Below are 280,479 nucleotides of genomic sequence, written 5' to 3'. Positions count from 1 at the left end.
AACTAAAACAGAACGTAAATCAACGCTCAATGTTGTATTTATTATGTAGTGAATTTAATTAAAACGTGTATACAAAATAAAATGAAATTCAATGTAATAATTATAATATTTACGTACATCTATTTTATAATATTTACTTACGTCTATATCCTCTGTGTGCCAAGATCTTGTCTTTTGCTCATGCTCGGGCGTATTTGATATACAGATTTTTGTAGCATATTTTCGGCCGCCGCCGACAATATAATTTTTCTCTGATGCATTTTAGGCGCTTGAGAAAAATCTCCGAAACATATTAACAAAATTGTATGAAATAACTTTAGATAATATTCCAGGATTAAAATCGAATAAAATTGTAAAAATGTTAGGAAAATAATAACAAGAGTTCTCATATGAATTTCTAAAATTTTCTTAAAATTTTTTTTTGATAAAATGAAATTCTTTACTAAAAAGTTATTAGAATTCGCTAGATAAGTATATTAAGATAGGTATTTTTTTTTATTTTTTTTTTGTTAATATTAATTAATTTTTTGGAAACGTTTTTGAGAATACTAGCTATTTTAATTAGCTAGTAAACTATTTCTCTGACAGTTCCTATATTAAAAACTTTGAAAAAAGTTACATCTAAATATAAAAAAAAATAAGTGAATTAATATACGAGAGACATTTTAAATCGAATTACATTGCCATGCAAAGCAAATAATGTATGCCAAGCAAATAGTTAATCGTTGCGCTAACTGTGTACTTAAAGTTAGTTTGTTGATTTTATGTTTAAGATAGCAGCTGCTGCTAGATAAATACGCGTAAACAATTTAACCAGTGTGAAACAATGTAAAACAATGTCTGAGTGTAACTGGAAAATTGCCTGCTTTGACAATTTGCCGCATAGTTTTTGAATGCTTTTAGTTTTTCCGCTCTGCTTCGCGCAGACAGAGCTGCCATCTGTAGCTCTGCGTGTGTCTGTGTGTCTGTGCGCGCGTGTGTGTGTATCTGACAGATACATTCGTCAGTTGTGGCTCGCATAATGAGATTACAATCAACTCGCTGGCGACAAATGAGTGACAAGCACTGTGGCAGCTGCAACAACAACAGCAAATTTTAACTATGTCAGTAAGGAGCCAAGAACAATAGAGCTCTGCATTATATTTGGCGACTCGTCTATCTGTCACATGGACTTCCCTCCTTGGCCAACGCCGGGTGTGAATCGCTGTCTAAGCTGCTGCCTGTCACATATTTTGTTTATCTTGGTGCCAAGGCGGATGGCAATGACGGAAGTTTTCGTTTGCAGAAATTTGCACAAAACCGAATACCCTGTTGCCATTGAAAAATGATTGGAACAACGGGTATATTGGAAGGACATACGGTAAGTTACATATACAAAATTGAGTAAATTAATTATCATTTTTATTGGCATATTAATATTTATTCCAAAATCGATAATTATCTATTTGTAGCCTAGATCATTAAGAAGTTTCTGATAATCTGATAATTATATATAATTCGATTAATATCGATTTATAGCCCAGAATTTTTCGATAATTTTATTTGCCGTTCGACCTCATTTCTTAATATTGATAGATACCGATTTATAGCCTAGGTCTTCAACAAGGCTTTGATAATTTTGTATTATATTTTATGTTTGCACCCATTTCCCAAAATCGATAAATATCGATTTATAGCCCAGAATGTTCTAAAATTTGTATAAGAAAACTTTATTTTTAATGTGTGCTCCCATTTCAAGTCCATAAAAGGGTATCTTCGAGTCGATCATCCTCGACTAGATCACTGTTCACTTGCTTCCTCTACCCACTTCCACGCCCTTCGCTTGTTAGCAAAAACTTCCAACAGCTGCTTAACTAAATGTTCGACTATTGTGGCACCTTTGCCTGCGGCATGGAGCCCGGAGTATGGGGCATGGGGCATGGGCCACGCAGCGACTGTAAACTAAAACTCTAATGACAATCATTAGCGCGCCAGCGTTTTGGCTCGTCTTTCATATTTTCCAACTATTTAATTATTAATAATTAGCAATTATCCACTGACTGGCAATTTAACACAAAGGCCAATCAGTTGTGGCCAGGCTGAAAGTCTTCTCCCTCTCCCCTCCTCTCTCCACACTCTCTCTCTCTCTCTCTCTCTCTCTATCTCTCTCTGTGGACATCATTAGAGAACATTTGTGGGCCCAAAGGCTGGCTGCACGTTGCACGTTGCACGCTGTAACTCCGTCTCAAATTATAGCCCCTGAGTCAAATTGGCCGCTTGATGCCACAGATTTAAGTGTTCTTTTTATGCTCGTGGAAATAGAGTGAAAGGAGTATATTGGTTTTGTAGTTCGAGAACTGAGCAAGTGTTAAGGCTAAGTTCAACGAGGGTAAATCGGTTAAATCTTGAATTTTTTAGAGTTTTAAAGCTCATGTGATTGCAGATGAGCTCCTCAAAATATCTATAAAAATATCGTAAATAAATCGTAAAAGCCGATATATTTGAAAAACAAATTTAAAGCATGGCAGTTAGTTCAGCTGTTAGCTAAATTTGGCTTCTTTCACCTGGCTAACTTGTGCTCAGTTAGCTATTTTTTATTTTCATTTTTATACCCTGAACTCATTGAAAATGGGTAAAAAGGGTAGAAAGTATATATATTCTTGATCAGCATCAAGAGCCTAGTCGATCTAGCCATGAACGCAAGGATCTCAGAACCTATAAAAGCTAGAGACTTGAAATTTTTGATGTAATTGCTCCTAGTGCCTGCGCAGATCGAGTTTGTTTCCGATAATCGATAACTTGCCCCGTTTCCAAGCAATCGATAAAAATCGATATCGATATCCTGTTTTTTGGGCAATTTTGGTAAATAATAAGAGCTAGAGTCACCGAACTTGACATATAGCTTCTAAAATAGAATATATATATGCATTTGATGCTGGAAGAAGAGGGTTCAGGGTATCCCCTAGTCGGGAGCTCCCGACTAGAACCTCTTACTTGTTTTTTTTTGGTGCTGTTTCGTTTTTGTTTTAGCCTTAAAGTCTTAATAGACTCGGTCGCCCCACTTAATTCGCATGTGTAGTTAACCCATTTAAACAGCTGCTGCAACTGCTCCTCCTTCTCCTTCTACTCCTCCCAGCCTACCCGCTCGTCCGCCCCGCTGGTGTCCGTCAAGGCAACGCCATGTGGCTACAGCTCAATTTCGTGTGGCTTCGGTTGCTTTGGTCGTGGCTTTTCTGGGCCGGTTTGTTTGAAAATGAAATTATAATTTCTAATGTCACTGCCCATGCGGTTGCACAAAACCGCAGCCGCCTCTTTGTGCTGTCCAATTTGGCTTTAACTATTGTTATTAGCAGTTGGCACATGAATAAATCTCTCTCCATGCTGACAATTAATGCACATTAAATTACATTAATTTGTGCTTGTTTTCTGCTTGTCCAATTGTGGGTATTTGTTCGAAATTATTGGAAAATATAAAATATATTATCGATGTTTTGGTTATTTTGTTTTGAATTGAAACTAAAGGCAGTTCATATATTTTCGCCAAAGTATGAATAGTAGAAAAAACTCCGACTTTTAGACAACTCGACATCCAGCTATATATTAAAACAATCCCTTAAACAGTCAACATCAATTAAATGATATATAATAACCAGTTTCAACATACCCTGTACTCTAATATACCCATTACTAAAATTAGAGTTCACCTTTAGTTCGGCTCGCCTACCTTGTGTCCTAGAAAAATCATTTTTTACTATTTAATTATTTATTATAAACAAGCCTTAGATCTGGCCACAGGATCTCTGCGGGCTAAGCCCCTTGAATCAAGCAGTTGCTCACTTAATTTAAGTTCATAATTGAAGCAGAGCTCGTTAAAAATAATAATGAATGCTGCATTCTTTAGTAATTATTTAGTTTCTTAATAGTCGATCATATCTCTTACTTCTTCTGGTTTCTTAGCCCCTGCGAGAGTGTAGGGCATCATCTCTGCATCAAACGCTGTTGTGCTCTGTTAATATAGTTTGATATGCTACAAGTTCATCGCAATTCTTTGAGACTCTTGTCCTCATCCTGTTGATCTTTGGGCCACGCCTCACTCACTTGAACATGTTGCCCATTTGCTGGTGTTGCAGCTGTCGTTCTTTCAATCCAGCTTGACTCGGCCTATTTGTACCCTTTTCAAAAACGTTCATTTTAACGCGTTTAAAGTAATTCGCGCTGTAATTCGCAACCAGTTTAAGCTTCGCACGAGTAGTATATTCTATGCGACTAAACAGACAAGCTGCTCACTTATTTTGTAGCTTATAACTTTGTTGCTTGTTGGTTATTATAGAAAACTAAAACCAACATTGAACAAGAGCCAAGAGCATAACAAAAGTGCTAACTATTTATCTAACATCTTAGACTAAAGTCTAGTCTCAAAACAATTCCCACAACCCACGCCATACAACAGTTCCACTTTCCATATATATTTTTGGCATTTATGTATGCTACGACATAGCGTAATATGGCCTCTAATGATGGCCTAGTAATACATTTTGTTTTTACAACGCAAATCGATTCCCGAGTGAGTGACCCAGTTGAACAACATCAGAGTCTGAGCAGAGAGAAGAATCAAGCAACAGACACAACGGCAGCTCATCATGAATATGAACATTATCTTGGCGGAGTTGCGGCATAGAGCAAAGCAAAGAACGTCTCATCGATACGCGTACCTGGTGGCAGGTATTCGCTTGTGCATTAACTCATTTAAATGCGACTCGTATGTGTAGCAATAAGTTAATTCCGCTGATTGGCAGATTGTCTGGCTGTGAAATGTGATGCTTCTAACCCAATTGGCTTGGATATGGAAAACTGGAGTCAGCGACTTTTGATGGATGTTGCATGCCCCATGCTGCTGCCGCTGCCAGTATATATATAGGGCATTTGGCTAAAGGTTTACGAGTGCGCACATTTGACAGCCGCTGTCATTTGCCGGAACCATGCGGCTACCTCCCATGAGCTAATGGACGGCTGCCGCTGCCGCCGGCTCTGGGTCCAGCTTCAGGCTCAGCTAACTGACCCTAATTACAGTCAGTGTATATGCAGCAGCACTCAACTTAAGCTGATGACTAGCTGCGCTTTTATGGGCGGGTATTAATGACAATGGAAAGCAGCCCAGTTGACAACAACTTTCAGCTGATCAAATTTATGTTTTGCAGTTGGTCTATTTTTAATTTCACGTGAAATCTTTTGATCACCAAAACGATTTCGCTTTTAGTTATTTCTTTCGTTTTTGTTTTGCAACTATATATTTCGAGTCTTATAAAGATTTATTTTTGTAGAGTTTCTTAAGATAGCAAAGATGAGATATTTTGACTTTTTGTATACCCTGAACCCATTAAAAATGGGTACAAGGGTATATTGTATTTGTGCAAAATCCAAATGTATGTAACAGGCAGAAGGAAGCATCTCCGACCCCATAAAGTATATATATTCTTGATGAGCATCAATAGCCGAGTCGATCTAGCTATGTCCGTCTGTCTGGCTGTCCGTCCGTCCGTCTGTGGCATTCAAATCTCGACACCGATTTTTTGGTCGAAATTCATGTCCATATCTTACCCCAAGGTTCGTGTATAGACATGGGTCAAAAATGACCACCCCCATAACTCGGTCAAATCTCATCCGATTTCCACGAAGTTTGGCTTTTTCTTCATGGTTTTCCCTCTAGATTAATCTGGCATTCAAATCTCGACACCGATTTTTTAGTCGAAATTTATGTCCAAATCTTACCCCAAGATTCGTGTATATACATGGGTCAAAAATGACCACCCCCATAACTCGGTCAAATCTCAACCGATTTCCACGAAGTTTACATTTTTCTTCATGGTTTTCCCTCTAGATTAATCTGGCATTCAAATCTCGACACCGATTTTTTTGGCGAAATTCATGTCCAAATCTTACCCAAGATTCGTGTATAGACATGGGTCAAAAATGACCAGCCCCATAACTCGGTCAAATCTCATCCGATATCCACGAAGTTTAGATTTTTCTTCATGGTTTTCCCTCTAGATTAATCTGGCATTCAAATATGAACAGCGATTTTTTAGTCGAAATTCATGTCCAAATCTTACCCCAAGATTCGTGTATAGACATGGGTCAAAAATGACCACCCCCATAACTCGGTCAAATCTCAACCGATTTCCACGAAGTTTGGCTTTTTCTTCATGGTTTTCCCTCTAGATTAATCTGGCATTCAAATCTGGACACCGATTTTTTGGTCGAAATTCATGTCCAAATCTTACCCCAAGATTCGTGTATAGACATGGGTCAAAAATGACCACCCCCATATCTCGGTCAAATCTCATCCGATTTCCACGAAGTTTGGCTTTTTCTTCATGGGTTTCCCTCTAGATTAATGTGGCATTCAAATCTCGACACCGATTTTTTGGTCGAAATTCATGTCCAAATCTTACCCAAAGATTCGTGTATAGACATGGGTCAAAAATGACCACCCCCATAACTCGGTCAAATCTCATCCGATTTCCACGAAGTTTGGCTTTTTCTTCATGGTTTTCCCTCTAGATTAATCTGGCATTCAAATCTGGACACCGATATTTTGGTCGAAATTCATGTCCAAATCTTACCCAAAGATTCGTGTATAGACATGGGTCAAAAATGACCACCCCCATAACTCGGTCAAATCTCATCCGATTTCCACGAAGTTTGGCTTTTTCTTCATGGTTTTCCCTCTAGATTATTGTGGCATTCAAATCTCGACACCGATTTTTTGGTCGAAATTCATGTCCAAATCTTACCCCAAGATTCGTATATAGACATGGGTCAAAAATGACCAGCCCCATAACTCGGTCAAATCTCATCCGATTTCCACGAAGTTTACATTTTTCTTCATGGTTTTCCCTCTAGATTAATCTGGCATTCAAATCTGGACACCGATTTTTTGGTCGAAATTCATGTCCAAATCTTACCCAAAGATTCGTGTATAGACATGGGTCAAAAATGACCACCCCCATAACTCGGTCAAATCTCATCCGATTTCCACGAAGCTTAGATTTTTCTTCATGGTTTTCCCTCTAGATTAATCTGGCATTCAAATATGAACAGCGATTTTTTAGTCGAAATTCATGTCCAAATCTTACCCCAAGATTCGTGTGTAGACATGGGTCAAAAATGACCACCCCCATAACTCGGTCAAATCTCAACCGATTTCCACGAAGTTTGGCTTTTTCTTCATAGTTTTCCCTCTAGATTAATGTGGCATTCAAATCTCGACACCGATTTTTGGTCGAAATTCATGTCCAAATCTTACCCCAAGATTCGTGTATAGACATGGGTCAAAAATGACCACCCCCATATCTCGGTCAAATCTCATCCGATTTCCACGAAGTTTGGCTTTTTCTTCATGGGTTTCCCTCTAGATTAATGTGGCATTCAAATCTGGACACCGATTTTTTGGTCGAAATTCATGTCCAAATCTTACCCAAAGATTCGTGTATAGACATGGGTCAAAAATGACCACCCCCATAACTCGGTCAAATCTCATCCGATTTCCACGAAGTTTGGCTTTTTCTTCATGGTTTTCCCTCTAGATTATTGTGGCATTCAAATCTCGACACCGATTTTTTGGTCGAAATTCATGTCCAAATCTTACCCCAAGATTCGTATATAGACATGGGTCAAAAATGACCAGCCCCATAACTCGGTCAAATCTCATCCGATTTCCACGAAGTTTACATTTTTCTTCATGGTTTTCCCTCTAGATTAATCTGGCATTCAAATCTGGACACCGATTTTTTGGTCGAAATTCATGTCCAAATCTTACCCAAAGATTCGTGTATAGACATGGGTCAAAAATGACCACCCCCATAACTCGGTCAAATCTCATCCGATTTCCACGAAGTTTAGATTTTTCTTCATGGTTTTCCCTCTAGATTAATCTGGCATTCAAATATGAACAGCGATTTTTTAGTCGAAATTCATGTCCAAATCTTACCCCAAGATTCGTGTGTAGACATGGGTCAAAAATGACCACCCCCATAACTCGGTCAAATCTCAACCGATTTCCACGAAGTTTGGCTTTTTCTTCATAGTTTTCCCTCTAGATTAATGTGGCATTCAAATCTCGACACCGATTTTTTGGTCGAAATTCATGTCCAAATCTTACCCCAAGATTCGTGTATAGACATGGGTCAAAAATGACCACCCCCATATCTCGGTCAAATCTCATCCGATTTCCACGAAGTTTGGCTTTTTCTTCGTGGGTTTCCCTCTAGATTAATGTGGCATTCAAATCTCGACACCGATTTTTTGGTCGAAATTCATGTCCAAATCTTACCCAAAGATTCGTGTATAGACATGGGTCAAAAATGACCACCCCCATAACTCGGTCAAATCTCATCCGATTTCCACGAAGTTTGGCTTTTTCTTAATGGTTTTCCCTCTAGATTAATCTGGCATTCAAATCTGGACACCGATTTTTTGGTCGAAATTTATGTCCAAATCTTACCCAAAGATTCGTGTATAGACATGGGTCAAAAATGACCACCCCCATAACTCGGTCAAATCTCATCCGATTTCCACGAAGTTTGGCTTTTTCTTCATGGTTTTCCCTCTAGATTATTGTGGCATTCAAATCTCGACACCGATTTTTTGGTCGAAATTCATGTCCAAATCTTACCCCAAGATTCGTATATAGACATGGGTCAAAAATGACCAGCCCCATAACTCGGTCAAATCTCATCCGATTTCCACGAAGTTTACATTTTTCTTCATGGTTTTCCCCCTAGATTAATCTGGCATTCAAATCTAGACACCGATTTTTTGGTCGAAATTCATGTCCAAATCTTACCCCAAGATTCGTGTATAGACATGGGTCAAAAATGACCACCCCCATAACTCGGTCAAATCTCATCCGATTTCCACGAAGTTTGGCTTTTTCTTCATGGTTTTCCCTCTAGATTAATCTGGCATTCAAATCTCGACACCGATTTTTAGTCGAAATTTATGTCCAAATCTTACCCCAAGATTCGTGTATATACATGGGTCAAAAATGACCACCCCCATAACTCGGTCAAATCTCATCCGATTTCCACGAAGTTTACATTTTTCTTCATGGTTTTCCCTCTAGATTAATCTGGCATTCAAATCTCGACACCGATTTTTTGGTCGAAATTCATGTCCAAATCTTACCCCAAGATTCGTGTATAGACATGGGTCAAAAATGACCAGCCCCATAACTCGGTCAAATCTCATCCGATTTCCACGAAGTTTAGATTTTTCTTCATGGTTTTCCCTCTAGATTAATCTGGCATTCAAATATGAACAGCGATTTTTTAGTCGAAATTCATGTCCAAATCTTACCCCAAGATTCGTGTGTGGACATGGGTCAAAAATGACCACCCCCATAACTCGGTCAAATCTCAACCGATTTCCACGAAGTTTGGCTTTTTCTTCAAAGTTTTCCCTCTAGATTAATGTGGCATTCAAATCTCGACACCGATTTTTTGGTCGAAATTCATGTCCAAATCTTACCCCAAGATTCGTGTATAGACATGGGTCAAAAATGACCACCCCCATATCTCGGCCAAATCTCATCCGATTTCCACGAAGTTTGGCTTTTTCTTCGTGGGTTTCCCTCTAGATTAATGTGGCATTCAAATCTCGACACCGATTTTTTGGTCGAAATTCATGTCCAAATCTTACCCAAAGATTCGTGTATAGACATGGGTCAAAAATGACCACCCCCATAACTCGGTCAAATCTCATCCGATTTCCACGAAGTTTACATTTTTCTTCATGGTTTTCCCTCTAGATTAATCTGGCATTCAAATATGAACAGCGATTTTTTAGTCGAAATTCATGTCCAAATCTTACCCCAAGATTCGTGTGTAGACATGGGTCAAAAATGACCACCCCCATAACTCGGTCAAATCTCAACCGATTTCCACGAAGTTTGGCTTTTTCTTCAAAGTTTTCCCTCTAGATTAATGTGGCATTCAAATCTCGACACCGATTTTTTGGTCGAAATTCATGTCCAAATCTTACCCCAAGATTCGTGTATAGACATGGGTCAAAAATGACCACCCCCATAACTCGGTCAAATCTCATCCGATTTCCACGAAGTTTACATTTTTCTTCATGGTTTTCCCTCTAGATTAATCTGGCATTCAAATATGAACAGCGATTTTTTAGTCGAAATTCATGTCCAAATCTTACCCCAAGATTCGTGTGTAGACATGGGTCAAAAATGACCACCCCCATAACTCGGTCAAATCTCAACCGATTTCCACGAAGTTTGGCTTTTTCTTCATAGTTTTCCCTCTAGATTAATGTGGCATTCAAATCTCGACACCGATTTTTTGGTCGAAATTCATGTCCAAATCTTACCCCAAGATTCGTGTATAGACATGGGTCAAAAATGACCACCCCCATATCTCGGCCAAATCTCATCCGATTTCCACGAAGTTTGGCTTTTTATACGCTGAACCCAAACTTGGCATATAGCTTCTAAAATAGAATATATATATGCATTTGATGAAAGAAGAGGGTTCAGGGTATCCCCTAGGCGGAAGCTCCCGACTCCCGGGAGCTCCCGACTACTCACTTGTTTATATTTTTCCATATACATATATTTATGAGCTTAGACGCAGGCAATCATCTTCGGATTGGTTGTGTATTGAATAACATTTTTCTCGAATCTACGCAGCTTGCAACCCCCTGTTTTATTAATTATAAATTTGCTAGAGCTGAGGTTTACGCTCGTATCTGCATAATTAGATCATGAACCGCTAGTCTAGCTGATCGCGGACTAATTTTGCCCCTGGGTCTAATTGAGCGAGTGCACGGCGAGCAGCGAGCACGTCAAAAATGAAAAGCAAACAATGGCAAATCAGGCAACATCTGAAATTTACCCCCGCCCTCTCTCTCTTTCTCTCTGTACTCTATATACTCTATATGGAGCTGCCGTAACGGAGTATACGAGTCAAATTTGTTGTGGCAACAACAACGGCAACTTGCCACGCGCATGCGCATGCGCCCGAGCATCGAACTCCAGATGCTGCACTTTCATTTTCACGCTCACTCACAATGCAGCTTATTAATCTGGTAATTAAGCAAGTGCTATGTGTGTGTGTGTGTGTGTTAGACCAGCCATAGAATTAAGTTAGTAAAACGTTTGCATTGTTTGCCTAGCTATAGTTGTCTTTGTTGCCCACATACCCCCTTTACCCCTTCCGCCCACTCTCATATTTACGTCTGGGAAATTGAGGTTTTTCTTTTATTTTTTTTTAGGGTCCGCATTTGTTGTGGCATTTCTGGACAGCTCTGTTGCGTTACGCTTTGGAAAATTTGATAGTGAAATGCGCTTGGGCTCAGCGGCTAGTTAAGCTGTGAAAAATTCCAATGTGAGAATTTAGTTAAGTGCATGTCTATCAATGGCAACATTTTTGAGATACTTTAGCTAGAATTAAGCTAAGCACTAATGGTGTTGCTCAGCTAGTTGTGGAATGTTGCGCTTAATACGAATTCCAGTTAGCGGTTTCTTGGCTAGTCTAGCAGGAATTGCTTAGTCGATAGCCCAATGACTGCCTTGAACAACTACACAGGTTCTCTGAAGGGCTGCATGGATCTTAAGTCTGAAACTGAGACGTATTTGTAGCTACGTTTGGGCGTTACCTAATTTCCCCCTGCTAGGTATTTTTACCTTATATTTGTTGATGGTTTTAATAAAGTCAGGTCTTTCATTGATAAATGTCTTCATATTAGATTCTAGTTGAAAATTATCCAATAATTTGAACCATGAATAAAAAAGATGCTGGTTCGAAGCCGATGCTAGTGTTTGAGTGATGTTTTGTCCTAGGCAAAGATCATATATGCATGAGAAATATTGAAAAAAAGGACTGTTTATCTATGCCAATAAAATACGCTCCAAAACTCAGAAGATTTTATATTTACCATAGAAAGGGCATGCCCAAAAAGGGTGTATTTTAGAAATATTTTATACCCTGAACCATTGAAAATGGGTAAAAAGGGTATATTGTATTTGTGAAAAATGCAAATGTATGTAACAGGCAGATGGATCGCAGATCGAGTTTGTTTCCGATAATCGATAACTTACTCCGTTTCCAAACAATCGATAAAATCGTTATCGATATCCTGTTTTTTGGGCAATTTTGGTAAATAATAAGAGCTAGAGTCACCAAACTTGACATATAGCTTTTAAAATAGAATATATATATGCATTTGATGTTGGAAGAAGAGGGTTCAGGGTATCCCCTAGTCGGAAGCTCCCGACTAGAACCTCTTATTTGTTTTGATATATTCCATTTCTTTTCTACCTATGATATGTATATAACTTAAATCTCCACATCCTCTGTGTATGACGATTTTAATACATTATTTATGCTACATTTCTTGGGATTTGGTAGCTCTTCTTTCTCTTTTATTCGTTCTTGATATTTGTTTTTATTATTTCCTCTCTGCTTATGCAAATTAATGAACTCTGGTGTCATTGACATCGCCTGATGTTCGCCTGACAGCACATGGCAGGCCCTTACAAATCAGTAATAACTACAAATTGTCTCGACTGCAATGCGTAGCATGATGTGACTATATAATCTAACTATATAGAACTATCTGAACTTGCAGCGTAAATAAAAACCAGCTTGTTATTGTTGCTGCGGCAGCACGCATTGCATTTGGAGCTAAGCCTCTGCCTGACACAAACTCTTCTGTTCGTATATAAATAAACATGTATACACACATATATATATGTATATATACCGATATGTGTGTGCACCTGCTGAGCCGAGTGGCTCGTTGGTTTCCTGCATCAGTGCATGCGAGCTATGTCTCTATCAGGCTTTTGTATTTGTATCTGACGCCGCGCTCTTATGGCTGGGAATGGGGAATGGGAGGCAGTTGAAGCGCAACGGCTGCTGGAATACAATAACAACAACAACAGCAGCAACAACAACAAGTACAGTAAAACTATTACAACAACTATGCAACAGTAGTAACTGTGGCCAGTGGCTGGGCCAATGCGCGTGTCGGTGTCGCAATGCGCCGCGTAACTTAGCCAGCAAACGCCTCGATTTGTACTTACTGCATACCCTGTAAGAAGCGTAACCCAAAGGGTATACCATATCAGAAATGCTAGCTAAGTTGAATTCGTGCCTTATTTTATGGAAATGTTCAACCATATAAAGAAAGTTAAAATAAATTCAATTAATTTAAAATATTATATTTTAAAAGGGATAAATGCTGTATATAACTCGCATTATATTTCAGAAAAAATGTAAAAAACTTCCTTTGCCTTTAAGTTTTTAAAATTTAGCACCCAGACTACGGCCGCACCCAAAACCTAGTAGCTTATTCGCTAAAAACTTTTTTTGATCATCTTAAACGAAAGCATCATATATATATTCTTACTTAGAAAAAATTTTAATTATTTTTTTATTTTGTAAAATTAAGGCACAAATGTAGAGTATTTCTTATTCGAATAGCCACATTTAATAAAATATTTTGTATTTAAAATAAGAGCCCAGGATATTTCTCATTGGATCACCTACACATAATATATGTTTAGCTTAGAGCTAGGGTATTCTCTAAGTCGACTACGCACATAGCACGCACTTTTCTTAAGCTTGCCTTTTTAACTTAAAAAATTTTTTTTTTTTAGCTTTTTTCTGTACTTTTTTCTTGTACTTTTTTGTACATTGTTGTTGTTGCTGTTGTTTGTTTTCGTCGCACATTTTTAAGTGTATTTTAAAGTATGTTTCTTGTGGCATGCGGCGCATCCCAATTCCAATTCCAGTCCGCGACGCTTCCAGCTCATAACTGTTCTTGACGCGCTTGCCTTTAAAATTAGTGGGTATGCCATGTGCGTTTTGGGCCATGTTTGGTGGCGCTCGCACAGTTGACTGACAACAACAACAACAACAACAACAACAACAATAGCAACAACAACAACACGAGACATTCCCTGCATTTGCGGCACACCTGCCCTCCCCTCTTCCGACAGGCTAATCAACTGCGTATTTCAATTTACCGTTGCGCAAAATAATTTTTTTTTTTTTTTTTGCTAGTAACTAGCCAAGTTTTTAGCCGGAACAGCCCAGCGCAGCCTCCAGCCAGCAGTTGGGTCGCCTTTAGCTTGAGCTTCGGATTTCTTTTGGGTTTTAAGTGAATTCAAATTTTGTATGCGACGCCGTTAGCTTTGGCTTATTATTGCTATCATTTCGCTGGCTCTGGGTCTTGGTCTGGGGCCTGTGCTAATTGTGGGAGCAATTCGTGTGGCGCACGAACCACAAAGTCTTGTGTGCCAATTTTCGTAACGCCAACTCCAAGTAAGAATTTCAACGTGAAGAGACATTAAGTAATTTTCTCATTGAATCTGCTCCAAATTCCCACACAATTGCGCTGCTTATTCTTCTGTTTATTTCTCTCCCAATTTTTATTGGTTTTTGGTTGGGTTTTTTGCTTCAGCTCTTTCTTTTTGCCATTTGGGGGGCGAAAGTGTGTATGCTTTATGGGGCTCCTTAAGTGATCTTGGGCTTGGACTATTAATTTTTTGCCTGCTCCAAGCCCATTTGCCATAGAAAATTAGTCATGGCTTCAATGCGCTCGATATGTAGCTTAATAGCTGATTCGTGAGCAGCCATTGAGATAAATGTTCAAATCTTGCACAGAGCTTAAAAAAAAGGAAATTAGTAAAGGGCTCGACAGCTGTAACAAATCTGATATGAAGAGAAATACGAAGATTGTAAATAAAATATATATACAATATAAATGCAATGCCGAACATCCCCAAGCACTAAACTTACACTTTTTTTAAGCGAGACTTTAAAATTACAAAAATATTTTTGTTATTTCCGAAAAATGTTGGGAAAAGGCAACGACAATTATTATTAAATATAATAGTCATTGGCATTTCGCTAATCACGAAATTGTTATTGTATTGTATTTTGATTTTTTGGTAATTTGAAAGAAAAACATTTATTTTCTTTTGTTAATTTATTTTGTTTATAAAAGGGAAAAACACAGATCTTTCATTTGATGGAAAGTTATTTATTCTCGCTGTTTGCAGCTAAAATTAACTCTCACATTATTTTCTGTTATATTCCTCTACAATGTATACATTTTAGTTTAATTTTTTTACAAACACTTCTTATTTTATACTTTTTCTCTCTTTTATTCCATTTTACTCGCAACTATTAAATTATTTCTCTTATTTATTTCTACTTATTTTATTATGTTTATTTATTTTTTACTTACTTCTAAGATGTATATATTTTTTTATATTTATTTTCTATTTGATTCAATTTGTTTTTTATATCTTTTCTTCATTCTATAAATTTATATATTCTACAAAAAAAAATCAGTTCTTCCCTTGCATGGTCTACTCATTTGATTTAATGAGTTGATAACTTTCCTAAGCAATTTTTTAGTGCTGTCTTTTATTGCGCTGTTTACTTTCAGCTCTCTGACACATTTACCATGTCACATATACAGTTGCGGGCTCTATTTCACAATCGCATTTCCCAAAGTTGACACCGATCTCTGTCCATTAGGGGAAACCACACGAAATTCATAATCATAATCATTAAGAGTGCCGCTGCCATTAGCCCAGAATCGGTCCGTGCTCTCCACCTGCCGTCAACTCATGGGTTTATTTTAGGTATTCTGTTCTTGTGGTTCTTTTGTAATAACAGTGCTTATCAGGTAGTTAGATCGTGTTTAGCCGCAGATAACCTAGTTCTGGCAACTGACACAAATTCAAATCTCAGACACAAATCGCAATAATTAGACCCCAAAACTCTGGGAGGCTTAATCTAAGCCCAGGGGAATGGGCGTTGCAGCGAATTTTAAACTAATTGCATACCGAGAATTGTTCACGCTGCGTTTGCTATAATTATACCCTCTATTCAAGTCGACGCTAAAAAAGGGTATGTTCAGTTTGGTCAAGTCTTTTATGCAAAGTGAGCACTCTTGCCTAGAGCTTCTTAGCGTACTTGACGAGTACTATAAGTACTTACATATATTAATGAATACTATGAGTACTCAGCCTATCGGCTGATGAGTACTGTGAGTATTGGGTGTATATCGGGTGAGTAGTCACCCTTGCTTGTGAAAATCACAAGTTTTATTAGGACTTGCCCGTTAGGTTAGATCAGATGGGGACATTTTTCTTGCCTGCAATGCCGATGAGGACCATGACTGCAAGCTATATTCGGGTAAGCACCTTCGCCTCAATCTTCGAAGATTGACTAAGAGTACTTACGTGGAAGGCAGATTAAGTATAATAAATACTTGCTGACTAGTTTGATGCGTAGTCAGAGTAGTTGGCCGCAACGTTGATGAGTCCAAAGAGTACTTGCTTTCGACGTTGATGAGTACTATAAGTACTTGTCTGTAAGATTGATGAGTACCACGATAAAAGGGTACCCAAATGTTCAATCACTGTCTAATTTCTTACCGGCTTTCAATTGTTGGACTGAACGTTAATTATCCAAGCAAGCAAGAATAATGATCCCATGAACTGGCAGATCTTAGATGCGTATATTATTTTTGGCAAAGTAATTTAAAGCTAAGCAGCGCTCACAAATGGAAAACTTTCACAAAATTTTTACTTTCATCGAGAGACACGCTCGCATTCTAACATCAACAAAAGACTGGAGCGGCTGCTGTGGGGCTGCGGTCGTAGTTTGGCGTCTCATTAAGTTGTTTGGCTGCTTCTGGCCAAGATCGTTGGCCTCATTATGCCTAGTCTAAGCAACAAAACGAGCAAGATCAGCCCGAAGTCATCTATTTAATAAGTGCAACAGTTATGCTCGCCTAAACATTGAAAGCAATCGCCATAGATCTACAGAGAAGTGCTCTACAAAAAGGGAAACGGAAGCCCCAAGACACCAAGATTTATGTATGCCACATGCTAATCAACGTCAAACGCACAGTGGGTGAAATTTGAGCGCAATGCATTGAAATGGGTGAAGGTGACGTCCACTGTAGCCGACGTTAGCTTTTGCAGATGAGAAAGTTTTTCCAACTGTGTGGCGATCTTAACGCTCACCTGGGTTTTGTGTTCTAATAATAACAGGCCAACAACAATGGACTAAACAAAACCTTTCATACACACACATGCATACATGCATGTAAATATATATGTATATATGCATACTATAAGCATAGTATCTGATGATGATTAAAAATGTCTAATGGCTTTTCTATGCAAAATCCATTTGAGCACTTCCCCTTCCTTCACAACACTTCAATCAGAAAGTTTGTATACCCTCGCGCAGAGTATCATTGATTTGTAGTGAAACATGTGACGCATCTTGAGACGCATAAGCCCTTGTGTATATATATTATTGATCAGCGTGAACAGATGCATCGATATAGCCACGCCAATCTATATCTTCTAATGCCAGCTTGTCTTTCAGTTTTAAATCTCGGATCGTGAAACTTTGTATAGGTCCGTCTTTTTCGTACAGGCAGTACATGTTTCGACTTTTTGCTTCTTCAAGCTATCTTCTTCTAATATATAAGCACAGATTTAGCTTTATGAATTAACAATATTAACAATAATTTAATATATTAATATTATATATAGCTGCCATAGGAACGTTCAGTCAAATATTACGTTTTTCAATGGAAAATCTATGTTGTTTTTTTTTTTAGCTACCTTTACCAAACTGCAAAAACACAATCTTTACTAATCTCCCAATCTAAATATTATCAAAATCGGAGGACTATATTATTGAGCTTCTTTCGGAAAAATCGGTGAAAATTTAACTTGATGTACAAAGAAGGTAAGTGTTATCAAGATATCTTCAACGTCTTATAAACATCAGAAATTTATATAGATATACAAGTATCTATACGAAAGCTTATTAGTTTTATATATATGTGTGTGTGTGTGAATGTGTGCAAGTGTATGCATGCATGTATGTATGCATTTATGTATACATGTATGCATGCATGCTTATTTTTCTAAAACCAAACGCAGACCAAGCTTATTTGTTGCTGTGCTGCAAATTTACATAAAACGAATTTCTACAAAGTGCTCTACTCCTCGATTCTCAAGAATTCAAGTAGGCTCTGCAGTTTTCCAGGCTTAGCTCGTCGTGTAGTATTTTTTTTAATATATTTATTTCCTTTTATTTTTTGTATGTATGTATGTTTGCATGCATGTTCGTACGTATGTATGTGAATATGTATGTATGTATGTACATGTGTGTGTATGTACATATGTATGTATGTAAATGTATTTGTATGCACATCTATGTAGGTATACGGACATGCATTCATACATGTACGCATGCGTGCATGTTTGCATGTATACAAAAGAAGCATGCATACATGTATGTACGAACAGGCACACATGTACATATATGCAAACCTAAAACTTAGCCCAAAAAAGATGCTTAGGATACTTTTCATCATTTTATGGTATCTATAGGATTATTCTTATATCCACCAAGAAAAATTGTAAATGTTCTTCTGGATGCCTTCCAGAAACTTGGCAATTGAAAGCTTTGCTATGCTGTTGGCATATAAGAAAATTGAGTAAAAAAACACAACTGTCATATGTCTGTAAGGGTATTTGATTGTTGTGGTGCCTGAACGTTGGTCGTTTTCTGTTCTTTCTTCCATTTCATTTGTGTTGGCCCCTCAACTTCAGATGGAGTCAGATCTTAAGCCGTTGTTGCCTGTACATTTCTCCATATTGGGCAATCAAGAAACGACGTTATTGAAGTTGAAGTTTATGTTTATTATTTTTGTTATTTTCTTGTTGTTGCTGTCGTTGTTGCTGTTTTATCTGGCGGCTTCCGTTCAAGAACCCAGAAAACAAAACTGAAAACTTTTGTTGACAACATTTTGTGCCACTTTCATGCAAATTGTCCGCCGACTGTTACCTCTGCCCGTTGCCCGTTGTCCGTTGCGTTTGTTGTTGTTCTTACTCTTAACATAATTTCGTAACGTGTTGTTGGTGCCATCGCAGTTGTCGTAAAACGCAACAACAACTACATTTATGTTCTTGATGGAATCATTAAAAAATCCACCTTTTTTTATATTTAAAGTTAACTCTGCGATTATTATGTGAATGCTTATGGTGATGATATATGATAGATGACCACCCCGAACAATCCATTGGAATTTAAATTATATGTTTAGAAGGAGCTGGGCTGGCAAATATACACAGATATATGCAAAAAGTGCTTGAAAAAAAAATATCATAAGCGATTTTTTTAAGGGATTATCATTAGGGACTTGGACTTGGACTTTGATTTCATTGCAAATTTAATTTATTTAATTGTTGAATAATATTGACCTGATTTTAAGCTCCCATAACTTTGTTAAAACTGAAACGATTTTTATGACTGACAACATTTTGGTCATGGTTTAACCTCTAGAATTGTACATTAATATTTTACGAATTTTTTTTTATAACATTTTTTGGACATTTTTGCAAGAAAATATTGTACTTATGCCTTGTACATTTCTTACTAATTGTGGGAATTTAGATTCTTTATTTTTTTTTTATTCAAATATGGATATCAAGTTTAGCATAAAAATCTACGAAAGAGTTTTTGTTTTTAAAAATGTTTTTCATAGTATGGTAATTTTTTTGCTATTCACTAAAATTTACTTTTTATCAGGCTTGTGTAAAAAATCTCACATAAAATGCTTTGTCTATCCTTTTTCAAGGTTGTAATCTTTGATGTGAAAAATCATGCATAAATTAAAACAAATTTGATATGTAAAGCTTTGAAAGACTTAGTAAAAATACTCTCTCCTGCCAAGTCCCTAGTAAATACCCTATCTAGACTTTAAGCTTTGTCGAAACTAAACCAAATTCCATAAAAAATATCATTCTGATTACGTACGTATTTCCATCAATAAATAATCAAGCATGTAGTTATGTGTAGTTATAAAAATATATATATATGTACGTATATTTGACATCATAAATAAATAGTTTATACAAAAACTTAGCTTAGTTTAAGGCTAAAATACTAAGCACTAATCCGCTGTATATCAAAGTAGGTATTCCTAGTAATCATATAGATTTGCACAGTTTAGGAATAGTCTAGAGTAGAGCTAAGATTACGTTTTAGTTAATTTCCATAAATTACGGTTCACCAAACGCAGTACAAGAGTAGCTGTTGCTTCGTGTGGGATGCTGCATCCGCCATGTTCCACTGCTGATCCCGTAAGTACCGTTTGTTCAGCTTACCCGTTGCCAGCTGCCAAGTCGAAGAGCTTGCTGAGAAGGAGATGTAGGAGGAGCGGGAGGAGGCACTGGCCCAGGCTATGCGCAGTCGTCTTCAGCTAAATGGGTTAGACAGTTGCCGGCGGCAACCTGGTGCTGCTTCAGCAAGACAAGTGGGCATAGCTAAGGGGGGAGAAGTCGGAGTGGGGCGGCTAGTTGGAGCAGGGTTAAGGTGGCTTCTACAAGGTGCACTGATACTGTTGCTGCAGTGCGCGGGGCAACGTCTTGTGCGGCAGATGGGCGGCGGGGCAGCTGAGGGAGGCCAAATGCGATTGCGACCCGGGCAATCGCTGACGTTGCAGCAGAACGAGGCAAATGCTGATGATTATCACAGATATGGAAACAGTTACCAGCACGCTGCCCAGATTGGCGCTTATATAACGCAGCGAGGCGGCATAGACTGCAGGTGCCAAGGGGGCAGTTGGGAGAAGAGCAGAATAATTGCATTCAACACGATTGCTAGCGTTGGCCATTTATGCATCTACTTACACTCATCATCATCATTTGCATCCGCCTGGGCCCGATCGGACATCCAGGCGCCCGGCCCCTGTTCCACCACCAGCTTGGCATACTTGCTGCTCAGCTGCGCCTGCTCTGGCGCCGGCGCCGGCGCCGCCAACGTCGACTGCGCCAGGCCGTTCAGCTCATTCAGACTGGCCAGGCTGAGAGCGCGTCCCTGCTGGCGTCCCTGCTGCTGCTGGGGCTCGGGCGGCTGTGTTTCCATTACCAAGGCCGGCTGCTCCACGGATTCCTCTTCCGTTTCCTTGAGCACCAGTTCGCTTTTGTTCACAAAGCGCATGTGCCGTAGTTCCCGACCCAAACGCTCCTCATCCGGCTGGAAGGGATCGTTGGGCTCGATGGCGGCTGCCACGCCTGCATTCTTGCCGGGCACCGTAAAGCTGGCGCGCACAGTTTGCATGCCCGACTGATAGCTGCAGACGACAACAAAGCTGTGCGGAAAAAGAGGGAAAATGTATATTAAAAATATAAACTGATTGATAGACTGAGTGATTGAAGATCTACACACTGTCTAAACGGAGATATGTATAAGGAATTCTCTGAATTCTATTTGGAGATGAAAGCTTAAACCTTCACAAGGTTTTTAAGAATTCCACTCAAAAGGGTGAAAATTTACTTCGATTGGCTTTCAGTTTATTTTTCAAAGCCTGACTGCTTGACTGTCTGACGGACTGACTGATTGATGTTCCATGCACAGTCCACATGGAGAGATGTTTAAGGAATTTTTTGCAGATGTTTGAGATGGAAGTGTTTGCCTTGACGAGGCTTTTAGCAATTTCACCTTTAAGGGTGAAAATGTACTTCGATCGGTTTTCAGTTTATTATTCAAAGCCGGACTCTTTGACGGACTGACAAGCTGACTGATTGATGTTAGAGGAAACCTAAACTAATTCTTACTGTAGTTCAAAATGGAAATGAAATGGGGGCTTCAAAAAATTTCACGCATAAAGGTGAAAAACGGGTGGAAAATTGTTGAATTAATTTGATACCCTTTCTTTTGTTCGATCGGCCTTTTCTTTAAGGTCCTTGTGAAAATTGATTCGCGACGGGTTTCACGCGTTTCGTAAAATCCACCGCGTACAAGTAAATTTAAATTTGTTTCCCAAGTGGAAACAGAGTGAAAAAGTGAAAGTGAAATTTAAAAAAAGAACCTACTACTACATTTATTTAATTGCTCTATGCTTACCGCCTGGTGCTGTGCGTAAAGATGCCCAAATTCTCTTGGACTGTGATGAAGGTCTCCACGGTGTTCGTCTCGGGCTTGACCATGCTGCCGCATTGCTTATGATCGATGCGCATGGTATATTTATCAGCTGGATCATTGGCATTGCCCTTGATGCCACAATTGCCACCGTCGACAACGATGCGACCGCCAAAATAGGGACCCGTCTCTACCTCAATCTCGGAGGCATGCGCCAGACACTGCGTCGCATGGGCGGAGACTGAAAAGCGCAGACAATGCGATGAGACTCAAGTACTTTTCACTAGAGCTCATCAAACAACTTACAGCCCTTCGTGGGTATAATGATGCTCTGACCGGGCAGATGAGCTGACGCTCCCTCGATCTCATTCTCGTCATGAAACTCGGAGCGTGCGCTGCTGCTGCGTAGGCGACGCGGCTGCACTGGACGTATGTGGAAGCTGTACCGGGTGGCCATTCTCAGATTGTCCACGGCGGCGGCGAAGTGCTGCACTTGAGTGCTGCGGGAGAGAGTTAGCCAAGTGAGTGCAAGTCGGCTATAGCCGACTGCGCAATACTCTGTTCACAGCGCAACAAGAGATGAACACAAAGCAAACAGCGTGCTTGTTGGGCTATTAAAACTAAAACTGTTGCAATGACTCTCAAACTGTGGCTAAAAAATTATAAATAGTAGATTTTTGTGGCCCTGGGATTGGCTGCATTATTCTTGGATGAATCTTAAGAGAAGCTAGTCTATATAGACTTCTATAGGGAAATATTTAGCTAGCATTTGTTGCGCTACCTCTTAGACTGTTGCAATGGCTTTCAAACTGTTAGTAAACTAATGTAGACTAATGTAATTAGTAGATTTTTGTGTTTCTGGGCTTCTGCTCTGATCTTCATGAAAAGCATAATCTATCGATTTGTTTTTTAATACTTTAAAGATAAATAAGTTTATAAAAGAGGTTTAATGTTTAGCTGACAGAAAACCCATATGCTCTCTTGCACTTTGTGAACAGTGTATTTGCAAAGCAAACAAAAGTGAATAAGTTATATGAGTGTGCACTTACTCGACATACTCCTGCCCAGGTGTGGGCAGCTCGGCGGCGGTGGCATTCACCAGCTTGACGCGGCATCGCTGCGGTCCATAGTTCTGCATTTCACAGTAGAAGATCTGAAAGGCTTTGGGTGGCTCCATAGTGCTGGCAATGGTCATATTTGTCACGCCATGCCCATGCCCATTCCCATTCACAATGGCATTCGCATCGGTAATTGTATTCGTATTCGTATTGGTATTGGCATTCGTATCTGTGTCATGGGCCGACGTCACGATCTCAACTTCCCAGGTCAGATTCACCGATTTGTAATTTGGTTCACCAGCAACGCCGCGTATCTCTGCAGGCCCAAATAGGTTTCAGAATGGGGTTTACATACATACATACAAACATGGTACTTATATAAAAATGGGGTTAGTCAACTGCCGACTACCGACTGCATTTGCTGCAGTTCATCGCAGGCCCAGCTCAAAGTTGCTTCTTGCATGCAAATCAGTTAAGAGCAAAAGGCTTTCAGCTGCTGGGTGGGGCGGGGGCCGGGTGCACGCCTAAGAACTTGTTTCACTAAAAAATCGTCTACAACTGCAACTTGCTTTTGGTTTTGCTTTTTTTTTTTACCCCTGTTGTTGTTCTGTACCACTAAGTGGTGTACCTGGGCAATAAGATCTCGGGCGAGCGTGTTTTGTGGCACCGCAGGTGATGGAGGATTTGCCAGCGAGTGTGCCGGGAATTAGCATGTCCAGCTAACTGATTGCAATTGCGAGCTCAACTCTGAGCTCTACCAAATCGCATTCAGTGGCTTAAACGACTAGAAGTAGCAGATGCAGAAGCAACTGCAGCAAATGAATCACAACAAATTACTTGAGTGTAACTAATTTAAAGACAAATAGAGTGCGATTAAAATGCAGCGGAAATGTTATCTTACGTACACTGCTTGCACTATCAATAGGAAGTGTTTACATTTTGGGAATTAAAATATAAAACTTGTTAAGAAACAAGTCTCTAGCTTTTATAGGTTCCGATACTTAGGAACAGACAGATATGGCTAGATCGACTCGGCTACTAAAGCTGATCAAGAATATATATTCTTTATGAACTCGGAGATGCTTTCCTCTGCCTGTTACATAAATTTATACAAAATCTATCTATCCCTTTTAAATGGGTTCAGAGTATTTAAACATTAAATAAGCCATTCGGGGGCAAGAAATAAATAAAGCATCTAATTTTATTTGCGCTTCACGATGGCTCGCATCCATACTCCGTGCTTATCCCAGCGCGATACTCAATAAAGATATATTTAGAACTGAATTTTATTTTACTAGAATTTGCTGACTTTAAGCTAAAAGGTTTAGAAATACAATTAGTTTCCCATATTTCTTTATAAAAAAAAAAAAATTAAAAATGAATTGAAAACTAAATCATAAAAAGAAAAGAAAAAGAAAAGAAAAAGAAAATTGGAAACTAACTTTAGTAGCTTGAGTCCTTGAGCAAAAATGTGCACAAATATATTTTTTTATATTATATATCTTCCATATTTCTTAACTTTTATTAAAAACACGTAGATATTTGATTTATTCAATTTCGTGATATTAATTGAAAATTAAACATACATACGTTAAATTAATCCACATAAAGAAAAGGAATAGAGCTCAAATATGCAAATGAAACAATTAAACAAATAATAATTAATAAACAATTTATTTAAATCCTTTAACTATGTATGTTTGCTAGCATGTATTAATCAGCTAAGCCCTGGTCAAGCTATTTCTTCAATTTCGTTTTTACTTTTCTACCAAATTGTGAAATAATTTACATTCATATTTAAAGCCGAGCTTGAGCCATTCATAAATAAAGGTTTTATTTATAGAGATTATGTTGTTGTTGCCAACTTTGAATAAATCTTAAAAATTTGTGTCCACCTTCGGTTAGTTACTTTGATTAAATCATGATTAACTGAAGTATTCCCTCACAGCAAACCAGGCAGCTCATCGCATTGCTCCATTAATTAACCCGCCACCCCCTGGAAATTTCTACCCCCCCTCAATTGCAATGACACATTTGTGGCATATCTAACATCTAAAGTGCGTTTTCCCCGATTTCCAATTTGGCAGAACCTTGCATAATGCGCAATTAGAAATGCAATTTTCCAGGCTAAGCAGCTGAAATGTTGTTTGGCTGTTTGCCGTTGCATGTTGTTTGTTTGCTTGCGTGTAGTTTGTGTGTGTGTGTGTGTGTTTGTGTGCTGCTTGTACATTTTCCCATGTTGAAATCATTGACACCAATTTTGAATTCGCCAGGCCGCCTCCGTGCTGCTGCATTCGCCATTTAGGCGAATTTCACACAAAGAGAAAAAAATACAAAAAAAAATCTGCAGCGCCATGGAAAAGTGAAAATTTAGTCGAACAGTTGGCACCATTCTGAGCTGAACTGTCAAATACTTAATAGAACCCGGCAAACAGGCAGCACAGACGACAGCTCCATCATCAACTGCCTGGCCGCTGATTAGAAACTGGCCATTTGGCAGCAAATAAATCGCTCGATTTGAGCATATTTCTTCACTCGGCTGACGGCTGTGGCTGCCACATGACGTTGCACTTTTGCGTGAAACGTGTGATCAGGTTATGCAATGCGCTGCCTGGTCTTTGTCCAATTTGACAGTCACCGCGTGGTCGAACCACACTGACATTTTGGCCGCATCTAATGACACTTTTGCTCTCGGGCCAGCGGCCAGCTTATCATTAGAAAATGTTGCCGCAATTTCCGCCGTTGCGGTTCTGGGGCGGTGCCGGGGCCGTGGCCCGTTTTGCCCGCTTTGCCCGCTTGGACAGGAAACGTAAGCACATTTCCATTTGATTGGCATAAAATGGCTAAAATTAGCGCTAGCCGCAAGTTCGTTGCCTAAGTCTTTTGTTTTCTTCTCTCTTACTCGCTTTGCCCTCCTGCTAAAGCGTGAAACAATTTCGCTGCCAAGGGCAGCCCTTGCCTTATTGTTGCTGTTGTTATGTTGCAAACAAGCTGCTGCTGCTGCAGTGAAACGGGGCACACAAGCAATGCACACGTTGCAAGATCACAAATCGTGACCAAATGCAATTAGGCAGCAGCTCGGCTGCAGAACAGAATGCCAGCGACAAGTCTTTGAGCCCAGCGAGCGGGCGTGTGGGGCAGCTTCGGTGTCTACCTTATTTTTTTTTATAGGACTTACCATATTTGCTGTCGGCATTGTTGTAGCTTTTGCTGCTGCTGCTGTTGCTGCTGTCGTCGCTGCCTGTAGATGTTTTCAATTTTCCTGCGGCTGCTGCTGCTGCTGTCTGTTGGGACTCTGTCAGCAGCTCATTGTGGCTATTGTTGCTGCTGATGCTGCTGCTGTTGTTGTTGTTGTTGTTGCCTGATATTCGGGCGCGTCGTGTTGCCGCATTTGACATTGCCGGCAGCAAAAGCAGCATCAGCAGCAGCAGCATCAACGGCAGCAGCAACATGCAGCAGCTGCTGCCTGCCATTGATTTGTTTGACATTATTTTCGCTTGATTTATTTTATGAAATTTTATGTTTGTAGCATCCAAAGTGTGTCAATTGGGCGGCACCAATTGCGCCTTTTATTATTATTACTATTATTCTTGCGACTTGTAGTATTTTGAGTTTGATTGGGCGCAGTCACTAGTTTTTATGGCTTGCAAAGCCAAACAAAAAATAACACTAAGAACACGCAACAAGTTACACAATATAAAATTTATTGTTAATAATACAGTCTGTCGCGTTTTTTTTTGTTTTCAAAAATAACGGCAACTGCAAACAAGCGATACGTTAACAGCGACAACCGCACGCCTTCATTGGCGTCGCACAACTGACTCACAACTCAGCTGCAGTCGAACTTTGAACAAAGCGCGGTCGCAACAGCTGTTGCGAGCAGCAGCAGCAGCAGCAGCAGCGGCAGAGCGAGCGCGGCAGCGCAATGCCAAGGCCGCGCGCGTCAAATGAGCGAGCTTTCAGAAAGCTCCTTCTCTCTCTCTCTCTCTCTCTATCTGTCTTGTCAAATGCACGACATATGCTTTCGGTTTTAGGCTGTTGTCGCTGCCGGCGCCGCAGTCGCCGTCGCTGCTGCTGCTGCTGCTGTTGTTGTTGCAGAGCCAACACCAGAAATGTTAAGCAGGAACGGCTCTTATCAGCAGCCGCTTATCGTATGGAAAACTCGACGTGTTTTTTTTTTTGTATTTTACAAGCGCTAAATTAAAAATCCATATTAGAGATGAAAAAAAACCTTTCTATATAATTAAGGCACAGCCAAGTAACCTTTTCGAACAGGTATTGATAAAAGTTTTGCGGCTGATTTTGTTGTTGTTGTTGTTGTTGCTGCTGAAAAGCCAAGCGTAGCTTTCCCTTTTTTATTTTTTCTTTTTTGGCGCGAGCCTATTGTTTCTTTTCCCAGCGCTGCTTTGATTAATGCTTAATCAGCAATATTATTGTTATTAGTTTTCTATGGCGACCAAATTTGGCTGCCGCTGTTGCCTTTTAGCATTATTCATGAGCATTTTATATAGATATTTGCCGCTTTATATATATAAAAAAGAAAAAACTCCCCCAAAATGAAATCAATTGAAAATGTCGTATAAACAATTTCACTTTGACAATTTGACGCAGAGCTTTTGTTGCCTTTCAATGTGTTATAATATTGTTAATAATAACTGCAAAATTGGCGTTAGTTATATAATAAAATTTGACATTTATTTAAAACTAATTACGCGGGTTTTATGGGCAATCAAAAATATTGGAATTAAGGAAAATGCATATTATATGGCTGCATCATTAAAGCAAATGTTTGTTGAGATAAGCATGAGAAAATAATGGAATTTAAGTATGTTTGACTGATTGATACCCTGTAAGCCGCAAAAAAACGAGCAACAGATTTTCTTGCTTAAAACAAATTCCAATATAGAATAAATAATATTGACTAAATATATGTGTATCTGTAATAAAACACATATAATATAAATAGAATATATATAAATTTTCATCAAAGGGCATACACCTTTCGTATACTCTACTCAAATTTGCCCTATAAAACAACCATTTTAGCTCAATTATCAGGTTGACCTTTATTTCATATCTCAATCTTGACTTTTACTCAGCTGTGTTTGATTTCCCAGCACCTTTTTATTTATATCAAATAATTTCCATATTGTTTTGGCCTATTTTGCCCCACTTAGAACTTGTTAATTTACAAACACGCAATGTAATTTCCTGCTTAATAATAAATTATGCCAACTATTTATATGATAATTAGACAGCCCCCTAAAACAGACACTCACCTTTGTATATATGTATATGATATAAGACCAATTCTTTTATATTTGTTTTAATTGTTTTGGTATGCCAAGGCCAGGGCCAGTCGTGCGTTATGTAATGGCCCACCTGTGCCGTGTGCTATGACGTTAGCAAATCCTTAGAGCTACATTAAAGGACACTGACCGCTGTGCAGGTCAGGCTGGGCGCTGTCCGAGTTCGGAAACATTTCAACTGCTTGTGACAAATCCCTTGGCAGTGAAATGCTCAAAACGAGCAGTAGACACAAGCATTTACCCCTAATTTCCTTAATTAAAAATTTAATGAGCCTTTCAACTAAAAATAAACACGCTGCGAGGCAGGGACTCGCAATTGGAACACCTGTTGGCGCCGCAAAACTCTTTGGCAAGTTTCCCATGAGGTTTTAAGGATTGCCGTCGTGCCGACACACACACACACACAAAGGACCCGGGCCGAGCTGGAAGGCAAACAATGCGCAAATTGAAATGTGTTTGCCAAATCACTTGCCACGCCCACAAGCAAACCGACCTCAGCGCCATCAAGACAATGTGCGGCGCTGAAAGGTTGAAAAAGAGCGGAACCAAAGCGTGTTTTTACAATGTGCCTGAAAGTAGGCAACGAATTTTTGCGGCCAAGCAGTTGCGTGTGCTGTACGTGTGTGTGTATATCAGTTAGTTTTGCATGTGTGTGTGTGTGTGGCGCGCATGTGTGGCGTATAATTGAGTGGCCGTCGCCAAGTATCCTGCTTTGCATAGCAGTCGCATGTCATTAGCAGGCAGCTTAGGCCAGCTGTTTGAAATTGACATGGCTTCCACGGCGTATACGCAATGTCGCCCAAACCTACTTGCAGCCCCGCCCACTCATTTTGGCCCGCCTACAGGCTGAGCGGCAACGATTGTCGATTGTTTGACTTTCGGGTTGCCAGCCAGGATTACATGTCTCGAGCACATCAAACAAGTTTACTTACCAATGACCTCGTTAATGAAACACACACACACACACACAAACCGCTGAAGTACGGCAATTTGTTTGTGTGTGTGTGCACTAGGGGTTGTGTGTGCCTGCATGTTGTTGAGTTTACTTTGTAATTTGCGCTTATCAGATTTATTTTTATTTTTGATTTTTTAGCTGGTGCCCAAAGCACAATGCAAACAAAACAATGCGTATTTCGCGTGCGCCGAATATAAAAATACACTTTTTTGTTATGGAAACTCTAAGTTGCAATACGTGTTTTATACTTATCTCTGACTGATTGATAGATTGACTGACTGACAAACCAAACCGTAAAAGCTAAGAAACTAATTATTTGCACAGTTATCACCATATGTGATGGAGATGCACGCTAAGACGGGAAACTCATATAGGATATTTGAGTGTACCATTTTTACTCGAATTTTTACCAAAAATAATATTGCCAGATTGAGATGCCAAATTGATCTAGACATCAAACCAAGAACAAAGAGACAAATCTTATGAAAATTGCTTGAGTTTTGACCTAGTTATGGGGGTGGGAAATTTTGACCTAAGTCTATATAGGATATTTGAGAGTACCAATTTAACATGAATTTTGACCAAAATATTATGTTGCCAGATTTTGATGCAGAATTGATAATGAGGCCAAACCATGAACAAAAAGCCAAACCTTATTAAAATCGGATGATATTTGACCGAGTTATGGGGTGGGAAGTTATGACCTATGTCCATATAGGATATTTGATAGTACCAATTTAACATGAATTTTGACCAAAAAATTATGTTGCCAGATTTTGATGCAGAATTGATCTAGAGGCCAAACCATGAACAAAAAGCCAAACCTTATTAAAATCGGATGATATTTGACCGAGTTATGGGGTGGGAAGTTATGACCTATGTCCATATAGGATATTTGAGAGTCCCAATTTAACATGAATTTTGACCAAAAAATTATGTTGCCAGATTTTGATGCAGAATTGATAATGGGGCCAAACCATGAACAAAAAGCCAAACCTTATGAAAAACTTATGAGATTTGACCAAGTTATGGGGTGGGAAGTTTTGACCTATGTCCATATAGGATATTTGAGGGTACCAATTTAACATGAATTTTGACCAAAAAATTATGTTGCCAGATTTTGATGCAGAATTGATAATGAAGCCAAACCATGAACAAAAAACCAAACCTTTTGAAAATCGGATGATATTTGACCCAGTTATGGGTGTGGGAAATTTTGACTATGTCTATATAGGATATTTGAGGGTACCAATTTAACATGAATTTTGACCAAAAATTATGTTGCCAGATTTTGATGCAGAATTGATCTGGCCAAACCATGAACAAAAAGCCAAACCTTATTAAAATCGGATGATATTTGACCGAGTTATGGGGTGGGAAGTTTTGACCTATGTCCATATAGGATATTTGAGAGTACCAATTTAACATGAATTTTGACTAAAAAATTATGTTGCCAGATTTTGATGCAGAATTGATAATGAGGCCAAACCATGAACAAAAAGCCAAACCTTATTCAAATCGGATGATATTTGACCGAGTTATGGGTGTGGGAAATGTTGGCTATGTCTATATAGGATATTTGAGGATACCAGTTTGACATGAATTTTGACCAAAAAATTATGTTGCCAGATTTTGATGCAGAATTGATCTGGAGGCCAAACCATGAACAAAAAACCAAACCTTATTAAAATCGGATTAGATTTGACCAAGTTATGGGGTGGGAAGTTTTGACCTATGTCCATATAGGATATTTGATAGTACCAATTTAACATGAATTTTGACCAAAAAATTATGTTGCCAGATTTTGATGCAGAATTGATCTAGAGGCCAAAACATGAACAAAAAGCCAAACCTTATTAAAATCGGATGATATTTGACCGAGTTATGGGTGTGGGAAATGTTGGCTATGTCTATATAGGATATTTGAGGATACCAGTTTGATATGAATTTTGACCAAAAAATTATGTTGCCAGACTTGGATGCAGAATTGATCTGGAGGCCAAACCATGAACAAAAAACCAAACCTTTTGAAAATCGGATGATATTTGACCGAGTTATGGGTGTGGGAAATGTTGGCTATGTCTATATAGGATATTTGAGGATACCAGTTTGACATGAATTTTGACCAAAAAATTATGTTGCCAGATTTTGATGCAGAATTGATCTGGAGGCCAAACCATGAACAAGAAACCAAACCTTATTAAAATCGGATTAGATTTGACCAAGTTATGGGGTGGGAAGTTTTGACCTATGTCCATATAGGATATTTGAGAGTACCAATTTAACATGAATTTTGACCAAAAAATTATGTTGCCAGATTTTGATGCAGAATTGATAATGAGGCCAAACCATGAACAAAAAGCCAAACCTTATTAAAATCGGATGATATATGACCGAGTTATGGGTGTGGGAAATGTTGGCTATGTCTATGTAGGATATTTGAGGATACCATTTTGACATGAATTTTGACCAAAAAAATATGTTGCCAGATTTTGATGCAGAATTGATCTAGAGGCCAAAACATGAACAAAAAGCCAAACCTCATTAAAATCGGATGATATTTGACCGAGTTATGGGTGTGGGAAATTTTGACTATGTCTATATAGGATATTTGAGGGTACCAATTTAACATGAATTTTGTCCAAAAAATTATGTTGCCAGATTTTGATGCAGAATTGATAATGAGGCCAAACCATGAACAAAAAGCCAAACCTTATTAAAATCGGATGATATATGACCGAGTTATGGGTGTGGGAAATGTTGGCTATGTCTATGTAGGATATTTGAGGATACCATTTTGACATGAATTTTGACCAAAAAAATATGTTGCCAGATTTTGATGCAGAATTGATCTAGAGGCCAAAACATGAACAAAAAGCCAAACCTCATTAAAATCGGATGATATTTGACCGAGTTATGGGTGTGGGAAATTTTGACTATGTCTATATAGGATATTTGAGGGTACCAATTTAACATGAATTTTGTCCAAAAAATTATGTTGCCAGATTTTGATGCAGAATTGATAATGAGGCCAAACCATGAACAAAAAACCAAACCTTTTGAAAATCGGATGATATTTGACCGAGTTATGGGTGTGGGAAATTTTGACTATGTCTATATAGGATATTTGATAGTACCAATTTAACATGAATTTTGACCAAAAAATTATGTTGCCAGATTTTGATGCAGAATTGATAATGAGGCCAAATCATGAACAAAAAACCAAACCTTTTGAAAATCGGATGATATTTGACCGAGTTATGGGTGTGGGAAATGTTGGCTATGTCTATGTAGGATATTTGAGGATACCATTTTGACATGAATTTTGACCAAAAAATTATGTTGCCAGATTTTGATGCAGAATTGATCTAGAGGCCAAAACATGAACAAAAAGCCAAACCTTATTAAAATCGGATGATATATGACCGAGTTATGGGTGTGGGAAATGTTGGCTATGTCTATATAGGATATGTGAGGTTACCATTTTGACATGAATTTTGACCAAAAATTATGTTGCCAGATTTTGATGCAGAATTGATCTGGAGGCCAAACCATGAACAAAAAACCAAACCTTATTAAAATCGGATTAGATTTGACCAAGTTGTGGGGTGGGAAGTTTTGACCTATGTCCATATAGGATATTTGATAGTACCAATTTAACATGAATTTTGACCAAAAAATTATGTTGCCAGATTTTGATGCAGAATTGATCTGGAGGCCAAACCATGAACAAAAAACCAAACCTTATTAAAATCGGATTAGATTTGACCAAGTTGTGGGGTGGGAAGTTTTGACCTATGTCCATATAGGATATTTGAGAGTACCAATTTAACATGAATTTTGACCAAAAAATTATGTTGCCAGATTTTGATGCAGAATTGATCTGGAGGCCAAACCATGAACAAAAAGCCAAACCTTATTAAAATCGGATGATATATGACCGAGTTATGGGTGTGGGAAATGTTGGCTATGTCTATGTAGGATATTTGAGGATACCATTTTGATATGAATTTTGACCAACAAATTATGTTGCCAGATTTTGATGCAGAATTGATCTAGAGGCCAAAACATGAATAAAAAGCCAAACCTCATTAAAATCGGATGATATTTGACCGAGTTATGGGTGTGGGAAATTTTGACTATGTCTATATAGGATATTTGAGGGTACCAATTTAACATGAATTTTGACCAAAAAATTATGTTGCCAGATTTTGATGCAGAATTGATAATGAGGCCAAACCATGAACAAAAAACCAAACCTTTTGAAAATCGGATGATATTTGACCGAGTTATGGGTGTGGGAAATGTTGGCTATGTCTGTATAGGATATGTGAGGTTACCATTTTGACATGAATTTTGACCAAAAATTATGTTGCCAGATTTAGATGCAGAATTGATAATGAGGCCAAACCATGAACAAAACTCTAAACCTTTTGAAAATCGGATGATATTTGACCGAGTTGTGGGTGTGGGAAATTTGGACCCAAGTCCTTACACATATGTATGTATGTATTTGTGCATGTATGTATATGGGTATGTATGCTTGTATGAATGTAGCATGTATTTATGTATGTATGTATGCACGTATGTGTGTATGTGTGTATATATGCATGTATTTGGGCATATAGGTACATATGTATGTATATATGTATGCATGTGTGCATGTGAATATGCATACATATGTATATGTATATGCGTGTATATGTGTTTCTCTATATAAGTGTGTTTGTATGTATTAAAGTATGTACGTATATATACGAAGGCTTTAACTGGAGGAGGTGGCAGCTTCAGCAACTCAAGTGGTGACGGCTTTAATATTGGAGAAGACGGTTTTAGCTAGGGCCTTCTTCAGCTTTAATAACTTAAGAAAAGCCTCAACTATGTAGAAGGCGGCGGCTCGCACATTGCAGAAGGGCGCGGTTGTTAATTTTGAAGGAGGCGGTAGCTTTGGCTTTGGCGGAGGAGGCGGCAACAATTTTAAATGTATAACAAACATATCTATGTCTTATTATATGGAACAATTATTGCAATCGTATGTATGCATGCTTGCTGTATGTATGTGAAGGCATGTAAATGCATGTTTGTATGCATTAAAATATATGTGTGTGTGTTGAGCTGAGCTCAAAATGAACATATCATAATATTGTTAATATTGCTCTACTATGCGATTCTCACGAATTCAAGTAAGGCTTCGCAGGCTAGCGGCGTTTTTAAGCTATTCAACTTATCTCTGCTTTTCTATGCTTTCAGCAATGGGTTCGTCTCCCGCCTACACTGATAGATGATGATCAAATAAATGTGCATGTGAATTTACTGGTGAGTACACAATTAGCAAATATACATAAAACTGATTGGTGTTCACTTTGAAATAGAAAATAGATTGTTTTTTTTTTTTTTTAAATTAAGACACATGCCCAATATATTTTTAAGTATTAAGCCATATCCAAATTGCGGCCAATTTCGCCTTTGAATTCAATATTTAGCTTAGCAAGCATTCGAAGAGTATTCCTAACGAGCTGAGTAAATAAACTACTCTTGGCGCTCAATCATAAACGGGAAATATGCTCCGTATGCGCAATCAATTATACGCAATACACTTGTGCAATCCATTTGCTCAATCATGGTCATATGGCGTTATAGTCACACAGTAACACGATATGGAGAAGCAAAAAAAAAACAATCAAATGCTTATGCTTAAGGCTCAAATAGCACGAACCTAACAAAAGGCTGACGGCGTCCTGTGGCCTTTGGCCGTGCTCCTGTCACAGTTCCGGGCACAATTAAAGTAATTATCGCGCCACCGCAGGCACTATAAAAATCGCTAATACTCTTTAATAAATGACTCGCGTCGATAATTACCAATGACATTAGTGTGTGCACCGAAAGGGGGCGGTGCGGAGAGGGGTGGGGCGTTATCCTGTTCATTAATGGTTATGAGAACAAAAGTACACATTTGTGGCAAATTGATAATGTATTTGTATTTAGCTCATCATCATTATCATCATTTGCATTGCAATCATTATCGTAGTCATTCATCATATACATATATATATATAATTATATATATGTATATATAACGATTAACACATGCTCTATAATTACATGAACTAACTTTAATTAACTATTAATTAATTGGTCGAGCGCTGGCAACGTTTACTTTTGCTATATCCCTAACGATATATCTTTTTATAATTTGTATTTGGTATACTTTAGTTGAAGGAAAAAATTTGTGTTTTGGTTTCACTTTCTCTTTGTTTTCTCTAACAAAAGCAGCTTAAATTAAATTTAAATAATACTTTGTGTGTGTGTGTGTGTGTGTGTGTGTATAATAATTATATCGTAGAGTATTTGTGTATGTGGAATCAACGCAAATCAAATTTACATATCAAAGGAATTTCGCTAAAATAAAACTAAACAGTGCATTAGCTAAGGCTTACAATAGGTTGGTTCTTGCTTAAATTCCAAATACATTTCACAACAGAAATTAAATATATTATTCTTAGCTTTCGCGCTGTTTCATTTAAATTCTAAATATTTCTGGTATCATTTTCGAGCCTTTTAAACTAAGATTTGGAATTGTTTACGCATATTTTAAATGTCGAATTTAAAAAATTGCAATCTAGGAAGTTTTGAATAAAAACAAAATTTAAAATAAGAGTTTGAACAAGTTTGGCTAAAATTCAAGCTTAAAATAAAATCGTAAAAATATTATAAAAGTAAACAAACAAAAAAATAGTCAAAAATAATAGAAACAATATTAAATATGCTTAATTCTGGCTTTTGTTCACTTAAAAAAAAATTAATTAATTAATAAAAAAAAAAGAATTTTATTCTGTAAAGCCTGACAAGATTGGCATAAAAAATAATTTATATATTTTTGCCGAAATTTTGTTTCATATTTAAGAAAGAAAATTTTTTTTTAAATTCAGCTAAAATTGCGTAGAAAATTCTAAAAGAAAATCTTTAAATATGCCAAAATTTTTTTTAGAACCAACCTAATTAACAATATGTTACATAGAAATATTTAATTATTTAATTTATTTTTTTTTTTTTTTTGCATTGTGAGAGGAACAATTTCCTGGGGCACGTCTGGGCCTTTTTGGTGTTTTTTTGTTTTTTTTTAACATTTATTTAAAAATTGTTTAGGTGTAAACTGGAATTTGCTTGCTATTAACTAAAACATTGACTAAACTTTAATTGAACCTACAACGGCAAACCGCAATCCGCAGCCCGCGTCCCTTGCGCACTTCTCTAGCTGTGCGACTTGCAGAGGCGCAACAGTAGAGGATAGTGTAGATCCTCGTCGTAGAGCGCCGAGTCCGCCTTGAGCTGCAGATGACGCTGCCAGATGGTCTCGTTGTAGCGTGTGGCAAGGTCAACGCGAAAGCCACGCGCCACACACTCGTCGCGGAACACGTTCAGGGTGCGACCGCGACGGGGCGCCATGATGAGGGCCACGCCCTGCGGCGCCAAATAATACCAGATGGTATCGACCAGCGCCGATCTGGCCTCATCGAAGAACAGACAGTCCGCACACAATATGAACTCAAACTTGGACTGTTCGGCGGCGGCGCGTGCCGCTGCCTCCTGCCACTTGAGCACGGAACATTTGGTGTAGCAGCTCAGCTCGTTGAGGCAAACGGTTTTGCGGACATTCTCGACGCTCACCTCGTTGCCGTCGGTCAGATGCACCGCATAGGGCTTGGCATATTTGGCCAGCATCAGGCCCGCCAGCGAGGTGAAGCCGCCGCCCAGCTCCAGTATCCACTTGCCGCGATATGCGGCCAGATCGGATAGCACCAGGGCGGTAAGCGCCTCCTCCGATGGCCAGACGCATATATTGCCCGTATTATTGAAGCCCATCAGATCGCTGGCCGTCAGCTGTCGGTCCATGTGATGTATATTCACCGAGTACTCGATGTCGTTGTGCAGCTGCATGCGATACTTGTACCAGTTCTCCGTCTTGCCCAGGCACTTCAGGCTCACATGATCCTCGAAGCTGTCCTGGCGCAGCAGATCGAAGCTCTTGAAGCGGCGCACAGAGGCGGTTTGCTCCTCGCCAAACTCATCGCTGGAGGAGCTGACCGTCTCCTCGGAATCCTTGCGCAACACCTTGGCCAGAATGCGCCAACGTTTCTGTGCCGTATTCTGTAAATTGGGCGTGGCTGGCGGCGTGGGCGGCATAAAGGCGTTCGCAACGCCCAAACACGATTTGCCCGTCACAATGTTCTCCACCTCCAGCTCGAGGCTGGGACTGACAGCTATGCTGGGGCTTTGTGCGGGCATCTCCAAATTGTTCTCCCGGTCCGAGTTCTTGTCGCTCTTCCTGTTTCTGTTCCTGTTGTTGTTGGTGTTGTTGTTGTTGTTGTTGTTGTTGTTGTTGTTGTTGTTTGTGGTTGTCTGTTCCATTAGCGCATTCCGCTGTTGCTCTTTGAGCGCATTCAGCGTATTATCGATATCGTATTGCAGCATCTGCGATATGCTGGCAATATGTTTTCCACCTGCCACGCCCACAACAGCAATTGCCTCGTTTGACCTCGTTGGCTTCACCTGCTCCAAATTGCTGCTGTTCAGTTTCGTTATTTTGTTTGTTTTCTTTTGTACTAAATTTGCTGACATTTTCTCAGGTTACGCTCCGACTCAGTTACAGTTTTCCGCCCGGCTACTTCATGCCTTCTGCTGCAAAAGAAAATATATATAGAAATTTGTTTAAAGCAGAGTAAAATGTTTAAAATATAGATTGATTTACGTGGCAGCAGCTGTGGCAACTTTTCAAATTAAACCGCCAACAACTTTTGCCTCTTGACTTGCCACAATTCTGGCCCATTATTTTGCAATTATAAATTTTTAATGGGTTTCGCAATGCAAATTGTTTGCCCATAAACGAAGCAAAGACAAAAAACGATAAATCTACAGCTAGTTCTTAGGGCGTCAATATGCAACAACAACAAAAAACAAGTAAGAGATTCTAGTCGGGAGCTCCCGACTAGGGGATACCCTGAACCCTCTTCTTCCAACATCAAATGCAAATATATATTCTATTTTAGAAGCTATATGTCAAGTTCGGTGACTCTAGCTCTTATTATTTACCAAAATTGCCCAAAAAACAGGATATCGATATCGATTTTTATCGATTGCTTGGAAACGGAGTAAGCTATCGATTATCGGGAACAAACTCGATCTGGACGGGCACTAGGAGCACCTACATCTAAAATTTCAAGTCTCAAGCTCTTATAGGTTTTGAGATCCTTGCGTTCATACATACGGACAGACAGACAGACGGACATAGCTAGATCGACTCGGCTATTGGTGCTGATCAAGAATATATATACTTTATGGGGTCGGAAAAGCTTCCTTCTGCCTGTTACATACATTTGGCTTTCGCACAAATACAATATACCCTTGTACCCATTTTAAATGGGTTCAGGGTATAAAAACCACCTCAATAATACTCCCAATTCCAAATGGGACAGACATCTCGGTCCAAAATTACCTTGTTAATAACAATTTAAATATGCCAAAAGAGCTAAACATTTGTATATAAAATTGAGTATAAAAGTTGCATTTGCATATATTCGAAATACGGCTGCCTAAATTTGTATATTTGATGTTCTTGTTGTTGTTGTTGTTGTTGGTCATATAAATTCATCAAAATTAAGACTTTTTACAGCTCATAACAAATTTTAATTGTGCTGACGTGGGGCGAAAAAAAACACACACACACACACATATATATAAATATGTAAACAATGGGGACTCAACGTTTGACTAGCTGATTAAGGTGACAAAGGGGACAAAGGGCTGAGCGGTTGTATGGCGGTGGGGGAAGGGGATGGGGGGTGCGGTACTTGAGAGTCAAACAACAGCCAAAACATATGGAGCCTGTTGGCGATAAGAAGCCGTTCGATTCTGATTAAAGAGTGGGTGGCAGGTGGGGCGGCTGCTTGGTTGCCCGACTGACCCACGACACCTGCGTGCCACTGGGAATGTGTAATCAAAGTCAGCGTAATTAAAATTCAGAGAAATCAGTGTATGTGTGTGTGTGTGTGTGTGTGTGTGTGTGTGTGTGTGTGTGGGAGTCAATGTGTTCGCCGAAGAATGCGCTGTTATTATCCCGAGCATTCACTTAAAGCGGATGTTGAATGCGAAACAAAGTGGATGCGAGTGTACATGTGTGCGTGCGTGTGTGTGTGTGTGTGTGCATGTATGTATGTATGTTTGTGGGACTGGTTTCGCAGTAAGCGCTGCGAGGCTTCATTCATCATAAAACCATTTGAAAGCCAAAGGAAGCCAGTGCCAACGGCCATGGGCAGCACTTAATTGGCGCAGCATAAAATTTACTCGTTTAGTCGAAAATCATTTTTAACAAATGCTTTTTGTTTTTGTTTTTAAATTTGCAGCAAATATTCAAGTGAAGGTCGCGTTTAGATAAAAGTTTTTGACTTTTTGGCTTATCACAAAGCGCAGGGAAAATGTGATAAAAAAAAAAAGAGCTTAAATTGTAAATTGTTTTTACATATTATGCATACGCCGTGTTGCCGGGGAGGAAAGAAAATGTGTCAGGTGCTTGCGAATACTGAATACTCTTCCAGCAGCTCATTTAGAGGCTTCAATTTAAAAAGCAGTATACAATACTGTTATACAGAGTTGTTATACTAAACTATCAAGCTTTGGAAGCCTGTTTGAAAAGCTCATAAGCTGTTATACCTATTTTTTCTATTTAGTATTCGAATTAAATATATAATATATGTATATTATTAACTATTATATAACAAAAGTGTTATACATATTTTATATATTAATATGAATACATGAATATAAAAAATGTTATACGCTAAATACTGTTATACAAATTGCTAAATAGCTAAAAATGCAAATATTCTGATTGAAGTGTTCTTCGATACCTTGTCAAATATAACAACAATGTTGAAAACTGTTATACAGGAATATTAAAGCCAATAGTGAAATAAGTACCAAACAATATTGGTCACAAGTAGAATTTGTAAAGAACTGAAGATGATATCAGAAAGATAAATTTCTCAATGAAAGCTCATTTCTCATTTCAAACTTGAAGTTTGGCAAAAGTTTTGAAAAAAATGCACAATATTGTTGCCAACTGTTATACGAAATTTAACAGCTCATAGTTCAGATAGTATGGCAGTAATCAGACTTAAAGTTTTCAATGTGAAACAAAAAGAAATAAAACAACAATAAATGCTGAAGCATTTCAATAATTCCACTCCAGCAACTAAATTGAATTTGATAAGACGCGCACTTGATCAAACATTAATAACTTTGAGGAACTCCGCAATCCACTCGAGTTACGGGCCGAAAAGTTTTTGCCAGCGGCCCGAAAACTTGCTTTAATGCGCAGCCAAAAATCTTGATTTGCATATTAAAAACAAAAAAAAAAAAACATGAATGAATATTGAGCAATTGGGGAGGTAGAAAGTTATTTGAACACGAAACTTGCGAGCTTGAACTACAGCAAAATCTGCGGCGGGGTCGTGGCAAAACAAGTTAAATCCTTGGGTAAACTTTAAATGCCGGTTAAGAGCACACACAAGTACAATAAAACCGAAAAATTGTTTTCTGTGTTTGCATAATGCGACGGCCTGTCCTGGCCTGGCCATATCCGAGATAGCCCGGCTCGGCCCGGATCTGGCTGCCAGCCAACACCTGCCGGAGGCCAGCGGGCAATCGAGCTGCCTAAAAGCATGTATATTAGCTGAATTTGCAAGTACAATGGGCAGATGGTTAGAGTAGGGAGGGGGAAAAGGGGGTAGGGGGGGAAGGGCGTGGTTGAGTGTAATTTAAAGTTTTCGTTGCGTGCGAAAGCGAAGCATTCAATTCAATCACTCGAGCAAGTGGCAACTGTGACGACAACCGATGCCGGAGCCAAAATAAAGTTGAGGCCAAAGAACAAAGCGAAAAGGTTCTCCCTTTGACACACACACACGCACACACACACACACATACATACACTCACCCCGCCTCACGCTGCGGAAAAACTTGGCTCTGAGTGACGTGCGTAAAAGTAACGCAATGTGGGCAAACTTTTGCCCAGCCCCCTTCTACGCGCTCACCCCCCCCCCCCCCCCCCTCTGTCACCTTCCCCTCCAGCTGCTGTTCATTTGCTGTTTCGTGTCAACGATGCCGCAGCACGCAAACTTACATGGTTCACACACACACACACACGCACACACTCGCAAACAACATATGTATAAATGTGCACACAGCAAAAAATCCAAGAATTTTGACTCAAATCAAGCCAAAACGAGCTTAAAATTGTTTTGGAAATTTCTTCAACTAATTACAAAATAAATAAAGTACTATTGTGAACTCCAAAACTCATAAATAGAAGCCTTGTGAACAACTTTTCTTAAACTCAAATAGCGTAAATATCAAATTCAAGTACTGTACTTAATTTAAGCAGCTTTTTACTTTACTTTAAGCACAAAATTCTTAATAATGTATTTCATTTCGAATCCATGTTGACTCTTTCAAGCCCAAAATTTACTCGAAGCCTTTTGAAACCCAATATTTACGCGAAATGCTAAGCTAAACACATTCCGCATTGTATACCAGTATTTACTTATTTATTTAGTTGCGCGTATTTTCTCTCAGTGCATGCGGCTTTTGTGTACATATGCTGCGTACTTTGCCCATTGCTCGCATAAACTCTTACAATTCATTATTTATTACTTTCACTGTCATGAAATTTGCTCAGCTTTTTGGATTTTATTTTTTTTTTTGGTAGCTAACCTTGAAGCCATCAGCGACAAGGCACACACACACACACACACACACTCGCACACACACACACACGTTCGCTTTGCCAAAGATAAAGTCTGTGAATCTGACTATCAAGGGTTCGGCTAACGGCGCTAAGCAGATAATAAAATCTAACATAATTACGAGCAGCAAAAATGTTGAAAACTTAACAAATCGAACTTTGAATACTCTATCTATACAGAAATGTGCTGTTGTCTTCGTTTTAACAACTTATTAGAAGTTGACAAAAGTCTTGTGAGTTATAAAAAACAAGTTAAATTAAAATTGAATTTAATTTGGACAACTTTTTTTTCAAACTCTTGATTTCTAGCGCAGAGCTGAGTGTTGTTAAAAAACCCTTTTGATACCTTTGGATAACATTTCTGTCTTTTTTAAAAAGTGGCTAAATTGAGGAACAATTTGGAACAGTTACATATATAAGCACTCTTATGTGGCTTGGCATGTGTGAATGACATATAAAGTGAGTTGATAAGTTGATATGCCTGTAATTATGTGGAATATGTTGTATCCTTTGTCTTTTTGGTCATCTTGTTTCTGATGCTGGTCGCTTTGAGGCGACTTTTTATCTCTCTCATATATATAGGGGCATATATATATGTTATATGTAAACTCTTGACTGCGAAAGTGTCTTGCTGGCGCTCAGCTAAAGCCTGGGTTTTAAGCTATTAATGCCAAGCTTAGGTTTTGAGCTAGTAATACTAAGTTTGACAAATTAGTTTCTGATTAGCACTTTTTTTTCATCGAGGCACGAGCTACACAATCCTAAACAGGTTCAGATGCAGTCCTCGAGTTTGGTTTGCAGACAATTCTTTCTAAAGGTCAAGCCTAAATTAATGAGCCCAAAACTCGTATAAGTTGGGTTTAAAAGTCTAGAAGTTATAGATTTAGAGCTATAAAGTGTGCATAGGCTAACTCTATTTTAAACATATCAGAAAATTAGTTTAAATATCTTCATCTTATGTTAACATTTTAATGCTGATTTGGCGACCTTTCCATTTGCAAATAGTTTACTCAAAATTTATGTATCTATTTCAAACATCAATTTATATAAAAGTGACAATTTTACAGTCATCTTGCAAAAACGTCAAGCATGCCTTTCGTACGTTGCGACCTTTAACCTTTTGAAAACCTTTAAACTTTCGATAAATGAAAATAAATCAACATAGCAAGGCTAAATCTTCAACTTGGCCATTTAAATAACTGCCAATACAAAGCTAAATGAACTAAAACTAAACTAAAACTAAACTGCAATTAAACGATTAAACGAATTATGAAGCAAGCCACAAAAAATTGCATTAAACATAAATCGTGCCATTTAGTGCCCAACTTAGGCAAGTTTTACGAAGAAACGGAAGATCAAAGTAGAATATAAGCAAAAAAAAAAGTGGAGCCTAGAAACTATTAAATTATAGAGCATATTTATAGAGCATACAAATGAGATATATAGAACATTATCAGCCTACGCGGCGTATGCGTAATCTGCAAAAAATGAATGTGCGCTCGAATTATCTATCTTTTTTTAGGTTTAGTTGTTTTTTTTTTCGTTTTCTATTTTTTTTTTTTAAAGCGTCTTAAACTTTTATTAGCGCACATATTGCCCATCGATTTATGAGCAACTGCCCGTCCGTTCAGCTGTCCGTCCGTCTGTCCGTCAGTCTGTCAGTCTGTCTGTCTGTCTGTTGTATGGCCAAAAATGTGTAGATATTTGTTGATGTTGATGATGTTTGCGATTTGTTTACTGTTTACTAAACATTAACTCAGATTTACAGTCGTAAGTTGATTGCGAGCCGAACGAACTTTTGCGCGTCTGCTGCAGGCATTTATTTAAATATATCTACAGATACCCATATATACATATATATTCAGTTAACTGAATGCCTGCTTGTACATATATATTTATGCATTTTAATGTACACGCGCATTGGGTTTGTTATTGTGCATCTCGCATTGAAATCTGAATGCGCAGCCCTCGAGCGACTGCGAGAAATGTGAATAATACGGAAAGCGAAAAAAAACAGCATATATTCCAATTTCAGTTTATATATATTTATTTTTTTTTTCCATTTTCTTCTCACACTTGATGCATTCGCGTTGCCGTGGGAATTGCCTCAAGAGCTGCATCATAAAATATTAATTAAATTATTTACATGAGCTTTATCATAGCCGGAACTCGGTTCGGGCCAAGTGACACATCCACGTTTTTATTGCCCGCCCCGTTCAAAGTTGGCCAAGATGCTGGCTATAATGTTTATTTGGAGCTGGAGGAACAGCTGCAACTGTCTGGCCCAGACACGTGTGCTGGATTTTGTCTCTATCTCCCTCTCCCTCTCCCTATCTCTCTGTCTCTCTCTCTGTGTGCTGAGGTGGTCGAACTTCACGCTGACATTCAGCAAAAGTTCAAGGATCTGTGCATTTGTTTGAAGTCCCCTTTTGGGTGACTCGACACTTTACCTATCTGTGTGGACTCGAGTGTAACTGCCCTATAAACTAAGAGCTCCTCTTTTATTGATTTATCGTGTGTTAGTTTGGCATTTGCGCCTGCAGCGCCACATTCTATATTTTATCTGCCCTTTCCGCTTTTTAATTTGGCATTTTGTATTTGTTTTTTTGGCCACAATTTAAGCCACGCGCCGCTCTGAAATATAATTTACATTTTATGCCACGAGCACATGCTGCTCCTCCCGCCAGTTTCCGAGCTGCTGATTTGAACGCGTTGCGTCACAGTCTGTGATACCCTACAGCCCTTTATTTGTCGCTGAAATTTGCAAATGTTTGCCCTACAATTAATCGATTTTATTAAATTACAAAAGTCCTAAGTAAGCACCTAAATGTTTTCAGTCAGTTTTATTAAAGGCAGAGAAGCTGAGCCCTCTTAATATTTGAACCCTTAATTTTAGCCAAGAGAGTTGACTGAAAAGCAATGAAAATTATTTTCCTCTCTTTTCTTACTGTGCATCAAAGAAGATTTAGATGCTTTAAGGGCACAAAAAAAGTCGTGCATTTGGTTCAAGATTCGAAGCTGCTTTGTGGTCTTTAGTTCTATATAGATATATAGATTTTTGTATATATGCAAGATGTTATTAGCATAATATGGCTCGACTTTGATTTGCCTGATTTATTTGATAAACTAGTTGGAATTTCGGTAATTTCTGGTCCTGGCTAGAGATATCTTCCCTTCTTCAAAACCTCAACTCTTACAGCAACAGCGGAAAATATCAGGAATTTGAAGCTGGAGTACAAAGTACTCTTTCAAGAGCAACTCACATTCGAACAGAGTCCCAAAACATATCTCATAGGCGAAAGGCAAATATGTAAAACATTTCTGTTCAAATGGCTTTAAGTCGAGCAGCATTGCAAAGGGGGCGTGGTGGGCTGGGGCGGACGTCATGGGTGGGCCTGTAACAGTGATTATCTTTGTGGTAAGCTTCTAGGCAAAAAATATAAAATAGAAAGTTCACGATGCGCCAAAAAAAATTGTTAAGCCCGCCAGCTGCTTGACCTTTGGCCGCAGCGATGGGGATGCCATGTCACAAATATATATATATATATTGTATGTATATAATTGTGGATACGTAACCCCTGAGAAGCCCTGAGAAGCGGAGGTCGCGCTGGCGGCATTTGTAAAAGTCATTGCCGCCTTCTTAATCATTGGAGTCGACCAAAGATTTGTTTGTTGTCAGGCGCCATATTTTGTGAAGTTAGCGAGGGGTTGAGCGGGGCGGGAGGGGGAGGTAAGCGCCGACATTAACAGCAACAGTAAGAAAACACATAAAAATCAAAACAAGGCCAAAAACAAAAGGAAAAATCGCACGAAAAATGGAAAGCAGCAGAAAATTTGAACGATAATCCACTTAGCAAGTGCCACGTGCTGAGCGCAATTTAAGCCAATTAGCTGGCAAATGCGAGCATATTTTGGCATTAATTTAATAAATAAATAATGGATAATATTTAGCCATAAGCCAAATGCAAAATGTTCGCTCTTGTTGTTGTTCTTGTTGCAAGCAAATAAATGGCGACATAAATAAACAAGCAGCCAAATTGTTGGCGCTATAAACACAAACACACACACACACTCGCACATTTATAGACCATGTTTGTTGACAACAACATTTGCCTGGCCACGAAAAGTCTCTCTCCAGCATCAGTTACAGGCTGCCTGTGGCCCATATTGCCGACAAGATTTTCCTTTGACAGGCAACTGTAAAGGTAACGAGGCATATGCTACATGGTGCATGCTACATGGACACAATGTCAGTCTATAAATAGTCAACGCTGCTGCAGGTGGGCCAGTTCTGTCCCTGAGCTGTAACTGCAGCTGCCAGCGGCAGCAGTGGGAACAGTGGGAGCACCAGCCGCAGGAGCAGCTGACACTGGTTAAAGGTTTCCATCTGCCAGTTGCCAGTTGCCAGATGTGACAATGTTGGCTTTAAAGCACACTGAGCTTTGTGCTTTATGAATATTGTTATTTATCGATTTCTGGGAAACTGGGTATGTTATCGATAATTTTGAACATATCTAAAGTCAGTGCTGGTATCGGGCTTTGCAATTTGGATACGTTGAAATTTGTGCAGAAAAAATTTGTATAATTCTGAGAGCTAGAGGAGTTTTTGGAAGGAGATTTAAAGACTTTGTGCGCTAATCTTAAACGTTTCACACACAACTGTATTGTTTATAAACTAAATCTAGAGCGATTGCCCATCAACAATATGATTTAGAATACATTCATAAATGTGATTATTAATATTATAAATAATAATTCCCTTAATAATGATGTATACTCAGAACTTTTCGCTCAGTGTATTGTCACATTTATGGTTAGAGTGTCGTGAGTGACTGCCGCATTTGCTGTTGTTGCCTTCTGCTGCGTGGCACATTGTAAGTGCTCCTCTGGCGCTGGGCAAGGAAGGGTTGGGTGTAGCAGTTCGTCGAGCTGCTGGGGATGCTTAAATGCTTTCATCACTCAGCTGGAAAGCCGGGCACGCTTCGGCGCTCGCACGCACAACATGTTAGGGGACCAGTTATTTTGGAGCAGAGCTGGGACCACGGACTCGGGTACGGACTACGGCTGGGTCAGCTGCCTATGTAAACATCATTCACATGGGGAGTTGCTCACGATTGACCTTTACAGCCGATAAACCGTTACCTTACGTAATAAACAGAGCCCAGAAATTGGTTTAAGGTCTGCCGGACAAATCAGCACCGCATGATTGATGGCCCCGGAGCATGAGGCTAAGCCTGAGGTTGAGCTGGAGGTTGGGTTTGGGGTTGAGGTTGAGGTTCAGCGTGCCTGGCAACATGAACTCAATATTTGCCACAGTTTGTTGAGATTTCAAGTGGCTCGTTGCCATGTTTATTGACTGTGAATGAACTGAGAGCGAGCGATGCCAAAGCAACAACAAATCTACCTAAAACGGGGCGGGGACAAGGGCATGGCCCGCCCTAGAGCATTGTGACAAATTGTGCGTTTCCTGGCAATCTATTTGAATTGTAGCATAATCGTTAAGGTTAAGTGAGTTTTGTGCCTGCTTATAATATCCATGCTTAACTGTTTGCTGTTTCAACAACATTATCCAAATGCTGCGTCTCAACTTGAATGTGTGTCTTAACGAGTTACAGGCTTAGACTAGGTTTAACGGCTGCTGATTTAAAATGAACAACCCGTGAGCTAGGCTGTTGAAGTGAGTATAATATTATTAACATGCTTAGGGACTTACATTTACTTTATAGAACATTTATTATGCACATAATCGGATTTTGCTAAGAACGCAAATGAATTTATTTTTTGAATCTTTGGGTCTCTACTGAATTCGCAGAACTTTGATTTGATTTATTTGCTATCCAAGTTTGTAAGAAAATTTCTGTACATTTTTAAAAGTTTCTGTCAAAAATAAGTGCAGAATATTGTCTTGTCATTAAAAATCGAGTTTTGAATATATTAAAAATTATCGATAACATGCATAAAATTACAAAGATAAACATATATATAAAAGTTGGTCCTAGCGATCTTTCCTTTTCATAAATTTTAGTTTCTAGCTAGCTCAGGGTCCCAGCACCTCGTAAAAGTATAAAATATAATTATTAGAATATCTACACTCTACTAATAAATATTGGCGAATATCGATAGTATCGCTTATGAATATCTAAATTACAAATATGGGCTACACCTAAAAGTTTTGCAAAACTACGATCGATAATCTATCGATAATTTGAAACACAACTATCGATAAAGTCCTTCTACTATCCAACTCTGCGCTAATTAGCTCACAATCGATATACTTTGCATTAGTTAAACCTATCTCAGTTTATTTTTGTGGCTTAAGATACCAGAGTTATTTAATCTGGTATGTCGAAACTTATTAATGCTGGTCATCAAATAAATTCCTGGCTATCAATTATATTTCTCTGCACTGTATACATAATTCCAATCCCAGCTTAAGCTTTAGAGACTGCTGCCATTCAAACTAAATCGAATTTAAGCAGATAACAAATGCAAGGAAATGCAGCATATTGAAGCCATAAATCTGGCAATTCGAGTTGCACACAATAGAAATATATATAGAAATATGGTTGAATATCATATATATATTGTTTTCCCCTTTCATAAATCAAATCACAAAGCGTTGTTGCATGCGATTTCTAATCTATACGATAAAAAAAAAAAAAACAATTTCATTTGCCAATTTATTCATAACAATATTTCAATTTAAATACTAAAATTGATACCTCTTTTTGTTGCTTTTCAATTTCAGATATTAAAACAATGCGAGCAACGACAAACTATAAGCCGTACGGACGGAGCTTGAAAACATGAAAACCATTTAGCAAATGTGTCCGGTTGGACATTTAACCCCCACAGGTAAGCAACAGAAATAATGCAACATTTATTTTCCTAATGAACTTTGACACGTGTGCGCGGGGCAAAGCACAACAAAAAAAACACACACACAGTTCGCGTGTCTCTGTCACAGGTCGAGAGCTGTGAGCAGGGAAAATGTGAAAAGTGCATGTGCAACAACAACAACAACAAAGCAAGCAAAAACCAAAGCTGCAATGAATGAAAAATCAGTTTGGCGCATGCAACTTTGAAAATGCCCGCGGCGGGCAGCTGACTAACTGACTAACTGACTAACTGACTAACTGACTGCATGACTGCATGACTAACTGCATGACTAACTGCATGACTTGACTGCTTGACTGACAAGCTGTGCGCTAGCAACAACAACAACAACATCAATAACCCGACAACAACAACTGTTGGCCAAACTCATGTGCGCTTATCAAAAAATCGCTGCAACTGCAACTAAAAAATATTTCGAGCACATATTCGACTTGTGAATGCGCTGTAACTGACCGCTTGCATAACTATCGATACTTGAGATACACGATAACTGGCATTATCGATGCCAGTGATCGATATCAGTTTTGATTGAGACACACGATAGCTGGCTATGAAGTTTAATTGATACATGATAGCTGACATTATGGATACTTGTGATAATTAAATAAAAGTTATAGTTGAGGCTTAAAGGGCGCCTTATCGATATCATCCTTACACAATGACTTAAATTATCGATATCAGTAATTATTGTCACAATCGATAGCTGGCGCATAGAATATTATCTCAATGTTTGATGAAGACTGCAAAATCGAACTTATCAATAATTGTTAGCAGGCAGCTTTAAAGAGAGCCTTATCGGTATCATCATGATATGATATATGTTTTAGAGAGGATTTTTAAGAGGTCTCTTTTGAAAAGAATCAATAGAAGCTTAAAAACTTAAAAGTTTAAGAAAAAACGAGTCTTAAGAGGAAATATTTTGATGGCAAGAAATTGCCATAAAGTTTCGAAAGTATTTTATATTTAATTTTATTTAATCTCAATCAACTTCAAAACAAATCTGAATCTATTTAAAAAACATTTATTTAAAATTTTTCTCAGTTAAAGTTAAATATAATTCATATTATTTAAAGTTCATTTAAACATTATTTTCAAGTAGACATATATTAGTTTTTAAAACCCTGAAATACATTGTTTCTTGCACATAAACTAGCTCTAACATCTTAAAAGTATGCCCTACTTTCAGCGCACTTTGACGTGCTCATAAAATACATAGTTGACTAATAAATGTCCTGCGCTCGTGCCGTGCTCTGATTATTACTATTATTATTATGTTCAGTTAGCTCTTATCTTGCCTTTTGGTTGATTGCATTTTGCGTGGGCGATAGGGCAAGAGTTGCACATTTTGTTTAGCTGACGCGGCGTATACATAATGTGCGTTGGCGATTGCAGTGCATTACGTATACGCCGCATCGGGCAACCGTTGTGCTGCTCAGATAGTTGCGCACATTATGCAAACTTGGCAACAAAAATTCAATTAAGTCACAAGGACACAATGTCAAGTGGCAGGGCTCGATAAATCAACCGAGCTGCACGGCAACAACAACAACCACAGCACCAAAATTGTGACATGCTGCGCACTCGTTATGACTTTGATGCACGTTTTAATTATAATTTTGACGCCAACTGTTTAAACACGCACACGGAGAGACCGATAAGACATGTCAGTCTGTGTGTGTGTGTGTGTGTGTGTGCGTGTGTGCGTGTATCTGTGTGTACTCTGTTGTTGTAGCTTTATATCGAGTGCACTGTTTGGGACAGGCCGCATGGCAAATGCTGAGCCGACCAAAATTTTGCCCATGAGTTGAGAAAGACAAAAAGCGCAATACTGAGGCGACTGCGAAGGGAGAGAGAGTAAATTGGTAACTCTAAGCTTAATTGAGGCAACGGCCAGCACAAAGGACAATGGCCAGGACAAGCCGCAAACACACACACACAGACACACTTACACGTGTGTGTGCACACACATTTCGAGCACATATGGTGAACATAAGTCAGAGAAACTAAAACGTGCCACAGGCCGCCCTCTACACTTGGCAAAAGGAAAATCCATATAAGAAAATAATCGAAATTTATATATTCAATAGGCTCTAGATATTACATTTTTAATACTCTTCCCCATTCATGAATATCTCCACGATAAACGCTTATTTATTATTTTATGCGATTGGCTTAAAATTCAGTCTCATTAGATATTTAATCAGGTGTTTCATCTGCAAGGGTGAAATATTGAGGCCCTAAGCCCAATTTTCGGCACATTGACTACAAAGTTAAGGGATTAATCCCCTCTGTAGGCAAAAAGAAATATATAAATATTTATTTTTAAGCATTTATTGCATGCTAGGTTGATTTGAATAAGAAAACATTTGGCTTTGATGATGTTTCGTTAAGCTTTCGGCACACTGAGTGCAAAGTTTAGGGAACGAGCAAACAAACAAGACAACACCCAAGCCTAGTTTGAAAACGGAGTCTCAAGCGGCTTATTCGGATCAGACTGAATCAAAATTTTTTTTTCAACATTTGTATTTCCCTGAATTGGACACAAATTACACAAACAATTTTTGTACCACATACATTTTAAGCATTATTCATTTGAGCCGCACAAAGCCGGGTAATTTCTTCTAGCTTCGCATAAAATGAAAAATCTAAACATCATTTGCCAAACCATAAAAGAAAATGTAAGAAAAACTCTGCTTTTGCACAGCACAGCAAAACGCTTTAACTGTTTGGGAATTAGAAAAAAGACTTATTTATCAATCGCTAAGCATTGTTAATGGCTCAATAGATATTTATTTTTTGCTGAGTGTAGTCAAAATCAGCAAAGGCTTAGCTTCTCTCAGTGTGTCATGTGTGAGAGTGTGCGTGGGTGTGTGTGGGGATGTGTGGGGGTGTGTGTGTGTGGGTCTGAGTTTTGGCGTCGGCATTTCAATGAGGGGTGTTGGTTAGATTTATAGCCCCAAAGCTATAAGTTTGAGAGGGTGTAAAAGTGTGTGAGTGTGCGTGTGTATGTGCAAGCTGTACTCAATTAATACTCATCAGTGTGACATTAGTGCCATTTATTTGAACAGGCTGGGAAATAGAGTGGATCAAAGACAGAGATAAAAGATAAATGAGATAAACACGTGCATTGCGAATTGTTTTACATGCAAAGAGAGAGGGGAAGAGGGGGAGGGGGGCAGACAATGCATAATAATCAAGGCTTATTTGCGGCCATGCCCAGCACTTGTTTGGGGATAATTCATCAATAAATCGCACATAAATTGTCGGTGTCCTTACATCAACTCGTTAACTGAACTTTAAAGTGGGTAGTGCAATTGATGTGCCACGTTTTTTTATACCCTAAACCCATTAAAAATGGGTATAAGGGTATATTGTATTTGTGCAAAATCCAAATGTGTGTAACAGGCAGGAGGAAGCATCTCCGACCCCATAAAGTATATATATCCTTGATCAGCATCAATAGCCGAGTCGATCTAGCCATGTCCGTCCGTCCGTCCATTCGTCCGTATGTATGAACGCAAGGATCTCAGAACCTATAAAAGCTAGAGACTTGAAATAGACTTGATGTAGATGCTCCTAGTTCCCGCGCAGATCGAGTTTGTTTCCGATAATCGATAACTTACTCCGTTTCCAAGCAATCGATAAAAATCGATATCGATATACTGTTTTTTGGGCAATTTTGGTAAATAATAAGAGCTAGAGTCACCAAACTTGACATACAGCTTCTAAAATAGAATATTTAGAATATTGGAAGAAGAGAGTTCAGGGTATCCCCTAGTCGGGAGCTCCCGACTAGAACCTCTTACTTGTTTGTTTTATGTTAGCTTCTGACAGCCAAGAGTGCAGAAGAAATGAACAAACAGCCAAGCATAAAATAAATTACAGCGACATTTGACTTTAATTTTGGCCATAAAATGCGGCACAGCGTGCGCAGCAAGTGCCACCGAAAACTACGTGCAGTTAAATAAATTAAACGCTTGCTAAACTTTATTTGCGATAAAAATAAATAAAAAAAAAAAGAGAAGAGCTCAAACTTAAATGCACCAAGCTGTGCCAAAAACTGTAACTGAAACCGAAACTCAGCTAAAAGCTGAAAACAATTTCGCGAATTCCTGCAAATCATGACGCGTAAATCGAATGCAATTGAAGCAATCGAAATTTACAGCGTCTTTAAATGCATAAAAAGAGCCGGTGTTTCGGGTAATTTCAAGTGTGCACAAATCGTAGAAATAGCGCTTTGTTTAACAGCCAATCGGATTCAAATCCACTTTCACAGATTGTTGTGAAATTCGACGTGAAACATTTCGTGGAAAGTGCATGCCTCCTGGTTGGAAAATGGGCATCAAGGAGTTTAGAGGCTAAGTTTCGAGTTTCGTTTACTCTGAGAACTTCATAAGCACGTGTTTCGGTGATTTTGAGATTTCACCCGCCTCTGTGAAAAATTCGCGGAAAATCATATGCAGTGAATTTTTTTTACCAGCCGATTGACTATAAAGTTTTTAAAGTTCATAAGCTACGTTTTACATATAGAAAATACATTTATAAAGGAGCAAAACTTGTGAGAAATTAAAGCTTAGAACAAAATCTCAAGCACTTGTGAGTACATTTCTTAACTCTTATCTTCTTTTTCGATGAAAGTTAACATTAGTTAACATTGATTATAGGCTAAATATAAATTTATTAAAATTAAAAAAAATATATATAATTTTATTCATTCACTTTAATATTTTGCGGCTTATCTAACTAGTTACAAATTGCTCGGTTATGCAAATATTTAAAGCAAATAATAAATTAATATAAATGCGTATTTTATGCCTGTGGCAGACATTTTAATTATTCTCAAAAACTTTGGCTATCATATTTCTTTGGGCTGCCCGAAGCACACGCAAATTTCCCTCGAACCAAGCTGCATTTAACTCTAGAGAAAATGCTTTTCTGACAACCTTTTTGTACATACTTTGCACCTAGAACGAACTGGAAGGAAACTTTGAATTGCAATTGGAAATTGTAACATTTTAAGCACATTTCAGACAGCTCAGCTCGAACAATCAAGTTGACCTTTTGCAGTGCCAACAATTGCGACTTATAGATGTCAAGCGGACAGGACTCGGCTGGGCCACTTGGGCCACGCTAGACCAGTATGTATTTTGCCAAGAATAATAATAAAATTATTTTGCTATGCATTGAAGCGACTCGGCGTAAAGTCTCAAGATTTAGATAAGTTAAATAAGTACTGAGTTAAGATAGCTCAACTTTATCAATGGGCAAAGGTCGTTATGCTTTGTTCTGATGGCCGCACACAAAAGACTGCATTTAATGGCCACATCTACTTGCAACCTGATGAGCTGAGCTGAGCCACAACAATGAAAATGTTTACAAATATACTTAGAGCCATAACAATTTTCCTTTTTGCTTCTTACCATTCCGAAAAATACGAATCTCTTCGGCAATTGAACTTAATACGCGAAAAATTCTTGCTGCGATATGTTTTGTTGTTATTGTTTTTTGTGTAATTTCTATAAACTTATTTTTTATGTTTGGCCTGTTTATGTGTTTTTAATGTGTGCACAATTTTGAGATTTTTTCCGATTTTTTTCGATTTATGGTTTTAAAAATACGCCCAATTGATGATCTTGTGGGCTTTTTCTTGCACTTATTTTTTTGAAAAAATTTTTGAATTTTGATCGAGTTGATAATTTGTTTGAAAACACACTCACGCGCGCACGCACACACACACACACACACATGCACACACACGCGTTGCGTGGTGTAGCGAACGCGGCCAGCGACAACAACGAACTGTAAATGTTGTGCCAGCAACACAGGCGGCAAATTGTTTTCTAGCCGCGACCAACGTTGCGTATGAGCGACGGCAACAAACTAAAGGCGAAACGCTCTGCAAACGGCCAGCACGATACACACGCAACCCGGTTCGAACGAACATGTTCGAACGCAAATGTAGTCGCATGGCGCGCGTGGGCGGAACCAACAGTTGGAGCGGGAAACAGTTGGCCGATGGACGCTTCGGCTTATCACTAGAAATTAAGACAAAAGCCGGGCTGCTGTTGCGGCATAACGAAAATTAAATGAGACCACAAAATGAGACAAGACCAACAATAACAACAACTACAAGAGAAACTATGGGCAGTGAAAAAAGAAGAAGAAGAACAAGCAGAAGATATGATATCCTATTGTAAAAGTTACATTTTAAGCTGTGGTTCAGTTTAACTGATTCCGGGAAAATTGATAAGCAGTTGCAAGGCATTGCAAAGATATTGAACATAATTATTTAAATTTTAAATTTGTTCATTTATCGAACCCTTACATGACTTACATTTGTGTACAAACATTTTTTTTTTAATTGAAATTTCATGAAAGGGTCTACAGAGTTCATAACGGATTCGCTGAGCGATTCCATTTTGTTCCATTTATGTTTTGAATCGGAATCGGAACTAGCTGTCTGCATGCCGAACTGAACACTTCACTTGAATTCCAAACTATATTTTTTTTATACGAACTACTTTTTGTGAACTATTTTTTCGCCGAAACCGTGCAGGCATAGTCAACTTAGTTCCGTTAACCAGATTTTGTTCCAAGAACTGGTTCAAAATGCAACTCTGCTGCGGCTGTAGCTGAGAGCGCATATCAGTTCATTGAAGAGCAACAACCGTTGTAGGGGATCGCGAGAGCAGAGGGAGGTGCGCAATTTTGTGCCCACCGAATTGACGTTTCTTTGGCTACAAATTGGCGTGGCCCACGTTTCACAGTGTCTGTTTTTGTTGTTGTTGTTGTTGCTGCTGTTTTGCCTTTAAATGATTTTCCATTTGCACATTTCACGCGGCTAAATGCTTGCCTTTCAGTTGTTGTTGTTGTTGCTGTTATTGCCGCTGGCAAAATTTTCATTCATAAAAAAAGGTGAACGCTTGTGGGCGGGCGAGCGCGAAAAACAATAAAATGCGAAGCAGAAGCAGAAGAAGAAGACGCAGCAGCAGCCGTCGGCAGCGACGTCGGCAGCGACGTCGGAAACGACAATGGCCCAAGCAGACAAACAGGCGTACAAATAACTGAGCAGGGGCAGGGAGGGGCTTGTAAGAAAGGGGTTTTATATGCAAGGGGAGGGCGCATAAGAATGCGGACAAAGTTTTGCCCAAGTTTCTTGTTGTTGTTGTTGTTGTTGTCGCTTCTTTTACTCTTGTATTTATTTACACTTATTAATACAACACATGCTCAGCAATGTGTGTGTGTGTGGGTGTGTGTGTGCGCGTGTGTTTTTATTTATTTTTTTTTTATTCAACGCGCGCCAGCTACAAAAAAAAAAAATATATATATATATATATATTTTTTTTGGCAAATATTTGTAACATTTTTTTTTATGCGGAAAACCAAAAACAAATGCTTAAAAGCAAAGCAATTCGATGCCTAGTGTCTGTGTGTGTGTGTATGTGTGCGAGTGTGTGTAACTATGTGTGCTAGTGTGTGTGTGTGCTAGTGTGTGTTGTGCCTGGCTTGTCACATTGTTAAAACCTCAAAAACCCAAAGCCAGGCAGGCGGCATTTGTGCGGTTTTTGTATTGTAAGACCCCCCGACAACCCCTAGCCCACCCCCCCCCCCCCCCCCCCTGCACCGTTCGTAACCCCATCAAAACGAAAACATCTAACGAAAAATGTCGAGGCAATGGCAGGAAAAAAAAGGGACTCACAAAATGTTGGTCGATAAGGTTGTCCAAATCAAAACATTGAGACCGAAGTCGTCTGTTTGGAGGGGTCGAACGAGGCGAACAGGCAGAAGGAAGCGAGGCCTGACAGACAAACGAACGAGACGAGGACTTTGGGATAATGCCAAGTTTGAGTTGGCTCAATTTGGTAATACCCTGCAAACATGAAATGCTTAACAAGGGTATGGCCAGCCGTGTGGGTCGTCTATTAACTTATCATTAAGGCAGGCAGAAATTATTAGACAGAGTGGAAATGGAAAGAGAAGATTTCCCATTTGAGATTCTTCTGCAGGCAGAATGTTCGTATGTTCAGGGAAAAAAGAGGAAACTTCACATTTTATGGTTAAATTTAGTATTCCGATTCTTAATTCAAAAAGTATAGTTCACTTATGGGGCATTGTCTTCTGATACACCCATTCGAGAAAAGCGAGAAGTGATAATTATTTAGAAATTAAAGAAACTATGTTCTGAGATACCTTTATTCTATATATTCTATATTCTTCCTCCGCCCAATTCAGCTGAAGATCTGTGAAAGAAATCTTTGAACATATCAAAAATATAAAACTATTTGATCCCAGCGATCTCAGGAACTATAATAGCTACCCCAAGAAAACTTCGTATCTGAATACTCTCCTATATGTTAGACTTGAATATAAAATAAACACAAAAACAAGTCTTTCAAAATCTCTAGAAAATGAATTGTCTTTGTGTCAAACAGGGTAACTCGCAGTGCGGCACTTGTGATTCTGGCACTCTTGTGTTTTTTCCTTATTGGCCGTCGGCAATCGTACAGTGGGTTAGAGTTGAGCCCTCGACTTATACTTTAAGCTTGGCCCGAATTTTCTGAATTATTTTCCAAGATTTATGCGCCACTGAATGAAAAATAAAAGAACCTTCGATGAGAGGCATGCAAAGCAGACAGCCAGGGCAAAGGGCGGCGCATATGGAACACGACAGCTGCTGATATATAAGTAATATTTGATTTTAAATGTAAAACTCTTTTTTCTCTTGAAAAAGTATTTTTGAATGACAGCCACAAGAGGGTCTCAAAGCGGACAAAGTAGCTGATTGTGTTTGAGCATTTGTTCAACCCTTTTTAAAAAACTATAAATTGCTTTGATTTTCAGCAGATTGTTAAAGATTAAAATAGACAATGATAATTGAATTAGAAAAGCAGATAGAGTTCTTCGAAGAGAATTACAAAATAATGCGAAAAATGAATATTTCCCAGAAGTTCATTTAATGTAGACGAGTCCAGACTAACTTGGTCAAGGAAAGTCCGCCCAAAGTTCAAAGGAAATTGCCTGACAAAAATTTTGTTAAAATATAAACAAAATAATTGTAATTAAATGAACACAATGCGGATCCATTTTGACAGTCAGCCCAAGTAAACCCGACAAGAAGAAAGTTTAAGAAGTTTGTGCTTTAACGAAGTATATTAAGGCCAACTTCACCTAACAAGTTATTAATTAACTTTACCGTTGCACAAAGTCACCATGGAGGACACTTTATTTTGTTAATTAAGACCGCAAATTGAATTAAGCAAAGGTTTGGAGTTAACCCCAAAGTGAATAAATTTGAAAGGTTCTCAAAATGGAAGCAAAATAATTTAGCCGACTTTCATTATGAACGAGTTATCTAACTGAAAGATATATATTCCCAAATATTTATGCTTAAAGAAAATATATATTATATATTTTAGCCAAATTCAAAAAGTTATTGCTTTGCACATTTTTTGCTTATAAAAAATATTTTGAGCAATTAGTTTGAAATGTCGAGAAATATCTGTTGTCAATTTATAAAATGTGCAAGAAAGTGAATATTCCTAGAAGCCTTCCACAAAATTATATAAAAATGTCCAAATTACAGTTTTTTTTTTATGGGGAAAGAAACTCAAGAAATTCCAAAAATTTCCATCATATTTATTCATATTTAATATATATTTAAAAAAAAAACTTAAATTAAAAAAACCATCCTAATTCAAAATTAGTTTTTGCATTTCCGCAAAAAATCGTAAAAATATATTTTCAAGGGCAAATTTGCATAACCAAGTGCAGAAGGACAAATCTGGCGGTTGTTAGCCAACAAAAATGTCTTATTTTTGTTTTTGGTTTTTGTTTTTTTTTTTCTATTTTTGTGAGACCCGCAATTATGTGAGGCACAAATAATGCATGGCTCATTTGCAGCTGCACCTGAAGGCTTATTAAAATCAACGAGTTGGCTTTTTGCCCCCGTCTATGCAAATATGTTGGCCAAAAAGGTTCTGTGTGTCGCTTCCTCTTCACAAGCAGCCGTTACAACAACAACAACAACAACAGCCAGAAATGATGATGCCACAAGTCGGAGGAGCAACAAACCGGTCGAGCAGTTGGCAGATTCGATTTGCGTCAAAATCGTCGGTTGTCGGTGCCGGTTGCCCGTTGTCCGATGTCCGGACATGAATGCGCACCACACCCTACCCCCCTTCACCCCCCCCCCCCCCCCCTTGACACACACTCACACACAGCCAAGTGTTGGCAACATCCGACGTGTGCAGGGACCGCAGTGTGCAGTCATGTAAATATGAGGCATGCCACTGTCCCTGTCCCTGTCTCTGTCCCTTTCTCTCTCCCTGTCTCTCTCTCTTTCTCTGTGTCTGCTGCATGCGAAATAATTATTAATAATAAAAACAAACGTGCCATGTTGTTGTAGTCGCCGTTGTCGTTGTCGTTGTCCTCGCTGATGCACTTCCGCTGGCCGCAATGACTTGCGTAGGTAATTAACACACACAACGGGAGGTGCCTAGTTGAGGGTCGCTCGAGGGGGGCTGTTGGGGTAAGGGATGTCATTGAATGATACTAGAGCGACTAAAATCAGTCAGCCAAAGTGGCCATTGGCGGCAACAGGGAGCCGCAGGGGCAGCTAAAACAGTGCGACAATTGAAAACTTTGCTCTTAAGTGTTTTCTATGCCCTACCCAAAAATGGGGCATAGGCAGCATATGGATTGTTTGTAAGTTGACTAACTAAATTATATAGAATATTTCAGAATAATTTAGAATCAATACATATAGAATATTCTCAGCAATAAGATCAAACTGATTTCTCATCTCACTAACATGACAATTTAAAGATCAAAAAAATAACTTGGCTCTTTGAATATTTGAACAAGTAGATCGCATTACAGCGTTGCCACCCTGCAAGTCATTAAATACCTTGCCACCATGTTAATATTGTCAATTCGCTGCCAGCTTGGTAAAAGATAAAATAACAATATTGCCAGCTTATTAGTTATTCGATGTTTGGCAGTGCTGAGCAATATTCTCAAATAATTCTTAGTTTGTTATTTTGTAAAGGTGTTGCGGCCGTCAGTCGCTCTGTCAATCAGTCAGACTGCCAATCAGTTATCTAGTCAGTCAATCAGCCAGTCACAATTGTCAGTCAAGCAGTCAGTCAGCCAGTCAGTGAGTCTGTCCGTCAGTTAATCAGCCAGTCAATCAATCACTCAATCAGTCAATCAGTTCGACAGTCAGTCCGTCAATCAATTAGTCAGTCAATCCTTCAGTCAGTCAGTCTATTAGTCCGTCACTCAATCAGTCAGTCAGTCCGTCAGTCAGTCAGTTAGTCAGTCATTCAGTCACTCAATCAGTCAATCAGTTCGACAGTCAGTCCGTCAGTCACTCAATCAGTCAATCAATAAGTACGTCACTCAATCAGTCAGTCAGTCTATTATTCCGTCACTCAATCAGCCAGTCAGTCCGTCACTAAATCAGTCAATCAATCAATCAGTCAATCAGTCAGTCAGTTAGTCAGTCAGTTAGCCAGTCAATCAGTCAGTCAATTAGTCCGTCAGACTATAGTCCGGCACTCAATCAGTCAGTTAGTCAGTCAGTTAGTCAGTCATTCAGTCACTCAATCAGTCAATCAGTTCGACAGTCAGTCCGTCAGTCAGTCAGTCACTCAATCAGTCAATCAATAAGTCAGTCACTCAAACAGTCAGTCAGTCTATTAGTCCGTCAGCCAGTCAGTCAGTCAGTCACTCACTAAATCAGTCAATCAATCAGTCGGCCAATCAGTTAATCAATCAATCAGTTAGTCAGTCAGTTAGCCAGTCAATCAGTCAGTCAGTTAATACTTACAAACACAAATTAGAGCTATGATCAGCCCAATGCATCTTTAGGTTCTTCTCATCAGATGTAGAGTGTATACAAATGTGCACAGGTAAACCTCTTCTCGTCTTTTACCTTTTCAACTGCAACTTTGCACATGTTTTATTGCATTGTGTTATGTGAAATTAATGTGATTTCTAGTGTATAAAAGTTTCGTTGTAGTTGAGAAATGTTTTTTGTGTTTGTCATTTCAATTGTTGCTCGTTTTTGGGATTTTATTTTTGTCGTACTTGACTTTGGCAGTGCGCTAATTATGACATTTTTCTCTCGAGCAATTACTGCCAAATGCTCGAGAGCACATTCAACATTAAGTAGCCAATCCAACCACCCACACCCCGCCGCCTGGCCACTCCCCCTAATGCCCCCTGCGCTGCCTTGCCGTTAATTCACTTTTCATTAGAAATTAAATCGAATGATTATTTTTAAACTCGATTTGCAAAATTACATCTCGTGGCTTTGGCATTAATTGTTGCAGCTGATGAACGACTGTGCACATATATGTGTGTGCATATGTGTGTGTATACCTATTTTTATATAACTTTTATTTATGTTTGAAAACTTGGCACAGTTTTTGGCCGCAGCCAAATTGCAGCATGACGCAATTGACACAGCGCGACGAGCGCTTTGAATTTTCTCGCGGTTTTCTTTTGCTCATTTTGTTTTTTTTTTGAATTTCTTTTTGTTGATAGTTTTTCTTGTGCGGCTTGTCTTCGGCTGTGAGAATTTTTGTTGAAATTGTTGGCAGCCGAATTGCAAACTAAATGTGCAGCAACAAATTAGACGCTGTGTTCATTATACTGCAGTTATTTCGCTGGCATTTTAATTACTTGCAAATTAATGGCGCATATTGCGTATACGACGCGTTGACCACTAAAATATAAATAAATAAATTCTATTACTTGACGCACACGTAACGATTGCAACAAATCAAAAGATTAAAAGAATATTACTCATTATTTTGCGAATAATGCCTGTCATAAATATATTTCAAGCCATTTTTTTTTATATATTTCTTTAATTTTGAGCGAATCAGCCGCCAATCATCGTCGTGATGAGCGTGTGTTTATTAAATAATTAGAATACGAGCCAACTTATCTGTGAAAAGCAACTACAACATTTTTGTGCATAAACAAAAACACGAGGCAATTGGCAATTGCCAATTGGCCGTTTCTGCCTGCTGAATAGCTATTTTTTATAGCTATAACGAAATCAGGAAGCGTATTAATTAGCGTATAAAATTATTCGAAAAAATAGTTTAAATTTAAACAAATTAAAAACAAATTTCTTTAAGATTTATCCATTACTCTAACAGAAACAGAAAATAATCTCGAATATGAAATCAACATTTTAAGTGCATCAGCTGCTTTGAATGTCAAGTTTTTATTTTTTGTTCTTTTAAATCTTAAAAGGTTTTTAAGTTTGAAATATAGTGCATTGTTTTTTAAAACTATTCATATTTCTACCTGAAAAGATGGAATAAATACTATATACTTTAATCTTTAATAAATTTAAAAAAAAATATCAGTAGACACTATTTGTTCCGAGCTTAAAGCATTATTTTTTACAAATTTTTAAAAATGTTTCATAACAACTATTTTTTTTTTTTTTTAAATTATAAAACATTTTTAAAAATTTTTCAAGAATCATATATATTAGATTAAATTTATTATGATTAATATTTATTATCAATATTATTATTATTAAAATTTAAGAGCGTCTAGAAAAAGTTAAGCCTAAAATGTTGTTTTACATTCGATTTTATGCACACATTTCATGCACATTCACTACGTCGAAAATCGTGCCAGTTTATATTGACTGTCATTTTGGCCAGACTCGAACAATTTATAACTCATCTCAAGTGTTATAAAGCTGAGAAGGAAAAAAGAAAACCAAACCCAACGAAATGAAGATAAAAACGCGCTGCGGCACTGGGCATATGCTGGCTGCTTGGTCAAGGCAAAGACTATTATTGAATATTTTATTTTGCATTGCGAGTTGATACACACACACACACACACGCACACGGTATACACACGTATATGGGAAAGACGTTGAGCCAAAAATTACAAACTCAGCTGAAAATGATGGCACGAAAATGTTCAATGAACGCCAAATATTGTCGAGTGCGAGCCGCACTTGAGCATTTCGCCCGAGAGGCAAAGTGAAGGTGCGCGGCCTGAGAAGCGCAGAGAAAGGCGCAAAGATATATATGTATATGTAGCCATTGAGTGCGGGGGGGGAAAGGCCACTCGAGAAACGGCGCGCAAATTTGTTGCCAACTTTTGCGGGAAAAAGAAACGTCTTATACATGCTGTACGTGTGTGTGTGTGTGTGTGTGTGTGTGTGTGGCGCACTAATTTGCTGCCGTCGCGCCGCTGCTGCTTGGCGTTTATTGTGCGCAACATTTTTGCATATTTATTTTGGCGATGGTTGTTGGTTTTTATGAAGAGATGGAGCAAGCATCGAAAGAAGGACTATGCAAGGACAAATGTACGAAGGGAACATAGGTTCCCCCGAAACCGTTGAAAATGGATAAAAAGGGAATAATACTTTTCTGCTTATGTAGGTAACAGGCAGAAGGAAACATCTAAGACCCTATAAAGTGTGTAGATACTTGGTCAGCAGCAATAGCCGAGTCGATCCATGTTCATTCTTCAGTTCTTTCGTTCTTTCTTCCGTTCGCATTATATACAAAGAAAACTTGCTGAGAAGATTAAAGAAAAACTAAAAAATTAGAATTGTAACAAACATTTTAGATATATATATATAGATATATATATAGAAATTGGCATGCTTGACAGACTAAAGAAGGTTTTGTATAAAGGCATTAAAAAATAATTAAATCTATAAATAAATAATAATTTCATATATATATATATGTTATAACATTTTATACTCTTCTAAATATTTTCCAATATATTTCAAACAGAAAAATATAAATAAATTATAAAATACATTTATATTTTTGAGTCTTATAAATGATTTCCAATTAGCTTTTCGACAACACAATTCCAACATTCAAAAGCAAAGCCAAAACAAATGAAACCTTTTAACATTCTTTTGCAATATTCCAACAACAAAGCGCTTAGCTATATTCTGGCTCTCTGACCGCTCCTGAACTTTGACCATAAACAAAGACATCTTTCAGCTGTTATATATATATATATATATACTCCTCCACTCCATTGTTGGGCTAGCATAGTATTTTTGGTCTTATTAGTTGGCTGGGGCATGCTTAATGCGCTTATGCGGGCACAGCAGCCGCATTGGCAATAAATGAACTTTATTTTGTCATTAAATTGACAATAGAATGGCCGCAAAATCCGCTTACAAGCGTCTGGCAATGCACTCAAACAAAATGAATATGATTTGAATTAATTGAATCAACAGTTCGAGCATTGCAAAATGAATAGGTTTCACAGCTTGCAATGAATTTCTAATGCACACGCAAACTAAATAATATTCAAAATTATTGTGAAACACACACAAGAAAAGTTAATTATGCGCAAATCGAAACCAAATGTTTTCGATCAACCAAATGGACAACATGTCGAACAAAATTAACACTAATGAAACAAATGTAAATCAAGCCAAAAACTGAAACACGACGCGAATTAACGCATCTTAAACTCGGAATAAGCGAACAAAAAGAACGAGAAAGAAAGGCTATCTTCGTCACGCCGAAGATCTAATACCCTTGCAGACCCAACCTTTTCATAATGCTTATAGTGCTTTGCCCGTATCTAATAAGCACAGGGAAAAGAGTTAATGCCGAGTTTGGGCAATCTTGATAAACAAAAAAGGTTTTTAATCAAAAAGCTAGTTTTCGACCGATCGTTTCTATGGCAGCTATATGATATAGTGGTCCGATCTTAATAGGATTTTGCCTATATATGAGGAGTATAGTAAAACTAATAAATGTCGAGTTTGGTCAAGATATCTTGATAAACAAAATATTTTTTCATACAAAAACTTAATTTTCGATTGATCGTTCCTATGGCAGCTATATGATATAGTGGTCCGATCCAGCTGGATTTGACATATGTGCTGCGTGCAACAGAAAGGCGGACTTCTGCAAAATTTCATTAAGATAGCTTCAAAACTGAGAGACTAGTTCGCATAGAAACAGACAGACGGACGGACGGACGGACGGACATGGCTATATCGACTCGGCTATTGATGCTGATCAAGAATATATATACTTTATGGGGTCTGTCTACCTATATTCTCAAGTCTGGCCTAGGTTATTCTTTAGTTCTTCAATAAACAAGTTCTACTGAAGTGTTCACAACCACATGAACTCTATCTCAAGCATAAAGTACAAGAAATAGACGATTACATTATGAAGTTAAAGCCATCTTTCGCACATTTGCCCAACTTTATTATACCCAGTTGGCACATTTGATGGCAACAGGGTATAAGGACACGCTCCATTTAATGGCCAACTGTCCATTTGCCATCACATACATGCTGCGGCAGGGGCTGGGGGGCTGGGGGGCTGGGAGGGGGCAGGGGAGTGCAAGTAGAAGAAGACAATATATATATATAAATTCGCATTAATATCAAATACAAAAACATTTCAAGTGCTCGCAAAAGCAAATGGCTAAAAAAGTATTTTTAAATATTAATCAGATTTCAGGCAATCATTTTTTCGGTCTTCTTTCTCTCCAAACCCCCCCCCCCCTCGCTTAATGGAATTTATAATCTTTAATTTATTTGGCGTACTTAGCTTGAAAAAAGCGAAAGAAACATTTGCCAATCAATAAAAGGAAATTTCGTAGCGTTAATTTGCTGTCTGTTTCGCGCCTTTCCAAGTGCCACGCTGCGTATGAGCAATGCGCGTTATCTGGCTGATCATGATCTATGCCAGCCGATGCGAGAGCCAATAAAATCAGGCAAATAGTACAATCAGATATAGCTCCATAAATGCCTGACTTTTCAGCGGGGATCTGGGGGGGGGACTGCGAACCAGACGCCAACGCAGACACATAAGCAGTCGCCACGTCGACGACGACAATGATGCTCAATGTAGATACGTTTGCAAACGGTTGTTAACGACTGCACAATACTCTATTCACAATTTTCAAATCAAGTCGCTTGACTTGCGCCTATCACAAAGTCCAATGTTCGAACCTTCGCTTGAGTTGCGCAATGCGCTGAACGTCTGAACACCAATACAAGGGTTCGAGCCGGCGACTTTAAGACTTAAAGATGTATGAGTTCTATTAGATGCCTTCAGCTAGCCCAGCCCTTTGCGGGCATGGTTAAAAACTCTATATATTGCCGCAATATGCCCTCTTGCCCTTCACGCACAGAGCATTAAAAGTAGAATGAACGCGAGAAAAAAATACAACCGAAAAAAAAAATTAGAGAACAAAATATATTGCCAAAAAGGCAAAGTAATTGTGAATCGTAAAACTCGCACAGGCATATAAATACTAGACAAAATAGCTACCCCAAAGGCAAACAATTGTGTGTTGCGCATTTCAGAGGGACGTTTCGAAATGTTCACAGTTAATTAGCCTGATAACAAGCTAGCAGGCAGTTTAGCCACTTGACAAATATTTGACATGAGAATGGAACTAAAAAATATTGATAACTTAGTTTCACGAAACATATCATTTAATCAGCTGAGTTTAAGTAAAACTACATTTATATTAAATATATTAAACTCTACATCTATCGATAGCATACATAACTATTTGCAACTATTTCGATAACTATCGATAGACAGCCCAAATTGAAGCCCAAGCAAGAGCTTCTTTTGATAAGAGGCTAGCTTCACCAGCCTGTATTAAAACAAAGTATCGATTATATTGTATAACTTTTACAGTTATCGATAAATATCAATAAACATTAACTATCGATACTTATCGATATCTTCAATACGAAATGAGTTTGTCATAAAAGATATAAGCATACTTAGCTATTTATCTCTAATTTTACTAAAACGCGTTAGCATATATAATAAGTATCGACCTGGTTGATAACTATCGATAGGCAGCAACAACAATCGATTGTGGCTGTAGCCCAATTATGATATTAAAACAAGCTTTCGTTTTAATCAAATCTCTTTTTTATATTTTCTAACTTTTACTGTTATCGATAGGTATCAATAAACACTACTAATCGATATCTATCGATAGCTATAATAAGAAATAATTTTGGCATAAATGAAATAAGTTCAACTATTTTCATTTTATATATTTCTAACTCATAAGCAGCCCCTCGCATTTCGATAGAATATTTTTAATTTATTAATAGCTTTTACTCTCCCATTGTGTGTGTGTGAGTGCTTGTGTGTGTGCGTTTATTGTTGTGTGTGTGTGTGTGTGTGACAGCCGTGTGAACGCCTTGGCCCCTTGTCAGACGTTGACGCGTCGCGCTGCTGCTGATGCTGGCGATGATTAGCAGCGAAACGACCCGAACACATTACGCATACGCACAGTTGACTAGCCGTACTTCTCCCAGCCCCTGTCCCTCCGCCTCTACCACCCTCTCTGCCTCGAGCTGTGTAAGTTAATTGACGGCAAGTGCACTTCAAGTTACTTTTATATAATTGCACACAAGCGCAATTAAACAGCTTGGCACAGGGCGACATTAATGCCGGACGCCAGACGGCTGCCAGCCAGAATATGGCCCAGGATATGGGCCACCTTTGACTAGTTCTTCTCCTCGCTCACGCCCCTCGCCGGCTGGCATCTTTTGGCTGGCGTTTGTCTTCGTTCATTGCGCCATAAAAGTCGTAAATTGTAAACGCTTTGTGGGTCATTGCTGCCGTGCTCTCCGCCAGCAGCTCCCATGAACCCCGACACACTCTTTTGTATGTAACAAAGCAAAAATTTATGCGCTTCACTGGCCGGTCAGCCAAATGGCGCCAAAGTTCAAAGCTCGAGCCGGCTGCAGTTGTTGCAGGATGAGTGGGGCACGACGAGGACGAGGGGGAGGAGGAGGAGCAGCCACTCAGTGGCTGGACAAGCTCGCAGATAGTACGTCTCGCTCGTTTATGGCGCTGGGTTCGGTGCGGTCATTTGTTGTTGATGCAACTTGCCGCTGGTTGCAATTTTATTGCAAATTGTTTGCAACCCAATTATTTTTTTTCCTTTCGCTCTCTTTTTTTTTTGTGGCCATGCAAAATGCAGAGCCACCGAACTGGCATTGATGATACAACAAAATGTTGCTGCAGTGCAGCGAGCCTAGGGACGGCCACGCATAGCCCGTAAGTGGCAAGGTTCAATACGTGCCGTGGCACGTGCTGTTGCCTGCAACTTAAGCGAGGGTCGAGCCTAAAGTTGCAGCAAATCCTTACTATAAACAAAATACAGACCGAAGTTCATGTGCTTTAAGTAATCAAAAGTGCTTCATCCGAAAGAATAGAGAATTACAGTACGTATCCCACTTTTATCTTCTCAAGCGATAGTTAGGCGATAATTGTTATCATTCATTCAAATAGAGCGAGCTTTTCTAAGCTTAGATTAATATGTTGCCAAAAAGAAAGCGAATCTGTGTTAGATGCGTAACACATGCTATTATATAGCGTAATACAAATTGTCGCCCACTTATCGAATTTGTATCACCCAGACGATACACTCTTATGGTGTAGGCCAAACGTAAGGCATAACACATTGCCAATTCCCTCAAAAATATCAGAAAAGTTAAGCAATTGCGAAGATAAGAAAGCGATAAAAAGGCGATATAGTCAACAATATGCAAAAGTAATTCGAAGTATCGCCTTCTTATCTGCCAGGCAACATCAGTCATAGCTCTTAATATATATATATAAATACTCTAAAGTCAATAAATTTCCTATTTGCCAGAAGTGTTCATGGCAGGCTCAAGGAAGATAGAAGAGCGATAAAAAGGCGATATCGATACTTTTAGAAATATCACGGCCAAATAATGTCCGATTTCGAAATGATATACCATTTTAGACTCGTAAGGATCAGTACTATCGATTGGCTTCAAAATAATGACAATCGAAATTTTGACACAAATCGATCAAAAATCAAGGGGTCACGTTTTTTCTCAAAATTGGGGTCGCTTCGATCAAAAACTTTTTTGCACCATTTTTTTTTGAATATATATTTTTCCTCACAAGCTAAAACTGCAAATCACGCTTTTCATTTATCACGCCCCCTGCCTTATCTCTACGTTAGCCTTAAAAGTAATTTACAAGATATTTCTCAAGCGCATCGGCAGCTCATTCAAAACTTGAACCAAACCCCCACCCCCGCCCCCCACACACACATGCCTAGGTATTTATTGAAATGCATGGCATGCATATGCCAAAAACAATGCGGAGATTTGCACACACACACACACACGCAGACAGAAACTTACACACACACACACACACACACGTAGAAGCAGAGACATGTCAAATTTACAGACAATTTGAATATGCCGCACAATGCAAGCGTCGAGTGTTTTGTTCTGTTTGGATTTATTGTTATATTTGGATGTACACACATACATATACATATGCACACATGGTATACTATATGAATACATGTGTTTGGTATCTATAGCTGCCCCTCGAGCATTGCCAAAAGCATTAGCTGCGTGTTGCACACACACACACACGCACACACATGTACATATATACGGCACATGTATGTGTAAAGAAAACGAAACAAGAGTATGCATTTAATTTGGCACACATTGCTGCATAATAATTTTTGATTTTTTTTTATATTGGCCGTCGCCACTGCGGCAATTGAGTAAATCCGTGGCAATTGGCAATTATACAAATTTCGCGCATAGACAATTGCAAATGCCAGACGTACGTAAATAGATTGTAAGCACTGTGCACTAGGTTAGGGTTGACACATTTGCTGCGGCATGCGTGCGAAAGAGACGGCCTGAGCTAGTAATTCGCACTCTGATTGATGATCCGTTAGATTCCAATGATGTGCCCACTGACAGGCAACAAATGATTCATCTGCCGGGCCAGAGTAGCTGTCCCACACACACACACACACACACACACACAGACGTAGGGTTATGTGAACTTTAACTGTGCTTTAAGTGCAAAGCTTAAAGCGACAGACAAATGCATGCAAATAAATAACAGTTATAATGCTCACCGATGAATGAAGAGAGAGAGAGAGAGAGAGAGAGTAAGAGAGTTGCAGCGTCTGTGTGTGCATGTCTGTGTGCGACAGCAGCTCGTAAAACTATCAAAGCGCAGTCGACGTCAACGTTGACTGCGCTAATGGCAGCGCGCTTAAATATTTACCAAAAGCCAACACAACGGCACATTATCCATGAGAGCTGCAGGTGTCACAACAACATGGCGCGCACGCACACCCGCACGCTCCTACGCATATACATGTGTGTGTCTATGTGTGTGTGTGTACAAGGAAACACCGTTGCGCGCATTCCATAACAAATCCCGCGATACAAATCCGCATAACTTCAAACGTTGCCGACGTCGACATCGTTTATTTGTATAAAATTAGTTTATGACGCGCTAAAACAAAAGGCGCACAGACACACGCACACAAACACTTTAAAAGCGCTCTGTACGCAAAGTTTATTATTTTAATAATTCTTTATATTTTGGCGGCTCTTTGACGCACAACAACAGGGCCAGGCAGACTGCACTGTATGAATCGAGCCTGGCAACTATTTGGTTAACCACGAATTTACAGACTAAAACTAAATGCATGCCAGCGATTTGTTTACATTTGTTGTTGTTGTTGTTGTTCTTTCAACATGTGTGCGTGTGCGTTATTAATTGCAATAATTGATGCCGAATGTGGGCGTATTTGGGTTTTAGCGCTTTAGGCATCTGTTTGTAACGTGCCATTCAAAAAGTGACACTCAAGCGCCATCTGGAGCATTTGTGCGCAGACCATATCGCACAAGCGATAGTTGCGCGCGCTGCCCTATCGATAGTTGCGACTTTTAAATTTTACCAATGCGCATAAAGTTCTTCAATTTAAGACACGTTTAGAATACTCTAATAATAATGCATTTATTTAGAATACAATTTGGAACACTTGTTTTTGATCATCTGCTTAGCCATTAATCAACTGAATATGTGACACGGCGCCACATCCTCGATTTCCTGCCCGTCCAGCGTTTTTATTTGACACTCGCATAGGAAATGCACAATTTTCCGTTCCGCCTGTCGTCGCTGCTCCGGGCCCAGCCCATCGAGCAGCATTTGCACCTTGCTCAACAGGCTCGTGGTTGTTGGCTGCGCCGGCGCGTTGGCTGCCTGCTGCAGCGCCTGCAGGCAATCCTTGGACTGCTGCAGCACAGTCTCCATGTTGGAGATGACGGTGCCCATTAGCTTCTCGGCGCTGGGCAGCAGTTGATCGTCTGCCAGGACGCTCTCTATCAAGGCCGATGAATCGTCCGTTATATCTTCCGTAAGGTTCCCCTCCGCTTCGTCCTCCTCCTCCTCCTCTTCCTCCTGCTCCTCCTCCTGCTCCAGCATGACAGGTATGGAGCTGGCGCTTATGTGCACCTGCTGCGCCTCCAGAGATTCTGTGTGTGATTCCAATAACTCATGCTCGTCGAGCGGCATTTCCATTTGCACATAGTCCATATGCGCCTTCTGCTCCGCCTCGCTGATCACCTCGAAATCATGCTGATCCTCGTACTGCAGCTCATCCTCCAGCTCGTCGTTGTCCGTGCTGTACGGATAATCCGCGCCCCAGATGTGCTCGCCCGCCGCCGGACTGAGGCTCTCGATTGATCTCTGCTTCGCCTGGCAGGCCGGCTGAGAAGTTTTGGGCGGCCGGCCGCGTTTCTTGATATTCTCAATTATCAAGGGCACGCCCTTGCGGAAATGCCGGCCCAGAAAGAGCAGATCGTTGAAATAACGCCAGGTGATCGGCGCCGCCGGATTAATTTGATTGTTGCGATATTCGCGGGCAAAGCGATCGCGCAGCTTCTTCCAGCGATTGTAGCAGAGTTCCTCTAAAAAGTAAATGCTCAAATTATATACGTAAGCTCATGCTGATCCTGGACAGCTTACCGGACACGCTCAGGCTCTCGGAGATGGCGCGCCAGGCTTCATTTTTGATCGACAGATTCTTGGAAATGCGTATTTTGTGTCTATCGTAGAGCACCGGATGCAGTTTGACCAGCTCGATGAGCTGGTGGCACAGCTCAATATCGCCGGGGTCCCCCTCATAGTCCTCGTCGCGCTGTTTCTTCTCCGGCTCCTCCGGGCGGATGCGGCGCGGCTTTCTGTGCCTGGGCTCGAATTTCATGCCATCGAGACTCTCGTGCTTGACCAGGCCGTGTTTGTAGTGATCCTTGAGGAAGAGCAGGCGCGGAAACATGTCCCAGTAGGTGGGGCTGTCCGGGTTCTCCTGGAACCGTCGGAACTCCTTGCCAAACCGATCGCGTATGCTCTTCCAGCGCGTAATGCAGGCCCGTTCGCTGGCGCCCATTTTTATTGAAATGGTTTTCCAGGCGGCGTCCTTGTTGGCCGCATTTTTGGCACTGCGTGCGCTGTCCTTGTCGTAGAGTATCGGATATTTTTCTATCAATCTGATTAGCTCTACGTCGTTCATTTGTTTGTTATCAGGTGAAAAGCATAAAAATAACTAAAAAACTGATTTTATTTATTTACTATTTTGCTCATAGGAAAACACCTCTGCTTTAACCAGGGCTGCAACTGGTAATCGATATTAAATGCTTCACTACCTTTAATGCCGATACTTCCATCGCTATGAAGTAAAATCGCGATAGCTGGCCACACACAAGTACCAAGTACCTGGCCACATGGATACGCGTATTGCATATTTCTGCTATTTTTATAATAAATAATTATAAATAAATGCACTAAGTGAACAATAAAATCAGCTGCAGTGGACCACAAGCTGCACAGCACACACGGCAACTGAAGAGTGAAAATTGCAACAAAACTGCTAGACCAGCAAGCGTGAGTGTTGGTTGGTGTGTCGGCTTGTGTGTGTGTGTGTGTTGGAATTTGCAAGTGTGTGTTCGGAGATCAGCCAAAAAAGCCGACATTAACGTACGGGCACAAAAACAGCAAACGCTGCGCCCATTTTTTGTTGTTGATTCATTAAATACGCTACACACACACGCATACAAACCAAGGCGACAGCGAAAAGCACAGTCAACGCGCGCGTGTGTGTGTGTATATTTCTTTTCAACTCATATGTATGCATGTACGAATGCCAGTGTGTTGGTGAGTTGGAGCAGCCAGTCCAGCAATCTCCCCCATAATAAGTAGCCGACTCTCACACCAACACAAACGCATTCGCAGCAGCAGAAGCAGCGACTGCGACAACGGCAGCAGCAGCAGCAAAGAAACAGTTACCGCACGAAAGAGCGCCGCATTCATAGCCGGAGCGGCAAAGGCAACGTCATAAATTTGTCATCGCTTTTGGTTATTTTCAAATTAGGCACATTTATATTTGAAATCGAATTGAGTAAAGAAAAAATCATACACATTTAATCAAGATGATATTGCTGGAAATCAATAATCGCATTATTGAGGAAACGCTCCTGGTCAAATACCGCAATGCACAGGCTGGGTAAGTCTTCTTCTTCTTCTTTCACTTCTTTTGCGCTGTCTCATTCGCTCTAACTGTTAAATTGCCCCCATTTTTTATTTTTTTTTTATCTATTCTCTTGCGTTGGCCCTTGTTATCAATTTTCGTTGCGATTATCAGTATAACACACACACACACACGCGCGGTTAACGGAGCCTTAAAAATCGGGTGTAGTTCGAACTTGGAGTACACTCATGCACTCGAATCTGTGAGTGTGTGCGTGTGAGTAGTGTTTGTGTATTCTCCCCCTTCTCCCATGGCCACCCGCGCAGCATTTGTTAAGTCATTTAACTCATTTATCGCATCATTGTGCATAATGCCAAGCTCTGTTATACACCTCACACACACACACAGAGAACAGAAATGCACTTGAGTCATCGTCGCAATCACACAAATGCCTTTTTGGGCGCCGGCTGCCAAAGCAAAACAGAGTACTCGATGGAGCCAAAGTGGCATATTCCGGGATTAATCTCGGTTTGTGTCTCAAATGCTCCCATATCAATTAATGGACGAACGGCATCCTGTTTAATCCTTTATATTATAACAGATGACTTGTGTTTGTGTACAGTTGCTCCAATCTGTTATACTCAGTGGAGTCAAAGAATATACCCCAATTTGTGTCTCAAATGCTCCAAAACTAACTAAAAGACGAACGGCATCCTGTTTAATTCTTCATATTATAACAGATGACTTGTGTTTGTGTACAGTTGATCCAATCTGTTATACTCAGTGGAGTTAAAGTGGCATATTCTGGGAATATACTCCAATTTGTGTCTCAAATGCTCCAAAACTAACTAAAAGACGAACGGCATCCTGTATAATCACTTATATTATAACAGATGACTTGTGTTTGTGTATAGTTGATCCAATCTGTTATACTCCATGGAGTCAAAGTGGCATATTTTGGGACTTTAACCTAATTTGTGTCTCAAATGCTCCAAAACTAACTTAAAGACGAACGGCATCCTGTTTAATCACATATATTATAACAGATGACTTGTGTTTGTGTACAGTTGCTCCAATCTGTTATACCCTTAGGAGTCAAAGTGGCATATTTTGGGACTTTAACCTAATTTGTGTCTCAAATGCTCCAAAACTAACTTAAAGACGAACGGCATCCTGTTTAATCCTTTATATTATAACAGATGACTTGTGTTTGTGTACAGTTGCTCCAATCTGTTATACCCTTAGGAGTCAAAGTGGCATATTCTGGGAATATACTCCAATTTGTGTCTCAAATGCTCCAAAACTAACTAAAAGACGAACGGCATCCTGTTTAATCTATCATATTATAACAGATGACTTGTGTTTGTGTACAGTTGCTCCAATCTGTTATAATCTGTGGAGTCAAAGTGGAATACTCGCTTTATATCACATATACTCCAATTTAAATTTTTAATCGAACAGCACTTTGTATAATGCTCTTCATCTCGCAATGGAAGTTGAACTAAGAGTTATTTCTAAATTGTGTGTGATAGTGATAGTATTTTTTTGATCTCTCGAATAGTATCCTTTTTAATTTCACATATAAAAATGTTAAATCTAATTTGCCGACATGGAAGGAATTTAATTATTACAATTTTTCCAATATAAAAGCTTCTTCATTAATCATACAATATTTCTGGTGTGTGTACTATAATCAAGCTGGTATGCGAGCGATAAGATATTGAATGGGAAAAAGTTAACTGTTTATTAATGTGTTTTTTTTTCATTGCGTATTATTTTGCAGGCTCAAACCAGAATCGATAGATATACGAATAGCAGACTTCGATGGGGTGCTATATCATATGTCCAATGTGAATGGTGATAAAACAAAAGTGCGGGTGCGTATTCGATTGAGTTGTTTCTCTTTTATTATGTACTATTGACTAACAATACATATTTTACCATATTTTATAGATAAGCATTTCGCTTAAGTTCTACAAACAGCTGCAGGAACACGGCGCCGATGAGCTTCTGAAACGGGAATATGGAAGTCTGCTGACCGATACGGAAGAAGGTAAAAGTATATATCAAATTGTTTATAAAACTATAAATTAAATGTTGTTCTTTTATTTGTAGGTTACAATGTTTCTGTACTTATTAATTTAGATGATATACCCGCGGACTGGGAGCAGATTGCAAAGAGAATTGGACTGCTGAAGCGCAATTGTTTTGCCTCGGTGTTCGAGAAATATTTCGACTTTCAGGAACAGGGCGAAGAGACCCAAAAGCGAGCAGTCATCAACTATCGCAACGATGAGACGCTGTAAGCCCCATTTGAAAAGTTACCTAAAATGTTTTTTATATTAACCTAACCTTAATCTTAATCCACAGCTATGTGGAGGCAAAGCCTGATCGCGTCACCGTTGTGTTCAGCACCATCTTTAGGGACGAGGACGATGTCATCATTGGCAAGGTATTCATGCAGGAATTGAGAGAGGGACGACGTGCATCCCATACAGCGCCACAAGTGCTCTTCTCGCACCGCGAGCCACCCTTGGAATTGGCTAACACCGATGCTAGAGTTGGCGACAACATTGGATATGTTACATTCGGTACGTGTTTCCCTGGATCTCTGAAATATCATCTTCTCTATGGAGTTAAAGTGGCATATTTTGAAGTCCTTTTTCGATTTGTGTCTCAAATGCTCCAAGATTATTTTATAGACGAACGGCATTCTGTTTAATTCTTCACGATTGAGCAGTTACTTGTTTCGTGTACATTTGTTCACATCTGTTATACTCTGTGGAGTCAAAGTGGCATATTTTGGGAATATACCCCAATTTGTGTCTCAAATGCTCCAAAACGAACTAAAAGACGAACGGCATCCTGTTTAATCACTTATATTAAAACAGACGACTTGTGTTTGTGTACAGTTGAAACAATCTGTTATACTCTGTGGAGTCAAAGTGGCATATTCTGGGAATATACCCCAATTTGTGTCTCAAATGCTCCGAAACTAACTAAAAGACGAACGGCATCCTGTTTAATCACTTATATTATAACAGATGACTTGTGTTTGTGTACAGTTGATCCAATCTGTTATACACAGTGGAGTCAAAGTGGCATATTTTGGGACTTTAACCTAATTTGTGTCTCAAATGCTCCAAAATTAACTTAAAGACGAACGGCATCCTGTTTAATCCTTCATATTATAACAGATGACTTGTGTTTGTGTACAGTTGATCCAATCTGTTATACTCCATGGAGTCAAAGTGGCATATTTTGGGACTTTAACCTAATTTGTGTCTCAAATGCTCCAAAATTAACTAAAAGACGAACGGCATCCTGTATAATCACTTATATTATAACAGATGACTTGTGTTTGTGTACAGCTTTTATATATTGTTATACTTTAGAATTTATTCTGTTTATCTGAACTTTAAAAACTAATAAGTTTCTGAAATTTGTATCTTTGCAGTGCTATTCCCTCGACATACCAACAAGGAGACACGGGATAATACTATCAATTTAATACACATGTTCCGAGATTATTTGCATTATCACATTAAGGTGAGTGACAGATCAGAGACTTATACCTGGTATTTGAAATATATGAATCTCTTGCCATATTATATAACAGTGTTCAAAGGCGTACATTCATTCGCGCATGCGCGCAAAAACCTCAGATTTCCTCAAGGTGCTAAACCGTGCAAGGCCCGAATCGAAGACTACGGAAAAGAAGACTATAACGTGAGTTATAAATAAAACTAGATTTGTTTTCTCAATCACAATAATAATACTCTTTATTTGCAGGGGGAGAACATTCATACGCAAAGAATGATGCGCTCAGTATAATTAGTTGTTTTTATATATAAAAATATAAAAATAAAATTGTGTATTAAAAACAAAAACAAAAAAAAAGAAAGTAAAACAAGAGATAAACCGCAGAATTTTGGCAAATGTTTCCACAACTAAATGGTGAAAATAAACCCAAACCGTAAATGAGCGTAAGAGAAAGTATTCCAAAATAGATAAATCTAAGAGCCGGAGCAAGTTAATGAACAATGATAAAAAAAAATATAAATAGTTATGCGTTATTTAAATTGTATGTGACTGTGTGTGTTTGTCGAGTCAGAGTCAGAGAATATGTGAAACAGAATCAGCGCGAAAATTTGTTACAGTCAGCGCCAAAAGTCAGCGTACACATTATGTATATCAAAACTAAAGAATTGTCAAGATGAAACATTTTAAACTAATTGCCTAATAAATCTAAGTGAAAAACTAATGTCGCAAACAATACAAACAATCTGTTAATGTCGCAATTGTCGTAATGCTGCCCAAAATCAGACAACCCAACTAGCCTGTATGTGTAGAGTATTAAAAAGAAAAAAAACAAAATCAAAAACAAAAACTACTTAAAGAACTTTGATACATTCATAAATCCAAAAAAGAAAGAACACAAAATAACTAATTACAATCGAAAAGCGAAAATATAACATAAACAGAATAAATCAAATGTTTAGACTGCGCTCTAGTTTTATTATCATGATGTTATAAAGTATATATAAGTTGTATTATAGATTAGATCTTAAATTTAACATTCTGCTTCTCGTTCATGCTTTCCACGCTCGCCTGCAGGTTCAGATAATCGCTCTGAATGCGCGCACAGACTGCAAGAGAGTGGAACGGATTGGGATCGTGTCAGGAGGCAATAGGCAAGTGAAAATATATATATAAAAATATTTAATTTTAATTATATGTATGTATAAGATCCTACTTACATTGGCAGTGATTTCTTATATAGATTAGCATAGAAGTACAAATTTATTCCAATAGTGCTTATTTTTTTTTTTTTATGGTGAATTTCTAGAAAGGCTCTAGGGATCATCATATTGTTCCAATTTGATATAAGCAAGTGCTGTGATGATAGAAAAGTGACAGAAGTGAGTGTTATTTATATAGTTGTACAGTTTATAAAAGTCGAGTCCTATACATACAGTGAAAACTTTACGAACGAACAGATTAATTTGGCAAACAATTATTTAGGTTTATAAACATTTTATTTTATATTTACGAAACTTAAGCTTAACAAAATATGTTTCATTTGATTACTTGTAAGCCTTGCCGTTCGTTCTAGCGAGCTTTCACTGTATTTATAGCTAAAACTAGCGTGCACTGCATAGGTTCAGACAGGCTCAACGAATCGTTTATCATATTGTATATACACATGCGTGAGTCTACGATAGAGATAGAGAGACAAGAAGAAAACTAAACCAAAAAAAAAAAAAAGGGCTTGGTCTCGCATTTGACAGTGGAAGAAACTGGGGCGCGTACAAAGTAATACACAAATTTCGTTAAATAGCTGCGAATCGCAAAAGTCGCATCCGAGCGATACTCTGTATATAATTATATGTGTATAGCATAGACGTACCTTTCTGCAGATCCATATCGTCCATTTCGGAGTTTTTGATTTGTTGCAATTTTTCGCGAAACTTTTTGGTTATCTGTTTGCGTTGATAGTCGGCTTCGATTTCCTGTTTGGTGCGCGGTATGCGAAAGCGTATGCAGCAGCAGACCATTATCACTGCAAATACCCTGTATTTTTTTCGGAATTTCCTTATAAATAGAGTCAAGCCACACTCACTAATACTCATTAGTATGCCCAGAACGGAGGCTATGATGTGCCAGCGCCGAAAGCCGCCTATGGTGATTTTTTCTAGCCAAGCTTCCTTTGGATCTATGTCAAAGATATCCGTATCGTCGTCCATTTTTTTTTTTGTTTCGCGCACGTATTTTCTGTCAGCCTTGAAAATGTGCCCTATTTAAGCCTCAATTTCACGTCCGGCTGCGTTGCCCGGCCAATTCGGACTGTTCACTTGGCCCGCAACGGAGCCACACTCAATATGCTTTGGCTAAACTGGGTGCTAAACGCATACACAAATGAACTGCCCTTTGTTCTAGGGCTACTTGCGGCACACCCTGTATGGGAATGTGTAGGAAGAGTGTAAAATAACAAACAAGGCAGGTGCAAATAGGTTGACAGGTTCCCAAATACCCTGGAAACACTTTGATGAAGTTTCTGGAAACTCTTTTGAATATCGAATTCGAACTGAAAATGTAATTAATATCGAAAATTGTTTCGAATATCTCTGATTTCGATTAATATCGAAAATTCTTTCGAATATCTCATTTTTCAAAAATTCGAAAATTCTTTCGAATATCTCATTTTTTCAAAAATTCGAAAATTCGTTCGAATATCTCATTTTTCAAAAATTCGAAAATTCTTTCGAATATCTAATTTTTCAATTAATATCGAAAATTTTTTCGAATATCTAATTTTTCAATTAATATCGAAAATTCTTTCGAATATTTAATTTTTTCATTAATATCTGAGATATTCGATTAAAACTCTTTAGTATTTGTTACATGATTCATGATTTAACCAATTCTGAATATTATTCTATAAATTCTGGGATTATTAACATTCATCTTGTGTCCTAGAAAACAATGTGGTCAGAAAATTTAAAGTATTTTCCAACAGATATGTCAAACTGTGTTCTTTATATATTAGGAAGTGTATTTTATCAATGTTCATATAGGGCTTGTTTTGAAAACAGTGTGACCAGTTAATGTTAGGTTTTCCTCAGAAAGGATAATAGGCCATAAATACCAGATCAAACTTTTCTTAACACAACATTTTCTAAACAGTTTTAAGCATTTATATGATTGTGAAAAGGATTAAACCCCATTTATTGATTTAAAATTTTCTCCATCTAGTGTGACCAGTTTAATTGAATAATTCTGTCAACAGTCAGGCTACACTTAAAACCAATATACCCGATCAGCCCACAACTGAGTGATTCCTGGTAATGCTAGATATTTTCTCCAACAATATGGTCCTTTTGTGCATATGCGAAGTAAAAGGACAACGGACGCCCTCCAGAACTGGGCGCGGTTGCCGCATGCCAGCACAACGGGACGAAGCAATTTTGCATACTAACAGGGCTAACAGGCCGAGAGGGAGAGGGGGGGGGGGGGGGGGAAGAGAGAGAGATAGACTATATAAGTAGGAGACAACATGCTGATGGTTAGCTACAAAGGAAGCCACATGCTGGGCGCACCCAGCTCGAGGAGCTAGCCACAGCAAACGTTCCGCCCCGCTCGTTTGTTAGATATTTAATTTGTTGACTTTTTGCCAGCTTTAGGGCGGGCGGGGGAGGGGTCAGCGACAAAGAGTGTTTGCCTAATGACTGTGGCATTTTCAGTCTGGCGTGCTTGTCGCGGGCTTTAAACATTATGTGATTGCAATTACAAATATTGTGAATAGATGACCTTTATTAATTACAAAACAAATGGTAATATTTATAAAAACATGATGAGATAATGGGAATGAGATCAAGATATATGAAAAATATTACAGAGAGGCATACAAATTTAAGATCTCCAAAATTGAACTTATTCAAATTTTATTTTAATTCAAAAAATTTAAGTATTCCGTTAGATACAGTTGGAAAGGGGGAAAGGGTCTACAAATTGTTCTACGAAGGGCACTTTCATAAAATTTATCAAAATATTTAATCTAGATATTTGTGTTCGATTGTATTTAACAGCCAAATCCTAAACAAACGCCTTTAGAAGTTCATTCCATTAGCCTTTCATTTAAAATTAATTCAGCTCTAATGTACATTTTTTGTTCGTTGAAAACAATTTTCGCCCACTGTGCCACATGGCCCGTTCCCACTGTGCCATGACCCAATGACCTAGAAAAAAAAAACGAAATATAGATAAACGTAAACGTAGCACGCTTGAAAGGCGCGCCTTAACGCTGCATTGTCGTTACGTCAAGGCACAGGTGGCAACGCTGCAGCATTCACAATGGCCAGCGAGACCCACTCGCCCAGTACTGCGCCTGTGCGCAGAGCAGTGTTACCGTTAAAAAACGAACGAGTTGCAATGCACACACACACACACGCGCGCAAGCGAGCTTTCATTGAGGCACTCATTCAACAAAAATATATGCTTATCCTTGCCACGGCGCTGCTCAGTTTCAGTTCAGAGGCTCTCGTTCGGTGGCACACACGCTGGGCTCGTCGCAGGGCAAGAATAAATAAAAAAAAATACAACTAACAGAATTCACAAATCACAAGCAAAAGCAAATCACAAGCAAAAAGGCTGTGCTCAACACGGAAAAAAAGTTATAAACAAAACGAATTAAAACCAACAACAACAAAAAAAAAACACACAGCAGCAGCTGAAGCAAACGCCGTGGTCGTTCATTGTACGTATTCGTAACGGGCGTGTGTGTGTGTGCGTGCGTGCGTGTGTGTGTAGTGAGCATGTGTGTGTTGAGTACATAATAGGGCCATGGAGTTTTATTGAAAAACGAGAAAGAAAAGAAAAAGCAAAAAAAAAAAAAGAAATGCCATTGCCTGCCACTGGGCGATATATAGGCAATACCAGGAAATCTCAGAGGCCACACACAGAGTGCAAAAAAGTTTCATGCAAATACGTTGGCCATGTGGGCCAGGCGACAGAGCGAAAATCAAAGCAAATTGTACTCAGCCAAATTGTGTAAATAGCGCCACAATCGAGCACATAATAAATTAATAAATAAATTATATATATACAGAGCCAGCAACAACAACAGCCGACCTCCGCAATTTGGCATAGGTGTGTGAGAAAGTGTGTGCAAAGAAGAAAAAAGAAAAGAAGAGCAGAGAAAAGGACGAGGCGAAGGCAACGCGCGCGCGCCTTCACTGTGTGAGTGTAAAATGCGTGGGTGTGTGTGAAAGGTGTAAAAAATGTACATTTTGTGAATTGGCCACATATAAAAAAAAAATAGCAGAGAAGAGAAGCAGAGAAAACGAGTAACGAGTGTAACCAAAAACAACAACAACAACAACAACGACAACAGCTAACGTAACGGCAACGACAACGACAACCGTTATATTTAGCCGCCGCCGAGTCATTATACGACCTACTAACACAAACACGCACACTACGCACAAATGTAGCCCAAGTTATTTGCTGGTGTTGTTGTTATTGTTGTTGCTTACATATTGCGTATAAAGCAAATTTACAACTAAGCAAAATGCACACAGATCTCGATATCGGTAACAATATAAATCATAGCAAGTGCGCACTGCCAATGCGCCGTCAGCAGCAACAGCACTTTTATCAGCACACAACTCGTCCACCCACGCAGTGAAATTAATTATTAATTACAACAGCAACCAAAAAAAAAAATACACCAACAAATAAACAACAGCAAAGTAAGCACCGCTTTTTGTTTTAAGTTCTCTTTAACACCAGCAACATTAGCCAAACAATTTTGTATGCATTTGCCAATATTTTTGTTTTGAGCGCTCATCACTAGCTATTGCACAGCGCCAATATATCGATAATATTGTGTGTGTTTTTATTAATCGATCGAAGCTCAGTTAGGTGAAACGCCTGCCTTTGCCTTTGCAGCTTGGCTTTGCTTAAGACACGGCCATTGCGCTATCGTTTGATTTGAAATTATTGCTTTTAGATAATTGTCGATGAGCTCAGGCATATATCGATAGTATCGCTGCCATGCAAAACTATTGGCACGAGCAACTTGGCGCACACGCATAACTAAAACAAGTTGAAGAAGCAGCAGCAGTAGCAGCAGAGAGAGAGCGCATCCAATTGGACTGTCAGACGGACGCGCACGTACGTACGGTTTGTGTTACAGCGGCACTTTGCCTGGGCGCCCTCCTTCTCCCGGTACCCATAAAAATTCAAACAAAAGCAAACACAAATTAAATGTAATTAAGTGCATTTAAATTTGATGCTTACGTGATTTGTGTATTAGTGCGTGTGTAAGTGTATTCTGTGCGTGTCAATACGCCAAATAATGAGCGTGCGGTAGGCCGACAATTTCATTCATTTAACTTTGTTTCATTTCGCTGGTAAGCGAAATGCACAAAACAAAAAGAAAAAGGACGACAATGTTGAAAATTATATAGCTAGTTTCATATTCCTCACTTTATGTGTGCCGCTTGGGGCTGCCCTTTTATTTCGCCAAGTTAATGTAAGCAATTTCGCGTGTGCCTTTCGCCTCTCTTTCATTGCCGCGTGTACGTGTGTGTGTGTGTGTGTGTGTGTGCATTGGTGTTGGTTGGTTCTGATTGGAGCTGGTGTTGTTGCCGTCATCAGTTCCAGTTGGGGCCGCATTTGTTATGTCAATAATTAACAGTAAAATTTACGAAAAGCCATGGCAAAAAGGCAACAAAACGCTGCGTAAGGCGTGCTACACAGCTGTAAGCCCGTTTTCTAGGGCTGCAATTGACTCGTGTCTGTCCAGGGACACCCAAGCAGTTTTCTTCGTTTCGTTTTTTTTCATTTCTTTTTTTTTGTCATGTGTGTCCTCATGTGTTTGTGTGTGTGTGTGTTGTTGCGCCCCACTCTTGCGGCCTGTGGCAGCAATTGCATTTGGCAATCACACGGAAAATTGATTTTTTGCCAAATGCGCGAACATTTTGCTGCATATTTGTATATGCCTTGCGTTTTGCTTCTTTTTATTTTTACTACTTTCCTGCCTATTATCGAGCATTCCAATTGGCTTGTACAGCTGCTCGACGTTTGTCCAATTGGCACATTGTGCGTTGTTGTTGATGCCGCAGCCGCTGCAGCTGCTGCCTTGTCTCCTCTTATTTTTTTTTGTATTACATTAAATATTTAAAGCATATGCAAATTTGAACAGTGGCAACATAAAAAAGAACGTACCTACTGTGCGGCCTTAACGCGCTTGTTATTGTGACTGCCGCTGCCGCTGCCGCTGTCGCTGTCGCTGCCGCTGCCGCTGCTCTCAGTCATGACGTCGCTCAGCGCGTGGCGTGCGTCCGTTTTTTGGCTTAAGTGTCGCGTAAATCTTTATGTGTGGTGGCAAGTGCCCATTTTATATTTTTTTTTTTTGGTTGTACCCTTTTTTTTTACTACCTTTTTACATTATGAAGCACTTGCAAACACCCTCGCATACGCACACACACACACACACACACTGCAATCAACCGCTTTCTGCTCAATTCAAATGCATTTCGATTGCTTTTACCTCTCTTCAAGCGCGTCTCTGCCCGTGTGTGTGTGTGTGTGAGTGCACTCAACTTGTGAACTGCGATTCTTAAACGCCATTTTTCGTTGATTCCTTGTGCCTACATACTTCTATTTGCGTTTGTGTATGTGTGTGTGTGTGCGTGTGCGTGTATGTGTTTGCTGGTGTATTTGTGTGTGTGTGTTTGCCACCTTAAGCTGTGAACGCTACTTCCTTTTGTGCACGAGCGCGAACGCGCCCCTTTAACCTGTCGCCTCCCTAGAGCTCCACTTGCTGCGACACGTGCCCAATTGTGCCGCAACAAATTTACTCTACTTTTTGGCTTTTGCTCCGTTTTTCGTGTACAATTGTCTATAAAAGCTTTGTGACCTGCATGCTATATGTATATGTGTGTGTGAGTATGTGTGTATATGCGTGTTGCTTTGAACTCCTTTTGGCTTAGGGTGACCAGACTTCAAATATACTGAAACTCATTTTGGCTTCTATGGCGTGTAGAAATATTCTTACAAAGAGTTTTATATATTTTTGTCAAAACGACTGACAGATCGAACGAGACGCCTTTAAATAAAGGATATATATGTACATATATTCATGATCAGCATTGTGCGCAGTGGGGATATAATCAAGTCTGTCTTGGTACATATGGCAGCATATAGTATTTCGGCAGTATATAGTATTTAAAGGCTAGATCAATCCGGAGGACAAACCATGATTTTCCACATGTTAAATTTTGGGTACATATTACACAGAGAGAAAAACGGCGGACTAATGACAAGACTTTTCGTACTTGATGCTGTACCAAAAAATGCATTACGTTTTAAGCTGGAATATTTTTTTTAAGGCAGTCAAAACAATTTCCTATATGTAACAACGCAGATATAGTCACGATCAAACATAGAGCGCTTGTATTAACAATCATTTACATATATCCCACGTCTATTGAAGAGTTATAAAAATAGTGTGTAGAGATGAATGTAATAGGCAGACAGAGGTATCTGTGACCCAATCAGGCATATGGTAATGCCAGGAAAATCTTAAAAAAATCTATACTGAAATCTAGATTATCACCTAAACAGATCTCATTGCCCTTTTAAAAGCTAGTTTAGTAAAAAAAAAATACATGTTTTTATTATTATACAATATATATATTAAAAATAATTAACATACAGAAATGAAAGCGATTTGCAGATAAACTTTTCTCAACCTTTTTATACCCTGAACCCATTAAAAATGGGTATAAGGGTATATTGTATTTGTGCAAAATCGAAATGTTTGTAACAGGCAGAAGGAAGCATCTCCGACCCCATAAAGTATATATATTCTTGATCAGCATTAATAACCGAGTCGATCTAGCCATGTCCGTCTGTCTGTCCGTCCGTCCGTCCGTCCGTCCGTCCGTATGTATGAACGCAAGGATCTCAGAACCTATAAGAGCTAGAGTCTGAAATTTTAGATGTAGATGCTCCTAGCTCCCGCGCAGATCGAGTTTGTTTCCGATAATCGATAACTTACTCCGAGCAATCGATAAAAATCGATATCGATATCCTGTTTTTTGGGCAATTTTAGAAAATAATAAGAGCTAGATTTACCAAACTTGGCATATAGCTTCTAAAATAGAATATATACATATATTCATTTGATGTTGGAAGAAGACGGTTCAGAGTATTCCCTGGAGCTCCCGACTAGAACCTCTTACTTGTTTGCTTGTTAGTTAGTCTAACTAAAATGGGGCTTCTCAATAACTATCTAAGAATCAAATTATGGAGAACAAAATTCAAAGTTTTCGATCTTTATGTATTCCACAAGAATAATTGATTGGCATTTTTGTTTTCACCTCTCAAATTAGTGTTATTATCCACCTTTATGGATTTGAGTAATGCGCCGTTGAGTCCCATTTTTTTTTTTATAGCCAGAACTGTTTGCCACTTCATCCAATCGATTGGCAAGGTCAACGCCAGCTGCTGATAACCATAACCATAAACAGTCAATGTGGTTGAGGTTGTTCTTGTTATTGTTCTTTTTGTTGTTGTTGTTGTTGTTGTTATTATTTACTGGGCGCAATTAAAACTTGTTGATTGTGGGCGACGCTCAGGTTGGAAGAGACAAACAAACGCCCAGACAGAGAGAATCAATTTGATTTATTTGACAGACTTACAAGTGAAATAAAAACAAGAACGAAAGGCCCTTTTATGGTTTAGTTGGACGAGAATCTGATTTGAAGTAAAAATTAAATAAAATACATATTTTAGTTCTACTTATTCTGAGGTTCGAGCAGCTAGGCAAACATCAAGTGAGCTGTATTTTTTTAATATCTAAAAAAAGCATTAGAAATATTAAAGATTATATAAAACAATTATAAATAAGAAGAAAATCAGTGAAAGCCATCCGCGGCTCCATACTTTTATCCTGCTGAGAGGAATGTCCTTTGACAAGAAATGTTGAAAATAACATAAACAAGTAAGAGGTTCTAGTCGGGAGCTCCCGACTAGGGGATACCCTGAACCCTCTTCTTCCAGCATCAAATGCATATATATATTCTATTTTAGAATCTATATGTCAAGTTTGGTAACTCTAGTTCTTATTATTTACCAAAATTTCCCAAAAAAACAGGATATCGATATCGATTTTTATCGATTGCTCGGAGTAAGTTATCGATTATCGGAAACAAGCTCGATCTGCGCGGGAACTAGGAGCATCTACATCTAAAATTCAAGTCTCTAGCTCTTATAGGTTCTGAGATCCTTGCGTTCATACATGCGGACGGACGGGCGGACATGGCTAGATCGACTCGGCTATTTATGCTGATCAAGAATATATATACTTTATGGGGTGGGAGATTCTTCCTTCTGCCTGTTACATACATTTGGATTTTGCACAAATACAATATATTCTTATACCCATTTTTAATGGGTTCAGGGTATAAAAACTTGGGCTTAAAATAAGCTGTTTATCAGCAGAGCTTTCACTGTATTTCGATTAATATTAAATATAAAATTGATTTTTATTCTATAAAAACTAATTTTCTTTTATGTTTCTCTTTGTCTTTTGCAGTTTCTGCTAAGGAAATCCCGTGGCTAAGAAATAATAAAAATTAAGTTCAAGCAAAAGAATTTTTGCAACCAAAAAGCTAAAACAAGTGCAACAAAAAGTGCTCAAAATCAAGAAAATAAATAATTATATTAATCAAAAGCCTCCCGCAAGCGAGTGAGGTGTGTGTGTGTGCAGCGCCTATGTGCCAGTGTGTGTAAGTGCTTCTGTGTGTGTGTGTGTGTGTGTGCGTGTGCGTCTGCGTGTGTGTGCGTGTGTGACTGGGACTAGAGCCAAAGAGTCGTCACAACGTCGTCCGCAAAACCTACGACATCAGCCGCTGCTGCTGCCGCCGCCGCCGCCTCCAAGGTAAAAACTCAACGCCAGACATCCACGCAAGGTTCGCCACCGCCGCCAGCAGCAGCAGCGGGAGCGGGAGCAGCAGCAGCGGGAGCAACTGCAGCAACAGCAACACGCAGCGGCGTACGCAGCGGCCACCGGCGTCGCAGTAGCAGCAGTAATCCAAACGCCGGCAACACGAAAGCGACCAGCGGCAGCGGTGGAGCTGGCTGCGCCGGCGTCGCTGGTGGCGGTGGTGGTGGCGGGGGCGGAGCTGGCGCTACGGCCAACATTAAGCAGAGCGTCAGTCGGAATAGCAATATACGCAGCAGCTCCTCCAATAGCACCATGGCATCGGCGAATCATCGGGGCGGGCATCGCGGCATCGCCGGCGCTGGCGCTGCCGATGGTAATCCGGCCGGTTTACAATTCGGTTCCGCCTGGTTTCAGCGCAAAATCAATCTAAGGCCGCAGCATCGTGGCGTCCATTTGGTCACCGAGGAGATACTTAGACAAATGCCGGAACTGACGCAATTCTCTGTGGGATTATGTCATATGCAAAGTAAGTAGAGAACTTCCTTAATAGCATTTGAAAACAATAGGTACTAATAACGGTATCCGTATAAAGTGCTTACCAGGTACATGGTAAATAGTACATTCTAAATAGTTATGGGAGAAGCAAATGGGCGTATTTTCGGAAACAATTAACTAGAATATACCCCAGAAACAATATGAATTTTCCATTAGAAGATGATATACGCATATAGGTAGAAATAGACTTAATTGACATATGTACATAAACAGCTATTACCAGGTACATGGTAAATAGTTTATGATACAAATTATGTTATATGTAGATTGAAAAAGACACGTACTGTCATTAGAATATGGCTTATGTATTTAAGTAGACATATACATGCGTACATAACAAATGAAAAACTAACAGGTACATGGTAAATAGTACACGATACACGCACGTACTGCTATTAGTAGATGATATATACATATAGATAGAAATGCACATTCGGACAGTATGAATGCATGGTACATGGTAAATAGTACATGACAAATAGTATAACAGTCTTGTACTGCCAGTTACCAGGTGGTACATAGTGCATGTCAAATTCTTAATGCGTGTTTGTGCGTATTTTGAAAAGCTAGTATTGTATTCGTGTTGAGCCATGCCTTAAAGGTTCCTGGTTCCTAGTTCCTGGTAAATGCTCCTCGCTTCAAACGTCTTTAACTTGTAGAGTGCTCAGTCTCTGGTAAATGCGCCTTCTAAATTTCCACAACTTTCCACTGCGATATATTCAGTTCCCGATAAACATATTCTTACATTTTAAATGTTCGATGGTAAATATTACACATTAGGTAGAACAAGAGCTATACAAAGCGTGAATCAAGTTTCCACGAGTTTGCTTTTTGCCGAAACTATCTAATTTCTTTCACCATGACACAAATTCTTTTGGCATCCGAGATTTGAAATAGGTTTCCAAGCAAAGCGGCTTTTAGCCCAAAAGTTCAGCTGAACAAACAACAAAATGCAAAACTTGAATAGCACAAAGCACAAAAAAATATATATATGTATATATAAATTGAGCTAAAAGTTAAAAGTTGCATTCGGAGGGACACTTTTAGATATTTTGCCAGCAAAAGCAGTTCATTTAGGTTTAGTGGCAGTAACTGGGTTAAGTGACATACACATCCATACACATATACATATATATATATAAAGGTTCTGCTTCCTCTTTGTCCTGCCTTTGGTCATCGGCTTTGTTGAGCGCCGAAAACTACGTTGACATCGATTTCATTTGGCACAAATTGTCCTGTCTATTGCTGCAATTCAATCGAACGCAAACAAAATAAATTGTCTACGTTTTCATTGAGTGCCTTAAATTCAAGACCAATGACAATTTTAGTTTGGACAGAAAGTCAGGCAAATATTTCGATAAATTTAGAAAATCATTTCAAATGCATACAACTAAAAGCTTGATTAAACCGGCTTGCAAATCATGATGTTAATTTAACAGCAGCTTGGTAACTTTACAAGTTAACATTTTTGTCATTTCTGATTTCAATATATCAACTTATAATCAATTTGGTTTTTTGGCAGTTTTATTAACTGAGAAACCATTTGGAAAAATTAAAAAAAAATTGTTTGAATCCATAAAAGGTACTGGGATACATTTTTTTTAAGTTTACATATTTAAGATTTAAATTTTATGGATTTAATTTACTTTAAATTCCTTGTCATCTATAAAGTAGGACAGGATCTTGATGTGCCGTGCTTACCAGGGCTGCAAAACAAGATATTTTTTAGGCTCTACTCTATAAAAAGGTTAGACAGGATCTTGATATACCCTGTTTGCCAGGATTGCAAGATAAAGAGTTTTTGGCAGGTGGAAGTCTAGAAAGTTTATGGACTGCGTATACTTTAACCTCTGTAAAGCGTCTAGACTAGCACTTACTATTTACCAGGGTTGCAAAACGGACAAAAACATTTTCATTGGTTCCGTTCACGATGCGAACTAGCTCCCGGCCTTAAGGATCGGTTCCTAAAGCAGGAGCTCGAACCAGGTTTTATTGTGTTCCTTAAACAATTGTTTGAGCTAACGCTTCAGTTTATAAGAAAAATATGAATTGGGGAATTGCAATTGCGGCTTAGCTTAATGCACGTTGCACTAATTCCCGTTCAAATTCTTGTGGCTCGACGACTTCTGACAGCTTCCAATGCGGCACGGAAAAAAACAAAGAAAAAAAAAACAAAAACAACAATGTGAGCCTCGAGCATTTGCGGTCTTGTTGACAGTTTGCATTACAATGGCAGGACGCGTTCCCAGTGCCGGGGCTCAGTATCGTTTCAGACATGGGCAAATAAATAAAATCGTATCATAAAACGCCAGTCGCAGCAGTCCGGAGGCAGGAGATGGCGGGCACAGAGTGGGGCTCGTTTTTTTTTTTTTTGTTGGCCAGGGCCCGCTTAGAAGGAGCCGCAAAGTGAAAAGCAATCGTCGTCGTCGTCATTTCTCATGTCTTCATGTCATGGCTCTGTGGCTATGGCGTGTGAATGCTCGAGGCAAACTTCTTCCTGCCAGCCCCCCCAATCCCCCATCAGCAGCTGTCCCTAATCCCCCTGCATGCAGTGCACACAAATCGTCTTAGCCCAGTCGAGTCTTTATTATGGCTATCTCTTTCTTTTAATACTCTTACAACGGCTATTACACTTTTGCACACTAAATGTGCAACGGACATCTGAAATATATTTGAAATATATATATTCTTGATCTTGGTATTGATATGATGTGTCTCTCTTGCTCTTAGTCTCTTCTTGGCTCATCGCAGAATTATATTATAAAGGGTTAAAAAATGGTAATGAATTAAGTTAAGCATCAGTTAACTATATTATATAGCTGCAAACGATCGAAAACTTGCTGTATAAAATAATGTTTTTGATTGAAGTAGCATGAAGCTGAAAGTTCGAACTCAGTGAAGACGATAAATAGAATATTTGAACCCATGAAAATAGATAAAAAAAAAAGGGATATATTAATTTTGTGTAAGACAGAAGGCAGCACATCCGACTCCATAAAAAGTAGATATATTTAAATTGTTTGCCCAAATATCTTCAACAAGGTGTTTTTTAGCACCTTGCAAGTTGATTGTGTTTAAGTAGAATTGCCCTTTTAGAAGGAATTTATCACATGAAATATATCGCACATTTATGTCGGCAAGGGTATTTAATCGTCGGCTGCCCGACGCAGAATTTCCTGTTATTCTTTTACTATAAAAGCACGTGTGTTTATTGTGCTGCAGCCCGCCTCGCGACCCACCTCTTGCACGCCAAAATGAATCTCTCTGTTACGTATGTGCATGTGTGTGTGTGTGTGTGTGAGTGTGTTTCTTGTTGTCTGGGGATCCGTTTTGGGTACGTGTGTATTGTGAACTGTAGTAAGCGGAATCTAATTGAGGTCAAGACATGTTTATTGATTTTCTTAAAAGGACTTCCTAATTAGACTCACTTTACTCAAATATGTGCATGTGTGGGTCTGTGTGTGTGCCTGTGTCTTTGTGTCTCTGTGTGTGTGTGTGTGTGTGTGTCCCCTCTTGAACGGAAGCAGGTTCGTGCCTGCAACTGCTTCTCTTTCCTTTGTCACCAGCCAGGTAAAATGTGCAGCGCCATCACAAATCAAATGCCAGTCAAATCCCCTTTACTAGCACCCCCCCCCCCCCCCCCCCCCGCCCCTCTCCTTTATCCACTCTCCTGCCCCGCCCAGCACCTGCAGCCCTGCACAAAACGGCACACAAAAAAAAGTTAATTTCAAAAAATTATTTCAAAGCAACCTTGCCATATGTTTTTTTCTTGTTGTCTTTTACTATTGACCTGAATACCCTGTCATTGTTTCTATGGGGAAATGCACACACACACACACTCTAAAATGAAAAAGAAGCAGCAGAAACTATGGAGAGAGAGAGACAGACAGGACCAAATTTAATGGTAACTTGTTAAATGACAAAAAGTATTACTCAAAGAATTTCCAACAAAAAAAAAAAGAGGAAGAAGGAAACAGGCAAAAATAATAAAAAAAACAAAATTTGAATACACAAAAAATGAATATAGTTAATGGGCCTTTCCTTCAAAATGCGCTATGATAATAAAATGTGTCTTCCCCTCCTCAATGTAAAATACTCATATTCCGAATGTTTCCGGTATTTTGGGTAGCCGGCGTTTCCCAAGAAACGAGCTCTAAATTCCATACTTAGATACATAGTAAAATATCGTATAGTGTAGTCTAATGTAGTGTAGTACAGTGTAATATAGCTGAGTATATAAAAGTATAATATAGTATAGTAAATGACAATATAAACGCGAGATGAGTTTTGTATTATAATATCTTTGGTATGGAATAGCATGGTATGATATAATATTATATATATGCTTTATAACATTATTACGATAATATTGCATATAATATTGGGTTACTTGACTTTTTGATCAAATCTTTAAATGCTTTTGTTTATTCTTGTAATTGTGTACTCTGAAAGATTTGTCTGGGCCCTATTATGGTAATCCCTAATGATAAGTCTTATGAATCAACTTTGTTTCGGGACTATTTTTCCATACTCCTTTATAAGAACAGAATAAAATTGCAGAGTAGTTGTGTTTCTGATAGACTTTTTTATATAATAGTTTCTATATTTATAATTAATGATTCATGGTTCAAATTCAAAAGACTTATTATTTTACTGCCTCAGGTTCAAATTCCTTCGCCCTCTCCCTCTCTATCTCTCTCCCAATCTGCCTCTCCCTGTCGCAATTTGCTGCATAATCGCAAGATCATATAAATGGCTCAACTTCAATTTATAACCCGAGCATATTTTTCAAAGCTATCCGACTGCGACGGCGACGACGACGAAGAAAGGAGTCCCCAATGTCCTGTGCGTAGTCGAAACACCAAATAAATCAACTGAAACCGAAAGTGGGTCTGAGAAAACGGCTGGAATGGGAGCCAACATGGCGAAGCCTTAACATTTCCTATGTGTGTAGTGTGCGTGTGCGTGTGTGTGTGCGTGTGTGTGTGTGTGTGCGTGTGTGGTGTGGGCGCCAAAAGTTGTCGTTTTTATTGGTGACAGCACATCGTTGCGAAAAAACAAAAGAAAGTAAGAAAACAGGAAAGAAAATCGTTTTAGTTTGTTCTCCTTTATTTTTATTGAATGCCTCGAAGTATAAATAATGTTGCAGGCCAGTTACAAGAGACACCCTTTTATTGCGACTAACTATAGCTTTACAATTTATTTATGACTCCCTGTGCTTTTTTGTGATTAAATATAGTTTGCTGTGACATATTTACGAATAATCAATTGGAAAAGAAAACGATTTTAATCTGTATATTGAATGAATTTTGATTTATCATGTACCTGTCAAAGTTACCAGCTACCTTGGCTTGCTGCTAGAAATGATATTTTGCATTTACTTGTTACCATTTCTTCTTCCTGTCATTTTTATTTTTATTGATTATCAGACAAATTAATATAGTATTTCATGTATTTATTATATTTTTACTTTCCATGTTCCTGGTAAAGTTACCAGCTACTTTAAATTGTTGTTAAGCCCAAATTCGGGCTTTGGTGGTTTTATAAGATAAACTACCAAGCAATATTTTATCATGTAACTCATTGACATGTGGTTGTTAGAACTTCCAGTTAACTAACATGAACTCTGACAGGCACCTGAGAAAATGCGCCTTTTTTTTTTGGCTATTTCTTTTCGATTTTTGTTTCGCTTTTTGGCTTCGCTAATTTCCCATGCTCCGCATCAAGGACACAGGCACTGGCGAATCGAAACCGAAGCAAACGATGCCAGGACATCAAAATGTGCCATGTGTGTGTCAGGCTTTTATTTTCCATTGGTTGCCAGAGGCTAACCTCCCCGTCCATCGGCGACGAGACTCCATAGGCCCAGCGGCGCCTCTAACATTAAAAATTGTTTCGCTTATGAGCCGCAAATGCTACGCTAGCCAATAAATCAATATTATTTATGCAAAAAAAAAAAAAAGGCAAAAGAAACAACAACAGGAGGGCGACACGAACAAGAACAAACATTTACGTTTGTTTGCCATGAACAACTTGAACTAGTTCTTTGTGTTCTATGTGTGTGTGTGCGTGTGTGTGCTAGGGTAGCTTAATTATACCCTAGCATTTGGCATTAAGGATTCTGCGATCGTTAGAGTATGGCTTACAGTTCTAGTTGAAAACATAATTATGCTTAATCAAACTTTGGAATTACGAAACTCAGAATACAATATTAATATATAGGCAAGTTTTGAACAACCTGATCCTTCAGGAACATATAGCTCCCATAGAAATTATCGACAGAAATGAAAGTTTTTCTACGAACAACATTTTTGTTCTTCAAATAAACGAGTTTAAGTATGCCTCTTATATATTATCTATATCCTCTTCACAGCGTACTACTATAACCTATATATTTTGCATACTTGGCTTTAGTCCACAAAGGGTATTTAGCCTTGAGGCACAGTTAACTTGTTTTAATGAGTGTTTAGTAGGTGCGCTTGCCCCTGGCGTCTCGTGCTACTAAACCTGCCCAAACCCCCCCCCCCCCCCCCCCTGCGGCTCCTACACCCCTCCGTCCAATGCGGCAGCTGCTCCTGCGCCTGTTTGCATGCCACACATTTTTTTTTCGGTAGCTTCTGCTTTCGGCTCTTGACCACAAAATGTTGCCAACGCGCTGGGTAATAAGGTTGATGTATTTAAGCGTTTTGTGCTGCGCTATATCATGTAATATGCACACACTAAACTACACACACACACACACACACACAGGCACACACACACAATTGCTACTTATGTATGCACATGCATATATGAATGAATGAGAAGCACAAGCGAGCCGCATGTCCATTGTTCAGCATTTGCAGCAGACGCTTGTGCCTGTGTGTGTGTGTGTGTGCGTGTGTGTGTATTGCGGTTTTGCGCGCGTGTGTGTGCTGCTTATGCTGTCAGAATGTTTGACTTTGTATAATAAAAAAGGCCCCTTTTTAAAAACATTAGCAACTTTTGTAGTGCCTAAACGCGCCGCTAAATGTGAGAAGCCAACAACAACAACAACCAGACGAAGTAGAAGAAGAAGAACAACAACAACAACAACGACCACTCGAAATTTCACATCCAACTCCTACTCACACTCACATGCACATATACTACACACATGCATATGTGTGTGTGTGTGTGTTTACACATACTTTTGCACCCCTTGTCGCCACATTTCTGCAGCCAGCTGCCACTCAATGAATGCGCGCTACACTGCAAGAAAATGCGCTGCACATTGTATAAATAAAGCTTCTAGATACAAAACTTATAGCGTGGTGCAGTGTATGGGGAAACTTATTGGATAAATATAAAATAGACATGTATACAAATTTGTTTCGTCAAAATATTTATGCCAAACACTGTACATGCTATGCAGTATATATACACTCAGAGGCACTTTCCCAATTTCAAATTGTTTACAAATATATTATGAACACATATGTATATATAAAAACTATCTAGCTATTTATTATATAATATATTTATATTATGCTCATGCTTCCCATCTCAAGAACATGAAAAACCCCAATAACTTTTGTATCAAACATTGATCTGACAAATTTGCAACATATTTTCAAATGTTGTCCAGTTTTCTTGCAGTGTATTAAAACGGACTCTGGGCTTTTGCCACTGATATGCGCCTTCATGTGTTTCCCTAGGCACATCTGCCCATTGGCAAACATGGCCGAGACCCCTGCGCCCCTCCCTTCCAGCACATAGCTAAATCATATTAAAGCTAACACCTGCCCCTTCCCTCCTGTCCTTTGTTGCGGCATGAAAATAGTGTCATTTGAGTGAGAGAGCGTGAATTCCCTCTCTTAGCCACTCGAAGGCCGCAGCACGGAGGCACGCACAATGATGTTAACGCATTAACATATTTATAGTTGGCACACTTACATAAAATATACATATATATATATATATATATATATATATATATGCACCTGTCCGATCTGGCGGCAACACAGCCTCAGTCGCGTCAACTAATTGCGGTCGCTGCCCGCCTCCTTCTGCCACATGCCTCCTCTTCAATCTGGCCAACAGTTCTTGGCCGAAATCAATTTGCAAATTTGTGCGGGGGCCCCGCTGCCTTTGGCTGTCAGTTTTGAGTTCATTTTCATTTGCAATGTCCGTTTGTCCATTTGAGATTTTGCTTTGGGCTTGTTTATCATCCCCTCCCCAGCCACATGCTCTCTGTCATCCTGCCGCATTCTGTCTCTTTATTCTGCCTGTTCGTTTTGTTTCTTATACCCTGTAAGCATTTAAAGGGGCTAATATGTGTTTGCCCGAATGTGTGTAACAGACAGAATAAGGCATAGTGATTTTTTTCTGATTTATCAATAGCTTGCTCTATTTAGCTGAAATCGATAAATATCGATTTTGCCGTGGTCTCGAGTTTTTAAATGATTTTTGAATTTGATGCATTCCATTGGCTACGTTACAAAAAGAAAGTTTCCTTCAAATTATTGATAACTGGTTCAATTTTCCAGAAATCGATAAATATAGCTTTCATCTGGGTCTTGGTTTTTTATACCCTGAACCCATTAAAAATGGGTATAAGGGTATATTGTATTTGTGCAAATCCAAATGTATGTAACAGGCAGAAGGAAGCATCTCCGACCCCATAAAGTATATATATTCTTGATCAGCATCAATAGCCGAGTCGACCTAGCCATGTCCGTATGTCTGTCCGTCCGTCCGTATGTATGTATGAACGCAAGGATCTCAGAACCTATAAGAGATAGAGACTTGAAATTTTAGATGTAGGTGCTCCTAGTGCCCGCGCAGATCGAGTTTGTTTCCGATAATCGATAACTTACTCCGAGCAATCGATAAAAATCGATATCGATATTCTGTTTTTTGGGCAATTTTGGTAAATAATAATAAGAGCTAGAGTCACCAAACTTGACATATAGCTTCTAAAATAGAATATATATATGCATTTGATGTTGGAAGAAGAGGGTTCAGGGTATCCCTTAGTCGGGAGCTCCCGACTAGAACCTCTTACTTGTTTTCTCTAATTTTTCGAGCTTCTAAAGACACAAAATATGCTATATTAGTTATTTAACAGCTTAGATAATTAAGGCTTATATCAATTATAAAAATCTCTAAACTAAATGCTGTGATAAGAAATACGAAAGATTTTTCTTTAAGAATTTTCCATAGTCCAGAGTTGGGATGGTGTGAACCGTAAACAAGTAAAACAATAATACAAGTGCCTTTTGCGACAGCTCGTAGGCAATACAGGGTGTCTCCCAGTCTGCCATCTGCAACTAATGCATTCCTGTGCTTGTCTGTGATACATTAAAATTCCTGTTGCCCATTTACACATGTCCAACATGACATAATCGTTTTTTCGGAAATTATTTAGCAAGGCCTCCAAAAACTTGAAACCTCAACTTTGATAGACACAAACAAAAAAAAAACACACACACACCACACACTCTTAAACATGTGAAGCGTTTGGGGGCTCCGAATGACATCTCTGGGATTTGATAATAAACTAATTTGCGCTGCGTTCCACTCTCGTTTATTGTCAGCTCTTTTATTCATAAATATGCAATTAGTGTGTTACGAGCGCTCTATTGCTCTATTTATTATTAAAACTAAATGATTTTAAGTACTAGTATTCAATTTAAATGTTTGTCGGCTCTACGCTGGCAGTCGGCCAATTGCCCAGCCGACGTTTTTGGTGTGGCGAGAGCGAGGTCTTCGACAAAATGTAGGCTTTGAAATATTTGTCGAAATGCCGCAAAGTCAAACCAGACATGAATTGGTCATGTTCAGGCAAAAGCAACAGTCAAAGGTCTCTAACTGGGTCTGCGCCATGTCAAAGAATTTTTGCGGAAATTTACTCAACTGGCTAGCGAATTTCTTAGTCAATTTTAATGCCTTCGAATTGCAGCAGACAGCACTTGGGTATTAAATGTGCCATCCATCGGACTGTTGAATGATTTATTGGTGAAAAACAAAGTACTCGAATCCATGCCTGATTGCATTATTTTTCTTAATCGTTTAATTTTTAAATTTTATTTGACTAATTAATTTGAATATTTAAAGAAGTTAGCTAAATACTGTTAGACCTTGCTTACGCTACGCTGTTAAAGTGACACTGTTAAAGCGTTATGTTAAGTATAGACTGTTAAAGAGACTGTTAATTGTAACTGTTAGATTGTAAGGATTAATGAAATTGCATATTGTAAATTATAAATTATTTATAAAAAATTGCACCTTTATATCCTGGCAGAGGGTATTATGATTTTGTCATGAAATGTGTAGCGCATAGAAGAAGACATCTGCGACCCCATAAAGTATATATATTCTAGATCATGAGCAGATCAACAGTCGAGTTTATAGCCATGTAGCCATGACAGCATGTCCGACTGTCTGTTTCTATGCAAACTAGTCTCTCAGTTTTATCGTCTTGAAACTTGCATGAAATACTTTTCGGGTTTTTCACCCGACGCGGCCTTTATATGTCTTACTATGCTCCTCATAACATATATATGGTAAATCTTATCAACATCGTACAATTATTTAAGTTCCTATATAGAAAAAATCGATTTTGTTTGACAAGATATTCCGTTTTTGAATATATTCTAATCAATATCAGCAGGATGCTGGCTCAAACCAAGAACAGAACTAACCTCTGTTTGGCAGCTCCGATTTAAATGCATTTACACATGCAGCTCAATGAGAGGCAAACAAATTTCTATCAAAATTTCCATTTTCATAACCAGCCTCAGACATTGTCTTATCATATAACATGTGCAAAAATGTTCAATTAAAGTTGATTGAAAATAAAAAAATGAAAGAAAAGAAAAGAAAAGTACAAACGTTTATAATTAAAATTCGTGTTAAATATTCTGGTTAATTAGCGTTGCAACTCAATTGGAAATAAATTGTGTGTGTGTTTGGGTTTGGGTTTGGCCCGCCCTCGTGCTGGTCTAATAACTGGGCGTCTATTATTCAGTTATTTGGCTAGCGATTTAAAGATTAATTAACAAATTAATTGACGCCGCATTCACTTTGTCTCAATTCGTTTTTTCTTCATCATATTTACAGTACTTCACACCTCGGCGAGTTTAGCGTTAAACGAGAGCTGGGATCCAGACGTCAGGTGAGCCATAGACATGCTTGATAAATTGAATTAACATCTATATATATGTTTAAAAATGCTTTTCATTTTTACAGAGACGATATGGAAATGATGTTGAATAAAATAGTTCCCGAAGGTTTGCCCTACAGGCATTCGTGCGAAGGACCCGACGATATGGTAGCTATACTTGATGAGTTTAGTTTACAGCCCTGCATCAAGTTAATCGAACAAGTATTTCGATCGAGCGAGTCAAGACTCAAACGATTTCGGCTCGAGCTGCATTCAATTGAGTCCGATCGAACAGAAACTTAGATCGAACATGTTGCATGTTCGATGATGAATAGTTCAATCGAACATTGTTTAGCTCGACTCGGAGGTTATGTGAGTTTGTTGCAAATGAATTAACTGATGCCGGGCTCTAGTATAGATGAATGTAAGGTACGTGAATTAACCTATTTAAATTGTTGCCTTTCAGCCCGCACACGTGAAGGCCTGCTTTTTGGGCAGCTCACTGACAATCCCCATTACCGATGGCAAACTCTCGCTGGGCACCTGGCAGGGCGTTTGGCTGTGCGAGCATCGCGATCAGGCCGGCAGCCGGAAGCTGGTCATCACGCTGACCGGCTGTCCGCGCGAACAGGCCGTACGCAGTCCGCTGTCACCCGTCTCGCCCATTGCGAGCACCTCCAGTTAGGGGCGGCCTCGCTCCACCCGCGACAGCCGGTAATCGCGGGGGAGCGACAATAATGGCATCATTTCGTCGAGGAAGTTGATACTACAAAAGAATTTAGCTAGAGCCACCGCACAGCAGCGAGCGGCGGCCGTAATTGCCGCTGGTCGTGGTCTAATTGGAGCAACTGCATCCGTTGCGGCGCCGGCGCCACCAGGTGCCGTGTTGCCCATCGATACGAAAACGCAACGTTTGCTGTTGCGGCAGCGTTTGCATTTGAATTTAAATTTAAATGTTAACGAAACGCTGCAGGATGGCGTTGATATTGATGATGTTGATGAGGATGTCTGCGACGACGACGACGACGATGATGATGATGATGATGATGATTATGATCAGGTGGAGGATGACAGCGTCGCGGATGTCGTCGATGCTCAGGGCAGTGGGCATCGCCGTGTTGGTGATAATTTACAAACCGTCACAACAGTGCCTCAAACCAAACAACAACAACAACTAAGACATAAGATCACCGCAACAACAACAACAACAACCAGCTCATCAACAGCATCCAATAGCGCATTAGCTAAATTCAATCGCATACTCGACTCTGCTAAACTGGAGCCACATCGCGCCTCCTCCGCGTTCAGCAGCGCCACGCTGCAGCAACGCCTCGCGCTGGCTTATCCAGAGCTGCAACAACAACAACAACAACAACAACAGCAGCAACAACAGCAGCAGCACGAGTTGCGGCAAATCGACAACCTCCCACGTGGCATTGCCGTCGTTAGCACTCCATTAACCATGCAAGCACTAGACACTATAAAAACCAAGACGGCGGCAATGTTGGAACAGCAGCAACAGCACAACGCAGCTGATCAAACGAAACGAAATGATGTGCATTATTTGTTGAAACAGTTAAATAGTTTTAGTGATATAGAAGAAATAGAAATTGTTGATATGAAGCAAAGAAAGCAGCAGCAGCAGCCAAAGCAGCCGCGGCAGCAACAGCAACAACAACAACCGCAGCAGCAGCAACAACAACAACAACAGCAACAACAACCCTCACAACGCACAAGCAAAGCTGCCTGCTCCAGCTCGTTGGAGCTAATGCCCATGTCCCGCTCCATGCTGCCGCTAGCCTTGGGCTCGCCATCGACACAGTCGCACAAGGGCAACTTTATGGAGCATGCCGGGCCGGGTGAGAGCAACAGCTCGACACGTCTGCAATTCGATGATTATTTATTCGAATCGTGCCACTATTTGGAGACAAACTATTTTGCCGCTACCTATCGCACTGCCATGGTCGAGAGCTGCTCGCACGAGTTCCGGCCCTCGACCGCCACACCGCCGACGAGCGTGCGCTCCGACAGCTTCGAGCTGCACGAACTGCAGCCGTCGAGCGTTATATGCAAGGCGGCGGCGCCACCAGCCAGGCTGGATGCGGACTCACCGCCGCCGTATCAGGCCGAGGTGCGCATGACCAGCAGCGGCGTCCAGACTGAGCTGACCGTTGAGTCGCTCGCCCAGCTTAGCAGCAGCAGCAGCGGCAGCAGCGGGGCCAGTTCAGGCGGCACGCCTCAGGTGCCGCCGCTTTTCATATGCTGCTACACGCCCATCGATCGTTGGCGTGCCAGGCGTTTGGGCGCGGCAGCTGCCGCCAAGCGAGCCAATCCCGAGAAGCACGGACATCCCGTCTGACAGTGGATCCGCAAGTAAAAAACCAAAATAAAAACTGGCTCAAAAGCCGGCTGCGCTGTTTCATTTGCGATATCAACAAGAGATTCCATTTCGAAGACAGTCAATACAAAAAAACTTCGCCTAAATATTCATTTTCCAAACAACAATAACAAAAACATGTACAATTTTTTATACACACCCACACACAACCATTCGCACATTTTTGCAATACACTACCGGAAAAAAAAGGAAGAGTACATTTTGATAGACTTAAATTTCAACAACAACAAAAATCATTTGGAAATGTTGTATAAATAATGAAATGGAAAGGAAATTTAAAGCAGATGTCATAATAATTAAACGGCAATTGAATTGTTTCAATCAAATAAAATACAAAATTAAATGCAACAAAAAAAAAAACAAATTGTTAACAAAAAGCGCAAAAATAAACGCAAATTTGGAGCCGGCGAAGGAGCAGGAGAACGTGAGAGCTTGTATAGTAAGTTGTTTAATAAATATAATAAAATAACAAAATTAACTACTAACTAACTAATTAAACTGAAACGAGGCGGCGCACACGCCAACAAAAAAATATAATATCATGTTGTCCGCTTTCTCTGCCAAATGCATGAATCCAAAAACAAAGACAGAATAAATTGAATATGGCATGTTCCGAATTTCGTGCCAGCAAAATATTTAGAGCATAACTATTGAGTAAGCTAAAAATCAATTAAGAGCTAAACAAAATTACTAACCGAAATTGTGGCGAAAGTGTTTATCGGAACATGCTGTTCAGTCACATTCATCAGCCACAGTTCAGCTGCGTGTGCGTTTTATAGTCAAGTTATGCATCGATTTTATTATAAAAAAAAAAAAAAAAACAAAATAGCAATTGTTACAACAATTAACACTTAAATAAACTAACAAACAACTATGTTCCAATTTGCGCTTTCGCCACAATTTCGCAAAGATTTCTCTTGCATACTTCTTGGGGCAGCAGCTGCTCCAAAAAGTATGCTACACTTGTTATTGTGAAATTTTCGCAAAACTGCAATTCGGAACATAGTTAAATTTTTTTTTTTGTTTTTGTTAATTTAATTTGTAAGCCACAAGAAGAAGAAAAACAAAACCAAAAACTTGGAATTGTTCGAGCACAAGCAGCGACTGCTTTTAGTTTTGTTTTCTCATCAATTGTGAAACGAAAAGTAAAGAAGCAATATTAGTTATTAAACTTCTGTGAATCATGTGTAGAATTTTGTCAATTTGGTTCGTAAAGCTGGGAGAAGAAACAAAATATAAGCTTAACTATTCAATTAATTAATAACAAATAACATAACATAGACATAATATCACGAAGCTTAAATGAAGACACGCGCTTTAGTTGAACAAAATCCGTTTAGAACACAATAAAAATTCATTTTTTGTTTTTTCTCTGATTTTTTTTTTTTTTTTTTTTTTGTGTACAAAATACAACCTTAAATTTTTTAATTGGGCATATCAAATGCTGACATTATTGGAATGCTAGCAAATAGTGAATGCAATTTCAGGTTTTTCAGCTCAGTTCTTCCAAAATACAAAAGAAAAAGTAAAGCAAAAACACTAAAAATCTTAAATGATTACAAACGATACGAGTATAAAAGATGAGAATTAACAAAAAACACAAAAGAAACCAAACAAATGCCTTTTACATGCCCACACGTACACTAACGAAATGAAAAACAAACTATATACATTAACTAATGTTTATTAACAACAATTATAATCGGACTTGGTAGGCGTTCAGTTCAAATAATTACAAAAAAAAATGGTCACATATTTGTTGAATGTGAAACTCGGAACGCGGAATTACTTGTTGAAAATAACTGAGAACAACTATTGTTAAGTGGGTAAAAAATTAGCAAAGGAAAATACTTAAAAAAAAATAAACAAAGATAGACAAATAATATCTATTGTTGTATGTTTTATTCTGAAGCGCACGAAAAGTAATAAAAATAATAAATAAATAAATAAATAAACAGCAAAGGCGAAATAAGTACATGCAAATGAAATGTAGCTAAAGAAATGTTAAGGTAAAATTTTTGTAAACTTTTTGATATGTGATGATGATTTGAATAAATTAAAACCACAAATAAAATAATTACATAACTTAGCCGTAGATATTTAAACTAATACCATAAAAAACAAAAAACAAGCAAAGAAAATATAAATAATAAAAAATTCTTATAAAATAAAGTAGCGCAACGCAAAATTTAGTGCATAATGGTAAAATACAGAAAAGTAACGTACAGAAAACAAGCCGAACAAATGCTAGTTAAATTATATTCAAAATTCAATTGATTGAAAACTTGTTAAACAATATGATGTCTGGACCCGCCCCGAGCTCTGCCCTAGTTTCAACAGATCTTTTGATTTGTCTAGCAGCATATTCGAAACGAATATTTCACAAGGATTTTCCTTTAACTTTTGTATCTTTTGGTGTGACGAGGGGGGGAGGGGGAAGGGGGCGGTACTGGGCTGAATCTAGCAATATTCATGGCAATTGTATTAACGACATTGATAAATCTGAGATGTAAGTGCATATGAAAAGCAAATTTAGCGAGCATTTTGTAGGAGCGTGTAGTTAAAACAAAAAATAATAATAATAATATGAACTAAATCCTGTTTATCAAATTGAATAGTATATCTATGTGCATAAGTAGCGAATTATTCAATTGTAAATACATTTTTAATGTACACGAACATTTGATGTTTATTTCAACAATTGCAATATTCGAATGTTTATCAGTTGGTCAAAAACACACACAAAAAACACACGAAAAAGCTTTAAATAATTTAATTACAAATACATCATATAGATGCATGTATTAATGGTAATTATTTTGATATCATTATCATTGATCAATTCCATTGTAGATACAAAATTTGTATTGAAACAAATTAATGAATTAACTAGCCAGCTAAGTCAATGTCGCCTAATGTCAGTTCTAAAAGCATAAATTAATTAAATTAATAACAAACAACAAAATAACAACACACACACACACACACACACACATATTAACTATAAAAGTGCAACAACAACTACTTTTCAAAAACGATAAAAATCCAAAAAAAAAAACAACAAAAAAATACAAATATTTATATATAAACAAATAAAAGCAAACAACTGAAACAGGCCTCTGCAATAACACAAAAAAAAACACACATCCACAACAACAACAAAACTAAAAACAACACGAAGCTTTTATAAAACTATTTAAAAACAAATATATATATATATATATAAAGGAAAAAAAAATTTAAAAAAGAAAAATATATATAATAATCCTGCCAAGTAACATTCGAATACCTGCTTGATGAAGATACACCCGCTTTTGCTAAAGAAAAACAAAACAAAAACAACCAAAACTAAATGAAAAATTTAATATTAAAAAAACAAAACAAATAAATAACAAATAAAATGAAAGGCTTAATACGATTTTTATACTTTCGATATAATGATTTTTTATACTAAACGTAAACTCTTTGAAATGAAACAAAAACTGAACGATTTTTTGGGCTATCAGCTAAAATGTCGAGTACACGCCATTTGGGTGTAGCGTATTTTTTAAAGAAAACCGATATTGATTTGTTGCAAAAATCGTACTTAAAGTCGTATATATATATATATATATATATTGTACATTATATATATATATATATATATATACATATATATAAACCCTAACTGCAACTATGGAACGAGAGCACAAATTTTGTTGAACAAAAAGACACACCTTAAGCAACAACAACAAAGCATAAAATAAAAGCAAATACCAGGAATCAAATACTAGAGAAATCTTTTTTTTTTAATTCCACACTCAAAGAAACACACACACACACACACAGAACAGAACATGAAATCAAATAAATACATATTTATATATATATACAATTCCTCAACTAAATATATGAACATGTATGTATGTATATCTAGCTAAAGAATCGCACAAACTGGCCCCCCCTTCCCTTTTTCGAATACCCTAACTGCCCCTCCCGCACACAACCATGCCCCCAAACTACAGCAGCAAGAATTTCTAATTAAAAACCAAAACAAAAAAAAATAACACATATTTTTCAGCCTATAAATGCGATTTTTGTATGCGCATACAATTTGTAAATATATATTAACTAATTTTATCTAAAAGAAAAAGAAAAGAAAACAAAAGAGAAAAAGAATTTCAAGCATTCATTTGAATAACTTTAGTTTTGCTCCTAATTGCATTTGTATATGCACAATGTGTTTCAGCAAAATAAATAATACGTTAAAACACGTGAGTTTTTACCCAAATGGAACACATGGTGTATGTCTCTATCATCTATCTATTAGATATCGAAGTGCATAAGCGAGAAGCATACTTTAACGAAAAAAAAATGTCAACTACAATAAATGAGCAAGTGGAGAAAAGAATATTTAAAAAACAACAACAACAAAAACTAGTGCAATAACAAATTATTCGGTAATAAATGTAAAATTACAATACATTTAAGTAAACGCTTTGTAAAATACATATAAACAATTTATTAAAAATACAGAATGAAACAAATAAACAAAAAACGAAAGAAAGAAAATGGATAATGAAACACTATTGAGTAATAAAAAGCGTTATGCATTGACATTGACACACGTGATTCGATATCTCATCTTATAAGCATAAATCAATAAGATAACAATAAAGAATAAATTAAAGAAACATTACCCATTTTTCGAATCTGTACAGGTTTAATTTCAAGCACAGTGCTAGTATTACAAAAAATATGCGCCCCCTTCAGTTCTCAATACTCTGCCTAATATATATATATATGTATATGATGTATATCTTTTATTGTATAGCTCGTCCGACGCCATCGAAGACTTTGTCCTTGTGATCGGCGGCATTGGCACGCGCCTCGTAGTTGCAAATGGTGACGCCGTGATAATGTGCCTCCGTGAACTCGCCGCGCAGACCTACAAAGTAAAGCTGTTAAATTATCTATCTAAATGTTGCCGCCTGCAAAAACCCAACCAATATAATAGATGCGTGTGTTGTCGTCGCCGAAATTGCTGGGAAAATACAGCGACAAATGATGCACCGAGGAAAAGGTCACAACTCTGCAAGGGATTGGAATACAGGTATTAAATATAATATTAGTATTAAAGGGCAGCCAAATACTTGGGTGAATATTCGATTTCTGCGCGAAAATCGCGCGACAGCTCGAACTCCTGGTCCGCTTTGCCACGTGCATCGTCGAACGTCATCTTAGGTCGATTCTTAAAGCTGTTCGGATATAAATTTTAAAATAGCACGACTCTAATTGAATGCCCCAGAAATACTCACAGTTTGACTCTATTTGGGTGTGAGTTATCATTGGCGCCACGAATGATGATGCCCTTTAGCTTAATGTTGCCGGTAAATGGTATATTAAACAAAAGCTCTTCATCGGCATCGCTTTGCACAAACTGCAGAGAATATAGTTAATTCCAATATATGTATATTGGGCTGTGCCACGCCCACCTTGCTTGTATCCAGACGCTTTTCGTATGGCTTGAAGACCGTCTTGCCGCTGCCATCGGTCTCCTCGTTCAAACATTCCGTATTTTCGAGGTCAATTTTTGTATACAAACTGTACTCGATGCCCATTTCCAGTGCATTGTCGATATCGGTGGCCTCGTGGCTGCAGCCATGTCCATGCCCGTGCGAGTGTCCGTGTGGCATTTTGTTTTTTAAATAATAATTGCTTTAAATACAATATACACAATGTGACAAGAATTTAATGCAAGTAATCGTTGTATTGAATTGTGCAGAATTATCGATACATCGATAGTCGGCTAACGATACTCCTATTGTTTTCTAGTGATGACAACTAAAGTATCGTTGCCTTTGAAAAAACTTTTTTTTTAGCTACTTAAACGGTTTATTGAATTAATATTAATTGCATTTCGTTTAAACTACAGCTGCTTATCGCTTGAGATGCAATAATTTGAACGCGTTTTGATACATTTAACTAGATAAAATTGCTCTTTTTCTTAGTCTATTTGAAGTAGTTTATGGCTGCTGCATGACAGTGCGCACATATTGAAGTACATCTTGATTGGCCAAAATGCCCAAGTGATCGACACCCTGTAGCGCCAGTGTGGTTATATGAGAGTCTGTATAGCCCGTCCAGTGTTGGCAGGCGCGCAGAGAACGTTGATTAACGGTGCCATCGCCCAGACCCATTATAAGCTTGGGGGTTTCTCCTGCTATCGTGTCTTTTTTGTATTGCAATCTACAAAAAATGAAATATTCCAGTAAATTAGTGTTTGATTTGATTTAACGATTTGGGAATTACCTTTCCACTGTGCTGACCCCATCGCCATACAGGCAATGTAGCTCCACATCCGGAGGACTAAAGTTTTGTGTATAGCGCATTGTATCCTTGCGCATTTCCCAGCCCGTTCTGTAGTCAATATCATTGAAGAATTGCTCCAGCTGTGCCATTGTATAATTACGCGACGGTGTCGACGCAAGCACCTCGGAGGGCTTCCAAAACAGCGGCGAGGGCAACAGCCAAGCGGAGGACGGATGCGAGATCTGTTCCTCGCGCAGTATTTTAGCGCTCAACGCGAACGAGTCCAAATCATCGCCCATGGCAAACACCTTGACAGCTTTGATGCTGCCCGCCCAAGCGCCAGCCAGACTAATTTGCCGGCGCACATATTGAGTCTTCCACTCAAGTGTTTGCTCCTGCAGAAAGACTAGTGTCATGGGGCTGCCCATGCTGTGCGTTATAAAGGTGACGGGCGTCTGATTATTGGCCTCGTATGTGTCCTCTACGAGTTGTTTCATATCAATAAAGAACTGCTGATTCTCATCTAGAATGTGGGAAAAGCTTCTGTTAATTTAAAGATTAGTTGGCTAGATGAGAGGCACTTACTCGGCGCCCGTCGGAAATCGTAGGGTGCACCGTGTATATTCTTATGGCGCTCATAGCCCAGGTCTACCAGTACATTGGCAATATCCTTAAAGTAGGCGCCGGCCTTATTTTTTGTGGGATCTATCCATTCGACGACGTTGGGATCACCCCAGCCGGGTACGCGCGTCTCCACGCCTGGCGTATTGTGCGTGGTGCGTGTCACCTTGTCATAGTACAGCTTGACATTGTCTATCCAACAGTAGACCATCGGTATGACCAGCTGCTCCAGATCTAGCCAGAGATTATACCAGTCGTGTGTCTTCTCGCATATGAAGTAGGGCGTGCCCGATTTATTTAAGCGTGCTTCCATTTGAGAGCCACCATCGCCTGGCACTGAAAAATTGTATTTTTTTTTATAATTTCCATTCGGTTGCCCTGTTTATGAATACTTACCGAATATAACCGGAGATAGCTGCGGTTCCTTGGGCGGCGCGGGTTTCGGGGGGTGTCTGCCTCTTTTGCTAAAGGGCCAAAAACAGTTTCCCACACTGAACAAAGCTGTGAAGAGCAGCAGCGCGAACAGTATGCTGTTCCCCCTGAGCTGCATTGTGTTGTGCGTACCCTGCTGCTGATTGCAATAACGGTATGAGAGCTCCTCTCTAACTAGCGAGGCCTCAGTTCAAATCGCGCCACTCGCTGGCCAAGCAGATAAACGTATTTATGGTATTAAATTGAAAAAAAAAAGTGCTGTCGCAAACAAATGAATCAGCACCACAATTATCAATTGATTTACTTACATATATGTATTTATATATATGTTGTTGTATCAGAAGCTCCAAAACTTAATTGACCTTTAAACCAGCATACGTAACTGTAACTGCATTAATGCGCGGTTGCTTTCCGCATTTTAATGTAGCGCCATTTTGCCTGCTTTGCTGTTGTTGTTATTGTTTTTTTGTGCGTTTTCGTAAACAAAGAAATGTTTGTTGTTGTTGTTTTTATTTCGTTATCATTTTGGACACTTTTGTTATTGTTATTCGTTTTTTTTTTGCGCAGCTTTAATTCAGCTGCTTTGCCAGTGTTATGGAGTTTTGCATTGTTTGGAGCATTTTGGCTTTTTTAGTTTCTGTGCTCATGGTCACATTGTACAGCGGTATAAATTCAAATTGATTGCCTTGCAGCAGTACACAAAATGAAGGTATTTTAAGGTAAATGCCAACAATTTTGTTATTTTATAAATTGTAAATTTGCGTATGTATATATATTACGTGCGTACCCTGCTGCTGATTGCAATAACGGTATGAGAGCTCCTCTCTAACTAGCGAGGCCTCAGTTCAAATCGCGCCACTCGCTGGCCAAGCAGATAAACGTATTTATGGTATTAAATTGAAAAAAAAAAAGTGCTGTCGCAAACAAATGAATCAGCACCACAATTATCAATTGATTTACTTACATATATATATATGTATTTATATATATGTTGTTGTATCAGAAGCTCCAGCTCCAAAACTTAATTGACCTTTAAACCAGCATACGTAACTGTAACTGCATTAATGCGCGGTTGCTTTCCGCATTTTAATGTAGCGCCATTTTGCCTGCTTTGCTGTTGTTGTTATTGTTTTTTTGTGCGTTTTCGTAAACAAAGAAATGTTTGTTGTTGTTGTTTTTATTTCGTTATCATTTTGGACACTTTTGTTATTGTTATTCGTTTTTTTTTTGCGCAGCTTTAATTCAGCTGCTTTGCCAGTGTTATGGAGTTTTGCATTGTTTGGAGCATTTTGGCTTTTTTAGTTTCTGTGCTCATGGTCACATTGTACAGCGGTATAAATTCAAATTGATTGCCTTGCAGCAGTACACAAAATGAAGGTATTTTAAGGTAAATGCCAACAATTTTGTTATTTTATAAATTGTAAATTTGCGTATGTATATATATTACGTATTTTCATTCATTAACTATGCATTGGCAACGCAATAAACATCGTTAACATGCGAATACAATTGCACGCAATACAGACTGTCGTGCTTTTGTATCGATACTCACGATTTGCAAATGAACGACGTATCGATATTTGTAGTAATCGACACGACCGGCAAATGCACTTGTTTAGCGCGTTCAAAGGCAAATTTTGTTTGTTAAATTAAAATAGCTGCAACTTTAGCCTCGAACGATCATAAACCACAATGCAAGAGTTCTTCAGCGTGCTGCTGCCGGATGTGAAAAAGGAGCTGCGTCGTGCAATAATTGAGTGCTCAAAACGAGGTCTGCTGCACAGCACCAAATGGCTGGCGGAGATGCATCATGGCCTGAGCGATGTTAACATCGACAACGCGGCGCCAGACGATGATCATTCGTTTAGCGAGTGCCAGCTGGAGGGCATTGCGCCCGCCGAGTACAGCGATTACTTTCTGGCCAAAAGCTATTACGATGTGCGTGAATATGATAGGGCCGCGCACGCGGTAAGGAACTGCGAGTCGAGCGTGCCACGTTTTCTGCATCTCTACTCCACGTACATGGCGCGCGAGAAGCGACGCCTTGACTCCACCACAGATCAGGCGAATCTCAATGAGCCAAATCAAATGCGTGACTTGGCCGATCTGCTGGCCACGCTGCGCGCAGAGCATGGACGCAGTCGCTTAGATGGCTATGGCATCTATTTGTATGGCGTGGTGCTTAAGGCATTGAATCTAAATAAAGCAGCCGAGCAAATGCTTCTGAGTGCGGTGCGTCTGGTGCCCATGCTGTGGAGCGCCTACCTGGAGCTATCGCCGCTTATTATGGAGAAAAAGAAGCTGCTGAGCCTGCAGTTGGGCGGCCATTGGATGCGTCATTTCTTCATGGCACACACATATCTGGAGCTGTATTTAAATGATGATGGACTTAAGATCTACGAGGATCTACAGGCGGCGGGCTTCAGCAAGAGCATCTATCTAACTGCCCAAATGGCGCTGGTCTATCATAATAAGCGAGGTGTGTTGTTGAAGCTTCGCCTAGTTCCTAGTTATAAACTCAATCTGTTTCTCTGCCAGATGTGGACAAGGCCATCGAGTTGTTTCAGGCCTTGCTCGAGAGCGATCCCTATCGCCTGGACAATGTGGATACCTACTCCAATTTGCTGTTCGTCAAGGAGATGAAAACAGAAATGGCCCAACTGGCGCACAAGGCTGTTAGCATTAACAAATATCGACCCGAGACCTGCTGTGTTATAGGCAAGTTCCAAGCGTAAACCATATTAAACTTTCGTTCTAAACTTCGCTCTGCTCCCAAACAGGCAACTACTATAGCATACGCTGTGATCATCAGGTGGCCATTTCATATTTTCAGCGCGCTTTAAAACTTAATCCCAAGTATTTGGCCGCCTGGACCCTGATGGGCCATGAATTTATGGAGCTGAAAAACACAAATGCTGCGATTCAAAGCTACCGCAAAGCGGTGGAGGTCAATAAACGTGACTATCGTGCCTGGTATGGCCTGGGCCAGGCCTATGAGATTATTAAAATGCATTATTATAGTTTATATTATTTTAAAATTGCCCACCAATTGCGTCCGTATGATTCGCGCATGTTGGTCGCACTGGGCGAGACCTACGAGAAGCTGGACAAATGCGAGAATTCGGTCAAGTGCTATTGGAAGGCCTGCGATGTGGGTGACATTGAGGGCATAGCCATGTACAAGCTGGCGAGCCTGCACGAGAAGCTGGGCGACAATGAGACGGCCGTTCATTGTTATATTATGTACTGCGAGGACGAACGCGCGGCCACCGATAAGCAGAGCCTCTACCAGGGCTTTATGACGCTGGCCAACTACTATGAGAAGAAGTGTGACTATGAACGTGCCGCTTACTATGCTTACAAGTGCCTGGACTCGGATGATGTAAGCTAAATAAGTTAGCTCCACTTCATAAACCTAATTCGTTTCTCTGTTGCAGCGCAAAACGGAGGCCAAGGCGCTGCTAAAGACCATTGACTCACGGCGCAGTGCCGAGTGCCAAAAGAAGAAGTCCACAACGGTGGTGGCCACGGCGGAGACCAGTTCCGAGGATGAAATGGAATGGGAGCAGCTGGATGTGCGTGTGCGCGTACCATTCACCTCAATAGCTGACAAATCAACCTCAACATCAACGGCTGCCGCCAACGCCGCAGGCCCCTCAACATCAGCCAGCAGCACACGACGACTGCGTTCGGTGCCAGAGCGTGTACGCCGCCCCCAGCCTAGTCAACGTAGTCTGATTGGACCTACGGCAAACAGCACGGCAACCGCAACAACAACAACGACGACAACAACAATACCAACGATTAGCGAGGAGACGCCGGGAAGCAGTACAGCGGCAACCGAAACGCTGGAGGATATAACGCCGGGCACAGCGACATCCGAACAGCAGGGAACAACACACGATGGCAGCTCCATGGAAATATCGAGCGTGTCCATTGATTAAATGTACACATGACACATTTATGTTTCTTGTGAATTATATTGAAAATTACTTAATTAATGCGTTGAGCAATGATGATGTGCTTTAAATCAAGGCTATGAACCAAAACGGTTCGAACCGGGAATTCCCATTTTTATTGTACTATGAGCGAAATCTTGAACCGAACCATTTGCCCAACAGCCGCAGCATTAATTGCGAAAATTGTTTGCTTAAAAAAAAAAAATGTTGGAGCATATGCATTAATGTTTATTAAGTTAATTGTGTTTCGGTTTAGAGAGCCAGTCCCAAAGCGTTAAGATCTTGCTAAAATCTATGAAAATAATTCCTTATATATACATACTATATATCATAAATCATATTTGTAATATTTCTAACAGAACGGGCAATTTTGAGCCCAAAATCTGTTTTGTATTGTCAGCTTGAAGTTATTCTATTTCTTTATTGGAATTTGTTCGTACAAATTATCAAGTTAATTATTTTCCTTAGTATTTGAAAGAATGTGATAAACTATGATCTGATTGTAAGAATGGGAAAGCCCGGATTCACGAAACGAACCGAGCTCGAAAACAAATTTAATTGCATTTAATTTACGAATCAGTTTTATGATCAAAGAAAAAACAGCTAATGAAGCCAATTGCTGAGAGCTCACAGTCAAAATTAAAGCCTGCATCGATCTATGTCATTGATAAGCAATAATTAGGCTATAACATCGAGATTTAAATACTTAAGTAGAATTGAATACAAGCTAAACCTAGACTCTCTTAACCAACAGCACACCTGCCGTGCCGCTCTCACAGAGCCCGCCGGATGCACACATGCAGGGACAGATTGAAGGCGATCAGCAGCACCAGCAGGAACAGGCCCAGGACGAGAATATCTTCGTTAACGCTATCGCCGGACATGTCGAAATATTTGAGAAACTGTTCCGATGACTTGTGAAAGCAGAAATCCTGATGACATGGCAAATCTCCGCGTCCATAGCCATAAACGGCGCGCATGAGACCCTCGAAGATGTATCGGAAAAAGGATACGTCACAAATGGGCCGCAGAAACCAGGACAATTCGCGCATCCGTATAAAAAAGCCAGAGAACAGCAGAAACGGTATGGATATGCTGGGCACTATAAATATGGCCAACTGCATGGGCAACAAGGTGCCAGCAATTACGCCTATAAAGTGTCCAATAAAGGCGGTCAGCACGCATATGCTCCAGCACATGGCAAAGCGGCCCAGCTCCGGCGGCTGGCCGGTCATAAAGAAGCCGATGCTAATGAAAAAAGTCGGACATATTAGTTGCAGTGGCAAATCGGCCAGCACTTTGGAAATGTAGTAGGCCTTTAGGGAATACCAGCCGTTGTAGTACTCCCTGATGAACACGGGCGAGTCCTGCAGGCAGAGCAGAATGGAGGGCATGGCATTGCCTGAGAAGACAAACAGTATGATGAAAAACATGCAGGATACATTGCTGATAACCTTGGCGGCATCATTGCCGATCTGCCAATAGACGACGCCCAGCAGCAGGGCGACCACAATATGCATTGCCACACGCAACTGCACGGCAATCTGGAGAGGATTAGGCAGTTAATAGATGTATAACAGTGGATATAGCAGCTACTCACTGTATCCCTGGACATGGCACGCAAATGTCGCAGCATCAGGACGCTCAGCTGATACCAGAAGCCCACCTGCTCCTTGGGACGCAGTGCATCAGACGCCGTCGAACTTTTGGATAGCTCAATAAACGCTGCTGCAAGTAAATTGAGGCAGACAGAAAAGAAGAGGAACAGATAGAGCAGTGGGAAAATGTAGGACAGTGACAAGCGCCAGTTGGAACAGGAAACAGAAGCAGAAAAGAAAGCGGAAGCAATTGTGGATGATCAGCCAAAGTCATCCAATTGAAGCGCAAGCAAATGCGAACTCACTCTGCTCGTTCGCCGGAGCACTGCTGAAGCTCTGCAGAATATCGTACTTGGACTTGTTCTGTGTGATCAGCGTCTCGCAGCGCTGATTGGACGACTCGCTGCCCACCTCAAGCACTAAATTGTGGATGAAGGAATCGAGAGAGACAGAGAGAGAGATCAGATTGGTATAAATTGGATATAATCCCATAGTACACACCAAAATCACCGGGATTATAGTACTGTGGGCATCGGAAACCGGCCGCCTGGAAGCTATCCAACATATCGCACTGTGCGCCCGCGTAGAGCATCTCGCCGTGGGCCAGCACCAGGACATCGTCGAACAGCTGCATCAGCCGCGAACTGGGCTGATGCACCACACACACCACAATCCGTCCGTTGTGCGCCAGTTTCTGCAAATAGCACATGACCTGGTAGCTGGCCACGCTGTCCAGCCCGCTGGTCGGCTCATCGAAGAACATGATGGGCGGATTCGTGATCAGCTCAATGCCAATGGACAGGCGCTTGTGCTCTCCGCCAGAAATGTCCCGTACCAGCGTGTGACGGCACGAATGCAAGTTGAGCACCTCAATAATGTCATCCAGCTGGGAAAACGATTGAAGGTTTGAACGAAATTTAATAACATATTTGGTAGAATGTCCCATATGCAGTTATCGGGGTGTATATAGACCCATAATTTGTATACTCTTGATGAGAACTATGTTCTACACAGATCTAGTCATACGCGGAGACTATAAATGCTGGAGCTTGGAAAATATTTAGGTAATAGTTTATCATAGGTAGAGAAAGTTTATCGATATTATTTTTTCCATCTCGATAAAATTATATTTTCCCTGTCGATAAATATGTATTTTCCGTAAATATCGATTCTTTCTATCGACAATTATCGATTTTGCATAGCTCTGCAGATAATTACACCAAGTTTTATAAGCTCAGATATTATCTACGATCCACACATCGATAAATATCGATTCTAAGACTTTTAATTTATATAAGAGTTGGATACTTCAAGTTCGTAGATTATTGTTAGTATGCAGCATGTATCGATTGATATTTTTTCACAATCGATAATTATCGATTTTTAACCTCAGTTAGTCGAACCTTAAGCGAAAATTGCAAAAGCTGGTTGTTCGACTTTCCTATAGTACGCATGGATCTAGATTATATTTCACTTTACAGTCTAGAGCTCAAATATTTTTTAGAGGAATGAAACTGATTTTTGGTATGTAAACATATGGCAAAGATCGGACCATAAACACAAGAGTCACTTAAGAATGCATTTGTTTCAGTGCTCCAAGCTCCAAGCTGATAACAGGGTATATTCTAGTCGAGCACTCAACAGTACACTTACTTATCTTACTTACAATTTGTTGTTTTTGCAGCGTACTTGTGCCTGTAGGCAGCTTCAAGTCGGCGGAAACACGCAGCGTTTCCTGGACCGTGAGCAGCGATAGCATCACAAAATTCTGTGCTATATACGATGACATTTTGCGAAAGGCGAGCAGATCGCGCGGCTGTCCATTGATGAGGAACTGACCCGTAACGCCGCTGACCCTATTTAAGAAAACTGATCAGGAAATTGAGTCAAAAAGAGTTTCACGAGATGCACTCACTTGAAGCCGGCTAGAACGTTTAGAAGCGTGGATTTGCCGGCGCCGGATGGACCTAGTATGGCCGTTAGGCGACCCGCTTGGAAGGCGCCGCAGGTCTCGTTCAGTATTTGGCTCTTGGATTGCTTTGGCCCCTTGAGCTTGTAGCACACCTGCCGGAACAGTAGCTCCAGGGGCGGGGTTTTGCCCAGGCCATTTGGCACGCTTGCCGCAATATTGTCGACCATTGTCTCCTATTTGATATTGACCAGATCTTGCCCTGGCTGCGGGCAATGCTCGAATGTCGACTGCGTTGGCTCTGGCCTCAATTTGCGATATGCCAACTGCGCTTATCGGCTTGTACTCTCTGTTGATTGTGGAGTTCAAGTGCTTGCAGTTATTATCAACATCGTAACTGACTCAACCGTCTAATCCAAATTAGTCTAAGGCACAAAATTGCAATCTTATCTTTGCCAGCTGTAAAGCTGCTGCCTTTGTCCCAATCAAAGCAGACAAAATGCTTACATCTCTACATATAGTTAAATTTTTTTCCATGACTGATTGATCGACTAATTGATTGATCATGAACAACTCAAACCATTAAGCTGGGAAGCTTAGGTTATATAAGTGAATACTATAAAGATATTGTGTAACTGATTTTCCTGACGGATTGATTGATTGACTGACTAATGATCAACGCACCGCACAGATTCGGAAAAGCTTACAGTAAGTTATCTTAGCATAAACTCGGAAAGACTTCATACGTATCTGAATATATAATACTGTTTTTCCAGACTGATTGATTGATTGACTGCGTGACTGATGATCGACGCACATCTCAAACCCTTAAAGCTGGACAACTTTATTTCTTTATATTAAGAAAGATATGTTATACGTATCTCTCTATACATAAATCTATTTGTTCAGGCTTATTGATTGATTGATTTCCTGACTTATAATCGACGCACAGTTCAAAATCTTTTAGCGAGACAGCTGAATATTCACAGTGAGTTATTTTAAGAAAGATTTGTCGTACGTATCTCTCTATGGATAAAATTGATTTTCAGATTGATTGATTGATTGATTGACTGCATGACTTAAGATCAACACACAGCCGAAACCCTCAAAGGTGGCACCGGAATTTTTCACAGGAGATTATTTAAATGAAAACCAAGAGATATGAAGCATATAAAGATGTTTTTTCTGATTGATTGACTGACTGAAGATGAACGCATAGATCAAACGCTTGAAGCTGGACAGCTGAATGTTTTCACAGTAAGTTATCTTAGACAGATTTTTCACATATTTATCAATTTATATGAAATTGTTTATTGATTGATTGATTGATTATAATGGCGAAGCCCTAATCGTGTGAGCTCGCAAGCTGAATTTGTTTCCCATAGCCAACTCTTGTTATCTTAGTGAAGAGTTTGATAAGATTTTCTAAGTCTTCTCCCCGCTAAGTTAGAAAGTTGGCGAGGAGCAATTTTTAACATCTTTTTCTTTACTTTCATTCATGAAAACACTTTGAAGACGCATAGAATAGGTTTTTTTTTTTTTTAATGCACTCGCATAAGTTTCTGTGGCGTGTCTGTGGTCAGTCGATTAGTCGTTTTTGTGTTTTAAATGCAGTTGCGATAAGCTTGGCAATAATGAGTACTAATTATTAGTTGCTGCACTTAACAGCCTTAAGGAATGCCGCTTAGTAGCGATAGACTGTGAGATACCCTATAATTATATAATCTTCTATTGACACAACGAAATAAAAGCAACATTCCTAAAGTTACCGTCCGGAAATCCATATGGCAAATGCACCTTCTAGACTTCTTTTTTTTACACAATCTCGTATGGCGCACATTTTGAAATGTAATTTCTTACCAAATGCTATAATTTGGGATGAAATAAATTGTTATACGTTTTTTTATCTTTGATACTAATTTCTTCAAAATTAGTAAAACTGTTAGATCAAAATTAGTTTTGAGACGTTTAAATTTTTTATTAAAAAAATAAAATTTGCAACATTTTACTTTTTAAATTAATAAAAGAGGTGGTTAATATTTTTAAAACAAAAAACTTTATTTTTTGAAATTTTTTTTTTTTTATTTTATATTAAAAAAATAAAATGTTTAAAATTTTGTAAATACATGAAAATTTACAACATTTTATTTTTTTAAATTAAGAAAAAGAAGCGATAAATATTTTCAAAACAAGAAACTTTATTTTTGAATATTTTTCCTTTTTTATTTTATATTAAAAAATAAAATGTTGAAATTTTTGTTTTGGGAAGATCAAAAAATGTTGAATACAGAATCAAATATTTTTTAAAAAAACATCAAACAGAAAACAATAAAATGCGGAATCAAAAAGTTAAAAAAAAAATAGCAACAAATAAAAGCAAAAAATTAGAATTTAAAACTGGCGACTTTTTTCAGTCTTTCATCTTCAATCATTTGATGATTAAATATTTAATCACACTAATTTTTTAGTTAAAAATTTCCCTCAACTGTGAGCTTAACAAAATGTTGCAAAAACATTTGTCGAACTTTGTCGAATTTCTGAGATCGTCTCAGATATCATTCAGATTTTTGGTATCATATCTGAATGCGCCTAAACGTATGCAATACTATAACAAATTGTTGTCCATGGGCTAATGCAATGTTTATTTTCTTTTTTCTCTTGAAACAAGAGTATTAATTGGCGTGCCTCAATCAGTTGGGGATGACAAGAATACTAAAATAATAAACAAATGAAACAAACTAGATGCTAAACTGCGTATTATGCCTGCGGGCCTTCACTTCCTGTCATATTATATGCCTCGTATATATGCAAAATTTGCTGAAAAACGCTTTCCCTTGCAGCTGCTTATCAGTTTAATTATATATATAATACAATTTCCATATACATATATGTATATTTTAATGAAGTGCAGCTGTAAAGTAAGTGCAAATGTTTTCCAGCGCGTTTCGTTTGAAAATAGAAAACTGGTTTGCCTTCCACTCAGAGCTTTTGTTTTGCGTTTTACACAAAAATTGTTACTTTGTAGAAAACATTTTCATCTGTTTAGACTTGATAACTATACTTCATATATATATACTTGATATTTGTTGGTTTTTTGTAGCACTTTGTTGTTGTTGTTTTCGGGCCTCGCCCAATTAAATTTTCAAGTCGCGTCCCCCCACTCGATATGGCGTGTGGCATCCGATAAACATTTAAGCGTTGACTACTCTCCGGTAATATACAAAACACAACTGAATTCAATTGGGGCTTATTTTCATTATTGTGCCGGCAACTGTTGATATTCATATTTGTTTAAGGCGAGCCTCAACATGTTGCGAGTCGCGCTTACATCGATCGGTTTGGTTCTAGGCTGGTATGCTGTTCACGAACCAGCTTATCGAAACAAAACGACAGAATTTCTGGCTTTTATGCATATAATAGAATATAAATTCGATGTATTTCAACTAGCCTGGCATTTATTTGTATTCTCATACCAATACTGTTGGGCTTAAGTCGTTATTCTCTTACAAACACTTGTTGGTAAATGAGTCCAGCATCAAAAAGTTCAGAAAGAAATCTTGCAATAATATTTTCGTTAGTTTCCATTAAAGCCCGATATAGAAGGGTGTGCAAAATATGAATTCCAGATAGCTTATCAGCTGTGTGTTTGAAAATTTAACTTGGAACCGAATTTTATATAGAGCAAGATACACGTAGATTTTGTGTATATAAAACTAAATTCACTTTTATTCCGTGAAGATTTTTGTAAATACAAAAAAGTTACATTGAACAGTTTTCCATGATTTTTCCACGCCTGCAGCTATAATTTTCGATAGTTATATTTCCAATTCCCCCCAAGAACTGTTGTATATACTTATATGTAGCAGCTGTCTCCTTCTGGTAACTGTGTAGTTAGAAAACAAGTAAGAGGTTCTAGTCGGGAGCTCCCGACTAGGGGATACCCTGAACCCTCTTCTTCCAACATCAAATGCAAATATATATTCTATTTTAGAAGCTATATGTCAAGTTTGGTGACTCTAGCTCTTATTATTTACCAAAATTGCCCAAAAAACAGGATATCGATATCGATTTTTATCGATTGCTTGAATACGGAGTAAGTTATCGATTATCGGCAACAAACTCGATCTGCACGGGAACTAGGAACATCTACATCTAAAATTTCAGTCTCTAGCTCTTATAGGCTCTGAGATCCTTGCGTTCATACATACGGACGGACGGACAGACGGACGGACATGGCTAGATCGACTCGGCTATTGATGCTGATCAAGAATATATATACTTTATGGGGTCGGAGATGCTTCCTTCTGCCTGTTACATGCATTTGAATTTTGCACAAATACAATATACCCTTATACCCATTTTTAATGGGTTCAGGGTATAACAAGTTTAGGGAACTGGGAACAGCTTCTCCACGAAGGAACCGGTTGTAGGAGCTCTTCAGTTGCAGATCGTTTCAGTTTTTTGCTTGCGCCGCCCAGTGTTTAAATGTTGACAGAAAGAAAACCTTAGAAAAGTATGAATACAAAATATTTAATATTTATTCAAAATAGGTTCAGACAAATTATTTTGAGCTTAATAAAGTATATACATGCGCTTAAAACTAGGCAATAGTCGATGATGGGGTCATTAATACGATTGTAAAAGACATACAGGGCTATGCTAAGGATAAATCGTATAAATATATATATACGGCTGCTAGGGAATTGTGAATTGGTGTTGGATATAGATAAGATAAGTATGTATGTATATCACGATTTCTCCTTATGCTAAACGCTGTTCAATTCTTTGGCACATGGTTCTCTCAATTAAATGCTACAAGAAATCATAAATATACCTGCACTTGCACACCTCTATATATATATATATATATGTCATCTATATGTAAAACAAACTGTATTAACTGTGTGCGGAATGTGGCTTTGGATGGGGCCCGTCCCGGCACAGTATCGTATCATCTGAATAATCTCAGTCGAAAGGACATGATGTAAAAGGCCAAAATGCGCATCATAATCAGCAGGCCCAACATAAAGAAGATGGCCAACTGATAGTTGGCATTCACCATATCCAGATCCTTGAGTATGTGCTTGGGTCGCGACAAATGACAGTATATCTCGTTGCACTCGAGACGCGCCCGATCGTAGCCAAACAGGGCCAGCATAGCGCCATCCAGGCTATACTTTAGAAAGGAGACATCGAAGAACCAGCGCAAATAGACGGGCGCATCCTTCTCCTGCAGAAAGAAGCCGCTGAATGCCAGAAAAGGACATATGAAAAACGGTCCCAGTATCGCGCCCAGATTCATGCTCAATGCCGCACCGACCGCCAGCCCGATGCTTTGGGCCACCAGCGCCGTCATGAACACAATCAGAAAGAACATGCCAAAGCGCCAGGGCTCCAGCGGCTGGCGGGTCATCAGATACGTGGGCACTATGAACAGCGAGCTGCAGATTATCTGTATGGGCAGATCCGCCAACGTAATGGCCACATAATAGGCGCGCAGCGAGTACCAGCGATTGAAATGCTCACGCGATACGATCGGCAGCTCCACGGGAACTGCAAAAACAAAAATAGAAACCGGAATTAGTTTCAATTAAATCTTCGATCGTGTTATGCCAAGTATTTCTAAGCCATGCGCTGCGTTTTGAACTAAAAAAAAAAAGAAAATCGGAAACTGAAAAGAACCCAAAAAGAACTTTTTGAGACATTTTGCAAATAATCCCAACTTGTGCGGAAAATTGTTAAAACAGATTTCCGATCCCATTAAGTATACCTGTTCTTTATCAGTATCAATATCTGAGCCTCTCTCAGTCTTTAACTATCGTCATGGAACTTTTCTCGTCTTTCTGTGGCAGGAAGTACATTTATCGAAATCAGCCGGATCGAACCAATATAACATATAGCTATCATAGGTAGAGTCGTTTGAAAACTAGGATGGAAAACTTTTTTTGGTTTTTCAAGATATCTAACCAAAACTCTGCTTCAAACTAAAAAATCATATAGCTTTATAGGAAGGATGGGTCAAAAAATTACTTTTTCATGCAAAACTTTTGCTGATTTTTCAAAATAACTTTAACTTCTTTACAACTCTTCCTAGATATTTCGAATATCGGGAGTTAAGATAAATTTAATATATATAAATTTGGACAATTGCTCAGATCCAAAACTTGTATAGCTGCAGCTTTTAGAGTGACCTTTAATCTTGTTAGTTCGATTCCATCTGAGGGTTGTGTTGGGTTCTATCAAGAAACTTAAATAATCTGGCCCTAATAAGAATTTAGTGGAAGTAATAAGACTCCTTTATTTATAAATATAAAAGTATTACCAAAAATTGGAACGAGTGCAAGGAATCAAGAACCGGAATTCACGAATCAATTCGAGCCGCGAACCTGAACGACCGTTAACTATTTGGTCTTAACGATTAAAGCCACATTAAGGCCAGACTTACACTTGACCAGAATGCCAGAGAAGGCACAGTACATGATGAACATGATGGTATAGAAGACATAGCGGAAATTGTTCATCGAGTTGGCGGCATCGTTGCCAATGCCGTAGTACAGAAAGCCAATTAGCAGTCCGATGGCCAGGTGAATGCCAAAGCGCATTGTGGTCAGCGAGCTGTCCCGCCAGATTAGCAGAAAGGTGCGCAGCAGCAATATGCTCAGCTGCCGATAAAAGGGCGTGGCATAGATATTCTCGCGCTTGCACAGATGCGCCGGATCCAGTTCCAATGTTGGCATCGACATGGTCGGCTTGTTCTTCTTCTTTTTCTTTGGCTTACAGCAATTGGCATCCGACTTGACATCGTCGCAGCCCATCTGGCTATCCCAGATGCGTGAGGAGAGCTCATTGATGGGCGTCAACGGCTTGAAATTGAACGATTGGCGACAATGCCCGGCTCCGGCCGACATGATGGGCGCCGTCACAGGCGTGAGCAGGCCCGAGTTCATCATTTGCTCTGCAAGTTGTTCGAGTTGGGTTTTTGAGCACGGAATTTCGAAGTTGGCTTTGAATTGTGAGCTTACCAACTTTACGCATGGCCGCCAGCTGTGCCACGCGCGCCGTTTTGCTTTGCCTGTAATCATCGTTGCGTCCATTGTCCATGAGTGCTATCAGCTTGTCCACCTGCCGCTCGTCCTCCGTGTCATAGTCATGCGTAGCTATTTCCATTACTATAATAAACAAAAACACAGCATATATAATAATTCGAGCAATATCTACATCAACTGGGGCTTAATTGCCAAACTAGCCGAATCTAAAGCTGAATCAAACCACGTTTTAATACCCTGTGCTCATGCAAATGGGTTATAGAGATTATAATGTATGTATTAGATAGAAGGTGACGATATATATATATATATATATATATATATATATATATATATATATATATATATATATATATATATATATATATTCCTGATCTAGCCCACGAGCTGGGTCGCTTTATCCATGTACGTCTGTCTGTTTGTCTTTGTGAGCTAAACTCAACATATTCTGCCCAAAGTTAAAATAAGACTTGTATTATTTTCGTATGCTATATTTAAGGCATACAAATTTCAAAAAGATCGGACCTTAAATACCGAAGTTAATGGTGAATGTCTAGGGGCAAAGGCAGCAAGAAAGTATGCCTCGAAGGCAGCTAGAATTATTGCAGCGACAGTTTAGGGTATCTCCTAGTCGGGCTCTTACATCTAATTAAACGCTCTTCAGAAAACTCACAATAATCGGCCGGATTGTAGGACTCGGGACAGTGCAGATTGAGTGCGCCCAGAAAGGGCACCAGATTCTGGGAACCGCCGGCATAAATGCACTGACCCTCGGCTATGGCATAGAGATGATCGAACATGGAGAAGGTCAGCGCGCTGGGCTGATGTATGGTGCAGATGACATTGCGACCCTCTACGGCCAGCTTCTTCAGCAGCGTTATTAGCTGGTTGCACGTGGAGCTGTCCAAGCCGCTGCAATAAAATAAATCTTTAGTTGAGTTCAAGGAGATTAGCTGCAAATGGCTGCCTACGACGTGGGTTCGTCCAGCACCAGGACGGGCGGATTGTTGACCAGCTCCAGGGCAATGGCCAGACGCTTGCGTTGCCCGCCGCTCAGGTTGCCCGTGTGCGTATTCCGATTCTCGTACATGCCAATGGCCACCAGAATGCTGAGGACACGCTCACGTTTCGCGGCCGGCGACATGTGTGTGCCAATCTTTAGATTGGCAGCAAAATGCATGGCCTCCTTGACGCTCAGGTAGGGCTGCAGCGACGTGTTCTGCGTAATGAACGCCACATTCGGCTTGAAGGCCTTCAGATCGCGTCGCTTGCCATTTATGCGAAAATCGCCTGTATAGCCATTGAAACTATAGAAATGTATTCATTGATGAGTCAACGATAGGAAATTTGTTAAAGTGCCGGGTTACATTACGTATAGCCTGAGAGTATGTTCAGCAGCGTGCTCTTGCCCGCACCAGAGGGTCCCGCAATGGCATTCAGCTCGCCGGAACGAAAGTAGCCCGAGAGTCCTTTCAGTATGTCTTTGTTTTCTGCAAAAAATCAAATGAGAATTCAGTCAATTAAACGGGGGAAAAAACGAAAGTCTTGTTAATACTATTTGTCAGCTAAGAATCTTGGAATGTGGGAAACACGGAATTTCTAATTAACAATTGTTATTGAATATCCGGTGCTAGGATAACGTTGGGGGTTCAAAACCCTTGTATACATAAATACTTCAAAGCAAAGACTCAATTTGTTTTGCTGTATTCGTTTTTAAGCCCTAAACCCATTGAAAAAGTACAAATGTATGTAACAGGCAGAAGAAAGCATTTCCGAAGCCATTAAGTATATATATTCCTGATCAGCATCAATATTCAAATCGATCTAGTCAAGATCGGAAGGATCTCATAGCCTAAAAGAGCTAGAGAATTTTTAACGTAGCTTCCCTCAGTGCCTGCACAGTACGAGTTTTGTTCGATAATTCGATAACTTCGCCAAGCAATCGATTAAAATCGATAACAAAATCAGGCATTTTAGGCAAATCTCTTAGGTCTTAAGAGCTCGAGTATTCACATTTGACATATATCTTCTAGAATAATATATGAACATCAAGTATCTTTTATTTCCCTATGGAAATCGATATTTATCGATCTTAGGCACATTTAAATTTAGATGGGAATTGGGCGCATATTGCATATCTAAACTCTCTAATTTTTAAGATCGAAGCATTTCCTTGGATGAAGCGCAGTCTCTAGCCCTGATCAAGATATATATATCTATATATATATATATATCTATATTTCTTCTTCTGCCTGTTTCATTCATTTAAACAAACCTTTTTGGCCGTCATGAAGCGTGTTTGAAATATTCAAGCTATGTCCATTCCCAGACGGATCATAAGTCAATTATAGGCGATTCGATGAAAACGAATACTTTTTATATATAATTAGTTGTTCAAGTGGTTCGGGTTATGGGAATTCTTGTTGCTACTGTGCCTCGGCCAGTTTGCAGCTGATAAAGGGGGCCTATTAGCCGCGTTTCATGTAAGCTAATCGCCCTTGGCAATGATAATGCCATAAAATAAAAAAGCATTTGTTCAATTTGTCGTTTTGGTGCCTTTTCGAAGGTATAAGTTTTTGTTTTTTTTTTTGCCAAGTGCCTTAGGTTTTTTTATGGCACTGGCCGTTATACCTTGGCTATGGAGAGCAGGCGTGATGATAATCTATCGATTAACTCAGGTATTTGGCCATTTTGCTAATCGGGCAGAGTCTTGCCGCTGCCGAAGCTCTTATCAGGTTGGTTTTGGTTTTTGCGGATCGCCACGAATCTTATCGTTATACACGGTTTCGCTTTACGACTCCCTTATGCCATATGCCATATGCCAGCACCATTTGGACTATTTTTTCTGCCAGATGTTGTGAAGGTGTTGGCCAACCACCTGTTTATTGCATTGATAACGTCTGCTTGGCGCACCAGGAAGCCAGCAGAGCCCCTGACATGGCCTTGTGCTTGACATTGTATTCGCAATGGACATGCCATACAACAAAAAACAAAAAGAACACCTTACACCGATTGATGATAATAGCACGAGGTTTTCAATGCTATCATTAGTCTACACGCTCTCGCATTATAATTGCATTGTTTTAATCTAATGCTGAGCCCAGCAATCAGGATTTGTGAACACCCGTTCAATATAATCCCTGAATGCCGCTTATCTATTTATTGTTTGCTTTTATTACTTGCAAACTATACGTAGCTATGACATTTCAGCTGTATTAGAGGTAGACGAAATGTTCTTTGGTCATACAAGTCTTTTGGGTGGGTTTTGAAAGAGGTTAGAAAGATAGAAACAAGCCAATCGATTAATCATAAAAATGATCTAGGCTTGATTTTAAATATGCATATTTGATTTAAGAGATTAAAGGAAAGTATGGAGTCAGAGTCAGAGTCAGAGTTATAAGCCCTGAAAGCATATTTATTATTGATCAGCAGATCAATTGGGCGTGTTATTAGTGAACGATCGATAAATAGGAATTGGAAACACTTTTTTGTCAGATGATATTAGATATATTATTAAAATATTAGAAGTTATTAGAAATATTGTTGCTCTGATTAGTCTCTCAGATTTTTTATTGGGCTACTCTAATGTATTATTAATAATGGATTGTTATATATATATATATATATATTTATATTTTTGTTAAAATTTACAAAATGTAAATTTGTTTGCAAAATATTTCTTATTTGTATAATCTATAAACTTTTCCATTCCGATTTAAATGTAATGGGACTAATGAGATCTAATATATACCAATCTTTGGGCTTATGATCGATGTAAGGAATTAAATTCAATCTCAAAAAACTCGATGGGTAGAAATCGTAATACAATATTAATCTGTGTTCGAGTCTGTTTTTATTTCAATCAGAAAGTTTTTATTTGTGACCTTTTAAGTGACTTTTCATTTGAAAATTGGTTGATATAATTTCTTTGATCTTACGACACGCAACCTATATCGGTTGTTTTGAGTAATTAAATCTAATACGTAACACGCGCTAGAATTTTGTTTAATAATAAACCAGGGGAAATGTGAAACTGGAGCTGAAAATAATACAAATGCTCCGCTAGGAGGAAGCCCAAAGAAAATAAACACAGGAAAACTCACTCAAGCTGATGCGACAACAATACAAATAACAATAACAATGTGAAATCAAATGAATGAAAGAACATGCATAATACTTAATGGAGCTTAAGTGATATTAATTAAAACGTTGGCGACCTTTATATTGTCTAAGATTTGTTGCCAGGTCAACTATTATGATACGATGAGATACCATTAGACATAATTAATGTGCATCTATATATGGCTAATATTTATTTATTTATTTCGTTTTTCCATTCCGAGTTACATTATGGTGCAAGCGAACTCCTCGGAACTATCACGTTCGATATGCTTGTTTGAATATTTATAAATAAGTTTACTTGGCATATATTTATACCCTCTACCCATTGTAGATAGCCTAAGGGGTATCATGTTTTTGTGCAAGAGTATGTAACAGGCAGAAAGGAAGCAACTCCTACCCCATAAAGTATCTATTTTCTTTTCCATCTTTCTCTCACTCCCTTCGTATGAATGGGATGTCTGCAGGAACCTCTGAACCCAGAAGAGCTAAAGATGGGAAATTTTCAAAAAGTTTGGCTATGAGTTCGAATCCAAGTTAGGAAATTATTATTATATTTACAATATTATTTTGAATACTTCTCGAGCTTTTCATTACTCGAGCTTCATTTGTTGTTGGTGGAAGAGGCTACAGGGTATTTCCTAGTCGGGAACTGCCGACTAGCGCCTCTTGTTTTTAATTGTTATCTACCATTTATTAGTTAGGCATTTGCTTTTCATTGTGATTTATTTGTAATTATAGTTTTTAGACATTTCATACATTCTGATAAGCAAATAGATAAGTTTCCTTTTTTATGAACATGTTCATATTGTCTTTGGTCTCACGCTCGTAATTAATTGTTGCATGAGTCATTCATTGGCAATTATGCAGTTATGAGTATCGGCCACTCTGGCACGTGTCGTTGAATGGATAAGGATACTAAACCCCAGGTGACTCACCTTGATTCATGCGGCAATAAACTTCTATTTACTACGAATTTCCACATGTATCAAACATGTTTGCCCTGATTGTGCGATAATTAGGAAAGGAATATATATAGTTATACATATCCGGGGGAGAGAGTGGGGGCATAAGTCTAACTCTGCTCGAAGGTCCCTTGATAAAACGAGCTAGAAACAATTATTACAACGTGTTTCTCTATATGATATATATAGATTCATATGTATATATATATATATATATAACTTACACATCTTATCGGTTCGTCACTTTTGTATTATAGGCAAATGCACACACACGCCCAACTGTTATGCAAATATTCAAATCGTTTGCGTGAAACCCATAAAAAATTATTGAAAAAAAAAAACGTCGACCCGAACGATCCCCATCAACTGATCATGTAACCCAATTCTCTTGTTCTTTCGCTATTTGTGGTAAGTACTATATAAAGTTATATATAAATGCTTTAACATTTTCACTTTAAATTTATTTAATTGATCATAAGTAAAGAATAACGCAGCGACCTTTCGTATTGACCCTTGCACTCGGACCATAACTTTGATTTGCTCAATTGGAAAAACGTGTCCAAACTTTTTGGCATATTGTTTTATACCCTGAACCCATTAAAAATGGGTATAAGGGTATATTGTATTTGTGCGATATCCAAATGTATGTAACAGGCAGAAGGAAGCATATCCGACCCCATAAGGTATATATATTCTTGATCAGCATCAATAGCCGAGTCGATCTAGCCATGTCCGCCCGTCCGTCCGTCCGTATGTATGAGCCAAAGGATCTCAGAACCCAGAAGAGCTAGAGACTTGAAATTTTATATGAAGTTGCTCCTAGTGCCTGCGCAGATCGAGTTTGTTTCCGATAATCGATAACTTACTCAGTTTCCGAGCAATCGATAAAAATCGATATCGATATCCTGTTTTTTGGGCAATTTTGGTAAATAATAAGAACTAGAGTCACCAAACTTGACATATAGCTTCTAAAATAGAATATATATATATGATATAGGATTTTTCTTCATGGTTTTCCCTCTAGATTAATCTGGCATTCAAATCTCGACACCGATTTTTTGGTCGAAATTCATGTCCAAATCTTACCCCAAGATTCGTGTATAGACATGGGTCAAAAATGACCAGCCCCATAACTCGGTCAAATCTCATCCGATTTCCACGAAGTTTGGCTTTTTCTTCATGGTTTTCCCTCTAGATTAATGTGGCATTCAAATATGAACAGCGATTTTTTAGTCGAAATTCATGTCCAAATCTTACCCCAAGATTCGTATCTAGACATGGGTCGAAAATTACCACCCTCATAACTCGGTCAAATCTCATCCGATTTTCACGAAGTTTGGCTTTTTCTTCATGGTTTTCCCTCTAGATTAATGTGGCATTCAAATCTCGACACCGATTTTTTGTTCGAAATTCATGTCCAAATCTTACCCCAAGATTCGTATCTAGACATGGATCAAAAATGACCAGCCCCATAACTCGGTCAAATCTCATCCGATTTCCACGAAATTTGGCTTTTTCTTCATGGTTTTCCCTCTAGATTAATCTGGCATTCAAATATGAACAGTGATTTTTTAGTCGAAATTCATGTCCAAATCTTACCCCAAGATTCGTATATAGACATGGGTCAAAAATGACCACCCCCATATTTCGGCCAAATCTCATCCGATTTTTACGAAGTTTGGATTTTTCTTCATGGTTTTCCCTCTAGATTAATCTGGCATTCAAATATGAACAGTGATTTTTTAGTCGAAATTCATGTCCAAATCTTACCCCAAGATTCGTATATAGACATGGGTCAAAAATGACCACCCCCATATCTCTGCCAAATCTCATGCGATTTTCACGAAGTTTGGCTTTTTCTTCATGGTTTTCCCTCTAGATTAATGTGGCATTCAAATATGAACAGCGATTTTTTAGTCGAAATTCATGTCCAAATCTTACCCCAAGATTCGTATATAGACATGGGTCAAAAATGACCACCCCCATAACTCGGTCAAATGTCATCCGATTTCCACGAAGTTTGGCTTTTTCTTCATGGGTTTCCCTCTAGATTAATGTGGCATTCAAATCTCGACACCGATTTTTTGGTCGAAATTCATGTCCAAATCTTACCCCAAGATTCGTGTATAGACATGGATCAAAAATGACCAGCCCCATAACTCGGTCAAATCTCATCCGATTTCCACGAAGTTTGGCTTTTTCTTCATGGTTTTCCCTCTAGATTAATCTGGCATTCAAATATGAACAGTGGTTTTTTAGTCGAAATTCATGTCCAAATCTTACCCCAAGATTCGTATATAGACATGGGTCAAAAATGACCACCCCCATATTTCGGCCAAATCTCATCCGATTTTCACGAAGTTTGGCTTTTTCTTCATGGTTTTCCCTCTAGATTAATCTGGCATTCAAATATGAACAGCGATTTTTTAGTCGAAATTCATGTCCAAATCTTACCCCAAGATTCGTATATAGACATGGGTCAAAAATGACCACCCCCATATTTCGGTCAAATCTCATGCGATTTTCACGAAGTTTGGCTTTTTCTTCATGGTTTTCCCTCTAGATTAATCTGGCATTCAAATCTCGACACCGATTTTTTGGTCGAAATGCATGTCCAAATCTTACCCCAAGATTCGTATATAGACATGGGTCAAAAATGACCACCCCCATATTTCGGCCAAATCTCATCCGATTTTCACGAAGTTTGGCTTTTTCTTCATGGTTTTCCCTCTAGATTAATGTGGCATTCAAATCTCGACACCGATTTTTTGTTCGAAATTCATGTCCAAATCTTACCCCAAGATTCGTGTATAGACATGGGTCAAAAATGACCACCCCCATAACTCGGTCAAATGTCATCCGATTTCCACGAAGTTTGGATTTTTCTTTATGGTTTTCCCTCTTGATTAATCTGGCATTCAAATCTCGACACCGATTTTTTAGTCGAAATTTATGTCCAAATCTTACCCCAAGATTCGTGTATAGACATGGGTCAAAAATGACCACCCCCATATCTCTGCCAAATCTCATCCGATTTTCACGAAGTTTGGCTTTTTCTTCATGGTTTTCCCTCTAGATTAATCTGGCATTCAAATATGAACAGTGATTTTTTAGTCGAAATTCATGTCCAAATCTTACCCCAAGATTCGTATATAGACATGGGTCAAAAATGACCACCCCCATAACTCGGTCAAATGTCATCCGATTTCCACGAAGTTTGGCTTTTTCTTCATGGGTTTCCCTCTAGATTAATGTGGCATTCAAATCTCGACACCGATTTTTTGGTCGAAATTCATGTCCAAATCTTACCCCAAGATTCGTGTATAGACATGGATCAAAAATGACCAGCCCCATAACTCGGTCAAATCTCATCCGATTTCCACGAAGTTTGGCTTTTTCTTCATGGTTTTCCCTCTAGATTAATCTGGCATTCAAATATGAACAGTGATTTTTTAGTCGAAATTCATGTCCAAATCTTACCCCAAGATTCGTATATAGACATGGGTCAAAAATGACCACCCCCATATTTCGGCCAAATCTCATCCGATTTTCACGAAGTTTGGCTTTTTCTTCATGGTTTTCCCTCTAGATTAATCTGGCATTCAAATATGAACAGCGATTTTTTAGTCGAAATTCATGTCCAAATCTTACCCCAAGATTCGTATATAGACATGGGTCAAAAATGACCACCCCCATATTTCGGTCAAATCTCATGCGATTTTCACGAAGTTTGGCTTTTTCTTCATGGTTTTCCCTCTAGATTAATCTGGCATTCAAATCTCGACACCGATTTTTTGGTCGAAATTCATGTCCAAATCTTACCCCAAGATTCGTATATAGACATGGGTCAAAAATGACCACCCCCATATCTCTGCCAAATCTCATGCGATTTTCACGAAGTTTGGCTTTTTCTTCATGGTTTTCCCTCTAGATTAATGTGGCATTGAAATATGAACAGCGATTTTTTAGTCGAAATTCATGTCCAAATCTTACCCCATGATTCGTATATAGACATGGGTCAAAAATGACCACCCCCATAACTCGGTCAAATGTCATCCGATTTCCACGAAGTTTGCCTTTTTCTTCATGGTTTTCCCTCTAGATTAATCTGGCATTCAAATATGAACAGTGATTTTTTAGTCGAAATTCATGTCCAAATCTTACCCCAAGATTCGTATATAGACATGGGTCAAAAATGACCACCCCCATATTTCGGCCAAATCTCATCCGATTTTCACGAAGTTTGGCTTTTTCTTCATGGTTTTCCCTCTAGATTAATCTGGCATTCAAATATGAACAGCGATTTTTTAGTCGAAATTCATGTCCAAATCTTACCCCAAGATTCGTATATAGACATGGGTCAAAAATGACCACCCCCATATTTCGGCCAAATCTCATCCGATTTTCGCGAAGTTTGGCTTTTTCTTCATGGTTTTCCCTCTAGATTAATCTGGCATTCAAATCTCGACACCGATTTTTTGGTCGAAATTCATGTCCAAATCTTACCCCAAGATTCGTATATAGACATGGGTCAAAAATGACCACCCCCATATTTCGGCCAAATCTCATCCGATTTTCACGAAGTTTGGCTTTTTCTTCATGGTTTTCCCTCTAGATTAATGTGGCATTCAAATCTCGACACCGATTTTTTGTTCGAAATTCATGTCCAAATCTTACCCCAAGATTCGTGTATAGACATGGGTCAAAAATGACCACCCCCATAACTCGGTCAAATGTCATCCGATTTCCACGAAGTTTGGATTTTTCTTTATGGTTTTCCCTCTTGATTAATCTGGCATTCAAATCTCGACACCGATTTTTTAGTCGAAATTTATGTCCAAATCTTACCCCAAGATTCGTGTATAGACATGGGTCAAAAATGACCACCCCCATATCTCTGCCAAATCTCATCCGATTTTCACGAAGTTTGGCTTTTTCTTCATGGTTTTCCCTCTAGATTAATCTGGCATTCAAATATGAACAGCGATTTTTTAGTCGAAATTCATGTCCAAATCTTACCCCAAGATTCGTGTATAGACATGGGTCAAAAATGACCAGCCCCATAACTCGGTCAAATCTCATCCGATTTCCACGAAGTTTGGCTTTTTATACGCTGAACCCAAACTTGACATATAGCTTCTAAAATAGTACATATATATGCATTTGATGTTGGAAGAAGAGGGTTTAGGGTATCCGAGTATCCCCTAGCCTCTTACTTGTTCCTTTTGTTTTCTAATTTCTTTTCTATAAAACTTAATCGTTTAGCAGCCATTACTCATCATTATCAGCTTTTAAGGCTTGTTTTTCCTTTGTTTTTCTACGTATTCATTTGATTCCCAGCGACTACGTAGATAAGTCCCACACATAATATATGTGTAAATACTTTCTTTGTGAGTCTAAATTGTAGCTAGTACGAGGTACAAATATTAACAGCTGTGCCTAGGCGTATTCCTCCCAGATGATAATCAATTGAGTTGTATCGGAATAATATACTATGTATTTTTCGAAAAATACTGTTATTATATATTTGATATGTATTATTTGTAATTAGACATCAGCTGAGCATAAAGATTTGAATAGATTTGAAATACATTAAAATTAGTTTAGAATTTATAGAAAATATAAATTCAAATTTAATGGAAGAATTTGGGTATATTTGTTACAGGGTATTTCACAAAATAAAGCTGTATGACACAGGGTATTTCAGGCTTTAAATTAATTTTAACACGCTTAAAACGTATTTTACAGGGTGTTTCCTAATGAAAGTTTAACAAATTCAAGCACAGGGTGCTGCTTAGTCAACAGATTCTCAGTACACCAACATATCACAGGGTGTTATATAGCAAAAAACATACCATTCATTCATTCTATTGATTACATACCCCACAGTGTTTTAGTTCCATACATTGTCTACAGGGTGTTTCAAAGCGCTCAATAGTGGAATATACTGTAGCGTGTTTAAAAATGCATTTTTACTCCAAAATAGCACAGGGTGTTGCATAATTAAATATCTAAGCTTAATAAAATGAAGCACAGGGTGCAACATAGTTCATAATGTCTCAGTTCTCCAATGTTTCACAGGGTGTCATGCATAAAAAATGATTCCATTCATTCAGTACACTGAATAAATACAACACAGGGTGTGCTTAGCAGACTCCAATAGTGTATAGTGTATAATGCATTGATGGTTTTGCAACGTAGCTCAACTAATTCATTGGACAATGAATATGCATATTTATAAACAAATTTATGCGTATATTTTTGACCAACTTTATGTTGAGTTTTGCCACTAATTTGAGCATATTTAGTAGCTAAAAAAACAGAATGTGTATTGTTATTAAAACACGCACCAAAGCGTGACTTTTTGGACTGGCACAGGGGCACTCAATAAAGCAGCAATGAGTAATTATGAAAGATCAGCCAATGATTAGAACTATAGAGTGACGATTGCCTAGGAAAATACTAAATAGACATTTAATGAACGAACACAATGGAATACTTCGAACACAAAACAAATTTGTTGATTTAATTGAGTAATAATGGAGAATATTTGTATATATAATGCAAAAATATCAAACAGGGCTAAGAGTGGTTCTTAAAACAGGGTGTTTCATAGTTAGGACTTAGATAATAACTTTCATAGTTAAATTTGTCTAAGTTCACACTGTGAGGCCAACAGGGTGCTTCATCTAAAAAACTCATTGAAACGAGCACAGGGTGCTTCATAGATAGACCCCCAAATGTGTACTTTAAATAACCACGGGATGTTTCATATTGATTAATCAAATCGCATTATTAATTAAATTGGACGCAGCGTGATTTAAAGTTAAAAAATGAGATGAAATGCATCATCATCTTAGTTAAAACTTATCATTACTCATTGCATTAAGCCCACAAAGCTTCATATTTAAATTCTCCCAAATGTGCTTTAAAACTAACTACAGGGTGCTTCATAATAATTCTCATTATACATTGAATTGAGCAAAGGAAGCTTCATAGTTAAAAACTTTCCACAGGGTACCATGGAATAGTGAAATATTCCATAAAATCAGGGTGCTTATAATTAAAAATTAATCATTCAATGAGCCACAGGGTGTATCATCTTAGTCAACAACTTTTCATTAGTCATAAAAGTTCCCAAATGTATTTTAAATGGATTACAGGGTGCTTCATGCTTTTCATTACTCATTGAAAAAACAGCGTGATTCATATAGAAAGACACAATTTTAACTTAATCCCCAATGTTTCATCTCAATTAACAACTTCTCATTAGTCATTAAGTCCCAGTTAATAACTTCTCATTAGTCATTTGATTAAGCGCAGGGTGTTTCATGTTTAAAGACGTCCGATTACACATTAAATATGCCACAGGTTGTCTCATCTTATTTAACTTCTCATTGAGCACAGGGTGCTCCATGTAAAAGTCACAATTACTCATTAAATTAAGCGCAGGGTGCTTCATGTTTAAAGACGTCCGATTACACATTGAATCTTGTTTAACTTCTTTCTGGTAAGTTAATTGAGCACAGGGCGTTTTAAAGTTAAAGACAGCAAATTTGACATTTATTGACCACAGGGCATTTCATATTCGTTAACTTATTAAATAGATCGCAGTACAATGGACCACAGGGTGTTCCCTCGTGGAACATTTAATCTTGCTCGTTTCACATTATGAAAAACCACAGGGCATTTCGTCTTCGTTAACTAATTCTTATTACGCATTAAATAGAACGCAGTTCAAGAACACTTGAATGGCCCACAGGGTGTTTCCTCGTGGAACATTTAATCTTCTTCGTTACTCTTTAAGAAAAACCACAGGGCATTTCATCTTCGTTAACTAATTCTTATTACGCATTAAATAGAGCGCAGTTCAAGAACACTTGAATGGCCCACAGGGTGTTCCCTCGTGGAACATTTAATCTTGCTCGTTTCACTTACCCCTCTTAAAGAATCCAAACCTGGCGCTGTAGCGCACATTATCGAATTGAATATCAATTTTTTTGATCGTTTTGTACTGCTCGTGGGGAAATATGGAGCCGGCCGTGCTGCTGGAGCTGTGGCTGCCGGAGCTGGTGTTCTGGCTGCTGGCAAAGCTCTCCGGCGTCAGCGAGGCGGCGGGCGCGGCAGAGCCGAGGGGTGTGCCATAAATGGATGAGCTGGCCGAGAGCGCAATATTCTCCGGCTCCGCGAGCGGCGCATCGTGATCATGTGTTGTTCCTGTTGTTGTTGTTGTTGTTCCTGTTCCTGTTGTTTTTGTTGTTGTTGGAGGTTGGATGTTCAATGTCAGATGTGGCGGCCGCTTTGTGTTCAGCTTCTTGCCGGGCACTGGCGTGGTTGGACGTGCCTTGTGCTGTGGATAATCAGTCGTTGTTGTCCTGTCTATGTCGGAGGTGGAGGCGCAGGCTTTGAGATTGTTAAGCCTGATGACGTCACCGGCGACGCCCGACACCGTGGGCGAAACGGCGCTGGCCAAGCTCCAGCTGGACATTTTGTTGTTTTCGTTGTTGTTTGTTAAAAACTTTGACGTTTGTTGCGGCCGCTTTGGTCATCAAATTACAATTACTTGTTACTTTTAATAATACTTGTTTTTGTTTTGTTTTGTTTTTTACGGACCTCTCTCGAAATTTGTTTAAATTTATTCTAATTCCCTTTGCACTCAACACTTTGCTCTGTCCGCTGTCTCACTCGCTCTTGAGGGCGCGGCATGAAACAGAAACAAAAATTTGCATAAATAATTTTGTAGGCTCGAAAAAATAAAATGCTTATAAAAAACCGAAATGTTTGCTACACGCGTCGATGAGTTCGCTGTGTTTATTTGTTTTTGGTTTTCGCATACATATACAGGAAAACGAAATGAGCGGCGCGCTCTTAAAAGCATTTTCTGTGTGTGTGTGTGTGTGTGTGTGTGTGGGTGTGCGAGTTCATTAGCTTTTTAACTGACAAACTGATAGCGGGAGGGGAGCAGGGGAGGGGCTGCCAGTGCACTGTTGCTAATCAGAACTTGCCCCAAAACAAGTAGGCAGAAAATAGCTCAAAGAGAGCAAAAGCGGCTTGTTGTTGTTATTCTGCTTTTCGATTTCTTTTGCAATGACAGCTGCTGCTGTGCTTTGTCCTACACGTGTTGCTCCTTAGGCTGCGCTCTTGCTAACGGAACAGGGCTTGCTCTTATTTTGAAGTGCTCTTAACTGACTCGGATCCTGTGTAATTGCGCTATGCAACACGTAAAAAGTCTAACTAGTGCATATGCGACGCGCGCCCGCTCGCCCGCTCTCTCTCACTCTCTCTCTCTCTGTCGCGCTCTTTATAAACAAAACACACTCAAAGCTCAAATGCACTTGAGGCAGGCAAATGAATATTTATTTATATGTGTGCGTACATGCATGCATATGTACATATATTTGAATTATAAGTATTCTTTTTTTTGCGCGTCTTCTGCCTTTGTTTTGCCTATCTTAACAGTGGCACACATTAATATATAGTTTTTATTAGTAAGTGTTTTCTGTCTTACGTTTAATTGCTGTTAATTGTTGAATCTTTTACTTTAACTTTTACTTGGTTACGCTTTGCACACACTTTTCTTCTCGTTCTCTTCGCACTGTTAAGCGCCAAAAGCCAGCCGATTACCACATGCGTATCTATTTATCTACGCGCGTGTGTGTGTGTGTGTGGATCTATCTTCCTGTTTTTTTTTCGGCCTATTTCATATATGTCATTTGCTAGTCTCGATTTCAATTGGCCACGCTACCACACACACACGCGCACACGCACACAGACACAAATGCTAGTTCTTATTAGAACATCAACGTAACATTGTGCCAAATGTGAACGTGTTGCTTGGCCTCTTTTGCGGCTTATCGCGATTCTTAAAAGTGTCGCACTAAACCTCAATGTAAGCCACAAATATTGTTTTTCGATTGATTGGTCAAAAGTTACTGATTAGAACCGATAGATATTTTGTTGTTGTTGTTGTAATACAATCTGCGCTGATATGACACAATACACACACACACACACACACGCACTCAGAAAAACCCGACACACAAATTACATTTTGAATACATAATTATTGTAATGTGCTATTTACTCGAATTTCAGCGGTTCACATTTATTAATCGCCTTTTGTATATTTGTTATATTTTTATATCTATATGCGACAGCGTCCAGTCAACGACGTACGATCCTCAGCGACCGTTAACATGGCACAGACTGTTTTCATATATGAAAAACTCAAAATTATATTCTGCTTGTTGCCCATTATCTCGCCCGTTCACGCTCGCTCCGACTCTCACTGCTTGGCTCTCTCTCTCTCCCACTCTCTTGTTTTGCAGTGGCGCGCTGAGTCTGCTTATCGGTCGTGTGCGACCCCTTGCAGTGAGCAACTGACAACGCCGCTGCCTTTATTGATGTTCGCTTCATCGTGCGCTGCCGTTGCAGGGGGTGTGTTTTTCTTCTTGCATGTTGTTGTTGCTTCTTTTTATGCGACACATTTTGTTTTTTTTTTTTTCAATTCAGGGTTTGTACAGATTCTTTTGTGGTAGGCCCACATTGCACTCTGCTCCTTTGTCTCAGCCCCAGCAGCAGCAGCAGCAGCAGCAGCAGCAAAACAAAGCACTTAAAACCAGTCTGACCAGTTATGAGTCTAAGAGAGAGAGAGAGTGAGAGAGTGAGTGAGACAGAGCTCATCGTTAATCGCCTGACTGCAATGCAAACATAAATATTATCAGCTGTTTCTCAACGAAAAACAATCAATGTAATATTGTTGATATTTTTCATTGACAACTTAATTGAATATTGCATTTGTGTACATAAAAATACTGGTATTTGAAAAGTGCAAGTTCATTTTCTTAAAATTAAATAGCTTGTGATTAAAATATTTAAATATTTGGCGCCCAGTTTATATTTACATCGAATCTGGTTGCCTATCGAAATATTGTTGCTATGTGCACAGACGGTCACACTGCTCTATTGATTTAACAGTTCTGACAGCTCTGTTAAGCTCACAGTTAATACTGAGCATCGTAAACGACAAGAAGTGTGATATAAATAAAAAATTGCTAATATGCAAGTATTGAATTTATTAAACTAAAAATTCAAAAGTGAAAATGTGCTTAATAGTTGTAAAAGTTTCGTAGAGTTATTTTTGTGCAATTAAATTCAAAATCTGCATCAGACGGAAAAAACATCGATTAAAATATCGATAGACTACAATCGCGCTACAGCTGTGCCCTGTGAAAACTTTGCTAAAAGTTGTTCTATCGAGCCGCAGCCGCCGACGCAAATAGAAGCAGGAAAACGGGCAGAAAGAAAGGAAGAAGCTAAAACTTTTGTATTTTTTTAAACCATACAAACGAAAGCCCAATATGACTGATATGCGCAACGAGATGGACAGCGATCTGGATCAGAATTACTCGCTGAACAGCAATGCGGATCCCAAGAATATGCAGGAGCTGACAATCTATGTGAGTAAAGCAAAAGCCACGACTAAATAGCAGTAAATACAACAACACGCCGCCGCACCCCGCCGTCCACCCACCCACTCTCCATCTCTGCGTGCATGTGCGTGTGTGTGTGTTGTGTTATCTATTAGGTACAAAATCTCTTGCAGAACGTACAGGATAAATTCCAGACGATGTCGGATCAAATCATCACACGCATCGATGATATGGGCAATCGCATCGATGATCTGGAGAAGAGCATTGCGGATCTGATGAATCAGGCGGGCGTCGAGGGAACGGCCCCAGAGAAATAATAAGTGCCAGTGCCACGCCCATAAGCAAGGCACATATCGCATTCAAAAAGCATATACATCGAACATACATACGCACGCACGCACACACACTCACACACACACACTCACACACACACACATTTGTAACAATTCCAGCATTCACATACCATGCACCACATGCAATTGCTCTCAAACTGTAAAACACAAAAATCAAACCAAATTTTGCTCATTTCGTTTTTTTGCATAGTTTTAAGTTGTCAAAATTAAGTTAAGTACATTTTTGAGGCAAGGCAGCAATATCGCAATATTGCCTTACAGTTTTAATTACAATTAAAAATCAAGAATTGTACACACACAAAACCTCAATTCATGTCAAACTGTTAGTATTAAGCACGCTTCGATTCAACAACGGTCACCAGGCGACGTCCTCCGCCGGCTGCCACCTCAGTTGCTATCCCCGCGCCGCGCTCCGAGCGCGGCTTCCTGAACGCCGCCTGCAACGAGAGGGTGTTTGATAAGGGGGGCGATAGCAATGGGGGGGGGGGGGGGGGGGGGGGGGGGGGGGGGGGGGGGGGGGGGGGGGGGGGGGGGATTCACCTGATTAGTTATGCATTCATCAATTGTGATACCCTTGCAGAGGGTAATTTGAATTTTGTGTGGAAGATGTCTTCAGAATTTAAAACTATAATCTCAATCGATTTTAAGACTAACTTATTGTAACTGGGAATATGTTTTTGCTCGGAATCGTATAACTATATCATATAGTTGTTATCGGAAGTATTGCTCGAAATAGGTATAGATATTTCATGCTGGTCTGCCTAGCTTATAAAAAGAATATCATCAATATCGAATCGCTTAAGCATAAAGCTATACTTAGAAACAGTCGTAAATTTGGATTTTTATAGGAAAAACTTTATATAGGAATAACTCTATATCTTGTCCAATATTGGCTTTAAAGCAACATCTTAGCTCTGCTGGAAAGCAACGGAAAAGCTGTTTGTTTGTCAAGATTTTGCCAAAATGCGCCTTTCTATGCGCTTCTCACTCCATCAGAATCTTTACCACATCCAAGCACTATATTATATAGGAACAACTGGCATTGAATTTACATTTTATATGGAAATATTTGTCGCCCAGAAAAGGTCTGCAAGGGTATTTGGACTTCGGCTGCCCGAAGCTGCTTCGATTCTTGTTTATTTGGGATAAATAATGTGGCGTGTGTTTGTGGGCAAGCGCGGGCGTGCTATGCAAATGAGTGCTAAGTAGTTTCCTAGTTTTGGGGCACATGGAATTGCTTTTGCAATCTTACGTGCGTGGCTGCCACGGCCTTAAACGGATGCTTGACGGTCTGGCGCGCTGGCTTGCTGGCCGAGTCCTTGCCGCGCGTCTTCACGCCAAACACATTCTCGAGCGGCGTTGAGGGCGCTTCCTGATCCAGTTCATCGTCTGAGGCGCTGCCTGAGGCCTCTTCCTGCGCCTCCTCCTCGGCGCTTTGTTCGCTCTCCTGTTTCGATTACAATGATTATCAGATATATGCTCTGCTGTGCCTAAAGCTTACCACCTGCTCGTCCTCCTCCTCGTCATCTTCCTCGTCGAGCTCGCTCTCATCGTCGTCGTCCTCCTCCTCCTCCTCGCTCGGTTCGGCCTTGCTGGAACGGCTTATGCCGGCGCCAGTTAAATTCTTGCTGCTTCTGGATAGCTTATGCTGACGCTTGAGCGGACTCAAGTGCTCACGCTCCAGACTGTCCATAGACTGGGCGCGCAGACCCTTCTTCAGCGTCGACTTGCGTGCGGTGGGCTCCTCTTTGGTTTTCATCAGTTTCTGAAATTGCAGAAAATCGTCGCGCTCGTCGATGTTGCACACATCATAGTAGCTGGCGCTGAGCACCTCCAGGGCCTTGGTGTGCTGCTTCATGGCAATCAGTATAAAGTCGCTGAGCACCTGCTTCAGATCCCGCAGCTTGCGCTGCTCAAAGCTGCTGATGATCTCGTCGATCTCCTTGTTGGCGCGCTGCACCTCCATTTTGGTTTTGAACAGCTCCGAGTCGGCGGCGCTCTGCTCGGAGGAGATCTTTTGTTTTAGCAAGCGATCGCTTTACTTTCTGATCAACTCACATTGTTGGCCGCAAACTTGGACTTGAGCTCCAGCATTTGGCGCTGGCTGAGCACCTCCTTGTCCCGGGCTATGACAGCCAGACGCAGGCTGTCCCTCGTCGATTTGCACAGCTGCTCGAAGTGGGCCAGCTCGTTGACAATCTAAAGGTAAAACAAATTAGACTGTGTGTGCATTGCCTTTCGCCAGGCACTGTCACCTTCAGCTCCAGCCTGTGCACATTGATGTCCATGTAGTCTCCCGTTATGGTCAGCGCATTGGTGAAGCTCTTCAGGCCGTTGCAGAGGCTCTCGTTGATTTCCTCGTCATCGGCATAGTTTTTAACATTCTTGGCCAGCTCATCGTGTGCATCGCGGTATCTGTAATGGGCTTAAAACTTTAGGCAACTTGTTAACTCAATAATTTTCTGGCTAACTTGGCCATTTTCCGTGTGAGCAGGGAAAATGCTGAGCACATTTCCATCAAATGGCGTTCGGTGAGATTAATGCGTTCGTTGATTATCTTGATGCGATCATCTTTGCTGCTCAGAAAGGAGAACTTGCCGCGGCGAAACATTTTAATGCCAAATTCAAAGTGTGCCCTTTTCTTTTTATAAACACAAAATCAAAACAAAACTGTTGCCAGGACAACGCAGGGTTGCTTTATGCGGCGTATACATATATATCGGTAACTCTGTTAAGCATAACATGTTGCCAAAACAGATTTTCCAAAAGTTCCTTTAATTCATAATTTGTATTTAATTTGAGAAAACTGCGACAGCTGCCAATTAATTTTTCAAAGTTTTGCGGCAATGGTTTTTGAATATCGATACTTTACTTAACTGCAATCGATAGTGCTTTAAAGCAATAGTATCGCCTGCAGCCGGCTGTAATTTTCCCTAGTATACGTCAGATGGCGCCAACATCAAGCATGGTCTATACCGCGTCGCGATTACAACGTCTTAAGTCAAATACATTTCAATTTTCGTGTTTTTTTTTTAAAAGATTCGTTCAAAATGTAACCCCAATGTGAACAGTGTCAGGGTCAAGAGCATGTGGCGCCCATAGCTCATGTGTACGTGGGCGTAGACAGCAGTCAGCTATGGAAACGCTGCTATATTTAAACGCAAGATCCGTGACAAAAATAAAGAGTGATATGTATATTGAATGGGAGAAAGAGAGAAAGCAAGCAACTGTAATTAAATCAATATGATTCAATTCTGATCAGTTCGTCCTGACCTTGATGCCAGTTTCTTTGGAATTTAAGTGTTTCTGCAACCGCAAGAATGTTGTTGTAAAAATTCCCAGCCAAAAAAGACAAAGCAAAACCCAAAAAAAAACCGTAATTTGAAATGCTTTTCGGACTTAAGGCAATGCACGCGTGAACCGGTACAAAATAAAGCACAGTAAAATGTGCAGTTAAATGCGAATCCGGTTGGGCAGAGAAGGCAAAACACACTCACATGCATACACACGTATATACGTATACATACATACACACATGCATACTCGTGTGTATGACGAGAATAAAATGTGAAGAGTCCGCGATTGTGATCCCAATCAGGGCGACAGAAGACAACAATAAAAACAGATGGACTGTGCTCAGTTCGATGGAGTTGGTCTTTTGTTGTACCCTATGTTATGCATAGAAGGGGCATGATGTTTAAACGAATATATGCACGTCTTGGCATGTCCAGGTAAGTGTTTATTTATTTTTAAGCATAATTTTGAAATTAATATTAAGTTTTATAAACAACAACTTTTACTTTGAAAAAGTTCAAAGTGTTCCGTATTTATATACATATACTTGCCTTAGGGTGTCTGCTAGTCGAACATCTGCAGTTGCCCACACGTTGCTTTTTCTAGCTTCTCATTGACACACAGATAACGTTGCTTGGCGCGCGTTCCTCGTCGTCGCTGACGATTGGCTATACATTTTTAATGAAAACAATTTTTTTTTTAATGAAAAATTGTAAATTCAAACTGAAAAACGGGCTACGTTCTGTGCCCCCCCCCCCCCCCCCCCCCCCCCCCCCCCCGCCGCTCGCTCTGCGCTGTTCCTGGCGCTCTTGCTGTCCCACTCTCTCGTTGCGTATTTTTTGTGTGTTGGGTCAGCTGCGTGCCTTGGTATAAATGAAGCCAAATTTGTGCGCAACGTTTAGTCCGAAATTTCATACAAAAGTCAACAGACGCGAGACCCCTGCGATCGCGCGTACAAGAGAAACAACAAAATAACCGTAAATAAATTTGCGAATATATGTGGTTACATACATACATACATACACGTACATATGTATGTGCCCACTTGTTTAGCATGCCCGTGTTATTTCCGTTTGATGTTTATAAACAAAACAAAAAAAGTTTGTTAAAAGAAATTAAATACAAAAAAAGTGAAATTGAAATGTGTGCAAAATCTGAAATGCGTTAATAAAAATTGTTTATACAATCATAAAGGTCAAATGCGCGTGCGAGCCATAAACATAAATTGTGCTTTATTTTTGCCAAGAAATTTACTTTTATTTAGAATCACAAATTGAAACAAATTATAATTTTGTTAATGCCTTGAAAAAAACCTTTCCTAAAAATGGTTTTTGTTTTGAGCAAGATAATTAGATAATTGTTTTGTAACTGGGCTGCTGAAATGCATTAAAATTAATCGTGATTTTTAATATGCGCTTAATCTAATCGTGTCGAGCGTTGAATAACAAATTAACCAGAATAACTCAATCATAACCAAATTAATTATATGCCTGCCGTCAAGATGTTAAGCCACATGCGGCTCTCTTTAACATTTCTTGGCAATGTAACAGGAACTAAGTGCACATAAATGTTATCGATAACATCTGCTCGATAACTCAATTGAGCGAGTGGTGAGTGCGAAGAAGAAGCAACAACAACTTTAGACTGTTTATAGAGTCACAACTTTGACCTTGAACCCGGCAACAACTTTGACCTTGTCAACCGGCTGATTGACATCATTTCTCTGGGACTAACACTGAAAAGCAAGGCAAAAATAAACAAAAACTAAATAAAATATAATAAAATAGCGTATTAAACGTGCAGCTAACGAAGCATAAACGACAATTGATTAAGCCGCAAATAAGCTTTGCAAAAAAGGGGCACATGCAACAAATAAATACTAGAAACAAAAATATACATACAAATGCAATTCCATACAACAGCAAAAATTGCGCATTCGCCGCGTTTGCCGCCGTTCATTACCGTACACTGATGGCCAAATAAACATGTCCAGCTGTCAAAGCAATTACTAATTGGTTTTACTTTCATAATTGGCCTGTCTATTTCTGTGATTTCCAGTAAAGTGGCATTGCGCAAGACTTGAGATTTGAAAGATTATATGAAGCTATAAATTTAGAAAGAATTGTTGCTTTCAGAGCGAAAGCTTAGCTGTATACAATGTTTTCAAATAAATTTCTATCTTCAATACCTTTTTCGTGTTGCAAGATAAGTAAGCGCTCAATATGCAATATCGCTAATCTATCGCCTTCTTATCTTCCGCCATATTTACTGTTTGCAGGGTATCGTATAGTCTCTATGACCCTCTATCTTAAATGTACTCGTTCTCCCACAAGATCACAATCAATCAATATGCAATATCGCCCATCTATCACCTTCTTATCTTCCTCTCTAACTGTTGACTGAATGCCTAAGCGACACTTTCGGCAGCATCCAATATCTTTTTCGTGTTGCAAGATAAAAAGACGATCAATATGCAATATCGCCCATCTATCGCCTATTTATCTTCCGCTATAAATATTGTTTGCAGGGCATGTCATAGTCTCTATGACCTTTATCTTAATTGTAATCGTAGTTCCACAAGATCACAATCGATCAATATGCAATATCGCCTATCTATCGCCTTCTTATCTTCCTCTCTAACTTTTGATTGAATGCCCAAGCGACACTTTTCTACAGCTTTCAAGCCATTTATCGTGTTGGAAGATAAAAAGACGATCAAAATGCAATATCGCCCATCTATCGCCTATTTATCTTCCGCCATATTTACTGTTTGCAGGGCATGTTATAGTCTCTATGACCCTCTATCTTAATTGTACTCGTAATCCCACTTGTTTTTAGCTGTGGATTTATTTTAGTGACTTTTTCGCTGTCATTTATTTATATTAATAACACGCTCAACTAATTGAGTGTGAGTGCATGCTACGAGTGCGAGCGTGAGTGTGAGTGTGAGTGAGAGTCTCTCGCAGTCTCCAACATTCTCACCTATCTGTAACGCTCAAACTGTTGCTCATTTTACTCAGTGATTTGTGTCGCTTTTACGTTCCGAACGTTCTGTTTATTTGCCGTTTCCTCAACGCATTTCAGCGCATTTGACTATTGTTTGTCTTACGAAACAGAACCGAATCCGGCAACCGGTGCCAGAACAAAAAACAAAAAAAAAAAAATACCTAAACAAATCACAACAGAATTTAACAAAAGTGCTTAGCATCAACAAAAAAACCAACAATTTGTTAAACTCAAATAAAAAAAAAAACCAAAAGGCAAAGCAGAAAAATATCGTGCGAAAATAAATATGAAGCTGCTGTGCGGTGTTCTGCTGATCGCGTTGGCTGTCAGCGACGTTTGGACTTTGCCAGGTGAGTTCTAGACTAACTCGAGAACCCTATAAAATAAATACTAAAAAATATATATATATATATAGTATATTGGCTGGGCAAAAGCAAGCTTGGGCGGCCTTAAGCAGGCGATCCGACAAATATGTGTATTATATAAAAATAAAAAAGATTTCCCCACACCGTGATGATCATTAAAATGTTCAAATTGATAATGCTGTTGGCGGCCTCTTGAACTGTCGTTTGTATAAACAATGCAAATTGATAAAGCTGAGCTACACTTGACAAAAAAACGACCTCGAAAGTTCTAGAATGAAAGGCTCAGTGCATCAATCTTAACATTTCTTGACGTTCTTGTATAGTTTGGAAAAAACATGTTGGAACTTAACTTGATTTTCAAATAGTTTTTTTGATCTTTAAAAAAAAAAAGGAAAAGAGCTCTATTTAAATTAAAAAAAATATCCATAACAAGGCATTTGTAGGCGTTGGGCATTTATTGTAAAATAAAAATTGTTTAGAGAGGAACATTTCGACATTTATCAAGGGTAAAAAAAAATTGCTTAGCGAGCAGAATTTCGGGTTTGGGAAATTTGTGGCAAAAACTCTTTGAAGAAAACCATTTTAGCTTGAGAAACGAACGAACTTGTTTGAATTTTAAACTCTAGCTAATTTGCGTAGAATATTTAACTTTGTTAATTTCGAGCAAATAAAACTGTACGAATAAGAATTTGCGCCAAGTGTTGGAATTTTCTAGGAATTACGGCATAATGATGCTCGATTTTGATAAGAACGTTGCAGGCAACACTTGACAATCAGCAAAACTGCAAAATGCATCCTGCAGATACCAGATACAAGATACAAGATACAAAATAGAAGATACAAGCCAGCAGCAGACGCAGCTGCCTCATCATCGTCATGGCTGCCACTTGAATGCATAAATTGCAGCAGCTAAAGTTGAAGAAGCTGAATTGCTTGCAGACAGACAGCAGGAGCAGCAGTCGAGGGTTGAAGAGGAAGGGGGGGGGGGGGGAGTGGTGGTGCAACAGCAGCTGCCAGTGCCACTTGAAGCTGTCAAATTTGCAGCAGTCAAATCATTTACCAGAGAAATATGCAAATTTTATGCATATTTCCAATGGACAAAAAACCCATTTTTTTTTTTTTATAAATTTTTGCTTAAACGCAGCTTTAATATTTCGAGATCAACTAGAGATTGATGTAGATTATAAATACAACAAATACGGCAAAACTTTAGCTGCATGCAAATATATTCGATATATGTATAATTTAGTAAGGGTATTCCATCTTCGCCTTTGCTCGAGGCACGGAAAATAAATGGAGTAAAAATCAAAATGCAAGCACAATCGTTAGATGATATGCATAGGGTATTCAATCTTCGGTGTTTCGTTTAAGCTAGCTACAAAGAATGCAAAAAGAATGCAAACATATACTACGTTTGTAAGGGCATTTCAGCTTCGGCTTTGCGTCTTAAATTTCAAAGAAAATAATTGGAATCCAAACAAATATTTGATCTCAAGGCAACTAAGTTCAACAATATCAGCCAGAAATATATTCTTATAGAAAAGAATAATAAATAATAATTGAGACCAGGAATGCGAAAACATAAATAAATACAGTAATAGCATGAGATGCGTTTATGTTGAATTTTCTTATAAATATAGAAAAAATGGAGCTTTGATTTCAGTATGTGAAATCTATAGCCAGATCTTATGACTCATGCACAATTTGAAATACGTATATGTTATATATATATATAAATATATATGTAGGGCTGGCAACTCTGCCAGTTAGAGATATCCAATGTGAGCCTGTACCGGCCGGATAAAATGTTATACGCATGTTAAGTAACAGAAGGGCTGGTAACAGAAGCTTAAGATAACAGAGTTCGAGTTTCTGAGCTTAAATGTTTTATACGCAAATGCAAAAATAAATGTTCTGAGAACAAATGTATTAATATGAAAGTAAAAAAGCATATACTAATTTAAAGGCTTAAGAAGATCAATCCCTATATATATATATATATATATATATACTAGCGGGTATTGCCCGGCTTTGTCCGTGTAACGTTTTGTGCACACAATTTTCGATATTACCTTTTCACTGAGTACCCGCCCGTGTAAAATTGATATCTACCCATTTTGATCTGCAATTCTATTTTAAAATATGTTTTAAGTGCATCGAATGAAGAAACAAGTGTTGGAATTAATGATTTCCGCTCATGTTAGTCATGCGGTGAGAATCTTGAAGCTGAAGAATAAACTTTTGTTCATTAAACGATAAACCTTTGACCCGCATTTGCTACCCAAGAACGTATCAAATAAATTGTCACAAAGATTGAAATTAAGTTTTAGGCTGATCGGATGGTAAGCAAAAATGTTGTATACAAAGGTTTTTCACGATTTTATCACACATGCGGGTGGAATTTCCGGAAACCCCGTAGCATAAGGTAACATGAGTGAAAATTTGCGACCCAAAACTTACATCAGTTTAATGAACCCTCTTCTGCTTGTGAACTGCAATTTCTTTTATTTATTTCTTGCTGTTACTTTTTTCAATTTCATATTTCTTCTTTACTTTGTCGTGGCCTGATTTCTGTTCTCTGCTGTTGCAATTTGTCCATTGCAATTGTTCTCGAGTGGCCGGCGAAATACTTAAGCAATTTCTCTTGCTGTTCCTTATTTTATTTCTTATATATATACACATATTTTTATTTATTTGTATTTTTTGACAACATTTATGGCATTTAATTTTATGTGCTGCGTGCAGCTGGCAGCCAACTGAAATTGGGTTAATTGTGGCCATAATTCGTGTTTAAGGCCTTTTCCATGGCAGGGGGCAGGGGCAGTGGCACGGGGGCAGGGGGGCAGGCACGTACAAATTGCAACTGCATGTTGTGCAAATTGCAGTTAAATTCATATAAATCATAGATATTTTTTTTTATTATTATATTTTTTGATTATTTAAACTAATAACTCGACTGGCGCTCGAACTATAATAAATCGCTTTATAATTATATTATGCATAGTTATATTCATTGTATGAACTTTTTGTTCATTCTTTTGGCACGGAACGCAATTTGTTGAATTTTGTCATATTTATTTTTATTTTGTCAATTGGCATTAAATTTTGGTGTGACCAAAATGAACGTTTCTTCAATTGCGGCTAATTAGTTTGGTTTTTTTAATTTGTTTATTTTGTGGATGGATTTTCCATTATTTTAGGGAGATTTAATAACTGCTCATTTGGTGTGATATTGGGACTTGAAAGTGTAATTTTGCTTTGAGAAAAAATTAAATATATTGCTGACAAAATAAAAATAAAATACAAGCTTCAAAGTAAGGGTATGTGCGGCACGCCGAAATTTAAATACCCTTGTAGACATTTCCGTTTGTTATGTTATGTGAGAATTGTGAAGCTCGTAAATGCTAAGTTTAATTAAAAAATTGGAACTAACAAACGTACAGACGAAGAGGGATAAATCAACTCGGCTGTTGATGCTGATCTAGAATTTAAATAATATACGGAGAGGTCTCCTTTTTAAAGACAAAATTATGATACCATCTGCAAGGGTATAATATACAAAAATTAAGCTGAAAAGCCTAATTGTTAAATGTTATCATAAAATAATTAACAAAATGTAAATGTGACATTCAAATGTTCACATTTCGCTATATAAAAAGCCCGTCAATTCTTCCCCCAGTCGAAAGTGAAATGTCATTGAAAATGTGACATTCAAGTGCTCACATTTCCCTCGTGCCTATACAGAAAACCTCTCAATTCTTTACTTTGGCTAAACACTTCAACAACAATCCCTTCGGTTCAGTTGTGACATCATTTTGCAGCATGGCGACATTTTACATTTAAAGGCAATTTAATTCCGGCTTGCGATTAAATGTCAGTTAAATGCGCCATTCAATTTACGGGCAGAATAAACCATTTGAAAAATACCTGCAAATCGCATAAACCTCAACGACAACGACAACAACAACGGCTAAATGTGAAAATTAAAATGTTTATGTTTTTCAGTCGAGGCAAATGAAATACGTTTAACAAAACCAAAAACATTTCCATATGCATTTCGTTCGAGTTTCTTGAACTTGCGGTCAATTTGGTCTTGAACTACAAAATAGCTATTAAATCAATGCCAAAGCCAATTCAGAAGCCAAGCAATGAAAAGAAAAGGAATAAAAGTGATTTCCTAATAACACTTTCTATTTGTGCTTTTGAAAATTCAATTGCGAATACAAATCTGTACCTACATGTATATAAAACTATAGACTGTTTGTCCTGACTGAATGATTAGACTTCAACTCACAGCCCAAACCGTAGGATCTACGCAGGGTTGGGGCAATTCCACCCGCGAGTGTGGAAAAAGCGCGAAAAACGTTTGTATGAAATACAGGCGGTAACTGCTTGAATAAGTAATATCTACATTGTTTAGCACACAACTTGTCACGGACAAGGCCTTTTAATATCCGCTAGTAGCTAAATATATGTCTGAGCGTCGGACCAGCAAGCGATGTCTCGCTGGTTCAAATCGCAATAACATTTGTTGATATACCCAAAGTAAAAGCAAATGAATGAAAAACTGATCGTCGGACTAGCAGGCTGGTTCTTATCTAGCAAAATGTTCAATTATTTTGTTTATTCAATTTGTTAATATTTCCAAAGAAAATGGCAAATTAATGAGTCTGCAATTGAAGCGAAATGAACGCAATAATTTTTTATGTGCCTTGCAATTTTAGAATGTGTGAAGCATTGAAGAGGAATTTACTTTGAAGTTATTTTCGTTTCTCAAATATTATACAAATTTGCATTTAAGTATGATTGAATTAATACCTTTTCATATAAGGCACATGTAAGTGTATTATGTATTCGGTGTAGTTTTTATAAGATAGTTTGTTAATTTAAATGCGCTTTAATTTTCGTTCATTTAAATGTGTTAAAACAAATTCAAGGGAAAAACTCCGGAAAATGCAGTAAGCCGCTTAAGCATTTAAAAAAAAAAAACACAGTTTGAACCATTGACTTCTTTTTTTACAAAATAAAATATTTACTTTTAGCCATAGCAATAAATAATTCAAATGAATAACTCAATGGCAAGGTAAATGCGATGCCATACACAAAAATGCAATAACAAAAAAATTGTATTTGTTGTTAAAAGTATCTGTTAGCTGTAATTGTTGCTGTTGTTGTTGTTGTTGCTTATATTTTTGCTATTATTGCAGCTGTTTTTGCCGGCATTTGAAAATGATTAATCATCTCGCCGTGCTAATGTCGATATATACACAAACATTTGTGACGACTGTTGATTTTATAACTGGCAAATTTATATTATAGTTGGGCATAAAATAAGCTGTTTATTTTAATTGATAGGTATAGAAAATTCTAGTTTTCGTGTGAATAAATAATGAAAGATTACTTTGTTCAACGACTGTAAAAGTGTTATTTAAATATTTATAAGGCTGTGCAACGTTTTCTATAAGTAACTTATAGAACGCAAGTAACAGTGTTTTAGTCACAAGTGCCCGACTAGGGAATACCCTTAACATTTTTGTACCAACAGCAGGTGCAGCTCGTGCTATATGATCTATATATACTATTTCGGAAGCTATGTATGTGTCAAATTTGGTCACTCTAGCCAAAAAAACCAAAGAGATTTGCTCAAAAAACAGAATTTAGATATCGAATTTTATCGATTAACAAACTCGTGCTGCGCGGGAACTAGGTGGACTTACGTTCAAAATTTCCAGTCTCTAGCTCTTATAGGTTCTGAGATCGACGCGTTCATACATATGGATGGACGGACAGACAGACAGACATACATTGCTAGATCGTCTCGGTTATTAATGCTGATCAAGAATATATATACTTTATGTTCTTCTGCCTGTTACATACATTTACACAAAACCCATTTACCCTTTCTACTCATTTTCAAAGGGTTCAGCCTATAAAAATCAACAGCAAGTCAGAGTTTATTTTTTTAATTAATAGATACTAGAGATTAATGGAGATTCTCAAAGTCCATTAATAGCAAGATCGTTTCTATAGTCTTTTATAATGTGTATAATAATTTGTTATGAAATGTGAAAGGCCTTAAGGTATATGTATGTATATATATATATCTGGCGAGTGTTGTATTTTTGTGTAATTCGAACTAAGATTCTCAATCAAAGCTCTCGCTCTAATGCCATGCCGCCTCTTAGTGATGTGCTATCGCATCTATCGATATCGGAGTTATCGATAACAGGCAACTCTAGCTCTAACTAACTTTATCGAATCGAGTAGACCGCCCCATGATATTACAAGCTTATTCTCAGCACATTTCTCTCAGTTTTTGGCTGAACTTGAAACTGTCTCTGCCTGCAATTGGTTAAACCTAATGCTAATTGACTTAATTTCGTTGCATTGTCGATTATTTGGTTCTGTTGTTGTGAACGCAACGTAAAATTAATAAACAATTTCGTTGCCTGATTGCTTTATCAGCTGCAATTTCCGGCTATTAGACTAGACCCACACACACTCGCACACTCGCACACTCACACACACTAACACACACACACATCCGGCAAATTGTCAGCTGTCACGAAAAGCTCTAAGCCAAATCCTACCCTCCGCCCCATCCCCCTGCGAAATTTTTGAGCTGAATAATCATAAATGTTGCCAACTGTCTGTCTCGCTCTGCCTTTGGCTGTGATTGAAAGCTGCAGAGGCACTTAGCTCTGGTTCAATGTCACGTAATCGCTGCAAGAGGCCTTCCACTATGGCTGTCACCCACCAAATCTCAGCCCCCCCCCTCTCCTCCACCCCCTTCCCCCTGGCAGAGCTCAACAGCCGGCTCTTTATGTTAATTTATGTGCTGGCAAAATGTGCAAGCGCCTAATGCTCAGCCACGCATGGCGCAAACCCAAAATCAGAAATAAATTACCAGACTAGAGAGGCTAACAGAGGGCGGGCGGGGGGGGGGGGGCGTGGCAGGCGCAGTTGCTCATGTTATATATACACGCACGCACACGTGTATAAATATATGTGAATAATTGTGTATTATAATGAAAATCCTAGAGTATTACTCAAATAGTCAGCTGGCAATGTCAACGTGTGCAGATTTAAACGATTGTCAAGCTAGTGTGTGTGCGTGTGTGTTTGCGTGTGTGTGTGTGTGTGTGGGCCACCATTTTGTGGCTGTAAATTTAATGAGATTCCTGTCAAATTAATTTCCGGTTATGATTAGATTTTCGTTAATGGCAATTTGCGGTTTTTGCTGCCAAACCAAAAATCTGCTGCCTGTGTCATCATATCTGTCCCTATATCTATTGCTCTATATATGCACGCATATAGCCATGCATATCTGGGCGGGCTGTCACAATGCATTTGCGTTGTAATTAACAACAAATTGCAAGTCACACAATACTCTCTCTCTCTCGCCCTCCCGCTCTGCTCCCATCCATTTCACATTGATTAACATTAAGTAGTTTAATAATCATAAATCATGCTACGCCCACACGAAAACAGGGCATTTGTGAAATTTGCATTGCTTGCATTTCGTGCATTTCGTGCAGCGTCTTTTGTGGGCTTCCGGCCTGTGGCTTTCAACGTCTTTGTAGCATTTTGGCCACATTGACATGTTGCCTGAATGCACATTTTGTCTGCATCGCCCTGTTCGTCTTCTACTCTAATTGAAGGCCTTGCCCGACGCACTTAAACTGACAGCTGAACTGTGTTGGAATGCTTAAATTGATGCACAATTTGTAGTGTTGCAAAATGTTGTTTGGCCAGTAGGTTAGTCATTTTAGCGATAGCGTTTCCATTTAAATACCAAAATATTTACCCAATAGGTTACTCGCTTCATGGAAATATATTATACTCTTGTAAAGAGTGAACATTTCAAGTATATACACCCAGATATATACTCATATATATATATTACCCAGTACCTTACTCTTGATTGGGATATATTATTTGGAAGAGATATGACTCTAGTGACATATATATCCCAGATATCAGATAAATAACCAGCTTTGTATTTTACACTTTCAACATTTCATTCTCCAATACCTTCTGTATAAACACTGGGAATAAACACAGCAAAAAATTCCTTTCGCTTTAAGAAATCTGATAATTATTATGGAATTTTAATCATTTCATGCTATAAAAAATAATTCTTTTATAAACAGAAGGTAAATTATTGCTGCCACTTCCCCCGAAAAACGCAAAATCCTCTTTTATATGTTTTCTCATTTTTTGTACCGTTCTCACAGTATTAGCTCAACCTTCCCAGCTGAAGCCATTCAAAATATGATCTACTAATATAGTTCTCTTACGTTTTCCCAGCATCCAGTTTTTTCTTTTTACTCTCTCAATATATTTCTCTCTCCATCTGCTTCTCACTCATGCTTCAATACTCTTTATCGGCTTGTCTCAGTGGCTCGCTCGCTCGCCTTTCTATGCGATTCTCACAACCTGAAGCAATGCCCATAAACTATAATCACAATTAGCCTCCCCGCCCAAGCAAATATTTCCAGTGAAAGCATTTTTGTCATTCTTTTTGGGGCATTTCCAGTCCAATCGGAATTCATTAGCGATTGTTGCACCTGTGGCAGGCAGCACAAATCAAGCAGCATCAGAACTGAAAATATATATTTAAAATTTGCTGCACGTGTTGGCAGTCAGATAAAAGAGGAATAATAATAAATCTTAGGTGGGCGTAATGAAGGCTCGTGATTGTGAAGTCGGTGGCAAATACGAAAAAAAAAAAAACACAAGCCTAAAATTAAACAATTTTACTTTTTGCTGCCGTCGAATAATTTGCTACATGTGGCAGCCGGGATGAACGACAAATCATAGCCGGGGCTGGTAAGTTTTTGCCTTTGTACGGCTAGAGTTGGGGGCATGGAGAACCGGGAGCCGTGTCCGGGACCAAACAATCAAAATCAAATTCAGACTCGGCGAAAAAAACTCATTTTAAACGCGACAAACGTACCGTTCAATCTTCCAGAACATTGCGTACGTGACACGATTGTCACATTTGGCAACGCCAGCAACAACAACAGCAACAACAACAAACAATAAACAACAACAAACAACAATAACAACACTTTGCACTGAGCGCTTACAACGGGGCAAGGTTTTTATTTAGGCATTTTGTTTTTTAGTTGTGTTTTGCCAAAATGCAAATGAAGTGAATGGTGAATGAATGAATGAATGCGTGAATGTGAATAAGAAGTGAAAAATGAAGCCGGCACCTGACTTATCCGTCGGATACACGCCAAACAGGCGGCTGCCTCAAGTGGGCGTTAGCTGACCCACAAAAATTAATTAAATTTGTTTTTATTATAATGCATATTTATAGTCCTCTTCTTGGCATTTAGGTCGCATTTCCCTTATTGATAAAACGCGATTTTTCAAATTGTACAGAAATTGCTGTGGTTGAACATTTTGCGGTTTCTTTCAATTGGTTTAACAATTGTAAATGAAATGGGTAGAAAACTGTTTTAAATGTATTTTTGTATAGGGTATGTACGACAGTCGTGTTTCGCCACGAGCAAAAAAATTCAGATTCTTGTGGTCTTGGGGTTGGGCGTAAAAGCGAGAAGTTTTAAAGAAGCTTAAATGTATATTGGAAAAAATATGTAAAATACATTTATTGATCTGGCTATTTAAAGCTGTATACAAATTTTGGCTTCAACAATTTTATTTTATATATATATATACATTTTTTTTTTATATTTGTTGATTTCTTTCCAGATTGATTAAGTTTCCAGGATATTCTTTTTAAAATTTCATATATTTAAAAAACAACAATTCTCAGAATGCCAGGCGTCTAGTTGATGGAAATTCTCTCTTTTTAATTGCGAAGCAGTTCTTGTAGAGAACTTATTAGATTTTTTGAGCTACCTCGGCAACAATTTAACCCCTTTTCTTTCAAAATCCCCATTCGTATCCCTTTAAAAGCACTCTGTACCTTAAGCCTAAGCACGGCACGTACCGCCAAATGACACAGGACAATCACCGACAACTATGACAACATGCAGTGCACGCCTTATAAACCCACCCACATTTTCAATTACATACATAAGCCAGGAATCAGAAGTCCGCCAGCGAAGCCCCTCCTTGAAGCGACGCCTATGCCGCCAGCTAACAAGCTGACAAACTCAATTGTATGCCATTTGGCTTAAAATGATTTCAAAATCAGTTGAAAACCAATGCAGAGCCCGCTCAAACTGAGGAGGGGGAGGAATGTGCTTAGCGGGGGCGGGGGGCGTGTTCCGGATTGGGCAAAGAGTGAGAGATCACGAGGGGAGAGTTGATGTCCGGACAGAGATGGCAGTTAGTTGGTTTGGCCACGTTCAAGAACTCTAAACAGGGGGAAAATTAGTTTGATGCGCAACACACACACAAACACACACGCACACACGCACACTAACGCACTTGCTGCGCTGTCATTTAGCTCTCGGTCTCTGTGTTCCTGAGCATTGTCAAGTGTCAACAGCATTCGAGCCGAAAGTGAAACTCAAGCCAACCCCAAATTGTAGTCGGTTCCCTAAACAACCCACGCACACACACTTATATATACACATACACATACACACACATACATACATACCCATCACCCCAATGCAAGTGAAAGTGCCCCAGAGCACAGTTGGGCTGTCTGTCTCCAAGTGAAATGCCATTCAATTGACGTGTGCTGATATTTTGTTAGCACGCATTTTTGCACTGCTCTACACTAGAGCTGAGCACTTCTCGTGCTCTCTTTCGTGACACGAGCACATACGTGCTCTGATACAATGTCGTGTAGATACAAGAAGATTAGTATTTCGTCTGAAATGAAAACCAAAAGTTATAATCTAAAGCCGAGCTGTGGTTATCAACAATTAACTTCTCTAAAAAATATGAATAACAAAATATTTGAATAAGCAAAAAAGTTTCTATTGCAAACGTCGATGTTTCGTGCTCACCTCTATTGAAAATTTGCCCAGAATAGGGGCTACTACTGCTGCCACAGAGAAAAAAGCAAAACTTTGAACAAATGACGGACGTGCTGCTGCTGGGGCCCCTCTCTTTGAGTGCACGCATCTATTCACATATCCGTGGACTCCGTTTGTCGCTTTCAATGGATTCGAGAATGAAATTTGTTTAACGACAACTGCCGCAATGGAGCCGATGTCCAACGCCAACTGCTTTGCATTTGCATTGTCATTGTGTGTGTGTGTGTGTGTGTGGGTGTGTATTGGGGGAGAGCTCTGAAATTGGGGTTAGCTGCCCCACGGCTTTACCATCTGCGTATCCCGCACCTGGCCTCTGCTGCCTGCTTGCTATCAATTCTAATTACAAATGTCTACAATGATTTTTCGGTCACCCTACGCTGGGGCTGATGATGATGATGATAATGACGTTACGGATGATGTTGATGATGATGAGCATGATGATGCAGGTGGCGATGGCGATTGCCCTGGCTATGGCATGTGGGACTTCGGTCTAGGCTTGATTAATGTCACGCGCAGCACAGGCATAATATCAACAACAACAACAAGAAGAAGAAGAGGAGCAGCTGCGTCTGGTCAGAGTCCGGGGTCTCTGTTGCGGATGCGTGGCCTATTAGAGGTTGCGGCGTAGTTCTAGTTATCTGCGCGACTCAACGCAAGCTGGCTGTAAGGTGCGGTGGGCGTTGGGCGTTGCGGGGCGGGGCTGTGGCAAATTCCCGTACCCCTTGTGGGCCATTGACTGTGGCTTTCGCTGACTGCCGCCGACTGATTGGCAGCGGCGTGAAAGAGACCATGACACTGTGATAAGCGGCAGCAACAGAAGCCCGACCACTGATACCAGAGTTGAGACGAGATGCTGGTGTGGATAATTAAGAACAGACTTTGACGAGGGAAGGGGCAGAAGGCAGCGAGAGTTAACCCAAAAAGAAAGCGTGGCATGCCACAAAGTACAGCGCTTGTGTTTAAAGGTAACCAAAGAGAACAGGTATCTCATTTATATTTGTATGATATAGTTGGATGTTTGATAAGATTTTGCTTAAAAGAAGAGAACTTAGGCAAGCTCCAGAGCAATGAGATGATTATGGGATATTTTATGCTATGGCAAATATATTTTATATGTATTTGATTCAGTTCTCACATAGTTTCGAGAAACTTTATTTTGCATAGAAAAAAAGCTTGAGCTTGTTATCAAATCGATTAAACATATGCAGAGTATTTCGAATTCGGCGACATGCAGCTCATATCTTAACTGACCCGTTTTTGCAAATTTTTGTTCATTTCGATTTAAATTTGCAATCGAATTCCCTTTGGCTGCCAAGAAATGGTTATTAAGGCCCAAAGATTATTTTGTTATTATTTGCAATGCTGGCTAATAATTTGTGATGCTTTTGGGCTCAAATGCGGCCTCAATTGATGCCATAAATACGGCACAGTAGTTAACTGTGAATATGATTTGGCAGCAACAAATCACTCAAATCACAGACGAACGCAATTCATTTGAAATATGAAACGAGAGCTAAACGCGACGACACACACAAATGGCAAAATACTCGGTAACCAAATAAATATGTGACGATAATTACAAACTGCTATGGCAACTTCTACAGTCCATAATTTATACCAAAATGTGGGTCTGTGTGTGGTGTGTGGTGTGTGGTGTGTGTGTGTGTGTGTGTGTGTGTTGGCTTTGTGCGCTCAATCTCGCCTCGTTTGGCTGGCAAATTGCTGCAAAATATGAAATAGCGTTTTTCGAACCTAGCCAAATGTTAGCCCCAAATGGTAATTAAAATGATGGCCAAAAGTGTCGGTTGCTCCGGTCTAACCCTCGCAATCTCACACACACACGCACACACATTTGAACATTTTCAAGTGGCCACGAAATGCAATATGGCTTGGCAAAGCTGGAAAAGCCCATGCTGCATGCTGCATGTGTTTTCCAATTACTTTGGCTCGGATTGACCAATATAAATGTATATATATGCGCATGCATGTGTAGTAGAGCTGTAGAGTTGCCGAATTTGCCAATTTCCATTTACAATTTACAATATTTTCATCATGAGTGAAAATCAAATGGAAAATCAAAATCACAATTTCCGTTTTGTGTGCGTGTGCGTGTGCGTGTGCAATTGCAGTCTGGCCGCAAAACTTTTCTAATTAATAACTATAACAAAAGCTTTATTCTTTTTTAATTTATTTTTATTTGTTTTTTTTTTTTATGATTGTAGTTCAAAATTATCGCATTGCAATTTGTAAATATTCGCAACTTTCTCTGCGGGCGAAATTCTCATTAAATTCTGAACGCTTCTATCTATCAATTATTTTACAATTTTGCGCGCAAATCAATTAAACTTTTGCAGCGAGTTTTCTTCTTTTTTTCTGTGCGGCTTTTTTACTTTTTGTTTTACGATACCCTACAGCCATAAAGCTACCAAATTGGGTATATTACGGAAACAGGCTGTTGATAATGTACCAGATATTTCAGGATAGAAATTTAATAGTTTTTTTTTTCACGACTCTCTCAATTTTTTTAAAGAAATTTTGTATATATTTTATGTTTTAAGCTTAAGTTTCATATTCCAAAAATGTTCTTAAAGCCCAAAAGTAAAGACAATAGGTTGTTTGAGAAGCGAAGCACACATGATTTTATTTTTTTTTGTAATGTGTGCCTTAATTTACATACTTTTGTATGCACACAAATATATGGCAGTAGTTCTGAGCACTTGGTTACTTTGTATAGGGTATATGCTAGTCGTGCCCTTTTGCCTTTTCGTATTTTTATGATGTATTTCGCTTTTCAGTTGCATGCGATTAATGAATTTTTAATAGCCCGCACTTTGGTTAATGTAAAAAGTTGCCATAATAGTTACAGGATGTTTTTCCAACTTCCCCCTCCGCCCCGCCCCACCCCGCTAACCCCTCCGGCAACTGTTGGGCAGAGTATGGCTTAGGCTGCCACAAGAGTTGCTCGTCCTAAATGGCAAGTAATTATGATTGGCGCTGAGTGAGAGGAGCTGCAGTTAGTTGGTTGGATATGTAAATCTTTTAAAACGTTGTCCAGCCCCAAGTTGCAAAATGATTGAGTTAAATCTTAAAAAAGAATCTAGTTTTAAAGTTTTCTAAAAGAAGAACTTGAAAGAAAGCAAAGCAATGAATGAAAATTAGCTTTAAGAATTCAAAACTAAAATTTAATTAAATTGAGATTGAATGAAGATATAGAATGGAGCATACAATATTTAGATAAATGTCCGGAACATCTAGTTTTTTCTAAAGATTCTATTTATATAGATGATTACTTCTTGTGAGAACTAAAACCCTTGCGCTTGATAAGAAATTTCAAAACAATTTTTTTCTTCTTCAAATGAAAAAGCCTAAAATTGGAAAAAATTATAATAAATAATAATAAAAAGAAATAATAAACAATTATATTGAAATAATAATTAAGAATAATAAAATTATAATCAAATAATTATAAATAATAATAAAATAATTTTAAATAATTATTTAATAACAATAATAATTGAATATGATAATTTTAGATTCTTAATAACAAGGGATTATTTTTAATTTAAGATTATTAAAGCTTAAAAATAATACTACTTGATTTAATTTAAATTCAGCTGAGGGTTAGATAATTTGTTAAAGTGAAGAGTTTTCTCTTCAGTTTTTTTGTTGCATATTAAAATTTTGTTTTTAAATATGCGCAATATTCAAAATTTTACCACCTTTTTCCACAATTATTAATTTAAGATTTTCCAACTTAACTCTACGAAACTCAAGAGTGAAAAAATCGCTGCCTAGTTAATTATGCAAAATTGTACAATTATGTTAATTAATTGATGCACAGCTCAGGATCCCGGCCTCCATGCTTAAACAAGGCGTCCCTTTACCCTCCCCTCCCCTCTACCCTGTCCTTCCCTCTACCCTGTTTGCCTGCCGGCAATTAGCACCATAAAACGCAGGCCAAGTCGGATTGCCAGCAACGGTTTTTGGGATTTCATTTGTGGCGCCTCAGCGAAAAAGTAGGAAAAAAAGTAGGCAGGGCTGGCGGCCACGCCCCCCTTTTCGGGCATACAGTTAACCTTACATAATTAGCAACAAATTCGTTGTGTTTAGAACAAAAGCGCCGAGCGCTGCGAATTTTCGCCAACTGCCTTTATTAATTTCATAATTCTGAAAACGGAACAATGAAAGGGTGGAAGGGGACTTCGCGGGGGCGGGGGCGGGGGGTAAACAGTTGCATGGGGGCACAGCTTAATTATTGGAAAATTAATGAATATGCCATGTAGATATTTTCATTAGGGGAACTCCTGCTTTTGTTTAGCATTCGCATGATTAATAACTGTGTGCGTTTTGTTTTTTCTTTGGGCTTAATAGGGATAGCATTAGCTAGCACAGGAGTGAGGGTTGCGGAGGGCGGGGCGGGAAGGGGGTTTGGGTAGTGCTCCCAACCCCAAAACATTTCACTTGCTGCACAATTTTCATTTTCATAAATTCTTTGGCACGTGGCCCCCTCTCAAGCATGTTTCAATTTGGTTTGGCACCAAATGCCATGGCAACAACGCACCCTCAAGGTATGCTGCATGAAACCATGAAATATTATATATGTATGTATGTGCAACAATCTGGCTGGCTTTTGTGCTCTGAATATATATCAAATGAGGCATATTAGTTTACAATAGTATGTGCTGAAGCTGAGTTACCTGAGTTAACAGTTTTATATTCCTTGATTAAAGGCGCAAATTTGGGTCTAGCATTATACAAATTTGGACACATTTAATTTTTAGGATCATTCTTAAGATAGCAAAGCTTCAGCATGAATTGAGGCTCTGGAGCTGAGTTACTTCAGCTCTTAATGGTATATTCTTTGATAAAGGGCGCAATTTAAAGGCTAGCTTTTTGAAATTTTGCAAGCATTTGGAAGCTTCAGCAAGATCGTGCTTTGGGCAAGTCTTCAAATGAAGTTTCTTGCCAATTGACAGTTGTATATACCCGAATATAACGTTCATATATGCCAAGCATATGCATTAAAATTTCCACGCTGCATATTTGCCAGGGTGTAGCCCACTTTCGTATGCGCCGCAAAAGGTAAATATTTGCACTTGTAAATGACATTCATATGTGCGACCCCAGTCCGCATTTTGTTTATGTTTCTGTTGCATCAGAGTCAACCCCCATGCATATTAAAGGCGCATACTCTGACCCTTTTCTTTTCGTTGCTTTGTAAACCAAACATATTGCGAGTGTGTCGTGTGCTTTACTTATAAATCGGCTTAAAAAAAAAGTGCATTCGTTTTGTGACCTCCTCTGCGCACAACAAAAAAAAAGAAGGGGGTTTTGCGTCCAGGGGTCACGTACATATTGCATTTTGCGTACGCATTTTACGCAGCTTTTAAATCGTCTCACATATCGCATTTCATACCAAGTCAAGTCTCAACTAAGCTCAACTTATTTTTAACATCGTTAGTTGGTTGCGCTGGACATGTTTTTCCTGCTTTTCTTGCTGCCACTTGTTGTATGCTGTGCGTCAGTCTCAGCTGCTGAGATTTATGAAGTGCCACATGGCCAGAGGGACAGATTTATCTGTGGACCGAAGCGAAGGCTGCCTGAATCCATGTGAATTGTGTGACAGTTGCAAGCAGTTGTTTATTTACCCCTACAGCTGTAGACGAAGGTTTTAATATAGAGCCATGGCCTAGTTTCAAGATCTTTAGCGATTTTCTGCCATTAAATATAAGCATTTCGTGTGGCTTAGAAGCAATAATCTTCAAGTTTTATTGTTATTTAGAAGATCCAAAGATAGATTAATATAATATATAATATATTATAGAATTGATCGATTTAGGGAAACAGTGAGAGTTATCGAAATAACACTTTCTGCATATAATTCACATTACATATGAAGACTGTAGCTCTTATAGTCTCTCCCAGGTATATTTTTATTTATGAGAGAGAGATATATATATAAAATAAAAGTGGAGTTTCTGCAAATCGTTTAATTCATTTAAATTCTTGTCTTGCTGGCAGCTACATATTTAATTATGAATCATTTTATGTGCGGCTCTCATCAGCATTTCTCAGCTGCCGCTCGACACTCGAAAGGTGAGCGTGCCATTTTCTTATGGAGCATATCCCCAGAGCGCGGCAAATTATGCAAAATGAAAGCTCTAATAAGCGCTAATGAGGCCACTAAATGATTAGCACAAAGGGTCGAGCGGGCCCAGAGTAAGCTTAAGGATTCTGTGAGCTTTGCGGTTTTTGGCTTACGAATTTGCTGATTTGGCTTAATTCGACGCATTTTCAGCGGCTAATTTATGGCCAAATGGCGCGCGTTTTAACTGCGCTTTTTTAATTATAATTACGCTAAATATTTATTTGTATTTGTATTATATATATTTTTGTTTCATTCCTTGCAGCCCGCAACAGTCCGCAGGACGATGCGGAGGTGATTGCCGTGCCACAGGCTCGGCCCACAGCAAGCGATCCGGCTTTCCGTGACTTTAAGGGCGTAATCGATACGGGCGCTGAGATTCCATTCCTGCAACCGGATCCGTCTGTCTTCCACTTTAATCTGGGCATTCCCCATTCCTTTGATGGTGAGTTTTAAACATTTTTTTTTGTGGCTGCCACGTGACGCATCTGCAATTGCATTTAATTACAATTTTATGTTGCCCCTACCCCTCCCCCCCTCTGCCACTGCCCTCATTAGCCCAGCAGATACGAGTAATTACCAAGTACGGCATGCATTTAATGCATGCTTTTCATTGTTATGGTTATTACATGATGAGAGATTTTTATTATTTGGATATACAAGAAAGTGAAGCAAACTTCAGAAAGTCGAAGCTTAAACACACTTCAGCAAATATGCACTAAATAAAATAGGAATATATTAAAGAGGTTTCCAGATATTTGATATAAAGTTCCAATGTTGAAAGGACTTAAGTAAATTATTAACTTTGGACAACAACATGGGATTTATAGAGCATATTTTCAAAATCTGCAACAGTTTCGAGTAGTATTGGGATCCTTCAAATACTTATTTGGCCAGAATATCATGGTTCGTTTCTTTGGGAACTATATGATATTATAATCCGATTTTAATAAATATCTGCGGAGAGGTCTCTTTCTATGCGTTACACATTTCCTGACAACTTTATAATACCCTCTGCAAGGGTATAAATAATTATATACAACAAAACGCAGTTTTAAACTGGAAACTATATAATGTAGTAACTCGATCCGAGCGTCTTTGACTAGTTTACTTTATCGTAAAAAGCTGCAACCATACAAAGTTTCATTGAGATTCTTTTCGTGAGCTTTCAGCTCTCATAGATACAAAAAGCTCTTAAGGCTGACCAAAATATATTTGGAATACTCTCCGAGTGGCCAGTTAAGCCAGCCAATTAGTCGCCAGGCTTTGCCTGCAAATCCTTGCAGGGCAGATGCTTTTGAATACAATGAAGTTTAAAGTTCGTCACACAGTTGAGCCTGAGAGTACTGAAGAAATGTAAACAATTTATCAATATATTATGTCAAAATTGTTGTGGCCCAGTCAAAGTTTTTGCCCTGTACATGTCTTTATTTCTTATATCTATATTGATATGCATGTGCTGGGTCACAAAACTCTGTTGACCATTAAAAGTGAAAAGTTTGAGCCTTTGGCAAAAGCAAAAAAAAAATGGCGAGGAGCGAAAACATTTATAAAATGCTGCTTCTTAACTAGGGATGAAGAAGTGGCCAAACTTCATAAATCTTTTGCTAACTAATACGCTGACAAAAAGTTCTTAAGCCAATGGCTCGTTTTATATGCAAGAAACTTTTATTTGGCATCAGCTTCAAAGATAACAAGTGAATAACAACAGCACTGAAAGAAAAACTTCTATCATTTTTAGTGCTAAACAACACTGCGAGAAATTTGGTGTAAGTTTTTTATGAGCCAACTTAGAGTTAGGCTAAGAGCAGGCTAATGTTGGACTGTTATCCCGGAGTTTTTTAAAGCTGACAATCACTTTTGATTTTGACTAGCTGTCAGCTAAGCTAGCTGTTAAATATTTGACAGGATGAATGAGCAGTGTTGCCTTTTGAAAACTTTATCGCACATATGGCAATGCCCAAGCAGTTAAATATAAACTTTAAAAGAGCTGGCAACTCTAAAATGACGGCGTTGCCAATTTGACGGCTAAACATAAACAAACAAATGCTCATGCATTTCGACATGGATTTGCATGGAAGTTAATCTTCAATCTATTACAGTTTTAAGTGTAAAAGGATATATAAGTGGAATATATATGATAAAAGAAATATGGAATATATATAAGGTATCAAGAACTTCAGCAAAACTCGACTGCAAACTGGAAATTCAAATGCTGCACCTAAATAATTTGACTGTTGTAGTTGAAAACATTTGAAAGTTTTAGAAAGATCCTGCGCTTCAAGTAAAAAACCAGAAGAAGACCTTCAACAAAGTTCAAAGGTCGCCGCTTTTAGAATGATGTCAACCATTTGGTCGAGCTGGTCAAGCATTTGAGGCAAGCTTTAAACTCATTAGAATGCAACAAGCAAATGAATTGCAACATGCCAAAGCCGGGCAAACAATGCGGTCAAGTATTTATGACAAGGTTGGCTACAAGACGAGCAAAAAAGTAAACCCTCCGCCAGAAGCAAAAGTGAGAAATGTGACAGCATATGTGTAGACAGGGGGGCGTGTCAAAGAGGATTATGTAACAAGCAGGCGGCGACACAGAAAGCACTTTCTGTTTTTTTTTTTTTCGTATTTTTATTTTTTAGTGCGTTTACGGATTAGGGAATTTAAACAGAAAAACGCATTAGCTAGGCAAAAGGCGTCTGCCGTCTGGGCGTTATCAAAGAGATGACAACAACAAGAACCAAGTCGATTTCAGCTGGCATTTTGGCACTTTGCAACACCTGCGCCAGCTCCCAGCGCGGCTCGTCTTTGTAGCTGCGTACCTTTTTCAGTTTGACAGTGGCCTTGCTCTTAATATAATACCCTGTACTTTCAAGAGGCTAAAGAGGGTATCAGGAAGTTGGGCAAATGAATGTAACTGGTAATGGGCGACGTTTCGGAATGTATTAAGTATATACATACTTGAGAAGCATCAGCAAAAAAGTGTAAAGCCATAGTACTCTATTTCACTGATCAGAGTTATCGATAAATATCGATTTTCTGAGCTTTTTGTGGGCTACTTGGGCTCGTTTTTAATTGATTATTATGAGAGTTAAGAATAACTGCGAAATTTAGCTTCCCATACACCAGTCGCATAAGAACATATTGTTAAACGATCTGTTTCGCAGCTATGTTATCGATAAATATCGATATCAATGAAAAGCTTGAGGCTTACGCTCGTAGAACTCGGATAATAGTTTTAAATATAATAGAGCAAGCTCTGGAAATTGTACTCACAGATCAAGTGTACGATCGATAATAGCTGCTAGCTGCTCTCACATCGATAACAATCGATTTATAACTATAATTTTTGAGCGTATTTTTAATTTAAAAGCTGGCTGTAGAACAAGTTTATATAGAACAACTTGCCGCAGTACTCGCAAATCGATAAATATCGATTGAAAAAAGCCATTTAACTTTTTTTCAATGCAGAGTATCTGCTAGTCGAGTATAGCTGACTAGAACATGCCCTTGCTAGCTTGTTTTGGCGTTAAATTATACCACAGACAACAAAATTTTTTATGCATTCCCATTTTGCAGACATTTTCCGCCGTCTGCGCGCTCGTCTCTGGCCCATCGCCGTGGATTCAGATGAGATTGCCGGATCCGGCGATTCGTCCGAGTCCCTAACTCCCCTCAGCTTTGGCCTGCGACCGCTGACAACGCTGAGCGACAAGAATGGTAATACCACATCGACGGTTAAGGTGAGGCAACATCAAAGTCTGACGCTCAATTCAATTTAATCCAAAGCTTTAATATATATATCAAACAAGGTGGTTAATGGTCACAAGGTGGAGATCAATGAGACCGTTTACGGCGACGCGAACAGCTCGTTCAAGGTGCGTTTGGTCAATGTGCGTCCGCTGGAGAGCGGCGAGCAGGTGGCCGAGGGCGTGATCAATAATCACGGTAACTTCAAGCCGGTAAGTTCGCCCAGCACATCGGCGCCGCCGCAGCAGCGCCACGAATTGGATGATTCCGAGGAGGACAACGATCGCCGTGAGCCGCTCGAGAAACAGCCCAAGGACAATGAGGTGCGCGACATCGATGAGCCTCAGGTATAAAAGCTTTTTACAGCATTTCCAAGCAAACTTTGAAAAGGCAAAAAAAAAAATTAAAGCGCATCTAACCTGGAAATGTTTGCAAAATGCCTTGCCAATAAAAACAAACAAAAAAAAATAATAATAATAATATACACGAAACTGCGTAGAGCTCTACTAACCGACTATATACCACACTATATACATACTATATATACTATATATATATATGAACAACATGTATATTGAGCCGACTATGTAAACTTGTAATATATATTAAAAAATAATTTCTAATATTATTTTTCAAATAAAGTTTTGCATTAAACTAAAAATAATTATATATACTTGTATATATATCAAACTCTAACTATGAAATACCCTAGCTTTTATTATTTTTTGCCTGCTTTTACGACTAATGCTAATGTTTATTTTATTATATAATTTCTCATCTTAATGCAATTGGTTTGTGGCACTTTTTATTTTATTTTTTTGGCTGTGGTTTATTTTCGTATAGTTCTTATTTAAAAGTTTTTCTAATTTCCATTTGATTTAAAGCTTTGGCTTTGGCATAAAAGCGTGCTAATTTTCGTTTGGTTTTGTGCAATTTATTTATTTTTATACCCTGAACCCATTAAAAATGGGTATAAGGGTATATTGTATTTGTGCGAAATCCAAATGTATGTAACAGGCAGAAGGAAGCATCTCCGACCCCATAAAGTATATATATTCTTGATCAGCATCAATAGCCGAGTCGATCTAGCCATGTCCGTCCGTCTGTCTGTCTGTCCATCCGTCCGTCCGTCCGTCCGTCCGTCTGTCTGTCTGTCTGTCTGTCCGTCCGTCCGTATGTATGAACGCAAGGATCTCAGAACCTATAAGAGCTAGAGACTGAAATTTTAGATGTAGATGCTCCTAGTTCCCGCACAGATCGCGTTTGTTTCCGATAATCGATAACTTGCTCCGTTTCCAAGCAATCGATAAAAATCGATATCGATGTCCTTTTTTTTTGGGCAATTTTGGCAAATAATAAGAGCTAGAGTCACCAAAGTTGACATATAGCTTATAATACAGAATATATATATGCATTTGATGTTGGAGGAAGAGGGTTCAGGGTATCCCCTAGTCGGTAGCTCCCGACTGGAACCTCTTGTTTAATTTTCAATTGTTTCGACATTTTGTATATAATTTTTTTTTTTTTGCAGCTGCTGAAACCATAATTAAGTTTTGTTTATTTGCCTGGTCAATAAACCGGCAGCCACCGCAATCATAAATATTTTATTAACACGACAAAATGTTTAATTGTACAATTAGATTTTCTACTTTTGTATACCCTGTATAAATGTTAAATGTTTGAGCAAAGTCAGTTGAATTTAAGGAACAATATGTAACAGACATCAGATTAGCATTAAGTCGATGGTTGTCTGAGCATATATCGATAAATATCGATTTCCAACAGTGTACAATTTTCTACTTTTGTGTACCCTGTAAAAATTTCAAATGGGTTCGTTAAATTTAAGGAACAGTATGCAACAGGGATCACATCAGCATTAAGTCGGTGATTATCTGAGCATATATCGATAAATATCGATTTCCAAGATTACACAATTCGATTTTCTTCTCTTGTATACCCTGTAGCATTTACAAGTAGGTTAGTGCAGACCATTCAACAACAATGTGTAGCAGAGTTATAAAAATTTCTTCATTATCAGCAGTCTGTGGTTATCAAAGCATATATCGATAAATATCGATTAAAGCTTTTTCAGCAGATTTTCAGATGCTGGTTTATATTCTATATGAAGTTTTTCAAAATGTTTGCCTTTAAGATCGATACTTATCGATTTTGAAAGCTTTTTACTAAATGAAAGCTTAAATTTCGAAATATTTGAATTCGATTTTTGCATATCTTAAATTTTGATGTCACTCTTCAGATCTGTTTACTGGGTATTTCCCAGTCTAGAACTCTTATTAGGCAAACCAACTTGTCTTTTGTTGCTGTTTAACATTGTAATTTACATATTTGCGTAATAGATGTGTGAGAGTTGCCATTTTTTTGTTTGCGTTTTTTGTTTGCTTTCGGATTGACTTCATTGCGTCCAAATTATTAATGCAAACAAATTATACATTTTATTATGTGTCAGCGGGATGCATAAAAACAAATTATATATTAAGCTAAAAAATGGGCAAATGAGGTTCCCAGCCTCATATAGCTATGACAATTGCTGTCTGGCTTATAAAATATGCACAAATTAATTGCATAATTGAGGGGATCTTCGACGGTTACAAAATTGCAGGTTACATTTTTTTAAGCTAGCTAGCTGAATTTTGACATATTTCGCTTATAATGAAGAAGTTATTTAAAAAAAAACATAAAAGTATTTTCTATTAAGCTTTAATTAATGGAGTAATTAATGTATTGAATGTATTTAATCCTCATTTAACGTTTTCCAACTAGTTTATAAAGCTTAAACAAACTTTTCAAATAAAGCTTTAATGAGCTTTTTTATTATTCATTATCTCGAAAGCCCAATCGCGTTATTTGTTAATCTTACGACGCTGTTTAATTTGAGCTTTCTGCAGCTTTTTAAGCTGTTTGATCTATGGAAAGTGTTTGCTTAACAAGATTGCATTGGAATTTTAAAAGGCTGCCCTTTTCCTTAAAGCTCTTTGATATTTCGATAATTACTCTTTGTTATTTATTTTCTCATTAACTTTTAACTCTTATACTTTTTTCAAACAATTCTTTGGCATGCCAGGAAATTTGTTTTTTGAAATTGTAATTGCGTGGATCTTGTAGTTCTGCTCAAAAGCTTTAATAAACTATTAAAGCTCCCCAAAAAAAAACCTTTGGTGCCCAGTTGCTGAGAAAAAAGCGATTCTATTTTAGAAATGCCCTCAAATGCAGTGTGCCCAGTTCATTTTGTAACAGGGTTGCCATCTGGCTGGCACAAACAGTTGCGTTATAAATGAGCTTTTTGCCACACCCCCAACGCCTACTCGCGCGACACGTTACAGTTGCTGCAGCAATTTAACGGTACATGCATCATATATGCGGTTTTTCAAGTCCATTAATTACTTTTAGCCATAATAAAAATTAATTTATATTAAAAGTCATGTGCGCCAAGCGCATAAATCCTTGTCTTGGGCGTCTGCTTGCGCCGGTGGGCGTGACCATGCCCATGCTGTATTTATGAGAATTTATTGTATCGAATTCGACGAGCACGCGACTTGCGAGCATTTTGCGTGTCGCCATTTCAATTTTTTTTCCCCTCATAATGACATAAATCAGCGCAAAATTAATAAATGACCAGGGCGAAAAAAAGAAAACAGTAGAAAGCGCAATTATGAACAGCTTTAAAGCATAAGTGCGACATGTCAACATTACGATATATTCACAAAAACTGTTAAATTTGCAAACAATGGAAAACATTTGCCGTTGGGGTAGCTTTTCCGCTGGGAACAACTATTGCACAAGTCGCGTACAAATTTATTCAATTTATGCAACTGCTTTTTATATTATTTACTTTTTTTATACCCTGAACCCATTAAAAATGGGTATAAGGGTATATTGTATTTGTGCGAAAGCCAAATGTATGTAACGGGCAGAAGGAAGCATCTCCGAACCCATAAAGTATATATATTCTTGATCAGCATCAATAGCCGAGTTGATCTAGCCATGTCCGTCTGTCCGTCCGTCCGTCCGTATGTATGAGCCAAAGGATCTCAGAACCTATAAGAGCTAGAGACTTGAAATTTTAGATGTAGATGCTCCTAGTTCCCGCGCAGATCAAGTTTGTTTCCGATAATCGATAACTTACTCCGTTTCCAAGCAATCGATAAAAATCGATATCGATATCCTGTTTTTTGGGCAATTTATATATATATATGCATTTGATGTTGGAAGAAGAGGGTTCAGGGTATCCCCTAGTAGGGAGCTTCCGACTGGAACCTCTTACTTGTTTTTCTTTTTTGTTTTGGTTTGTTTTCCAACTCTCACGCGGATATTGAAAGCTGCGGTTTTGGCACCCCAAACTCGGCTCATGCATTTATTTGAATTTGTAAAATGCATGGTTATAAATATTAATATAAAGTAACACACACAAAGTATATTCCCCCGCACCTCTACCATTACCTAGCCCCAACCCGCCCACCCCGCTGGCCAACTCCTGCAGAAATATTGCAAAACTGTTGAAGCTTGTTAAACAATTTGCCTGTCGCTGTGGCACAAACCAGCCAAATGCGATATTTTATTAATATTTTCCCATTAAAAAACTGCACAAATACCATATATAGGTTATATATTTATATATATATATATATATATATATATATATATATATATATATATATATGTGCATATGTTTGTCGACTCGCCAAAGCCCTTCATAACTTTGTAAAAATTACTTTGTGCACTTGCATTTCAATTTGTTATGCGCCCTGCTTTTTTATGTGGGCTGTGTGTTTAAGGGGTCTTACCAGAGGGGGTGGGGGAGGGGCAGGGAGGGGCGTATTTGGCAGCCTGAAGCAGTTGTGTGCGTGCTACAAAGTGTGCGTGAAATGAGCAAAAAACCAGCGGGAACCGCGAACTGCCACACAAAAACACATCAAATATGCAGCGTAAAATAGAGCGTTAAACTGCGAAGAAATTTTCATATGTGTGGGGGCTGTCCAGGGGGCGGGGCGGGGTGTGTGTACCCCATATCAAGCATTGACAAGCATAGGTCATAAATTTCAGAAGATCTACTAGCACAACTTCTGCTGAAGAGTGCAAAACTTTAAAGTTTTTGATAGCATTTTATTTTTATATGTTCAACTATTTCCTTATCAATTTTTAATATTACTGGAGAACACCTTTTTTTTTGAAAATTATTTTAAATTGTTAATTCTAAATTTTTGTTAATTTATTTATTAACAATTTCAAAACTTGCAAAACGCTTAGAATGAATTTTTTATATTTTTTATATTTTATTTATTAACAATTTCAAAACTTGCTAAACGCTTAGAATGAATATTTTATATTTTTTATATTTTATTTATAAACAATTTCAAAATATTGAGCTACATTTTTCCAAACAGAAATTTCAGTTCTTTTACAACAAAAGATGATCTTTTTAGCTTTCCACAAGATCGCATGCGATATCTCTCAGTTAGCTTATCAGATAGTCAATTCTCAAGAATTTGCCCGGAAACAATTATTAAAACGTGACTCAATCTGCTCGACTGTGACCGAGCATCTTCTGTAGGTAACACCTACATCCGTTATAATAATAAAATCATCTCAAGACTTAAGTGAGCGCAATAAACAAAAATAAACTGCGCATTTGGTATTTTGTATTAATAATACAAATTTCTGCGAATTTGTGCAATTTGTTACAGAGCAGACGACCGAGAATAGAAATATTTATATTTCCTCATGCGAGGGGCGGCTGTCAAATGCAATAATAATATGTGAACTTGTGACGTCACACGTTTACAGCGTTCGACCGAGTGACCAACAAGACAGTGTGAATGACAGGCCGGGGGCGCTTAGCTGCTTGCATGCTTAATTGTGTTCGGCAAGGTATATAAATAAATTTCGACGAAATGTTATCAGACGCGAAGGTGATTCATGCGTGAGGCAATGCATATTAAGCAGAAATGTAAATGAATGTGGAATAACAAAAGCGAGAGTGAGTGAGAGAGCGCATGCTTGCGCGTGTGAGCGTGCGTTAGAACAGATCAGACGAGAATGGGAGAGCAGCTTAGACATCAGCTCAGTAACAGCAATGCTGCGAGCTTAACAGCGCCGCTGCTGCTGCTAACGCACTATCTCTCTCTTTGTCTGTTAAAGCACAGCTTACAATCTGCTCTCACGTATGAGTCAGCCGCGCAGTTAAATCTATGTTAAATCTATGTATAAAAGTCCAAGCTTTGCTTAACAGCAAATTAGTTGGAACTTTCGGTGCGTGCGTAACAGAGCTGCGTCTTGTCTGTAAGTTGTTGTAAGAATAATAGTTTTACAGAGTATGTTAGAGAGTATTTGAGTTTGGTCATAAGCTTTGTAACTGTGTATATATCATGTTGTTGCTATATAGAATTATCGGACAAAATGTTGATCTTCATATTAAGAAATTTTACATGAAATCAAAAAAGCGTACTTAAATGAAATGTTGGTATATTATTTCCTGTTTTCCTGATATAAACAAATTCAGGGTATCAAGCGTCGGCAACGGATACATGGACTTCCATTTTAAATTAATTAATTTGCATGCGGCGACTACTTGTACTAAAAACTAGCCACATAATTGGCAAACTCGAAAGTAATACAAACTTTTATTCCATTTATTTACATAACACACACACACATGCACACGCACACACGAACGCACACACACCAACCGATGCACCCGCAACTCCATAACACACACAGCGCACGAGCACAACAACAACAACAACAACAACAAAAGCAACTACAGCCACAAGCACACTTGCCTCCAGCTCGCCCATAGAAGATACCCTCGCAGAAGCGTCCGACATCAAACAGACTGAACAGACTATAATGGCCGACCCGATGGAAGATGTGCAGCAGCAGGAGCAGCAGATGGAGGAGCAGCAGCTGGCCGCAGCTCAAGATGCCGGCACAATGGCGCATAATGAGGAAACGGAAATGCCGCTGCCAGACGGCGACGGCGACAGTCATAATGCGACAGAGGCCGAGTCCTTGGTGGCCATTGAAAACTTTGGCGTCGCATCGGACACGGAGTTGGTCGTTGAGCCGGAGTCGGAGCCGCAGCTGTACAGGGAACGCGAGGAGCTGGAGTCCTCGGACGATGAGGAGGATGGCCGTGCGACGCCCATCGAAATGAGCGACACCTTCAACGATGAATGGGCCACACTGGAGGCGGATGCCGAGGCAGATGCAGATGCTGCGGCTGTTGCGGATCCCGGCAACGATTTGAATAATCACATTGACATCTATGAGAACTTTGCGCCCGTCGATCTGTCCAATGATATTGCTGTTAACGATGTGGCCGCCGCCAATCCCAACTATCCGTACAATCCAGACGCCGAGCTGATTGAGTTGCCCGCAGCTGTCCAGACCATGCCCAAGTTTGAGAAATTATCCCTCTTGACGCCGCCGACGCCGCACATGAAGTGAGCCCCGCGGCCACAACACATAGTCTAGGCTCTTTAGTCTTAGGTCTTTTAGTACTTTAAGCAGCATTTTCATAGCTTGAATATGCAACTCTTTAAAAATCGACGTGCCTTAAGAAAACATCAAGAAATACCTTAAGAGAGTTGCCAGAGCCGCGCATTCATTTAATTATTATCACTGAGCTCAGCAAGTACGAGTATTAAATGCATTCGATGTGCATGCTAACATATTTATTGATCAAAAATATATATATACACACACATATATAAATACCAAAAATAAAAGTAAATTTGAGTAACACTTTTTAGCTTCTGCAGAAATTAAGCCTAATTTTTAAGTATCTTATTAAATGGGAAACTGAATTAATGTTAAGAAGGTGACACGCATTCTTTAATACCCTATACCTAATTGGAAACTTACCAAAATGGTTGTCATAAAGTAATGCCAGAGACTAAGTATTATATTTATATCTGCCTAAAATCGATAAATATCGATTTTCTTTTTTTAAGTATATCTAATTCTAGAAACACTTTGAAAGGGCAACGAAGGCATTTATTTAGAACAAAATTGTTGAAGAAGAAGCTTTTTAGGATACTTTATAAGTTTTGTAGCCAAATACAGAGTATCTACCAGTCGACTAATTAATTTTACCTGACTTCATGCAAAGTCTAGCTCCACGTGAGTACAGAGTATCTATTAGTCGACTTATGCATATAACCTTACTTTACTCGTATGAGCGTACAGAGTATCTACTAGTCGACTCAATCACAACTTTTTCTCTAGTTCCATGAGATTACAGAGTATCTATTAGTCGTAGGGCTAAGCGTCAACCCAAATGCTTAAAATACATTCTTATCGTTTTTATTTAATTAACTTAAATCTAAGAATAATATTAATTTAATATTGACAAAGTATAGTTAGATTTGGTCCGTATATAGCTTCCGATACTGCAACATAGATATGGCATTAAAGATGGCTAAATATAGAAAGCAGAGTAGAAATTTTAGGTTCATGGCCTGCCGCATATTCCAAATATATATTCGAAACTGTTCGACAAGCAGCTGCAGATAAAAGCTAGAGTTCTGGTGTAGAATAGGGAAATTGTACATTAAGGATATTCCCTTCAGCTTGCTGCACATACTCACCCTTTTGCTGAGCAGCTGGGTCAGGGGTATTCCCACAGCGAGTTCCACGCCGGAATGCACCCATTGCCAATGCAAAAGTTCAATGTGAAAAAGTCGCTGGCTCAATTTTTGAGTGAGGTTTTCCAGGCGTTTACTGCACAAGGCCAGAAGGAATATTTTCATCAAGGGCGCCAGAGAGCTTACAATTTTTATTGCGAACATAATTATATTTTCATTCCGTTTCTTATAAAAGATCATGTTATAAAGGACATCTGCATAGTCTTGAGCTAACTTGAGGATGCCGACAAAGAGCACGCCTGCTACCTGCAGCCAGAGTTGGCTAATGCTTCTATGAACCCGATTCAATCGTGTGTATACCCTATAAAACTGCATCAGCTGTCGACGATAGCGCGAGCTCGGAAAGAGTCCAAGTTGAGGATTCAAATAATATTCACCTAAGTGGGCTAACAGAGCCCGGAGCCAAGCCATCAACAGCAGCTGATAGACAAAATAGGCACAGAAATATATTTCGAATAACAGTAAATTGTATGTAAAAATCCAGGGTTGCCACCAGCCGTGCAGTAGCTGCAGTGTTGTAAAAGCATATTGTACTAAAAAAAACACTAGTATACAAGTTTCGGTGGCAAATTTACAATCTCCGCAGCTCAATCTCACAATTCTATGTAGTTTAATTAGTTTGTTAACAGCCAACAGGCAGGCTTCACTGTACTTTTGACTGTGTGCCGGGTAAAACAGGCACAACAGCTGACAGTTGGCCAAAAGCAGCGTCGCATAGAACAAAAACGCCTCAAAACCGTCTCGACTTTCCGGCAAAGGCGTTTTTAGGCTAAAGTTTGTTAGCATAACAAATAATATGCCAATTATGTTGTGATCGTCCATAAATAGTAGACAGAGCTTAACGAACCATTTAAATGTTCGACTTGGCTTATGAATGCAATATTTTCGAGTTCTTCTATAGTATTTAAAGTGCCCGAAACCGGCGAAGCGACACGCTCTATAGAGTGCATCGCACAAGATTCTAACGCTCCACTCGAATAGGTACCGCTCCAAGTGCTCCATCGAGTATAACTGACTTTTCAAGGCGTTACAGTTCCACTTCCAAGGCTCACGAGAGTGTCCTGGATGAGTGAGTGGTGTGCTCATCAACAGTTGAGCCCTAATGATGGGGCACATCATTTGAATAATGAGCCATAATATATTTTCGTTGAGGTAAATATGAAAATATAGTACAATTTTTAATTTTAAGGCATTATTATTTTGTTTAATCTGTGCTTAACTGTTTTATTTTATTATTTCAGTTGTGATTTAATGCATCTAGTATGGAAATGGCGGTTCCTACAATATTTCTGCTCCGTAAGGTATGCTATGCTTTTTTTCCAATTGCTTCGAACAGCTTTAGTAGATATTCCTTTTTATCGATTTCTTTTTGATATTGAAAAAGATTTTTAAAACTATCAAATTTAATATATTTTTTTTGAAAAACATAATTTCGCTATTTACAAGTTTTCGACTTCAGATGTGAATCTTTGCAAGAGAATTCTCATTAAAAATTAAAAAAAAAATTTAAATTTTATGATATTTGACTGTTGATAAACAGAAAAAACTTTTTAACAATATACAACACTTAAAAAAACATTAGATTTCCGCTCGGAACTTTATTAGGTCGCCTTAGGGATTTCGCAGTGTTGGAAATCGAAGCACAGCTCGATTAAAATTAGTTATGTTCTGTTAAATAAGTTGACTTCTTTGTCAGTTCGTACTGCAAAGTTGACATTGCATTTAAAAAAGCTAGCCATATAAATAACAGTAGAAACTCGATATTTATCGTTTGTCCTGCGTGCCAAATATGATTTCGGATCGGACGTGTGTGCTGCTGCAGGACAAAACAGTTGAACTGTAACGATATCGAAATATTTATCGAATCATTCGAATAGTTAATTAACTCACCTTAGAAGCCAGCAGACTGGTAAAAGGTTTTCTCTTAGTTGACGGCAACTTGTCCAGAGATTTCTTCCAGTGCAACAGTTCAATCAGATAGATTTGTTGAGCTAGAAGTTTGGTCAGTTTCTCGATGCGATTATTGCACAGGCCCAAGAGGAAAATTTTTACTATTGGTGCCAGGCAGTTGCCTATTTTGTAGATCACAAAATATTTCCACTTTTGCAAAGGACTCTCTTGTTTGTAGATAATATTATATAGTTCTTCGGAAATGTCCACCGATAAGATGGCAATACTGGCGAACAGGCCGCCCGCTATTTTCAGCCAGTGTTGTGTAATGTGGCCGTGTATCGCGCACATACGAAAGTAAAAGCCGTAAAAGAGCATTAGCCGATGGCGTTGACGTTTGTTGGGCCTGAGTTTCCCGGCATAGGAGCTGAGCAAATTGAGCAATATCCGGTGCCAGGCAATCAAAATCAACTGATAGAGAAAGTAGGCCCAATAAAATAGCTCAAATAAGACCAAATGATAGACGAACACCAGAAGAATGTAACTAGTCATCATTTGATTCCATATCTGAAGCAGAGTCAAACTGAATTCCACGACAGAAATGATGAGAATATTATGCTCAAGCGTAAAATTGCATCTATCAAATGTCGAGCACATACTTCTATGCAATTCCATTATCTGATTTATCACGATCACATAGGCTCCACTATTATGCCAACTGTGCAGGAGATATATCATACGCAGGCACTGATAGTTGACATTACCGTAGATAGAGGTCTCCAGATAGAAATTGTATCCGGCGCTCTTTTCCGAAATGTTACCAAACATATGGGCGCAAATATCAGCCAGCATATAAACGTAATTTACATAGTCGAACAGCAACAAAACTATTTTTATAGTCCAGGTAGTGTATTTCCTTAAAGCCGTATGCTGGCAAATATATAACTTTTCCGTTTCCTCATTGTACGCAAAATAGCCAAAGGCACAGAAACGGCAGATTTGGTAAAGAGTCTGGCTTATAAAATGGACTGTTCTGTGGAACAAAAACTCCCGCATTTTCCCACACTGTTATTCGCTGCACGTTGTTCCCGTTAGACTAAACACGGGGTAAGTTGAGCATATCATCAGAATAATAGTTGACAAATGGTCATCTACATAAATAGCATCATTATTCCCACATATTATGTTTTATGCTCCACATAATAGTCCCTTTCCATTGATTCAATTTTGCTGTATTGAAAATGTTGACAGGAAAGTGATGATAAAATGTTTTGTTCACATAAAAAAAAAACACTTGCCGTTAATGAGTTGGGTTTAATTAATGGTTAACTTATGGCCAGTTAATTACGCATTATCCTTTTGTCCTGTTGCATTTCATAACAGCAAGGACTAAGCTGCTTATTGAAATGTTTTTTTGCTGCCGCAGTTGAATGTTACTTTTAACAGGCAGCTGTTAAGTCTGTGCTGTAAAAACAATAACAGCTTAACATGGCTGAAAGGGCAGCAAACAGGCTGCTGTAAGGCTGGTCTGTTAAAGCTTGAACAGCTTAACATTTTATTTAACTGTTACTGTTAGCTTATGCCCAAAGTGTTTAAACAAATCTATAAAATTATATTCAAATCTAATTTGTTGCGAGTAAAATGCAATGTAAAATGCTGCTAAAAATAATATTAGAAAAAATACATGTAAATATCTGGGCGGGTTGTTAACTTTGAGAGCCCTTTAAGCAGTACTGTAAAAGCAAACAGAAAAAAAACATGTCTGTTTTGCATTTTTTATTTAAAACCAACTTTAACAGTAACATTTGAATATTACGCGCTGGCAACATAAGGACTTAACATGTGTAAATCAGGGAGATGCCTAAATTGATCTTAGCATTGATTGAGTTTTCACTGTTAACTTAAACAGTAAGATGTTATGCGGAGACAGTATTAGTCGCGAGTTCGGCGAGTTGTGAACCAGCATCGCGGTTATCAGTGGCCAAAGTGGTAAAATATCTAATTGCTATGTTTAATAATTCAACAAATTGTGTGTGTGGTAAACAAAGTGAAAATTGGTTTAATGAAAGGCAGTTAAAAGTTGTTATTAGTGTTTGGTTTTAATTGCAAAGCGTGGCTGCGCTCTCTCATGCAGAAAAACGTGCGCGCGAAAGAGACGCGCAAAGAATAGTGCAAAGCAAAATAACGGAATTAAAGAGCGGTCAGCGCGAGTGCTCAGAATATTACAGCAACAAATATGTATATATATATATATATATGATGGTGAGTACATACATACATACATATATTTAATAGAATTGATAACTTTAAAGCTGTGTTGATTTATGTTGTGTGCAAATAGCAGAAAAGCAGTTGTAATTTTTGCCATTTCATTTTATATTTACCTGTTTTAATATTTACGCGTCAATTTCATATTGCTTTCGCTTGTGTGCAGACACTTTACGAATACTTCTTCTTTTATTTTGTAACCCTATGCCCATTGAAAATGTGTGGAAGAGGGTATAATGGTTTTGTGAAAATGTATGTAGCAGGCAGAGGAGGAGGCATCGCCAATGCTTCAAGGCGTATATGTATATTAATCAACCGGTTGTATGTGTGCGTGTGTGTATGTGCGTGTCGTAAGAATGTATGTATGTATATATTTGAACTAAGTGGGAATCATTGCAATGGCGTTGCTTGCGGGGTATTTTCTAGTTGAGCATTCGCAACGACAAAGCACTTGCTTTTTTCGTGTTCGTTTTGCTGCTGTTGTTTGGGCGAATTGCAGGCCCATTGAATGCACAAGTGGCCAACATATTTGTACATTATGGCTGAGGTAGTAGGCAATGCCACTCGAACTGGCCCGTTGCCAACTACCCCAGCATCATCATCATCATCATCATCTCGATCATTATGATCAGCATGGCAGAAACATTTTAACATTTTTCTGTGCATGCATAAAGCATGTAGGTAAGTAATTATGGCGTTGCCACACCCCCAAACCCCCCTCTGCCGCACCACTCGTTAGTTATCCTGTGGCAATTGGCGCCTTTTCAAGTGCCAATTGGCGGCATCGCACTGCTGCGCTCTTGCAACGCCGGCAGCGCTGCCAGCGCAATCTGTCTGCTCCGGTTCTCTCTGCTTCGCATTTGTATTTACATAACTGTAAATGCCTCGATGATGGCAACTTTTCAATTTGTATTTTGTATTTGTATTAACAGAAGCAAAATAATACGAGTGTATGCTCGTTAAATATGATCTACTTGATATGTAAGAGTTTGTACATACTCGATTATCTTGAATGTTTTGGCATTCATTTAACTATGGTAAGAAATATAATTTTATTGCGTAGTTTTCATTGGATTGAGGCTGATTTCAGAATGAATTGAGAGCAAGGCAGAAAGAGACATGTTTAGGGCTACGCCTGGGTATACATATTTTTACAGACGGCACTGTTAAAATGTTATGAATTATTACGTGCAGGCTTTATTTCTTTTACTGTCTGCGCTACTATGAAAGGTATTTGGACTTCACCTGATTTGGAGATTCCACTTTTATAAAGTGCCTTTTTTTTATAATATTTTGATTTTATTGAGATCTTATATAATATCTTGCTTTTGTCTAACAAAGTGTACTCTGATAAATATATCTTTTGCGTAAAAATTATGAAATAGATGCTTGAGTCTTTTTTTTTTTTGTTATATTTTGTATTTTAATTATCGTTACATTATTTCCCTGAAATAATTGTGTGCTCCATGGAAAGAGTTTTACACAAGCCTTTCCTTTACAATTTTTTATTGCATATTTGTTAATTCCATGAAATTTGGGTTTTCCCTTCGTGCACGTCATATTTTCTTTTACATTTCTTTACTTTACACGTTGCTTAAATGCAATTTGTAAATACAAATTGCTTAATAACTTTTCCCCTTTTTGTTCTCCATTGTTTCTGCTTTCAACACAGCTGTTACCTCTTGCCACACACGTGCCACAACCGCAACGGGGCTGCTGGAGCGTGTTGCATATACCCTAGTCCCAGCAAGCGGGCGCTACACGCAGATAGTTAATGATGCTCCCACCCCGCCTGAGCCACATGTCCTCTAGCATACTGGGTCCCTTATATATACGTATATTTGGTGGCAACGCTTTGTTGTCCCCTTTTTTAAAACCTCGTTATGGCCTTGTGGGCAGGACAGAGGCAGGACGGGGGGGTGAGCGAGCTTCCGATTTGGCAGAGATTAGCGTAGTGGGTTTTTGCGGTTCCTTTGCTTGGGTGTTCAGCGGACCGAACTTAATTAATTTGTTTATTTTAAAGTTTACTCGATACAGGTGAGAAATTTCAAGGAATAAGACAGACTTATGCATACACGTATTTTATTCAAATTCCTTTAAGGCACAAACACAAATTAATATAGAATTCTTGGTTAACCTCTTGACCTACTCATATTGTAGATTCTATACTGTATTCCTGCTTCAGGATTGTTATTTGTTTTTCTTGATTTCATTTTCCACACGCTTCAGTATGGCATCCATATTGGTGACCAGCTGTTCCAAAATTTCCTCCAACAGGGAAACGCGATTGTTAAGACTGATGGAAAGAAAAGGGAAATTTTAAATATATAAAACTATATTTAAATTAAGCTGTGCCTACCGAAACATGTCCTTGTCCTTGACATCATTTGGCACATCTTCAAAGTACTGTGCTCTGTAGAAAGAGTATTTTTTTTTTTTTTTGGGAATTATTCGAATCATGTTTTCAATATGCAAACTTACTCTGCCTCCGTCATATGTCTGCGCAATTGAACCTTGGGCTGTTGGTAGCGACTGGAGGCCAAATCATCTGGTAAATCATCGTCAGCATCATGTCGCTGCGGCCTTGGAGCTTGTTGTTGACGTTTACGACCGCAGTGCAAGACGATATAAAGGAAACCAGTTACTTTCTTATAGATATAAGAGCCAAGCTGACTGCGACCCTGAGTTATTTCACTCTTAACCGTGTTGTATGTTTCCATTATGATGGCCAAGAACATGTTCTAGAGGAATAAGATCCGTGATCAAATAATAGTTCTCTCCAATAATCATAATTCTCTCCCGCTTACCAGTAAAATAAAGAAGACCAACAGAATATAGGTTAGAAAGTAGATGGGTCCCAGCACACGATTCGCGTCCTCAATGAGATTATATTGAAAGTCGCCAAGAATCATGCGTATCATGGTCAAAATGGAGGTCACAAAATTACGAAAATCTGGATGTTTGGTGCCAAACAGCAATAGACCCAGCTGAGCATAGGCCAGAAATACAATGCCAAACATAAGGCTGAAACCAGCCAAGTCCTTGGAGCACTAAGGAGGGGAAAAACTAAAGGAAAATGATGGAAATTTATTAAATATGGAGACATACGCGCTTTAATGTGGTTGTGAACTGCACGAGCGTCTTGTTGAAGCTGATGAATTTAAAGATCTTGATCCAGACCAGAAATGCCAAAATGGCCATCATATCCACATAGATGGTATTCCAAAAGCACAGAGTATCTAAACTCTGATAGCTTTCCTCGAATCGCACTCTGGAGACCAAAGATTTGATTTTGAACGTATGCCAAATATTATAGACCAGAGCCAGGTAACAAAACTGTGACAAGAGTTTATTTTATTTGAGCTCAGGTCAGCTCAGATTATGTTTGAGGAGAAACTCACCAGTTGTATAAGTAAATCCTGTATATTGAGTATGGATTTAAAATAGTTCTTGAGACCACATTTACGCATTGCATTGATCTCATAGATGTTATAGTACACAACCATAATATACCAGAATATATATACAACAGACATGGTCAGACTTTTGTCCGTTATGAAAGAGAACTGTTTAACTGTCTGCAGCTGACTCTGCGGTATAACCCCACCGGTGGGTGGTATTTCCGCTATAAATCTGAAAATAAGGCAATTGTTAAATGAGAAGAGCATTAAGAAGTCAGTTTCGGTTTGAGCCCAACTGCATTCGATTCTACCCTCGACTTACTTGGCGCTCTGAAAGATGTCTGTATTCTCGTTGTACAGATTGAACTCGATCAGACAGAGACGCGAACCGCGATCCAACCAATGATTTTTCATTAGTTCCTTGATGGTATTTAGGTTCTTCTTTTTACTGTATGTCAAATCGACGGTATAGCCACCGGAACGATAGAAGCCCAAGGTTGTCCACAATGGCATCGAATCCAATTCGCCCATTGTTTTGTATGGTGCACCGCCGTGTTCCTTTACAATCTCCTCTGCACTGGGTGAAAATTCGGCATAGCACGTGTTGAAATATCGTATAAATGCATCGCTCACATAGCAGCTATCCTTGCGTACACGTATCTGGCGTAACCGTGGCGGTCCCAGCAACAGGTTCTCGTGCAAAAAGACACGGCCTTCGAGGCGCGTCAAGTTGCCCTGTCGTTTTTTAAAATGAGTCTGATAACCTGACCTTAGACGCTTGACCCTGGCACCGCCACCGTCATCACCATCAGGTGGCTTGTCTTCTGATTCACCGCCTGGTGCTTCACTGTCTGGTTCATTTTCTGCTGGCTCATTGCTTGGTGGCCCTTGTTCGTCATCATCTTCATTTTCAGCATGTGAACCGTCGGGATTAACGACGGTCATATCGCCGTGCAGTATCACCAGGAAATTATAAATCAAATAGTCCCAAAAGTCTGGTATGGTGATCAGTTTCTCAAAATTTACAGTCACCGAGGGCGAAATGACCATATCACGTGTGGTGAACAGTTTCTTGATTGTATCGTTCAAATAAAACATATACGAGTGCCGAACAGAGAGTGTGACTGTAATGAAAAACACATTCATTTGAGAGGAACTGGAAATGAGGATCAAGAATCCAAGCTTCCTCGATGGAAAATGCAATTCAAGCTCATTTTCAACGCTCTACATAAAAACTTAATAAAAACGTGTTTCATCGATTTGGAACTTCCACCCGCAAAGCTCTTTGAGAACATTTATTTTATACGTGCCACGGGCAAGGACGAGCTATACCCGCTATTATCCTGGACATGGATCAATATTTCCCACCCTCATAATTCTATTAAATCTTATCAGATTTTCATAAGGTGTGGCTTTTTGTTGGTTTGGCCCCATTATCAATTCTGCATCAAAATCTTGCAACATAATTTTTGGTCAAAATTCATGTCAAAATGGTAACCTCAAATATCCGATATAGACATAGGTCAAAACTACCCACCCCCATAACCTGGTCAAATCTCATCCGATTTTCATGAGGTGTGGCTTTTTGTTCATGGTTTGGCCTCTAGATCAATTCTGCATCAAAATCTGGCAACGTAATTTTTGGTCAAAATTCATGTCAAAATGGTACCCTCAAATATCCGATATCCGAAACTTCCCACCCCCATAACTTGGTCAAATCTCATCCGATTTTCATGAGGTGTGGCTTTTTGTTCATGGTTTGGGCTCCAAATCAATTCTGCATCAAAATCTGGCAACATAATTTTTGGTCAAAATTCATGTCAAAATGGTACCCTCAAATATCCGATATAGACATAGGTCAAGACTTCTCACCCCCATAACTTGGTCAAATCTCATCCGATTTTCATGTGGTGTGGTTTTTTGTTCATGGTTTGGGCTCATTATCAATTCTGCATCAAAATCTGGCAACATAATTTTTGTTCAAAATTCATGTCAAAATGGTACCCTCAAATATCCGATATAGACATAGGTCAAAACTTCCCACCCCCATAACTTGGTCAAATCTCATCCGATTTTCATGAGGTGTGGCTTTTTGTTCATGGTTTGGGTTCATTATCAATTCTGCATCAAAATGTGGCAACAGAATTTTTGTTCAAAATTCATGTCAAAATGGTAACCTCAAATATCCGATATAGACATAGGTCGAAACTTCCCACCCCCATTACTTGGTCAAATCTCATCCGATTTTCATGAGGTTTGGCTTTTTGTTCATGGTTTGGCCTCATTATCAATTCTGCATCAAAATGTGGCAACAGAATTTTTGGTCAAAATTCATGTCAAAATGGTACCCTGAAATATCCGATATAGACATAGGTCAAGACTTCTCACCCCCATAACTTGGTCAAATCTCATCCGATTTTCATGTGGTGTGGTTTTTTGTTCATGGTTTGGGCTCATTATCAATTCTGCATCAAAATCTGGCAACATAATTTTTGTTCAAAATTCATGTCAAAATGGTACCCTCAAATATCCGATATAGACATAGGTCGAAACTTCCCACCCCCATAACTTGGTCAAATCTCATCCGATTTTCATGAGGTGTGGCTTTTTGTTCATGGTTTGGGTTCATTATCAATTCTGCATCAAAATGTGGCAACAGAATTTTTGTTCAAAATTCATGTCAAAATGGTAACCTCAAATATCCGATATAGACATAGGTCGAAACTTCCCACCCCCATAACCTGGTCAAATCTCATCCGATTTTCATGAGGTGTGGCTTTTTGTTCATGGTTTGGCCTCTAGATCAATTCTGCATCAAAATCTGGCAACGTAATTTTTGGTCAAAATTCATGTCAAAATGGTACCCTCAAATATCCGATATCCGAAACTTCCCACCCCCATAACTTGGTCAAATCTCATCCGATTTTCATGAGGTGTGGCTTTTTGTTCATGGTTTGGGCTCTAAATCAATTCTGCATCAAAATCTGGCAACATAATTTTTGGTCAAAATTCATGTCAAAATGGTACCCTCAAATATCCGATATAGACATAGGTCAAGACTTCTCACCCCCATAACTTGGTCAAATCTCATCCGATTTTCATGTGGTGTGGTTTTTTGTTCATGGTTTGGGCTCATTATCAATTCTGCATCAAAATCTGGCAACATAATTTTTGTTCAAAATTCATGTCAAAATGGTACCCTCAAATATTCGATATAGACATAGGTCAAAACTTCCCACCCCCATAACTTGGTCAAATCTCATCCGATTTTCATGTGGTGTGGCTTTTTGTTCATGATTTGGGCTCCAAATCAATTCTGCATCAAAATCTGGCAACATAATTTTTGTTCAAAATTCATGTCAAAATGGTAACCTCAAATATCCGATATAGACATAGGTCGAAACTTCCCACCCCCATTACTTGGTCAAATCTCATCCGATTTTCATGAGGTTTGGCTTTTTGTTCATGGTTTGGCCTCATTATCAATTCTGCATCAAAATGTGGCAACAGAATTTTTGGTCAAAATTCATGTCAAAATGGTACCCTGAAATATCCGATATAGACATAGGTCAATACTTCTCACCCCCATAACTTGGTCAAATCTCATCCGATTTTCATGTGGTGTGGCTTTTTGTTCATGGTTTGGGCTCATTATCAATTCTGCATCAAAATCTGGCAACATAATTTTTAGTCAAAATTCATGTCAAAATGGTACCCTCAAATATCCGATATAGACATAGGTCGAAACTTCCCACCCCCATAACTTGGTCAAATCTCATCCGATTTTCATGAGGTGTGGCTTTTTGTTCATGGTTTGGCCTCTAGATCAATTCTGCATCAAAATCTGGCAACGTAATTTTTGGTCAAAATTCATGTCAAAATGGTACCCTCAAATATCCGATATCCGAAACTTCCCACCCCCATAACTTGGTCAAATCTCATCCGATTTTCATGTGGTGTGGTTTTTTGTTCATGGCTTGGGCTCATTATCAATTCTGCATCAAAATCTGGCAACATAATTTTTGTTCAAAATTCATGTCAAAATGGTACCCTCAAATATCCGATATAGACATAGGTCGAAACTTCCCACCCCCATAACTTGGTCAAATCTCATCCGATTTTCATGAGGTTTGGCTTTTTGTTCATGGTTTGGCCTCATTATCAATTCTGCATCAAAATCTGGCAACATAATTTTTGTTCAAAATTCATGTCAAAATGGTACCCTCAAATATCCGATATAGACATAGGTCGAAACTTCCCACCCCCATAACTTGGTCAAATCTCATCCGATTTTCATGAGGTTTGGCTTTTTGTTCATGGTTTGGCCTCATTATCAATTCTGCATCAAAATGTGGCAACAGAATTTTTGGTCAAAATTCATGTCAAAATGGTACCCTCAAATATTCGATATAGACATAGGTCAAAACTTCCCACCCCCATAACTTGGTCAAATCTCATCAGATTTTCATGTGGTGTGGCTTTTTGTTCATGGTTTGGGCTCATTATCAATTCTGCATCAAAATCTGGCAACATAATTTTTAGTCAAAATTCATGTCAAAATGGTACCCTCAAATATCCGATATAGACATAGGTCGAAACTTCCCACCCCCATAACTTGGTCAAATCTCATCCGATTTTCATGAGGTTTGGCTTTTTGTTCATGGTTTGGCCTCATTATCAATTCTGCATCAAAATGTGGCAACAGAATTTTTGGTCAAAATTCATGTCAAAATGGTACCCTGAAATATCCGATATAGACATAGGTCAATACTTCTCACCCCCATAACTTGGTCAAATCTCATCCGATTTTCATGTGGTGTGGCTTTTTGTTCATGGTTTGGGCTCATTATCAATTCTGCATCAAAATCTGGCAACATAATTTTTAGTCAAAATTCATGTCAAAATGGTACCCTCAAATATCCGATATAGACATAGGTCGAAACTTCCCACCCCCATAACTTGGTCAAATCTCATCCGATTTTCATAAGGTTTGGCTTTTTGTTCATGGTTTGGCCTCATTATCAATTCTGCATCAAAATCTGGCAACAGAATTTTTGGTCAAAATTCATGTCAAAATGGTACCCTCAAATATCCGATATAGACATAGGTCAAGACTTATCACCCCCATAACTTGGTCAAATCTCATCCGATTTTCATGTGGTGTGGCTTTTTGTTCATGGTTTGGGCTCTAGATAAATTCTGCATCAAAATCTGGCAATATAATTTTTGGTCAAAATTCATGTCAAAATGGTACCCTCAAATATCCGATATCCGAAACTTCCCACCCCCATAACTTGGTCAAATCTCATCCGATTTTCATGTGGTGTGGTTTTTTGTTCATGGCTTGGGCTCATTATCAATTCTGCATCAAAATCTGGCAACATAATTTTTGTTCAAAATTCATGTCAAAATGGTACCCTCAAATATCCGATATAGACATAGGTCGAAACTTCCCACCCCCATAACTTGGTCAAATCTCATCCGATTTTCATGAGGTTTGGCTTTTTGTTCATGGTTTGGCCTCATTATCAATTCTGCATCAAAATCTGGCAACATAATTTTTGTTCAAAATTCATGTCAAAATGGTACCCTCAAATATCCGATATAGACATAGGTCGAAACTTCCCACCCCCATAACTTGGTCAAATCTCATCCGATTTTCATGAGGTTTGGCTTTTTGTTCATGGTTTGGCCTCATTATCAATTCTGCATCAAAATGTGGCAACAGAATTTTTGGTCAAAATTCATGTCAAAATGGTACCCTCAAATATTCGATATAGACATAGGTCAAAACTTCCCACCCCCATAACTTGGTCAAATCTCATCAGATTTTCATGTGGTGTGGCTTTTTGTTCATGGTTTGGGCTCATTATCAATTCTGCATCAAAATCTGGCAACATAATTTTTAGTCAAAATTCATGTCAAAATGGTACCCTCAAATATCCGATATAGACATAGGTCGAAACTTCCCACCCCCATAACTTGGTCAAATCTCATCCGATTTTCATGTGGTGTGGTTTTTTGTTCATGGTTTGGGCTCATTATCAATTCTGCATCAAAATCTGGCAACATAATTTTTGTTCAAAATTCATGTCAAAATGGTACCCTCAAATATCCGATATAGACATAGGTCAAAACTTCCCACCCCCATAACTTGGTCAAATCTCATCCGATTTTCATGAGGTGTGGCTTTTTGTTCATGGTTTGGGTTCATTATCAATTCTGCATCAAAATGTGGCAACAGAATTTTTGTTCAAAATTCATGTCAAAATGGTAACCTCAAATATCCGATATAGACATAGGTCGAAACTTCCCACCCCCATTACTTGGTCAAATCTCATCCGATTTTCATGAGGTTTGGCTTTTTGTTCATGGTTTGGCCTCATTATCAATTCTGCATCAAAATGTGGCAACAGAATTTTTGGTCAAAATTCATGTCAAAATGGTACCCTGAAATATCCGATATAGACATAGGTCAAGACTTCTCACCCCCATAACTTGGTCAAATCTCATCCGATTTTCATGTGGTGTGGTTTTTTGTTCATGGTTTGGGCTCATTATCAATTCTGCATCAAAATCTGGCAACATAATTTTTGTTCAAAATTCATGTCAAAATGGTACCCTCAAATATCCGATATAGACATAGGTCGAAACTTCCCACCCCCATAACTTGGTCAAATCTCATCCGATTTTCATGAGGTGTGGCTTTTTGTTCATGGTTTGGGTTCATTATCAATTCTGCATCAAAATGTGGCAACAGAATTTTTGTTCAAAATTCATGTCAAAATGGTAACCTCAAATATCCGATATAGACATAGGTCGAAACTTCCCACCCCCATAACCTGGTCAAATCTCATCCGATTTTCATGAGGTGTGGCTTTTTGTTCATGGTTTGGCCTCTAGATCAATTCTGCATCAAAATCTGGCAACGTAATTTTTGGTCAAAATTCATGTCAAAATGGTACCCTCAAATATCCGATATCCGAAACTTCCCACCCCCATAACTTGGTCAAATCTCATCCGATTTTCATGAGGTGTGGCTTTTTGTTCATGGTTTGGGCTCTAAATCAATTCTGCATCAAAATCTGGCAACATAATTTTTGGTCAAAATTCATGTCAAAATGGTACCCTCAAATATCCGATATAGACATAGGTCAAGACTTCTCACCCCCATAACTTGGTCAAATCTCATCCGATTTTCATGTGGTGTGGTTTTTTGTTCATGGTTTGGGCTCATTATCAATTCTGCATCAAAATCTGGCAACATAATTTTTGTTCAAAATTCATGTCAAAATGGTACCCTCAAATATTCGATATAGACATAGGTCAAAACTTCCCACCCCCATAACTTGGTCAAATCTCATCCGATTTTCATGTGGTGTGGCTTTTTGTTCATGATTTGGGCTCCAAATCAATTCTGCATCAAAATCTGGCAACATAATTTTTGTTCAAAATTCATGTCAAAATGGTAACCTCAAATATCCGATATAGACATAGGTCGAAACTTCCCACCCCCATTACTTGGTCAAATCTCATCCGATTTTCATGAGGTTTGGCTTTTTGTTCATGGTTTGGCCTCATTATCAATTCTGCATCAAAATGTGGCAACAGAATTTTTGGTCAAAATTCATGTCAAAATGGTACCCTGAAATATCCGATATAGACATAGGTCAATACTTCTCACCCCCATAACTTGGTCAAATCTCATCCGATTTTCATGTGGTGTGGCTTTTTGTTCATGGTTTGGGCTCATTATCAATTCTGCATCAAAATCTGGCAACATAATTTTTAGTCAAAATTCATGTCAAAATGGTACCCTCAAATATCCGATATAGACATAGGTCGAAACTTCCCACCCCCATAACTTGGTCAAATCTCATCCGATTTTCATGAGGTGTGGCTTTTTGTTCATGGTTTGGCCTCTAGATCAATTCTGCATCAAAATCTGGCAACGTAATTTTTGGTCAAAATTCATGTCAAAATGGTACCCTCAAATATCCGATATCCGAAACTTCCCACCCCCATAACTTGGTCAAATCTCATCCGATTTTCATGTGGTGTGGTTTTTTGTTCATGGCTTGGGCTCATTATCAATTCTGCATCAAAATCTGGCAACATAATTTTTGTTCAAAATTCATGTCAAAATGGTACCCTCAAATATCCGATATAGACATAGGTCGAAACTTCCCACCCCCATAACTTGGTCAAATCTCATCCGATTTTCATGAGGTTTGGCTTTTTGTTCATGGTTTGGCCTCATTATCAATTCTGCATCAAAATCTGGCAACATAATTTTTGTTCAAAATTCATGTCAAAATGGTACCCTCAAATATCCGATATAGACATAGGTCGAAACTTCCCACCCCCATAACTTGGTCAAATCTCATCCGATTTTCATGAGGTTTGGCTTTTTGTTCATGGTTTGGCCTCATTATCAATTCTGCATCAAAATGTGGCAACAGAATTTTTGGTCAAAATTCATGTCAAAATGGTACCCTCAAATATTCGATATAGACATAGGTCAAAACTTCCCACCCCCATAACTTGGTCAAATCTCATCAGATTTTCATGTGGTGTGGCTTTTTGTTCATGGTTTGGGCTCATTATCAATTCTGCATCAAAATCTGGCAATATAATTTTTAGTCAAAATTCATGTCAAAATGGTACCCTCAAATATCCGATATAGACATAGGTCGAAACTTCCCACCCCCATAACTTGGTCAAATCTCATCCGATTTTCATGAGGTTTGGCTTTTTGTTCATGGTTTGGCCTCATTATCAATTCTGCATCAAAATGTGGCAACAGAATTTTTGGTCAAAATTCATGTCAAAATGGTACCCTGAAATATCCGATATAGACATAGGTCAATACTTCTCACCCCCATAACTTGGTCAAATCTCATCCGATTTTCATGTGGTGTGGCTTTTTGTTCATGGTTTGGGCTCATTATCAATTCTGCATCAAAATCTGGCAACATAATTTTTAGTCAAAATTCATGTCAAAATGGTACCCTCAAATATCCGATATAGACATAGGTCGAAACTTCCCACCCCCATAACTTGGTCAAATCTCATCCGATTTTCATGAGGTTTGGCTTTTTGTTCATGGTTTGGCCTCATTATCAATTCTGCATCAAAATCTGGCAACAGAATTTTTGGTCAAAATTCATGTCAAAATGGTACCCTCAAATATCCGATATAGACATAGGTCAAGACTTATCACCCCCATAACTTGGTCAAATCTCATCCGATTTTCATGTGGTGTGGCTTTTTGTTCATGGTTTGGGCTCTAGATAAATTCTGCATCAAAATCTGGCAATATAATTTTTGGTCAAAATTCATGTCAAAATGGTACCCTCAAATATCCGATATAGACATAGGTCGAAACTTCCCACCCCCATAACTTGGTCAAATCTCATCCGATTTACATGAGGTGTGGCTTTTTGTTCATGGTTTGGCCTCATTATCAATTCTGCATCAAAATGTGGCAACAGAATTTTTGGTCAAAATTCATGTCAAAATGGTACCCTCAAATATTCGATATAGACATAGGTCAAAACTTCCCACCCCCATAACTTGGTCAAATATCATCCGATTTTCATGTGGTGTGGCTTTTTGTTCATGGTTTGGGCTCTAAATCAATTCTGCATCAAAATCTGGCAACATAATTTTTGGTCAAAATTCATGTCAAAATGGTAACCTCAAATATCCGATATAGACATAGGTCAAAACTTCCCACCCCCATAACTTGGTCAAATCTCATCCGATTTTCATGAGGTGTGGCTTTTTGTTAATGGTTTGGGTTCATTTTCAATTCTGCATCAAAATGTGGCAACAGAATTTTTGGTCAAAATTCATGTCAAAATGGTACCCTGAAATATCCGATATAGACATAGGTCAAAATTTCCCACCCCCATAACTTGGTCAAATCTCATCCGATTTACATGAGGTGTGGCTTTTTGTTCATGGTTTGGGCTCTAAATCAATTCTGCATCAAAATCTGGCAACATAATTTTTGGTCAAAATTCATGTGTAAATGGTACCCTCAAATATTCGATATAGACATAGGTCAAAACTTCCCACCCCCATAACTTGGTCAAATCTCATCCGATTTTCATGAGGTGTGGCTTTTTGTTCATGGTTTGGGTTCATTATCAATTCTGCATCAAAATGTGGCAACAGAATTTTTGGTCAAAATTCATGTCAAAATGGTACCCTGAAATATCCGATATAGACATAGGTCAAAATTTCCCACCCCCATAACTTGGTCAAATCTCATCCGATTTACATGAGGTGTGGCTTTTTGTTCATGGTTTGGGCTCTAAATCAATTCTGCATCAAAATGTGGCAACAGAATTTTTGGTCAAAATTCATGTCAAAATGGTACCCTCAAATATTCGATATCCGAAACAACAGAATTTTTGGCCAAAATTCATGTCAAAATAGTACCCTCAAATATTCGATATAGACATAGGTCAAAACTTCCCACCCCCATAACTTGGTCAAATCTCATCCGATTTTCATGTGGTGTGGCTTTTTGTTCATGGTTTGGCCTCATTATCAATTCTGCATCAAAATCTGGCAACATAATTTTTGTTCAAAATTCATGTCAAAATGGTAACCTCAAATATCCGATATAGACATAGGTCGAAACTTCCCACCCCCATTACTTGGTCAAATCTCATCCGATTTTCATGAGGTTTGGCTTTTTGTTCATGGTTTGGCCTCATTATCAATTCTGCATCAAAATGTGGCAACAGAATTTTTGGTCAAAATTCATGTCAAAATGGTACCCTGAAATATCCGATATAGACATAGGTCAATACTTCTCACCCCCATAACTTGGTCAAATCTCATCCGATTTTCATGTGGTGTGGCTTTTTGTTCATGGTTTGGGCTCATTATCAATTCTGCATCAAAATCTGGCAACATAATTTTTAGTCAAAATTCATGTCAAAATGGTACCCTCAAATATCCGATATAGACATAGGTCGAAACTTCCCACCCCCATAACTTGGTCAAATCTCATCCGATTTTCATGAGGTTTGGCTTTTTGTTCATGGTTTGGGCTCTAGATAAATTCTGCATCAAAATCTGGCAACATAATTTTTGGTCAAAATTCATGTCAAAATGGTAACCTCAAATATCCGATATAGACATAGGTCAAAACTTCCCACCCCCATAACTTGGTCAAATCTCATCCGATTTTCATGAGGTGTGGCTTTTTGTTCATGGTTTGGGTTCATTATCAATTCTGCATCAAAATGTGGCAACAGAATTTTTGGTCAAAATTCATGTCAAAATGGTACCCTGAAATATCCGATATAGACATAGGTCAAAATTTCCCACCCCCATAACTTGGTCAAATCTCATCCGATTTACATGAGGTGTGGTTTTTTGTTCATGGTTTAGGCTCTAAATCAATTCTGCATCAAAATCTGGCAACATAATTTTTGGTCAAAATTCATGTGTAAATGGTACCCTCAAATATTCGATATAGACATAGGTCAAAACTTCCCACCCCCATAACTTGGTCAAATCTCATCCGATTTTCATGAGGTGTGGCTTTTTGTTCATGGTTTGTGTTCATTATCAATTCTGCATCAAAATGTGGCAACAGAATTTTTGGTCAAAATTCATGTCAAAATGGTACCCTGAAATATCCGATATAGACATAGGTCAAAATTTCCCACCCCCATAACTTGGTCAAATCTCATCCGATTTACATGAGGTGTGGCTTTTTGTTCATGGTTTGGGCTCTAAATCAATTCTGCATCAAAATGTGGCAACAGAATTTTTGGTCAAAATTCATGTCAAAATGGTACCCTCAAATATTCGATATCCGAAACAACAGAATTTTTGGCCAAAATTCATGTCAAAATAGTACCCTCAAATATTCGATATAGACATAGGTCAAAACTTCCCACCCCCATAACTTGGTCAAATCTCATCCGATTTTCATGTGGTGTGGCTTTTTGTTCATGATTTGGGCTCCAAATCAATTCTGCATCAAAATCTGGCAACATAATTTTTGGTCAAAATTCATGTCAAAATGGTAACCTTAAATATCCGATATAGACATAGGTCAAAACTTCCCACCCCCATAACTTGGTCAAATCTCATCCGATTTTCATGTGGTGTGGCTTTTTGTTTATGATTTGGGCTCCAAATCAATTCTGCATCAAAATCTGGCAACATAATTTTTGGTCAAAATTCATGTCAAAATGGTAACCTCAAATATCCGATATAGACATAGGTCAAAACTTCCCACCCCCATAACTTGGTCAAATCTCATTCGATTTTCATGAGGTTTGGCTTTTTGTTCATGGTTTGGCCTCATTATCAATTCTGCATCAAAATCTGGCAACAGAATTTTTGGTCAAAATTCATGTCAAAATGGTACCCACAAATATCCGATATAGACATAGGTCAAAACTTCCCACCCCCATAACTTGGTCAAATCTCATCCGATTTTCATGAGGTGTGGCTTTTTGTTCATGGTTTGGCCTCATTATCAATTCTGCATCAAAATCTGGCAACATTATTTTTGGTCAAAATTCATGTCAAAATGGTACCCTCAAATATTCGATATAGACATAGGTCAAAACTTTCCACCCCAATAACTTGGTCAAATCTCATCCGATTTTCATGTGGTGTGGCTTTTTGTTCATGGTTTGGGCTCTAAATCAATTCTGCATCAAACTGTGGCAACATAATTTTTGGTCAAAATTCATGTCAAAATGGTAACCTCAAATATCCGATATAGACATAGTTCGAAACTTCCCACCCCCATAAATTGGTCAAATCTCATCCGATTTTCATGAGGTGTGGCTTTCTGGTCATGGTTCGGCCTCATTATCAATTCTGCATCAAAATCTGGCAACAGAATTTTTGGTCAAAATTCATGTCAAAATGGTACCCTGAAATATCTGATATAGACATAGGTCAGAATTTCCCACCCCCATAACTTGGTCAAATCTCATCCGATTTACACGAGGTGTGGCTTTTTGTTCATGGTTTGGCCTCATTATCAATTCTGCATCAAAATCTGGGAACATAATTTTTGGTCAAAATTCATGTCAAAATGCTACCCTCAAATATCCGATATAGACATAGGTCGAAACTTCCCACCCCCATAACTTGGTCAAATCTCATCCGATTTTCATGACCCATAACTTGGTCAAATCTCATCCGATTTTCATGAGGTTTGGCTTTTTGTTCATGGTTTGGCCTCATTATCAATTCTGCATCAAAATCTGGCAACACAATTTTTGGTCAAAATTCATGTCAAAATGGTAACCTCAAATATCCGATATAGACATAGGTCAAAACTTCCCGCCCCCATAACTTGGTCAAATCTCATCCGATTTTCATGAGGTGTGGCTTTCTGGTCATGGTTTGGGCTCTAAATCAATTCTGCATCAAATTCTGGCAACAGAATTTTTGGTCAAAATTCATGTCAAAATGGTACCCTGAAATATCCGATATAGATATAGGTCAAAACTTCCCACCCCCATAACTTGGTCAAATCTCATCCGATTTTCATGAGGTGTGGCTTTCTGGTCATGGTTTGGGCTCTAAATCAATTCTGCATCAAATTGTGGCAACATAATTTTTGGTCAAAATTCATGTCAAAATGGTACCCTCAAATATGCATTTCACAAATGCATTTCACTAATTTAATGTTACTGTTAATAAGCTGTGACGATGCAAGCCTAACATAAATTGCTGTTAAATCTGCATTATTCGCCCTGATAAAAAAGTCTGGCAAATGAATGTTATTTCACAGTAACAATGTGAAGCTTTGAATGTGACTCTGTAAATGTTTTTGCAGTTGAACGCCAAGTTGAAGTGACCCTGTTTGCCGCTGCAGAGTTGCCACCCTACAGAGCAGTCTACATATGGCAACACCAAAAAAATGGAAAACTATCAATGGGGCTCGTCCTAATCCATTGTTTTGTACTCACCCAGGGAGGTCAAAATGAGAAATATTATAAATACTCCGAATTCCATGAGTGCATCGCGCACCTCCTCGTCGGTGGTGTAGAGAATACGGGAAGCTTTTGCTTTTATAATTTCCCGAGCTCCAATGGTGGATCTGCGGTGTTGTGTAGCCTCGGGATCCGGGTCGGCTTCACTTGGCCGACTAGCTTCTCTGCGCTTGAATATATGGCCAAAGGCGCTGCTGGAGCGACGCCCCGAACGTGCGGGATGTGGCTCATAGGTCTCTGGCTGTTCGGTTCGTGTGTGTATGACCTCAGGCCGATCGGATGGTGGCGGCAGAGTAGGAGCATACGATTCCACGGGTGGTGGTCCGTATGAATCCATCTCTTTGTCTGGCAGAACAACACGCTTCTTACGACGTGATGAACGCTTAGGCTGCAGATCGCTTTGCGTTTCCGCAGTTTGCGTTACAAACTGAGGCGTTGGTGAACTGTCACCGGGATTTTCAGCTCGTGGACGTGGTTGGACGGGCGGAGGTGGGCCGCGAGGCGAACGCTTCGGCGGCTTGGGACGTGTTGCCTTCTTCGAGGTACTGGGACTATCTTCATTATCAGACATTTTCGGTTATATTCTTTGTTCTATTTGAATATTCAAATTTTGTTTGTTCGTTTTTGTTTTTTTTGGTTTTTATTTTTTTTTTATGGGATTTGTTTATTTCGCTTTGCTTTGTGCTTCACAAGCTGCTTGACTGAGACTGAGCTGCTGGCAAACGGGCTGCGCTCTGACAGCACACAGCTTAAAGTTTGAACAATGTTTGCTTTGACCTGGCGAGCTATCAAAATGTGGGTATGGCTCAGTGTGTGTGTGTGTGTGTGTGTGCATAAAAAATGGCAAGAAACGCAGCGAACATCTGCACACAGCAACTGCATCCTCATAGCCAAACACATCCTGGCAGCCCCTTTATACATATGCATATTTCATGCGTTAACGCCAACATTTGAATTGCAGCAGCAGCAGCAGGACAGTGGCTGGGACAAGGGCAGGGGCATGGGCAGGACAGTGGCAGGGGCAGGGGCAGGGGCAGGCTTTGTGGCAGTTGCAACTGCAGGCAGTTTTTGATTTATGTTCCTCCTCAGCGCAACGCCTTTGGGCTATCAGCGCCCAGTTGAGTTGTCAGGACATATAAAAAATGCATGCGAAATCGCATAAATGTGTAAAGATCCCTCAACAAACCGCTCGCATTGGCTTAAGGACCCAGCTCCTTGAATAACACAATAATCTGATATTCAATGCACATTCAAATAGTTTTACTAAAGTACTTCAACGCCATTTGGCCTTTTTATATGTAATAAACAGACAAAATTAAGCAAACGCAGAGAAATAAATCAGTTATGTTAAGCAAGTCAAGAAAATTTGCAGTATCGATAAATTTTGTAAAATCATTTACTATAATAATATGCTAAGAAGCTTTTAGTATATATGTGAAAAGATAGGACTTATATTAAGGACAAATCAAGGATAACTAACTGCTCTTGCAAGGTTTCGAATCCTCTTTGACTAAGTTACAATCCTAAGTTACATCCCGAGAACAAGAACACTTTTAACGCTCATATTATAGTATATAACGAGAGCCAAAAAGTTTTTTATTATTTAAATTGAATATATTATTTATTAAAAAGTTGCTTTGTACAAATCAAGGGTTTGCCAAAGTATCCTATGATAATACTTGCGAGCCGCTTTAGATCAAGTTAACTGAAACAGTTCACTCGCGACTCAGTTCTGCTTAATCGATATTTTAGATTTGCTATCGAGTTATCGTGAATACCACAGTTTGTGGTCCTATTGTGAATAGGGTATGACTCATTTTGATTGTTCAATATTCTAAATCTCCTTTTTTGAGACCTTAAGTTTAAAGACTTTGGTACATTTTAGATAAATAAATATTTTACCTTTTATGCACTTACAACATCATCTCGTCTTTATCGATAATTATTAAATAAAACTCGTTTATTGTTTTATATTTATTTTATTGTTTGAAAATATTGAAAGGTTTGTTTCTTTGCATTTATTTTAAAATATTTATAAATTTTACTTTTCAATATTCACTAAACAGCTATTAAAACTCTAGATCATTTCTTTGTCCTTTTTTATTAAATATTATAACTATTTCATAGGTAAATTTATACGTAATTTTTATGCAATTTAAGTACACTTTTTTTGTTGTATTTTTTGAAAACAAATAATAGCTTGAAATTTCTAACAAAATAGTTTATAACCATTTAAATATAATATTGTTGTTTCGAAGCAAGAAATCAATTGTAGTTGTGCTTAGGTCAAGATTAAGAAACGAAAGGCTAAGTTTTAAAGTACTACTGACATAGGAAATACGTGTGTGACATTATATTAAAGCTAAGTAGCTGCAGGGTTTTTCATTTTGTTTTAAACTTTTTTCAGTTTTGTTTTTGGTGAATTTTTTAAGAGTTTTTCTTAGCCGAAAAAAAGCCGAAATTTGCAATGTGTGCTCGCTACGAACGGAATTTCGAATGTTTTGTGCCATTTAATTATGACTACTAAAGGTTATAATTACACATATGTCTATAAATATAAATATATAGTTGTATTATAATTATGAAACAGAGCTGTTATCGATAACAATTTCGATGCCAATTCAAGCGATTCGAAAATTCCACTCAAACTTTTTGTTGGGTTTTTTCTTTTTGCAAATTGAGTCGAAATCTAAATCGAAAACAGAACCGAATTCTTTTTTTTTTATATATTTTTATTATATTTTTGATTAGCACTAGAAGCTACAAATTAATTTGCTAGTTTAATTTGTTTATATATTTTCTCATTTTACTTTATGTGTTATTAGGTTTTCTTTTTTCATTGAAAATGTTCGTTTGATTTTCCATTGTTGCTTAACTATTTGGCTTTGAAAATACTTTGGCGCCACAACGCAGCTTCAGTTTTGTGTTAACATTGTATTGTTGTTTATTTTGTTTTCACCCCTTTTTGACTTTTCCCGTGTTTAGTTTTGTTTTCCTTTCTGTTTTTGCCAACCACATGGATAAAGAATATAATGCACTAGAAATTGTTTTCAGCAAAAGTGATTACAACACGGATGCAACTTTTAAGCTACTTCTTTGGTTGGTTTTGTGTGTGGATGTGTTTTTTTTTTTCATTGTTTTTGTTTATTAGCTTGTTTTTAACTTTTCTTCTTGTCTGTGCATCTAGCGAAAACATTATTTGTGCCCCCAACTCTTGCCCCACGTTTGCATATTTGGTGATTTTTTTTTTTTTCTTAACATTAGAAGATACATTTGATAATTGGTCCTTTGGTTTCAAAACTTTCACGCTAAAAGGCACAATATGGAACTAAACTATTTCTATTTGTGTATCGGTGTGTGTGTGTGTGTCTGTGTGTGTGTGTATGTTAGCCACGCCCCCTTGCTGTTGTTTAGTAGGGTTTGCCCGTATCCTTGGGCCGCTTTAGCTGCACCTTCAAGCGCTTTGTGCCAATCTGAAAGCCATGCATGGCCTGTATGGCCGCATTTGCCGAATGCGGATTGTCGTAGGAGACGAAGCCGAAGCATTTCGATAGATTTGTTTGCTTATCGATAAACACTTTGGCCGATAGCACATTGCCAAAGGGCAAAAATGTCGAGGCGAGATCGGTATCTATGAATTCCTGAGGTAGATGATAGATAAACAGATTGCTGCCATCGGGACCTGTGATTGGAAAGAGCATTTGTTAATATTATTATTATATGATTATTTTATTATATATTATGCCTGTACAGTGGCCGCTCGATAAATGGATTAGTGCATTAATTCATATTATATTTAGGCAGTTATTTGAAATGTACTAAAGAAATGATTGAATTTGTATATTGACTGAATACTGGATTGACTGACTGCTAGATTGACTGTCTGATGGATAATAATTATAATATGAATGCTCCCCAATTATAGCGTCTGATTCTATTGAAAATGAAAATCCCAATTCTCATAACTGAAAGTTGTTATATGCGAGCGTTCACTGTAGGCATTTTTGGACTTACCCTCGATCTGTTTGCCTGCCACGCCCGCGGCGGCTGCCTGCAAGGCGCTGGCATTCAACGACTGAGCGGCTCCATAAGCCGCGGCGCTGGCGCCGTTGGTCAGGCCGCTTAGTGTGCTGGTGCCGTAGGGATCTGCGGCGTTGGCGGGCCCTAAAAAAATGTGAAAATTTTTGATTTAAAAAAAAATTTTGCTTGTACAATACGAACAATTTTGGCGCTGGGCTGGAGAGAGGAATAAAACCATACAAGTTGTTGTTTAAGCTTATGCAAGTTTTGGTTTGATAAACCAAATTACACGACACACAGAGAGACAGAGACAGAAACAGACTGTTGACACGCCCACACACGCACACACACTCGCACACACTCTCACACTCGCACACACTCACTAGGTTAACGCATATGGAAATCGAGCTTTATATATTTGGAGGCAGGTTTTTCTTTGTTTTGCTTTGCATTTTGTTATTGTTGTTATTTTTATATATTTTTTCTTCTGCTGCCTTACATTATTAAATTTTTATACATCCTTTTGTTGTAGCATAAAAAAATTTGTTAGCCTTTGTTGTGCGCACGGCGCCTGTTTTTTAATTGAGCCGAGGCCCAGCCCCAACACCGAACCCCAACCCCAACCTCCACCACACGTTTGCTTTGTGCAACACACACACACATACACTCACAAATTTTTGTAATCTACTAAAAATTTATTACGTTTTCTCGACGTTTCTTTTGTTATTTACATACGTGTAATACATAACAAACAAATGAAAATAAAAAACCTACTAAAAATAAAGAAAGAACTTGTTACGCAATGAAAGTTTTGCATTTCATGCAATTTTATATGCACTCGACATGTGGGGAAACGAAAAAGAAAAAAGATGAAAATCATCATAAACATTGGTCTCGTTTTTTTTATTTACCATCAAATTATGGCTCTGCATTTTTTATGCGCAACATTTATTTTATTTGGGGCTTGGCAGCACAATTTAGAAAGTTATTAATTTTTCAAAAAGCCTTCTGGCAAATTGGGGAAATGGCAATTGAAGAGCTGTCTAATCAGTGTTTAAAAAATGATAAATCGATAACATTTTACTGAATGCCAGGGTTGCTAAGACTAACGATATTTGTGATGCTCTTCGATATTTCGATAAGCACATGTATATATATATAATAATCGATTATTTTAATCGCATCTGTTTAAGATAATGTGATAATGTGTGCGCGAATATATAATATAAAATAAGCGATTTTAGACTTATTTTGGCCCATTTTATCGTGTGTGTCGATTTGGATCGATTTTCTTGTATATTAAATAAATTTACTCGTGTTAGATAGATTTTATCAAATATGTATTTCTAGGTGCATGTCGGAAGATTTTATCTTATATTAGATAGATTTTATGGTATATTAGATAAATGTTTATCGTATAATTCTTTCTATGCGCCTATCGAAGTGCTTTTAATCGATTTCAACCTTTTCTTTAATCGAAAATCGCCAGGCTATATTGTTTAACAGGACTTTGTAAAGAAACCCCTTGAAGTATTTTCTTATAATTACTAAACAGGTTTTAAAAATTTAATATATTTGCCTTTATAAATAAACTAATAATTTTGCTGCCTCTCTATACGTATATTTTTGTGTCTATTCTTCATAAGCCCCACAGAGTGCATACAATATTTAAATAAAATGTCCATTGTGTTGTAACTTTTAAGCCACTCTGACGCTGATTATCTCAGCGCTGGCATTATATTTGTGCATAAAATTCACCATGAATTCAACACAAACTATATGCAAAAAGTATTTTAATACCTATTGTCAAACTTTTGAGGCCACGAGTTTTTTTTTTCAGGCTTTTAATTCATTTCGACGACTATGTTCGGCTCCTGATAGGATTTTGATTTTGAAACTGACGTTGCAATTTTTTTTTATCTATATATTTTATTTTATTTTGTGATTGCAATCAACCACGTTCTGTAGCTGTGTCTATTTTTGTTCTTCTGTTTTTTGCTGTCAGTGGCATGATTTGATTTTTTCCAGTTGCTTTTATTAAAATTTTGTTGTGTCCAAATTGTAAAATTGTGAAACGCTTTTTCTTCTTGTTATTGTTATGGCATAACAATTTTTATTGACAGAGTGTGTAAATAAAAACAGGCAGCGCTTGAACAGTTAGAAACAATGCAAAGGGGCGGCACACGAGGGTACAACTACATGTGTTTTTAATTAACAATAGGCTGCTTGTGGGGTCCGACTGAAGGGGGCTTTTTTTCAGGTGGTCGCGCTTAGAATAGAGTTGCATTTGGTTTATTTGATAAGGAAATTCAACTAACTGAATTTCATATATTTTTTAGTTTCTAAAATATCAAAAATCGACAATTTAGACAATTTGATAAGAATAGGTTCCAGCTTTGTATATTATAATGAAGAGTTTTTTGGTTGGAGTTTTTATTTCGGATAAGTACTAAGAGACTTTCATATTCTTACATTTTATTATGTGGTGGGAACATTTATTTTAATGGAAAGAAAGCACTATTCAAATATCATTTTCGATCGACTGATATCGACTATGGTAAATAGTGCTTTATTATTTTTGGGTCTAACATATATACAGAGGCGTACGTAAAGCAAAAAGTGAGCCTTTTTGGATGACCCAAACATAAAATACATTACTTATCGATAGTTTTTATTTGTGTTATTTATCGATAAAAAAGGATTTATTGAAGCTACCGTCGATTGTTATTGTTTATTTATGTACATATATACATAAATAAAAAAAATATGTTTTTATCGATTTTAATTAATAAATTTACTCCCTTAAAAAGTTCTTTAAATATTTCTTGAATTCGATTGTCAAAAATGTAAGATAGTGATACATTTTCCTTGTATATTTAAAACTTTTGATATACAAACCTGTGAGAACTTAGTTTTGCAGCCCTAATATATTATTGTTCAAGTATTTACTTCTTTGAAATATAATACTCGAATTTCTATGTCAAAAATGTAAGGTATCGATAACGATTTTTGTTTGTAATGTGTTAACTTTTGATACACAAGAGTACAGTAACACATTAAGTTTTACGGCAATAATATAGTATTTGGAGAGTTTAAAGAGTTGAGGGGATTTATGTTAGGTGCAGTTAGTTTATATATAGCATACATTTCGGGTAACTGTTTTGTGTAGAGGTTTTTAGTAGGGCGGGGCAAGGCGCATGCAGGCTGCATTTTTTTGTGTATTGAGAAATTGAGCGTGAGTGGGTGTGAGGGGGTTGTGTGTGGTGTGTGCAGGCTTGTTAATTGTAAATGCACTCTTAGTACACAAGTTGAAACAGACAGTTAACGGTTAGATACACGCACATTCACACCTGCTACAATTAGACACACACACACACAAACATACATACATACAGAGTTGGCATGTACTTACAAAGCGCACTCAGCGTGAGCGTTTGGCTGGCGCTCGCTGGCGGCGGTGGCGGTGCCACGCCCATTAGCTGAGCTAAGTTTAGGCTGTGCTGCGCATGCGTGACCAATTGTCCAGCGCTGGGCGCATAGCTGGCGGTGAGCTGGCGTTGATGGCTATTGATGCTGTTATTGTTGCTATTGGGGATGTGACTGTTGCTGCTGCTGATGCTGCTGATGTTGCTGATGTTGCTGATGTTGCTGTTGTGGCTACTGTGAAGGCGGTGGCTGTGACTGAGGCTGCTGACGCTGCTGCCACTGTGCTGCTGCTGCTGCTGCTGCTGTGATGCGTTAAATAGTGTTACCAGATTCTGCATAGACATGGGTGCACTGGCGAGCAGTCCAGCGCCAGCAGCATGCCCGGCGGCAGTGAGCCCGCCGCCGCTGCTGCCGCCGCCGCCGCCGTAGCCGGATGCGGCTGCGGATGATGCGACGCCAAGTGGGAGAGATGATGATGATGGTGGAGCTGATGCTGCTGCTGCTGCTGCTGCTGCTGACCCGGCGACAGCTGCTGCTGCTGCTGCTGCAGCGTTGGCAGCCGATAGAGTTGCTGCTGCGCTGCCGGCAGCGCCGGATGATGGGCCGTGTTGGCCGTGGTGGGCACTGTTATCCGGTGGGTGGAAATTTAGTCCTGTTTTCAGTTTCCATTTTTTTTTTTTTTTGATTTTTTTTTGTTTTTTTTTTTTTTGTACAGTTTTTGAGTTTTGGTTTATGGTTGTAAGGTTTGGTTGAGTTGGTTGATTGATTGATTGATTGATTGATTTGTTTTGTACATGACCACAGAGTCAATCATAGACATACCAAAAAATGTTCAACGAATATTTATATATATAAAAAACATAGAAGAAAACACACACCCAATTGGATTATTTACATTTACAAGAAATTAAAAATTAATTTTGTTGATTTTTTGTTTTCATGTAAATATATATAACATACAAATCATAAAACATAAATAAACAAAAAAGAGCAAACAAATCAAAATGAAAAGATAACGTAATAAATAAAATAAAAGGTGTAAAAAACATAAAATAATATAAATATGAATCAAGGCAAGAAATAAGAAATGTAATATAAAAAAAATTTTAAAAAATAAATGAAGAAAGTAAATTGAAAATTTTTGAACTTTTAAATAAAATGGATTTTAAATTAAAGAAAAAAGGTAAATGAAAATATAATTGATATAAAATAAATAAAAATATTAAAACGCATAGACATAAATTCAATTTCAAATGCAGTTAGACATATAATAATAATAAAATAAATAAATTAAAATAAATTAATTATTGCATTTGCATTAAAAGGCGCTATTAAAAAGGCTGCTCGAAATGAAAGGCGTGGCGGGATTTGAATTGATTTTGGACGCTGAAATCTGTTGTTCTTGTAACATTCTCATTGTAAATTTTGTCTTTATGAATTGGTTGATAACTAAATTAGTTTGCAAGCAGCTACACAAAACGAGACTCCTGAACATAAAGTAGAGTACAATAAAATTGATAGAGCGAGACAGTTAGAGTGAAAGGTAGAGAGACGGAGCGAGCAACATATAAACTGTCAGGCATGTGTGTGTATATATATATATATATAAATGTGTGTCCGTGTGTATGTATGTGGCGTGTGGCATGCCCACAAATATAGATGAGCACAGACATGGGGCACAACATTCAACAAAACAGGCAGAGTTTTTAGATACCTTAACTGCTTGGACCTTGTCTTTTGCTTGTGAGTTTTCACTATTTTCCAAGGCAAAATTCACTTTGAATGAGCTGCAAGTTGGCCGCTGGAAAAGCCATTATTTCAACTATCATAGACAATGCATTTTCTTTATGTTAGCACCCACTTAGATCCTCAGGGCTTTGTCGTCTTCATAAAATTTTAAGTGCGCTTCACCTGTGGCCAGGTGCACCGAGAGAAATTGTTTGTCTACCAGAGGCAAAAATTGTCTACAATTTTATTGTGTTTTAGCTAAATTTGGGCAAACATTTTTGAGCCAACGTATAGAGATTTTTAACGCTCTTGAATTTTTGAAATATATAACAATAGATTTAACCTGGTAAATAAATAGACTCTTCTTTACAGCATATTTTTTGCCATGTTTTGGCCTGCTTTACCAAAGACTTAATTTTGATTAAACTAAAACTGTACGTTTTTGATTTTGCCGTTTTAGAAAATTTGTTTCAAGTGTAGTCGCACTTTGAGTCTACTTTTTTTTTCGTCCTTCTCCTTCTCTTATAACTTGTGCATTTGTTTACATGCCAGCGCCCTTCTCAGTGGCCCGGGGCTATTTGGTATTACCAGGCGCTCCTCGCATGCCCCCCCTTTTGTTAGTAATTCTTATGCCTTCCTTAGGCTCTTCTTGCGCTAGCTTTGATGCTGCGCTGCCTGTGGGGCTTGGCGTGGCTTATAAAAATTGCAGGCCCAAATATGCTAGACGTGTGTGGCCAGGTCAACAAAAAATTAACCAAAAAAAAGTAAATAAATAAATAAAATGTTGCCAAGGCAGGCGCACACAAAGGCGTTTGGCAAGTGCCACACATGCTGACGCGCCATGTTAGATAATTGGCACAAGCCACGCCCCTTTGGCTAAAGCTTAACGCGAAACGAATGTTCTTAAACAAAACTTTCAAAGCAAATTGGTTAAATCAGCCACATTTACAGGTTGCACACTTAACGGACGGGCACTCTTTCGTTATTTTTTTGTAATTGTGTTATTTTTTTTTTAGTGCGCTCACATAAAAGGCACGTCCCATACATTTGCTGACCATCAGCGCACACGCCCCATTTTGAGTCAGAGTCTGCGTCTCGGAGTCCGGTTGCTGACATTTAAAAAACGTCATTTGTTATTCAAGTGGCATACGTCGCTCTAAGTTGCCTCTAACTGCCCATCTCTGGCCCTGACTGTCAACGCTTACCGTTGTCGTTAACTGTTCCTCATTTGCCCCACCAGCTGCAGTCTGTGCTGTACGTGTCAAGAGTATATTGACTTGGACATGAAGCTTGCAACAACCGACTAAAGAAGACAAATCGATGAAATGCGCAGAGAAGCTTGCATTATATTCCAGATATTAAGAGACTTTACTGGCGTAAAGTATTCGATACAGTGTTTTTATATATTCGATATATATATATATTTTCACCTAGATCTTCTAGGCTGAGCTATAAATTTGATGGGATGCAAAGAAATGTCTTTTGTCAGGCCGAAATTTCGAAATACTGTGAAAAACTGAACGTCATAGCCCTAAGATTAGCTTAGCCAATCAATCAATCAGCCTACAACTGTTTTCTTTTGAGATACAAAGGGTAGAAAAATTCTTGAATTGTGCTATTTTGAAAAACATAATTCAAATGCTGCAAGCTATTGGAATATATTCGAATAAGCTTTTTTTAAATGATTGAATGATTGATTCAAACTTGAAACTTACTCAGTCTCGTTCCTTTTATGTTATTTATTTAAAAAAATTGTGTTCATCATAACCCGAGTTTCTTATTGAAGAGCATTCGAATGTGCCGCGTGTAAGGCGGGTTACATCAACATCTACATCAGTTTTTTTTACGATTACATCACGCGCCGCTCAACATTTGGCTGTCTGTGATTCTTTTCGTTCTATTGTTGCTGCTGCTGCCAACTCTTGTGCTTGATTTGTTATGCGCAAAATGTGCACGTCGTCGAGACTGGCCAGACGGGCTGACGGGCAGACGGGCAGAGAGACAGTTGAGAGTTGGGTTGGTTGCGAAAAAGGTTTCATAGTGCCGTCGGCATGGGCGTGGCATGTTGGTCATTCTAATGAAGCGCCGTTGCATATGCAACACGTTCACATTGACGCCACGTACGTGTCGCTGTATTTGTGTCTGCCTCTCTAACTGTCGCCCATATTTGTATCTGGCAACTGTTCTGTTGTATCTTCAGTCCGAAATCTGTGCAATGCCTTGGCCATTGCCAGCGCCCGTCCACCTTTTAATCCTATTAGAATTTTTGTTTTATTCATCATGCTCTTTAGTTCGGCCTGCTGTTCAAAAGCTACCCCTTTAAGCAACAGTGTTTACTATATCATTTTTATACCCTACACCCATTGCGAAAGTGTAAAAGGGAAAGCTGGTTTTGTGCAAATGTTTATAATAGACGGTAAAAGTCAACTGTGACTCCATTAAGTTTATATATAATATCTGAGGGATGTCGAGCTGTCGACTTAAGATTTCAGACATATAATTCAATTTGTCATGCGTAGAAAGAGCTTAGAATTATTGTTCGATAACTTCTTATATTTTTACAAAATCCATAAATAACAACTTTGATTATAGGATCTATGTACTATGTAGCATATGTAGCATAGGAACATTGCCCTATTTTCATACCTCATACATTTTCCTCAAACTTGACAAATAAAACGTTATTAATAAAGGTAGATCTTTTGTTTATTTGTATATACACACAGTTGGGTGTCATATTTAAGCCCTGAAAAGCCCCGAAGTTAATAAAGAATGCATTTCCTAGGCATAGTATGGGGCTAGGTGAAGAAGAAGCCCAGTCGCCGCATGTGTGTTGCTGTGTACAGGGTATCAGCTAGTCGGCCACTCCTGTCTAGAGAATTCATACTTGCTTCATTGTTCACGCTCTGTTCTACATTTATGTAAATTTCGTTTGCTTAAATTGAAATTAATTATTTGACAGTTGTCGCTTACAAAATGACTGCAGAGACACTGGCTTCGGCTTAGTGGAGGGCGGGGCCAGGTGTTGGTGTTAAGGGGGGGGGGGGGGGGGGGGGGGGTGAGGGGCAGGTCCTGTTCGCCTGTTATTCATGTCTTTGTTAGTTTCCCTTTAGCTGACTTTGTGTCAGTCGAGAGAGGTCGCTTGTTATAAATGAAGCGACGCGACAAGTTAAGGGAGAACACAGAAATAAAATGGAAAATATAAAAAATAAATAAATGAAAAAATTGCTGGCTTTTGCAACTTTTACATTAATTCTTGTTTACTTTTTTAAATGCTCAACAAATGACTGCCGTGTCCAGGCGCTTAGTTTGCTACATTTAAAGTCATTTATCTTTCGGCTACGCAACAAAATTTTGGCGTAAAGCAAACCCAAAATGACAACTGGAGACCCAACAAGAAAATGTGTGTTATTAAAGCGAGTCCAGATTGACTAACTAGATTTGAAATCTAGAAGATTGAGGAGTTCCGGATAAATAAAACTGGAGATTTTTAAAGATTATAGAACTGGAAATTTCTACAGCCTCTTATGCTGAATAAAAAAGTTAACTACTTAATAAAGCATAAGGAGGTTAATTGTTAGATTGGTTTGTGGCAGAAATATGTGTAACCTGATGTTAATATTTAACATTAGGTTAGTTTTAGGAATGCTATAATGCCTAGTTAGAGTTCAAGTCTTATTATTAATATCAAAGTTCATGTGTTTTATTCTTTTCGATTCAAGATCTTTGATCTCTTATATATAATATTTCAGCTTTTAAGTATTCAACAAATCTTCAAGCTTAGCTTTTACAGCCTGTTCGCAGCTCATTCAAAGTGTTTTTTCCTCTGATTTTCTAGCCAATCATTTCCTTTGTCTTGATAACGTTTTTGATTATCTTCTTACTAAAATCGAATTCACATAGAAAACCAAAATAAACACACAAAACTAGATGCTAACTAATTAAAATTCCAAACGTAAAACAAAGTTCGGTGGCGAAACGAAACGAAATGCACAAAACAGATAAATTGATAGATAAATACAAAATTTGTAAAGAGTACAACGAGATAAACTAAACACGCAATTAAATAAAACAAAAGAACATTTTATTTTTTGGTTGCATTAAAAAAAATATACGAAAAAACACAAATCACAAAGTGCGCGCAATTAATACGAGAATTACACAAGAAATAGTTTGTTTTTCGAGCGAAAAACAAGGAAAGAAATATATATAAAGAGAGAGAGAGAGAAAGAGATGCAGACAGACAGAGAGATAGAGAAGAGAGAGAGAGAGAGAGAGAGAGAGAGGGAAAGAAACACTGTGGTTTTTTCTGGTTGTGGTAATGACTAACAGCTGAGGGATCGTTCACGTTGGGAGTTTTGTTTGGGGTTTGGAGAAAGGGTCTTATCGACTAACTAGTTTGGGGTTCGAACCCCACGCACTCACCTTGCAGATAGTGTGCCGGATGCAGAGCATAGGCCTGCATATGCTGATACAGCTGCAGGTGGGCAGCCGATGCTGGTCCCAGCCCGCCCGTCGGATCTGCACTCAGGTGATAGGCAGCTGCTGCCGCAGCTGCTGCGGCGCCTGGCGTCTGTGCATGATGCGGACTGCTGCCGAGCAAGGCCGGCGCCAATGAGGCGCTCAGCGCCGCCGATGTGGGCACCGTGACCAGTGTGGCCGTTTGTCCGGCTGCTCCGGCTTGTTGCACTGGCGGCACACCGGCCAATGCGGCTGCCATTGATGGATTCGTGCGCTGCGCTGCCGGCGCTGCGGCAATCAGCGCAGTTGCCGTGTTCGCCGTGGGCGTGGCAGCAGCAGCTGCAGCCCCACTGGGCGTTTGGGTGAGTGCACTGATGCCGCATATGGCCTGCAGCTGCTGCATTTTCTTTTGGTCCTTCTCCTTTTGCGTATCTGCGAACTTAACGACCAGCGGCGCCGAACAGCCCTCCATGGTTTGGCTCTGATGCAGGGCCTGAAAATATGAGAGGGATTTTGTTGTGAAGTAACTGTTTGAAATTAATCTGTGTATATACAATTACAAGTGAATGTTCTGAATGACTGATTGAATGAATGCCTGACTGACTAACCGATCAACTGATTTACTGTGGTTGAGAGAGGGATTTTGTTATAAAGTTACTGAAGATAAATCTTTATATATAACACTGACTGTTCTCGTTGACGTCAGTCAATCAGCTAGATTAATATCCTGATTAACTCAATCAACTTACAGATTGTGTGAATGGTTAAGATATTGGTTGGGGGATAGGAGAGGATATACATATTGAGGGAGGGGTTTGTTATAGTTAGTGTGAAGTAATCTGTATATAAAAGTGAATGTCCTGATTGACTGACAGCAATTGATTGACTGAACTGAACTGAATAATTGACTGAATGATTGACTGATTGATTAGCCGAATGATGGCTGACTGATCGTCAGTATCTGGACAATCAATTGATATACTGATTGACAGAGCAACTGAATAACTGAGTATAACTGAAATATAAAAATATAACAATTATATAGTGTTCTTAATAATTCTAAGAGCTCCCATGTCGGAATCATCCATTTACTCAAGCACTTATTTAATAATTTCAATTGAACTCGATGCCACTTGAGTTAAGTTCCCTTGAACGCCTTTGCCCCAATTACAATCTTCGTCAGCCCCTGCAGCTCATCGAAGTTAAATGCAGCGCCAAGAAGACATAACGAGGGCAACGTTAGCTGTACACATAATTTTTATGGCCGCAGCAAAATAATGACGCGCACTTAAGCTAGAGAAACGCGGGCAGTAACAAATCCAATGGTTGTCCAAAGCTTCCTGCGGCTCTGCTGATCATGCTGCTGCTGCTGGTGCAAACCACAGCAATTTTGCCTAAGCGACTTAATTTACACCTTTCACTAAGCCTGACAACAACAAAAGCAAACAAATGGACACGAAACTAAAACATAAACCAGGCCAAATCGCGCCCGTTGGAGAGTGGTGGAGGAAAGGGAGGAGGCGTGGTTGGGGCAACGGAATGGGCCCAAGCCACTTTAGTCATTTCCCGGTTTATGTAGACTTTATCATTGAGACCAGGCGACGAGCCTCGCCAACTTCCGCTCAATTGTGGCCGGAGCCGACAGTGAAAACTGGCGGCTGTGGCCGGGGCGGCTCTTGGGTATCGTCCCCCTCGTCCTGAGTCGGGGGCTGCGGTGTATCCTGGCACAGCCAACAGAAGTGCTCTTTAATTACATTGACTATAATTCTTGCGGCTGTGGCGCGACTTTTATGACCGGCTGCTGCAGCTGCTGTTGTTGTTGTCGTTGCTGTTGTTGCAGTGCCGCATCCTGCTGCTGGCAACAAAGTAATTAGGCAAATTTCCGAGTTTTTAAACAGGTCACTAAAGTTGCTGTTGTCCTTGCTGGCAAGGCAAAAAGTTGAAGAAAAGTGTACTAGAAGCACAGGCTATATAGCACAACAATACGTTTTTTCTTCAATTAAGAAGTGCTAAGGTTATTGCATGGCGAGGCGATGCGTTATAGTAAAGTTAAGAGATTGTGTGCTTAGACACAGATTACATATCTACAGAAAAAACTGTTTACTTTATCATAAATATCGTAGATATATCCTCCAAGCGATACTGAATTCTGAAAGAATGGATAAATTTGGGTACTGTTGGAAATAAAAGGAAAATGATTTACATTTTGTGTTCCTCAGCAGCAGCTAGTGCGTTTTGTCGCCTGTCAGTACCGTAATCTAGATATGTTTGCCCAGCTGAAAAACGAGTTAAATGACCTGGTAATCAGCATGAAACTCTACTTACAGTCCGAGCCAAGAGCCCAGAACCACTTGACAAATTAGCGCGAAGGAGCAAATCTGCATGTGATGAAAAATTGTGTAGCATCATTTGCTCTACATACCAACGGCAAATAAAAAGCAGTCTGCGGAACGCAGCAACAACAACAACAACAACAACTCCGAGTGGTTGGTGGGCGCTGGGCGTGGCAGCTGCGCTATTCTGTTGAAATAAATTGCTGAGGTTATAAACATGGCACATTAATATTAAATGCATTTCGCTCTAGCTCGTTGGCGTATTGCATACTTTCAGGCGTCAATGGACTGCAATGACTTGCAGCTACTAGCCACGCCCACCGCCCACAGCCAACCCCTAAGATCCGAGCCCTTAACTCATTCACTCGCTTACTTTGCCAAATCATTTGGCCAGCGCCGGCAACAGCAGCATTGCGTTTGGCTTGGTGCGTGATTCGCATTCAGTAATTTGACTTCTAATGCATTAAAATTGCACAACACACACACACACATATATATATATATATATATGTATACATATTTATATATGTTTTTGTCTGTGTCTGTATATAATGCAGCTCGCCCGCAACACATTCATCTTGCAAAAGGCGACAAATTATGTGCAATGCACAGAGACAACATGTTTGAGTCGCCCACACTTTGGGTCCTCCCTAATGTCCCCCAAGCTCCTCCCACCCCGTCTCTAACACACGCACACCCGCTGCTGCTCTTCTTGCTTTACATGTGTTTGTGTTTGCCTGTCGGAAGTTTGTAATTTTGCCTGTTTCCGGCACAAAACTTGCATTAGTGTGACATGTGTGTGCGAGTGTGTGTTTATGTATGTTTGTATGCCTGTGTGTCTGTGTGTGTGTGACCATTGCAGGTTGGGCACATGGGGTTTGCTATGGAATCTGCTCTGTGCTCTGCCATGGCAAAAGCATTGCCGTTGACTTCTTCCGCTGCCAGCGGCGGCGTCTTGCTTGCATTTCTACTTCCTGTTGCAGCTGTTGTTGTTGTTCTTGTTGTTGCATGTGGTTATGCCCAGGCATTTAAACATTTACATGGGGTATGCTAGGCTTGCCAGGCATTCAGAGTATGCTTGTTCATTAATTATAAAATCATAAAAACGGTTTAATTACATATACTCGGGAAAGAAGTCTGCCAAAGTCGAGCGTATTTAAACATATAGTTTAATGTAAATCATCAAAATATTATTTAAAATATATTATTAATACATTATAAAGATTGTTTTGGCATTCTCAGTGCATACTCTGACTTACATGTATAAAACTTTTTTACGGGCATTTTTTTTATTGAATTCTCATCATTCTCAACAAGTTTGCATACTGAATTTTCACATAAGCTACTTGAAATTGATCTATAGAAATCATGGCTGAAATCCCAACAAAGTTTTAAGTGGTTCGCCTCACAGTTTGTAAGCCTGCTTTTCCACATTCATGGACTCCGATTTTGGTTCAAGTCTTGTTTCCTCTCACATTAACAGTTTTAAATTCCAAAAATCAGCTCAATAAATATTTTTATTTTTCTTTAACGAAATTAATTTGTCAATTCTGAGTACAGATCAAAATATGAGTGAAACTAAAACATTTCCCATAATATTTTTAATCGCTGAAAAAGTTTTTCTTTCGGTTCAGTTCAGGTTTTGGGGCTATGCTTATGTGGTAATAAATTATACTGTAGTTTCGGGTTCGAAGCAGTTTGGCCTAAAACCTTTCTGTAGACCTCACATCCTTCTATGATTGTAATATAGCCCATGGCTTGCTTATAAACATTTAATTAAATAGAAAGTTAATAATTAATGCCACCTGTGGCTTGTTACAGCAGGTTGCCAGGCTAGAACAAATTTGGCAGAGCTGATTTATTTATACGTTCAGAGAGGTCTTCACAGATTGATATACCCGACATCTACGTATTTGCTGGGTATATCAAAACAGGGATTGGTAAGATTTGTGTTTTATTGACAGATGACAAATACTTGTTAACATTTTGAAGAAGTTTGAGCTATTGATTTGAGCTTTGTTATTCAAAATTACAGGGTATTATTTGGCTAAGCAGCTATTAAGTGCTCTCAGTTTGTGTGTGTAGGTTTTTGCCGGCGTGCATCGTGTTTTATATGCGCGACTCTTGCCGCCACAGCAATTAATCATTGCGACAGTTTTGCGATGCGGCCAACACAGATACTTTCGCACACTCTCACACACACATGCTGCATAATATAACAATGGAATGCTTAAATCCTTAAAGTGCGCTTCTTACAATTCTGATCAACTATTTGATATATATGTATACAGATATAGTTATATCTCACCTTGATCGCCCCAATGGCATTCTGTTTGGTTGCGAATGTTACGAAGGCGCAGCCCTTGCTTTGGCCCACCTGATCCCGGAGCACGGTGCACTCCTCGATGGTGCCGTGGCCCGTGAAAAGTTGCCGCACATCGGCTTCCGTAAATTTTTTATTCAGCATGCCAACAAAAAGTTTGCGCTCTGCAAGAAACAAAAAAAAAAAAACAAAAATCATACAATTATACATATAAAATCCAGCAGAAAATGTTAACTAATTATATAAAAAAACTCACGTGGCAACAAAAAGAACAATTATGAAATGCACATTTACAAGTGGCAAGGAGGCGATGGCGGTGGGGTAGTGTGGAGGAGGGGCTGAGGGAGAGTTGGTCTTGTAAAAAATATGCAAGCAAACAACATGGCGACAGTTTTAATTGTTTCGATTGCACTGCTCACAGAGCGCAAAATGGGGTATATTGGGTTTGTTGTCAAGCTCTTCGTGCTCAAGACAAAATTTACCTTGCCCTTAATGAGTACAGTTTGGGATTCACTGTCGGGGGGTTACAGTTTGAAGGTCACAATGCCTATAATATAGGAGATTTATTATTTTGCAGAGTATTTTACAGTCTCTTGTACTTTACTGCGAAATGAATGGGCAACAACTATACATATTATGCTTTTAAGCCAGTTTGGCTATATATATATATTTGTGTGTATGTGTACGTGTGTGTGTGCGTGTGTTTGGGGTGTGGCACTTGACTGCAACTTCAAGTGGCATTCATGACTGCAGAAACTGTTGCCTGGCCCAATTTTTGAACTAACTGAATGAAGTATTGTTCGCTTGGCGAGTTTTCAACAAGTCAAATGAGCTTCATAAAGGCGACATTAAAAGCTGGCAGAAGCGTGCAACAATTTGTGGCAAGCAGTCTTTAGTGAAACTGATTTAACATGTGGCATGCGTAATATACGCAGAATTTATCAGCCATAATTAATCAGCCGGCAACTTTTGCAAGCAACTTTAAAAGTCATTTTCTGCGCAATTGACAAGCAGCTGCTGCAAGCAACTTGCAACTTGCAACTTGCAACTTGCCACCGACGGAAATAACTTTAAGCTGCAACAATAAATCCAAGGAACAAAGCTCGATTGCTGCCCAGGCCCCAGTAGGGTATTTGTGAGCAAACTTTTTGCATGGCAATTGCATGCTTTATCTTGGCCAAAACACAAAACACATACGCTGCCCCGCTCCCCGCCCCCATCAACCCCTCTCCAAATTGAACCCTACCCGCCTGCCAAATGCGTTGCAAGTGTTGTTGGCCAAAAGTTTGGAGCGCACATGCAAAAAACTAAAAACGCAATCGCAACAAATCGAATCATTGCAACAACAAAGCGCATGCAAAACTTTTCATTTTGCAACACTTTAGAGAAGCGCCCCCAAAGTTTCCACTGCACAGACAACACTCATACGCAACGTGGTGCCGTCCGAGTCGTCCGAGGGGAGTGCTAAGGGGTTGAGCTGATGTGGCAACAAAAGGAGGCATTGGCAACCATTGCCAGCTACATCTAGCTTCAAAAATAAACTAAGCATGCATTCCAACCACTCTCAAATACCCTAACCAAGGCTAGTCTGACTCGCTGTGCTTGTTTGGCCAGATAAAATGTTTGAAATTATTTTTGTGGTTTGTTTGAAAAACTTCGACACTTTTTTGTGAACAAGGAAGGGGTATCTTAGATTTTTCTTGAGTCTCTTTTTGAGAAGTCTTTAGGAAGTTGAATACGGATGGTAAATGTTTTCAGCATAATTCACTTCAACCGGGCAACGATTGGTAATTCTTCTGGATTACTTTCATTAGGTTTCAACAACTATGTAAAATTATATAATTTATAGTTACAATGGAAAATTTATGTAAATATTAAGTTTTTTATATAAACTAGACCAAATTTTATTAAGATCTTATTCGAGGGCAACAAATCTTCGCCAGATCATACTAACTGTTCCCTTTTCGGGTTCTTTTTTTCCCTAACTGGCATTCGGTAACCTTCTTGGGGCTTGCGTCGTAAGGTATAAATATAGAAAATTGTGTCGCTGCAACGGAAGTGATTGGAAATTGTTGCGTTTCGCCTGGAAGACGTCGATTTTTTGGAAGGGATGGGTGGGGCATACGATGCCTGGCACTCAGCTAGAGCCTCTGGTCTTGCCCGTTGGTCTTATCGAACGGAAAGTTTTTCTCCACACACACGCACACGCACACAAACACCCTGTTGCTAAATACACACATACATGGATTGCAGTTTGTTCATTCTTTTGTTTGCCGCAGCTGGCAGCCCAGGCACCTGCCTCTGACACAGGTGCGAGAAATTTATTTGAGGTTAGTTCAGGTGTGACACAGAAAGTAACATTTTATATATTTATTGTATGGATTTGCCATTTCAAGTTGCAACTTTGCGCCAGCAAAAGATAACCAAACTATATGACAAAAAAAATATATGAACAAAAATTGGGGGGCAAGAACGAACCAACTTATTGCAACTGACTCAGCGACAGGTGCAGCGATGTTGTTGCTGAGAGCTTGTTAAGCACCTCTGGCATGTGAGAAGTATAAAAAGAGAGGGGGAGGGGGGAGAGAGCTAGCTAGCGAGCGAGCGCCGCTGATTGGAAAGTTTTATGCGCACGTGATTTTGCACCGATAAAGATGGTAAAGTCGAGCCAAGTATCTGCAAGTACCTAGAAGTATCTGCAAGTATCTGCGTTGTATCTGCGAATGCGCGTTTGCTGTTACTGACATGCCATAAATTGCACTAGCGATAAAGTAACATAAATGTGGCTCCAATAGGAGCTGCTGGCTGCACTTAATTTAAAGCATAAAATATCGTATTTGGTGTATAAAGCCTGATTAGACGAAAATGCAAGCTTTGAAATGGGGAAACAATCCTTGGTTAGACTGGGCAAAAGACTGTATTGAGGGAATGTCAGGAGTTTTACACGTGTTAAGAAAGAGTCTCTTATATGCAATTATGACTTCACTAACTAGCATTTGTCTAGCCAAAATAAACCATTTTAGACAATTAACAAATAGTTTATAGAAATCTGTTTGTGCTTATTAGAAAAAGTGATTATTTATCTCTTACTATACAGAAAAGTTACGAATTATTTTCAAAGAATTTCCCAAGAAATTTAAAAAAAAAAAAAAGAAGGAGGGATGAAGAGTGAAGCTTCACAAATTGTGAAGCTTCACAAATTTCGCAGAGTTTCTTATCTTTCTTTCTTATCTTTCTTATATCTAATATATAAAATAAATAGCTACAGTTCATGCCGATCAGGAATATGTTAATATATCTTACAAGTTATATCATGCCAGTACCCTGCTTGTATGATAAAGGGTATCTAAAATCGATTGTATATCTCTGGTGCCGCATAAACTGAATCCTGACATGCTCATGTGCATCATTAACACACGCAATAATTCGACATTCGTAGACTTTAATGTCCACTGTATTATGTCAGCTCTGCGCAGTTTCTCAGCTCCAGTCAGAGGACAACGCACAGTTTCTTGGCAGTTGCAGTCAAGGAACCTCATTTAACCAACTCACGCTGCACAGCCAACATTGCTGCCCCCCTTTGTCGGCACAATTGCAGCTGTAGCTGCCCCATTACAGTTGCAGAAATTGCAATTTCACGACAATTACCACAAATTGGTTTCCTCAACCGGCGGCGCTCACTTCGTCCTCTCGAGTTGCAACTGCTGCTGCTGCCCTTCGTGCCTTCCGTCTTACAATTATGCAGAGAATGAAATGCGCATAAAGTTCGCAGGCTTCGCGCGGCATATAATTTTTGGGGGACAAACAAGCGCCCACTTTCCTGCCCGGCCCCGCCATGTAAGTTCATCTGACCCTGTGGCAAAGCCCTGACTTGGCATATGATGTCGTTAACTGTCTTAAGATTTATGTGCCGAGTCAAAGAGGGAAACTGCACTTAGGTCCTGCCCCTTGCCTCCTGCCATATTCACACTTCGCACTTGAGACATCAACTTTTGTGTCAGAGAGTTGGGCAAATTTTTGGGCAAAACTTTTTGTGGGCATGTGCACAATTTTTTATATCTGAGATCTTTTATTTTATTGCAGTTGCATTTTGTGACCTGCTCGAAAGTTAACTCAAGCAGGCATCTCATTCAATTTGCATGGCAATTAAATTTGAATTTTCTTCACTTTAAGTTCTTATTGTAAGTCTGGGCGAAATGGAATTTTAATTATTTTAACAAATTTGTTTGCCATGCATAAACAAATTAAGCTCTTTAGCAAATGTTTACAAGCTAAGTATCCAATGTAAAGCATACTTTTAGCCCACAAACACAATCAAACGCACTTAAGTATGCTACGGAAATTACAAAACAAATTTACAGCATATCAGGTAAATCGAAACGCAGTCCTCCGAATGCCGCATACACTATTCTTTGAGTGGATCTTAACGAGAGATTATTTTCAGACGATAATTGTTTTTTTATTTGTATTTTTGAGCGTCCAAAAGCTTTGACGACGATTATCTCTGTCAAAGTTTCCAACTTTATGCTAATAAATGCAGAACTCAGAACTTTCAGTTAAATAATATAAATATTTACATTTGTATTTATATACATATACCATATTATACTTTTATTATCTATATTAGATTCTTGCAATATCTTGCGTTAAGTGAAAATCTATGTAAGTTCGTTTGGGAACCTCACTCATTTCATTAACTTTTCCTTTTGGGTAAGTGTATAGGTATAACAAAAGTCAATGCATTAACCAGGACAATGGTTTTCATAGTCATAGTAGAGCAAAATGTTGAGCAAGAAAATATGCCTGAAGTGTTTGGGATTTGCATAAATATATTTATGCACATACACGCGTGCAGACATGTGTAAGACACATATGCATATGCAGCTATATGAATTGCTGGGAAATTCGTTTCTAATGTACGCTGCATTAGAATGCTTTGTTATGGTGAAAAGTAGAGGAAGCTGAGAAATTGTGGGGTAGTTTTTGTTAACTTATGTGCGATTTACATGCAAACCGAATTCAGATCGTAACTGGGGCCAATTTTGAGTGTGATTCGAAGGAGTCTGAGTTGTGTTGGTGAGGTGGGTGGGGGGCGTGGTTTGACAAGCGTGCAATATTCAAAGCATAGCCGCAGGCGTTACGGCAAAAGCTGTAAAGCAATACATGTGTAAAAACAGATGTGAACAAGCTTGGCTAATGGCTGTGATTTTGATTGTAATTGTAATTCTGGCCCAGCCTAATAAATGCCACATAAATGCAAACTTGAGCTCAGCAAAGTTCCATATTTTGGGCTTAAAGAAAGTAGTTAACGTGCATGTTATTTGATTATTTGCAAATATATGCCAACATTCATTTAAATTACATAAAATTGAATATATATTGAATATTTGCTTGGATCAATTGCAGTCTCCGCAAATATAAATTCACAAGTTGTAAGACTTTATTATTTCGGCTGGCATACCTGACGCATACTTTATTTTATTGCTACTCTCAAATATGTGCCATACATTTTCGTTGAAATAAATTTATAAAATATAAATACAAATATATTTTATTACCTTTCATATTTTCTTGAATGTATATGTTAAAATATATTTTTATTTCAATTGCAAACAAACTATTTAACTGGCATACAGTGCGTATGCTTTATTTTTGCTCTATTAATGTTGTACAATTGTTAATTATATAATTTTTTTTAAATTGCATCTGCTTCTCATAAATTCTGGGATTTATTGTGCTCTCCATAATTATAACTAATATAAAAATTCTCATATTTAACAAAGCATTTCATTAGCATTTACTTTTTTATTCGTTGAACGAATTGTTCGCATTTTTTCTTACAACTGCATGGGAAATTAGTTGAAATTCCGTTTTAATTTCCGTTTCCGCATCAACATTTTCCGCTTGTCAATTATTGCAAAATTATGCAAATATGTTGTCGGCATAATTCGCGATGGCTGCACAGCAAAAAAAAAAAAAATGTGAAAAAAAAACTTGAAAAATGTCGAAAATTTGCGCATTAAGTGCGTCGTCCACAGTCGCGTCCCTGCCGAAGTTTTCAACACACCAGCGTGGGCGTGGCTTGCCGCCTAATTGAATTAAAACAGAAAATTTTTTGCACCGCAATAAGTTTTGGTTGCGTATAACGATCCCTTGGGCTAGGCTATAAACTTTGCCAGCCCCGGGAACTGAAATTTGTTGACACCTCTAGAGTAGAGAAATGAGCAATGAATGTCGTCACGGCATGTTGTTGCTGTGTGACAATGTGTGTGTGTGTGTGTGTGTTTGTAAAGGCCATGTTGACTTTAAACTGCATGTTCAGATGTTGCAGTAAGCTTTACTTTTTTGATTTTTCACTCCCTTAAAATGACAATTTACTTTCAAGTATTGCTAAGCAGTTCACTGTGTTGTTTGATATGTGCAACACTTCCTCGCAGTTATTTAAATATTTTCCAACACTGGGTTACTTAACTTTCGAAAGGCATTCGAATCCAACAGCTAGGGTAAGGCCGTTAGTTTAGTTAGTTAAATATATAAGATAGTCTTATCGATGTTGGACGGAAGATAGCATATACAAGATATATATTAAATCTATAAATCTTTATATTCAAGCGATATATATATATATATATATATATATATATGTATATTTGTACGAGCTAAACCTTATGAAAATCGAATGAGAGTTGACAAAAGTTGTGGGGGTGGGAAATATTGATCCATGTCTATATAGGATGAATTTCGACCAACAATTATGTTGCCAGATTTTGATGCCAAGTTGATAAAGAGGCCAAACCATGAACAAAACCCCAAACCTCGTAAAAATCGGATGAGATTTGACTGACTTATGGGGGTGGGAAATTTTGACCCATGTCTTTAAAGGATAATATGGCATGAATTTTGACCAAAAATTATGTTGCCAGATTTTGATGCAGAATGGTGCCAATGCCAAACCATGAACAAAAAGCCACACCCCATGAAAATCGGATGAGATTTGACCAAGTTATGGGGGTGGGAAGTTTCGACCTATGTCTATATCGGATATTTGAGGGTACCATTTTGACATGAATTTTGACCAAAAATTCTGTTGCCAGATTTTGATGCAGAATTGATAATGAGGCCAAACCATGAACAAAAAGCCACACCACATGAAAATCGGATGAGATTTGACCAAGTTATGGGGGTGGGAAGTTTCGACCTATGTCTATATCGGATATTTGAGGGTACCATTTTGACATGAATTTTGACCAAAAATTATGTTGCCAGATTTTGATGCAGAATTGATAATGAGGCCAAACCATGAACAAAAGGCCAAACCTTATGAAAATCGGATAAGATTTGACCAAGTTATGGGTGTGGGAAGTTTTAACCTATATCGGATATTTGAGGGTACCATTTTGACATGAATTTTGACCAAAAATTATGTTGCCAGATTTTGATGTAGAATGGATAATGAGGCCAAACCATGAAAAAAAAGCCAATCCTCGTTAAACCTCAGCCAGTCAGTCAGTCAGGACAAACAGTTATATATATAGAGATACTATATCATAAATGAAGCACCCGATACGTTTTTTCTTTGGAAATATAAGCCTCTGTTCTGTATATTGATTACAATCATGAATAGGCCGCTTTAAATATGCGCTAACACTTTGCTTCTAAATCCATTTCTGTTAAGTGCATGCGACTGCATTTAAATGGATTTGAATGCAGCGTTTAAATGTAAACTGGCTGCAATTATGGCGTTAAGTATTTCAAATGAATGTAAAAACAAACGCAAATTACGTAGCTGCTGCTGTTGCTGCTGCTGCTGTTGCGGCTGTTGCTTTGGTTCGTTGTTCAACACTTTTGGCAACTCATTTGCAAAATATGCAATAAATATTTATGCAGCTGGGGCGGTTGCAGCGGCAACGGCAGCGCCAACTACTTAACAACACAAACAGATACAAATATGTGAAAAGTTGCTCCTGTTCCACACACACACACTCACAAGCACACACACACACTGCAGCATTTGAAAAATGGCGGCTTCACATGTGCATTGCATTTTCATTTATTAAGTCTGCCGCGTTCGCTTAATCTGAACAACAAACAGCAGCAGCCGCAACAGCAGCAACAACAACAACCACAACAGCAGCAACAATAAAACAACAACAATAAAACAACAACAATAAACAACAAACAATATGAGTGCCTGCGCAATTTTGGGCGTCTTCTGTGCCATGTGTTTACGTTATAATTGAAAACGTTAAACGCTGAATCCGCGGATCATACAAATTGCATCCTACACTCTGAGTAGCAATGTTTTATGCTAAAATCCTAATTAGAAATAAACAGGGCTTGTGTCTTATGTCTTGCTGCTGAGTTTCTTAGAAATTTGCCGATTTAAAGTAATTATTTTCAGATCAGTTTAGTCAGAGCCTGTACAAATACATTTTGTATTTATAGAGTCCTGATATTATTCGAACAATTTTTAATAAATGTCTTATTTAACACTGTCAAAAAAGTGGATCGTAAGAATCTGCAACTCTATTAAATAAATATTGTAGAGCAACAGATTGGGCCATTTTTTTTTTTTAAATTTTGTGAACAATTATTGGCAACGAAACATAATTTTTTTAATAACAACAACAACAACAAATTTATATAAAATTTGATTAATATTATTATTATTTTAAACTTCAATAATCATGAAAAATTAAGTCGGTTTGCGAGCGTTATATTATTATTAGATATATCTCGATATCTTAATATGTTACGTTTATCAAAAAAGCATTCAATTCGAATTTCTCAGCAATTGCATTCGTCTTACTTTGACATTAGCTCAAGCCTTCAATCAATTCAGACTGAATGTTATTATGACGGCAATTCCGAGTTTTTTAACTTTAAATCAAAGGCAAGTCGCATATTACATTCTTTTTACACCCCCCGCGCTGCAATTCTCAGGGCAACAAAGTAATCATCTAGCATGCCACAACTGTCTCGCTCTCTCTCTCTCTCTCTCTCCCATTCTCACTCGCTTTCCCTCTTTCTCTAATGCTATCTCAGCTTAGCTCACTGGCTGTGCGAGAATCCCTGTTGATTATTATGCAAAGCGCATGGCGAATAATTTTGAGGCAAATCAAAAAGCAGCGCAAAAGTTACAACTGAGCGAGAAAGAAAAAAAAGTATCTCAAAGAATTTACGACTGTCAGCGACAACGTAGGAGAATTTGGTCGCATTTGGCTGGCATTTGGCTCCCTCGCTGCCAAACACACGACTAAATAACTAACTGACTGACTGACTGACTGACTGACTGACTGACTGACTGACAATCCAAGTGTTTTTGACGTGACGTTGCCGTCAAAGCCGCAAATATGCAGAACACCTCAAGATTAAATGTGCAGCGCTCTGTGGCGTCGAATGCGACTGACACAAGATACTTTACGACGCCAAGTATGAAGCGAATATGTATCTTATGAATACGCAGAGAGCAGCGCTCATTGTCTCACATCAGCATTAAGAGGCGGCACGTGCGTCACCAGAACCAGTTTCAGGTAAAGACACGACCGGCAACAACGTCAGCAGCAATGCAAAAGCCAAATAATCAGATGAGAAAAAAAAACAAAACAGCTACTTGAGAGATGAATCTAATGAGTACAGTGCAAACTTCACGAGCTTTACTAAATGTATCTGTGAGATACATCTGTATGTACTGTACAATCTAATACTAATAGTTCCTCATAATTTGCGTTCTAGAACTCACGTCAATTGAGTGCGAATCATACTTGCATTCGCAGACTATCATTAAACTTGCAAGAAATTAACAATTAATTGAAGAATCTGATAAATATTCGAAAATAACTGTAATATTTTGTTGTTTTGCTTTCGAATATAAGTCCATAATATATGTTATAAAAAACCTGACAAGAACTTTGTTTTAAAATCCGGCCCTGCCCAAAAAAACTTTAAGTTTATACCTAACTTCCTTGACTAGGAATCTATAGCCATTATATTTATTATACATTTAAATATATTATTTTATTTGAACTTGAATTTATTTATTTAATTTTAACAGCTTTTATATTAACATAAACTATTCTAAATCAGTTTGAGCTTAAAAAGTATATGTAGAACAATTTTTAGCCTTTAGTTAGGTCTAACATTAAGATTTGTTTGAGTAATTTCTTTATGTTCTACCAAAGTGTTTTCTTCCAGTGTAAAATGTGCAACACTTAATCCCTCGCCCCTCCCTATTGCATTGCAACTTTGAGCCATGGCATAAATTTTAAGATTTGGCTGTCTGTCAAAATGCATTTCGATAATGAAATGCCAGACTTGAGTTGCAGCCAAGTGAGCAAAATAATTTGTGCGCAATGCTCAATTCAATGGGATCTTTAGATCTTAACTGGTATTTGGTTTAATTTACTAATTATGATGCCCAGGCATTAATCGCCTAGTCAGGGAATGCAGCCTCAACGTAAGGCAAACATTTGACCACAATATTGAATCCAGTGCCAGATCCACGCACAAGTTGTTTTTCAAATTGAATGTTTCAATTTGTTGTAGTGCCCGACACTTGAGCTACACAAAAAGCGCACTTTCGACTCATATCAACATATTCAAAGTGCTTCGGTGGGGGGAAAAAACAAAAAAGGAAAATGTATAGAAACTATATAAAAGCTAAATTATAATACAAGACTTGCTGAGCGGCCAGTCAATAGGCTGTCCCGTTGTCTGGCAACAGTCGCATATGCATTGCATCCACTCATCTTTCGAACTCAGGGCAATGTGCCAGCCAAGCACTTGAGAAAATCAAAAGGGAGTTCTTGCTACGGCCAGAGGGGAACGGAGTGGGGGTTGGGCGAGTGAGCATCGATGGCACATTAGAATAGGAACTGCTGGCGGGCAGCGGTAATTGAATGAGCCAGCAGCACAGCAGCACGGGGCAAAGCGTTTCGGACAACACGATATTAAGACACAGCTAGTCGCAAACGCACGACCAGAAGATACCCTATAAACGGTTGCAGCAGCTGCAACGTACGTAATCACTTCCAATATATCAACAGAGACCGTACAGTAGTTCAATATAAAATTAAAAAAACATTCTAATCGCTGAAAATCGATAGTTATCGATTTAGACAAAACGGAGTTATCGAACATCTATATATTTATTGATTTATGAAATATGGGAAAGGACTCGCTCATCCATAGATTTATCGATATACATAAAACAGGCTGGTTATCGATTAGCTACATTTTTAACGATCTATACAAAACGTGGGAGTTATCGATCATCTACAAATTTAGTTTGTAGTTTTGGTTTGCATGATTTTGATGATTTTTATTGTTTTATTCGGCTTGGAAAATACCCAAGGAAAAGGCGAGCAACTTTGTGGAAATTCTTCTTATTTGACATAAACTTGATCTGTGTCTGATACACGAGCATTCCGTCTCGTCTGTTGTCTATGTGGTTGGCAATGTTTCCCTCCTGTTACATAAACCTGCACTTCTACAATATGCCCATTCATTTCTAATGTCTACAGGGTATATAAAAAATAGATATATTTATATATAAGCACATACACTATATGTGCATAAATGAACCCTTCGAGCAGCTGCTGAAATGGCCGCCACCAAAACAGATCCTGCCCCATAGATGCCCAATCGCGTTGACGCTGCTGACTGCTCCCTGCTGGCAGTTTGGCGATTGCCCAACGAATACAACGCGCGAGCTCTGCGGAAATTGTGGCGCTCGCGGCCCGGAAGTGTTGCCAACGTAATCGAAACGTGCTGGCTTTGGCTCGGGCTGCGACTCTCAGCTAGCTCTGGGCCCCAACCAGCTGCAGCTCCAACTGCTGCTGGCTGTCGACGACGCCGTCCGGTCAAAGAATACAGAGACTTGCCACGCCTTCTGCGCCTCTTCACTTTTTGGCATGCCACGCACATAGCTGAAATGAGGGTGGGGGGAGGGTGTTGCCAACTGATTTAAATGATTTTGCACATTTGTCGCAGCGGTTGGCAACGCGCCTGTCATTAGCTTTTATTAACGTAAATTGTGTTTGCGGCGTATAATCAACGGGCTATCATTTTGATTACCTGTAATTGTTGACTCGATATATTAATTTAACAATTCTTTTGCCTAAGTTCTAATTTTAGTTTTGCTTTTTATCCGACAGCTCTAACAAGCTGCCCTTGAGTAAACGTACAATTATTAAGAGCTTCGCTCAATTAGCAAGCATTTCGTTCTTTTCTCTCTCTCTCTCTCTCTCTCTCTTTTTCTCTTTCTCTTTGTTGCATAACTTAGCAACACACACACACACTGGCACTCACCTACACTCAATTGAAAACTTGTCTATGCTAAATATGCGCCCCTTAAGCATTGCTCTCGGTACAAAAGGCGGAATGCAGGGCAGACTTTGACTATTGGCTATTGCATATGCAATATTCAAAATGCTTTCAAGTTGAGTGCGACCCCAATTTCCCACTCTTCCTTTTGTCTGTAACAGTGTTGAACAATGTGCTGGAGACAGCTGTACACACACACACACACCAACTCATTCACTTGATATATAGATTTTAATGTTAAAGATGAGCGCGTGTCAGATTTTTTTTAACATGACATGAATTAAGTATTTCAAGCACGATCAAAACAGACAGATTAGATGTATATGTATATTATAAAAATAATAATATATAGGTATATGATCGGCTCTAGTTGTGTTGAGTCGTGTTACATTCTGACTAAGTCGTGTTAAGTCGTTCTAGGGGCCATTATAATCACGACAGCTTCATGCTCAGTTTATTTATTTTTTGATTGAATCGTGTTAAGTCGTGCTAAGACCCTCAATAGGCTTGCCAGCGTCGTGTTTTCTTGAGTTGCCTTCTGTTTAAGTCTTGTAAGATCCATTATAGTCAAGGCAGCGTCGCATTAAGTCATGTTGGCTCGTGTAACATTCAGATTAAGTCGTGTTTAGTCGGGCTAAAGCGCTGCCTAGTCATATCAGCATCGTTTTGGATCGTGTTAAGTCGTGTTGATTCGTACTCAGTCGTGCTAAAGCACCTTCTAACAATTTACTTGCCACCGTCGTTCATGTTGAGCCACCTTAAGACGCACTGAGCAGCTGTTCTACTAAGCTCTAGTCGTGTGAGATCCTGTTAAGCTTAAAATATAGTCGTGCTAAGTCTTGTTGAGAGCTTTTATTTATTTAGTATTTTGGTGGTTGAGGTCTCGTTTTGTTTTTAAGTTGTCTGAATTAAGTTTAAAGACGTTTAGAGTTGTGTGAGGTCAGCTGAAGGTTGTGTTATGTACTATTTGGCTCTACTTAATATAAACACGCGTATTTTTTTCAATTTCGGCGCGAATTCCGCATGTTAAGTCGTGCGTGTTTGTTGCAGCTAGAAAAACATCAACATTGTCTCTCATCTCTAATTCACATAAACAGTCGCACACGATTGCTCAGATAAATAGGCAATAAATGTGCATGAGCTGCTTTCGTTTGTCCCCTGTCAAGGTTCAAAAAGTATTTTGTAAGAACTTTCGTTTGCTACTTTGGCTTCACATTTGCTTTCGACTCTATGTACTCAAGGCAATGTAAATATATGCACGGGCCTTGTGTTGAACCAGGCACAGATACAGATGCGGCATCAAGTTACAACAATACGTATGTATATATTTATACGCATATAAGTTTGTTTTTGTTTATATATATATAGTGTATCTGCTCCAATGTAAATTTGTATTTATATCGATGTCGGCAATTGATTACGTATTCCGCATGTTGTATTGTCGCGACAGAATTTAATTTCGTTCTTATGGGACGCACATTCGATCGAGCGGCCAATGCGCCGCCTATTGGCCTAGCCCCTAGCCCCTACCCCCTGGTACACCTCCATTCCTCCACCCGGCCGTCGGTTTTATCCACTCTGACGGTCTGTATTGAACTGTAACGCATTCAAAGTTGTCATTGTTGTTGTTGTTGTTGTTGTTGTCGTTGTCGTCTGTCTATCGCACCATTGTCTATGCAAAATGTACAGCAGCAGCAGCAGCAGCAACAATCGAATATTTGTTGTTTTCATTGAAGGGTCCCACAGAATTCTCGTATTTGTGTTCTCTGGTCACTTGTCTGCCATTTGACGTTTCGGTTTTACAAGTGTGTATATGTGTGTGTGCATGTGTGTGTAAGGAGTGGGCGCATGCTAAAATTTTCAATAGTTCAGGAAATTAGCTGCAAACAAATTGACTAACCCATGCGAGCTGAGAAAGTCACATTCAATGAAAACAATTGAAATTGTCAAAATACCGTAAAATATATTGGAAAATTGCATTTTCTGCGCTCATCACTAAGTAAATCACTTTGAAAAAACATTTTTGTTAATTAACAAATAAAATTTCAATCGATTTTGTAAAAATCTAAAATATGCAGTCATATATGTTAGTGTTGCAAAGCAGCTTTCAAAGTCCATGAAAGTTTCGACAGTTACCTAACACTAGAGTACTTATTTTTTGTATATTCTTAATAGCTTTGAAAGCACATGAACGCTTGAGAGGCCCTCTGTATCTTATTCACTTTAAGCGGAAGCTTTTAAAGCACCTAAATGCTTTAATATTTTGCACTCACACTCAATATTTGGCTTTTACAATTTTGTTTAAGGATTTTACTCTCTTATAGAGGGAGCTTTCAAAGCTTCTATATGTTTCTCTCACACTCAGTTTTTGGTTTTAGAGTATTTTACTATCTTTAAGCGAAAGCTTAAAAATATATCTTCTTATCTTCCAGAAGTATTTATTTAAAAATATCTTGAGTTAATGGATTAATCTAGTAGGCAGTCAGCTTTTAAAGCACATGAAAGCTTAAGATGTGCTTCAATTTTTAGATAAGGCGCTTTTTTAATTATTATCTGATGACCTTTGGCCAGGTGTGGTAAGCCATGTTATGGGGCATAGCACTTTAAGTCTTATGTAGTTCTCTTGGGCTTGCCAATACTCTACCTCTCAATTTCATTCTCTTCAAACTCTTGCAGTTACTGCTCTTAACTCTAACTTGTGTGTTTTGACTGAGTCAAATCAAAATCCAAGTTCATATTTAACGTTTGCACAATGCTCACAAGCGTGTTATTTTTGTAATTAGCAAATGGTTGCTAAAAAACCTGAAACTACCAACCAAATCGCCATAATCATCATCAACATTATTAATATCCGCAGCTTTAGACCAGAGATCATGTCAGTTTGAATAGAATAGAATTTTTGGTATATTTTAAGATGATTTTGGGGTTTTCCTTGGCAAAAAAAAAGGCAGCTTGAACAATTTTCTTGACACTTGCCAATGTGACAGTTACGTTCGTTGGCGAAAATCTTCTCCCGGTTGTGACGGGCCACCCCTCGACTGCAGCTGACATGCAAAAGCAGCTACGTGACATGGCAACGTGCAGTGTTTTCAATTGTTGCTGTTGTTGTTGGTTGCTCGCTGTGGTTTGTTGTTGTTGTTGTTGTTGCTCGTGTTGGTTGTTGCCACAGCGAAACGTGTTACATTTATGTTAACACATTTGCGCACGTTGCGTGCGAGCGAAATGGCGATAATGGCACTTGCAGCTGCTCTCGCTCGCACCTGATGCTTTTGCCACAAAATTCTAAAACAGACAAACTTATGTAACACACACGCACACCAACATTCTGTGAGCTATTTGCACGGGCTGCTACGTTTCACTTTGACTGACAGCCATTTTGACTTTGACTGTTGTGCCCCGCGACCTAGCATAGTCAGCTCTCCAGCTTCCCCCATAGTCAGCCCCGCCCTCTGCCTGTCATTTGATCTGCTCATAAAATGATTAGTTTTCCTGCTGCTGCTGCTTTTTACTGCAACTGCTGCTGCTGCTGGGAAACGTGTCTGCTGCATCGAATTGCTTTAAAAATATCATCGCATGCACTTGTTGTGCTCGCCGGACTTTGAGTTTGTCGCCTTGCACAGGGCTGTACATGCACTCATTCACTCATTCACTCACTCATCTATTCGCTCATTCGTTCAAATGGTTCTTTATTTATTTATAACCATTTTTGTTTAGCCTTTTGACGTGGCGTTGCTTATTTATTATCATTATTTGCTGCCTGTCAGTGCTGCCGCTTCTTTAAGCAACAACAGCAACAACCACAGCAACAACCATAACAACAACAAACACAACGACAACCACAACAAACAATTCATTTCGCATATATCGCATAAATATGCAAGTCATGCGCTTAGTTAGACAGCGTCGACGACGACGACAACAGCCGCGTCCACATCGATAGAAACGTCAAAGCATCCCAGCATTTTGCTGACCCCCCCAATAACGCCTCTGCCACGCCCACTGCAGCTAAGAATTACAGAGCCAAGCAGAGCAAGCCAGCAATACCCAAAATTCCCCCCAATAGCTATTCCCAAATGAGCTGTGTATGTGCGAGTGTGTGTGTGCCTGAGGTTAGAAATTTTGCATGTGCTTGCAGCCAAACATATTGAGAAAACTTAACTAAAAAGAGAGACAGAGAGAATGAGAGAGAGAGAGAGAGGGCGGGGGGGCTTGTATTAGCCATATTTGGAGCAATCTGTATGCAAGTCGCAACAGCGGAAATGGATTAGATCGTTAACTTATTGATTTGCATGCACAGCACTCATTTGCTGTAGTTGGTTCGAAAATGGTTCTACAATAAACAATTTCAGCATCTAGATAGACTTTACTTGATGGGGCGAAAATTCAACTATAACTGTAAGGCTTGCATATAAATCAGATAATCATTATTTAGCTGTCGATTAACTAGGTTTTTATTGTCATTGCTCGATAAATGAGGAAATAAATAAAAAAAATGTTCAATGCCGTTAATCATTTAACAAAAAATTGTATTAATAAAAAATAGAATAGATTTGACAGTGAATAATCTCTTAATTCGTTCATTTAAAACTAAAGAGCTCAATTAAAATCTATAAAATTATTTGCCTAAAAGGAAAATTGAAATAAAAAAGATTTGCAATAAAAAAATGTTGTTGAGATTACGAGCAAACTTCGGGAATTGAATTAAATTGCCTGTCAATCGGCTAATCTATCCAGTTCGAGCGTTTAAATACATTTTATCGAGCTTTGAACCGAACCAGCTATCACTAAAATAGCTGGTTCTAAGCAAGAAATGATTAATATTAATGCATTTTAAACTGACTTGAAATAATTGAGATTATTTAAGTTTTTTAATACCAAGCACAAATTAAACTTAGGAGTCTTTGACTTGAAGCTAATATGATTTATTGGTATTGGTATCCAGCCTATTGGTGCCGCCGATATGCCACAAATTGTCTATTGTGGCGGCTCACAAGCAACAGTTAGCAGTAACAAAATAACAACAACCGACACAACAAAAAGGACAAACGAAATGCTCTCCACATGCCCCAAGTGCAAATCCCCTGACAAAGCTAAAATTTAATTAGCAGCCAGCAAGTGGCGTTTGCAAATGAAATTACACACAAAAACGAGGCGCCGTTGTGTTGCATGCAACCGATGCCCGAAACAAACGCCCACAACACACATATCCCTACACACCCACACACACACCCTCGCACACCCTCGCACACACAAACATACCGATATGCTATAGGTAGCATTAAAATCCAGCCCCAGCTTCACACACTGGCTTAACATTTTGCCACTTGGCAGCGCGACTCGGGGACTAAGCAAAATACGAGAGAAAAAAAGCGAATGGAAATAAAATACAACGACACACACACATGTAACACAACACGAGCCACGTTGGCTGCCGCCTGTGCCCCTGCATTCCAAGTTTTGTACACTCAGAGAAAAAGCGCTGCTCAAATTCTAGTACAGTCCGGCTCGAGTTCATTTTGTGCTTAAAGTGTAAAGCACATTTCGTTTTTAAATTAGAATAGTCCTTGTTTAAAAATGAGCAAATATGGAAAAAGAAACTTAAAAAAAAATTTATATACTTGAAAAAAAGTAAACTAACTTTAAACAAAATTTATATGCTTAGGATTTAAAAACATTTCGTTCTTAAATATTGCGCTAAAGTACGAACTGACCTTGATTGACCTTAAAACTAAGGATTTAAATTGAGCATCTTCAGTTTTAGCCTTTTTAAAACTAAGCATTAAATAGTTTGAATGGAAGTTAAAAACTTCTTAAATTTAAAATATACTTCTTGTGCTGAACATATTTTTCAGATATAAGGGAAAAGTTCTTCAAATAAACATTTTATGATCAGCTTAAGAAATTGCGAGCTTGTTTAGATTCTGACAATGTTTATTATTAATTTGTGTACAAAGCACAACAATATTTTTCGCAGTGTAATTCTCGCGAGCTTTACAATAAACACGAAAATATAATTTGCAACATTTCGGAACAGGCAACGCGTTGCGGAAGGACACCAGAGGGCGGCAGGGTGTATAGACGACTGTAGCTGGAGTTAGTGTAAGCCCGAGATGGGGCTTTTGACTATGGCTGCAAGTAACACTAATTACCTGGAACTAAATATGGCGCCGGATTTGGTGGCGGCAGCCAATACGTTGCCGTTATCGCCGGATACGACTGATGGCCATTTGTGGCCATGTTTGTGGGCTGCTGCTGCTGAAGTTGGTGCTGCGGGGGTGGAGAGTGCGGCGACATGCCGGAGCCGCACAATTTGTTGTTGTTGCTGCTGTTGTTGGGCTGGACTGTTGCTGATGTTGCACATGTTGTTAGCGCTGTTTTGGCCGATAGAGGGCGCAGCTGCAGCTCACTAACATTGCCATTTCCGTTTCCGTTGATATTGGACGCTGTGAGGCTGCTGCCGTTGTTGTTGTTGTTGCTGCTCTTGCTGTTGTTGTTGCTGTTGTTGTTGTTGTTGTTTAAGCCATTGCTGCATTCCATGATATTTGTATTTGGATTTTTCATATTTATGCGCCCGTACTTGGCGCCACACACACGCACACACACAAACAGAAGGGCAACTTGTTTTTATGAGCCTCTTGGGCTATATTCAAATGCAAGCTATATTATTATGTTTATTTTTATTATTTTTTTAAAATAAATATATGCATGTAGTTTACGTAAACATGTTTCTATTTATTTAGTGTGAGCTGCCATTATAAAAAAATATACCACAATTATTCACTTGTGCATAATTTGAACTTTTATATGTTTATTTCTTTTTTGCTTTTTTTTATTTTTGTAATTTATTTTTAATACGCCGCGCGTGTTGCATTCTTATTATAAGCTTTGTGGTTGTTGTTGTCGCACACTTTTTTTCATGGTCTGCCATTTTTGTATAACTAATTAATTTGCCATATTGCCCGTTTGCTTTTGTAATATGTATATTTTTTTTGTATTTGTGCTCTTTCTTTACGATTTTTATTATTTTTTATTTACTTTCAATTTGCTGCATATCATCGCATCATATCGAGCGTTAATGTGCCAGGCATGTCACATGCATATATGCATACACATATATTACGCACACACACGAACGATATTTGCTATTGTTATTAAGCTTATTATGGGGATCACATAGCACAGTTATTTGATTTTGCATTTAATGCCAGTTAGGAGCCAGCTCATGAAATGATTTTGCTGCCTTGTTCAAGGGGGCTTTCGCCTCAACAATTTTAATGTGCACTTTTTTCGTATTGCACTTCAAAAATAGCAAAGTAGCAAATAAAAATATCAATAAAAATTAAATATAAAAACTATTAAACGTAGCAGCAGCTAAACAAACCTAACTTTCCAGGCAACTGTTTCAGGCCAAAGCGAATTTCACAAATGCCACGCCCATTGGTAAACACCTCTCTCTAACTCTCACTATAAAGAGCTATATATAGCATTTAGGTACATAATATGACACCTGTCTCTAATCAGCTTGAAAATAGCTGCAAAGAAACGAACGAGCCTATGTATAAGGTACAGGGGGGCGGGTGTCTGTTTATGTAGGGGCGTGTCTGTCTAGCTGCGGAATCCGAAACCGAAACTAAACAACTGACGATACATAACACTAAATGAATTGTGAAAATTTCAGCTTATTTATTCCCGACAAAAACAAGTAAAGCAAGTAAAGTCTCAGTCGGTTATGTATTTCTATGTGAAATTCTCTCTAACTAAAATATCAAGAAGAGAAAGCGGAGTCGATCGTAATATGCCATTTTAATAGCTCATGGAGCACAGCTCAGAGTAATAACATTTATTCTCTATAATATAGAGAATCATTTTAGAAATTCAATGCAATACAAAGATGTTCTTTGTTTAGGCATAGTCTACATATGTTTAAAAAGCCGCGATATGATAACTAAATTGTTGCTTTTATGAGACGGGAAAATTGTTGAACACATTCTCTTTAGAAGTTCTTTGTGAACACTTTTTGGTACTCGGTTTTTCACACGTTATGAGGAAAAATGGGTGGAAAACCTTCTATAACTTTTTTAATGGTTGGCTTCCAAAAAATGTTAAAGTTATTTTCAAAAGAGATCATAGTCAAGTGCATTTTTAATTTATCAATAGGTGAAAAATGTGCAAAAAAATGTTGGTAAAATCTTCCTTTCTTTGCCTTTCTTAAGACAATTTCGTTTTATCTGCGAACAATTTCGTGTTTCTTAAAACATTTAGACAGAACTTTGTAAAAATGTTTTCAAAATGTGGTTCACACTTTTCGACAGAGTTAATAGAGAAGCGACGCTTTCATATTATCGATATTTACGTCGCACTTATCGATTCTTTTCCAGCATTAAAACACATGCTTACAACAATTTTAGCTGACATTTTTGACATTCTCTTGAGTTGATTAACACTTGGCAGCTATCTAAATAAAAATTGGGGTTAACAAACTTACAAACTGCGAAACATATGTCCATAAATCTTAACAATTCGATATTTTTCATGTGACAATCGATTGTTATTGTGTGTCTTTAAATATATTGATGCGTTCATTGGTATAATGAAGTATATTTCCATGTCAACTATTTTCTATTTATTTTCATTTTCTATTCATTTCTATGCTTTCCACAACTTGTCGGGCCTGTCTATTTTCAATTTCTTGTGGCCCGGCTAAATTGACGTTTGCCAGTCTATTGACAGACTGCCTCTTCTTCTAGTTGTTGTTGTTGTTGTTGCTGATGGACCATGTTGTTTGTACTTGGTCAACATATAGACATAAATATGCGTAAATAAACGAAACTCATATGCTGATATATATACATATGCCTATATAGTAGAGTACATGAAGCTCTACGAAGAAAGTGCAAATATTGTTGGAACGCATTTTGTACTTTTGGGGCTGGAGCCTTGTTGCAAGTGAAGTGTATATTGCCACACATCGTTCACAAGTGATTGCAACATGTAAATGCAATTGATTTGCCGCTGCAATCATATATGCATGTGTATAATAGCATAATGTGGCATGTGGCATGTGGCAATGTTGCAACTGCTGCCATTTGACTTGTGTTGTAATCATTTATTATTATTATTATTATTTTTTAGTTACGCCTCGCTGCACGCTGCCAACTAACCAATTTGTCAACTCGGTCAACACATGACTGCGACTATATTATAAAAGTGTTTTTTTTATTTCCAATTGCTGCGCTTAGAAATTAGCACAGGGTTGCATAAGCCTCGGTTAGAACTGATTAGCCTAATTACCATAGTACTTTGACTTGAAGCACCTCAGTCTGGATATCATCTATATTTAAGTATCTGCGACTTTACACTTTGTGCTTTTTTGTACTTTAACTTGACTTTTGCTTCTGCTTTAGTGTTTCTTTGCTGTTGTTGTTATCAACAATTATCGCATAAACTTCATAAACTTCACATTTACACTCTGAACTTTGGTTAATGTGCGGGTATCTGAAAATTTTTAGAGCGTAAAGCGACGCATTTTCATTATAAACTGAAGCATTTGAAGCATGTTAAAAAAATAGATTGCGCTGGCCATTTTTTTAGGAGGTTCGAGAGAAAAAGCGAGAGAGTGAAAAGTTTAGATAGTGCGAGAGAGAGATAAAGGAAGAAAGAAAGTAAAATAAAGGGAAAGAGAGAGGGGGGATAGTCATAGATAAAGATAGAGGGAGAATAAGAGATAGAGCGAAAGAGAGAAAGAGAGACAAAGAAGGTACAAAGAGAGAAAGAGGAAGATACAGAAGGAGAGAAAGAGATACAGAGAGGTAGAGAGAAAGATACAGAGACATACATACGACCTATAGATATAGGCTAGGTTTTTACTTAAACGATGTCAAGAAGATATAGAGATTTCTATGATAGAGTGATATTATATCTAATAACCACGATTTCTTCATGACTTGTTTTTAACTATAGAGTTCTGAAATAGAGAGCTGTATTGTACAGCTATTGATTACAATTATTTTTAAATTTATTTTCATTTCATTTAACTTTCTTCTGGAAATTAAGACAGTAAAGGAACTGTGAGCTATATAAATTAATTATTATTATTATCGACAGTTTTTCAAGCCAAGCTCTAATTGAGGCGCATAGAAAATTATACAATTATGCTTCTGATATATGTATTTTAATATATTTATTTCTAATTTATTCTAGAGACTTTATTCTCGGGCGAGCTATTGTTTGAAGGATTGAGGAGTACAATCTGTATATCTTTATATCAAATATTTGAGAAGATGGTCTTCCAGGTATGTAGAGTGAAAAATATAATTTATAATATAGAAAAGAATAATATAAGAACAATAGTTTTTGAAGAATGTAAACCTTACAAACCCGATAATGCTACATTATTCACTGTACAAGAAGTTTATGGTGATATTCCTTAACTATTTATTTTAGGATTGGGATTTTCCCAACAAAAATATTGAAAAATATGCCACTAGCATGTTTAACCAAATTGTTTTGCCCTTTTTTTTCTAATGTGCACTCTTTTGAGTAGTCATTTATGTTCAAAATATACATAGATATGTATATGTATGCATAATGTATATAAGTATTTTTGGGTTGACGAGCTGTTGACATTTTGTATTTAATATGCCGCACACCTTTGTTGTGTTGAGTTGTTGTTGTCGTTGCTGCTGTTCTCAAAAAATTGACAACTGACAATTTCCGTTTGTTGCCGGGCAATACGCATTTGTAGCCCTCGGTCTAACCCAAGCCAGAAAAGTCAGCTAACCGACTGATTATTTTCAATTGGAATTTACTTTGCCTGCGGCCAAGTGATTCATTTTCATGCTGACGCCAAGAAATCCATTACGTGATGTCTCTTCGCCCTCTCCCACTCTCTCTCTCTCTGGATTTGTTTTAAAATGATATATGTGAGGGAAAACACACACACACACATCTAGAGCCATTGCGTGGCCTTTTCTTATAGATGTTTTCAATTTAATGACACTTGTGCTAGTTGTTTGCCTAAGGCATCTTTTAATATTTGCACAAATGCGGCATTCGCGGCAAGTCAACAAATTTCCCGTATTGTATCATAGCAAAGTACATAGATATGTCTACTATATACACTCTATAGAGTGTATATATATATATGTATGGAACTTAGGGCGCAGTCATTGGCGACCTTGAGCTAGACTTTACGCATGTACCCATATTGTTCAGGTATGAGTTCGGGCTCTCAGATCGTGAAGATGCCAGCATTTATGATGCTCTCTTTGGTTATTTTTGTTTGTGTTTGTGTTTGGGGCACACCCCGAACAGACTGCGGCATTCAAGCGTTACCAACTGTATCGGAAATCGGTTTAACTTTTATACAAATATGTCGTGTATATATATAAATATATACAGCGTGAGAGTGTGTGTGAGAGAGAGAGAGAGAGGGAGAACTATTGGATGCATTGTTGTTTAGCTATTGTTCTCTGTAACGAATCAGCTGTTGCTGTGCCTGTACAGCTAATTTATTTAAATACATTCGACACGTTTCTACATGCATATTCAGTCCAGGTAAATAGTGTTTATCAACAGCAACAGTAATAACTGCTTATGTGGGCTAATATACACTTTAGTTTTGCAAACAACATTTCCACTGCACGCCTGGATTAGTTCATGGGAAGTGCATTATACAAGCATTATTAAGCAAGCTTCACTGTACTTTATTTAAGTCATCAAGTGATATGCTACAATAGCAACTACAGTGATGACTGCCTAAGCAAGTTGAGCTCAAAAGGAAACTGGCAAAGCAAGCTTAACTGTACTTAGTTAGCTTATTAAATGTAAATACAGTAATAACTGCCTACATGCGTTTTACTTAAAGGCAATTTTGCATAGGTCTGTAAGCCAAGCTGTAAGCCAAGCTTTCTTTGAGTGTATGCACACTACAGTGATAACTGTCTATGCGAATTAAGCTGAAAAATAGTTTTCTGACAAATTAATGTAGTAAATGTAAGGCAAGCTTTACTGTACTTATAGCGAAAGAGATAAAAAATCAGCTATCTAATGTTTATGAAAGGGTTTCTCCTTTCTAGGCATATACAAGTACAGCAATAGAAGCCTAACGAAAACTTGTTAGGCAAGCTTCACTGTACTGCTGGGTCTTTGTGCTTATTGTTTAAAATGCACGAACAAATACAAATGTAACAAGCACAACAATAATTATATGCATTAAATGTATCTGCATCTCACAGATACGATAGCCTTAGACAGATGAGCCCAATACACGCATTTCTTTCGCCAGCTTCACTGTACTTAAAGTCTTTGTTCTACATGTGCATTTTATAATAACAACAACAACAATGCTGCATAGTTGGCATTGTAGTGCATTCTTTTTTATTTCGGTTTTGTATCTGTCAGATACAATTAATGCGATAGATACATTTTGACACTTCGAGTTGAAGACGCGCGTGCGCAGCTCAAGCGACTTGCAGCGACGCGCACGTCTCGCTTTGTGGTAACTGCCAATGTATCTATGAGATACAGAGATATGCGCGTGTATCTTAGGCGGCGTTCTATGCCGCAGACCGACGACAAATAAAAAACGCGACTGATTGCGGGCCGATTGAGTGACAAACTGCTAGCGACGCGTTTTTTTCGCTGCCGTTTCGCGCTGTCGTGCGGTTTATTTTACTTGATTTTACTTTTTTTTCTGCTCATTTTTTGTTTCTTTAGCTTTTTGTTTTTGTTTTTGTCGCAGTTGTAGTTGTTGCATGTGTGTGTGCCTGTGTGTGTACTTTAGCCATTGTGTACTCAGTTCACGATGTGCTGCTGCCTTTGCCCAACCGCATGGCGCGGCATCCGACATTCGAACATACGAATACGAATACGAATACGAATACGAATACAAAATTATCATTATTATTGTTGCCTTTTAGTTTTGGCATTTTTCGTTTCGGCTAAATGGCATTTGCGACAAAATGAAAAACCACACACTCTACACACACACAAAATGCAAATGCGAATATGTTATACTCTATATATACCACAAGAAATTGCAAAAAAATATATTAAGAGAAACCAAATCAATAGAAGTAAATCAAGATTGTTTTTAATCAACTTCTGAGTTTGAATTGTTAAGAATGAAAAGAACCTTAATCCATAGAGTATATATGGAGAGTATATATTATTGTAATTGTCATAGTATGTAGATGAGAAAATTAGTTGTTAAAAATCTTCAAGAAAGATATCCACAGGTCTTTCCAAACTAGATTCCTATGTGAAAACTTTAAACTATGGGCTGAGTCCTATAATAACCATTTTTTTAATAAGCTGCTTCCCGGATCTTTATTTTAATATATATTTATATCTCATTTTAAAAGCATGTAATCCTCTACAAAGGAAATTAAAATCTACACTTGTATTATAGACCGTCGCATAGCTTTCAGTATCGGCCTTAGGCTCGATTCGTAGTGCAGTGTATCTAAGCCAGAAATTGGGGGTCTCGTCAATTGACGCGTGCTAAGCAGCGCTGATCACAGCCGCCACCTGATCACGAGTATCTCACAGATACACACAAGAGCGCATCACAGCGAATCATTTCCAGTAATTTTGGTTTTATTTTGATTTTTGTTATTGTTGAGCTTGGAGTTTTGCGCCTTTGGCCAATGCAATTTGCGCTCGTCCAAGCTGATAAAAATCATTTGTGTGTCTACATAGGAGAATGGTAGAGTTGAGCTTATGTATCTGAAGCTTTTTACTACTGTATACTGGATTGTCTGACTTTGCGAACGCTGCGGCTCTGCGTCGCACATTTTGTTTGTTTGTTTATTATTGTTTCGCGTTTCAGAGCCCGGCGACAGTTGTTTAATTTATCAGTTAACAGCTTTGTGGCTTTTGCAGCTACACGCTAAAAGCTTCAGTTGTTTCCACTCTCGATCGTATTTCAGCGGATTTGTTTGGCTCCGATTTTTATGTGTGCTTAACAAAACAAAACTGAGTACTCGAAAAGTACTCATTGCCCTTGTCGTCGGACATTAGAAGAAGAAGAAGAAACAGAAACAAATACTAGTTGGGGTCTAAAAAGCCACGCTCAGCCACGAACTGAAGGGCCAGCTGTGGCTGCGGTTTCGGATGTACCGAAGCGCTTATCTCGACAAGAAATTTAATTAAAATAAAACCATATGCCGCAATTGAAACGCCCCCTAATTACGAGCAACGCCTTAACAATAGCAGCAAATACAGATACAGATACATTTGGAGGGGGCGGCTTGGGGGTACAAAATGCAAACAGACGCCCCAGCAAAACACTTGAAAAGCCCCAAAACGACAAAGGGAGAATAAGACAATAATATATATATATATATGCGGCATATTGAAACAGACGCAAAACCATTTTCGATAATTGAAAATAATAATTAAAATTCTCTGATTGAGGCGCATTCGTTTTTGTGCGAGCCTCAACTGACGTCCACAATTGGAGTGAAAGAAGCTATAAAAAAGTAGCAGCAGCAGCAGTAACAACTGCAACAACAACAACAACAACAATTACGACAACAACGTACATGCAGCTACCATACACAATAATTTGCCATACAATTTGTTATTCAATCTTGAGTTTTGTATACCCTGCAGCAATTATAGGTGACCAATAATAGGGTATATTGCAGTTGCTCAAAGTAGCTCATGAAACTTATTTGTACCTGATCAGCCTTAACTGTCGAGTCGAGTTAGTTTAGTAGGGTTCTCTGTATAAATGGGTCGATCTCAGAGACTGTCTTAGCTAGAGTTTGGGTAGGAAAAAAGGAATGAAATGTATTCAGGTTTGTAAAAAATGGGATCGTATATAAAAAATCCATGCAATGTCTCGAAATAGAATATAATATAGAAAGCATATCGAAGCATTGCTTGGCTTATTGATATACGCACAGACTAGAATATCATATCAAAGCTCTACAAATATACTCGAAAATTATTTAAAACTTTATTTACAATAGCCTGCTTACAGGGTGTCTGCTGTTCGGGCATGCTCGCCTTACACAAGCTTGTTTGTTTTTTCTCTTTCTGCGTTTTTAATATGCAAAACTTGTCGCCTGCCTTAGAATTGTGTTGCTGCTGCTTCTTCACAGTTTTTCTTTGCTTTTTCAATTGTCGTTGAGTTTTTTTTTTGTATGCTTTTTATCTTTCATAGAGGCAGCCCGTTAGCCGTATTTGTGCCTGTGTCCAGGCCATGGAAGTCATCGTTATGGTGTCCCCAAAGTCATTGAATGCGCCTCGCTTTGTTCTCTGTCCAGCTCGCTGTCTCTCGCCCCCATCTGGCTCACCCTCTATCTCTCTTCAGAATTTATGACCATACTGCATTTGGGATTCTAAGTGCGTGATTTCTTCAATTAATTGCCCCAATGTCTCTGAGTTCTCATTGCAGCCGCCGCCGCAGTCGCAGCACTTGCTGAATGGCATTGCACAATCATGTGGCAATGTCTTTGACTCTATACTCCTGCTACCCGACCCCTCACAAGAAAATGATGTATGTTAAGCATGCCACAGCTCACAGCATTGTCTATGTATCTATGGCCCGTTGTCGTTCTAAGACTCTTTTGGACAATACTTGTAGTTCAAGCAAGGCTTTTAGCATAATTCCCAAACAATGACAATAGTTCAGCCAATAGAATGGTTGGGAATAGAATAGAATAGCGTGGAATTGTCTGCAATTATGATTAGGAAATCAGTTTGTTCAGCTTGTGCAATGCCATTCATGCCTAATTGAAGATATTCTTTAATTAGTCAAAGATTATTCTGCTGTCAATATTAGGATTGTTATTTGAATGTTAGGTTCAGCTGTCTTCACAAATTAGTTACTAGGTAAATAACTCTACTAGATTAGTTAATATATAAAAATGTTTTCGCGTCTATCTAAAAATGATATAATATAGTTATCACAATAATAATGTACGAGATTCACGACCAATTTTGAAACACGCGGCGTGTAGAATTGATAAAGTGCGAAATATAATTTCTAGAGCTTATTTCACATTGGTATCTAAGTGATATTTCATTCGTATTTGCTACGCACTGCAATTATGCGCATATTTCAAGTCGAGCGTGCCGCATGTGTGGCTTGTGCCACATGACAAACTGCAGCTGCAACAAGGCAAAACGCACTTGCAACACGCAACATAGGAAAATTTCTCCATTTGGTGGCATTCCACAAATGCTTTTGGCAATGGCTCGACGCGGGCCACGCAAGCGCAACTAGAATAACGCGGGCACAGATACTGATACAAATGAAGCAATAGCTACAGATACAGATAAAATATTTGCGGGATATAGAGGCAGATGCATGTGGAGAAATAGCTATAGATAAGATGCATATATATGTATAGATGTTTAGATACAGATAAAATATCTACAGGTTATAGATACAGATGCATATGGAGAAATAGCTACAGATAAGATGCATAGCAACAGCTACAGATACAGAAAAAGTATCTATGGGATATAGATACAGATGCATATGGAGAAATAGATAGGAAGTTGATAAAGATGCAACAGCTACAGATACAGGTAAGGTATTTTAGGGCTGTAGATACAGATAAGGTATCTGAGATATGGAGAAACAGATAAAGTATCTGTAAGATATCAATAGAGATATATACAAAGCCACAGCAATAAGATTTGGGGAATATCTTTACAGATACTTACTACAGTTGCAGATAAAGTATCTATAGGCTATCGATCTAGATACATATGATACAGTTGAGTATGTAAGGAATATCTTTAAAGATATTTACGTAGCAAGAGCCACAGCAACAGATAAAGTATCTGAGGGATTTAGAGCAGCAATAAAAGATACAATTAAAGTATCTGCGGGTGTGCGGAATGCACTCGAAGCAAAACAAAACGACAAAAACAGAAAACAGCTGACTTAATAACGGCTCAATTGCCATATCTGTGCTACGTTAAGATACATATATATATATACATATATATATTGTATATTTCTTTATATATAAGAACGAGAAGAAGCAGCATCAGGAGCGAAATTGAATGGCAATTGAAATTGAAATGAAAAAACGGGTTGCGGCCGTTTAACAAAGGTGGCAAAGGGGCGGACGGGCAGGTGACGCCGGTTCACAATAATTAACCAGCTGTAGAAGCTCAGATACCGAGAAGCCGGCTGGCATGAGTCAAGCATCGGCTGCTGCTGCTGCAGTTGCTCAGATTTATTATAATTTTTGCATTTTTTTAATTTTTATTTGTTTTAGGTGTTTTTTTTCTCTTAAAGTCTTTTGTCAATACGGAGCTTATTTGCATATTGTTGTTGGGGTTTTGTTGGCGTTGTTTACATTTTGGCAATTGGCAAATTGAATAACTGACCGAGCATTTATTTAGTATTAATTATAGAAACTTATTTTAGGCAAAAATAAATATTACTCAAAGACTTTAAGTAAGCATAAAACTAAATTTATGCACTTTATGGGCTGCAATAATTGCACATTTCTGACTGTAAACACTTTGTGCGTATTGTTTGACACGATTGCACAATAATTGTTAAGTGCGCGACATTTTCAATCAATTGAGTGTCGGTAAGCTTGGGGAATCGATCGCAACAAATTTAGTTTCAATTCACTTCAATTAAGCGCAGCGCATTTATTTAATTAAATGAATTTAATTTATTGTTTACTTTTCAAGCGAAACAACAAATACAACAAAAACGTGCGCGATCTATGACTGTCAGCTGCGGCGAACTGCGGCAAACTGCGGCGACAAAGTTCTATAGAATACGCTTTTCACGTATGACAAATTGCGAGCGTGCGGCTATCGACGCGTCCGGCGACCGATCGACTGACTGTCTGTGCGAAGACTGAACGACCCGTCGTTGCCCGGCTCGGCGTGTGCTTGGCTTTGGTCGATCGACAATTGCGCTGCACTTTGAATTTCATTTGATTTTGCCGCTGGCAATGCCGTTGCGCCGGCTGCTTGCTCTCTCTTACGCGCGCGCTCTCTCTCTCTCTCTCTCCCACACACTAACGGGGACCGCTCTCTTAGCGGCCAATTGCACAGCTGTTGGCGCGCTCTTCGACACTTGTGGCTAACTGAAAGTCAATTAGTTACGCTCTTTGCTTGCCTTTTATATTGTTTTGTCAGTCTGTTTGTTTATGTTTGTTTCGCGCATTCGCGCTGCTGCCGGCTGACTCAGCGTTTTTATTATGTTCCTTTGTTGTTGTTTGGAGTTAACACAAGATGATTGCCTAGCGTCTGTCTCGCTCTTGCATAAGTGCAGCCCATTAAAGGCGCTTTCGTTGGGTTTCGGAGGAGCAGTTGGTGCAACGGTAAGTGTTTTGAAGCTTACGTTTGACTTGCAAGTTAAACAATTCTAACCTCAACTCTGCGCCTAACCTCACTTTGCATATGAATACAGTAACAGCTCTTTTGGGTGGACATCCGAACGCTCTTAGCGATGTCGAAGATTATAGAAAAGTCATGCAGGAAAATTTCTGTTAAAAAATACAAAAGTACTTATGTACGTACTCCGAACCCATTGAACATGGGTCAAAAGGGCATTGTAGGCAGAAGAAGTCATAGCCGACTCTTTTTGATTTTTGATCCAGAGTCCATCAACCAGTCTCTGCCTGTCTGTATGCTTTAATTTATAAAACTTATAAACCAGGTACTTGATATTTAAAATAAATATATTCTTGCATATTATCATATTGCGGTAAATTTTTCCATTTTCAAAATATCGATAAATATCGATACCATGTCTCAAGGGATTGAAGCATTACATGAAAGTGAAGACCAATTTTTACGTAGACACTTCACTGTATTTTCAGCTTAACCTAATCCCGCTCTTGGCTCATTTTGATGCTCTTATTCACACAAAAAGCAGAAGAACTACGATTTGTACAATATTTAACACATTTAACGCCAAGTTAAACGAAACGCTGCTCTCAATTAACAACTTGGCTACAAATTGTACAAAATCCCAACGAACTTCAGCTACTTACGTGTTTGAATGCATCTGCCAGATACATACTCATGGCTGTATCTAAACAAGCGATCACGTCAGCCGCTAAACGAGCAACAAATGTGCGAAAACCAATTGAGGCGCACTCCAAGAGTCTCGACTGCGGCTCAGCCATGCTGGCTACATAGAAAAGCGCTTTGTGTTTGCCATAATTGAATTGAAAAGTGTGTTAATGTGACCAGCAGCAAAGTATCTAACAGATGCAGATACATAAATTGCAAGCATGAAAATGCATTTGACTCAAGCGCAGATCTAAAGATACCGCGGCCCACTCTAATATAAAGTCTTATGTTGTTGTTGTTGTCGTTGTCCAAAAGACGTCACGTCATGGTATTACTTGCGGGAGGGTGGCCCTAGGCAGGGGGAGGGGCAATTCGCGAATATACTCATTAATTAGAAAGCCAAGCGGCATAAATAAAAGTGTGCGTAAAGTGTGCAGCCACTGCAGCAAATAATTAATTTGCCATGATTAGGCAGGCGACCAGAAAGAGACGGCACTTTGCAAGCCAGAGCGAGACAAATGCACACTTTCGTTCTCGCTCGCTCTCTCTTTCACTCTGGGCGAAAAATTCAAAGCAGCTCGCAAAGTAGATGCTGGCAACGGCAAAAAGGGCAGCCAAAAGGCCAACGACAAACGGCTAAAAGTGTTTAGAATTTCTGGCATTTTGTCAAGTGTCGCCAAAACATTTTGCCAAACACGCAGGAGGCGTGGCGGGCGCTTGCTTTTGGCCCGTTCGGGGCAGGGTGTAGGGGGTAGGGGGTAGGGGGTGTGCGGTAAGTGAGTGTAAGACAACTTTTGCACTTGTTGCATTTGCTTATATCGTGTGGCATTTGAAATTATGCGGCATATATGCTTTTTGTATTTATTTTGGCCAAATATACTCTACTCATTAGGGGTAGTACGAAATTTAGATTGATTATATGCCACGGGGTATATTATAATTTAAGCTGACGTCAAAAAAATACATTTTTGTAATAATTTCTAATTTTTTATCCTTAGGCGCGTTCCACTAAGTTCAATTTTCTTTAAGTGTATTGAATATTCTGCGTGTTTGCTAGTTTTCTAATTTTAATAGCTTTGTTATTGCTACGCCTTGTTATAATTAATTTCTTGGCACTTCTAAACGCGAATATGTCTGAGATAATGTTTGGGCTGCATTACGCATTATGCGTCGCGTAATTGCTCACAAAATATTAAATGCATTTCTATTTAAAGTATTTTAGCTATAAATATGTTTGTTTGAAGCCTATGCGAGATTTTGCAGTTTCAATTTGCTGAGTGACAGTTTCTATACCCTGTAGCTATTGACAATGGGTATAATGAACAACTAGTGTATATGTTGTTAAGAAGCAGATAGAGACAGCTCTGATTTCATAATGTATTTATGTATATATTATTTGTCAACATCAGTTGTGAAGTCGATCTAGCCAAGTCTTGCGATCCGATCAACCGACCCTTTCAACCCTTTGACCTAAGGCAATGTCAAAGCTAGAGATGCCAATTCTTTTAAATATTAAAGTTTCGATACTTAGCTCGATAAATATCGATTTTTAAAATTTAATCCATGTTGTGCATGGGCATCTCTTAGTCGTGCATTGCCGACTAGACCACTCTTTTTTGCACATTTTCTTAATTTACCATAAAATTTCTATGTTACGTATTTTTAATTTTGTGATTTATTTTTGTCACGCGTACAGCGTGACGCGCAAGAAAACAAGAACAATAACAATTATTATTTTGTGGTGCTCGTTGAGCACGGTTAGTGATTGAAAAAGATTAAAAATTTGCTAATATATGCGAGGGGCCAACTATACTGATTAAAGATGTGAAAATATATAATGAGAACAAAAGATATGGAAGAGATTTGTAAGAGATATGCAAAGAATGTTGGATAAAGTGAAATGCGAGTAGATTAATATACTAATTAATACCAAAACATTGAGTAAGAGAGTTAAATATGCACTTAAGTCGATGCATTAATTAGAAACAAAAGTCGCATAATTCCCAGCTTAAGATAAGAAGTATGCCATACCAAAAGCTTTCCGAAATCTTCCATGTTGAGGGTCTAGTTGAGCCCAATTGATAAAGAACAGCCGGAACGTCAGTTATAAACAGTTCAAAAGGCAATTAGAAAGCAGTCTAAAAAAAGGTAGACATCGATCGGAAAAGGAAACAGAAATGACAAAGACCTCTGAGCATTGACCTTTCACAGAAGAATTGTTAAAAAAAAGTACACGAAGCAAAGCCAAAGTCTTAACCACAGCTGCCTCAATCAACAGACACCTGCACACGCACGCAGCGGAAACGGAAGCGCAACGCGTGGCAAAATGGCGTCGCAGACGCGTCAGTTGACGACCATGGCGAATAGCGCGGCAAAAAAAAAGGCTCAATAAAGATTTTCATTTTGGTTTGGCTTTGGTTGAGCAGAGTTGCCACCTGGTCAACATGTAGTTGGGTACTCTAGTATTTTAGTGTTTGGCTTTTTAGTTGCTGTTGACGCGGCTGCAATTTATAGTCCTAGTCAGAGGGGAATGAAATAGTGAGAGAGAAGGAGAGCAGGAGCAGGAGCAACTACGTGTCTGGTTAACAGTTGTGCGCTTATTGAAATTGTATTTATTCAGAGCGTGTTCTAGGCATCTAAGCTTTCAATGCCCCAGACAGAGACAAAGACAAAGACCTTAATCGATTTAGTGGGCCGCCACAAGCTTACTTCTGCTGCCATATCGCCAGCGCCCCTCTGAATGCCGCCCGGCCATTATTCATGCATATGGTAGGCGCATGTTTTCCGATACAAGTTGCGATTAAGACCACAAGGCAGGGCCATAAAAAGCAAGACTGGACATATTCTCAGCAATCAGCCAGACAAAGGACAAATAGCAAAAAAAAAAAACGAATGCAATTCCTTTAGTTTTTTGTTGCAAAACTTACCATTTCTGTTCTCACTATCCGCAGGCTTCATTTGAATGGGATGATGCATCTGTAAAATGGCAAAAGAAAGAGAGAGAGCATATTAGTTAGAGTAGGATGGCATTAGCAGAGCAAAGAGCAGAGTCTACAGTTCGTACGTTTTTTGTTTTTTTTGTTTTTTAATAGCTGCCAGCAGCTGCTGAATTGCAATTCAGGCTCTCAGGCTATGCCAGGACACATGAGTGCTGGCTCCCACACAACCCCTGCCCCCTCTGCCAACTCCTCGACCGATAAGTTTTTCAGCTACCTTTCTGTTTGTGTGCTTTGAAGATTTCATTACCATGATACCGAATGAAATGCAACAAGAATGTTGCTACAAAAGGCAAGTGCAAAGGCTAACAAATGTTCATGAAACTAATGAAATGGCTAAAAAGAAAAGCAGACAAGCAAGGGGGGCGGGGGAGTAACGGAAGTGGGCAATGGGGAAATAAAAATCAAGCGTCCATTTCATTAACGTGGCCATTAGCACTTGTGCAATTGAATGCTCTGCTTTTAACAATTTTTCATTTATTTTACATTCATTGAGCAAACCGATAAGGCTCTCAGCTGTCCTCGGTGCCAAGACCTGCCAGGACCCGTTGGCAACGGGTCTACAGCCATTACTTTGATTTCAATTAACTTTTCATTCAGTAAAGAGGCGCCAACAGCGGCAAATGATAATAATAATACTTACAATCATATTAGAATTGCGCCAATTGCTGCACGTTTTTCTAAAGCGCATGCCAAGCCTAGGACTTGTTGCTCGACTAAGAGCTACCCTGTGCACACTCAGAAAGTTCATTAAGATTGAACATACATTCGAAAAGGTCGATCGAAAGGTATCGATTTTAGAAAATGTGTGTAACTAAAATTAATATTTTAGTATAGAAACTTGTACTTCAAAGCGTATGGCTACATTATTATCTCTGAGATCGTCACACTTTTACAGCTGGGCAAAACGAGGGAAGTAGTGTAGATAGATAGCTCTTGTGTTGCTTTCGGTAAAGAATACATCTACTTTGTGTAGGCGATGTCCTTTTCTGTTTGCTGCACACACTTGTACAACTCTTTCTTATGGCCTTTTCTTTGTTAACCATTTCTAAATGGCTACGCGGCATAAAAAAACGTGGCCGAACGACAACAGAGAGAGAGAGAGAGCTGCACTAAGTGAATGAATGAATGACTGAGTAACTGACTGAGTGACTGACTGAGTAACTGACTTAGTGACTGTTGTGCTGAAATTGAAATGAAATGCTCAACAGCTCGAACTGGGGCTGAAGCTGCTGCTCGGGCCGTCTGGCCGGCCTATCTGGACAGCTGGCTGGCCTGGCCTGTTGTCTGGTCAAAAGGTTTTGCACAAATTACGAGAAAATGTCACTGCCTCAGCTGTTACGCCATGCCTCCCTATCCCGCCGCCCCCTACACGGAACCCTCCCATTCGCTGTTGCGTCATTTTGCTGCTCTATTATTCAAAATTGACAGTTGAATGAGTTAAGTGGCCTGTCCAGGACGTCGCTGCTGCTGCTGCTGCTGCTGTTCTTTTCCCAGTAACCCTCCCTCTACCCCCTAAACAGCTCCTGCCCGTTGCCCCATACACAATTTAGCTGTCTGTCCATTTGTGTAAGGCTCGACTTTCGATATGTATTAGCCCCATGTACTCAAATTGTTACCCTTTTCACTTTAATGACAATTGGCTTATAAAACGATTTGCCTTCCAGTTGTTCATTTATTTTGTTCTTTCTATTTTTTTATTTGGATTTTGTTTTTGCCTGTGCTGGGATATTTCATGTGTGATTGCCGTTCAAATTGTCAATTAGCTATGAAAATATTGCGAAATGTTCGGTTTGTCAAGCTGTGTGAGAAGGAGAGAGAGGCAGAACAAAGCGAGAAGTGGCGAGAGAGAGTGAGAAAGAGAGGGGCAGCTACTAGCGCGGAATTAACATTGGGATTTGAATTAAAACACTGCAAGAAATATTCAGAATATTCGAAATGAAAAATAGAAGCAGAAGATAAAAAAATTAAATTAGTATCTAAACACTTAATAAATAAAGTGTTCTATAAATTTTGATAATTAAACTGTTTATTTCTCCTGGCTGTTCTCAATTAGATCGGATAAAGTTTTAGAAAGAAAACTGTTTATTAAAGATAGATTCGGCATATAAAATATCTGACCCAAAACCTCTTCACACTCAACGTGGCTTACACAAGGCTATAATAAAAATTCCTACAAATAAAAGTACAACAAATATATATTTATTTTTTAATTAAAAGAAACATTTTAAATAGGTTAAATTCTTTTACACACTTGTATTTAAGCTGCGAACAATATACAAATAGTGTTTTTAAATAGGAAATTGTTTTGTGTTGAAGTTCTCTTCAAATTAAATTTTAATTAATTTGCATATAAAATTTAAAATATTACAATTAAAATGCAATATATTTCGCACTCGCTTCTCATGCCTCTCACTGGTGTATACCTCTCTCTCTCTTACTCACTCAAATGCGAGTTAAGTCAAAAAAGCATTGCCTACTTTTGGGCTTAACTCAAAAATAATCTGATTTTGACAGTTTTACAGTGTAATCATTTTTCCGACCACTTCAAGTGCGTCACAACTGCGTCTTTTCACACGTGTCACACAACACGAAATCAAAAAGAAAAGAAAAAAATAAAACTGACCACTTAACCCAACACACACACACACACACACACACACACACCCTGCGGTCTATATATAGAGGGAAATGGTCACTTCAAAACAAAATATTTATTGAAGCCGTTGACAAGTTGGGCCCCCAAACATACACACATACACACGTAGCGGCCTATATATATGTGTGTGAGAAAATGCCGACGTTTTAACGTCTGTTTACCTATCGATTATTTCAGGTAAATTAAGTAGCTCTTGCACAGCAGCAGACGTTGAGGCTATGGTCGAGCTTGGTGGTTGTTCAGGCAGCCTGCCAAATGCATTAAAGGATCAGACATGCCCACACACGCACACACACACATGCATAGCTGGGCACTTACTTATACAAACAAAGCGCGTATGCGTTTGTATGTATAGCTATATATATATACATATATATAAAGCTGGACACTGGTCATTATTTTGACAATTACACACGTGGCGTCATTTGCCTGTTGGCCCACCCCAAGCCCCGCCTCCCCGCGCATAGCCACCTTCTCCAGTGCTTCGTGAAGGTCTCTCGTTTTAGTGCCATTGGATTTTCCATTAACAATTTGAATATGTAAATGAAGGCAGCTAACTGGAAGGTAGCACAGGGGCGTTAAGGCTAGCCATAGTTGTATATACGCTTGCATATAGTAGGGATACTCCCTTTACAGTGTTTGCCTCTGCGTGAACGCTTCATTTAATACGTTAACAATGAGATTGTCCTCAATAATTGAATCCACTAATTGACTGATGATTACATTTGTGTTGGCCACACAACAACACCCACCCCCATGTGTGAGTGTGTGTGCGTATGTGTGTGTATGTGTGTACATATATAATGGCTGGCAGCTATTAGAAATTTGAGGTATGTATGTGTTTAATGGAAAACTATGTCATTCGATCGATCGATGAGCGCCAGCGGTTGACTTTCTCAAGCTGCATTATTTAGAAAGCAAAATAGAAATTTGACGAGGTGAGCGACGTATAAAGGAAACACACACACATACAAAAAAATACATACATAAGATACATACGAAACACATACATACACATACAGAACGTAAAACGAGCAAGTCAAAGCGCTACACAATGCTAGGCTATATATATATAAATATATATATATATGTATGTATAGAGTAGGGGCATTCCCATATTCTGTACTTACCCCATCCAAGGTCTTGATGTTGTGCAGCGCATCCTGGGCCCGCAGAGCCGCCTTGCGCGTATAGTAGGTGACAAAACAGCACCCTGTAAACGAAACAGAACGAAACAATCGATACAAATCGATACAAAAATTTGGCAAGTCGATAACAAAAATCAACAATCGATAGACAATTGCACAAACGTATGATACAAGGACGAGTACTCGCATATGCTTAATATAATTTTTTTTATTTTTATTTTTTTTTTCGCGTACTCGGGACCATTACAAGTAAGAGTTCTCTATAGATCTATAGATATATATATATATATGTTATATCATGCATGGAACAAACTGTTTTAGATACAAGTAAACTTTGGCATGCATGTATATAAAAATGCTTTTTAGGACAGGAGACGAACGCATCAAGCGAGCCATGCAGAGATAATGATTTTAGGACAAATTGAAAATGTAGGTGGTATATAAAAAGTATACTATATACATATATGGCGTATGACAGCTGTTGCCCAAAACTTTTATAATCCGCGTGCGTGCTTTATAATGATTAATCAGACAGCACATATAACGGAAATAACACTCATCGTAGTTGAGTCTGAATACTTTACTTTTAATTATAGTACAAAGACAATGATCGATAATTTATCATTTTACAACACTTGACAATCGGTAAACCTAATAACTGTGTAGGAAACTATTCTTCACACCAATAGATCTTGCATTTGATCGTTAAATCAGTAATAACATAATTAATAAGATGTTATTATGGAATACTAATGATCGATTAATTACTAATTTGAGAATCTGTAAGAAAAATCAATAATCGATACTGTCGATACTGTCGATAATATAACGACTAGATTTGCTAATATATTGAAACTATAGATTTCATAAAGATTGTGGCTTGTATAATATGTAAACGATTTTGAATACAATCTGTGATTGAATACGTATTGACATTGTATAATCAATTAGATATGTACGATCGATAACATATTTAATATGAAAATCAACCGAAATAATCGACACTTGGTTATTTAGGTACTTTTCATGTCATTGTGTTTTACTTCTCCACAAATTGTATTTTCTCTTTATCAATAAAACATAAGGTCATATAAATTGATTGAACTAAATTATGTATTTATGATGCAGCTAAAGCTGCAAAGCCCAACTACCCGGCATCAAGTGTAATCGTCTTTGGCTACCTTCACTCTCACTGCGAGAGCATTATTGCCGGCCCAACAACAACTCTTGTTGTGTTCTTAGCCTAATCTGCTCATACGTGCAAAGGCAAAAAAAAAAAAAAGAAGGTCGGCAAGTATAAGTATATCCAATCATTGAGAGGCAACAGCACGCCTGGCCATAAATATGCATAATACCATTTGTAGCTTTCATAAAAGTTTGCAAGCAAATGTGCAAATTATTCAAATACCCCATAGAATTAACCAAAACTCGAGTGTGCGTGTGTGTTCGTGTATGTGTGTGGCAATTATGGCCAATTACCGTCTAAGCTGGGCAAAGCAGGCGGCAAAAGTGCGAGTCAACACCTGCTCTGGACCGTAGAAGGTGTTAGCCATAATGTTGTTGTGCTCTCGTCATAATCATATTACACTCGCCCCCCTCATCATACGACTGGCTTAAAAGGGTGCACTTCGAATTGATGGGGCAGCGTAAAAATTCATTGAGCGGGTCTGCGCCCGGGGCCCAGTTCCAATTAATACCCACATTTGTATGCGTGTGCACTCACCTCGGCTAATCGATGTGACCTTATCGCGCAGCACATTCAACGTATGAACCCGCCCGAACTGTTCGAAGAGGCGTCGCAACTTGAGCTCGTCCCAGGTCTTGGGTATTTGGCCCACAAACATTTTAATGTTGTCCGCATCGGGCTGATCCTTGGCCGATTCCGTATCGGCCACTGTGTTGGTATCCATTGCATCCGGTTCGCATTTAATGGCCTCCATCGCCAGCTGAGGCTCCTCAGCGCCATTTGAGTCGCTGCAATGCGAAAATAAAGTCATTATAAATCACGCGAACACACAAATCCATATCTATGTTGGCCAAAAACTTTGCCCGGCAATTCCATTGAACTTTTATGGCCAACATATTGGACATGGCTTAAACAACCCAGCTACCCTACCCCCCTCTCTCTATCTCTCTCTCACTCTCTGTTCTAACTTCATTTGCTAATGACCATAAAAACAAAAAAGAAAACTATTTTCGGCACGCCGAAGATCAAATGCCCTTGTTGACTGAGGATTCTATGTCAACTATATGTTGCATAGAAACAAACAGCTTGATCGACTTGGCTGTTAATACTGATCATGATTATATATTATTATTATATATATACATATATATATATATATATATTCCTTATCGCAGATTTCTTCTTCTAAGCGTCCCAGATATCATGACATAATTATAGAACCCTCTGCAAGGTTATAACAATAAGCAGGACAACAATGCTTGCTTGTCGAATGGCGTGGGGAGAATGGGGCTAGTATAGAGGGTGTTTGTATGGAACGTGTACAAGGAGACAGAGGGAGAGAGAGAGAGAGAGAGAGCGGTATATAGACAAGCAGTGAGCAGTGCATAAAATACAAATACTAATTGTTATTAGCAAACTAATCTAATCTAAAAAGTTGTAAACGTTTTTACTTTGTTCTGTGGCTGACCAGCGCGCGCATGTGTGTGTGTAAGTGTGTGTGTGTGTTAATGTGTGTGTGGGCTCCTGCTGAAGTGTGAGTAGCTGGCAATGCATTGAATGGTCCATTTTGGGGTCATTTGGATTCTTCACTTGCGTTTTTGTGTAATGCCCGAAAAGTTTTGTTGTTTCTCTCTCTCTCTCTCTCTCCCTCTCTATATATATTTGCGGTTTATTGGGTGTTGTTGATGGCACACAAAATTGACTTTTGGTTGATGTCAACAACAACCACAACAACAACAATAAATGCTGAAACAACACAATTAGCCACAACAAACGCAAGCAGCACACTTGCCAATAAGCTGAAGCTGTCAAGCAATTCAGGCAATAAATTTGAAAATCTAATTGCTTTTCAGTATTACAGAATCGAACTGTGTTGGGGTGGTGTAAGGAAAAACAATTCTAATTAGCCATGAGAAAAGTGTTTTAAGACTAAAGTTAAAAACTAGGGCATGTGCATTTAAAAGATTTAATATTGAATATAACTCAAGTATTGGTGGATGTTTGAAAGCTCAAGATGCTGTAAAATTGATTTAATTGAAATTTATCTAAATCTAGTTATTACTAAAATCTTTTGGAATTATAAATTGTTTCATCTAGCTTAGCTTTTCTGAAATTAACGCTCGACAATAGCTTGCCGCTTGACTATGCTGCATATATCTCTCATATATTGAGGAAAACATATTTAGGGATTAAATAAAGAAATCTTTTAGATATCCCTCACTTAGTTATTCCAGCAATTAGTCAAGAATCTTCTGAAATTAATTATATAAAAAACAAAAATACATTTTCTGAAGATTTCTAAGAAATTTAATAATAAGATATCGGAATATCACTTAGTAATTTCCATTGACAGCATTTATCTAGATTTTTTATGCAGTGAATAATTCAAGTGTTGCGACTTCTTGTGCGACAACACAATTTAAAGCTATCTCCCGATCTATTTTAAAAGCGCTGCGTAGTTAAGTAAATAAAGCTCAGCTATTCCGGATATTATCCAATTCAGATGCTATCTAGCTTAATTTCGCTTTCAGCCAGACAGCATTTATGAACTGCCTTCTAAATTTACGAGCTAACGAAGCTCTCTCGCTCGCTCTCACTATGGGTGTCAGATGGTAACACGCCCACTTTCGTCGTGCGTCCCCGGAGGCGGCAAATGACAAAACGAACTTAATCTATTAGAGGCGGAGCGTGTCGCTGCCAAATAGTCTAGTGTCAAGGTGATAAATATTGCCCACAAGTCAAATGCAAAGTAGGCCAAATGGGGCGGGACAGCCAAAGCGAGCCTAGTCTAAGCCGAGGCCAACAGGGTATTAGAGCTGCCTGGCGGGCATAAATCAAAATCTGCGCGTCGCACGCATTTGCCAGACAATTTTCTGTTGCCTACTTTTTGGCGCGCGCTTTAAGTATATACCTGAAGTTAGGAGAGGGGGGAGGGCGGGGGGCGCGCGGTGTGTTAGGGCAGGCAGCGCGACAGGTGTCGCTGTTGCCCCGTAGGCAATTATTTCGCTTTCAAAGTCGCACAGCCGCCTGGGGAATCCATCAGCGGGAATATCAGCTCTCCAGAGGCAAGGCGACAGCATCTACTTGCGCCGGCAACAGTTGCTCTGCAGGCTGCGCCTCGGCGGCTTTCTTCGCATTACTAATTCAGTTTCATTTAAATGGGCCGCAGCTTAATGAGAAAATTGCCTGCGGTGGGCGCACACTGGGATTTGCCACAGCTTCAGCTGTTGTTGCTACTGCTGCTGTGGAGCAGGTGTTGGATTGCTGCGGCTCATGCCACATGCGACGATATTCAAGTTGATGCTGCTGCTCTGGTGCTGTTCCTGCTGCTGCTCTAGATGCTATCGCACGGCCTCAGCTCAATGGACAGCTCAACGCGGCGCCCTTACGACCACGCCTACCGCGTCAACGTTGCCGTCGACAAAGCCGTGACGTGGCATTTAATTGATGATGGCAGTTTGTTATGTCGCGCCTGTCACAACAAAAACAAACAGTCCGGCAAAAGATAGAGGACGCCAGTGAGACACAGCGAGGCGCGATTGCAAAGGGTGGCACGTTGGGCAGTTGCACAGAGGCAGGCGCATAAAAATGACCCAACATAAATTTAATATTCTTGCTTTATTATTTAATGGCAGCGCAACACGCTGGGAAAAAAACAAACCGCGAATGAGAGCAAGAAAGAGATGGTTGAGAAAAATAGGGAAGCCTCGGGCGCCCAACGTGGGACTGGGAATCTAGGGTTTTGTTATGGGCTTATGCCTGCATATCAGTTTGTCACGTTGTCTTATCGACCACATCATCATCATTATCAATGTTTTGTTATAATTACCAGCGGCTGTCAATGATCATTAGCATTATATGCTTGATGACACTGAGACCTGATGCCCATTGGCCTCACTCCAATGCCAATTAATAAACTTAATGCAATGCCAATTATCGTTAGCAAGTCAGGCCAAAGAGTCTTCACTCGGCACGTTGTCACTTATTTTAATTGAATCGATTCGATTGGGGGCGCACGCTGCTTCAAAAATGCCTGCCAACCAAATGGACATTTCTCTTCTCGTCTGCTGCGACTGAGGCTGCGGCTGCTTCTTTCCCTTTTTTTCTCTTATAATTTCCGGGCAAAGGAACTTGTCGTAATGGAAAATGACGCAGCGGGGCACGGCATCACAATTTGAAATTTGATAGCGCGGGACTGGCATTTCGCAAAAAGGAAATTGAAATTTATATCTAGCCAATATGCAAATTGATAAGAAATTAGCTAAATTATTCGACTTTCGCTATGCAGCCCGCGACATGGGCTACACTTCCATTCAAATGCGCCTTTTTCGAATGCATATAAATATATATATATAAATACATATATATTTATGTATAATTGTTATCTTTCAATAAGCACATCTAAGGCGTCTTATGAAGAAAGGAGTTGAAGAATGCTTTGGGAAAAGGGCTGCAGAATTAATTTGAATTGAACTTTTATTTTTTCATTAAAACAGCATTCACATTCCGCACCTAAATGAAGGGCTGGAATGGGGGTTATTTATAGCTCAATGGCTTTTCAGTCAAACATAAATCCCATGATCATTTATTTTGCAATTGTTTAAAGTGCGTTAATTGAAAAGTAGGTAGATAACAAGAGTCAACTGCATTTAAATCATCTTGATTACGCCAAAATGAGAGCTGTACCAACAGCTATGACAAGAGCTGTAACGAGAGTGACAACTCCGTCCGTCTGTCTTCTTTTGAAAACTCTCTAACTACAGTAGACAGGGCTTGAAGAGAACTCTGGCCACTCTGCACTCGCAGAAACTAGCTACTATAAAGGATTATGAACTGTTTTTTCCCCATATGTATAACAATTGCATTGCTTTTGCATTCAAGCTGTGAGATAGCGAAGATGTGGTGTTTGAAAATGTCTAAAGAAAACGCAACTTTTCTGTCAGTTTGGTCTGCTTTTATGTTATCGATTGTGTTATCGATTCATTTTCAATAAGTAATTTCTATTGGATAAGTCCATTTTATAAAAATCACCTGGCTTGCTCAACTTGATCTTTCTCTCAAACCTCTGGCTTAGTAAGAAATTCAAGTGAAAAACCTGCCCAGTTCTATAAGAAGGGTTAAACTAAGTAGAGTAGTTGAATACATTTTTATAAATGCATTAACATTGTCTGAAAGTCAGATATCACAACAGGCCGACAAGCAGCTGGTTTAACAGCAACTGAACCTAGTCCAACAACAGCTGTGTATATTTGTAGCATACTTTACTGCGTTAGCTGTTCATCAAAAAAAGTTGCGGCCAAGCCAAGCGACTGGGCCAAAACAACAAATCATTCGAATGCAATTTGCAGTCATTAGAGAGAAAAAACCAACGCAGTTGGCGGTGCTGGGAAGCAGGGTGAATGAGGGGGGAGCGGGGGCCGAGGGGCGTGACTTACCAATTTGCGGCGCCGCCGGCGCTTTGGTCGGCTAATGAAGTTCTGGAATTAATGCTGGAATTTAGCAGCGTCGATGCCGCAGCAGCTGCTGCTGCTGCTGCTGGTGCTGCTGCTGCTGGTGCTGTGGTTGCTGCTGCTGCTGCTGCTGCTGGCGCTGCCTCTGCAGTTGCTGCTGCTGGCATGGCGGCAACAACGGCAGCGGCTGTAGTTGCATTGGAATTTATTTGGTTGTGCAAAAGTGTTTCAAACAATGTTGTCGACATGCCGACGCCGACGCCAACGCCGCCAGCAGTTTTGGTCATTGTCGTTGCTGCTGTTGCTGTTGCTGCTGTTGGTATGTTGCTGCTGGGCCGCAAATATGGATGAAAACTTTTAGCAGCACCTGTAAAAGTTGTTGCCGTTGCAATGGCGCCCGTTGCGGGCGTTAGATTTTCTAAATACTTTGCTGGTTGTTGCTGTTGTTGCTGCTGCTGCTGCTGCTGTTGCTGTTGCAAGTTGTTATTGTTATTGGTATTTAAATTGTTAGTGCTGTTGCTGCCGTTATAGAGACTGCTGCCATTGGCCATACCATTAGCGACATGTGCAACAGGTGCTGTTGTAAGCATTGTTGTTGCTGTTGTTGTTATCGTCGTTGTTGTTGTTATTGTTGTGTCTGTAATTGTTGCTGTTGCTGCCTCAACAGTTGCCGCAGTGTTGCCTGTTGTTGTTGTTGCTGTTGTTGCTGGAATGCCGCTTAGTTTATCCGCGCGCAGTTTCAAAGATTGCAACATCATTTGTTTTATTTCACCTTTTATTATTATTGCCCGCTCTCTCCCTCTCTCTCTCTCTCTCTCTCTCTCTCTCTCTCTCTCTCTCTCTCTCTCTCTCTCTCTGTCGCTCTCCCCTGTTGCTGACGCTAATTACTTTTAGTGCTGCTGTTGATGTTGCTGCTGCTGCGGCTGCTGCTGCTGCATTTGGCGACGTTTCCTTTTTAATTTGCTGCGGGTTTTACTTTTATTAAAATTGTATATTATCTCGCATTTAATTGCTCCGCAGCGCGTTTTGCCTCGTTTTGCTCGTTTTGCTTATCACAGTTTTATCTCTCACTAAAAACTTTACTATTTTTTGTTATTCTATTTATTTATTTTTCTTTTAATTTTCATTTGCTTTGCGCATCGAGCAGCACTTTGCACTTGCACAGTCCGTGGGTTGTTCTGTAATTAAATTATAAAATATAATTGTTTGTTAATTCAACAACTTGTAAGAGGTGTTCAAATTCGCGGATGAGTTACTTATTGTAAATGTGCAAATGCTGTTGATAATTGGCCAGATTTGAAAAAGTTTTTTGATTTTATATCATTTTAATTCTGATGGAGATTGGAACTATTTAAAACTAAAAGTGCATAAATTCAGCTGATATGTACTATTATTATTATTATTATTATAATTCTCTTTATTATTAATGTTATTATAATTATTATTATTATTATTATTTCATCATTATTATCATAATTATGATAATTATTTTATTATTATCATCATTATTTTTATTACTGTTGTTATTACTATTATTGCTACTATTATAATTAATTTTATTAATATTTTAAATATTTGATTTTTAGACTTTTTTTTAATTATTTTTAATTTTTTCTCAGATATATTAACTCTGTAACATATGCGGACAATAGATAAGAAACTGGATACAACGTTAAATCAGACAGAAACCGTGAAGAATTAACTAAAATTCAGGTAAGTTGGAAACCCTTTTCATATACAATCATTTTTTTTCGCTTTCCATTAAAAACTAATATAAATGAAAAGTACATACTTCAACCAATTGTAATTATTACTTCGCACACAAATTAAGCTCTAACAATTGCAAAATCAAAGAAACTCTGGATTGATGCAACACAAAGCAATAATACTTTACGTTTGAATAAAGTGCACGTCATAGATAATTTAATTAAAATTAATTTGAGTGCTTAATTAAATAATTCAGCACAACTATAACACAGCAACCGCACAGCTAAACAAAATGGGCTTTTATTCAATTTTTTTGAATTTTTTTGTTTGTGGTGCGCAGTGTAACCACATTCAAAATGGCTACCAAATTGAGCACTTCCTCTCCCCCTACATCGCCCGGCCAGGCCCGGCTTGCAGCTGCATAGCTAAGCGCATTTCAATGGACGCATATTGACAGACTGACCGCAGTGACGGGCCACTTGACTGTCTGCATTCAAGTGCTTGGCTTTGATAAAGCGCTAACACACACGCACACATGCACATGGACAGTGGAGTGGCCATGTAAGCCAAACATGCTTGTAGCTGCCGCTAAACAGATAAGCATTTGAGTGCTCCAAGCACACACACTCACACAGACTTATATATATATATATATATATACATATATGTATGTACTGTAAGAGCTCAGACTGAGCGCTCAGCCATTATGTTGAAGGCCCCAGCTAATTAGTTAAATTGAAATCAAATTATTTGTTGTTGCACTTGGCTGGCCACAGGCATGGCCGCCTTAATTAACGCGCTTCATACACACACACACACACACATACACATACACTTATGCCTTTTGCGAGATTAGCATGATTATGCTCTGTTTGTGTGCCCCTTGAAAATTTCAACGCGTTTTACATGGCGTATACGCAACTCCTCAACAAATATGCACTTTAAATTTTGTAGATACTTTAACCTGGCTACTTGCATGCGCTTCTTCTTGGCATATCTATTATTTTTTAATAAATTGCAACGCTCGCATATTTTCGCGCTTTTCTATTTTCGTTGATTTTCATTTATTATTTTGTTTTTTTGTTTTTTTTTTTTTTGGCGTCCGCTTCACTTGGCCAGACGCTGGCAACTGGCAACGTGTCGTGAAACGCTTGTTGCACCCCACCAACAGAAGATTCTTGTTGTGTGTGTGTGTGTTGTTGTTTTTATTGCTCCTGTTGTTGTTGTTGCTGGGCTGCCAGCTTCGGTTTGCCAGCGGCATTTCTGCTGCCACGTTGCCACACGCTTATCCAGCGCCATCAAACGATGTCGACGACAACAGCGACGCCAATGCCTGTTGTATACAATATATATATATATATATATATATATATATATAACTAATATAGGGTATTTAGATACCCTAAGTTTCATATAAAGCTTGCAAAAGTTAACGTTTTGGAGCAGCGAAATTGATTTGAAAATTTAAATTATGCTCTGCTAAACTTTGTTTTTTGTCTAAGACCTAGAAAGATTGTTAATGTTGTATCGCGGTTCGAGTCGGCGATCGAATCGCACGCGAGTTTATAACAACAAATTAATATTTAAGCCGCAGACCTGAGATTCCAGTGCTTAACTCAATACAAAATTTGTAACTTTATCCAATACGTTAAATAATAATGTGCATAATAAAGAGTTAATGTAGAGCAGAACATTCAAATTGAAAGAGCTTGAGCATAGGACTTTTGAGTACAGCGATTTCTAAAAGAATTTGCAACATAGATTAAAATGGCCTGTGACAGTCACAAATTGTCAGGCAAACGTGCTCAAATTTGTTTAATTAAACGAAAGGATGAGCGAAATGCCTTCAGAAAATATATTAAATAAGCTAGCTAAACAATTCATGAATAAAGTACTCCCCATTTGGCTTCAGCTATGTTAGAGCATTTCAACGTCGGCGTGCTATGCACAGATTTCACATTACTCTCTATGTTGTTTTTGCTGCATTATGAGCAGTTAACGTTGTCGGGTTGCTGCGGCTCCTGCAGCCTTAACGTGGCACGGGCAGACACCCAGCGGTGGCAGCTGTGTTATCCTCGTGGCTGCTGCTGCAGCTGTTGCTGTCACCTTGTAATTTTATTTATCTATTGATTATTGAGTATCTCTTTTCTATTTATTTGCCTTTGTTTGCACACGCAGCGTGCTGACAGGCAGACGACGAGAGCGCCAACCCCTGCAGCCGAGACAAAATATACCCCCTTTACCACACTCCTAGCCTGACATTTTTATTAAAGCCATTAGGGGTAGGGTTTGCCATACTATCTCTGTCATGTGCGTATCTGTGTGTGTGTAAATATTTTGTGCCTTTGGCCTCTGGCTGTTTTTTAATTAACTTTAGTGACAATATTTTGCACAGTTTGCCATCAGCTCCCCCTCCCCCTCCTTTGTGCCTGACCTAATCTTCGCCCTGCAGCAACCAGCACACAGTCACTGAGATAATCAAACTGTGTGCCCAAAGTATGCAAATGTAGGCAAGTGATTCTTAGGCCTGACCCAAATTTGCATAGCCCGTCTCTTTCACTCTCTCTCTTTCTATGTTTATATGCCTGTCTTTGTCTCTGTCCCTATCTCTCTCTTATTGTCTCTGTTTTGTGACAGTGACACTGCCGTTGACATCTCACAACTTGCACTCTATATAAGAATCACATGTCAGCAGGCGCTGCAAGGCAATATCCTGGGGTGCGTGGCACTAACTGACATTACACTGCACTACACTACACTACACTACACTACGGTGCACATATGTGTACATGCATGTGTGTGCCGTTGGCCTGTGTCAGCTTCATTCACTTGTTGAGCGAGTTTTCCTTATCTTATCTAGTGTGTTGTATATGTTTGTATAGTGGGTTTTTATTGAGTTTGTTTTCGCTCAGTTTCTTTTTATTTTTGGGGGACAAACTACGCGCTGTGCTATATCCAAAGGCAAATAGAGCTCTACCTGCAACTGTGAGTTTAGCTAGTTAATCAGCTGTTATCTTTTAGCTATAAAACATGGAAACAATTTCGTCATGTTTCAGCTGCTGCCGCAAAAAAAAGTAAAATCATTCCATATTCTACGTATAGTTTGCTGTATAACACTTTGTAAAGCAGCTTTAACTAGTATAACAATTTAAACAATGTCATTAAAAATTAATTGTCTCGGAGTACTTCAGAAAGCAAAAGTGCTTCAGCGTAAACCCGTTTTATAACAGTTTGTATGACAGTTAGATCTAGTATAACAGTTGCGAGCACTAGTAATTAATGTCTATACAATGATTTTGCATTATCGCTGAAAATGCTATACTTACGTATGGCTATAGATCGCTGTAGCTTACGCAAGTATCTCAAAGATACAAATGTATCTCAAGCACTTTGGCCGTGTTTGCTGGTCACTGGTCAAGTGAACTTTGCTTTATAGTTAACATATGCTCAGTTGCACACGCGACATGCCATCATATCAATATCTAACACACACACTTTTTACAGATACAGATACACAGATATAGATAGATACAGTTACAGTTACTCGATCAAAGCTGATAATGATAATGCACTCGCGAGTTATATGCTCGAACCGCACGACTTGGCCAGCGAAAGGCAACTAAAAGAGCTCCGAAAACAAATTGATTTCATAATTATTTTCACACACTCAGTGAATCCAATTCTCACACACACACACATGCGCTTGCCGTGTGTGCGTGTTATCTTTTGGCTGATAAGAATGCGCTTATCGCATAATTGTTCGCTGATTGTTGTCAGTCCACAGGCAGGTAAACTGCGATAGTGATTTGCTCTCAATTCTCTCGCTCTCTACTTCTCTCTCTCCCACTCTCTCACTATCTGTGTATTATCTTGAGCAAACATTTGCCTGTCGCCTAAAGAGATGTCTCTTGTGTTCTGCTCTCACTGTCGCTCTCTCTCTCTCTCTGTGCTACCGTTGACTCGAGATTTGTTTTCATTTGTTTATTTTCTTAAGTTTTTATCTGTGCCACAAGCCAAGTGCACTTTCTGCAGGTTGCTCGCATTTTAATTGACATTCGCTTATCAAGCGCTGACTCAGAGCAAAAGGTAATGGAAACTCAAATAAAATGAACTTCACTAACACACACAATACCGAAGTTTTCGGCCCAAATCTATATGGCAATCTGTCATAGGGATATGCATTCGCATTTTTATGGCCATTCACATTTTCTTATCAGCGCGTGACGAAACGATAAACCGAAAGACCGAAACATGGCCAAGAACTGAAATCGAAATTGAAATACCGCTGCAATTGCTCTGCTCGTAACTCGCGCGTCGATATATCCGCACTATAATGCTCATAAATATAAACTAAACTCATGCACGGACCGCAATATGTGTGGGAGTTGCTCTATATATATAGATATACCACTCGCGCGCACACACACACACACTGCGAAGGCTACTGTGTTGTGGACAGCCTGGAAAAATAAAGAGACCAATGGCCAGGCCACGTAGTATCCAAAGTATCGATGAGTTTGAAGTGGTACGGGCAGAAGGATTGGCGGGGGGCTGGCTTACATTCGTGTGACCGCACAGCAGTTCAGAACGTGGCCATAACAGACAAGGGTTAGAGCCAAGTCTCTCTCTCTCTATATATATATATATACATATACAAACGACTCAATACCCAATCGGGCACATAGGGCACACAGGTATTTCACATAGAGACACACATCAAATATTGCTCGGCCTTTGGCTATGGCTAAATAATGTGCGACCATTTAGTGGAAAATATGTCTTACTTTACATATGTATATCGGTATTGCCCCCTTCCGGACATAATTATATAGCAAAGCGATTACATCAAATGTGTAAGCTATGTGAAAAACGGATATTTAATTATACATTGCATACAGTCAGGTAATTAGCCTATATTTTTGACGATATAATGGGGTGGAGCTTACAAATATTACATACAGATACATAATTAAATGAAATTAGATTCCCCAATTTGTACATAATATTTGTATAACACTTTTCCATGGCTCCTTTGACTTATGTCAGTTGATTTTTTGTATAACAGCAAAGAAAACGGTGTCCAATTTCGTACAACAGTTGCAATACACATGAGCAACTGCTACTACGTATAACAGTAGTATTTCCTCAAAAAAGGATTGCAGATAATAAATAAACATGAGCATAACAGATAACTGTTTGAATTGCATATAACTCTTCTAAGTTTGATATTTATTTTGTATAACAGTTCTGTCTTTTGAGAGATGGATAAAAGAAAATCAGAGTCAAAGCTTAAAGCTTTTTACAGCATTAGGAAAAAGATTTAATTCGAATAGGACAGCTGTATAACACTTCTTTTTTGTATAATACTTTTAGAAATGCGCAGTATATGAAAGCATAAGTGTCTTTGTATATGTACAGCAAAAAAAAAAAACAATTCAGACAGAATAGCACAAAATCGCACATAAAATATAACACTTAATAGATGTAATTATTTATAAAAGTTGTATCACACTTTAATATACTTAGAGAGTTGTTTTATTGATGAAATTTGAATTGTTTGTGTACTTATTAATATTTTAAATATTGCTAGTGTATTAGTGTATAACAGTTTTAGACATATAATAATATATTCCTATGTAGAACAGCCTCAAATATGTACAAAATGCGGCCATGAGAAATGTTTTCATATGGTTAGAAACATATTCATATATCAATTTTTCTTATCTGTTGGTTCCCCTTTTGTTGTTTAACAATTTATCTAATCTGTGACTTTAGATACACATAATTGTAATATACTTCCAGCCATTAGCCAGCACAGCCCTGTGAGCTACATTAAATGAGCTACATTAAAGAATGGTAGCATTAAATCACAGCTATACCAAATACATACACACAGTTCGTAAATGTATCTGTGTCTGTGTGCATGTATTTGTATCTGTATCTGCTGGCCATTCATTGCACTTGTCGCAAGTTGTAATCCTTTCTCGGCCTAGCTCGCCCACATTTCGATTTTTCATGTCCTTTCATTTGCCGCCCAGCAATCAATATTGAATTGTATTTTGAGCAATTGTTTCGAGCCGAGCTGTGGGTCAGTCAAGGTGCACACACCTGGCTGTCTGTCTGCTGAGCTGTTAAGCGTGTTAGTTGGGCAAGAAACAAAAAATGAAGAAGAAATATTAAATAATTTATACGCACGAGCTGCAAGCAAAAGGTGAATTGTGGCCAAAAGAGCAATAAATCGACCAAAGATACTTTTTTATTAGAACGCTAGAGCGCACTTGCCTAATGTGTGTGTGCATGGGTGTGTCTGTGTGTGTGTGTGTGTGTGTGTGTGATTGTGTGTGCTTGTCAGTAACTAAACTTTCATCTAATTGGCAAACTATGCCAACTGCAAAACTTTCGTTCGCATCAAACTTTCAACTTTAAAATGTATCTTAAAATGTATCTCAACTGGCAGGCCAAGGCAATACTAAGGCAGCAAGGCGCAGCTGAAATAATATTATGAGAAATCAAAATGTAAAATCGAAGATGCGGCAACCACGAAAATGTGGTTCGAATGTAACAAAAGCCAACAACACAGTTTAGTGGTTGAATAGCAGCACCAACCACACGAACAAATAAGACAGCGCACTGACAAGCGACTGCAGTGACAACAGCAACAACAACTAATAAAGTTGCCCCCCTGTTGCAGGTAAACAAAATGGGCAGCATTAAAAGGCTGAGTGAAAGAGAGAGAGGGAGCGAGTGGAAGTGTGAGTGAGAGCAAAGCAAAGCAAATGCCAGACAAAAGGAAGCACATATAATATAAATTAAATGTGTGTGGACGGGTGTGAGTGCGACTGTGTGTGTGTAGGTCTGTGTGTATGGGCTGAAACCCTTAAGAAAGCCAAGCTGAGTAATTATTTCCGGCAGAGCGCACAGCAAGTCCGCAGTCCACCTTACGGAGAGTTTCGAGTCCTGCGGTTTGACTGCAACACATGGCCGGACACTTAAACCCCAAAAGCGGCAAACGGAGGGATTTCCCCACACACATACACGCGCACACACACACGGACACTCACCAAAAAACCCTCGAATCCGAGGTGAATGTATTTGAAAATCTATCTGGGCAATAATTTCGGTTGACATGCTTGCGGTAATTATTGACCGTAATGACAAAACCCCAAAAACCATAGAATCAGCCCAAACAAATTGCTTTAGTTTTGCGCTCTTGACACGGCTCTGTGTGTGTGTGTGCGGTGTGTGTGTGTTGTGCCATTCATTTTAATTGGATTTTGCCAACTGACACAAAACAGCTCTAGAGAGAGAAGAAAAAATGGAATTGATTTGATGCCTGAGTTATAAATGCGGCCGCCTGGAAAACTCTGGGAAATTTAATGAGCGTCTCGCATAAATATCAACAGAAAAGTTTGTCAAGAAAATTAAGGCCATTAGAAACTAAGCATTCACTCCATAAAGATATATATATACACATATATATTTTGGTATATACATTTATATATATACATAGCTACCTGAGCAGCTTGTTTTTTAGCTGTTTGATATTTGATTTGTCAGCTTTCACAGCGGAAATCGCCTGCCAAATATTATCACCAAATCATTAAGCTTATATATAGAGCATAGTTTATATAGACTATCATGGTGGGAGGTGGGCAGCTTTTTGGGCAGCTGCTCGAGCACACGTATAACTTGTCCAAAAATCAATTAATAACATGTCTATTGGCTATTTTTGGATACCCAAAATGCCGGCTGCGCTAATTTTATTTCAATGTCGACTATTTTAGTTCGACAATTTCGGCGCAGATGTTGCCGCCTTGCGAAACGCACATAAATATTCGCAAATTGCCTGTTTGATGCAAAAATTTCACTTTGGGGCATTTTGGAATGCGATCTATCAAGTTACTGGATATATATACACATATCGTTGGCTGGGATAAGCTCACTTAAGCAGTTGATCATAAATGTCAGATTTGTTTGTTTCTAATAAAAACTTAAATCCCTATTAAGTTTTATGTTCTGAATCCAGTGAAGATGGGAGAAGCAGTCATCTGCGATTCAAGATGGTGTTTATATATATAGATACAAATATTCCTATTCCTAGAGGTTTATGTATAGAATATATGCTTAGAAGAAAGATATATTGATTGTCAAGGCAGGCTGATTGCAGGGTATATTCTAGTCGGGCGCGTCCGACTAAAGCACTCATACTTGCCTCTTGTTAAATTTTGCTGAACAATTACCTTAAAATTGTTCCATGTTCCTTGTGAAAGCTCAGCTATTTATTGAATATTTTCATAATTTTTATAATTTAGCTGTTGTACACAAATATTTCTCTGCAGCTTTATCTTTATCTAGGGACCACTTCGCATTCACTTTAGCGAGTAGAAGCTCACTTGACTGCAATTGGGAATTGGAACTATTATGCGAAAGACTTCCGCGCAAAGCAAGTTGAATGATTTCTTTGTGTGACAAATTGCCTCTGGCAGGGGGCGGCTATTCCGGAGATCGGGGGGGCTCGACACAAACGATGACGAGCTAGTGCGCCACGCCTTGCACCCCTCTTGCGATGCTGTTAATTCGCTTGATGGGTGAAGTGCGAGGTCAAATCTTTCAGTTGACACAAAGCGATCGCTCACAGATACAGATGCGCACAGCTATAGATACAGATACACGCACACGACATTAACAAACAATAAAAATAAACAGTTGGCGTGTTGATCGCTGCGCACTCGAACTGGACTTTTGTGTTTTGAACTTTTATTGACTTTTTTAATATATATATTTTTTTTTATTCCGCATAAATATTTTTTGGCACTTGCTCAGACTTTGGGTTGTTGTTGCAGATTTTCCATAATTTTCACTCAGACTTTGCCGCTAAATATACATACGAACGCGCACAGTAAACACTTGTTGTTGTTGTTGGCCACTTTGCACTTTTAGCCAAGATTTTCGCACTGCAAGTGACATGATTTCCAAAAGCAACGCATTGGGCCACATAAACTATATACTGTATAGATATATATGCATGCTTAATATCATATATAATGCCGAGTACATGCACATGTGGGCGCTGCCCACACAACAACAACGACAACGCGACAACGCGACAGCCGGCTAAGATGCAAATGGAGACGAGGGCGACAGACGACGGACGACTGCGTTGGACGCTGAGGAAGACTTCTCTTTGCGAGGAGCAGCGCTGACAACGTCCGAGTGAGCACTGAGCCAATCGACTTGACAGCCGACAGTCCATGGAGCCCACAGAGCACAGCACAGCAGCAACAACAGCAACAACAACAAAAACAACAACAAGAACAAGAACAACAGCAACAACAACAACGTCGACGCCAACGCTGCGAAAAATCACTTTTCCGAATTATCAAATAAATATATAAATAATATTTAAGAAATAACAACAAAAAATGAATGGCAACAAAATAAATTATAGTGCATGTTGCTGGCCGTTGGATTCATTTAGAGATTAATTCATTTTCAGCTTTTGAGCATTTTGTATAAAGTGGAGGCGCGGCGCGTTTGTGGGGCAGGGTTCTGAGGTGGGCGACGACTTGGTTTGGGCTATGCCAAGACGACGACACTTTTGCATGTTGAACATAATTTCAATCAAAACTGAAATTAGCAACAAATTATTGCTAATGTTGTGTTGCCGTTATTGTTGTTGTTTTTGCCGGTGTGGCTGAGTTTTGGTTAGGTTTTCTTTCTGCATTTGCTGCTCTGTTTACTTGCTGCCTCAAAGAGGCGTCTGTCGTTATCAATTTGCTTCTGAGAGAGAGTAAGAGTAAGAGAGAGAGAGAGAGAGAGAGAGAGAGAAAGAGTGTGAAAAAGAGAGAAGATGGTGAGTAGAAGAGGGAGAGGCACAGTAGTAAGAGCAAGTGAGAAAGAACGCCTGCTGTGTGCTCTAGCTTGACGGCATCTAGCTATGTTTTTTTTTCGTATTTCTAACAAGCAATAAAAAAGAAATTATTATTTATATTTAGTAAAAATCTCAGCATTTCTCTCACTCTCTCTCTCTCTCTCTCTCTCTCTCTCTCTTTCTTCCACTACCTCCCCCCGCACCCTCGCCTGCAGCTGTCGCAACAAGCGTCCAAACCGATGTTTATCTTTTATTTTTAATGTGCGCTCCCCTCATTTGTTTTGCCGTATTGTCCGTGGAGGTGACTTCTCTAAGTGTTCCCTTGACATTTTGTCAGTTGGATTAAACGCTCATTAGCTCGACAGCGACCACGCCCCCTCCACCCTCCCACATCTCTTTGTGGGGTCAGCTAGTTTGTGTAGATGTGGGCGTGCATAATCCAAGTATGTGCACACATATATATATCTTCATATACAAATTCTATTGCATAAAATTGTGAATAATTTGGCTAGAATTTTTAATGATTGCGTACTTTGTTATATTTTTTAGGCCGCATGTGTGGAATTTTTTGGATAAATATGTAATGTTTGAAAGGATAAAATTATGATTTTATTTTGTGTATATTCCTGAGCAGAACAGCAAGCTAGAAATCTTATGTTTAATTTCATTTTATTATTTATTTATTTGTTCTTGTTCGCCTTTTAGCTCTGATTTTTCCCAGTTTTTAAATTGGAGGCTTTTGGGATATTTGAGTAAATAATTTTATTTTAACTATTAAATTATAATGTTTCTATAAGAATCGCTGAATCGCCGAAAACTGCCGATTGTGATCGCAATTTATTTCCTTTTCGTCTCTACGAGTATTCAGACTTTGATATATTATACCTTTTTCTCGCTCTCTCAAAAAATAAAAAAGGATCAACAATTTGATAATCATTACATGTACCATAATTCATAGCAATTGAAAACAAAAGCATTTCAGCCAAAGTCTGTGTGTGTGTAAGTGTGTGCGTGTGTGTGCGGGTGCACCGCACCGCAAGGCTATTATTAATAGCACTGTGCAATTATTCAAGGCTCATATATTTGTATTTTTTTTTTGCCACTTGACAACCGAATGTCAATGGCTGATGGCTGTCCGGGTGTTGGACTACGCCGTAAACCGTTTTAATTGCGACGAAACAGCGCGATTTACAAAGCTGCTTGCCGCGGGCAACAAAAGATTTAAGCACAAAATCCGCCAGAGAAATTGCCACTAAATATGCAGTGCATAAAACAGAAAATAAATATGCCAAAAGCAACCGACCCGACAGTAAAAAGACGTCAACAAAAGGCAAATCTGTTGCCGCAGCCACCTCCAACAAGTTCCCCAAGAACCCCTTCAAGCAACTCGGGCGAAAAATTATCAGCGGCTAAACACAAAAACAAGTTAGCATGCTATAAAGGGGAGTGCTCGACTAGGAGATGCCCTAGAGCTAACGCCAAGCTGTCCTCTTATTCTATCTTAATTCTAGCTTCCTTCTATACACACGAGCAGGAACTCCGCAAGCCTCACTTTTTATGCAGTGGCTATGCTTCTTCTTCCTCCAGCCGATCTTTATTAAATTTGATGGGCCTAAATATGGCATACGTAAGTGTATGCATACAAAAGTGCACGCTTACGAATATGTCTATTATTATAATGTGGGGTATGAAGGAAGATATTCAAAAGGTGTTATCTAATTGAATTGTGTATGCCTTATGAGAATCTACAGACCAGGCCCAAAGCACCTAATAATTTCCTATTAAATTAGAATCTTTAAGAGATCTATTCTATTCTATTCTCAAAATGTATTATTATTATATTAAATGGAATTTTAGGAGATATCAAATAAATATGATAGGCATATATCTCTTAGTATACAAGAACTAATACAATAATATACAAGAGTATTCAGAAAGGTTTTTCAGATTTCAAGTCCACAATTCGGATAGGTAGAAAGATATGATTAGATCGAATCAGCTTGTCGTCCTAATCGAAAATGTGCATATACTGTATGCACATTACATTCACACAAAAGCATATTACCCTCATTTATACATTTTCTATGAGTTGAGGGTATAAAAATAGGCGAGTGGCTCGTCTGGGTGGGGCGAGGGTTTGGCAGAACTGCAAGCATAATTTTGCACGTGCTTCGAATAAGTTAAAAGCAGCGGCGAGCCGCAGCAAACTTTCGGGCTAAAACTTTGGGCGCCACCCAAACCACGACAGCCGGCAGCCGGCAGCCAGAGCCACCCACTCGGCTGGGTACGCTTAAAAATGCGCGACCGCATTCATTAGCGCAAATGGCTTAAATACTTGGCTCGCAAATGTTGTGTGGCAGCTTAAGAACTAGTTGCCGCCTACTCCCCGCAACTGCACTGCCCCTCTACGTCCCTTGGCAGTCGCTTCGGCTTGTTTGTTTGACTTTGAGCTTGGTCCGTTGTGCAGCGAAAGGATTAAGTTTTCACAGCGCCCCAAGGCAAGCGCACACACACACTCACACAGACGCAGTCGAGGCGAGGCAGGCGAAGTTTAAGCAGCAACCGAAATACACTTGCCACAAACCCCACCCCCACTCCGTCTCCCCCTCCCCCTCACGCCATTTACCCACTTAAGTAGTTTGCCAATCCGTTCGAAGCCGAAAAGTATTCGCATTGCGCCATAGATTTCGCTTATCGTTTGTTCGCATAGTTCTCGCACTTCTTTGCGCGGGTGGGGGGGGGGGGGGGGTGAGGGTATCTGGTGATTGGTGTGGAGGAGCAGCTGCATTTCCTATTATCGCAGCATACTTTTAGGCATAAAGCATAAATTCTTTGCGCACATATTTTGCATTGCCATTAAAAAATTGCCACAAATTATTGCGTTCTCTTATTGTGGTCAGCTTTTCGATGGGTTCTTTTGTGTCGACTTCTGGCTGCGGGTCGCATGTGTTTGTCTTTTGGAGCTCAACAATTCTTAACTGCAATATAATGTGGGCCATTTTAATTAGTCTAATTGCATTTATTATTATAATATAAATATAAAAATGTTTCATAGTATTGATAGTGCTTAAGCTTTAAGTTTATTTTAACTTAAATTAAATTTGAAAATTGTTCTCTGTAATTTTAGAAAACGCCTAAGGACTAATACTTTTTGTTTTCTACACTCTGCATAAGGAAAAAATATGCTCTGTAGACACTTCGCGTACGGGATCATTAATTCTCAATGTAAGTACCAAATTTTTCTAATATTTGTATACAATAATATATATATATATATTTATAACATCTTCTTATGCGTGTTTAAACAAATTTTACAAGGTGCAAAGCTTGTGCCAAGCACAAGCTACTGAGCAGATCATCTGCAAATTTTACTTTCGATTCGTGCCTGGCACACGCCTTGATGCTTAAACTAGTTGCGAATTATAACGCTTCAATTAACGAAAACAGCAAAGCAATCAAGGCCAAAAAACCAAATGATCTTTATCGGTTTTAGACATTTCTTTTTGTGAGTGCATTTGCTGGAACTCCTTGGAGTAAATCATTAGACCTGCCTGCACGCTATCAAGCCACTTACAGGTGTAACTACTCAAATCCCTTTTCAGTCTCAAATTATGCAATTAAACAGTGCATTTTGGGAAAGTTTTCGTTGACGTTGACGTCGACGCCGACGTCGTCGCTCAACGCTCACTTAGGAACATGAATAATATTAAACTCACGGCATAAGTTTTTCTTTGGCAGCAGCGGGTGAAACTTGCGCAACTGGCGCATATTTCAAATACTGAATGAATTTTGCACATATTTCAAACTTAACTTCTCTTCTTTTTTTATACATTTTTTTCTTCTGGTATTCTCGACTCGAAAAAGTTTGCTGACAAGCAACGCAAGAAAACGCCGCAAGGCAAGTTTTTCACAAGCTGTTGTTGTTGCTCTTCTTGATTTTACTTTTAGTTGCGGCCAAAAAAGTATTTCTATATATATACATATATGTACTTATTTATATTTATGTAAAGGAGCACTAAAATTGTTTATGGCGCTACTTTGGCGCAAAATGTATGTCAAAATTAATTAATTTCATGATTTATGCCCCGCAAACTTTTCAGTTTCAGTTTTCCACTTTTCGGGTTCGTCTGGTCAAGCTGCTAAATGTGGTTAATGTAAGGGCTTGCCCGCCTCCCCGCAAAAAAAAAGAAAAGCATGCAAAATTAAGTCAAAACTGGCCACGAATATATCCGACAGCGAGATGCCCTATTTTTTATAATAAAATTTCTAAAATTAAAGATTTCCGGTCTTGTTATAAAACAAATATGGTTGCATAGACCTTGGAACTTTTCATCACAACATTAATACCTTTCTGCGATGGCTAAAATTTGTCTCATCGTACAGATTCGTTTCGACAGACATATTATTTAGCATTGTCTATAAAGGTGACAAAAGCATGCCCTTTGTGCCATTAACTACAGGGTATACAGAACTGCCCCTTAGATAGCAAAGACTAAACAAGTCACGTCTTTGGGCCATAAAGTAGCCCCAAACTGGACCGCGTTCGGGACCTGCTAACCTCGGCAAACTTTGCGTTTAGTTTTGCCAAAGTTCAAGTGCCCAAATACTGGACAACCAGCTGCTGCTGCTGCTGTTGCTGCTGTTGCTGTAAATGTTGTTGCTGTTGCTTTGTAGGTGTGAACATTTGTTTCAACGCCCTCTTTTTTGATTAGAAGTGGCTTTCAGCCCCAGCCCCAGCATTGTCCCTGCGGCCGCACTCTTATCTTGATTGGCAAAGTTGCCGAGCTGAGCTGAATGAGTTGGTGCTGTTGGTGCTGCCAACTCGGTTTTTGGGCAATCCTTTGGCTGCTTATCGTTTTTGCATTCATTTGTTTTCAATTGTAATTAATCTTGCAAAGTTTCCTTTTGACATTTTGTGGCTGAAAGTCGTTCCCAAACCTCCAACTCTGGCCAGAGCTTTGCTTTATAGCAAGTTGTCGCCTCGCAAAGTTGCCCAAAACTTGTTGGGGATTTTTTCATCTTCTTCTTCTGCGTCTTCTGGCGCTGGGTGGCAACGCCGGCGTGTTAGTGTCACAATTAAAATAAAGTTTGGCGCACTAATTGAAAAGTGTCAAGTGTAATTTCTTTAAATTTGCCCAAAGACTTCGTCGTCAGCAAATTGTTTGACTTTTTACTCAGCCAGCGGATCAGTTGTCCAATTGGTTGCGGTGCTGCCAAGTTGCCGGCTTGCGGTGCTTGCCGGAGTTTTGGCCACTAAACTTGTCGGCCCCGGCTCAGCACTAATGGCTGCGCTCATTAATTGTGCTCGGGCCCGAGCGGACTATTGTTTCCATTGAGCTTCAGACTGAATGCAAAATTTAATTAGTTTTATTTGCTCGGTGTTCAGATTTTTCTGTTGCGGGTGCGTTCAAAAAAAGATTAATGGGAAATACGTTTCTTACCCATTTTCAAATATCACACGATGCTTTATATACTTAAATTACCCATTCCAACTGCCTTTCTTAGGTTCCAAAGATTTTCTAAATAAAAAAGTACCCTCGAAACATATTTGTATCAGATCATGGAATATTAGGTGGATCCTACGAACTTCTACAACTACAACTTTGAGGAACATTTATTGCAAGTGTAAAGGCGTAATTTTAGTTTCGTAAACTCAAGCAGCATCTTTATAAAAATATTCAACATTCCTCGTCTTGCATTCCAATGAGAAGCAGATCAGCTAACTCGCAAATCCAAGGGACTTCCAAATGGAATTTTATGTGTTTGCCTGCGATTCGCTGACTGAACTTTCTCCAGCCACAAACTGAGAAACTTTCAGCTTATACCGAAAATAAAATAATAACTTTAAGATTGCTTGCGAAATATTCTTAGAGCAGGCTCAGGCAATTAAGCAAATGCAGCCAGCGAGCTGGGAATGAAAATGGAACCGGGAATGGAGCTGGGAGTCAGACGTATAAAATGCAAACATAAAAGCCAACTGTGAATGCAACTTGCAATGCAAAGAAAAAGCGGCAACTGTGACAATGTAAACAACATAGCGGAAGAGGGGTTGCCAGTCATGAGAGGGGGCAGCCAGGGGGTTGGGTCTGTAACTTGGCTAAAAGTGCATACAAAATTGCCAAGCAACAAACAAAAGAAACGACGTCGACTGCAGCTGCACCCCAAAACCAAAAACTGCAGCTAGACCCGGGCTACCCAAAATGGTAATGGCCTTTCAATGGGAATTGTAGTCGGCCGGCGAGGGGTGTGGCAACTGTGCTGGCAACTTAATGCGAAAATCTTGTTGCAAGCGGCGATGGCAGCCAGAGGCAGGGGCAGGAACAGGGACGCTTCGGAATGATGCATAAAAGTCTATTGTTTCTGGATCATAATTCTCTTGTAAGCTGTGCGGAATCAAATGATGGCTGTGGCAGGGCGATTGGTGTTGGGGGTGGAGGGAATTGGGCGTAATGGGTGCAGGAAATGAACATCATTAATTTTGCCATTTTGCATTTGCATTGAAATGGCATTTCGATAGGGTTAAGATTGCCAGAACATTGCCAGAGTTTTCTCAACTGCTGTGCGCGATTGGCGCGACGTGACTTAATTTGGATTTCTCACAACTAAATGTTTCTTTTCCAGTTGCGTGGCAGGGCATAGTTTTTGGCCAGCATTTATCAATATGAGCCGGGACAGCGCGCTGATAACGTCACACGCTGAATTGCGGCACGTAGCCTCAACCCAGACGCCAAATGTCCAAATGTCCAAAAGCGGCGCAGAAACTAACACGTACGCAAAGGCTGTGCTGCGGACATGGGGATGGGGATGGGGCTAGGGCTGGCGTTGGGAGTTGGTTTTATGACTGGGCAAAAATCAAAGCTAAGCACTTTCAATTGAATTTATGCGTTTGCTATGTGAGCAGCCCAACTTGACGCCCAGCTCAGGCTGGCTTATATGCCCGCAGAGAACCAGGCTCTAGTCACAGAAACTGCCAGCTACTAATAGTTGTTGTTGTGCCAGTTGTTGTTGCCGCTTTCTTATTAATCAGCAGCAGGTTGGGCGTTGTTGGTTGGCTACACAAATTGCAATTTATCGATAAGCAAATAGCCAGAAAAAGGCTGTGTTTACACACACGCATACATGGCCAATTATCCTGTCTGTCTGTCTGTATGTTTTTGCCTATTAAGTTTTATGATCAGTTTGTGTTTTGCGTTGAAACGATTTATTTAGCTAAGCGCAATTAATTGGAATTTTACGTTTTGATTTTGTATTTTGACAATGAAAGTTCAAGCGCCTTGGCAAATAGTGTGCAGCTTTTGTGGCCTTTAACAAAATGGAATTTGGCCACAGAAATAACCTACTTTAACTGGCTTAAAGTCTGTCGTTGTGCAACTCAACACATATAATCTATTTTGAAATGTACATTGTGTTAATTGAATGTTACACTTATTATTGTAAATTAATTACTGTATAAATTATTCAGTAGCAAACAATTAAATGAGATTTATTGTTGCACAAATAGAAATCCCTT

The 280,479-nt window shown here is 38.8% G+C and overlaps 17 protein-coding genes across 32 annotated transcripts; 6 read left to right on the top strand and 11 right to left on the bottom strand.

Annotated features, from left to right (window-relative positions):
• Window positions 1-19,947: 19,947 nt before the first annotated feature.
• Window positions 19,948-28,508, bottom strand: LOC115759991. Its single transcript, XM_030701144.1, has 7 exons — window positions 28,466-28,508; window positions 26,205-26,249; window positions 23,018-23,342; window positions 22,275-22,468; window positions 21,954-22,209; window positions 20,738-21,198; window positions 19,948-20,648 (listed from the first exon to the last, which is right to left on the bottom strand). The coding sequence occupies exons 1-7, from the start codon at window positions 28,506-28,508 to the stop codon at window positions 20,428-20,430; spliced, it is 1,545 nt and encodes a 514-aa protein (XP_030557004.1). The 3' UTR covers window positions 19,948-20,427.
• Window positions 28,509-36,313: 7,805 nt separating this feature from the next.
• Window positions 36,314-54,478, bottom strand: LOC115760172 (calmodulin-lysine N-methyltransferase). Of its 2 annotated transcripts, none has more exons than XM_030701394.1 (2): window positions 54,404-54,478; window positions 36,314-37,969 (listed from the first exon to the last, which is right to left on the bottom strand). In XM_030701394.1, the coding sequence occupies exon 2, from the start codon at window positions 37,907-37,909 to the stop codon at window positions 36,542-36,544; it is 1,368 nt and encodes a 455-aa protein (XP_030557254.1). In that variant the 5' UTR covers window positions 37,910-37,969; window positions 54,404-54,478; the 3' UTR covers window positions 36,314-36,541. The 2 variants fall into 2 exon arrangements, with proteins under 2 accessions (XP_030557254.1, XP_030557253.1); XM_030701393.1 differs by lacking the exon at window positions 54,404-54,478 and adding an exon at window positions 47,800-47,929.
• Window positions 54,479-70,829: 16,351 nt separating this feature from the next.
• On the bottom strand, window positions 70,830-72,460 carry LOC115759931. The gene is made up of 2 exons (XM_030701069.1): window positions 71,834-72,460; window positions 70,830-71,775 (listed from the first exon to the last, which is right to left on the bottom strand). The coding sequence occupies exons 1-2, from the start codon at window positions 72,375-72,377 to the stop codon at window positions 70,877-70,879; spliced, it is 1,443 nt and encodes a 480-aa protein (XP_030556929.1). The 5' UTR covers window positions 72,378-72,460; the 3' UTR covers window positions 70,830-70,876.
• Window positions 72,461-72,584: 124 nt separating this feature from the next.
• Window positions 72,585-77,763, top strand: LOC115759932 (actin-related protein 2/3 complex subunit 2). The gene is made up of 8 exons (XM_030701070.1): window positions 72,585-73,367; window positions 75,115-75,208; window positions 75,285-75,384; window positions 75,447-75,633; window positions 75,702-75,922; window positions 76,789-76,880; window positions 76,951-77,060; window positions 77,124-77,763. The coding sequence occupies exons 1-8, from the start codon at window positions 73,294-73,296 to the stop codon at window positions 77,149-77,151; spliced, it is 906 nt and encodes a 301-aa protein (XP_030556930.1). The 5' UTR covers window positions 72,585-73,293; the 3' UTR covers window positions 77,152-77,763.
• Window positions 77,764-77,860: 97 nt separating this feature from the next.
• On the bottom strand, window positions 77,861-79,092 carry LOC115759933 (transmembrane inner ear expressed protein). 2 transcript variants are annotated; one of them, XR_004017562.1, is made up of 4 exons: window positions 78,955-79,092; window positions 78,742-78,894; window positions 78,092-78,228; window positions 77,921-77,980 (listed from the first exon to the last, which is right to left on the bottom strand). XR_004017562.1 is itself a non-coding variant. In XM_030701071.1 (3 exons), the coding sequence occupies exons 1-3, from the start codon at window positions 79,076-79,078 to the stop codon at window positions 77,892-77,894; spliced, it is 366 nt and encodes a 121-aa protein (XP_030556931.1). In that variant the 5' UTR covers window positions 79,079-79,092; the 3' UTR covers window positions 77,861-77,891. The 2 variants fall into 2 exon arrangements, 1 of the variants encoding a protein (XP_030556931.1); XM_030701071.1 differs by lacking the exon at window positions 78,092-78,228 and having other exon boundaries at window positions 77,861-77,980.
• An 8,991-nt stretch (window positions 79,093-88,083) lies between these two features.
• LOC115760039 (AF4/FMR2 family member 4) lies at window positions 88,084-103,215 on the top strand. Its single transcript, XM_030701207.1, is given in 4 exon segments — window positions 88,084-88,315; window positions 99,427-99,481; window positions 99,556-99,637; window positions 99,936-103,215. Coding segments are annotated over 4 exon segments (2,244 nt in total). The 5' UTR covers window positions 88,084-88,101; the 3' UTR covers window positions 101,829-103,215.
• A 3,334-nt stretch (window positions 103,216-106,549) lies between these two features.
• Window positions 106,550-107,611, bottom strand: LOC115759915 (PITH domain-containing protein GA19395). Its single transcript, XM_030701048.1, has 5 exons — window positions 107,342-107,611; window positions 107,165-107,286; window positions 107,000-107,104; window positions 106,853-106,938; window positions 106,550-106,794 (listed from the first exon to the last, which is right to left on the bottom strand). The coding sequence occupies exons 1-5, from the start codon at window positions 107,540-107,542 to the stop codon at window positions 106,670-106,672; spliced, it is 639 nt and encodes a 212-aa protein (XP_030556908.1). The 5' UTR covers window positions 107,543-107,611; the 3' UTR covers window positions 106,550-106,669.
• On the top strand, window positions 106,886-113,256 carry LOC115759911 (cell division cycle protein 23 homolog). Of its 2 annotated transcripts, XM_030701039.1 has the most exons (5): window positions 106,886-106,959; window positions 110,870-111,690; window positions 111,750-111,929; window positions 111,992-112,593; window positions 112,649-113,256. In XM_030701039.1, the coding sequence occupies exons 2-5, from the start codon at window positions 110,904-110,906 to the stop codon at window positions 113,153-113,155; spliced, it is 2,076 nt and encodes a 691-aa protein (XP_030556899.1). In that variant the 5' UTR covers window positions 106,886-106,959; window positions 110,870-110,903; the 3' UTR covers window positions 113,156-113,256. The 2 variants fall into 2 exon arrangements, with proteins under 2 accessions (XP_030556899.1, XP_030556898.1); XM_030701038.1 differs by lacking the exon at window positions 106,886-106,959 and having other exon boundaries at window positions 110,822-111,690.
• Window positions 107,734-110,101, bottom strand: LOC115759913 (group XV phospholipase A2). 2 transcript variants are annotated; one of them, XM_030701043.1, is made up of 5 exons: window positions 109,999-110,101; window positions 109,176-109,343; window positions 108,744-109,115; window positions 108,159-108,681; window positions 107,734-108,095 (listed from the first exon to the last, which is right to left on the bottom strand). In XM_030701043.1, exons 2-5 carry the CDS (start codon window positions 109,327-109,329, stop codon window positions 107,873-107,875), a joined length of 1,272 nt encoding a protein of 423 aa, XP_030556903.1. In that variant the 5' UTR covers window positions 109,330-109,343; window positions 109,999-110,101; the 3' UTR covers window positions 107,734-107,872. The 2 variants fall into 2 exon arrangements, with proteins under 2 accessions (XP_030556903.1, XP_030556902.1); XM_030701042.1 differs by lacking the exon at window positions 109,999-110,101 and adding an exon at window positions 109,520-109,719 and having other exon boundaries at window positions 109,176-109,418.
• Window positions 113,257-113,394: 138 nt separating the features above from the next.
• Window positions 113,395-119,884, bottom strand: LOC115759912 (ATP-binding cassette sub-family G member 4). 2 transcript variants are annotated; one of them, XM_030701040.1, is made up of 7 exons: window positions 119,754-119,884; window positions 116,684-117,026; window positions 116,435-116,624; window positions 115,270-115,654; window positions 115,074-115,187; window positions 114,771-114,898; window positions 113,395-114,714 (listed from the first exon to the last, which is right to left on the bottom strand). In XM_030701040.1, exons 2-7 carry the CDS (start codon window positions 116,905-116,907, stop codon window positions 113,944-113,946), a joined length of 1,812 nt encoding a protein of 603 aa, XP_030556900.1. In that variant the 5' UTR covers window positions 116,908-117,026; window positions 119,754-119,884; the 3' UTR covers window positions 113,395-113,943. The 2 variants fall into 2 exon arrangements, with proteins under 2 accessions (XP_030556900.1, XP_030556901.1); XM_030701041.1 differs by having other exon boundaries at window positions 113,396-114,714; window positions 114,771-114,895.
• A 1,307-nt stretch (window positions 119,885-121,191) lies between these two features.
• LOC115759910 (ATP-binding cassette sub-family G member 4) lies at window positions 121,192-139,012 on the bottom strand. Of its 2 annotated transcripts, none has more exons than XM_030701037.1 (8): window positions 138,856-139,012; window positions 136,746-137,497; window positions 125,096-125,213; window positions 124,695-125,030; window positions 124,397-124,635; window positions 123,700-123,846; window positions 123,123-123,632; window positions 121,192-122,230 (listed from the first exon to the last, which is right to left on the bottom strand). In XM_030701037.1, the coding sequence occupies exons 2-8, from the start codon at window positions 137,293-137,295 to the stop codon at window positions 121,629-121,631; spliced, it is 2,502 nt and encodes an 833-aa protein (XP_030556897.1). In that variant the 5' UTR covers window positions 137,296-137,497; window positions 138,856-139,012; the 3' UTR covers window positions 121,192-121,628. The 2 variants fall into 2 exon arrangements, with proteins under 2 accessions (XP_030556897.1, XP_030556896.1); XM_030701036.1 differs by having other exon boundaries at window positions 138,892-139,012.
• An 890-nt stretch (window positions 139,013-139,902) lies between these two features.
• LOC115759916 (heat shock factor-binding protein 1) lies at window positions 139,903-140,895 on the top strand. 2 transcript variants are annotated; one of them, XM_030701050.1, is made up of 2 exons: window positions 139,903-140,266; window positions 140,413-140,895. In XM_030701050.1, exons 1-2 carry the CDS (start codon window positions 140,168-140,170, stop codon window positions 140,554-140,556), a joined length of 243 nt encoding a protein of 80 aa, XP_030556910.1. In that variant the 5' UTR covers window positions 139,903-140,167; the 3' UTR covers window positions 140,557-140,895. The 2 variants fall into 2 exon arrangements, with proteins under 2 accessions (XP_030556910.1, XP_030556909.1); XM_030701049.1 differs by having other exon boundaries at window positions 139,973-140,266; window positions 140,395-140,895.
• LOC115759914 (protein FAM92A) lies at window positions 140,892-143,266 on the bottom strand. 3 transcript variants are annotated; one of them, XM_030701045.1, is made up of 6 exons: window positions 143,064-143,266; window positions 142,848-143,007; window positions 142,651-142,791; window positions 142,094-142,591; window positions 141,845-142,039; window positions 140,892-141,029 (listed from the first exon to the last, which is right to left on the bottom strand). In XM_030701045.1, the coding sequence occupies exons 1-6, from the start codon at window positions 143,201-143,203 to the stop codon at window positions 140,922-140,924; spliced, it is 1,242 nt and encodes a 413-aa protein (XP_030556905.1). In that variant the 5' UTR covers window positions 143,204-143,266; the 3' UTR covers window positions 140,892-140,921. The 3 variants fall into 3 exon arrangements, with proteins under 3 accessions (XP_030556905.1, XP_030556906.1, XP_030556907.1); XM_030701046.1 differs by having other exon boundaries at window positions 142,097-142,591; XM_030701047.1 differs by lacking the exon at window positions 140,892-141,029 and having other exon boundaries at window positions 141,633-142,039; window positions 143,064-143,203.
• Window positions 143,267-146,971: 3,705 nt separating this feature from the next.
• Window positions 146,972-168,581, top strand: LOC115759772. Its single transcript, XM_030700839.1, has 4 exons — window positions 146,972-147,242; window positions 164,635-164,814; window positions 167,943-168,106; window positions 168,176-168,581. The coding sequence occupies exons 1-4, from the start codon at window positions 147,179-147,181 to the stop codon at window positions 168,464-168,466; spliced, it is 699 nt and encodes a 232-aa protein (XP_030556699.1). The 5' UTR covers window positions 146,972-147,178; the 3' UTR covers window positions 168,467-168,581.
• A 5,787-nt stretch (window positions 168,582-174,368) lies between these two features.
• Window positions 174,369-175,881, top strand: LOC115759773. Its single transcript, XM_030700840.1, has 2 exons — window positions 174,369-174,410; window positions 174,849-175,881. The coding sequence occupies exon 2, from the start codon at window positions 174,978-174,980 to the stop codon at window positions 175,575-175,577; it is 600 nt and encodes a 199-aa protein (XP_030556700.1). The 5' UTR covers window positions 174,369-174,410; window positions 174,849-174,977; the 3' UTR covers window positions 175,578-175,881.
• Window positions 175,882-183,015: 7,134 nt separating this feature from the next.
• Window positions 183,016-199,032, bottom strand: LOC115760176 (polycystic kidney disease 2-like 2 protein). Its single transcript, XM_030701400.1, has 8 exons — window positions 198,303-199,032; window positions 184,658-185,459; window positions 184,336-184,567; window positions 184,043-184,270; window positions 183,742-183,984; window positions 183,416-183,675; window positions 183,294-183,347; window positions 183,016-183,230 (listed from the first exon to the last, which is right to left on the bottom strand). The coding sequence occupies exons 1-8, from the start codon at window positions 198,895-198,897 to the stop codon at window positions 183,125-183,127; spliced, it is 2,520 nt and encodes an 839-aa protein (XP_030557260.1). The 5' UTR covers window positions 198,898-199,032; the 3' UTR covers window positions 183,016-183,124.
• A 2,077-nt stretch (window positions 199,033-201,109) lies between these two features.
• LOC115759739 (CUGBP Elav-like family member 1) lies at window positions 201,110-256,683 on the bottom strand. 7 transcript variants are annotated; one of them, XM_030700775.1, is made up of 7 exons: window positions 256,479-256,683; window positions 254,738-254,820; window positions 250,880-250,928; window positions 216,603-216,781; window positions 211,926-212,454; window positions 202,341-202,490; window positions 201,110-202,008 (listed from the first exon to the last, which is right to left on the bottom strand). In XM_030700775.1, exons 1-7 carry the CDS (start codon window positions 256,663-256,665, stop codon window positions 201,737-201,739), a joined length of 1,449 nt encoding a protein of 482 aa, XP_030556635.1. In that variant the 5' UTR covers window positions 256,666-256,683; the 3' UTR covers window positions 201,110-201,736. The 7 variants fall into 7 exon arrangements, with proteins under 7 accessions (XP_030556635.1, XP_030556632.1, XP_030556631.1 ...); XM_030700772.1 differs by lacking the exons at window positions 250,880-250,928; window positions 254,738-254,820; window positions 256,479-256,683 and adding exons at window positions 205,759-206,424; window positions 235,091-235,581; window positions 241,366-241,531; XM_030700771.1 differs by lacking the exons at window positions 250,880-250,928; window positions 254,738-254,820; window positions 256,479-256,683 and adding exons at window positions 205,759-206,424; window positions 235,091-235,663.
• Window positions 256,684-280,479: the final 23,796 nt, after the last annotated feature.

This window comes from Drosophila novamexicana, unplaced genomic scaffold, assembly GCF_003285875.2.
Source record: "Drosophila novamexicana strain 15010-1031.04,08,12 unplaced genomic scaffold, DnovRS2.1 tig00000387-arrow-pilon, whole genome shotgun sequence".
In the NCBI taxonomy this organism is placed as follows: Eukaryota; Metazoa; Arthropoda; class Insecta; order Diptera; family Drosophilidae; genus Drosophila; species Drosophila novamexicana.
The sequence above is the reverse complement of the archived record's forward strand: the minus strand, read 5'-3'. Positions and strand labels throughout refer to the sequence as shown.

What these genes read in the sequence shown, in the direction of transcription:
- LOC115759991 (XM_030701144.1), bottom strand. Translation starts at nt 28,508, where the DNA reads ATGTTTCCGAACTCGGACAGCGCCCAGCCTGACCTGCACAGCG. An exon ending in CAATGCCGACAGCAAATATG is followed by an intron (nt 23,343 to 26,204) that starts GTAAGTCCTATA and finishes TTGGGCCTGCAG; the next exon opens with AGATACGCGGCGTTGCTGGT. An exon ending in CATTATACCCACGAAGGGCT is followed by an intron (nt 22,210 to 22,274) that starts GTAAGTTGTTTG and finishes TGCGCTTTTCAG; the next exon opens with TCTCCGCCCATGCGACGCAG.
- LOC115760172 (XM_030701394.1), bottom strand. Translation starts at nt 37,909, where the DNA reads ATGTCAGCAAATTTAGTACAAAAGAAAACAAACAAAATAACGAAACTG.
- LOC115759931 (XM_030701069.1), bottom strand. Translation starts at nt 72,377, where the DNA reads ATGAACGACGTAGAGCTAATCAGATTGATAGAAAAATATCCGATACTC. An exon ending in CGAGAGCCTGAGCGTGTCCG is followed by an intron (nt 71,776 to 71,833) that starts GTAAGCTGTCCA and finishes TTTACTTTTTAG; the next exon opens with AGGAACTCTGCTACAATCGC.
- LOC115759932 (XM_030701070.1), top strand. Translation starts at nt 73,294, where the DNA reads ATGATATTGCTGGAAATCAATAATCGCATTATTGAGGAAACGCTCCTG. An exon ending in TACCGCAATGCACAGGCTGG is followed by an intron (nt 73,368 to 75,114) that starts GTAAGTCTTCTT and finishes ATTATTTTGCAG; the next exon opens with GCTCAAACCAGAATCGATAG. An exon ending in ACGGAAAAGAAGACTATAAC is followed by an intron (nt 77,061 to 77,123) that starts GTGAGTTATAAA and finishes CTTTATTTGCAG; the next exon opens with GGGGAGAACATTCATACGCA.
- LOC115759933 (XM_030701071.1), bottom strand. Translation starts at nt 79,078, where the DNA reads ATGGACGACGATACGGATATCTTTGACATAGATCCAAAGGAAGCTTGG. An exon ending in GGGCATACTAATGAGTATTA is followed by an intron (nt 78,895 to 78,954) that starts GTGAGTGTGGCT and finishes GGGTATTTGCAG; the next exon opens with TGATAATGGTCTGCTGCTGC. An exon ending in CGATATGGATCTGCAGAAAG is followed by an intron (nt 77,981 to 78,741) that starts GTACGTCTATGC and finishes ACTCTCTTGCAG; the next exon opens with TCTGTGCGCGCATTCAGAGC.
- LOC115759915 (XM_030701048.1), bottom strand. Translation starts at nt 107,542, where the DNA reads ATGCCACACGGACACTCGCACGGGCATGGACATGGCTGCAGCCACGAG. An exon ending in CACCCAAATAGAGTCAAACT is followed by an intron (nt 107,105 to 107,164) that starts GTGAGTATTTCT and finishes ATATCCGAACAG; the next exon opens with CTTTAAGAATCGACCTAAGA. An exon ending in GAAATCGAATATTCACCCAA is followed by an intron (nt 106,939 to 106,999) that starts GTATTTGGCTGC and finishes AATCCCTTGCAG; the next exon opens with AGTTGTGACCTTTTCCTCGG.
- LOC115759913 (XM_030701043.1), bottom strand. Translation starts at nt 109,329, where the DNA reads ATGCAGCTCAGGGGGAACAGCATACTGTTCGCGCTGCTGCTCTTCACA. An exon ending in CGATTTCCGACGGGCGCCGA is followed by an intron (nt 108,682 to 108,743) that starts GTAAGTGCCTCT and finishes CCCACATTCTAG; the next exon opens with ATGAGAATCAGCAGTTCTTT. An exon ending in GGGGTCAGCACAGTGGAAAG is followed by an intron (nt 108,096 to 108,158) that starts GTAATTCCCAAA and finishes CATTTTTTGTAG; the next exon opens with ATTGCAATACAAAAAAGACA.
- LOC115759911 (XM_030701039.1), top strand. Translation starts at nt 110,904, where the DNA reads ATGCAAGAGTTCTTCAGCGTGCTGCTGCCGGATGTGAAAAAGGAGCTG. An exon ending in GGTCTATCATAATAAGCGAG is followed by an intron (nt 111,691 to 111,749) that starts GTGTGTTGTTGA and finishes TTTCTCTGCCAG; the next exon opens with ATGTGGACAAGGCCATCGAG. An exon ending in AGTGCCTGGACTCGGATGAT is followed by an intron (nt 112,594 to 112,648) that starts GTAAGCTAAATA and finishes TCTCTGTTGCAG; the next exon opens with CGCAAAACGGAGGCCAAGGC.
- LOC115759912 (XM_030701040.1), bottom strand. Translation starts at nt 116,907, where the DNA reads ATGGTCGACAATATTGCGGCAAGCGTGCCAAATGGCCTGGGCAAAACC. An exon ending in TGCTCCGGCGAACGAGCAGA is followed by an intron (nt 114,899 to 115,073) that starts GTGAGTTCGCAT and finishes ATTTACTTGCAG; the next exon opens with CAGCGTTTATTGAGCTATCC. An exon ending in GTGCCATGTCCAGGGATACA is followed by an intron (nt 114,715 to 114,770) that starts GTGAGTAGCTGC and finishes AATCCTCTCCAG; the next exon opens with ATTGCCGTGCAGTTGCGTGT.
- LOC115759910 (XM_030701037.1), bottom strand. Translation starts at nt 137,295, where the DNA reads ATGTCCAGCTGGAGCTTGGCCAGCGCCGTTTCGCCCACGGTGTCGGGC. An exon ending in GTTTGGATTCTTTAAGAGGG is followed by an intron (nt 125,214 to 136,745) that starts GTAAGTGAAACG and finishes GATTTTTTGCAG; the next exon opens with AAAACAAAGACATACTGAAA. An exon ending in GTGCTGGACGAACCCACGTC is followed by an intron (nt 124,636 to 124,694) that starts GTAGGCAGCCAT and finishes ATTTTATTGCAG; the next exon opens with CGGCTTGGACAGCTCCACGT.
- LOC115759916 (XM_030701049.1), top strand. Translation starts at nt 140,168, where the DNA reads ATGACTGATATGCGCAACGAGATGGACAGCGATCTGGATCAGAATTAC. An exon ending in TGCAGGAGCTGACAATCTAT is followed by an intron (nt 140,267 to 140,394) that starts GTGAGTAAAGCA and finishes GTTATCTATTAG; the next exon opens with GTACAAAATCTCTTGCAGAA.
- LOC115759914 (XM_030701045.1), bottom strand. Translation starts at nt 143,203, where the DNA reads ATGTTTCGCCGCGGCAAGTTCTCCTTTCTGAGCAGCAAAGATGATCGC. An exon ending in CTCACACGGAAAATGGCCAA is followed by an intron (nt 143,008 to 143,063) that starts GTTAGCCAGAAA and finishes AGCCCATTACAG; the next exon opens with ATACCGCGATGCACACGATG. An exon ending in CCAAGTTTGCGGCCAACAAT is followed by an intron (nt 142,592 to 142,650) that starts GTGAGTTGATCA and finishes TCCTCCGAGCAG; the next exon opens with AGCGCCGCCGACTCGGAGCT.
- LOC115759772 (XM_030700839.1), top strand. Translation starts at nt 147,179, where the DNA reads ATGAAGCTGCTGTGCGGTGTTCTGCTGATCGCGTTGGCTGTCAGCGAC. An exon ending in CATTCCCCATTCCTTTGATG is followed by an intron (nt 164,815 to 167,942) that starts GTGAGTTTTAAA and finishes CCCATTTTGCAG; the next exon opens with ACATTTTCCGCCGTCTGCGC. An exon ending in ATACCACATCGACGGTTAAG is followed by an intron (nt 168,107 to 168,175) that starts GTGAGGCAACAT and finishes ATATCAAACAAG; the next exon opens with GTGGTTAATGGTCACAAGGT.
- LOC115759773 (XM_030700840.1), top strand. Translation starts at nt 174,978, where the DNA reads ATGGCCGACCCGATGGAAGATGTGCAGCAGCAGGAGCAGCAGATGGAG.
- LOC115760176 (XM_030701400.1), bottom strand. Translation starts at nt 198,897, where the DNA reads ATGTCTGATAATGAAGATAGTCCCAGTACCTCGAAGAAGGCAACACGT. An exon ending in TCTCATTTTGACCTCCCTGG is followed by an intron (nt 185,460 to 198,302) that starts GTGAGTACAAAA and finishes TTTTCATTACAG; the next exon opens with TCACACTCTCTGTTCGGCAC. An exon ending in AGGATTTACTTATACAACTG is followed by an intron (nt 184,271 to 184,335) that starts GTGAGTTTCTCC and finishes CTCTTGTCACAG; the next exon opens with TTTTGTTACCTGGCTCTGGT.
- LOC115759739 (XM_030700772.1), bottom strand. Translation starts at nt 235,502, where the DNA reads ATGAAAAATCCAAATACAAATATCATGGAATGCAGCAATGGCTTAAAC. An exon ending in TCCGGCACACTATCTGCAAG is followed by an intron (nt 206,425 to 211,925) that starts GTGAGTGCGTGG and finishes AACTGAAAACAG; the next exon opens with GACTAAATTTCCACCCACCG. An exon ending in GGCAGGCAAACAGATCGAGG is followed by an intron (nt 202,009 to 202,340) that starts GTAAGTCCAAAA and finishes TTCCAATCACAG; the next exon opens with GTCCCGATGGCAGCAATCTG.